Genomic DNA, 243,793 nt, shown 5'->3' with positions numbered 1-243,793 from the left:
ATGATACATTTTCTTGCAATGGCGTTGTCATTACTGATGATTTATTAAATCTTTATTACAAATGTCCCAAAAGATGATGGTAACCTTTCAGATACGCATTATGTTTTATTTTCTTCAGGTTTTTCTGTTGTTGTGGTGTTTCGGTCATGAAATGTTCTTCAGTGTTGTGAGTATGTGACGAGTTGCAACCAACAACAAGAACACTTGATATGAATGTGTAACATTTTAGACTTGGTAAGCAGGATTGGCTGGGCTTAAAATATGAGTAATTCTAAATATATTTTTCAGATAAACAAAAAACAAGTCAATCTTCCAACAAGCTGTTCAGTTTCACTATTGGGTTAGTGGAGGGACGTCAAACTCATCTCAGCCACATGCAGCCCACTTTGACCTTAAGTGGGTTGGACCAATTCATTCATTTCCATAGCGGCAGACGACAACTGCCGCCGCAACCAGTGAAGCTTCCCTTCCCAGAACTTTAGCTGCACAAATTAAGGGCCTCTATAATTCAGGTTTTTCTGCATCACAGAGAAGTTGCTGTAGAAAATGAAAGAAGTTCCGAAAGGCTCTTTGGACTTGTAAGAAATATATGGGTAAAACTGCAGATAGGGTTGTGGCGGCTATTAAGAAAATATAGTTAATATAGTCCTCTGGGTTTTATGTTTGACACACCTGGGCTAGAATAACCAGTTTACAACAAACCTGTTATGTGCCCAAACTAACAACAGAGCACATTAATCTCTTAGCATCCACGAGGTCACAGCAACCCATCTAGGATAAAGGTTCCACACCCAAGTGGAAAAACGTAAAGGTTTTCATTTGAAAGGCAGCATTTTTAAAAAAAAAAAAATCAGACATATGGCTAAAACAAAATAAACCCCAAGCAGCCTCTTTAACATAAAAAGCAAATATCTTGATTGTAAAATGTCTTGATTGTAAAATGTTAAAGTCATATCATATTTGACCCTTTGGCATGCAAATGACAATCCCATCTGGAACCATGACTTCAATAAGCAGAAACAAAAATCTGAAGGTTTTATACCCCAGCACCATTTAGAGACAGCACAACAATTTCGTTCTTCCTTTTTTATATATAAAGGCATTTTCATATTACATATTTTGGTGGTACATAATTCAAGTTTTTATAGATTTGGTTCACAGAAGAATCACATAAGTAACTGAGCACACTTCCCTAGATAAGACAATTCTTTAAAAGTAGCTTAAATAATAGTGCAGTACAAAAATAAGTGGGTTCATCACAAAAATGTAGGGTTTTTCTCATGCGAAAGGTACAGTGGCACATTATTCTTCTTTGTAGAAAATATGACATTAAAAAGGTCCTCCTTTTTTTGTTGTCGTGTTGTTTGTTTTGCAGCAGAGAGCCGATTAGAAAACGATACATTCACTGGCTTTCTTTATCCCACTGGCAGAAGGCACTAGAGAGCAGACTTGGCTCAAATGACATTTGCACTTATGGCTTTTTTTACTTGCAGGACAATCAGAGCCAGAAACTTCCTACTGAAACATTTGTTTATGTCCTGATGTGTTTTTGACAGACGCTGCAACTACTTGCAAGTGCTAAATGACCCAAGTCTGTAGAGGAGCTCAGGATTCATTCAAAGAGAGCAATAAGGTTCCTGAAAATGATAACAAGTGCACACAGAAAGTATTCTTCAGTTCCACTGCCAGGTTTCAAACAGACTCAGACTGAAGTGAACTGAGCTGAATTCCAGACTCTGGTTTACAACATCGGGACAAAAAGGCAGTTCTACTGTGCCAGTCCTGCATCTTTAGCCATGCCGTAGAAGATTCCTCTCTTAGATATAAGGTTTGTAGGAGTATCAAACTCAGCTATCCGTCCCTTGTCCAACACCAGCACTCTGTAAGAAGAGAGGAAGAGAGTGTGATTCATTCACAAGACCTATACAGGTTTTAAATCAGTACATTCTTATTTTCTTTTACACACACATCACATTATCAAATTTACTCCTACTTTGCTTTTGGTAGAAAAGCATCAGTATTGTGTGTTACAGTTCTAAAAATCTCACTTACTTCAAAATAATGAGCAGCTATTTCTAAAATAGTTTTAAAGTGGCCCATTTCTGCCCCTGGGACCTGACTAGAGTAGCTTTGCATGATTCAAAATAATGAATAATAGATGTTTTAGCCACATTCTCTTTGAGGGCATCCTCCCTTTAAGCCAAGGATGATAAGAATGGCTCTCCCTTGCAAAAAAGAAGAGTTGAACAGCAGGTCGGCTACAACCACAGTTTTGTTCCTGAGATGACCATACTAAGGATATCCATCGTCTATGAGCGTTCACCATTGTAACAGTACATATAAATATATGACAGAAAAAAGGAAAAGCAGGTGGTGCATTTTCCCTTCAAAGTAATCGGTAAGGTACTAACCTTGTGTAATCCATTATTGTGTTGAGTCTGTGTGCAATGGTGAAGACGGTGCAGTCTTCAAACTGAGTCCTGATGGTGGATTGGATGAGGTCATCTGTCTCCAGGTCGATAGCAGCAGTAGCTTCATCCAGGATGAGGATCCTGGTCTTCCTCAAGAGGGCTCGAGCTAAACACACTAGCTGCCTCTGGCCCACACTGGAGACACCAAAATCCAGTAAGTGAAACAGCATTTACAGACAAGCCTTGCTCACCGTGCTTCTTTGTCTCTGAACGTACCTGAGGTTCTCTCCTCCCTCTGAACATTCGAGGTCCAGTTTTGCTGCCTGGTTACTGACAAACTTGTGGAGGTGAGAATGTTCCAGGGCTTTCCACACCTCTTCATCGCTGTACTTCTCAAAAGGGTCCAGGTTCATCCTCAGTGTCCCAGAGAACAGCACAGGCTCCTGAGGCAAACACAGAAACACAGGTGAGCAGGAATAAGCTACCACAACCCTGGCTGGAAAGGAAAACCGACAGATGGACATTCAGCTGGGCTCTCACTCTGATATTATTCGATGCTACAGAGTGGCAGGGTGAACTTGGGTGGGTGCAGGGTGGTGGTGGGTATCACTGGTAAGGTGCAAAGCACTAGCTTTAGTTTACAGCACACAGACAGATCAGCAACTAAATTAAGAATTAGCAGTCTCCAGAGCCTCAGTCAACATAACAACAATCTAAATAACCCCGTTTATGTGACTCAAGCTGTTTTCACATAATCTTTGAACAATTTTTACAATAACATTTTTACAATAACAGGCTCAGGGAGGGGCAGATGGCCTGGTTCTTCCTGTTAAAAGGGAGCTTTTCCTTCCCACTGTCGCCAAGTGGCTGCTCACAGGGGGCTGTTTGACTGGTGATTTCAGATGTTTCCCGACTAGAGATAGTGGAATATAGAGCTTGAGACAGCAGTAGCAGATATCACAGTTAATAATATTAACTGCGCTATGTCCGCATTGGCTTAAAAGTTTTGGTCCTTGAGTTATACCAGACCCTAATAAGTGTTAGAAGTAAATAGATGCTTTTTATACTGTAATTACTACTCTGAATCATTTAGTTTAGTTTTTTTCCTGTTGATGTATGAGATCTAAACTGTACATATTTCATTGGAAAATTAAGATTATTCGCACAAATACTGACATATAATCCTTTTCAAACATACAGGTGCTTCATTCAGGCAGAATTTGACAGTCGTACCTGTGGAATGATGGTGAGTTTAGACCGCAGGTCGTGCAGGCCTATCTCTGATATCTTCACGTTGTCGATGGTGATCTCGCCTCCCGCAGCTTCCAGCAATCTGAAGAGGCAGAGCGTCATCGAAGACTTGCCGGCCCCCGTACGACCTACGATACCGATCTGCGCAGAAACACACGGAGTTGTGTTGAACACCCCACTGAGCCATTATTCTGCACTGATAAATAAATCATCTCGGCATATCCTCCCCACACCTTCTCTCCTCCCTTGACTCTTAGCGTGATGTCCTTCAGAACGAGGTCCAGTCCCTCTCGGTACCGAACGCTGTAGTCGTTGAACTCCACATTCCCCTGCATGGGCCATTCAGGTGGGGGCTTCTTGTCCTCCACCTCCCAGGGGGCCTGTAAACACAAACACAGCTCTTCATGGTAGGAAAACTTTCTGAGCAACTCATTAGCCTATTTGGCTTGGACCAGAACCGATTTGTTTATCAGGCTAAGAAGTCAGAGAGCTGTACTTCTTTGCACAGCCACTCGGAGCTGCCAAATATTTATTTCACCTCTGGGATGCACCGGATGCTTCAAACAGAGGCTTTCAATAACAGCTACACCAACTAATGCACAGAAGGGGCACTTTCTGTGATGGCTACTGAAAAAGTACACTCTGTACAGTATAAGTGCCCTGTTTCTCTGCAACAGAGGGGCCCTTGTTGGCAGCAGGTAAGCTAACATTTCTGGAACTAGTTACAGTTTATAGGTCTTGTGTTGCAGAGTTGAGCAACAAGGCAGGTTTTTTTTTTTTTAACGTGGCTAAATTCCTACATTTTAACCGTAGCACAAAGCCAACACCACTTTAAAAGCAAACACATGAACAGTCCCATCTTCACAGAGTATTAGAAAGGTGCTTAAAGGGATTCATGACATACCTCTGTCTTGGTCTCAGAGTACTCCTTCACTCTCTCCACTGCTACTATGTTGTTCTCCAGTTCTGAAGTCATCCGCACCATCCAGTTCAAAGACATGGTCACCTATTGAAACAATGCCTTATGAAACACTCCAGAAATTTACAATAAGGGATGCTGTGTGTCCACTACAGCAAAGTAAGGCAAAGCAAAACAACTTCCAGAGCCTTGTAAATAAAAAATGACTTACATAAAAGACATTAAGACAAAATGAAAAGGAAAAAGTTTTAAATTGAGCAGAAAACAAGTAGGCCCTTCACATGAACGTGAAGCAGCTCAACTAGATACTAACGAGCTGAACTTACAATATGAAGACTTATTCACATATAACTTCATTCAATTAAAGCTGTATAATATTTGGTGAAGTTCAAGGGAAGCGTTAGCATGCAAGTAAAGTAAGGTTTATTAGCTAAAACTGAGCAAAAGGATAAATGATGTTACTAAACAACCCCATCCAATAAAATTGTGATACAGAGTAAAATGCAGATACATTCAGAAAGCAATGATCTGCTTTAAGTGAGAAAATGAAGCTCATTCTTAATTTGATGACAGCAACATATCTCAAAAATACAGAGACAGATCCATGTTTACCACTGTGCAACACCCCCCTCTTCTTTAAGCAACAGTCTGTAAACACTGAAATTTCTCAAGCACATTATAGATCAGAAGAGTAGTAACTGTGAGGCACAGATGATAAAATATTTAAAAGGATAAATGCTAGAAACTAAAATTTGAAATAAATTAAGATGCTTTGCTAAACAACAAACATGAGTTTTCATAAAGTTAAAAGTAACTGATAAAGTGATAAGAGGCAATACTGAGAACACTTATAGCACTCTGTATTTCAAGCAAACAATAGGCTAAGAGGATAAAACACTGATTTGATCCATGGTAAAAATACCAGTGACTGCAGCTTTACTGAGAAAGCATTATAAATATAAAAAATGCCATAAAGTGACATTATTACTGGTTAAATGAGATATCTAGGTCATATTCTTGCAATAGCTGTAGTAGTACCTGTAGAGCATAGGACACCGACAGACCCACGAGGCCGGGACTAAGACTGTCCTTTCCTGTCACCGCAAACAGGCCAGCAAACAACACAATGCAGTTTCCAATGAACTCAATTCGCACTCCGAGCCACCTGTAAAACAGCAGATGCAGTTGACCTTAAGAACACCTGAGAAACTAAAACACGGGATAATTCAGCACCTCGTGTTACGACAATAATGACTTATACTCATTACTGGGATACAAGGGGCAGTGCCATTGATAGAGCCACAAGTTTTAGAAATATTATTTATTGTGGAGCAACACTATAGTAAGTACAGTATATTTTCTTATGTGTGTATAGACAGTATGCGAATTCCTTTTGTGCTTTTCACTCTTTGCACTCAGACAGTGTTTCACATTAACGCCATCTTTCCAATAAGATGGACAGATGTTAGAAAATCTGCTTTTTTCTTAAAAAAGGATCAGGTGAGAATTTTGATATTGACCTTGACCTTTCTCACTATGTGTTAATAGACCTCTCTGCATTGAACAATACTTGTTATTAATCTCTGGTTCTCTTCCACAGCACGTATTTTATCCCGTCTTCCTTCTCTCACCCCAACAGATGGCCCCGCCCCTCCCTGAGCCTGGTTCTGCCGGAGGTTTCTTCCTGTTAAAAGGGAGTTTTTCCTTCCCACTGTCACCTTGCTCAAGTGCTTGCTCAAGTGCTTGCTCAAGTGCTTGCTCAAGTGCTTGCTCATAGGGGGTCAAATGATAGTTGGGTTTTTCTCTGTATCTATTATTGTAGGGTCTACCTTACGATATAAAGCACCTTGAGGCGATTGTTGTTGATTTGGCGCTATATAAATAAAATTGAATTGAGTTGAATATTACCTATGCTACACCCAGTTAGCTTAGCTTATCATAAAAGCTGCACACAGGTGCAAACGATTTGCTAAGCTTTGTTAGAAGCCACCAAAATTTCACTGTGCAATTTGAGTTTAAACAGTCATTGTAGTTAACCATAATAAACCTACAGACACGAGCAGGATTGATTTTCTCATCTTGTCACTCAAACTTAAGGCTGAATAGAAGAGAAGAAGTCTTTGAGCATGAGTACTCCTTACCTTTCTATAGTTATAAACACTAGATATTCGCCATTTGTGCACACGAGACAATGAGATTTTTAAAAAACCCACCTTATAGAACTTTAGGGGCTCCATAAGTAACAGATTATGTGCAGCCACAATTTGAAACAAAATTCAAAGCAGAAAGAATCAGCCAAACAGAGACGCAGAATTTTTACATGCAGTGGCTGTGCACAGAGCGACACAAGAACTCAAGACTGGAACACAGCTGCTTCTCTGCTGGAGCAGGATACTTGCCTGTTTGACACTATACCAGGGTAGTAACTCTTTTGGTTCTCATCCACTTTGATATCACTCATCAGAACAAAGGCAGAGTGCCTGCCATATGCTCGGATTACACTACAGCCAGTGATGGTCTCAGAGAAATGGGAGTATATGGGAGAGCGGCTGACCGACTCCAGACGCTTTAGCTGCCGAGACGTGGCAACGTAAAATCTCTACAAGCATTGAGGGGGAGAAAAACAGACAATGTTAAAACACAACAAGGCTTTCCACGTGCTCAGATATGTTTAAATATGATGCAAATACAGGCTCACACGCATACACACGCACACCCACACAGAGTAATGAAGAAAGCCTATGTTAACAAAACAACTGCAGATATTTGACCCTGAGCTTTTAAGCATTTAAGCATATTAAACTAATACAAATAACAAGATTCACTGATAAAATCCGCAAAGCTGACAGAACAGGTGATTTTTATCTGCAGGTGTTTTGTTTTTCATTACACATATATCTGCATCCAGTATTTGGTAGTTTCTGAGCACAGTGAGATTAAAGACGAATATGGCAGAGAGACAAGCGATGCAAAGTGGATGCCATGACAAAGCTGCAGGAACAACATTTAGTGTTACTGTTAAGCTGATATTAGTTGTGTGAGTGTGCAGTTAGTATCACGTAGTGAGGACACAGAATATTCCCTTAAAGACAAACTGAGAGTTGGGTAAGCAAATCTTTGGGCAGTGACGCAACTTTTATCATTTTTGCCCTTTATGCCACATTTGAAATGAAAGATTCCATTTTATTTATTAAAAAATAAATAAATCGTATAGACAGTTTTATATGTTCATGATGTGAAATATGACTTGATAAGTAACCTACGTTATAGATATTTTTATTAGTTACACAGGAAAAGGTTAGAATATGAGACGTATATACCTCATGTGGTCATGGCACAACATGTGGCTAAATGAGCCCACTTTAATCAGGCTTCCCTTTGACTACAATGGACTGTAGGAAGATTAATGGCTTAATAAACATTTTAGTTCATTCTAAAAGAGTTAATGTGTACTTAATAAGATAAAAAAAAAGACATCTGCAAACATCTGCGGAAAACAAAGATAATGGATGAATGATCACAGGATTCCTTCCATGGTTTAAAAAAAAAAAAAAACGTAGATAACACTCTTTAGGATGTCCGTAAATCATTATCCACACCTATGGTAAATCGAGATGCCACAAGAGTAAATATAGAGGGTTCACCACAAGGTGCAAACCAGCGATCAGTCTCAACATTAAAAAGAATTGGGCACTGGTTTAAATCACAGGTTGAGTTGGAGCCAGGTGAATCTCTCCCCAACCGGTCGCGGCAGATGGCCCCGCCCCTCCCTGAGGTTTCTGGAGGTTTCTTCCTGTTAAAAGGGAGTTTTTCCTTCCCACTGTCGCCAAAGTGCTTGCTCATAGGGGGTCATATGATTGTTGGGTTTTTCTCTGAATGTATTATTGTAGGATCTAACCGTACACTATAAAGCGCCTTGACACGACTGTTGCTGCAATTTCTGTATGAATAAAATTGAATTGGATTGAATTGAATTGAATCATTGTCCTTGAAATGTCTCACGTTTTTGTTGCACTGGCAGAATCGCATGTTATTCTCCATCTACATGCTTCTGTTGCAGTTATATTTTCTGCCGACAGGCTGTGACGTAAACACAGTCTCACATTGCTGGGCTCACTCAGATTCAGCCAAGCATTGAAGTTTAACAGACAACTTTCTTCATCTACTACATCTTCTGTGGCATCAGAGAGCTTAAATTGTGAAAATTGTGTCACTTCCCAGTCACCTCCAGGCTAACTGTATTATCCTGAATCAGGGGTGGGCAATTCCAGGCCTCGAGGGCCAGTGTCCTGCAGGTTTAAGATGTGTCCTTGAGCCAACACAGCTGATTTAAATGGCTAAATGACCTCCTCAACATGTCCTGAACTTCTCCAGAGGCCTGGTAAGGAACTAATCATTTGATTCAGGTGTTTTGACCCAGGGTGAGATCTAAAACCTGCAGGATCCTTGAGGCCTGGAGTTGCTCACCCCTGTCCTAAAGCCTTTCAAAATCCTATAAGAAAAACCTGTAGTGAGTTGGCACCTGACAAAAAGAGATTCATACTCATTCATATTCTAGTCACCTAGTTATTGAACAGCTGTTTGAGCCTTCAACTAAATGCCTGCACACTTAACTGAAAGCCAAAGGGCTGACACTGCACAATTTCATCCGATGAGTTAGATAAACCTGTGATATGCAATAGAAAGCCGAGATAACCCTGATACCAGAAAAGTAAAAAGGACACCATGTGTTAAAATTGTTAGTTTGCCCTTTAACTGCATATAGGCAACAAAGTGTTGCTTGAGCACTGAGACAACCACCTTTTCTATGAGTCTTTAAAACTGACGACGTAATCAGCAGAAATTTATTTTGTGAATGTTAGTGTTGATTTGTGAATGTTAGTGTTGATTATATCTCGTAGCATTTATTAAAACGTATATATTAACACAGCAGTGCTGAACACTATAGAGAGATACCACCAACACTAACCACTGCTGCTGACACCAACACCACTAAACAGATTAGAAAGGGCTGCTCTCACGGCAGAAATGTTTGCCCTGTCCTCGGTGAAGTTGCTCATCTTTTGTGCATGTGATTGTTTAAAAAACAGGATGTAAATAAAGAAATGTAGTTCATGCATGAGCTTTTTAATAAGTAATACGAGCTCCCAAACTAGAACCAAATTACACTGGATCCTTCAAGGCTGGGGCCAACACGTCTATTGAAATAACCTGACAGCATTGTAGCCAAAATTATATTTTTTTGTGGTGTATATGGGACAACATATATGATGATACAGATATATCTGTATGAGGCCAACAATGACAGTTAATTTAAAGCGCAAAGGCCCAAATATGTTTTGCGAAATGAAAAATAAAATTCCTTAAAAACTGTTCTTTACTGCTTTATGAAACCTCGCAGAGGAACAGATAAGTTTCTTTTTGACACACTGAACGATGTTAAAAGCAGGAAAAACATGCACGGCTCTTTATCCACATCTGATTTTCAGTTAGTAATATTATTTCTGCCCTAAGAGAAGCCCTGCCTCCGTGGATCGACTGTAACGAGTGCTGGGCTGTATACCTTTATATCTGGTACACAGAGACGTTTCTCAAGGCTAACAGGTGTTTTTTTGGGCTACAAAGTTTAGAAGAATAACTTATAAATGTGATGCTTCACTCACAAGCTCGTATGCAGGAGCACTGACGTGAAAACTTTTTGTTATTCGACTTGCTAAAATGACAAAAAGTGGCATCATATCAATTCTTGAATCAGAACTGACAGGAATTTTAGGAATTAAGCCCATTACACGATGAGTGTGTTGCAAAAAGTGACACGAAATTCTGAATTTTTCAGATATGAACTTGTAACATACACACACCGAACCGAACGAGTTCACTGAAAAAACAAACGTGGACGTGAAATGAGCTGGTCCTGATGTTTGTGAAGAAGAAAAGGAAGAAACTTGAGATTCTGGTTTTATCCGATTCTCGTGAGAAGGCAGCGGCGGGGAGAATTTCATGGTTTGATTCCAGAGTTGAAGCTTTCATACATATCTCAGCATGTCAGTGGGGCTATTTTACTATTGTTGGGATAGCATCTGACGACACAGAAATCATTTCACAGAGCTGACTGACTTAGAGACGTACAGCTGTGTCTCTCGCAAAGTACTATTATTTTACCACGTCTATATTCAGTACCAGTGCGCGCTTTGAGATACGAGTGCCAAATGCAGTGACGTGATTGGTCAGATGTGTTCATGCAGTAACTATAACAAGAACAACAACATGATCTACTGTGCAAATACTTGTGTGATAGATATTTCAGGTCATACTGCCCAGCACTAACTGCAATCCAATTCACATTTGTTGATTACAGCAAAAAACAGTTTAACTGACGTTTTGCTGCATTTTAAACCCATAAAACAACTGAAATAACTACGGCTCACACAGTCTTAAACTACAGACTGGCCACTGAGCGACTAAGGCCACAACAATTTATGACTACTGGACTAGACCAAACCACACAGCAACTAAATCTAGACGAGTAACGATCACTGCCTCAACCACATGCAGCTGTTTACTACCACACACACACTCAACAGCACTCGCAGACATGCATGTTATATTAATGAGTTAGCAGACTCTTTTCCTATTTACCTGAACCCACCAATAGAACACCATTAACGGGGCTATGACTATGAGGAACATTGGGGTGAGGGCACAGCATATGAGCAGCACATTCAGTGTGTACCAGAAAGTGCGCATCCATATGTCAATATTGTCTGGGATCTGGGAGTCTATAGCATCCACATCTTTGCTGAAGCGGTTTAGTAACCGCCCAGTAGGGGTGCTCTCGAAGAAGCCCTGCGGAGCTCGCAGGACCCCCTGAAGTAAGTTGCGGTGTGTGAGCTTGGCTGCCTGCAGCATACTGTAGGCCCGGCACAGCAGGCAGTTAATCAACAGCAGCGCACCTGCGAGACAGGAGGGGAGGGGGTCAGGTGTGACAACACAATAACGCCTGCGTTAAATGGATGAGCAGCCTGTGAGACAGCAACTTTCAGTGTCAGTGCAGGTTTCCCAGAGTCAGTCCTCTACGCCACTTATACACCTCATAAGTGGCATTTTATCATCATATTCTTTCATTTATGCTTCCCTTTTGTGCACATGGTGCTTACTTTTAATATCTAATGGAAAACTACCAGATGTGGAAATTTTAAAAGACTAAATAATTAAAAATTTCATTAACTTCAACAGAGAAATGTGAGATACTGCTATCATTTCACCTAAGAAGGTGAGGTCACACTGGCCTTCGATAAAAATAAAGTTTATTTAGTTGTGTTAACAGTGCTTCACCACTAGAGGGGGGTATAGATCACTAAAAACTGACTGACGTGACTTTGATTTTGTTCACGATACAGTGATGGTGTGAATGTGTTTAGGAGCGTGATCTGTGAGGTGTGTGTGTGCATGTGCATCGCAGCAAGCTGCAGGCAGGACAGGAAGTGTTTTGGCTGTGGAGAAAGAGCAAAGTGAGTTTACAACTGAAAAGGAAAAAATGACAGCAGGAGGTGCTCATCATGGACAACATTGCAGGCTACGGAGGAAACAAGCCAAACCTGACGGTTACAAATTTTGCTGCGGCAAACATGCAAGCAGTATGCCACTTGAGGAAGAGGAAGAGCCCCACATTTTCAAGGAAAAGAAGAACTGAGAGGACACATTTGGCACGCGAGCCACACTGCCACCCGACCCCACCCAAGTACCTGGACAAAGACGTATATGACAGCCAGGGGTACTATGACAACAGCAAAAATGGGTGTGCTGGAAACAATAACTAATATAGTGGAGAGAGAAACGAAGAAGGTGCCCAGGAACATGAGCACAGTGGACGGCAGAGCCTCATCTATCACGTAGATGTCCTTGGAGAAGCGGTTGATGATGCGTCCTATAGGGGTGGTGTCAAAGAAAGACTGGGGCGTGTGGAATTTGTTGGTGAGCAGGTTAAAGTGCAGCTTCTTGGCTGCACCGATGTTCCCCATGGCTAATGTGAAGGAAGCAATCATGATCAGGATACCTGGGATTAGGTTAAACCACAGGAGCAGAAGAAAAATTGATTAGGGGGAGGAACGTTTCACTGTAGAACGAGAAAGCAGCTGTTATAAATAGACATGGGCAGCTTCTGTCCTGAATGTGAGGTAGTCAGGGGAGCAGTTCACCATGAAAGGAGCCGCAGTTAAAGAAAAAAAGGATGTCTCTTGTATACAAGAACAATGCTCAGTGTATTCCAATTAACGATGCTGTAATCAGATTAACTCTCCTTTGGCTCACAGCATCTCTCCAGAGTTTACTGTACAAAAGAGAAGCATTTCAACTGGCTGCAAAGCAAATCTGTTCCGATTATTTCAGTAAAACACAAAGAAAAAGCTGTGAGGGTGGAAGTGGAAGTATAAAGTAGGCATTCAGGTTCAACAATCCGACATGGCAGCTGTTTGCATTTCCGCATAAAATACATGCATTTAAATAAACATTCAGCATCAGCGTGTCTTACCTTGTGCAAACCCCAGTGCCGCGTACACCCCCACCCTCATCTGAACATTTTCCGCGGTGCTATTCGTCACGGCGTCATTGGTCCACTCGCTGAGCCAGATGTTTGTTCCGATGGAGGCAGCGCTCTGACAGCCGTACAGGAAGCAGATGACCACTGACAGCAGTGGTCCGACTGCCTTGACGTACTCCAGGTACACCTTTCCTTTCACCTGGGATCAAAACAAAAGATAATTCAGGGGTCGATGTGGTCCAACCAGTGAATACCAGGTTGCTATGTTGCAGTGAACGCTGAGCAGTCGTGGGTCGGAAGATCAAAGGTGGAGAACTTTAAAATGAGCAGTTATATATTTGCAGGTTAAAAAGAATTGAAATATGATGCACCGACCTGGCCGGTTTCTGCCGTTTCTGCCTGGATGAGTTTCTCCATCTCGCGCGGTTTCTTCTTGTCTTGCGACTCTGAATGTTTTCGCTGGCTGCAGCCATGTCTCCTTACTGAACGGGACCTGGGGTTCTCTCCGTCTGAGGACATAATGCTCATCTGCCTGTAAAAAGGGGCACAGGGCAATGAGCTCACGCTACTGAACAGGGTCAGGATAACTGGTGGCGATAATGCATTTATTCAACTGCTATTTTGTGCAAAAAGACTCCATATTTTTCAATTTGCTTAATGTTTTAAAAAGCTCATATAATTCTTGAGAAATTCCTGATAAAAAAAAGACAAAGTTTGGAGTTTATGCAACAACCGTTTTATCTCATCCAAGTTTAAATATCCAGTTTTTTTCAATTTACCTTATAAAACTTCTTTTTGCTTCATTGATCATTGGTTCACTGTCCACCATGTCTGTGTGGTTGCTAAGGGCGTCATCGGGGAACAATTCGTCATCTTCAATGATCTCATCTGTGAGAGCAGAACACCAGCATGAGATACTATTGAACCATCAATCCGTTCTGCACCAACATGAGGTGATATGTAAGGGGAGGAAATGCTGTACCGCTGGCCTCATCCTCCTCCATAATATCCTCCAGGGCATAATTTCTGAGGAACTCGGCGAATGCTCCGTTCTGCTTGAGGAGATCCTGATAGGAGCCCATCTCTGACACCCGGCCATCCACCATCACCATTATATTATCCACCTGAGGCAGGAAGCTGATGCCATGTGTCACCAGGATGCGTGTCTGGAGTCAAACACAAGAAACTTCTGTCATGCAATAAACCAGTATGACAATTACCATTTGCATGAACAAGACCAATTAAACTGCCGAAAATGAAAATATTAGACTTAGTGATTTAATTATTGAGGAAGATCATCCTTTAGCCCAAGGCTATAATCTGGCATATTTACATTTGTTATGTTCATTAATATGTATTGTCCCTCTTTCTAAATAAAACTAAAATTAAATTAAAATTAATATTGTCCATCTGGGAGGGGGAAAAAAGCACGCGATCCCAAGCGCTTATTTTCTGCGTACAGCCTTGTGCAACAATCCCTCGAAAACCACATTTGCAGGAACCGCCGATCTGTCCTGCACATTAGGTTAGAGGAGCTTTAGAGCAAGCTGGATTCCAGATATTCACTTTCATGGTATTTCTATTATTACAAGGTCAAGAGTTTGACTTGGCTGTTCCAAAACATTCGATTTCTTTTGTATTTGACCGTTCTGATTCAATTCAATTCAATTCAATTCAATTTTATTTATATAGCGCCAAATCACAACAAAAGTCGCCTCAAGGCGCTTCATAGATACAGAGAAAAACCCAACAATCATATGACCCCCTATGAGCAAGCACTTTGGCGACAGTGGGAAGGAAAAACTCCCTTTTAACAGGAAGAAACCTCCGGCAGAACCAGGCTCAGGGAGGGGCGGCCATCTGCTGCGACCGGTTGGGGTGAGAGAAGGAAGACAGGATAAAGACATGCTGTGGAAGAGAGACAGAGGTTAATAACAGATATGATTCAATGCAGAGAGGTCTATTAATACATAGTGAGTGAGAAAGGTGACTGGAAAGGAAAAACTCAATGCATCATGGGAATCCCCCGGCAGCCTACATCTATTGCAGCATAACAAAGGGAGGATTCAGGGTCACCTGGTCCAGCCCTAACTATATGCTTTAGAAAAAAGGAAAGTTTTAAGCCTAATCTTAAAAGTAGAGATAGTGTCTGTCTCCCGAATCCAAACTGGAAGCTGGTTCCACAGAAGAGGGGCCTGAAAACTGAAGGCTCTCCCTCCCATTCTACTTTTAAATACTCTAGGAACAACAAGTAGGCCTGCAGAGCGAGAGCGGAGCGCTCTAATAGGGTGATATGGTACTACAAGGTCATTAAGATAAGATGGGGCCTGATTATTTAAGACCTTGTATGTGAGGAGCAGGATTTTGAATTCAATTCTGGATTTAACAGGAAGCCAATGAAGGGAAGCCAAAACAGGAGAAATCTGCTCTCTCTTTCTAGTCCCTGTCAGGACTCTTGCTGCAGCATTTTGGATTAGCTGAAGGCTTTTCAGCGAGTTTTTTGGACATCCTGATAATAATGAATTACAGTAGTCCAGCCTGGAAGTAATAAATGCATGAACTAGTTTTTCAGCGTCACTCTGAGACAGGATATTTCTAATTTTAGAGATGTTGCGCAAATGGAAGAAAGCAGTCTTACATATTTGTTTAATATGTGCGTTGAAGGACATGTCCTGGTCAAAAATGACTCCAAGGTTCCTCACCGCGTTACTGGAGGCCAAGGTAATGCCATCCAGAGTAAGAATCTGGTCAGATACCATATTTCTAAGCTTTTCAGGGCCGAGTACAATAACCTCAGTTTTATCTGAATTAAGAAGCAGAAAGTTAGCGGCCATCCAGGTCTTTATGTCTTTAAGACATTCCTGCAGTTTAACTAATTGGTGTGTGTTATCTGGCTTCATGGACAGATAGAGCTGGGTGTCATCTGCATAGCAGTGAAAATGTATGCTATGTCTTCTAATGATACTGCCTAAGGGAAGCATGTATAATGTAAACAGAATTGGTCCTAGCACTGAACCCTGTGGAACTCCATAATTAACCTCAGTGTGTGAAGAGGACTCTCCATTTACATGCACGAATTGGAGTCTATTAGATAGATATGATACAAACCACTGCAGTGCAGTACTTGTAATACCTACAGCATGTTCTAATCGCTCTAATAGGATATTATGATCAACAGTATCGAACGCTGCACTGAGGTCTAGCAGGACAAGCACAGAGATGAGTCCACTGTCAGAGGCCATAAGAAGATCATTTGTAACCTTCACTAAAGCTGTTTCTGTGCTGTGCTGAGCTCTGAAACCTGACTGAAACTCTTCAAATAAACCATTCCTCTGCAGATGATCTGTTAGCTGTTTGACAACTACTCTTTCAAGGATTTTTGATATGAAAGGAAGGTTGGAGATTGGCCTATAATTAGCTAAGACTGCTGGGTCTAGATATGGCTTTTTGAGTAAAGGTTTAACTACAGCCAGCTTGAAGGCGTGTGGTACATAGCCGATTATTAGAGATAGGTTGATCATATTTAAGATCGAAGAATTAATTAATGGCAGGACTTCTTTGAGCAGTTTTGTAGGAATGGGGTCTAAAAGACACGTTGATGGTTTGGAGGAAGTAATTATTGAAGTTAACTCAGAAAGATCAATTGGAGAAAAAGAGTCTAACTTAACATCAATGGTACTAAGAGTAGCTGTAGATAATATTACATCTGTGGGATGATTATTGGTAATTTTTTCTCTAATGATAAAAATTTTATTTGTGAAGAAGTTCATGAAGTCATTACTAGTTAACGTTAAAGGGATGGTTGGCTCAAAAGAGCTCTGACTTTTTGTCAGCCTGGCTACAGTGCTGAAGAGAAACCTAGGGTTGTTCTTATTTTCTTCAATCAGTGATGAATAGTAAGATGTTCTGGCTTTGCGGAGGGCTTTCTTATAAAGCAGCAAACTATTTCTCCAGGCTAAATGATGATCCTCTAGATTTGTGACACGCCATTTCCTCTCCAGATTACGAGTCATCTGCTTTAGGCTACGTGTTTGAGAATTATACCACGGAGTCAGGTACTTCTGATTTGAGGCCTTAGTTTTCACTGGAGCTACAGTATCCAGAGTCGTACGTAGTGAGGAGGTGAAATTATTAACAAGATAATCGACCTCTGTTGGGGTAGCGTTCAGATAGCTGCTTTGCTCTGTGTTGGTACAGGGCATTGGAGATGATAACAGTGGGTGGATTATATTCTTAAACTTAGTTACAGCGCTTTCAGAAAGACATCTACTTTGATAAAGTCTACTCTTCACCGCTGTGTAATCAATTATTGTAAAAGTAAATGTTATCAGGAAATGATCAGACAGGAGAGGGTTTTCAGGAAACACTGTTAAATGTTCAGTTTCTATGCCATATGTTAAAACAAGATCTAGAGTGTGATTAAAGTGGTGGGTGGGTTCTTTTACATTTTGAGAGAAACCAATTGAGTCTAATAACAGATTAAATGCCATGTTGAGGCTGTCATTTTTAGCATCTACATGGATGTTAAAATCACCCACAATAATTATTTTATCTGAGCTCAGAACTAAATTAGATATAAAGTCTGAGAAATCAGACAGAAACTCTGTGTAAGGCCCGGGTGGACGATAGATGATAACAAGTAAGACTGGTTTCTGAGTTTCACAGCTGGGGTGGACAATGTTAAGCATCAGGCTTTCAAATGAATTAAAAGTCTGTCTTGGTCTTTCATTAATTAATAGGCTGGTGTGAAAAATTGCTGCCACACCTCCCCCTCGGCCTGTGCTTCGAGGTTTCTGGTAGTTAGAATGACTCGGGGGTGTTGATTCATTTAAACTAACATAATCATCCTGCTGCAACCAGGTTTCTGTAAGGCAGAGTAAATCAATTTGTTGATCAATTATTAAGTCATGTACTAACAGAGACTTGGAGGAGAGAGACCTAATATTTAATAATCCACATTTCACTGTTTTACTCTTTGGTTCAGATGTGGATACTGTATTGTTCTTTCTTTGTAATTGTTTATGTTTAAGTTGTTTGTTGCTGGTTTTTAGTTTGTTTTTTGTCTTTTTGGAAGCTGACACAGTCTCTATGGAGATGGGTTTTTGGGAGGGTAGCAGGAGGAGAGAAGCTGCAGAGAAGCGTGTAAGACTGCAACTCTGCTTCTGATGAAGAATGACTTGCAAGTTATGTTTGTTTTGTTATGTTGTGTATGTTTTGCTGCATGACTCAGGTTTTCTTGAGATTTGGTTCTTGGGGGGGGAAAAAAACATCCTGAATTTGCTGAATCTGGGTGATGGGAAGCAGGTGAGCCAAAAATAAACTTCTCTCAACTTCTAGCAATTTAATCCTAGAAAGCACTGAGGTGACAAAGCCATGTGTGACGATTGAATCTCAGAAGATTATCACAACAACTCATCTTCTGGGAAGCTCAGAGATATGTGTGCATGCACTCATAATTTCCTTTCAACTCTCCTTTTCATACATCCCTGTTTCTTAAATAAATACAGGACGCACACTCACACCTGACAGGAAACACCTGCATTTAATTTCACCAAAAGGCAGAGGTCTCCACACCCTTCCCCTCATTTTTTTAAAAAAAATATTGAACCGCTGTGTACTTTTTAGGTTCTTGTTCCTACTTTTAAAAGCTACAGCCATTACAATTTAGCTGAATGCACTTTTGGTTCATAGTTCTCTTTAAAGTAACAAAAGAGAGAAGGAAAAAAAAACAACCCAAAAAAACCTAATGAACCGGCAGAGAACAGTGAGTAGCATCTTACTAATGAGGGAGAAAAAGATACAACTGTACATACTATATTAAATACTGCATTATACAGTATATAAATAAAGAAAACCTGAAGGCCAGCTGTTAGTCAGGTTCAGTAACTTCTGAATATGACTACTTCCAGCAGAACGCTGCCACACAAAGTTACTCTTTTTACAAACTGGTGTCATAAATATGAAAAATCAGCAGATTGGAAAGTGATCAAACCTCATAAAACTTCCTGTCCAGTAGAAAGATAAGACACAACTTCCTCTTCTGATAAAATTACAGCTCTGCGAGGCTGTCCGTTTCACACTGAACTGCAGAAGTTTATAATGGTAGTCTAAAGCACTTGGGTGGTCAGGAAGAGTAGGAAAGTACTACATAAATACAAGTACATGAAACTGTTCAGACTCTAACGGTCGCATTCCGGCACAGAGCCAGACAACCACCTGATGTCCACCAACAGAAGGCCGGTGGATCGATGCCCAGCTCCTCCAGGCCATGTGTTGGAAGTATCGGCGTGTAAGTTACTGAACGGAGTGTGAGTGTATGCAAATATTAGATAAAACGCTGTGTGTGACTGGGTGAATGACACTTAGTAGTAGTAGACTTCAGCAGTAAAACTGAGCCGAAAGTAGCAGTTCATTTACAACATAATAGGACAAAGATTCATGTCATATTTACTGGTTGTGTTGTTTACAGAGAACCTTTACATCATCAACTAACCAGGACAGAAGTTGAGTTTAGAGTCTCCTCACCTTGCCCTTCAGAGCCCCTTCTGGGCCGATCAGGTTGTCAAAGATGTGTTTGGACACGTGGGCGTCCACCGCGGACAGCGGATCATCCAACAGATAGACATCAGCATCACTGTACAGAGCTCGAGCCAGGCTCACCCTCTGTCTCTGACCACCAGACAGATTGATGCCCTGCAGGACAAAAACCAAATAAAAAGGCCGAGGCTGAATTTATATCAGAGTTCCTCGAATCAGAAGCCTGATTACATTAGCAACGAGTATCCAATAAATTCAGGAGAGATCTTTGATGAAAGTCATCAACAAGTGCTGAGAGAAAATTGGAAATAAAACAGATGCAGAAAGAGATTAAAAATTAAAATCAAGGAGACTAAACTCGCTCCCTGTGCTTCTGTACCTTCTCTCCTATCTCAGTCATGTCTCCTCCAGGCAGCACCTGCAAGTCTGGGGTTAAGGCGCACGCTTCCAGGACAGAATTGTATTTCTGCTCATTGTACGGGTTCCCGAACAGGATGTTGTCCCGCAGGGTGGCGTTCTGTATCCAGGCCTGCTGAGGTACATAAGCCACTGACCCCTGAGGATAGAGACAGACAACCAGGTTCTTCTCACTTCCTCAAATAGGAAACCTTTTATTATCAGAATAAACCATGCCACATTTTCTAGAAATGATTCCCACTGCAATAGGACTGATGTGCCCTTTTTAAATGTAACGTTAAGCAAAATAATATACACATATATTCTACTCAAGACTAAGCTTTACAGTACTAAGTTATAACTTCCTTTTTGTCTAACTGGATTTTATATTTTATTACTTCCAGAATTGAGCCTAAGTTAAGCTAAGCTAAGAGACTGCTAGCTCTCCTCATTTTTTTCCCCAAAATGTCAAACTCTTATGAACGCTGTCTGCAATATTTTAAAGAATGAATGTACCCATATATTAAATACATGTTTATGTTAATAATGGTCTTAAATGTATTATGTAGACTGTTTTTAATTAACAAAAATGTTTAAAAGATGAGAAATTGAAGCCAAGTCCCATAAACCTGCATCATTTTCAAAGAAAAGCACGGGGCAACCTTATGGAGAAACCTTTAGGGAGCGGCCCTCAGCTCATTTGCTTTGTAATCTTGGTAAAAAGGTTCCTGAAGACTTTATGGGCTGCAGTATATTCTGTGTCCTTTATCTAAAACAGAGCAACTTGTCAGAGCCACTCCTCGTGCTTGACGTCTGGTTTTAAAGCAGCTGCATAGTGTCGTCACGGTGACCGTCCATTTTCCCACCATTACTGTTACTGAACCACAAAGATCAAAGAGCGTCATTAATTTTAGGCACAATGGCTACAGTCGTTTTTTTTCATTCTTCAGTATCTGTGTTGATGTTTACCTGCAACATTTCAGACATAAACTGGAGGTTTATGCAAATATCAACATTCAATAAAATGAAAAACATTTGTAGAAGTTCAGATATTAATGTTCATTCTGCCAGCGATATTCGGGAAATTGAAAATGCTTGTTTTGTCTGTTTTGTTTTGTTTATTTGTCACTTGGCAGTAGTAAATAAACGCATCTTTTCAGAGGACAAATATCTAAAAACGAGTTTATTGAGTTTATCAGAGTTTTTTAGTAAGTAAGTTGCGTGAAAAGGAGCAAAAAAATTTGATGACAACTATTTGATCATTAAACACGAGCCGTTTCATTTTACATCTGGCCAACTGATCCAGCTTTCACACGAAAATATCAAATGGCGAAACTTTACAGGAAGGAAAACTGCAATAACTGGGTCAAAACCACCTTCTGCTTCCCGGTATGTTATTCAAAAAACACTAGGGGAATTCCTACCCGAACAGAAACCTCTCCCTCCACTTTTTCCATGTCACCCAGTAATGCTGAGATCAGGGAAGACTTCCCACAGCCAACATGGCCCACCACAGCCAGCAGGGAGCCCTGGGGCACCATCACGTTAATACTGCAAGCACACAATCAAATATTTTACTAAAACAAATACGGTGAATATAAAAATACGATGTGTGGCTTTCGTAGCATACTTGTGTAGAACAGGAGCGTCGTCTTTGCCCCACGTGAATTTCCCATTGACAACCGTGACTGCAAACTCTGTTGAGCAACAAAATGACACAAGTGAGAAAAAAAATCCAAGTCATCCAAGAACTGGCCAGGCAGGAGTCACTAGGTGAAAAAGAAAACAGTGAACTTGCACTCAAGCATAATGTAATCTAAATGACTAGACAAAGCAAAGTTTTGACAAGTTAATCCAAGTGTTTAATTTCACCTGTGACTGTGTTGCTCCTGTTTACGGAATCTGGATCCAGCTCATCATGACTCAGGAAATTTTGGACTCGCTTCAATGAGACGCTCGCCTGAGATGTAGAATAAACAGATGCATGCAATGAATTCTGCTAAAGAAAACCCGAAACACGAACACAGCGCAGGACGTGAAAAAGGTTCCCACCTGTACCAGGCTGCTGATGACTTGGGGTAGCATGTTGAGGGGAAACCTAAGGATGTTAAAAAGCGAGATCGACACGAAGGCCGTCTCCGCATCCAGGATGTTTTTTTCATCCACAGTTACATACACGGCAAATGTTGTCAAGGCAACCTGGAAACACATGGGAAAAGCAGACCACTCAGACATCAAGGTTCATCGGTTTAATGCAGAGAGGAGGCAGAGCCGTGATGCCAGACAGTCAGTGACTCAGCAAGGATCTAAATATCAACAGCACCTTTAAGGCTGAAGTGCTCATTTACCCAACTAATAAAACATGCGTCCACAAAATGTGACCTAAAGAAGATAACAATTGCAGGCATGAGCACATATGAAAAGAAACGCTGCTCACACACCATATGAAGACTTTTCTCCTTTCTTCTTTGCACAGAAACTTGACCTCAGGGTAAGGCCATGTGTATATATACACGTGCTTCAGTTCAGTTTCCTGTGGTTTTGTTAGTCCGCTGCAGAAAGACGCCTGCTGAGTGGTGAAAGTCGAAGCACTAGAAGCACTCTGGTTCTTCCAATATTGTCTCAAAAATCACACTTTTCTTAATATTTTAGCCTTTCGCAATTGGGACACAAACTTTCTGTGGTGGCTCCAAGTGCACCAGAATACTTAGTCACTGTAGGTTTATCCAGAGCTTTTCAGACTGCTTAACAAACTTTGATGGGAGATGTTTAGACTCATCATAAATCATTCGAGTAAATTATGTGTATGTAAATTAAACTGTAAATGCTAAACAAACAAATGGGGTTAGTGTGATCGTATCTGCAAATAATCTTAATCCAAATATTTTCATATCAAGGCCTAAAACCCCCTAACGAGGAGCTTCCTAATAATAATGCCAACATGTGACATTCTTATACAAGTTGGAAATGAAAGTCATGTTAATGTAAAGCAGCTTCCAACCAGTAAAGTTATTAAAATATGACTTTAAAAACTGACCTAGAAACTGACAAAGCTCTTTGTCAAGGCTTTTATTAACAAACCATAACAGACAAAAAGCTGTGCTGAAACCTATAGTGGTGTCATAATAATAAACTGTCAAATTTGAACAAGTTTTCATCCTGTTTAGATTTACTGTGTAGTCAACTTTACTTCATGAGTTTCTTGAGTTTTTTGGGGGAAGCCTACCAGGAAAGGCGCACTGGTCCAGGCCATGGTGGACAGTGCTCCGAGGTAGGCTGTCTTGCGTAGCACGATAAGCTCCTTTTGCCGAATGGCCAGAACCTTTTCTTTGAAGGAGCTCTCCCACGCGTACAGCTTGAGGACTTTGATGCCGTTCAGGATCTCGTTCATCAGCTTGATACGAGCATCTTTGTGCTGCATCTGCTCGACCTGACGATGATGGTGAGACCAGCTGTTTTTACTTGTGAATTTTGATACTTAAAACACAAAGGGGACTTATTTTTAAGCAAATCAATTGTGTGAATGTCTCATTCTGTTTGTTTTACACTGAAATACCTGATAGGCTCGAGTCTTCATAGCGATAAATGCATTAAAAGGGATCAGCATGATCATAACAGCCACCCCAGCAAGCACAGATGGACCGAGGATCTGTAAAATAAACAAGAGTCAGCAAATGATTAAATTTATGATACAAAATAAAGAAGAACTCTCCTGTGTGTAAATAAAAACGTGGCAGGTCCTGGATAACCACTACCTCCCACGGTCTGGTGAGGAAACTGTAGACTGACTGGATAAAGAACTTGATCCAGTGTGGCTCAGCTTGCCACAGCTCTGACCACGAGACCTTCCAGTCCATTCCCTTCTCCCACTGAGCCCACACCCCTTGCTGTCACAGTCTGTCTCTAGCTGTGCAGGTTTCCTCCACCCCTGTTCAGATTCCTTCCTAAACCAACTGGGTTCTTTCTTCTTCCCAGGTTTTGTTGCATCATGGTATTGGCATGCTGTTGCCAACACCAAAGTCTGCCGCAGCGGCTCTTCTGCCTGGTCAGCTCCTCCTGAGCCCTTCACTTCCTACCTGTCCTCACCTTTGTGGTGGTTGAGGAGGCTCTCTTACCAAACAAACCACAAATTTTTCTGACAGGCTGCTGAATGGAAGTCATAGCTTGGAAGATGACGAAGATGATCTCAGTGACCGACAATGGTCAGACAGCTTCCGAATTACAGTAAATTTTAGCTGTTATTCTCATGAGTGCATTAAATAAAGTCCCCTTGGCATAAGGAGAAGACTCAGTGTAACAGAAATACAATCTGTGCATGTACCTGCCAGAGGAAATATAGTGCCAGCATAATCTGAAGAGGGGCAGACCACAGCATGTTAAGGAAGGTGGTCAGATCCATGAACCTCTGCGCATCCACAGACATCAGGTTGACTATCTCTCCCACAGTAGATGAACGCTTGGCTGCATTAGTTATCACTAGTGCCTGTAAAAAAACAAACAAACAAGCAAAACAGAAGATCAGGGAACAAAACCCTTAACACCACAAGAATATTTTCTATGAAGCAATTGATTTCTCCCTTCTAAATTTAAATATGAATGTAATTTGTTTGCAGAACAAAAAAAATCTAATGGGATCGTTTCCTGCATACCTTCCTGTAGATAGCTCCGATGACAGCAGTGCGCACATTCATGCCAGTGACAAAACAGTACTGAAATTGATGGTGGAGTATGAGGGTTTGCAGCAGGGCCGTGAAGAACATAAGGCAGGCCAGCGTGTACCCCCACCAATTAGGAACATCTTTTTCTTTAATGAACAAGATCAGCATCCTGGAAAGATAAAGAAGAGGAATAATTTGATTAAAGCACATGAAGCTGAAATAACCAAAAGTGTAAACTCCTGTGTAAGCCCTCCATCCTCCATCCATGCAGACACACACTGCAAAATGTTAGTGTCATTTAGCGCACTATGATCCAGGTATCCTACAGTTTGGACTGTACAGACATCTGTTCTTTAACTATGGCCTTAAAATACTGGGGAGAACTGCTGACCTTCAACACCTGAAAAAAAAGATTAAAAAAAAAAAGTCTGGCATTCACAAAAGAGTGTTACTATTAGCAGAGACCTTAGCGGCTTTGTTGACTCATGGTGTGAGTGTGTCAACACACCACTGTTTCCCAGGCCTCTAATTTCTTCTGTGCTCGCCTGTTGAAATCAGACCAAATCAAACATGTTCTTTAATCAGCCGTCCTCTGACACCGTTACGAGGACACAGAAGTCACGAGGCTCACGAGACTTGGAATGTCCTCCGACAATCACCTGAAGCTCCTTTGTTCAAACTGTGCTCATGCTTTTCCCCGAAATCTCAGCTAAACCAAAACTCTAGTCTGTTTTAACTTTTCGTGCATTTTACTTCATTAGTCTTGCAAAGTTTTTAAAGCTACAGACTTATTTGTATCTTTTTGAGTTAGCAACTCAGGACACACGTTATTTAGCTTAGCATGTCACCTTTAAAGCTTTACATACTATATATCAGAAACTCACTTATTCCTGACACTCCCTAACTTCCCTAATGTCGCATTCCAGAAGGACTGCTATTTCGTGCTATAGGGACAAATAACAGAACCTGTTTAACCTGAGATAGATACACTTAATCTGCAGATTATCTGCTCTTTCCATGGGTGATTACAGTATGTAAAGGCAGCTTAAAGGCCAGAGCTAGAATGACAGGTACATCCTGTTGTAACAGTAGATTTTTCATAGTATAGCATAGTATATAAACCAGTAAAGGGCTCAATGGCATGTCAAAGCTGAACATGAGGGACAAAATAGTTGTCTTTAATGTTTAAGTGTGTGGCAACTGCTTCTTCTGGTTAAAGGTTTTGTTATTACTGTGGTTATACTCTTAGAAACCACTTTTACAAGTTTGATTATAAATACAGTGCATCTGAAGAGCGCTCTTTACTTGCTCCACAGTTTGTCCAGTTACAGCCTTCTTCCAAAATGAGCTAAATTCATTACCACAAAATTATGTACACAATACCCCATGATGAAGGTTCCTCCTGACCTGAGTGACCTGTCAGGGTCGAGGCAAAGATGAATGCAGACATGTACTGAGACATCCTCGATGATAACCTGCTCCAGAGCACTCCTGACCTCAGACTGGAACAAAGGATTTTCACCCAAACGAACAATGACTCTAAGTACACAGCCAAGATAACAAAGGAATGGCTTTGAGACCACTCTGTGAATGAGTGGCCCAGTCAGTGACTAGCTGGGCACTGATGCGCTCCATCCAACCCGATTCAGCTTGAGAGGTTCTCCAAACAAGAATGAAAGGTGTGCTGAGCTTGTGGCATCATACTCAAAAAGACTTGAGGCTGTCACTGAGGATACCAAAAGTGCTTCAAGTACTGAGCAAAGGCTTTTAATTCTTATGTGCATGTTTTATGCACTTTTTCCGTTTTTAGTAAATTTAAAAGAATTCCAAGCAAAGTTTTTGCCCACTTTGTCATCATGGGAACTGTGTGTAGAATTTTTAGCAGAGCAATGAATTGATTAAATGTTGAAAAAGACTGTAACATGACAAAATTTGGAACAAGCAACAACAGCATCTCTGTGAAAGGAAACATGCTGTACATATAAAATATAAATAGGAATCACTGGATGGCGTTACCACCGACATTCTAATGAATGTTTGGAAGGACTGTAAAGTTTTCCCTTCACTATTTTTTTCCCTCTCTTTCTCAGACGGTATTAACTTCCAAAAATGGCTCAAAATTAGTTTTTCTATTTTACATATAAGGCATCGTATTAAATCCTGAGATCCATTTTTCCATAGAGGAGAGACTGGAACTTTAACATTAAGTTAGGATTTTACTTGGGCATACTACAAAAATAAATGAAAAAGCTGTCTTATCAAAAGATAACTGTCAAATAAAAGGACAGAAAATTTGAAATTAAAATTTCCCCCCACTGTGCCGCAAGTAAGAATGATACATCAGTGTCAGGAGGGAATGTTCAAACACATCAGTCCCACAAAAGACACATGCAGGAAAACTATCTGGGAAGCCATCTCTGACAGCTTATCTACACAGTGATAAGGATTTCTGAGAAAGACTCCTATCATTGAATTTGCACCCTGGGCTACTAAAGGCATAAAGAGGAAACATATTTACATGAGGAGTTTGCATCCTGAACAAGGCCAGTGTACGCCTTTAAATATAGACAGCTAACATGCTCTGCATAAAGAAGACCGAAATGCAAAAACACAAACGCAGCATGCAAAAATGTGTCCTGGAAATGGTATTCCACAACACTGGAACAATAGTTGTTTGTGTGCTGTAGTAAAGAGAGCACGCAACAGTAGAGTAGAATCTTTGTCTTTACTTCAGGAGCTGTGGGTTGACAAAGGTGATGATGTCCTGCAGGAGCTTGTAGCCTGAGCCAATCAGAAAGTAGGGTCCAAAGGCCTTGACGAGGGCGCGAAGGAAGGATGGCTGGTGCGCGACTTTCTTACTGGACAGCAGCACCTCTACTTCCTCTGGGCTGCTTTCGCCTTCTCCTCCTCCTGAGATGTGGTTGGTGGTTGACGGCGGGGGCTTAGCGTACGTAGCCTGGCTAGCCACACTCTCTTCACTGTAGGGGGGAGGATTTGGGTATTTAGGATGGGAATGAAAGAAAAAGAGCAAGAGATTCAATACAATTACATTTTATTTATATAGCACCAAATCATGACCAAATCATCACCTCACGATTTATATTGTAAGGTGAAGATCCTATGATAATACAAAAAAACCCAACAATCAGATGGCTCCTAGAAGCAAGCACTCGGGAGGAAGACTCCCCAGTAACAGGATGAAACCCCTGAACTAGGCAGAAAGAGGCTTTTGCACTGGACCTTCACCAGGACCCAAGCATAGTGATTGAATCATGTGAGGCCAAGATAACATGTTACTCAAGATTCAGAGGTGCTTTTTTCTGAATAACATCTGTTGTGAACAGATAATTGGCACAACAATTTGGATCAAAATGTTTGGAAGGAAAAGTCTAACTTAAGTTTCTTTGATGACACATATCCTGACTGTTTAACTACAGCAGCAGAAAGTGGCACTCTCATACTGATAAAGCAGCATGTTATGTGTCTGACTCCCTCTGCCAAATATTTAACATTTGCTAACCCTTTCAGCAGGCTTTCAGGGTCAGCACTGGCTTTCGTTAAAGCCACATGCTAGGCACAGGCACAGTTCAGAAACGAGAAGATGCTGCGCTTCGCATGAAATCTCATACATCTTTGGCATTACAGGTCTTATGTTAGAAGATTTTGCATTTGTGTGCTGTGCTCGCAAAATATTTGTCTCCAGATATTTAAAATATTTCAAAACAATTACTAGTAATAATTTGATATGAGTTTCGAAAAAGTAAATTAAACTGCCAGAGCTCCTGACTATCATTGGATTTAAATAGCTTTACCGTCTGAGGTCCAACCCCAACAACTAAATCTAACTAACTCCATAAGAATGCGTAAATTTTGACACATCAAAAAACTATTCACATTTGTTCCAAAAAAATGAAAATTCTGCCTTTTGCCTCCCAAATACAGGGTTATGGTGTGGTTAGGGTTACCACCTATGCTAACGTAAACCTCAGATCATAATACTGGGGCGATCGTGGCTCATAGAGTTAGCAGTTCGTCTTGTAACCGGAAGGTTGCCGGTTCGAGCCCCGGCTCGGACAGTCTCGGTCGTTGTGTCCTTGGGCAAGACACTTCACCTACTGGTGATGGCCAGAGGGGCCGATGGCGCGATATGGCAGTCTCGCTTCTGTCAGTCTGCACCCTGTGGCTACAACCGTAGCTGCCTCCACCAGTGTGTGAAGGTGAAATTGAATGAATAGTGGCATTGTAAAGCGCTTTGAGGGCCCTGAAAAGCGCTGTATAAATGCAATCCATTATTATTAAAGTCAATTGTTCTCTTGGTCAAAGTGACTGCTATTATATCCGTTTGATATTGTACAAACTTTTCAAATGCTTTCTTAGCCAATCACTTTCCTTTGATGAAAATACCAAATGCATTTAGGAAAGTGTTCAACAAAAGATACAGGAGGTAATATTATTGACCTTTAGACGTCGTCTCAGGTTGCTAGCAAAATTTCTTCAATTTGAAGCTAGTTTAGCTGCAGATTTGATGATGTTTATAAATGAGAAAAATGTTTGCCAGTTTATGGCAAACATTGGAGGAAACGACTGACTACTCAGTCCTAAATTGCAAAGACACCCATTAAAGGATTCAACTTAAATGTAAAGTACAGTGAACTGTTGATACTAAATCCCTGGAAATGTAATAAAAAAAATCCCAGAAAAGCAGTAAATCACTGTCACGTACTGACTATAATTTACCATAGCTGATGAATCACACTATGAGAGCAACTGCCAATGTTCAGTAGCTAAACTGTTTTAGCTCTAAATTATACCGCATAAACAAATCATACTTCAGATTCCCTCTGCAAACCTGGATCCTTCCAGTGGCGAGCAGCGATGCAAACATCGGAAAGGGAGAAAACAACAAAAACTACAGCATTAAGAGTTTTTGTGGCTGTTGGTGGCTGCATTTGCTTAAATGGTATTAATGGCATTATTTGCTCAAAAGAAGCTCAGACAACTTCTGTTCAGCATACTACACAAAGTGTAATACAAGCTTAAAGCACAGGAGTCTGATTACAGCAGTGAAGTAAAGGGAGACTACAGTTCAGCAAACAACTGTTAACATGAAACAGGTTTACAGGTCACTACTGAAAAGGCCCTAACCAAACTGTTCCCTCTCATTTTACAAGAAGAATGCACAGACAGGAAAACTGCACAGAAAGAGGAAGCAGCCTGACAGAGGTCGGAGTTCAGCAAAGTTGTCAAGCGTGTTTGCTAAAGCGGTACAACGTGTAGCTGGAATGCTGTTCCCAGCCGGCAGGCAAGGAAAGTAATTTCTCCTGCATGAAGCTGAACAAACTCAAAAGAATAGAATCCAGCATCCTTAATATGAGAAAAGTCATTCACTTTGCAGAGCAGCGGGAGGTGGACTTAATCCTCACAAGCTCTGACAGTAAAAGCCCGAGATATTCCACAAACGTACAGGAAACATCAGAGCAGCGTTACTACAAACGAGCTGCTTTCCTTTATAATGTTGCAGTGCATTTCGTATATCCTCTCTGATGCCTGCAGACGCTCTCTGTGTGAGTTGTTGCTGCAGTCTGTGTGCATGGAGTTTCCCACAACTCTTTAAAGTAGAAACGGTGTGTGGTAGCTTCAGATACTGATACCCTCCTGCTAGGGTTACAAAAGAAACGCGCTAGTAGTTTCACTTGTGCAAAAAGGAATGAACCTACGCCTGCATGCGCACAACCATACACAAAGAGCTCTGCCCTCTACGACAACATCCCTTCCCTTTTCTAGTCTAACAAAGAACTAATAAATCTGCCCTTCCTTTGAAAGCCTGAGCCCGGGGCTACAATCAGCTATGGCTTTTTTTAAAATTCACATTATGTGGATCAAAGAAAGCATTTATAGAAATTCAAATTAGTTTATAAATGTGAACTCTTAGGTTTTCACTGACTGCTCACTGCTCAGACAGCCGGAATAAATGACAAACAGGAGAAATGTAAACGGTCTAGAGGAATACATGCATACAACAAGAGAAAGGCACACAACAGAAAAGTCAGCGTGTTGCAGGAAGACAAAGTAAAAAGGTTTTAAAAACACAAAAAGGTGCAATATTAGCCGCTGCATACGTCTGTGTGCGCCGGCATCATTGGACTATGTTACATTTAAAAGTTTTGTAAATGTCATTGAGCCACAAAGAGAACTTAAGGCGGACACTGTTCAGCATCCCTTACCCCATCTTCAGCTGGCTCAGAACGTGCTCTCACTGGCGAGTTAGCAGCCAAAAACAACACATTGTCTGTGTCCTTGCTTGGCTTCCAGTAACATTTTGAAATTGCTAAGACCTTATTCTAGCATCAGCCTTCTCCAATCATCAGATCAAGGCCTTTTAACTATTCCCCATTTAGAACAACACTTCATCAGCTCATCAGGCCGGTTGAATCCCAGTGAAAAGGGGTTTGTACAATTCTGATGAGCTTGAAAGTCAAGTTGGTATGACCACCTTTTTTTTCTCATGACCCCCAACACCAGCAGCCCCAAACCATGACAGTGCAAGAATTTAAAATATGGATTCATCACTCTATCGGACCCATGGACACTGATTTTCAGCCTAGTTATAAGTCTGCAGCCTTTTCTCACAGCTTATCTTCCTTGAGAGTGACTGAAGATAGTTCTCCAGGTTTAGTCTGAAGCCTGGAGAACTGTCGTGTAAGACCACCTTAAAAGACATCAAAGCCTGTCTTATTTTAAGCAAAACACAAAGAAATGAAGTGTAGCTCAAAGCTTTTAAGTTTAACATACCTTAACTTTGCCTTGGCCTCCTCCTTCTCCCACTCATTAAGGAGCCTGGGCACCATGACTTTGGAGCTATCGCGCTTGTTCAGAGACCACAGGTCTTTGGCCTCCAGGGGCATTTTGTAGCCCTTTACAGCCATACTGGGAAAGAGAAGCAGCAACTTAATTCAATCTGTTACATTAAAGCAATTCATTGCTACAAGTGTGACTGAAACAAATGAGACATTATCTAAATGGTTAAAGTGCATGTTTGCCTCTTTTTTCTGTTTAGTTTGCTTTGATTCATTGCCAACATGTAACACTAAAATTCTTTATCCCAGAGCCATCTTACCAATACATGTTGTCCTCAAAAATACTTAATTGAGTTTACTGAATTAGCTAATGATCATTATGTATAACTGGATTGAATTTCACCGGAAACTGGCCTCATGTTTTTTTCCCCCACAGAGATGCATGTCTATGCAAAAATAACAGATAATAATAATAATAATAATAATAATAATAATAATAATAATATGATATTGCAGTATTAAATAAGCTTAAGCTACATTATGAACTAAGTAATTATAATCACAGTGCAAACTACCCCCATGTTTTGACATCATGTGATATAGTAAGTAAACAAACTCTTCAGTGACAGGTTTGGCTGAACAGTGATTCATGAAAAATTATCAGGAAACAATATTTGTAGCATGGAGTAACGGTGCCAGCAACATTTCTTTTTTTTCTTCAAAAGGTATTAAACAACTAATAAACTGTAACCAATAAACTGTACAATGAAGGAGTAAATAACTCTTACATTTAGGTAAAGTTGAGGTCAAGCAATACTAAATAATATAGCCACAGTATGTGTGCATTAAAAAGAGGACTGAAGGGTTGAAGCACTAATATGAATGAAGGAATGTTAGCATGGTTTATGATGACCTTACATTTATTTATTACCATGGCAATTGCAGTCACTATGAGAGATGTGAACAAAGATCACACTTTTATCATTCTGCATGTTTGAACACAGTGAATACTGTGTAAACAGCCACTAACATAATGACATATATTATTAATTGTGGATTAGCTAACATAGCATGGAACAAGCTAACAGCAAAAGTAACAGCGATTTCTAAGCTTCTTCATTCATTGTTTTTTATGACTGCAAACGTTTTACATTTTACCACCAGCTGTGGTCGAGGTAAGTCGACACTGCTTGTTCAGTTTCACTGCGTTTATGATCACTGCAATAAAAAAGGAGAAAGGAAAGGAGAAACTAGCGCTAATCTAAACAACAATAGTATGAAGCCAAATGACTCTCAGGCTAAGCTAAGTGAGATACGTCCAAATAAATTAGATTGACTTAAATTATCCTAAAACATTTTTCTTGTTTTAAGAGGGCTAATCCATCTTGAGAAAAAGCCCCAAACTAAAGATTTAACAGACTAGCACGTCCTACTATATTCACAGAACTACAAAAACTGCTTGAAAAATGAATAGCAGGGTCTAAAGATGGAGAAACGAACACCTCAGAGCCTTTAAAGCCCCAAAACATTTAGTGTATACCACAAACTGTTGGTCTGTGGAGGTTGGTTTGGTGGCAGACAGCAATGTTAGCTTACCTTGTGAACCACCAAAAAGTGATCCTTGAGAGAAAACCTGCTGTAGCTTCAGGGCAAGGATTCTGGGGGAGGGGAAAAGAGGATGAGTGCGCATAATATGAGACCAGGGAGGTTAAATGAGGATAAAGAGGACATACTGAGAAGCCAGTAACAACTGAATTCAGTGTGTGACTGTGTGACCTGCTTTAACAAGCACAGAGCTGCCCCGGAGCGTGCTCAGACTTTCAGCTACTCAGAACACTGACTTTATGGTGTGAGCAGGAAAACACAAAAATTATTTATGAGCGGACTGTGACCGATGACTCACAGGGTCAGTGACAACATTGGAGAAGAGAGGAGGTTTCTCGTTGAAGCAGCAGAGAATGAACTCACAGACCACCATGCTGAAGTAGAAGTAGAAAGTGGTGAACCGCAGCTTATCTGTGACTTCGCCCTGTAAAGTATAACAAGAACACACACGCAGACACCAAGACATCAGCGTTTATCAGTTTTTGGGATGAGATGGCTTTTTGGAAAACACACCATGTCCTTGAAGTACCAGTCCACAACATCAGTCACCTCAAGGAGTGTTTAAATCCTAAGCTAAAGACCCAACAATATTATATAGAAACCTCAACATTCACACGACCCCTGTGAGAAAGCCTTTGGCGACACTGGAAAGTCCAGTTCCCTTTTAACAAGAAGAAACCTCCAGAGCAACCAGGCTTCAGGGAGGGGCGGCCCTCTGTCATAACCTCCTCTAACAGATGAACAATGTTATTCCTCGACTGCACCTTTCAGACCTGCAGCTATATCAGAATTCACAGGTGTGTCTGGGTGTTGTCATTGTGTGCAAAAGGTTCTTTGTGACACATGATGATATGAGTTACTGCTTACAGCAATTTTACAGCTTTATGACAAAGTAAATGGAAATTTAAAAAAGAACCTTCCTTAAATTCTTATTCAAGTCCTATGCTTTGGTGATGAATGTAAAATTCACCCCTTGCAGTCAGGCAGCAGGCAGCCCCACCCATGCATTGCTACGATCATCCAGGAGAAAGGTAAGCATGAGTTGTAAGTGTGTGGGTGTTAGGAACATTCGCATGAATGGATGGAAGCTGACCGCAGGATATTCGTATGTAAACACCTTTTGACATATGAATGGAGGTAGAACCGTTGGATCTGTATGTGTATACAATAGTACAATACTACTGGCAGCTAAAATAAGCATTGTCACAGTGAGCACAGCAGTGTGCTGAGGTTAGGATTTGGTTCAAAGGCTAAACAACCCTACAAGGTAATAGAATGGCTTTTCCATTCACTAAACATCCACACAGAGGAGAAAGTATCACAAAAGCCAAAAGTCTGCAAAAATCAGGCACCCCCTTTTTTGCCACTATTCAATTCAATTTTATTTATACAGCACCAAATCATAACAACAGTCCCCTCAAGGCGCTTTATATTGTAAGGTAGACCCTACAATAATACATGAGAAAAACCCAGCAATCAAATGACCCCCTATGAGCAAGCACTTTGGCGACAGTGGGAAGGAAAAACTCCCTTTCAACAGGAAGAAACCTCCATCTAACCAGGCTCAGGGAGGGGCGGGGCCATCTGCCGCAACTGGTTGGGGAGAGAGATGGTCTGCCATGAACCAACACAACAGATGTGAATCTGAAGATCTCAAACGCATGAATGTTGTCTGGTGCAGTGAATTTGTATTTACCATTCAGAAAGCACGCTACGTTGCAGCTATCAGGAGAGATCAACGCTGGCACCAAGAAACAGAGATGAGACAGAACCTTGTTGAGGGTCACGGGGGGACACATTTAGCCATAAATCTGATTATCCTCCACATGTAAAAATGTGAATATGAACCCATGTAAACACGCTAATTGGGGTAAGCCTTACTCTGATTATTGACTATAATCCCATCATTACGTGCACGTTAACACAGCTTTTGACCTTTTTATAACAGAAAACAAGTATATCACTTAAAGATTTTATACAAGATTAACATTCCCCACATGACAGTCATTCCATTCTCTGTTCTCCACAATAATATTAACTCGTGAAAAAAAGAATTACTTGTGCATACATATATCAGACATCAAAGCCTTTCATATCCAACACTGAGGCTGGTCATCTTTTTGAGTATTAAACGACACCAGCCACAAACAGAAACATCTGCCTGTACAGCAGCTAAATCGTCCACTATTCTCACTAGGCAGTACCAAGTGTATGGTACCTGATTATAAATAGTAAGAATGGACCAAACCAGTAAAGACAAAGATTAAAAATGCTGCAATGCAATGCACAGTCTAGTTTTTATTAGGAGCAGTTTTGTTCCGTATTCATAACGCCATGATTATGAACAAATATAGATTTTTGCTGCCTTAAATAACACTAAATACACTCAGGTCTAAAATCTTGCATTATTCAATAAACTGCACCATTCTTCATCATGTGCACAACTTGCAATCAACTTTGACATGAATCTTTACTGTGTAAAAACAGCAGTTTTCAGCCTTTGTAGTACAACAGTTTAATGGGTCACTAATCAATTTCCCTTCTCATGGACGGGAAGCTTATCTGGGAGTCATGCAAGTCCTGCAGATTAGAGCCTTGCAATTGTTAAAACCAGAATTCGCAGAACTACTGGGTCAGCAGCGCTTACAAACAACTGTTCTGCATCAGTCTCCACCGCAGCTCCATACTCCCTGCAGGGTTTGTTTGCTGTGAGCTGCAGCTCCGCTGGTGAGCGGTGCACACTGAAGGTAAGATAAGTACACTGGGAACAACAGGCCTACTATTCCCTTTTTGCTTAGTGGTGCCCTGATCTAACCCCTGCCAGAGCATCCACCCACTGTAAACTCCAAAACAACTCTTAAGACAACAAGACTGGGGGAAGGAGATTCAGACGGGTGAAAAAAGGGCACCAGGCAGAGAAGATGATGGCAGACAAGTAAAAGGTATTTGAGGGCAACGGCATGTTCTCACCTGGCTGGAAGCCTGTAGGATCTTGGAGCGGAAAGGCACGGTGGCACACAGCAAACACAGCAACCAAAAGATGAAGAGGACCCCCGAGGACTGGACCCCGCGTAACCTCTCAAACTGGATCAGAAATGTGGCCAACAGCTGAGAGGGAAGGAAGGGGTGGGGGTGACACACAGAGAGAGGAAAAAGGATTGGGAAGGGGTGAGGGGCAGAGGGAGAGACGGTATTAGATTAGCCATGACAGAATAACTGAGGGCATGTGAGGTAAACCACACACAAACTGGGTCAGTGTTTCAACTTTGGGTTAGATATGCTCCTCGTGGAACCGCAGCACTCAGGGCAGTTTACTTCAGGAGGACCGCTTCACTGTTTTCCTATCTGGCTTTTCAGTCAGCTTCTGCTACATTATTTCTGGTGATGGAGAGGTAAAGACAGACTTTTAAAAAAGACAGTGAGATCAAACTCGTGCTAATTACCAATTTAAGGACCGTCTTTAAATTAAGAGTGAAAGCGTAACTTGCTTTTCATCCTCTGTTAGACTTTTTCAGAGGTGGATCCTTATATCAAACATGCTCAAAATTTAAAATAATAACATCAGAGCTCCACCTACCTACTGTTCAAATCTTCTGTTTTCAAGGGGCAGCCAATCAGAAGAGAGTTGGCTTACAGGGAGAAAAACTAACACAGCTGATTTCAGACAGATGATGAACCCAGAGGCTGCATCAAGTCCCAGTGTAACGTAAATAAGTATTTAAGCTATTAATGAGCAAATGAACTCTGATAGAATCCAATAAGCTGCATGCTCCTTTGAGGATGTCCTCATTCAGGACATTCGGTACACTTACTCATTCTTGTTATCCTACTTTCTAGTCCGCCTACAGGAGTTATGCACAGCCGGTGTCTTTTTAGTGCAGTGGCTACACAGACAGTGAATTGGAAAGTGCATCTGCATCCATACATCTTCTCATTCACCCTTTGATAATGAAATTTTGGATCCTAGTAGACTATTGCACATTTCCAGATGTAAAAAGCATGTTAGGACTGCAATGCTGTCCATACACACAGCCTTTTCTTTTTTTAGCCGATGTGACTCACCTGTGTTTAGCAAGTAATCTTTTCCTTTTTCCTGTCTAAACTTAGTCTGTCAAGCAAATATTGGCAAATATTTATCACAGGATAAAAAAAAGGCACAAAGGTCATAAAGACTCATGAACATCTACACCAAAAAACGTGCTAAAGTTTCAGAGGATGAGCAAAGTCATCATTAAAATGTTCTGCAGCAGTCGATTTCTTTTGTAAGGATTTTTCTGCCTTTATTAAATTCTTTCACCTCAAATCAACAAGGCCAGCTCTTTAAACCTCACAGCTACATTATTTTCACCATTCAGGATTTTTTCCTTTTTAAAGTGCAGACTGAAAACCTCAATGTCTTTGACTGAAAAGATTCTCTCATCTTTTCAGTCCACTTTTTTTCTTTTTCATTTCCTGCTGCTGCGTGACGTTTTTCATTTCAGTGCTTCCTGTCTAATTTTACTTTGGGCAACCATTGCAGTGTGCTTGTCCGACTTTTAGTGGTTCTAAAGGATTTCATCACCTTTTCCACCAGAAAACTTTCTCTAAACAGTAAATTTATGCCAACAATAACAACTGAAGTGATGGAACATTCCACTGCTGTGGAGGGGGAGACGAAATACAATTTTCCTGTCTAAGAGGAACCTGGAAAAAAATACAGTATCACCATTTACACAGTATCTGGCCTCAGGTCTGTAGCACTGGCCTGGTTAATGGATTTGTTTGGAGAAAGGAAAAAAAAAAAAAAAAGAGTGCATATGACTTTTCTCCTTTTACTGCCTACACATGTTTCTTTTCCAACTATTTATTTATGAGTGACTTATGTATGTATGTATGTATATATATGTATATATTGTACTATTCTTAGTTAGTGTATTGTCTGTCTTGTCTTAATGTTGGTTTAAAATGGAGCACTGTAACAAAAAATAATTTCCCCCAGGGATCAATAAAGTATTCTGATTCTGATTCTGATTTAAGAAACAGAAACTGTTTCGGATTTGTTTTTACGTCCTGGAAAAAAAACTGTTTTGATTTGGAATAAGACATGCGACATTTGAAATTGCAACAACTTCACGATGGTGTAAACTGTTTATCACAAGACTGCCAGCTGTATCCAGTGTGACAAGGACATTTCTGCACATGTGCAGAAATGTGCCAGAGTACCTTCACTTCTGCATCTTGGTTTATTTGGTCCAATCTTAGATAACTGCATCTGAGCACTTATCACACTGATGGATGCATTTTGTTTTTAACAGTTTGGGATTTAAAGAGGTAACATCAACAGTCTAACAGATCATTCATTTACTGGACATTAACAACATTAAACCACATGGGAAAATGTATATTAGCTGAACAATATATATGTTTGACCTTTCATAAACAACAAAATGTATCTTTTAATCAAGCACATGAGTTCGTAAACTAATCAGGTATTGAAAACCCAACTCAATGCCCGCTCCTCCAGTCTGTCTTGATCTGTGGCTCAAATGAAAGCACTACTGGGATACTGATTAGCTCCAAATGAGCTAAAAATTGCACCAAAAACTGCATTTCTTAAAATTGCCTCCAGAGCCTCGCTCAGTCCCATGGACTCCTGTGTTAAAACACCCAACTTTAAAACATTACAACACTCCAAAGCATGTGTTGACCAACCTGCTAATTTCCCTTACTTAACAACTATTTTGGCATCATTGTCTTTTTTTTGTATAACTCACCCATTCATTTGTCAAGGCTTACACAGTTAGGAGTTGTTTTATCTGCAAGTCTGCCAAGTTAGGCAGCTGTAGCTGGTAAGGCTCTTAGAGAGGTTTTAAACGTGTCCGTGGTGTTGATGGTTTTTGGAGCATTTTATTGGCATTATCTGACAAATAGAAAAGGCCACCAACAAAGTTACTGCTGCAGTTAGTGAGTGAAATTCTAGCATGTTATCTAGCACGTCTGACATGATGGCAAAGAGGCTTCAGTGTGGAGTCTAGGATTCATTTCATGGTCTCACGGGCACTGTGCATATCTTTTATCAATATTTTGTGTATTTTTTTGGGTGAATTGTATCAGTTCAGAGAATTTCCATTTGAAGCTGACTGTTTTAATGGCATTTTTACGGCCATCTCTATTCTCTTCTGGTGTGTTGACTCAGGGTAAGATCTAAAACCTGCAGTACACCGGCCCTCAAGGCCTGGAGTTGGACACCCCTCTTGTATTGTGTCTATAGTGTCCATGACTGCAAGTTGAAAAAAGCTGAACCATCAGAAAGTCTAAAGTTTTGCTGCCAAACCCTGTACATTTATGAGTGTGGAATGATGCAACTACAGGGATTTCAAATCAAAGTAGCATATATGAGTGTGAGAAACCCTTTTCTCTTGCATAGTTTCATTCGGTTTTCTTTTTGTTGTTGTTGTTTTACAAAAAACAGGGAAGTCTTTACTGTGGCATTATGTCTTAAATGTATCAATCGGAGAAACATTTCTGCGTTTGTGACCCGTGTCTTTGAAGTACAGCGATACAGGAATGTTTCCCCACTTCTTGTTACTTCAGGAAATCAAACAATAAATAGCTGAAATACTGATCCTTTGGATTTCCTGACAAAGACCAAATAATTTAGCTTTGGCCCACGGACAGACATAAGCAGGAAATGGACACAGAATTACACAGTGATTGCTACGTTTTCCTCTTTTGTTTTATTATTCTAGACCATAACTGCACTTAAGATGATTTAAAAAAAAGTTTGAGGCCTCCCGCTCCTTAAGCTCTGAGTCACATTGTTTGTCTATACAGGCTCCTCCACATCTCTGTGGACGTTTCTGTTTACACAAAACTCACTTATTTTGTTGTGCTTCATAGCCGAGTTACACTTGCTTAGAAGAAGCTAAGAGAAAGGATTTCAGCCTTTCACCCACACGCAGTATTTGAGTGTGTGCATGTGAACATGAACAAAGATTCGGATCACACATTAACTGGCCACAGCTGGTTATGGATGTGTAATGTCAGCTTCGATTTTCTGTTACAGTCATGTAAAAACACCTCTGGAGCACTGAAGGCAAGCTAACTGCCCATGTTGCTATTTCACTTTATCCATCACACGAACAGCTGCTGTCATTTTGGCAAGCCAGTCTCCGTGACTCTTATCTTTTATCACTCAGATATTAATCTCTTGTATATGTGGCCTACATCAGCCTGTATTTGAATATGCAAAAAAACATTTGTATAATTCTTAAAAAAAACAACAAAAAAAAAAACATATATATATATATATATATATAAAACATGATCCTCACCATGGTCATGCCAAGCACGAGTGGGGTTACATAGTAGATGGGCGGCTGATTGCCCTCGTGCAATGTGTAGAAAAGATCTATCCAGCACACAATCCACAGCAAAAAGCCAAATGCCTGAGAGCAAACCGAGAGACGAAGGGAGAGAAAACAAACATTGAATTATATAAAAACAAAGAAATAAGACACAGAAGTCAAAGCCATCAAAATATGAGGAGATTTCTGGCCAGTCTTGTGCTTGGTTTAGTTCGTTAGTTAGTTTGTAATATATTTATTTATACTTCAAGTTCTAGACGCTCTCTGCTGGTCGAGTTAATGTGATGATATATGATAACATGTATGATAACCTGAAAATCATTTAACCATCTAAAACAGAGAAACAAAGTACTCGGTTACTAAAATTGATATACTCTAGTGCAACCTTAGTTTGCAGGACGTTACTAGAAATCAAACACATAAAAGAGGCTTTAAAAACTGCATTCATAGAACATGAAATGCTCCTCTTTGTACTGCGGTTATACCATATATGAGAAACAGATTACATATTATTCAGTAATTATTTAAATAAATGAACACAATGTACAATTTATAGACACTAAACGTGAATATATGAAAGATAAATGTTGAATCTAACATGGTTCAGTATTGGACCCTCGGGTTTTTATTTTATAGACATGAATATACGAATTATCTTGCAAAATCTCACATATTGCAGTACCTCCCAACTAGTTTTAAACACAATAATGTGTACTATGTGACATTACCATACACTGAACTATAATAAACTAAAGTGATGTGTATGAAATGCTCTCTCACCGTCTTGAACCTGTTCAAAAGTGACATCATGATGTATCCTTTCTTGTTCTTCTTGAGACAGAAGATGTAGATTGGGCTGACAGCCCACAGATAGATGCACTGCACCCATGAGAGAACAGAGAGCTGAAAACACTCTGGGAGGTCAGGCCAACTGGAATTAAATGTCCGGTTGGATACCTGTGGACACAAGAAAACAGCGGTTTAGTTTACATGCCTACATCTCACTGAAAGACCCACAAAGCTAACACCTTGTCTAAACTGCACAAGCTGGAATCCCACCTCCACAACCTACAGAATTTAATCACACCAACTGGTTTCCTTAAGTTAAAACTCTTAGTAAACATCTTGTGAACATCTGCTCATTGCTACAAATTGGGGGGCAGGAAAACATGATGTGCTGGCCTGCAATAATATTAAATCTATAACTTCAAAGGTGACCAGTTGGTTAGCTACCCAGTGGAAGAAAGTTTTGTGTCTTTGTTTGTTTTATATCTGATGTTTGGATTTAAACTACACATATATATATCCAGTGAAAGTAACCTGGCATTGTGTTAATCACTTTCCTTAATAATCAAACTCAAATTCAATCAGTATGAGGATAAATGTCAGGATAATTTGGGGATTTTAATAATTTCTTTGAACTGGATATTTAAAAACTTCAAATTACCATAATATTCACGATCATAATGGGTATATGGGCAAACTGCATTCAATACAGTTTTATTTATCTAACGCCAACAGGACTTTATTTTGTAAGGTAAATGTGCATTAATACTGTGGATAATGTTCACCTTGTCATTTTGACTTTTCATCCAACATTTTTTACTTTAAGATTAAAGCCTATCGGCCAATAATATCTGCCGATTGATAAATCAGTCCGCGTCTATTTTAGATGAGCCGACACTGGTCCACAAACTGCACTGACGGGAAAGCAGAGTGCAGTCCACCTGCATTAGTAGCAATGGAGGTTAAGAAACATGTACAAAGTGTGCACCACTTCGGATAATGTGTAAATATTAAAACCTTTAGCATGACGTGTCAAAGACAGATGGCTCGTTTACTTGCAGCTGAAGAACAATATCTGATTAGCCCAGAGGACATCCGGAGGAGAACGCCAAGTAAACATTCGCAGATACGCAACTCTGACAATGCAGTTATGGTGCTCCCACACGGCTGAAGGCCCACCCACAGATCGAACCAAGATAAACACAGCTGCCAGCATCTAACCACTCTTCATACCTTGCCACGCCCATCTGCATGGCTAAGTGTGTGCTTGCGCATGTGTGTGTGGCTGTAGAATGTCCCTCTCCACTTCAGATAGTCTTAACATTGCTCAAGAGCGAGCATTGAAACCAGTGGTTCTGCTAATCTTCTTAAAGATTTCCCAGACCGTGAACGTGAGCCTTATAAACTTGTTATTTTTAAACCTAAATTCATGAACTTCTCCCAGTGTGTGTTTGCAGTTTTTACCACAAAAAAATGTATGCACTTTAGCTCCAATAATGACAGGAAACTAAAAGAATTCTCAGACCGTGAATGTACTGTTTATCAGCAGGGTTTCTCCATTTCACAGTCCAAACAGAAATGAATTTTCTGACTCACAGGATGTTAAAGTCCACAAGCCAAAACAATAAGCTGTATTTTACCATCAGATACACATTTACTTCAGTACATTGTCATAGAGATAATAATCTATTATGTTTAACATAAACTTTAGGAAGAAGCTGCAGCAAAACTTCAGCAAAATTATTTTACTCAGTGTAGCTCAGTGAGTGAGCAGATGATCATATGCTACCATCGTGGCTCAAGAGTTGGCAGTTCGCCTTGTAATCGGAAGGTTGCCGGTTTGAGCCCCGGCTCCGACAGTCTCGGTCGTTGTGTCCTTGGGCAAGACACTTCACCCGTTGCCTACTGGTGTTGGTCAGAGGGCCCAGTGGCGCCAGTGTCCGGCAGCCTCGCCTCTGTCAGTGCGCCCCAGGGCAGCTGTGGCTACAGTGTAGCTGCTATCACCAGTGTGTGAATGGGTGGATGACTGAATGTAGTGTAAAGTGCAATACAAATACTGGCCATTTACCATATGCTGTATGATGGGACAGCAGTATTCCCCACTTTCCTGCCTAGATACACAGTCTCTATCCATAAAAGGCCAAAAGAATAATCTTAAAAATAAAAAATATTTCACTCAGTGGTTAATCAATATAAACCTGAAAACAAACTATTCTAAATCATGCAGGCCTACAGACAGGTCAGTGACCCGCTGTAACTGCCAGTCTTTTAGGAAAAATCCAATTCCAACCAACTGGCAAGTGGTTGCAGCTTCCTAGCTCTTACTAGATGAAATTGGTTGTAAGAAGGCATGTGTTGGTGCATTAAAGACCACCCTGCAAATGCATTGGTTGCTGCACACAGTCCTTTCTACTGAAAAAACATGTTTCAAAAGGTGCAGCTTTTACTTTGAAGGTAAACGTACTCCATTTCAGGTCAGCATCACATTTTTTCCTAGTTTCACAACCGCTCTGTGGTTAGTTAGCAAATGTTTGCAAACAATCATCTTCTATGCAAGCTAACCCTAACCTAGGTTAGGTAATCTGCTAGCAATCACAAGGAGAATTTCTGTGGAGCAACTCTGTTGTCACTGATATCACCCAGCGACAGACAGCAACCTGTAGTAACCACTTGCAAACTGCAGGGGGAAATACACTTTCTTCCATAGTGAGTTGACGTTGCCAAGGAATCCCCAACTAGTCTCTCGGTCTGGGTCCAAAGAATCCAAAGTTCCAGATTTGCTGAAGATTTATCAAAATGTTAATACTACGAAAAGGAATCTGTTTGGGATTGTTTTGGTTTTAAACTGCTCAATGAAGCATTTAGATAAAAGGACACCTTGGTGCTCCTACAAGGACAAACAGATAGAGGGAACATGCTGTTAAATGCTCAGTATGCACAACCTGAACCCTGCAAATAAAGCTCGGACAGTCTCGGTCGTTGTGTCCCTGGGCAAGACACTTCATCAACAGCCTACTGGTGATGGCCAGAAGGGCCGATGGCGCAATATGGCAGCCTCGCTTCTGTCAGTGTGCCCAAGGGCAGCTGTGGCTACAACTGTAGCTTGCCTCCACCAGTGTATGAATGTGAGTGTGAATGAATAGTGGTATTGTAAAGCGCTTTGAGGGGTCCCGAAAAGCGCTATATAAATGCAATCCATCATTATTTTTATTATTATTAACAAAGAACACTGGGTGCTAATGGCATTATATCAGCTTCAATAGTTTGGACTGGTGTAACCAGTCCAAGCTCTTAACCCTGTATAACATACAAGTTGTCATTTTTAACTTCACTTTTTATGAAAATAACACAGGGAAGTGAAAGTGTGGCATGCTAATTAGTGAGAAGTGTCAACAGGTGGCTGTTGTCACCTGTGGATACAACTGTGTTAGCGCCCGTTTCCATTTAAGCTAACCATCTCCTGTCTGGACTAATACATTTATCACACAGGCATGAGAACAGCACCAATCTTCTTCTCTGGTTCTCTGGAACAAACAACTTTTTTTTAAATGATCCATTCAGGTTTACCTGACACATGGAGGACTACTGCAAGCAGATGTTACTTTTCACCTAAATGAAGTAGTGACTTCTGCATGCTTTGCATTGCAAATGTGCGCATGACACAGCAACTAATAGGTCCTCCTCTCCATTTCTCCTTTCTTCAGGTCAACCTGAGCAGCAGGACAACATATTATTTGTGTTCAGATTGTAGTATGTAAAACACTGCTGGTGTAAAAGTGTAAAAGTGGTGTAACTGTAAAAGCTTAAAATATTACAACTCTGTGTGTCAACTGATATTGATTAAGGAAAAACAAGTTAACAAAATGTGTTTTAGAAGCCTTAAGAAACACCAGAGGCTTCTATCAAGCAGGAGATTAATGAAAGGGAAGAGACAAGCTACTTTCAACACTGCAGCTGCTACTAAAGGCAGACTACCGGTACTAGACTTCATTCTGTTTCACAGACTTTCAAGGTCGTTGTCTTCGCACTAAAGACCTGAATGCTGAGACTTTAACAAAAGGCGAGATGTAAAGGTTCAGAGAGCAGGAGGATTTCTTTTCACAAGACTGAGATAAAATATTAGTAGAAGCAGAAGCAGACCGGAGTGTTAAACTGCAAGCCAGATAATTTTCTCCCTTATGAGTCTCATCATGTGGTAATACCGATCACACTGAGCGATAAGAGCCAGGAAAGATTCAATAGCGGCATTTGACTTAAACATCCTGGTACATCGGCTTCATGGTAATCAAATCAATCTGATTTATACAGAAGCTGCTCTCTCGACTCATCAGGAAACGTGTTATCTTTGACTAAAACCACAAAGAAGAAAATTGTGTCACTCTGCATGTCAATCACGCTCGTTAATCAGAAGTCATTAGCTATGAGAATATCCTGCTTAATTCTATTTTCTTAATCTTAGAATTACTAAATCTGATTTAGTGATCAGTTTGACCCAAAACAAGTGGATGAGACCATAAACCAGGGGTCTCTGGCTTAAATGAGCTGTGGGCCACTGCTGGCACTGTCATCTCATTTCAGGGAACTTTGCTGTTCAAGTAGTACAAAAAACTAAACAAAGAAAACACACACAGAAAATTTAGTGTTTTGTTTGTTTTTGAAATTTCAAATATTGTCTACGAAGACAAAACTGCAAATGCAAACACAATTTTCCCCTCACTCTTAACCAACTGAAGCCTTTTATTGAACTACCAAATAAACAAATTGGTCCTCTGTTTCTGGCCACACACGTGGCCGCACTTCTGCTATAAATTTGTTCGTATTTACCAAAGTAAGAATGCAGACTTAAGTGTACACATTAGTTTCTCACTGATAGTGAAAGCTGTTTTCTCTACAAAGAACTGAACTAACACAGCCAATCCCTCCACATGTCTGTGCTCCCCACATGCTTGTTGCCTCCATATTAAATATTTTGTTGCTTTTTAAAGAACTTATTTTAACATTGCACTCAACAACGAACAAATCCTTCCTAAAAAGAAAAAAAAAGAAAAGTAACTTCAAAGGCCAAATTGCATTTTATTTCTTCAGGTCAATGTATCAGCTCAAGTAGGGGTGACGTGGGCCGCAAGTTTGGCCACTGCCATAAACTGATCAACAACATCAGAAGTAGGGCTGCTCAATTAATCGAATTTTAATCACGATTACGATCTGGGCTTTCAACGATCATTAAAAATGACTGAGCCGATTATTAGCCCCTCCCTCATTTATCCGCGACACCTTAAAGGCCGGTCCGTGAAAATATTGTTGGGCATAAACCGTCCGTGGCGCAAAAAAGGTTGGAGACCGCTGATTAAGAGGACCCGAGGGAAGCTCGGAAAGCTAAGCAGAAGTTATTTGGAGAGTGACTGCCGTTGGTTGAAAAGAGAGTTTAAAAAAAAAAACTTCAGTGGTGTTGCGCACTATTTTATATTATTTTTTAAAGTCATTGTAACCCTTTAAAGCCGGTCAGAGCAGCACGCTCCGTTTTGCGTAACTATTTTTAAATCCCTGTAGAACCTGAACCGTGTAAGCTAGCGCAATAATTTGTTTTGCATATGAAACCGGAGGAGTTGTACTTACATCTGATGCCATCAGCTTGTCCTCGGTCACGGTTTCGTTCCACATATAGCTTTGCAAAAATTGCATAAAAAGCGCTTGCAGGAACAAAAACATAATATTCCAGAAACACGCTTTGCCGTTCCTATCAGCTGTTCGTAACACTTCCCACAGTGAAATGATGCACCTGCTGTTTTCTTTGCAAATTTGCATCATAGGATTGTTTTTTGTTTTTCCTGCAGTATATAAAAATTGCTGTATCTCCAAAATAAAACTATGAAGACACTCAAAATAAATTTCCTGTTGTTGTAAACTATTTTTTGCAACTTTTTTGTATTTAAAGTTTTGAGGGATAAACCTCTTAAATTTGTCCAAGTAGAAATATATGTAAACAAAACAAAAGCGATTTTCAATTTTTTTTGTAGTTTATTGCACTTTTTTGCAATTTATGTAATTACTATGGACTTAATGCATACATATTATTAAAATATGGGCTATAACAGTTGTATTGATGTATAGCAACTTGAAATGCTCCCACAAATGTATGGAACGCCAGGACTGCCATAATGAATTAATTAAATACACCATTAAATAATTAATTAAATGTGTCAATAATTAATTACAATTGGAATTAATTAATTAAATAAATAGTTATGACACATGTAATTAATTAATTATTGACACATTTAATTAATTATTTATGTATTTCACATTTTAATTAATTATTGACACATTTAATTAATTATTTAATGATATATTTATTTATTTCATTTTGGCAGTCCTGACGCCTGGCTCTCGTCATGAAATAATTTTATCTGTCAGCCTCACCCATCAAACTCAGGGGGCGGGGTTAACGCTGCCCATGCAGCTTCTCTAACATTTGATTGGTTGCCGTGCAAAGTAAGTCAAAACAGGTCGATCCTAGATAATCGATTGCTTGTGTAGACTTGGGGCAGCCAGTTATCCCAGAATGCAGATCAAATCACAGGCAGCAATGGTGGTGGTGTAGTTTTAAAATACCCCGTTTTTCTGTCACCAGCTACACTTTTAACAGTGTTTTAGCCGCGAATGTCGCGCCGTATGTCTGGTCAGGTTGTCAACATAGAACATGCTTGCAAAAGTGCTCAGATGTTTTCAGAGATTTCACTAGCTCTGCTAACAGTTAGCATGCAGAGTGCACCCAGGGGGTTACGTTAACCGGTTTGTTTACATATTTCACTCTCCGTGTTCCACATGTTGCATTCGCAGATTCTCATTTTCACCGAACGATCGTCTCTTTCCGCCTGGTCTTGTGTCTCTGTGCTTCTGTAACATAAAGAACGAGCTGACATTTTTCTCACGAAACCAGCGATCAGCTCAGCAGACCCTCAGTTTACCTGCATGCATCCTCCTCCTCATCTGTCAGCTGTTTAACACCTGCTGCTAATTCAAGAAACACGCCTAGTTACCTGGTGATAGTCACAGTTTAACTGGGCAGCCGGTGCTCGATATAACGCAATGTCAGCGCATTTTTCTGCACAAGATATGTAAATATAGTATTTTCCCCGAGCGCAGAGCTGCTGGAGCTTGTTTCCTTACAGAGCACTTTATAGGCGAGCCAGCTTTATCAGCGGCTGATGTCCAATCACCGGCACACAGCTTTGAAACCTCAGCTGAGTTTTAGCTCTCAGTGGTTAAACGCTGGACTTCATTCACTCAGGTTCTGTCTGTCGGGTCACGTTTACTTCGCTGTTTTATTTACAACTGAGCAAATCGGTTTGGCTGAGGTTAAAGTTACGTTTCATAACTGCATAGTTTCACAGACGTTTAATGGTTCACTGGCACATGTGTTAGACTGAACTATCATCTAAATATCATCTGTTTTTTAATAGTTATTCAACTGTATTCTAAGCACCAGCTGTCTGTTAGAATGTGATTTTTTTTCTCTCTCTGTTGTCAGAGGTATAAAAATGCGCAGGAAAATCTGACATGCATGGCGAACTTCACCGACGATATTTAGGGAGGAATAAACACACATCAAACATAAATGAACCATTTGCCTGTCTCCATAATTGAGAGCATTTTCTCTTCTTATCTCAACACTCTCTCTCCTTTTTTTTTTTTTTTTTTTTTTGCTTTTTCGGTCATGTTATGTTTACCTGTCAAAGGCTTGTTACAAACTATGAAACACATTGTGCAGACTTCTGGATGTTAGAAGAAAACGAATACTGCTCATGAAGGAGACTAAAGGCAGGAAGGTGTCCTTTAAAACTAAACATGTTAATAGGACCTCCCTATTTATATCATAGTTTATGATATAGCATGTGTATTTCAGTAATAGCCTGCTGAGGCCACTATACGTGCTGGCCTCATATCAAATGTGAAGGCAGACTGAGTCTATGTTTGACGTTTGTTTATATCTAATCTTCCTTTTCAAACATTTAAACAGCAGCGAGTCTGCAGCTGAGGGAATACAAATTCAAATTGTCGGAACAGGTTTGCTCGTTTCTTGGATTCATTTGGTGATTTATTAAATGTATAACTGTTATTCTAATCTGCTGCTGAGTCTCTTACACTTTTCTTTATGCTGTATATTTTCACGTCTCTGGAATAGTTGGCAGTTAGATAGTCAGCTGGGAAACTTTGTGTTAACTCATGGAGCTGAGGATATCGTGGATATGCTGACCTCGCTGCGTGGTGTACAGAGCGAGGTCAGCATGATTAATATTCACAATAAAAATATTAGCCGAACATCATGAAGTCTGTATGTGTTTCATAGTGTCGAACAACCTTTGTACAGTTAAAGCCAGCAGTTACTACATGACGGAAACACCAACGTTATCTCTTTTATGTGTTTATACACAGGTCACGCTGATTACTGAACAAAAACCCAAAGATCAGATGTTAAACAGATTTATTTGCTCTCTCTCCTCCTTAAACATGTTTTTAATGTTAGTTATAATTCAGAATTGGCGACTGAAACACGTAGGACACATAAGAACATCAGGAAATAAAACACCGATAAATATAACCTCAGTAAAAGAAGTCAGCGGGGGTTACTACAGCTGTGTACCGGGGCCTGCGCTTTGTCGGTGGGATTGCTTGCGAGGCGAGCGGGTCTATCCCACGCTTTGCCGTGAGACTGGGACGACATCTCCGAAATCATCGAAACACTTTTGCAAAGAGGCTGTATCTTGACAAACTGACCAGACACATGAAGATTAAACCACTACATTCTCGGCTAAAAAAATATTAAAACGGTATTTGGTAACACACAAACAGGGTTTTTCAAAGCTCAGTTCTGTTAGCTTCCACATGCCGGTTGTTGTGTGCTAGAAACAATGGCCACCAGGCCAAAGCAATGGTTTTGACTCGATCAGCGTTAACCCCGCCCCCTGAGTTTGATGGGTGAGGCTGACAGATAAAATAATTTCATGATGAGAGCCAGGCGCCAAGACTGCCAAAATGAAATAAATAAATATATCATTAAATAATTAATTAAATGTGTCAATAATTAATTAAATGTGTCAATAATTAATTAAATGTGAAATACATAAATAATTAATTAAATATGTCAATAATTAATTAATTAAATGTGTCAATAATTAATTAAAACGTGAAATACATAAATAATTAATTAAATGTGTCAATAATTAATTAAATGTGAAATACATAAATAATTAATTAAATATGTCAATAATTAATTAATTAAATATGTCAATAATTAATTAAAACGTGAAATACATAAATAATTAATTAAATGTGTCAATAATTAATTAATTACATATATCATAACTATTTATTTAATTAATTAATTCCAATTGTAATTAATTATTGCCACATTTAATTAATTATTTAATGGTGTATTTAATTAATTCATTATGGCAGCCCTGGCGTTCCATACAAATGGCACTACAGCATGTAAAAAAATAATATAAGCTCTGGTGGACTTGGTTCTATAGTAGGTCTTAAAGGGTTAAATAAATATCGTCAAATAATCGTGATCTCAATTTCAGTGAAAATAATCGTGATTATCATTTTTGCCATAATCGAGCAGCCCTAATCAGAAGACACTGCAACAAGTAACAAGATCCTGGTGGCCATTAAAAAGAATGCAGCTTTAAGGCACTTCACGCTGGCTTTCTTTCTAACACTAGTATAGAACAGACTGAATAAGACAGTATTCATGCCATATTAACATGAACAAATAAACAAAGTAAAATCACTAAACCACAATGACAAACATTCTAATTAAAAGGTCTTTTAACAAAAATTTTAGCCCCCTCTCGTCTTTTTTTCTTGAACTTTTGATGTTGTAAAATCAAAACACCCTGTGAATCCAAATAAATCATTTGCAGAATATCAGAAAGTGAAAAGCTTTATATCTGAAATTATGGAGCAATATAAAAGATCACTTTATCACCTGAGCTTCAAGTACTACCACTTTCAAATACAACGAGCGATGCAGCTTACAGTAGTACAAAATCTCTACTGTACATGCTGGCAGTTTGACTTTTAATACAACCAGTGAGTCAGAGCTGCTCTTTCCTCGCTGAGACTCGCTGTCTAATTTGTTTAGACTTGTTGCAACGTGTGCTTTTAAGATGACTCAGTATGGTGACACAGTCATTCTATTGCAAAATGAATATGGAAAAAAAAGAAAAGAAAAAGCAGGACACAGACCACCATCTCTAGATTTGGAGTCTTGTGATTTTTCCACTAGCATCCCACCTGCCTTTTTGAATACTTAAAAACATAAGAACAGCTATAAATATTATTTAGGTAAAGTATTTGTTCTCTAAAATAATCCACTGAAACAGTCAAAACTACTAACTAAAGCTAAATGAGCTATCAGTTCACCATTTAATAATGACGATGGTGATTATAAAGTGCTATCACTGAGCTGTTAAGGCAGTTTATTCAATAAAACACTGTTCTAAGAGTGGAATGCTGAACAGCTTAAGAAGTAATGGAGCAGAGCCACAGGTGGCGTCTAATTTTTTTAATTCATCCTTTTTAATCCTGGTGCTTACAGTTGTTATGCTAGTAGCAAATAACTGAATATGCCTACTTCCTAACGCCACATTCCCAGATGTTTTTCCATTTTCCCCATGTGTATTTTTTTAACCAATGACATCATTTGAACACATTTATGAAAGTGGTGAATCTCAAGCTTATTCAACATTTACTATATACATGCAGTGTTTTGGTTTATGGTTTAGTGTTCATTTGATTTTCAGAAGCATAAAATTATCAACAAGCCTGATCAGGTAACTTACAGTGATACACAGAATACAATTATCTACGGCAAAAAAAGGATCAAGCATCTGGCACGCTCGTCTTCTAAGTACCTGTAGCGACATGCCCAAAGCAATGCAATCATATGATTTGTTTTGGCACAATCTAACTTTCTTACACAACCACATGCGCTTAAGATCCAGCCTTTAATTTTACAATGAATTTTAATCCTTAGACTGCTTTTTATCAGCAAAGTGGTGCATGCTCATCTCCTTATGGAAATCTTGGACATCTGTACCTGTAAAACTGTCGTTTGCATAGCTTAGCATAAAGACTGGACTTAAGGAAATAGAAAGCCTGGCTTATTTCAGTTTAGTTTTCATACTGTATGAGTATGAAAAAAATGAGTTACCAAATGGTAACCGGTGAGTTTTAAATGCATTAGGCCCATTTTGATGTGGTGGTAATTCTGATCAAGCACTTTGCATGTTTTCCTGTGGTTATGAAACTGCACTTCAGATGTGTATGAACACAGCTTGGTACACTTTGCCTTGGGGAGACAAAATTGCACTCTGTGCAGCAAATGCATTAGGCCTGTTTTACTAACCTCATTTTGTTGCTAATGACTGTAAATATAATGTTGTGGCTCTGGTTTCATACTTTAATTACATGTGGTTTAATACAATACACCAGGGTACTGAAAGCCATAGCAAGGGAATTACTCGGTACTGAGACACTGCAACTGTTGTGCAGGGGAATTGTATTAACTTGTACTTGTACTTGATTTACCATCAACCAACACAGTTTAGTCAGGCTTATGCTTTCTAGTGTATCTAGAGGTTTGAGAAAATCAACAGGCCATCTCCATCTGTTCTCTGTTACACTGAAAAGCTGTCCAGCGGTATGAATGGGAGGCTGACGACAGTAAAGACTGCAGGGGGACAGGAACTGCTGCTGGCTGTGTTTGCTTACACCGACGCATGGAAAACATTAGCATTTTACCCATGGATCTTTGGTCTGTATAGTGGGCATTGCTGAAATAACTTAAATGCAGACTACAGTATAGATTTTCATATTTGGAGCAGATAAAAGATGATACTTTACAGATGTGTTGCGTAACTTGGGGGGCAAAGGGCCTTAAAGAAGATACAGCAAACCGTAGAGGAAAGATAAATCGGACCAGCCGGCTGAGAGAAAACTGAAAACATGAAGAACTCTGAGCGGCAGAAAGACTGCTGTTACACTTTAAACCCACAACGTTATGGGTTCACGCAGAGAACCACATTTATTAAAACATGGTATCATGAGCCTGTAACCTCCCTTACTCATTCAGAGCTGTTAACCAAGACTTGTCACAACTGTGTCGATTACCAGCTTTTGCTGACTTAGCAGTCTCTCGGTTCAGGAAGTAGACACTGCATCGGGGGAATTTTTCCTAGGGCATCATTACTTCTCCATGCCAGAGTGGACAGATATAAACTGACATTAAAATACCGGAATTCATAATACACATGTAACTACATTTTTTTTCCTACAACAAAAAAGCAGAATTTGTTTTTAAGGAATTTAAAAAAAAAATCAGACTTCAAATAGCAACAAGCAACTTCCACTCCATTGGGCACCACTGTCACAAAGTTTAGATCAATTTCTATTGTACAGCAACTACTTGAGGAGGGATGATTCGTTTGGAGCAAATCGACTAAGGATAACATATTTCCTCAGACTAATCCAAAAGTAAAAAGGCACAAATGTGCTGTCACATAGACTTTGGCAATAGAGCTAGGAGGCCCTCATGTGTTACCACAGGGCTACGTCCATCCAACCATCCAACCTCTACCGCTTGTCTGGGTCCATGTCACTGGGACAGCAGTCTAAACAGATGCCCAGACCTCTCTCCTTGGCCATCTCCACCAGCCCTTCCAGGTAAAGGTGTTCCCAAGCTTGCCGAGAGATGCAATTTCTCCACTGTGTCTGCCCCGTCTCCCAATTGGGACATGCCTAAAACACCTCAACAAGGAGGAGTAGTAGCTCCACTCTCAGCCTCTCCTGAATGACCGAGTGCTTCACGCTATCTTTAAAGGAGAGGCCACCCACTCTTTAAAGAGTGGGCGATCTCATACAATAAACCAACAGATTCACTTTCACCCTCACCACAATCTGTCAATCTCCCAGTCCACTGTGGCTGAGATACTTGAACTCTTTCATCCTGAGGCTTCCTAACCTGGAGCAGGCACACCAACGTCAACAACAAGCTATGAGGTAAAACAAAAGTCTTTCTTTTGTCTGTGCAACTGGTGGCAGACAGATCTGCACAGCAGACCTGAAGGGATTGCAGGCTGATCTAAAGATTGCAGTTATAAGGTGATTAAATATTAATAGGATGTCATTTTAAACTGTTGGTTACTACTGTTAAGATGGTCAGCTGCTATATAGCTATAAAAGGCTGCCAAATGAGATGGAGGATAGAAAGCATAAAGGCCAATACTTTACTTTTATGGATAATGAAGAATAAATAATGTAAAAATGAATGAAGAACAAATGTGCACAGTAAGTTTCTTGTCAAGACACACTGAATGCACTAAGCACATCTGCAGACTCATCACCTCATCAGTACTCTCACTTCCCTGCAGCATGTGACAAGGGTTTAAAAGCTCAAAAACCGCTACGCATTCGATGTCTACAGTTTAATACCAATACAAGAACTTCCTCTTTTTCAATTTCAATTCAGCTTCAGCCTCGTAGTATCCAACCTCTGCCTAAGAGCAGCACATGAGACAAACTATTCCAGCCTTACACAACAGCTTACACTACACTTTAAAGTCTTTGAGAAGACGACGCTCAGCTCCTGCACGGCTGATCTTCCCCACGGCACTCAACTGTAATCCAAGCTGCTGCTGACAGTTTGAGTTGTTGGTATATAAGGCTGCTGATAAATAGGCTTTGGATCAGTCTGATAATGTGTGCGCTGCATACCATGCATTCTGTCTGACTGTGCTACGCCCTCCTGTATGAGTATGGGTTACAATAAGTGGGCATTTCTTCATTCTGGCCGAATACACATCAGGGTGACATTAGTGTAATAACCTTTACATGCGCATTTAAACCTGCCCAACCTCAGCTTTGATGCTTACTTTAATAAAACTGACAGAGGTTTTAATAAAGTGCTGTGAGGCAGAAAAGTTCTTCGCACTTAATCAGTTATTGTTGCCACTGCTGAACACGTTCTGGCATTTTCATTTATTTAAATATACTTTGAACTCGGGGAAACTGCAGAGTTTCTCACACACACACACACTGTACCCTTTACTTGGGCGCTGCAAGAACACTCACACTTGAAAACATCCAGTCGCTGATAACCACCTAGCTCCAGTCCTTTTGGCCGTCTGGTCAGGCCATTGTTGTGGTGGTCCCTGAAATTAATTCAGCTGCTTCTCTGGAAATTCACCATCCACCACCGTGCTACCGTATCCTTTAGCAGATCATCTGCCACCATCTAACCCTACCCTTAGCATCCTCCTCCATCACACTAACCCTCCTCGTGTCCTCCTTTGCTATATCCATGAATCTTTCTGTCCTCTTCCTCTTTTCCAGTCTAGCAGCTCCCTCATCTCAGCCTCGCCTTTCAAAGTTTGTCCCCAGTCTGCTCAACCTGAGTCGTCCCTCTGATGTCCTCATTTACAATCCTGTCCCTCGTGGTCACTCCCAATGCTGGCTTAATCGTGAAGATGTCATACTTAGAAAATGTCCATTAAGCCATTTAAGCTAATCAATGTGTTCAATTCCAATTATCTTTCAAGTAATCAGTTAAAAAGCTTTTTTCTTATTAGCAGCCAATATAGTAAACACTGGAATGCATCTATTTTACTTTAAACAGAAACATACAGTTATTATCTATATTTCTTTTTTATGTGTACCCAAAAAGCATTTTCCGCATTCAAACTTCAAACACTGTTGGGAAAGGTTCAGGAACATTCTGCAGTCCTCCTTTCTCTATTCTAGTACAAATAAGGAGACAGTCTGTGTCAGAGGGGCTGCTGCTTCCAGAAATACTCCATTTGGTTTAAGTGTTTAGGCCGGGGTCGAGCATGAAGAGGCAGCACACAACTAGACAGAACACGACAGTTAGCAGCTGTATTCTCACAATGATACACAACACAGACTTTGTACAAGGGAGGTTATCAAAACAGTACGTAACACATTACAGTGGGGCAAAAAAGGATTTAGTCAGCCACCGATTGTGCAAGTTCCCCCACCTAAAATGATGACAGAGGTCAGTAATTTGCACCAGAGGAACACTTCAACTGTGAGAGACAGAATGTGAAAAAAAAAAATCCATGAATTCACATGGTAGGATTTGTAAAGAATTTATTCGTAAATTAGGGTGGAAAATAAGTATTTGGTCACCTCAAACAAGGAAAATCTCTGGCTCTCACAGACCTGTAACATCTTCTGTAAGAAGCTTTTCTGTCCCCCACTCGTTACCTGTATGAATGGCACCTGTTTGAACTCATCATCTGTATAAAAGACACCTGTCAACAGCCTCAAACAGTCAGACTCCAAACTCCGCCATGGCCAAGACCAAAGAGCTTTCGAAGGACACCAGGAAAAGTATTGTAGACCTGCACCAGACTGGGAAGAGTGAATCTACAATAGGCAAGCAGCTTGGTGTGAAAAAATCAACTGTGGGAGCAATCATCTGAAAATGGAAGACATACAAGACCACTGATAATCTCCCTCGATCTGGGGCTCCACGCAAGATCTCATCCCGTGGGGTCAAAATGATCATGAGAACGGTGAGCAAAGATCCCAGAACCACACGGGGGGACCTGGTGAATGACCTGCAGAGAGCTGGGACCAAAGTAACAAAGGTCACCATCAGTAACACACTACAACGGCAGGGAATCAAATCCCGCAGTGCCAGACGTGTTCCGCTGCTGAAGCCAGTGCATGTCCAGGCCCGTCTGAAGTTTGCCAGAGAGCACATGGATGATACAGCAGAGGATTGGGAGAATGTCATGTGGTCAGATGAAACCAAAGTAGAACTTTTTGGTCTAAACTCAACTCGTCGTGTTTGGAGGAAGAAGAATACTGAGTTGCATCCCAAGAACACCATACCTACTGTGAAGCATGGGGGTGGAAACATCATGCTATGGGGCTGTTTTTCTGCCAAGGGGACAGGACGACTGATCCGTGTTAAGGACAGAATGAATGGGGCCATGTATCGTGAGATTTTGAGCCAAAACCTCCTTCCATCAGTGAGAACTTTGAAGATGAAACGAGGCTGGGTCTTCCAACATGACAATGATCCAAAACATACTGCCCGGGCAACAAAGGAGTGGCTCCGTAAGAAGCATTTGAAAGTCCTGGAGTGGCCTAGCCAGTCTCCAGACCTCAACCCCATAGAAAATCTGTGGCGGGAGTTGAAAGTCCGTGTTGCTCGGCGACAGCCCCAAAACATCACTGCTCTCGAGAAGATCTGCATGGAGGAATGGGCCAAAATACCAGCTACTGTGTGTGCAAACCTGGTAAAGACCTATAGTAAACGTTTGACCTCTGTTATTGCCAACAAAGGTTATGTTACAAAGTATTGAGTTGTATTTTTGTTGTTGACCAAATACTTATTTTCCACCCTGATTTACAAATAAATTCTTTACAAATCCTACCATGTGGATTCATGGATTTTTTTTTTCACATTCTGTCTCTCACAGTTGAAGTGTACCTCTGGTGCAAATTACTGACCTCTGTCATCATTTTAGGTGGGAGAACTTGCACAATCGGTGGCTGACTAAATACTTTTTTGCCCCACTGTATATTCATCAAAGTGTTTATATAAAACATTTCTCCCTTTAAAAAAACAAAACAAAACGTGATTTTCATTTTTTTATTTCGCATGACACTGTTCACAGCAAGTCGATAATGAAGATTTGCAGGTGGTAGCAAACTGCTGAGTCCAGTGCTGAGACTGAACTTTCAACATCAACTTTGAAACCAACAGGGAAGTCTTTAAAAAGCTCAGAAGAACTAAAATTTGCAATCTAATGAGAACTTGATCCATAAAGGAAGATTATGTGGGGAAGCCCCAAAAAGCAGCTGTCAGATGATTTTATGGAGACAGTTCTGGCAGATGGTGTGCAGGGCTGGCATGTGCAAAACGATTTGCATGTCTTTTGAGCCTTTTTGTACTGCTCGGTCACTGCAAAGCCAAACCAATAGGACTGGAACCACCTATGTCACATGACTGCATTTCAAACATTGGCTCAACATTGGTATTAGCCGATATCTGTATTGGTTGACATCGGCTTTCCTGGTCGATATCAAATCATTGGTATTTCACAGTCTGCAACCGCTCCAATAACTATTTAATTGTTTCAGTCAACAATCATTTTCTGGGCCTTTTTTAAAATGGGGAAATAGCTGCATTTTTCTTTACACTTTGAAACTGTTAAAACTTTCGTGAAAAACTGTAAAAGATATTTTGATGATTATTTAATATTATACACTAAATGACTCATTTAAAAACCCATATGGCATTATCAAAAAGTGGGATTGTAGCCCTTTTATTAAACACAACCTTTTTTTGTCTTTATAAATATTCAGAAACCAGAGTCACAAAATTAAAACTCACCACAGAACACAGGGCACATTTTCTCTAATGTGGCTTCACGCTGATTTACCACAGAGGTAACAGCATTACAGACAGCCTACCCAGTGTCACACTGACACAAATGTTAAATACAGGGGCGGCTTGTCTATAAACTCTTATGTGCTTTATGATAGAAGTAAACAGGTCAGAAACAAACATCAAAGCCAGCTGTTTTACCATTCAAATCTTGTCAGTGTGAGGTTTCAGAGCAAAAGATTCCCCCGCATAGTACTTCAAAACTCCCTTTTATAAATGCTGTGTACACGCTCATTCACACAAAGGCTAATTCATAAATCACCCGACAAGGAAATGAGCAATGCAAACGCTGATTTTACTACAGCCATGTTTGAGCAATCATTTAAAGGGGAAAGGTGCACACTACACCTTTTGCAAACAGTGAGGGAACAAATAAAGCTCTCTCCCATGTGCTAAGGGGCATACACTCAGGAAATTAAAGGGACAACTAGTGACCATGGACGACAATGACGTTCGATGACTTGGAGTGACGACAGGCAAAATAACCTTTAGTAATAACTGGTGAACTGTTACCAACTTTAAAGTGAATGATTGAAATGACCATCGCTGGAATGGAAGGATCACACATGGTGACAAATTATAAGGCTGCCTACAGAAGCACATCTACAAGCGAATCGCTTTATATGTGAACGGGGGCTTTAGTAGTTAACCTGACTTGCACTGTGCAAGGGGATTACAACTGCCGTCGGTCTGTTTAAAGCGGACAGCAGCAAATAGGATAGGCAAATAGGCCTCAAGAGCGAGCCGGCACTTAATGTGAGATCCAACCAGATGCAGGTCAGCTGAGTAATATCACGAAGCAATCAGGTGCTAAACGCTGAGAATGGCCGTTTCAAGCCAAAATTTGATATTTGATGTTCACTTGGAGCTCATTGTGTGAGATTCAAAAATTTTGGATTTTATTCTTTTTAAAATTAGTTTTCATTATCTTTGGTCTGTGGTCATCTTTGGCTTTCTCTAGCTTCCTTTGTGTGTATATCGCATCTAGTGTAACTACACCTGACTTGAGCCACCAGTCCAGCACCTGCTGGTTAACAAGCTTCTTCGTTTTGTGCTGTTTAGCAGTTGCTGGCACACATCCATACTAAACAGCCAGACAACCCCGCCAAAAGCGAACAAACAAAAAGAATCCTTTTTATCTGAATGGGTCAGATCGATGTTTATATGCGCAACTGTTGGTCATCAATACACAATTTGTGGCTAAACCATGAAATTAAAGCCTTAAGAAGCTATTCGTTTAATTCTTTACAATATGGCTGCAAAATATTCAAATTAAAACAGCACATTGTAAATGGTCTTTCAACCACAGGAAGCCAGGCAGGCTATAACTAAGAAGTACATGTGGATAAAAAGCATCCAGGCAAATCTAGTGTTACTGAGCGTGGCTGTCGGTTACCTTGCAATGTGGTCATTTTGGAATCTGCATTCTGCAGTGAAGTGACCATTGTAACCTCCATGAGAGCAGCATATTACCGTCACCCACCCTGGGAAATACTCATTTGCCGCAATGTCACTTCTTTAAAACAGACTTCCCCAAACAGAGATAGTCATAGTAGTCAAAGCTAAATGATGACACTCTGTAGGCGGTGTTTGCATTCTCACAGAGGTGGGAAGTAACAAAGTACAAATACTAATAATCAGATTTTCAAAACAAGACTCAATACTTTTGGTTTAATTTGAGGGGAGTTATTTTGTCATGTGACTGCAGGCCTTCAAACATTAAACCGATTTAAGCCTGAACCGTAACACATGAAAGGCAATCCTGTTCATGTGTTGATCACCAAGGGATGTGGCATAAAAAACTGTGCCATAGTCAGAGGTTAAAGTGAGCCAGTGTTTCTATTTATTTTTTTGGCACAACACTGGAACAAACTGTGCGTGGAAATACTCTTTTGTACAGGATAAACAGGTTAGTTTGCTGTACTGTGATGGATCAGTGCGTGACTGGTGCACAGCAGCTGTGGTTCCATGATCAGAGTTAGGTTACATTAAGTGTAGCAGAGGAGAATCTGAAGTTAAGCTGATGATGCTGAGAATTATTGGGTATAAAGACATTATAAACAGTGTACTGTCAGTGTAGACGATGGAAATCAACCAGGACAGCTCATGAAACATCTGCTTAATTCAGGTGTGTAAACCCACAGCTGATCACAGCCTGTACACTAAGAAAATCTACCGGAGCTCTCAATAGAAATTATTGAGAGTTGTGATTCTTTTCCTCACACTGAGCCACTACAACAGATTTATTGGGTTCTCCACCTGCTGAAACTGCTTTAACCTCTTCTCTACGCATTTTCCTGTTAAGAGGCAAAGTCAATGTAGGCAACATAAAAAAACGCCACTTTTTTATAACATTTCCTTCTTTTTCTCTATTCTTGTTACACTTACTGATTCAAACTGAGTGTATTTATTAGAATTAAAATTCAGGCAACTTTTTTTTCAGGCAACTATTAATATAACACAAGGTTCAATTAGCTTTGTGTACAAATAGTTGGAAAAAATATTCTTTAAGGAGCTACTTTTATTTTCTTATTTTGTGTACATTTCAGAACTTGTATTTTTTCACTTTTACTTGAGTAAAGAAGATGAATCATTATTTATACTTTTACTGGAGTATTTTTTTAACAGTACAGACATTCTGTACTTCTACTTAAGTACAGAATGTCTGCACTTCTGCCCGCTCCGCATTCCTAACATTAAAGCGGGGGAAATGAAACTCTGAACCGTGTTTACATTAGGAGCTGCAATCATGTTTTATGGCATTAAACCTGCAAGTATAAGACAAACGACGCACTACACCGAGCATGACCTCAGTTTCCTCAGTGTCGCATCATCAACAGCAGAAGGGGAAAAAACAGAGTCACCAAAATATTCCCAGTGGGAAAATGATTAGTGCTGATGCTTAACTGTGAGTTTATCCCTCCTTTATTCCCAGTGAGGCTAATGTAGCAAGCTATTTAGTAGCTCTTGCCCATTCGATCATCTTGCTACTGTTTATGGACTGTTAGAGAAGTTTAAAGACCCCGACATGTCTAAGGAGTGCCGCAAGAGCCATTAAACAGAAGTTGACAGGTACTTATCCAATGTATGAGGTGTTCTTTTGCACGAGTGACCGACTTCTCTAAACCGAAAACACGCAGTTCGCCGTGTCATTAACTGTGAGCTTATTAAACCGGTAAATGCTATTAGGTGGGAAAAAGCTTATTTATAGACAGCTGCGACGGAAAGAAAACAAGAGCAGCCGGTGACATAACACTGTTCAAAACCACCTGGTAGTGAACGAACTATACACCGGGGTAGGGGAGTATTCTGCAGTATACCCCGATGTTCATGACAAACCACCGAGCGCAGAAGGGTACTCACCCAGAACGGAAGCTTTGGTCCGCACAACCGCTCCATCTCGGTCACAGCGGGAGGCGGGGAACCACCGGAGAGCTCTGCGTGCACCTTCTACAGTTTCTACAGGTCGAGCTCTTTGTAGCCAAACGACCTGCTTTCCTGTTCCTTCTCGTAACTGGACGCTCTCTAACCGTCACATGCCACACATACGAGTGCACTGTAGCGGAGTTGGTTCGGGTGTCTGTATCGCGCTCCCCTCTCTCTTCACGGCGTGGACCGACTCGCGCAGTTACTGCTCCGGTACTTCCGCACTGCCACGAGAGAAGTCATCCAGAGTCAGCTCGAGAAGTAGTTCGCTGGAGGATTTAGTGACAGTAAAAGGTTGTACATATTGCGGAGCTCCACCCCTTTTGCTGCTCCCTGTCTCACTTTTACCGTGCACAGTCAACATGACTCGACAGTATTGAATAATGCTTAGCTTCCGAGTCAGATCATTAGGGTTTACACGCGATAACAGTTTGTAGTTATGTTTTGGTTTTTTTTTTAAAAAGGTTTTGACTTAGATTTTTTTGTGGCCAGGATAAGAGGGCTTGGGTTGCTCACATTATCTTCACTGAGATCATATTGTGAAGTGCTCCAGACTGGTCCCGCATTCATTCTGCAGCATGACAACCACTAGAAAACATGCAGCAAGAGTCATAAAAATCTTATCCTGCAACAGATGGTATGGCCCACACAGAGCTCTGATGTCAGCATCAGGCTATTAGATGAAGAGAGTGAAGACAACCTAAATCCACACAAAGCAAGCTCTCCGAGATGTTTAAAAAAATATTTAAGTCCTTTTAGTGCACTGTATGCGAAATTGATGAATGGTAAATAAACACTTGTTTTTAAAAGCAGCCTCAAGTGATGGTGTATTTCAGAAAACGAATGTGTGCTGGAGGACACCTAACAAATATATCTTCAAACCTGTATGACTGGAAAGGTATTTAAATAAAAGTCCTTAAATCTTCCTTCCACCTCGTAAACCTGTTACACTTCCTCTTGGACTGGTTCAACATGCTTAAAAGGTTATTATAAAATACATTTTCCTGTCCTACAGATAAACTCTGTTTGAGGTATTGTGACCTTAAGCTCATGTATGGGCCAAGTCAAATCAGCGAGTCCTAGTATTCTGTCATTCTCACATTTCTTCTGATCTCCAACCAGATATGGCACATGGCTGCACTTTCCTGGTTCTGTTGAAGGCCTTCTTGTTAAAAGGATGTTCTTCCTGTTGTTGTTCCTCCTATAAAACAACTGAAATTAAATGAACTGAAAGGTAGACAATCTCGAAAAGTGTTTCAGCTTTACCTATGTATGGCCCTGTGATGGAGTATGCAGCTATTGGCAAACATGTCAAGCTCTGTATAAACCACCTGAGACATAATGTCTTCAAATGTTCTCTTATAAAACTCGTTTGAAGCGTGATTGCTTCATTGTCCAACTCCACAGATACTTCCTGAGGATTTAGAACAAGCTGCAAAGCACTGATTACACACACACAAAAAAGGCCAGAGAAATGGTTCATGATCTGAAGCGTACCACATTATTTATCAGTTTGTCCGTCTGATTGCGTTAATGCATGTACTGTATATCAAGAGTGGTTCAGCATCAGTTAAATTATGTGCACAGTGCATACTTGTACCTAACAGTCTGATACAACTTTGGCTGAATTGGGTATCCCTGAATCATCCCTTAGTTATGCAACTATAGGCTCACACTTCTGTGGGTGCTCCTGTGGTACTCTGATGTGGTTTCAGTACCACTGCCATGTGGTTTCTGTATCAGTACAGAATGTTACATTTCTGCCTTCTCTCTCTTTGCTCTTGCTTTCTTCTTTTCTCTTTCCCCTCACTCCCCAAACAGTCATAGCAGATGAATGCCCATCCCCGAGCCTGGTTCTGCCTGACGTTTAATCCTGTAAAAAGGGAGTTTTTCCTTCTTACCCTAACAAAGTGCTTGCTCATAAGGGGCCAACTGATTGGTGGAATTTTCTCAAGTATACTCTTTACCTTAAAGTACGTAGCGGCTTGAAGCAACTGCTGGTGTGATTCAGCGTTAGCTACACAAAAATGAATTGAACGTCCCTTCTGTGCAGTTACACTCTGCTCATTTGCGGATTTCTGCATTCTGAGCCAAGTCAAAGAAAGGAAAGCGGAAGTCAAAATACTTTTACTGAATATTGCAGTTATTATCTTATTTACAGGAATCAAAGCTTTAACAAATACATTCCAAATAAGTGCCCAAAAAGCAGGCTCCTTGCAGAAGTACAGCTACTGAGCATGCCTGAATATTTCCTCTGCTGCTCAGTGTTGCTGTGTGTGAACAATCAGAGCCTAGATTTTGCTTCAGAATATCCACTCCACGCCAACATTTGGTTCGCCACATAAAAATAGATGCACCTCTGTGCCTTAAGAATTAACCTCAGAATCAAACACTGCTAGTGTATCTACTCTGGTCAAAAAAACACGCTTCATACTAACGTCCACATTTCAGTTTATTTTCCTCTCACAATGCTGAAGCATCGTGAAAAACAGAGAGAAATAAAATCATTTCAATTTTACATATGACATCCATCTCAGAAACGTGTTCCCTTTAACAGAGTACGTAAGTGCTTAGCAAAGTTAATGCTCATAATTCTACTGTTGAAGTCTGCCGTGTTATCGTTCTGCCTCTCCCGCTCACAACTTCCGGTTCCTGTGACTCACGGGGGCGGGGACTGTTCGACAACAATTTTATCAGAAAAAATTTATTTAAAGAAATGCATCCATAAACTTGTAAATTATCTTGTGGTGTTTCACTATAATTGTACACAAATATAAAATAAACAAAAAGAAAATAAACAGAAATCAAAATGAAGATTTCACATACCAGCTTCTGGTGTTGTCATGGCAACCCACTCAACGGCATTTCAGCGTGGCTAGGTGGCTTTTATTGCCTCTGAATATTTATGAAAGCTACCTATGGCTGAAAGTTTTTTTTTAAACAGTGTTCATTACTCCCAACTGTCTTTACAACAAGAGTTTTTTCTTACACTGTAAAAAAAAAAAAAAAGTAAAGAAAGGTAAAAACAACTAAACAAAATACTGCAGCATGAAAATGTTCCACAATGATGGAAAAAGTCACACGAGTCTGTTGTTTAAAATTTGTAGTGTTTGGTCATGCTGAGATACTGAGCTGTGAAGTTCTCTGTTAAAACCACCAGCATACATCAATTCCTGTCACCTGTCAATCTGTTGAACACACCCAGGAGTATATGTAACTCCACACTGTAATAAATTAAAATCTTTAATTTAAAATTTTTGCAACTTTTATAGAAAAACAACTAGCTGTCAATCCATCCACCCTTTTTGTCCACCAAATTATCCTTAATTGTCTCAGCCCTTTGGATCTGTGTTTAAATGTGCACACCACATCAGATGTTCCACCAACCAACACAGCCAACTTCAGTTTAGTTTTTTTCCACTCAGTAATATATGAATTCTGCTATTGGCACCTCTGATTAAGCTGTGTAAGCTAATGTTTTTGTCAAAACTGATTAAAATACCAGAGTCATGCAGTGCATTTCCAGCAGGTCAGTTCTGGTCAAATCATAGACGTCAGAGTCAACATAAGCACAGAGCTCTGCTTTATTTTGGCTCATAACACAGCAGATGTGTTGTTTTCTGTTTTGGAGATAGTGAAAGAAAGGGAGATTTGTGTGTAGTAAAGGCATTTTTAATTGTTCCGCAAACAGCAGCACTGACTTAACTACTGTTAGGTAAGTTTGTGAGGTATGGGCTGTAAAGCTTTCTTAAGTCTCCTGCTTGCAGGTGTCACTCCTCCTTCTCCAGCCGGGGATCTGATTACTAGATCTTAAGCCCTTCTGTTCTCTTCCTATGTACTGAGAAAGCCTGACCTTGGCCTACAGGCGGATTCTTTCCTGCTCACGATAAGATGGATAGCCTATCCAGTGAAGTGCAAGTAAACGAGTCCACACGAGAGAGAACCTGTACGGTGTGAACTTGCAGTGACATGCGGGGGAAGCCCTGCGTAGTGTTTACACTACAGGAGCTGTTACAAGATTCAGGTATCAGAAGCGTCATGTTATCCAAAAGGGCCTAAACAGAACAGCTCCGCCCATTTATCTTTCCACGCAAACCACGAGGGAGTGCTCTTCAGCTCACCAGCGTGTGTTTGATGTGTTTTTGTTTAAAGTGAATTAATGAGTTAGAGAAAAGTGGCCTTTGTGAATTGAACAAAAGAAGCAAAAGTGAATTAAATAACTACTATACAGGGTTTAGAATATATATATATATATATATATATATATATATATATATATATATATATATATATATATATATATATATATATATATATATATGAAATATGTAAGGTTTTCAATTTTTTGAATCCCTTATAAACAATGTCAGTGTACAAGCAGAGCTTCTGTTCAGGGTGTTACACTCGGTTATTTGTAACGCACAGTGCAGTGCACCATCTAGTGGTCATGTCTCTAATCGACGGTCACGTGGTGTTGCTCTTGGAACTCTTCAAACAAAACAGCTGCTGGTGGACTTTCTGACGGACGAATGGAAAAACATAAAAAGCAACTTTAAGCTTGTATCTTATCATTCTAGTGTAATATTGTATTAGCTCTTACATCCACTAGTGAAATTTTGTATGGAGTGGATCTTATTTGTTGTGTAGCTACTTTCTTTTCTCATTATGGGTAATGGGCTGAATAACTAAACCTCAGTTACAATATTGTGCAAAAGTCTTGAGTCACCTCTTATTTGTTTATATTTTGATACGAAATTGGAATCACATGAAACTACAAAACACATGTGATACACTCTGATGTGAGTTTGCCAGTTATAGCAAGAAATGTCTTCTACCCAGCAACCTAAATGACAGCATTCAGGGCAATCAGCTAATTTTACACACTGGTTTTATGCGTTAGCATATTTTTACTGAGAACACTGAATAAAAGCATTATAACATTTCTTGTCACACATGGACCTCTGATGATGACATAAGTCAGCAATTTGGTTCAGGGTTTAATAACTAAAAAGGATTTACCAAGCACTAAATCTTTTTAGTTATTAAAGGTTTAACAAAAGTATCTTAAACGTAGTGCCGACAACTCAAATATGATTGTTTTTTCCATAATAGCTCCACTTAAAGATGGGCAAAGACTCCAGTAATGACATAATATGCAAAAATAATCCCTCAAGCTTAAAGCTAAAGCAGCTTTAAACACTTTGAAGGAAACGGTTTCCAAGGCCTAATCCGTGGATCGACTTCCTTCGAGGCGTGGACGTCTATCAGCAGAGAATGTACCTTCACCTATCAGCAGAGAATGTCCCTTAGTCTGTAACACAGTCAAATATATTCTCAAGTAATATTCAAGCATGCCATTCAGCGTGTTAGTACGAGCTCGGGAGCAGCTTGGGAGAACAAGAAAACAGAGACTGCTTTAGATTGTCTTCCCAAAGTGACTCAACTTTATTCACAAGTACAACAGTTTATATAGAGGGTAAAATTCATGAGACAGCAGATTATCAGTTTAAACCAGTACAGACCAAGATAAGGCAGCGTCTTCCTGCCCTTGGGTGAAGAAGCATCCTTTGTGTAGTTTATTAGTTCAGCTACAATTGTGATTATCTCAGCGACATATTTTCAAGGCACAAAACGAAGAGTTCTTACATTAGTGAAATCTGAAACAAACCATTTGGCCTTCAACAGGCGTCTAAAAGATTAAGAAACTAATGTAGCTGAGGGAGTGATCTCTGTGGTATTTCAACCTTGTACCAGCCTGTGATTCTCACACATCAATTCTTGGGTCAAAGAGAAAAACACTGAAACAAAGGGGCCTTATTGAATGACAGAGTTTTCCTGCATGATGTCACTATAAAACAATATCCAGTAAATGCTCCCATGGTACTAAAATACCTAACACACTTTTTTAAATACTAGCTCTGTGTGTTACCAACAAGAGGGGATGTTACTATATCTCAAGCAGAAACCTACCTGCTGTTCAAATCTTCTTTTTTTCGTGGGAAAGCAAATCAGAAGAACTTTGGCTTTGACTACTTTTGGACTGAGTCAGTCCTAAACTAGTTGGTATTGAGGGGTTACACCAGGGACCTGTATTAGATAAATAAGGACTAATTTGAAAGGTAAATCATTGCAAAGCTAGAATCTAGTAGATTTAAGAGTAAAAGAAAAAAAAATCGGAACTGCAAATTAGAATAATAAGCCTACATTAACAAATAAATAAATAAAAAAAATCTTGCTGTGACAACACGTTCTCACTCCCAAAGCGTAACATTTTACGCTAGGTGACAAATCGTCAACATATTACGTTTTCGGCTACCCACCACGTTCCTAAATGACGACCTCGGGAAAATGAGGAATTATGAGAACCGTATGGACTCAATCTACACATGTTCTTCAAATCGCTTAGAAACACGCTATTTAACATCATTAAAGTCCTGGTTAAGGTCAGGAAAAAGGTTATGGTTAGGGCGCTGGCTGTGATCTGCTTTCAGCCAGAAGATGGAGTGATGGACACAGAAATCTTGGATTCACTCACTGCTCGAGTTCCTCTGTCTGCTTCAAGCACAGACGTGAACTTAGCACATCTTCCACAGCAAGAAAAGCGGTGCAATGCTGTGAAAGCTGGGATTTAAAAGGTCAGACGAGTTCTTCAGTAAGGTTTTATTTTGAAAGTTTCAGTGCGGGTCGGCGGGTGTGTGCAGCCTTGGCACTTTCAGGCAGTTGCGCTGTCGAAACACATCTGGAGAGCGGGTTCGTTATGAATTTGAAACAGGCTGCTTCCTTTGGAAGCGGACAGGATACGTCATAATGGCAGCAGTGTTCATCAGATGTGTCCGCTCCCTGGAATGACATCAGTAAGATATATTTCGATCACGTGTCAGCGTCCCAGAGACAGTTAAGAGATGAAGTTGTAACTGGAGAAGCTTCGTCGCTGTTGTTGGACTGAGCAGTCCGTCAACAGCTGGATGAGGGTTGGAAACATCTGCAGCGCTTATTCCGGAAAATGAAGCAGCAGCTGGATGAATTTGCGCCTCGGTTCCTGAATGGAACATGTCAGGAATGATGCAAGGCAACACCGGCTGTTCTCCAGTCGAGCACTAGAATAACCCTCTCTGATCATTTAGAATAAAACCACTTTAACGTAGCACCAGGTGGATCAGACAGGAATGAGTCGGATTAAAGATTCCTCTGAGGAGCTGCGCTCTCTACCACCAAGACCCCCGAACTTACCTGCAGCTCTCCCAAAAAGACGGTTTGTCAGGCTGGGGAGGAAGACCAGTGATGGCTCTCAGCAGTGAGTATGAAACACGTGCTAACAAATGCGTATTCGTGCCAAATTGTGTTCATGTGCACTTTAATTAACAAGTTGTTCACCTGACCAAACTTTTGTCTGCCTCAGTGCACCTTTACTTCTGTCTTCGTGCTTCCTGTCATTTGATTGTATTGTTAGGCATGCTGTCTGAATGTTGTTGTATGCTGTTATGTATTCAATCCTGATGTGTCCTGGAACTTGCGATCCCTTAAGCCACTGGATATAACAAAGCATGAGGTTCACATTCACACTGACAGACTGTCTGTGTATTTGAACTGTGAACTTGACTTTAATTGTAACAAAAACAGATGATCCATGTTGATTGTTCACCTGACAAAACATTTGTATCCCCAAGTGCAAGTTTACTTCTGTCTCTTTCTTCCGATTTGAATGTTTTGTATTTCATGTAATATTAGTCCCAGTCACTGTGAACAGGAACTGATCGGAAATTTTAAACTTCAAGTGACTGAATGGGGTCATTTTTGGCTCAGTCGTGACATAGATTTTTAAAATTATACACACATGCATTTGTCAGTCTACTTCTCCTATAGCATTTCACAGTTCAGTTTTCCACTTCTTACTTTTTTCGTAGTGTTTTGCAGTCATCCATGGCAAACAGACCTAGAGTTGTAAGAGTGGTAATGCTTTATAATATAGCCATTTACTAAAAGCACAATCATTAAGTGGAATTTTCAGTTTTCAGTTTTCAGTTTTATTTGTCATATGCAAGTTAGCACAGGGTCAACATTGCAATGAAATGTGTTTGACGAGCAGCAGTCACTCAGCAGCATGGTACAGTAGAAGAAAATATAAGAAAATATAATAAAATAAAATAAAGTAATAAAAAATAGAAAAATAGTAAGGAGCAAAATATTAGAGAGATGTGGTAAAAGAGAAAAGATGACTAAATATATATGTATCTATAAATATAAATATATGTACACTAGTGATTAAATAAGAAAATCTTGAAAAGAAATATGACGGGGGGCAGATGGGATATTGCACAGGAATGAGCAGCAGAAAATTACAGTATTGCACTTTTAAATATAAATATCAATAACAATAAAGTGGAGTGACCAGTGCAGATTAAACAGAGTACTTGTGAAGCTGCAGGGTAGCTTCTGAGTGCGTCCTGTGGACTGTGTTGTGTGTGTTTAAGTGTTGTGGTTGAGGTGTCGTATGGCTTGGTGGTAAAAACTGTTTTTAAGTTTTGTAGTCCGAGCAGACAGGCTCCTGTAACGTCTGCCAGATGGTAACAAGGAGAACAGCTGATGTGCTGGGTGGCTCTGGTCCTTGATGATGCTGTGTGCTTTACGGAGGCATCGCTGGAGATAAATGTCCTGAATGGCAGGAAGCCTCATGCCAGTGATGTGCTCTGCTGCCTTCACCACTCTCTGTAGTGATTTACAGCTGCTGGCAGAGCAGCGTCCGTACCAAACTGCGATGCAGCTCGTCCGCAAGCTCTCAATTGCACACCTGTAAAAATTTGAGGTGATGTTGGCGTTCATGCCAAACTTCCGCAGCCTCCTCAGGAAATAAAGCCGCTGGCAAGCTTTCCTGATAGCAGTGTCTGTCTGAAGGGTCCAGGAGAAGTCGTCTGTGATGTTGACTCCAAGGAACTTGAAGCTGCTGACCCTTTCGACCTTGACACCGTTGATGTGGATGGGCTGGTGTTCTCTGACTGGTTGTTTCCGGTAGTCTACTATCATCTCTCTAGTTTTGCTGATGTTGAGAGTCAGGTTATTTTCCAGACACCACTCGTACAGCGCCATCACCTCCTCTCTATAGGCCATCATTGCCTGTGATGAGGCCTATGATGGTTGTGTCATCCGCAAACTTGATGATGATGTTGGACTCGTGTTTAGCAACACAGTCGTGTGTGAACAGGGAATATAGGAGGGGGCTAAGCACACAACCCTGTGGCGTACCTGTGTTTAGGATGAGTGGTGAGGAGGTGTGCTTACCAACTCTCACCACCTGGGGCCTGTTTGTGAGGAAGTTTAGAATCCATCTGCAGATTGGTGTTTCCAGCCCAAGGTCGATGATTTGATGTACATTATTTGAAATTACTATTAATTATATTTAGATACAAATACTTAATGGTAGGTGCACTTGAATAAGTGGGCAACAAGTCAGATTTTGTTAGGAAGCAAAGAAATATTTACACTCTAAGTAAATTTAAGTAGTATGTAAGTAATTTTAACTAATGAATACTTGTTTTCCCACAAAACCATCAGGTAATTGCACACAGCTCAGTTAGGCCATACTTCATATTACTTACAGGATCATTTCTGTCTCCTTTTCTGTAAAATACCTGTAAGTTAGGCAAGGTTATCCCACTCTAAAATACAGCCACACTCTAAAAAGTACAGGGAAATCACACAGTACTTAAAATTACTTATGTAGAACTTAAAATTGTTCTACATATGTAACCACATAAGTTACATTTACTTACCGCATAATTATTTCTTTGTTTCCTGTACAATATGACTTGTTACCTTCTTAAGTATTTGTATGTAAATATACTTCTATTGTTATTTCAAATAAAATATATTGAAATATTATTTAATTACAGTTGACAGGCTGCACTATAAACTGTTACTGTAAGATTTACTTCTCCAGTACCTTGAGGCAGAGTCATCAATTCTACGCTCATCATCCACTTTCTTACATACATCTGTTCAACCACTCATTGACACAGATATCTAATCAGACAGTCACACTGCAGGAACTCCATTTAGCCATTTAGCCATAATTAAGGTGACCTACTGAATTTCAAACTGATCATGAGAATAGGGAAGAATGATGATTTAAGTGACTTTAGATGTGGCGTGGAGATTAAAATGAAAATGCCAGAGCTCAGAGGAGAATGGTCAGACTGCTTTGAGCTGATAAGAAGACCACAAACTGAAATAATAACCACTAATCAAGTGCACAACATATGTAACCTTGAAACAGATGGGTTACACCAGCAGAAGACCACACTGGGTACCAAACCTGTCAGCTAAGACCAGGAAACGCAAACTATAGGTATCATACACAACAAGAGCCATTACAAAAGTATTTCATCATAAAATAAAACGAGGTTTTAAATGAAAGATATTCAGCAAAATTCACCTTGCTCTACAGGGACTTATCCCTTGAAGAAACACAACCATAAAGATGCCAGCAGTGAAGCTGCACTAACACATACATGGACAATGATACTGTCACACTGAAGTTCAGTTCAAAGTTGAAAAAGCTCAGGCAAGTGGTTTTTAATTCAACATGGACACATGAACTTAAGTTTGGTACAGCTAGAGCCTTGCAGTATTGTTGCACACTACTACACACACTACACTATGATGAACTCAGCTACTGGTGCTCGTCTTCCTTTTTTAAGACTATTGGCCTGATTCAGAAGCTGAAGACCAAACTGAAAAAAATGCCACTGCGTATTTCTTCTACAAATAAACCCACATTTTGAGCCGAGAGAACTTGAAGGAGCTTTCATTATCCTCTAATGCAACTGCTTATGTGCAACTAGGAGTGCTAAGATTATCAATCAGACATGTAAAATAGTTTATTTCCAAGTGGTGGCGTAACTGCAGAGAACCTTTGAAACATAATGATAAGTAGCTTAGAGGCTCAGTCAGAAGTAAAGCAACACTTGATTATTTCATTCATGTCCCAAGAGAGCTTAGAGAAGCATGGTGAAGGAAACCAGGCAGCACTGCATTACGGTCAGAACGGTATGTGCCTAGCATACGTGCTGCTTTCAAGAATGGACATGATACTTTATGATTCGATTTGCTTTTTCTGATATCTTTGTTTTGGTTCCCTTTTTTTGTGGCTGATGATTGTCTGATTGATTGAAGACGCAAACATGTCTTCCTTGATCTTGAACCGATGTGATGGCTTTATCAGTCCTCCAGCTGGTAAGTGTTCAAAATGTTTCTCAAACACTCTTTTTTTACTTTTTTATTTAGCAGTTCAGCTTCATCCACTGGAAGTTCATCTGCTAGCAGATCTGCTGAGGGCGTGGCCATAAGACAGCCCTGCAAAAGCCGCATTCGTCGGAACACCCACCGCCTCTCAGGTGTCTTTCTCCGCACCCCCACCTCCACCTCAGGCTCCATGGCACTGACTGCAGGACTCAAGTCATCATTGTCTGTCCACACCAGGAAGGGAAGCAGTACGTCACAGTGACTTTACTTTCTCCCTGCATGTTTACACTCAGGATTTGTTGTGCTAATGCTACAGCTAGTGTTTTTAGCACAGATGACTTGTGGCTCTGGGATAAGTGATGATGTGCAAGACGATGACCCAAATGATATCATCAGAGCTATTTTGGCACTAGTTTGCAAGCGCTTTAGATTAATACCAAAATCTTGCATGCAGGCTGAGCCAGTTTAGAAAATAAAAGTCAGAGTAGCTCTGCCTCTGCTGTTTTCATTTTAATAATAATTGTTTTGATTAAATCAAACAATACCACTAAGTTAAACTGGCTGCATCAGTTGTGCAGTTTGTGTTATAAAGAATATTCATCAGCGGGTCATGGATGTACAGTAAGGGGCTGTGGCTCAGGGTGTAGAGCAGGTCATCTACTATCGGAAGGCAGGAAATGTGATTCCTAGCCAGCCAAAGTGTCCTTGGGCAAGATGCTGAACCTGAGTGAACCTGAGTTGCTCCCATTATGTTCATTGGAGTGAGAATGTGAGATAGAGAGCACCTGGATGTAGAAATAAATGCTAGTGTGATTATATAGTGCTTTGAGTGTTCACGTAGAGTAAAAAAGTGCTATATGGGAACCACTGCACTTACTGTACATTAATTTTCACCATATTTTTTCATTACATTGTCCTTCAATTTTTGGAAAGTCACAAAAACAAAGTGCATTCAAATGCAAATATGCATTCTGAAATTGGTTAAAATGGTTTTGAATGACAATCAGCTAAAGAGAAACTGAGGAACCAGCCTAAACTGCATCAGTTAGCATTAAACTTGTTTTACTGCATGCTTTTTTACTAATGCTCCGTGAAGGGGGACCTGTTATACTTTTTCAGGCTTCAGGCTGTTCTATCCACTCAATTTCTGACAGTTTTTCTTCTACTCTTGGCTCTATATGATGTGAAGATAGAGTAGATATACCGAAACTGGCCCTGAGCACAGAAGCCCCACCAACCTTCTGTTCAAACCTTTTGTTTTTTAATGGGCAGCAACTCAGAGGAAACCTGACTTAACCTGACTTCAAGAATGAGGTTAAAAAAAAGTAAATATAGTATTTACTAAATGTGAATCATACAAAGCTACTCTAGCAGAGTTAAGAATAAAACATGGAGCTCCTTTAATAAAAACTAATTTTTGTAATCACATGTAAAAGTTTGGCCTTTCATCGATAATACCAAACCACAACTGAGTAAAGCATTAAACCTTCCTTCCCTTTCTGCAGTGATCTCTGCAGATGCTTTAATTGCAGAAGACCCATCTGAGCTGTCCAATCAGATAACTGCCCCAGGAATCCTGAAGATCTTTGGAAATGAAATCCTGGAAGGAGCTCACTATAAAAGCGTCCTCGCCACCACGCACTCCAGTGCAAAAGAGCTCGTCAAAGAGGCCCTTGAACGGTGAGACCATGTGTTATCTGGGAACATGCGTCTGCCTGCCATATGTGCCTGCTTTGTGTGTTTGCTCATGAGCCTGGCTGAGTTATGTATATCCATATGCTTCTTCTGCTGGAGCGGAGTTTGTATATCAATGCAGTCAGAATAGTTTTATAGACTGGCTATAGTGCCTGATGAAAGGTTAGCGCATTTACGTTTCTGTGTTTAGTATTGTATATTTCAGATGAACAAAGTTGGTATGACCCGTTGCTCTGTTTGTTATAACTGCAGTATAGTGCACACAGGGCCACTGAGTTAGTATTGCTGAAAAGGACCAGAGAAAACCACAGGCTTGTGTTAAAGACAGCCAGTGTGGCCCAGCTCCGAGGCAGCCTCTAGAGAATCAGTGTCTGTCAGCGTTTGCTTATATTTCAGCCAAAAAACATAATGGGATGATTAATGCAAGCGGTATTCACTTTGTAGAGGAAGGAGTAAATCATGACTCTTTTCTCTTAGTGAAAATAATTCTCTGCAGCAGTGACATTTAAATATGCCATTACTACTTTATGCATTTAGTAACGGTTCAGCAAACACTCTCAAATAATTATTTTTTTGTGTAATGAAAACAGGTTTATTGTAATATTCATAAGATACTGCTTTGACTACTTCAAAGAAACAGAATAAAAGGAGGGTCTGTTACATCTGGAAGACAAATGTGTCAAAGCTGCATTAATTCCTTTAATGTTAACCATTGACCCATTACAATATGTAAAGTTAAAAATGGTGCCAACAGTGAAGAAACCACTAAGAATCACCCCTAGTTTCTACAGCTTCCATCAATTATACCAAACATTTTAGCCTCTTGGAGCTAATTGTTGAGTTTCTAACAGCCTGAAGCATTTTTTACTTGGTTCACTCCCAGCAAACCCATTTCCAGCTCTTAAAAACCCACTACATGCACGGCAACAAAGGCAGACATAGTTAGCAACTAGCTGGCAAACAAAGTTGGGTTTTAGCATCTTTAAATACAGATATTTCCCTCAGGAGCAAATGGAAATCGAATTAAAGCCCAAAGTAAAGTGAATATTGGATTAACATTCAACAAGCAAGCACAAAACAACTCTAAAGTTAAATATTAATTCTGTTGTATGGACAAATGTGCAACTAGTTGCTAAGAAATCTATGCACACATAATAGTTTGTCAATGATATGGTAGATTTGTTAGGTTGGATGTATGCACTCTACATAAAAAGATGAAAAAGTGAAGCAGGATTAAAGGCTTGAAGATTCAGTTAACAGGCAGTGCTTGCTAACATTAGCAGTAGCGTAATGGCTTAGCAAACAGTAAGTTAGTCAGTTTGACTTATTTGACCTTGTGTTTGTTTGTCTATGAAGGTTTATCAGTCAAAATTATATTGATAAATTGTAAAGTTAGTACAGTACTGTAAGACGAAGACTTTCTTTTAATTTGTAAGTGTTTTTAGCAATAGAGCTCCAGATTTTCTAAAGGTCTTTTAGTTTTTCTCTTGACGTTAGCTGCTGATTCAGTCCCGTCCTTGTACCTGACATTTTCAGAGGAATGTTTTGGGTTTTTTATTTTACTTACTTGTTTACCACTTAACACTGGTAAATGAATCATTCAAGCACAAAAACTCATCTAATTCAAGGGATGAATCAGTGTTGTGTCTACACATTATAGACAACTTAGCAAAGAACAGTAAAGTTTGTTACTAAAAGCTTGTCACAAGCACACAATTTGTTCCCATTTTTTTTAGCTGATCCTACAAAAGTGCTGAGGATAACAAAATCTAAGGGGCATAAAATTTTATTTTTGTACCAACAGGGTAGATTCCCAGAAATATATTAGCCTGAAAATTGACATATCTCAGCATTATGCAGTGTGTCCTTAAAAAATGTTGAGGAATGTTTAGTGATGGATGAAAGCAAATGTGCCAGATGAACATTATCTAAAAGTCATGTTCTTAAGAAACTGGAAAAACCTGAAACAGGGTCAGATAGATGCATTTCACCCCCTTCATTGAAGCCTCAACAGAAAATGTTTCAGTGGAGAGCTCAAAAAGTGATTCTTAAGGAAGGAAAGGGGAAAGAAAAGACTTAGACATGCCAAATTATGCAAGAATTAAACTGAAAATCAATGGCAACGGGTTTTAGGGGGTGATTAATCTTGTCAAAACTGATGAAATTATGAAAACAGATGCTTTAATTTCTTTCTCAACACGTGAATAATACCAAACATTTTACCAATGCTATTAGCAAACCTGAATAGAAAAACAATATAATCAGTAAATTGCTGCACTTCCTTTCCATTATCCTAGTAAAGTATAAAGAAATTTATTGCACTTTTACATAGTACTGCATGTAATGTATATAAACACTTATGTGAAAGCAGTTGCTTTTGGTGATGAGCTAATATTGCACTCAAGAACAGTCTCTCTCACTTGTTCAGAGCATTTAAGCATTTTTGAGCTCAGTATAAAGTTTTGCAATTTGCTGTCACTTCTTTTAAGAAATTTGTTTCTAGACACAGCAGAAGGGTGTTTTACGCAAGAAACATTTAATAAACCCACTGTGAAGAAACAGGCATAGTTAGCTGCTAACAAGCGAACATAAACCTTGAGTGCTTCTGAATGTAATGCTTCGGTCTCAAGAGAATTAATGATATTGTCCAGGAGAAATTCTCAGGAGAAATTTTGCTGCCTACTGTTTTAGTGCTCTGTCTCTGGGTTTGAAAGGATGATAACATGGCTAACTGTGATCTAGGTATGGCCTGAGAAAGGAGGAAGCGGAGTCCTACGTTCTCTGTGACACCATTGGTTCCATTAGTAATCATCCGTGGAGAACAGAAGGTTTCCGAGTACTGGGCGACCATGAAAAACCCCTCCTCCTGCAGTCGCTGTGGAAACCCAGAGATGGTTTGGCAAGACGATTCGAAATCCAGAAGAGAAGTTCAGTAGAGGAGAAGACATCCAAAGAGAAGGATACCATCACTGCTGGTACGCTATAGCCACAAGGCAATAAGGAGTTATCGCTGCACACTATACCACATCCTGAACCAGGGTGCATGCCCTGGAATAGGAGTCTTCACCAGTAAATGAAGCATTGTCAGTGTTAAGCCCAGTTTTAAAGTTCTCACAGTAAAAATGTGGTTTGTTGGCACGTTGTTGTTCCAGTGAAAGTAGGCCAAGCCACATAGGCCAAGCTATATTTTAATAGGTCTACTATTTCTTTTTTTCCTTTCTTTTCAATTTCTGCTGCAAATTTGGGGATCACATTTGCTCTCAGTTCCATTAAAATGTTCTTTAAAACTTTAAATGTAATTGATGTCGCAGACACACTTGTTTAATTAGATTTCTTCCAGTGACACACCCTATCTTTTGTACTTCACTGCTTGCTGCAAAATGTTGTAAAAGATTTACACTGCTACAATATCTAATTGGCCTTACAAGGGATGATGTGACAGAAGAAAAACACCAGAACTTTCCACAGATACCTGACACAAACACTCCGTGGTACTGTAACAGCACTGGCTGGACTATTTTCTACAATCATTTCTACTAGGGGCCCCAGCTGTGGTTGACACAGCTGTGTTCGTAGTGTAAGACTGTGTCCTGTTATGTGTTTTGCTTTTATGAATGGCACAGCTTGTGATGGCCTTCTATCGGTGTCAGCTTGTAGATGCCTGCTGCGGGGGTGCCGTTTTTTCTTCTTTTTTTCCATGAGCTCTCTTTCTTTCCACTGAGGTCTGTTTCCTGTATGGTGCTTCTGTGTTCATCCTGGCATAAACACACCATGGACAAATGACCGAGGCTCACACACACCTCACCTTGCTTCAGGAAGAAAAAAAAGGGTGTTGCTCTATCACCACATTCCATTAGCCCTGAGCTCTGTATATTTTTACTGCAGCTCAGTTTGGATGTAGTTACAACGCTATTCCCAGCTCTCTTATTTGTTTATTCATCTCCCTCTCAGGTATCAATGCTCAGGCTCGTAAGCTGCAGAAGAGCCGCTCCAGAGTGACCTCCACCCTCATAGAGAAAACCATGAGCCGGAGCCAGAAACTGTGGAGGAGCAAAAGTGAGATGGACCTCTTAGAGACCAAACACGACACAGATCACGAAAAACGTGTCAAGGATGAAAGCGAGTGCCCGAATCAAACGTCAGTGCAAAGCTTTGAGCATCCAGAACAGAATCACATTCACAGCCTTGCAGCTCCCTCAGAGGGGGCCAAAACAGAGAACCTCTGTCCGTCAAGGCCGAGAGGCGAGCAGGAAGTAGAGGAGTCGGAGAGGGAGGAGACAGAGAGCAGCGACGATAACACCACACAGTACTCTATTCACCCTCCTCACGACTGTCCATACCTGCTACTGCTGCAGGGCTACAACCCCGCGCAGGTATCATATCCAAACACACGCTCTGCATCTGACCCCGAAAAGCAGTTTTCCAATCATATGTCAGCAGCAGTAGGAAACAGCAATGCCTGTCAGTGCTTTGGCTTTTTATACATGTTCGAGTGTTGAAATCGTCCATTTAAAGAGTTTAGTAGCGGGTGAGTGGTGTTTTTATATGATAAAAAAAAAACTAAAAAGACAATAGTGTACGTTTAGGGAATGGTCTATCTGATGTCAGTTTTATTTTTTCTGGCAATTTGCCTCTTCGGCCAATAGGACAAGACAGGAAACATGCAGAAAGTGATAATCAAACTGAAAAACTTTTGGTTACACTGTGTACTTTAGCTACTGTTTTATTTACCTCACCTTCAGAACCTTCAGCAACAACCAGGTCATTATTTATATGATCGCACTAAAAAGATGTAAACTAGCAGTGTATTTTACAGTGTCATTGCATTAGCATTACTGATGCACACAAGCTGAATTGGCATTAAAGTGTCATGACAATTCAGCTATTACATAAAGTTTATCTTTATAGTTAAGTAATCAATGCTTTAAAAGTTTCCCGGGGATAAAATTGTGAATTGTGCTCATGAAAGGTGAATCCCAAACTATATTTCAAGTTATTGTTACCACTTAACTTTGATGTCCTCTACTGCTACTGCCAGAGCTCCCTCATTTATTTGTTCTAAAAAGTTGCAATAGCTATCATATTATGTTTACAGAACCAGCAGCATAACAGTACACTACATACAGACCTAAAAAGTGTGTATGTGCAACATTTAAAAAAATGGTCCTGTTCATAATAACTACACATGTGTTTTTACTTACTGTGTGGAAGTTTGTCCCGGATGCTGAGTTTGGGTAACACTACCAACTGTTCACTCCCACAAAAGAAACAAAAACAAAAAATAATGGCAGACAACAGTATTGGCAAACTCATTTGGTTATTTCCCTTAAATTCTCTTCTTAGGCTTTGCCACTGTTGATCATCTGCATCTGTTTGGGACTTGAGCAATCTGCATTATTTTTATCCATATGCATGGCAAAGATGTAACACTCCTCATTTATCCTGGTCCTGGACCAGCATGATCACTACATTGACCCCCCCAAAGGGGCTCACCTCACACTTCCTAAATATAGCCTGTATGTATAAGATGGACAAGGCCACTGTGAGGTCACCCATTGGTTAGTGAGGTCTCATTCTGAAGCCTCAAGCAAAGCATTTTTCTTGTGTCCCTCTTGGAGCTTAAACCAGACAATTCATTTCGCTTTATATTGTAAGGTAGATCCTACAATAATACATACAGAGAAAAACCCAACAATCATATGACCCCCTATGAGCAAGCACTTTGGCGACAGTGGGAAGGAAAAACTCCCTTTTAACAGGAAGAAACCTCCAGCAGAACCAGGCTCAGGGAGGGGCGGGGCCATCTGCTGTGACTGATTGGGGTGAGAGAAGGAAGACAGGATAAAGACATGCAGTGGAAGAGAGACAGATAAATAACAACTATAATTCAGTTGAGAGAGGTCTGTTAACACACAGTGAGACAAGCCAGTAAAGAACTGTTAGGTAAATGTTTGGCAAGCTTCTCAAACCCTATAATGTTAACATCTTAAGATGTTTTGAATGGTAACACTTTCTAGGATTAGGATTAGGAAACTATACTTTTTTGCAGTTGGCCAGAATGGATCTTAACATTTTATCTTGTACTCATAGTTACATTTTCACTATAACAATGATTCTGTTTCCAGTGTTGGGGGTAACGGAATACATGTACCGGCATTACGTATTTAAAATACAAAATATGAGTAACTGTATACCATTACAGTTACTGTTTAAAAAGGTGGTTATCAGAGTACAGTTACTTTGCGAAATAAAGGGATTACACTGCGATCTTTTCCTGCTTCATATATTAGGCTATGCCCTCTCTATTTTTGGTAATTCCACGCCGGTGGAAATGCAAACAAAACACACATTGAGAGGCCCCGAGATTGAGTCTGTTTCTCAATCTCGGGGCCCATGCCACCTCTACTTGCGGCCCGCATAATGACGTGAAGAAATATTTTTTTAAAAGTATTATTCAAAAAATTATTTAATATGAAGGCAATAGGCAGAGTGTTACAGCCATAGCATGTATGGAACATGTAAATATAATAATAACCACTGCAGCCAAAAAGAGTGCCTGACAAACCCAGTTGTAAGTAAGCTATTTAGACTCGACTGTACACTGTGTTCGTGTTTTCCTCCAAAACAATAACTTCCGTTGGAGCAGCCTTTCAACGCCTCGCTCTGTCTCTCGTTAGCAAAGTTGACCCAGACAACAAAGTAAAGCTAGTTTTCGGCTACGAGCCCGACATGGAACCCGACATATTAGCCAGAGGTCTCTTTACTACGGTTCGCAGCCGCGGGCCTGTTTTATTTACGCGCCGAGTAATTTTCTATACGAAATCGCTGCATAAAGTGCAGCCTCAACTAATGTCCACCCTACTGTTACTCATTTTATATTAAGAGTATTCTGAATCCAAAGCATTCAGAATACGTTACTCTCATTGAGTAACACAATGGAATACGTTGCTGTCTTTTATGTCAACTGCTGAGCATGCTAACTTTTGACTGGAATAGGCAGTTTTAGCTTCAGTCTTTTAGCACCATGCAGTTTTCACCAGACAATTTAATGCGTTGTTAAGTTGAAATGCATTTATATAAAATTCATAGAACAAGAACTTGCTTTATCAGTTAGCTAGGTAGATTCTACACTTAAAAACCGCTATAGTCAGTCAGTAGCTCTGCCTCTGTTAGGTGTGGTTAGCTAAAACGATGAGGTATAATTTTTGGGCACGACTCAGCTAACGGTAAATTTAGACTGCTCTACAGTTTTAGCTGCATGTACGTTGTTTTCAGCTTCTTTAAAAAATATTTCCATATGCAAACCATTACATTTTAAAGTATAGTGTTACATGTGCTGTAAAATCCATTGTTTTCTTAAGTGAAAGTGAGAGGCAGCGGAAAGAATCATTATTGTGAAGGTCAGTGAACAGCACGTAGAAAAACTGTCAGTATAAAAACACTGTTCAGGAAACAGAAGAAGACAAGCCTGGCACTGCTTCCTGACTGATTACCAGTGGTTTTTTAACGGTGGCCAACAGCCGCACACACGCAGGCACACACACACATACACAGATTCTGCAGTGCTTTAGCTCTGCGTCACAGCTCTTTCCCAAAATACCCTTCATAAGAATATAATCATGTACCCCCAAGATATACTATTATAAAGGTTTAAAGAGTTTATTTGTGCATTAATTCAGCTTTAATCTGTCCAGTTGGAAAACACAAGCATCACAAGGGGAATGTCAAACATAATAATCTCTACACACTATGCTTGCCACTCACTGGGGCTAATAAAACATTGTTTGTCTAATCAGGCTTGGATCTAGATTTTAATTCCAGTACCTCCACATGATCAGACTGCTAAGCTTTGTTTGAGGGAGACTGTTACATAGCTGATGGTGGACTGACGTAATGCACTAAATTCAATCTTTCTTTTTGTTAGTGATTAACAAAAGGGCTAAAGTGTGTAGTTGTGTCTCCAGATCACAGCACTATCCATAAAATGAACTCAAGCATTACAAAAGCACTCATTACTCAGATTTGAGCCTTTTTTTTTATAACATTTTTTACAGACCAAACAAAGTCAAATGGATGCAGTCTGTTAACATGTTGCAGATATGTTGCTGATTAACCACAGACTGTGTATATAAGATCGATGTAGCCGACTTCACGTTACCCTTTGGTTTGTGAAGTTTGCAGCATGTGTCAGATCAGCATAGACAGAAGAAAATGATTCTTGAATGCAAACCTATTACTAGAAAGTCTAACAAGGACATTCAGGCGCTATTTAAGAAGCACCTTGAGCTGATGACAGAGTAACATCTGCAACATCTGTTCAACTTTAATTTTGACGCTATTCTTCAACCGCAACTAGACTGCTGCTGGCTCTTCAGTGATTGATATGCTTTCTTAAACTTGGGCAATCAGAATATGTATTTTTTCTTTTTTATTAAAGATACAGTGTGTAAAATCTTTTCTTATCCCTCCAAATTCCCACAGGAGCGCTCGCTGCCATGTATTTTTAATGAAGTCATTCCGAGTTTGTGAGAATGCATCAGTTTTTTAGAAGATGTACATATACACTAATCAATGTATATTTATGAGTACAACTGTCTTTTTTTCTACTAAATAATGTCAAAAGATTACTTACTGTACCTTTAAATTGTGCTCCCAAGTCTCTGCAATCAAGGTACAAAGAAATTAATCAGACAAAAATAAAAAAAATATATCAGTTTTTACCTTCTCTAAAATATAGGTTTAGCGTTAGCATTAATAGTAGTGTTCCACCTACGATGACTTAGACCTCAGAGGTCTGTCTGGAATGTCTATGGCATTCACACCAGTAGCAATTTGCTTTATTGCTGATGGTTGGTTGATAGCGGACATTCCAGACTTCGATTGCCTGGATAACTGGATAACCCTCAAATATATTTACAATCCTGTCATATGGTAATTAAAATATGGTTTGAGCTCAGTGACAGTCACTTCCGTTGCTCGCCTCAAAGTTCAGAAAAGTTGAACCCTACTGAAGTCACTGAATGTCACAGATTTTGTGTCAGCACAGATTTCCATGTTGGCCTTGCCTGTGTGGACACACCTTTCTGTTACTAAATGCTGTTTTTTTTTACCACTGTTTATACTCAAGTACAGCATGCTAGCATTCACTGTGCAGACACTTGTCATTGAATTGTATTAAGCAGATCTTTGCATTCTTGTTTTTTAGCTTTCCTACTATCACTAAATCCTCTTCAGGCAACCATTCATAGGCTATATTAGAAGTATTGGAACCTGTCACTGGGTCATTGTGCAAGTTCTGATTTGAACCAAAACTATGATCCATTCTAAAGCTTTTGGTGCTTAAACACAGCATGTCTTTATACTGTCTTCCTTCTCTCACCTGAACCGGTCACCATCTTAACCAGGCTCATGGAGGGGGGGCCCCTCCATGAGCCTGGTTAAGATGGAGGTTTCTTCCTGTTAAAAGGGAGTTTTTAGTTCCCACTGTTGCCAAAGTGCTTGCTCATAGGGGGTCATATGATTGTTGGGTTTTTCTCTGTATGTATTATTGTAGGGTCTACCTTACAATACAGAGCGCCTTGAGGCGACCGTTGTTGTGATTTGGCGCTGTATGAATAAAATTGAATAGAATTGAATTAAACCAAGTAGATCTGGAAGTTAAATGTAATCAAAGAAGCAGGTAAAACCAAAACAATAATACCAAAGTAAAAAATAAAATAAAAATCTCACATGGGAGGTCAGGTAATCATAATGCTTCTTTATATACTAAAAGAAATTCTTTGAGCATGCCTGAACAAAGCACCAGCAGACAACGGCACTGTACAGGGTGGAATACATTTGAGAGAAGATGAGATATAGTGAACTCTTGGTGATTGTTTGGTAACTTGTCATTTATTTCTTCACTCAGGACTTTGTCATCTACCTCCTTGCCAGCCCAAATATTGTTGTTGGTCAACAAAGCGGTCACAAGGAAGGGTCAAAGGCTGATATCCTTCTCTTTGCCGCTGATATTCTTCCGAGACACTGCTACTTCCTTCGCCACAGCGCCGTTGCACCCACCGTTCTCTGCCCGCGTCAGGATGCCGTGGTCACTAAGAATGGAAAAGGGCTGAGAAATGAGGAACCGCTTTGCTCTGGTGATATTATTGGGTTGGGACAGCACTACTTGTTTCTTTTCAAAGACCCTCTAGCTTCAATGCACAAGGTAACGGCACAAGAACCAAAATCTTTTACTTTTAATCAATTTGGATTTTTTCTTAAGTGCAAATCCTGCTTCATGTTTCATGTTTCTTGTTTCTTTCTGGAAAATAAAGGAAGTGATCAGTGATGCTCTTGAACCCAGCCTGTCTGCCGCCTCCTGGACTCTAGGTCACACCACTTCTGCAACTACAAGCGAAAAGATCCTCTGTAGCACCTGCATCACCTACCAGAGCCCAAACTGCAAACTGCCCTTGAGCGGAGGGCCTCCATTTCTAAAATCACCTGAAGGCCACAGTCTGACTCTTACCTATGCAGCTGAAGACGAGGACATTATTGTGAAGGAGATTGTTGCTATGGGGAGCAGTAGCAGCATCAGTGGTAGACCACCATTGACTGTTGCATTCCTGTTGTGCATGTGTGTTCAGTATTCATCAGTTTGTCTTCAAACGTCAGACCTACGCAGGCTTCTGCTGCGTATTGCAAGTGGAGTTCAGAGTGCCATGTGGGTGAGTTGTAGTAACAGACATAAGGAGCTCGGCCACATTTTAAAGTGGAGCATAACAACAACAAGCAAAAAAAGTTGCTCCAGATGTGTTCAATGTCAGGAAATCAGAGATTTCATGTTTAAAAAAGGATGTGCACAGGTTAATATTTAAAGAGATCCATAGCTGGTCGCCATGATGTGCTTACAGTCTTTTTCAATCATCTGCTTCACTGCTAACCAAAGGAGAGGTCACTTTCAAGTGTTGCTGAGTGCATCCAGCACGAGCACACCGAGACCAAAGAGAAAATGTCTGCAGGGAGAAAATCAGGCTTAAAATTCTGTTCCAAAAGTTAATTTCCCAAAGCAGAACTTTCTTCAGGGAATCATTTCTTAGGAACTCAAACTGCTGTTCACTGTAGCAACCAAGGACTGAATTACTAAATTAAGTTACTATCTGAAGAACAGAGAAATACTGTGTTATATCCCCCAGATGGCTCTGGCTTACAATTTTACCTATTGCTATTTTAAGTCACTCCAAAACTTTTAATCTTGTCGTGCAGGAGCAGACCAAGGAGCTGGCTGCAGTTCAGCCTGAAGTGTAAGCAGAGCTTTCTTTATTTCCCCGACACTAATTATATTACAGTTCACAGAGAACACTGCACAGCTTTCCTCCTGTGTTGCAGTCTCAGGTGCGAAGGTTCAAACCCAGAAGACCCCACTCTTCTCTGCCTTCAAGAGCTGATCCCTGGACTGCACCCCCTAGTGGTGTGGATGTCAAACAGCCTGGAGCTGCTGCAGCTCATTCAGCACCAGCTGCCTCTTATTCTGGAGTGGAGAGCCCGAGAAGAGGAGGAACAAAAGGAGGAACCAGAGAAGGAAGATGATGAGAGCAAGGAAGTAAAGAACTTGGGTTAGTTGTTTAGGTGCTGTAGAGAGCATGTAACCATGATAATAATGAAAGAGGAGCTATTCTGTTTGTTTCCAACTCCGGATTTTTATTCTTGATCTCTGCTGGCATAATTTAAAATTCATCATATTCCTTATTTATCTTATGCTGGGCAGTAGTGCAACCAAACAGTGCAACATTATGAAGCACAGTCCACATTTCCAACCATATGATTACATGACATTTATGCGTTTCTGAATGTATACCTTTCAGTATTGTTAGAGCTTCTGATGTCCTGCGTCCGTTCAGCCAGCGAAGAGACGATAGCTGTCCTAGAGGAGGTCATCATGCTCGCCTTTCAGCAGTGTGTGTACTACTTCACTAAGGTAACAGACTACTATCAAGGAAGTGACTCAGTGGTGCGGTTTACAAATTGCTGATTACATATGTCCTTGGTTTAACTGGAAGGAAACGATCTGACCTGCATAGACAACTTGTAGATCATCTGGTCCACCCATTGCAAATGGCTGAGAATAAAGAGCTTAGTTAGCATTCCAGTAGCTTTCTAGCAGACAGAGCAGCAATGCTGCCAGACCACACTGAGTGCATTGTGACATGGGAGAGAGGCGGGACACCAAGGGCCTTTGTGTGTGTGTGTGTGTGTGTGTGTGTGTGTGTGTGTGTGTGTGTGTGTGTGTGTGTGTTAGCAAGGAACCATTTCTTTCAACTTTTTATTTGTAGAGAAAGGACTTTGTGCACATATTCTCATGCTAACAAAGTTTCAAATGTCTGTATGATGTGACAGTTGTACTAATGAAGTAATGAAGACCTACTTTTTTTGCACCCTTTTAGCTTCTTTTTTTTTGGTTTTCAAGCTTTGTAGCTTTTCTCTTCTTTTTTTACTCTTTCTTTCTTCCTTCTTAGTTTGGATGTTTCTTGCCAGTGAAAACACACTGTATTCCAGTAAGTTAGCACCTTGTTAGTAAACTATGATTCCACCTTGAGCAATAAAAAGGCCAGGTTTCCCAAAGGCAAAAAAAAGAATTATTAATTCAAATATACAAGTGAAATGTCTGTATTGGTATATGGTTGTCTAATTTTTCTAGAAGTTTAAGAGTTAGTCAAGCTCCTTTCCATTATTTATGCTAAGCTAGGCTAGTTGTCTCCTTGTTCTAGGTCCAATTTTAGTTCCTAGACTAAAGACTGATGTTCATACTTATCTCACAGTAGGAAAACTAGTAAGCACATTTTGCCAAGTTCCTGACACTAAAGGTAAATCATTTACAGTTCTTAGTCTGTATGTTTGTATTGATTTATGTTGTGCTTTATTCACACAGTGTTCCTTGGGAAAAGAGAAAAAACATATTTTATTGTAGCCACAGTATCCAGTTGTGCACTTTCACTAAAGCGCCACACCCATGGAGCTCTGCCCAGGAAAGATTCAGATAAATTTCTAGTTAAGTGTGTGGGTGTGGGTGAAAATAGCATCCAAAAAAAATTAATCAGGAGACTGTCCTATTTTGGAGTCATACAGTTACATCTTTAAGCTGATAGTTGATATGGAAGTCTCCTCTTCCAGTTACCGTGATGCTTCAAACGAACAATGCAGATTTAAAGAGTTCTGTCTTTTCAAGTATTAGGCCACATCCAAGACATCATTAGCAAATGACATTAGCCAGCCTGACATGCTGACATGTTAAAGATAGAAAAACAGAGGTCTCACATAAATTCTGGCAGCTGCAATTTTCTTTTCTTAAACAATTTTCCTGTGAAGGAAGGAACTCAGTAATATGACCCTGGTTCTTTAAAGAGGAAAAGTGTTGGAGGATATGGTCTAGATACCTGCCTACAGATAGTAATTTCTAACATGATGCATAATTTTACCTTTTAGAAAATGTAATGTTCAGCTGGTTCACCTTAACTTCTCTCCTGCACCGTTTTGCTTATAAAATACTTTATTGGAGTATATCCAATCAACTGGTAATATTTATAATTTCCTTTTCATTGTCAGTTAGTTATCTCTACAAAACAATTTACAAATTAGAGCAACTAATAGTTCGTTCGGCTGTGTTATATAATGGTACAGCAGATCATGAAGAACTTCAGGGGACACAGGAAAGCACCAGTTGTCCCAGTTTTGACCAGATATTAAATGTTAACAGGGTATTACAACAAACTGCCACCTTCTCCACCAAAATACTGTTGCTGTTGGTTTTTTTTATCCATCTTGTACAGCGTCACTTGCGGTGAACTTAAAATTGCTGAAGGAAGATAGATTGATTGGTAAAGTCAAGTACAGTTAATCTCTGGCTCTCTTCCACTGCATGTCTTTATCCTGTCTTCCTTCTCTCACTCCAACCGGTCGCAGCAGATGGCCCCGCCCCTCCCTGAGCCTGGTTCTGCTGGAGGTTTCTTCCTGTTAAAAGGGAGTTTTTCCTTCCCACTGTCGCCAAAGTGCTTGCTCATAGAGGGTCATATGATTGTTGGGTTTTTCTCTGTATGTATTATTGTAGGGTCTACCTTACAATATAAAACGCCTTAAGACAACTGTTGTTGTGATTTGGTGCTGTATAAATAAAATTGAATTGAATTAAACCACGTAGATCTTATTTTAACTGAATGTATCTTTTAAAACTTTATTTTATTGTAATCTATTCTATGAATCGTTCATGAGCCAAGGATGGGTTAATGTGAGGTATTATTTGTGCTGCATAATCTTGATTACTAGACAAAAGAGAAGAGGATAAAGTTATTTCTCTGCTGTTTGGGCAGATTGAACTCGCTTTCTTCTCACATAGTCTTCTTTGATTTTTGCTTTTTTCTGGTCTTGTCCTGTTAATCCAGGCATGTTTTGTCATCCATCATGAACGCCACAACTTAGAAAGCTCAGAGCCATGAGGCCTGTGGTGTGACCACTGTTAGTCTACAGTAGCGTTTTATGTAGTGTAGCTTGTCTGAGGCAGTATAAAGTTATATTAAATCCTGACAGGTTGCTCCACAAGGTGACCCAGGAAAAACCTCTTGTTTGATAACATTATAACTCCTCCTAGATCACAGCAAATTCAGCTTTAAATCTCAGCAGACATGCTAAAAGTTTCTTAAATCTCTGTTTATTTAGGAGTTTTTCATGGCTTTCCATCTGATGTGAGGGTTATTGCTGCGGGATGGAAAACAAAAGGCGCCACTGGTGAGCAGCTATTGCAGCTGAAGACATGTCGTGATGAATAAAGGCGTACTTTAACAGGCTTGTGGGCAGACTGCGTGTTTACGTGTTCGTCACAATGAATGCAGTTTTATGTTTTTTTACCCCAGGCTAATACGTGCCATGGATGCATGTGGTAATCCCAGAATCCAGTGCTGCTGAGTGAATAAATCCTCTCTGCCCTGATTCCACTGAGAGATATTTTCCAACCAGCAACATTTGCAAGATTATTTGCTTTATTGTTCAGCCATTTCCAGCGTCTTATGTGCAGTGGGATCCGTGGTCGTTACGTTCTCCTGTTCATGTTCGGCCTTTCCTAGCTTCAGAGCGTTAGTGAAAGTAAACTGATCTCCTCAGGGTGGATTGCTTCAAAACCCTTCACTCAGCAGTTCTTTTTGCAGTGCAATGCCAAGCCCACACGAGCCATATTCAGCTTTTTAGGAATGTGATCTATGGCTGGAGTTGGCCTCGGATGCTTGGTGGGTCTAAGAGTGAGATCGGAGAGGAAGGGAGATGTCTGTGTACAATTAGCCTGAACAAAGCGGCCGTTGTCCGGGCTCGCCCTGAAGAACACCAAGGGCCTTTCACTGAAAGGAAGGAAATGTTAAAAACATTATGTCTTTTTTATTTCTGCGAGCACTGGTTGGGTCTACCCAGTCTTCTATCAGCTATGTTATAGTGTGAGACAGACACGCCAGGAAATTGTGGGTGGTCTGAATTCTAGGTTAGGGGGTTACGTGTTTTATTTTATCCTGCTAATCAGAACATACACCACACAAAGTTAACTTTTCCAACCTCAAATTGACCCACAGGAATTATCAACAATTGCCAGCTCCACATCAAAACTGAGTGACTCTAAGCTGCACATTTGTTTTCTGTCTCACAAGGTCCTTTACCCACTCCTGCCAGGACTTTTGGATTGCAATCCGTTCAGGGAAAATTCTGACCTGAGTACAGCCAGTGAAAGCGCTCAGGTCCTGGGTAGCGGAGGACTGCAGGTCCCTGGGGAGATCCAGCAGGTGGTGGAGGTTTTGACCGAGTGCCTGACACTAGTCTCCGACTGCCAGGTTCACCCGGAGATTTCCTCTCAGCTCATCAGCTACCTCTTCTACTTCATCAATGCATCACTCTTCAACTCACTCATGGAGAGAGGTACGCTGGTTGCTTGGGGTGTTCCAGTGTCTGTATCATAGACTATATTAAAGATGGATGTAGCCACTGTTTGCTGCATTAACCTTTGAGAGGTTTTTTTAGGCAAGGTGACCATATTTGGATAAGAGAAAGGAATGCTCAGTGACGAGTTAGAAAAGTGCATTCATAGGCTGCATCAGTCTAACCCACAGACAAAGATACCTAATAATTAATATTAGCACATAAATACCACTAAATAAAAGAAGTACAAACCCCTTAGATATTTAGATATATTTGGATAACCTGGAAACTGGTACATTCTTGTTCAGTCTATTATCAGGATAACTAATGTCAAATATTTTGAAGCATTTTCTAAATTACGCTTGAATTTCAAATGCCACTAGAACATAAAAAAACCTGCATGTACAGAATTACTGGTCAAATTTGTAACGTCTGGTTAGCCAGTTACGACCTTTAACCCTCTGAGGTTTAAAGCCTGATTTAGACTTCTGTGCTGAATCTTTGTAGAAGCTACAATGTAATCTACTGTAAGTCAGCAACACTGTTGCCAGCATTTATGTGGGTGCTTGTGGGAATGCTGGGAATTTTTTCCCTCCTGGGTCCCCACTATGTGTTGTGGTCAGAATTTTTTAGGGGCAAACATATTTGTCCGTCAAGTTTTTCCACATCATTGTACATTCCCTCACATCCATTCCCGTAGTTTCATCAATCTCGCTTCAGGAACTTGCTGACATTTGTGACTCCTTGTGCTGATGCTGCGATTATTATTCCTTATATTGACAATGACTGTTACCCTTGCACTGATGAATTCAAAATCTGCAGTGAAACAGTAGCATAGGTCGAATCGATGATACAGAACAGGCCAATCACAGTCGCTGCGGGTTGCCTTAACGCAGCTTGTTGTTAAATTTATAGAGAAGTGCACGTCCAATTACGCCGTAAGCTGCCTGCAGTGTTTCACAGGGGTTTGTGGTTAATAATTATGTAAGTAAGTAAAGTTTACTTACAGGGTACTTTTTTTTTAGACAAAAACAGGTCACAAATTACTTTGCAGAGATATTAAAAAACAAGGTCAAAATGAACACACCTTAGTCATGAGGATAACACAAAACGCAAAAACAGTAGAGCACTATCTAATTATAATTACAGTATGTCGTTATGTTTTTATTTATTTACTCTGCAAAGTCTCTGCTTTCAGGGAACCAATTATTCCAACCGACGCAGACCAAAAACTATGTTTTAAGAAAAAACTGTTTACTACAAGCACGTCACACCACAGACATCACACCAGTTTAGGATTAACATAACGTCCATGCTGATGGATGTCAAGATCCCCGATTGTGCTTCGGTAAGAAGCACAATTTGGTTTGTGGTGTGATGCACACGTAGTAACCTGTTATGTTGTAAACTGTTTGGCTGTGCTTGGAAAAGAAAGACAAATTTACTGCATAAAATATCGTAACTTGCAGACCTCTGCTTTGCCAGCTGATTGCTTGGTTTCGGACACCAGCTTTTCAGTCTGGTAACTCAAGCAGGCTCTCCTCCACACAGTCCTCATTTATAAAATGCTTGGACCCCAAACGTTATAGCTGGCAGGTGGATTTTCCAATTTCAGTACAGGTAGCTAAACAAGGAAATCCACTTACTGCTTAAGAGACAGAGACTGAAAGTGGACACTATATCTTTGGTTGCTTAGAATAAAACTCATTGTTGTAGACAGAGGCAGCACAAAAGTAACCCCCCTTAGACTGCCTTTTCTCCTTGATTTTCACTGGGTTATTGGTTCTGTCACTAGTTAGTTAACATAAACTTAAAAATGTCTGTGAGCTGCAACCAACCAACCCGGTGACATTATGTTCTGTACTGGCACAAGATGGCGCTAAACATGTTCTAAAAACTATTAAGGCTTATTTCTTAAATCCAGCCTCACAGACTGTGTTAAACATATGGCAGCTTTTAAAAGCAGGGCTCCATAGTGTAAATTAGCCTTTATAAATGTAGAGTGTTAAAGTCTGGAACATTTTTTCTTGACATGCATTAAATGACCTTAGAGAAATCTCAGTAGCTTTCACTTTTTATCCAAATCACAAAATCTTTTAGTAGTTTCACATAGTTGCCTTCAAGTTCTTTCAACACATTTTTGCTGGTTCGAGCGTCGTCTTTCCTGATAGTCTCAGCTGACAAGTAGTAAAAAGTGAAGTGGATAATTTTATAGGTCAGCAGAATCATTTCACCTTTTCAGGTCTTCACAGTTTATACCACGACTACTTCTCAGTCTTTCGTCTACTAGTGAATTATCCTCATCAGTCACAAGAAGATCAGATTGTTACTATTAAATGGGAAAACTGTGTGAGTGTTCTGCCCTAACTTTGTAATAACATTTACACTGAGTCACATTTGTCATGAATTTCTTTGCACTTCATCTTTTCTTCTATACTGGCACAGAGATTGTGATGCATCATGTATGGCTTAAACTTACAGCGTGTTTGGCATCTTTTCCCGTATATCTCTTGGCTCATAATTAAGTTCTTAAGGCCTGAACGTTTATGTACTAACAGAAGTTACATTTAGCTGTAACTGCCCTGCCCTCTAGTGGCCATCAAGAGATTTAGCAGTGGCTGCAGAACTTGTTCACTTGTCTCCTTTGTATTTCTTCTGAAGTATGAAGGTGCCGACTTAAACCGAAGTGCTTCTACTGTGGGAAATTAACAATATGCAATAAAGATAGCAGTTGTCTGTTTCTTATAATTCAACAAACAAATGAAAGAGCTAAACATACCCAACTGTAATAACCATAAATCAATAGGTTACAGCAGGTTTTTACCAACATAAAGAGAAGTTGAGATTTCTACATTTTCAGTTATCATATTGGCTAAAATATAACCATGTGTGTAAGTAATTAATACAAGAGTTAAAAAAAACATTTTAAAAGAATCATATAACAAACTCATTAAACCTTCTAAATAACCCTACCCCCCAAAAATTGGGAGAGGTTGACAGGGATGTCAAAGGTCCTTAAACTATCAGCAGGACTGATACCTGCTCCTTTGTGGAAGGAGGAACAGCAGGAGCACTGCAAGAACTACAAAATGACCTCCACCATGTTGCATCTCACACTGTCCAGGGGCTCAGTGATGCCCAAGTCCAGAACTGGAAGGAGATCCCCCAGGAAACCATCTTCAGCTCATTAGGAGGATGCCCCAATTCTGAGCTGTGCATATATAGTTGGGAGACTAATATCTAAACTTACTGTACATTATACATTAGTACATAAAACATGTTTAATACTGTTGTGCACACAGGATCTGAGCCAGGGTTCTATCAGTGGTCCAGAGGTGTGCGAATACGAGCCAATCTTGACCTGCTCCTTGACTGGGCCCATGCAGCCGGACTGGGAGAATTAGCCTTGGAGCACACACACACACTCTCATCGGCTGTCAATCTGCTGGCAACGCCTAGAAAGAATTTACTGCAGGTAAAGCACACGATGTTGATTTTGTTGATTTTCCATGCGAACAGCCCAGGAGAATTTCAAGCTGCTCTTTAACACTCTGACGCTGGTCTCTCAATCTCCCGTTGGAGAGCCGCGAGCCTCCCCATGATGGTATCAAACTTCTGTTCCATGGTGTTATCATTCTTTTGATTCTGAGACCTCACAACTGCAGTGATCCGTTCCGCGATGTGTTCCAACTTTCGCTCAAGGGTCTCATTTTGAGCAGGCCTCTCTCTGATGTATCCCCCCATACGCTCAATGGTCTTGTTTTGAGCCTTCACAGCAGCTGTAAGCGTCTCCAAGGTGTTAACCATGCTGCGTTCGTTGTGAGAGGTCGCGCCTCGTCCCATCGCTTCGATTCCAGCGGGCAGCCTTGGGGGGGTTTGAACAGCCGGTTCCGCTCTCTTATTTCTCCGATAAACCAGGGCCAAGCCAGCTCCGATCAGCAAGAACCCTGTTATCATGGTTCCGAATAGGTAGATATCTTCAGCGTCCTCGATCGACAGTCCCGCCAGGCACATGACCCTCCAGTTCTGCCACCCGTCCATCGTGTATCCGGCAGGGAAAGTCCCTCCAGGGCACTCGGGCTCTCCCGAGCCCAGACTCCTCGTTGAGAAAAGGGTGTCAATAGCATTCAGAGACCAGTTGATCAAATCCATAATTCTCTTTTAGGTTTTAGAGAACGACAGTGAGAGACTGTTCCAGGGAAAGTAATGCACACGAGACAAGACGAGGACAAGAGGCTAAGCAGGGAAGATAAGGGTAAGGAGGAGAGGAGAAAAAGTGCAACCGCCTTCGCTGAGAGCCAACGGACATTCTAGGTCCCTACTCCCACCTTTGGTCACAATCTCGGGGTAGTGACCCAAAGAATGAGATGCAAGCGTCAGAAATGAACTATCTCTGAAGGGTGGCTGGCATCTCCCTTAGAGATAGGGTGAGGAGCACATGCATCCAGAAGGGGCTTAGAGTAGAGGTGTTACTCCTCCACATCAAAATGAACCAGTTGAGGTGGTTTGGGTTAGCATGCTTCTTGGGCGCCTCCTTGGTGAGGTGTTCTGGAATCTCCTACCGGCAGGAGGCCATGGGCAGACCCAGGACACCATGGAATTATGATATCTCTCAGCTGGCCTGGGAACGCCTCTGTGTTTCCCTGGAAATGAGCTACAGGAGCTGGCTAGAGGGAGGGAGGTCTGGGCTCCTCTGCTTAGGCTGTTGCCCGGCCCAGATAAGTGGAAGAGAAGGGATGGATGGATGGTTTGATGATGTTTCTCGTTCCAGCATTTAACTGACATACTGCACTTAGCCTAAAGGCATCTACTTGCTTGCCCTGTGTTTGCTTAACATCATATTTAAACATGAACTAATTCAACAAAGTGCTGGAAACATTTCTTAGAAATTTTGGTCCATAGCGATGTGATAGCATCCCACAGTTGCTGAAGATTTGTTTGTTGTGAAAAATGACATTCCCCAACCGAAAACATTTCAGACCAAAGTCTTTCTTGATGGATAGACAGCTCAACTGCTGCTCAGGAAGTAGAGTGGGTGGTCTGATATTTGGAAGGTCATTCCCGTCTACATATTGAAGTGTCCTTGGGAAGTATACTAAACCCTGATTCAACAGTCTGTGTGCAGTTGATAAATTTCCTAGTTCTGTTTAAACCTGTGGATGAATGTGGGTAGTTCATCAAGTTCAAGCTCAAGCTGACCGAGACATCAGGGTTACCCCAGTCAGGTTTGAGGGACACTGGCTTAAGGTCGTTGGTCCCAGTTTTTAGGTACTCACCTTTAAATGGCTGCTTTTCACAACAGCATACAAACCTTTCCGTTGAGCAGCTGTAACTGTATTCAAAAAAGACAACTGACTTGTACAGCTTCTTATATAGCGCTTTTCTTTTTTTAAAGAAAGTTTTTATTTAACTTAACAGATGAAAATGTAGTAGAAGAATCATTCTAATGCACTGTGTGTGTGTGTGTGTGTGTGTGTGTGTGTGTGTGTGTGTGTGTGTGTGTGTACACAGAAAACATGGGTTTCTCTTCGCTTAGACTATCCTGCCCTGAGTCCAGCCCAGCTGAACCATCTTTTGAGTCTATATAGCCCAGCATCGCCTTGTAGACACACCTGGACTCCTTCAGTGCAAGAACAAGCTGCAGCACGCCAAACAGGTGAGAAGTGAGTGTACTGTGAACACAATAATCTTACCTTTCATTTTTTTCATTTTAATACACTCCGTCTTCTTGCTTAGCTGACATTCTTGAGAGCTTTGACACCCACCATCCACTGGTGCTGCCAGACGTGGGCTACCAGCTTCAACTGAGAAGAGCCGTAACAGATTCAGCCCTGAGGAGAGAACTGGACAAGCTCAAAGAGTTTATTTCCACCTTAAATCTCTCAACTGCTGAAGACCACAAGGTAAGAAAATTGCAAAAAGAAATAATATTTTATATAAAGCATAAAAGTATAAAGTTTGCACATAAAGTCAGATTGGAAGCCTTTGCTAAAAAAAACATATGTCAGAAAACTTTCTCGTCATGCTAGCAGCCTTGTGAGGCTATAGCAGCATTAGCTTTAGCTTAAGCGCTAGCACCACTAAGCAAACAGTGTAAAACCAACCATGTTGATTTTTACTGTGTTTACCTTCTTAGTCTGTAGTGTTAGTCTGATGACACTTGCTAATTAGGAGTAATAACTGCTAATTAATAAAGTTCAGCAGTTCTTAGTCGATCTGACCGGTTTCTTAGCTCTACTGAGTGTTTCTTTCCAGTAACTAGAATATATTGGGGTATTTAGCAAGTACAAATTCAAAGAGCTAAACAAAGATTGCACATAGAAGTGATGTCCAACAGGTAGCCACATTATCGGTTTCAAAGGAAGAATGTTATTTTAAAAAATGTCGCTTTCAACTGAAAAACAACAAAAAAAGTCTAGTACCACTCAGTCCTTTTTCAAGAAAAGCTTCTTGTTCAGCTTTCAGCTTGTCTTTAATATTCAAATTCCAGTATTTAATAGCTATACACTAAGTCACTGAGAGTAACAGTCAGTTAGCATAGAGACTGGAAGTCCCAGCTAGCCTGGGCCCGTTTAAACGTTAAAACATCTGTCGATGATTTTATGAAAAACTAGAAAGCTGATCATCTGTGAAGGTTGTCAGTCATCCAGGTCATCGTAGTCTAAGGAGCTTGGAAAGAAAAAACTCTCCTGAGTTTTAAAACATGTGGTTATCCTAATTGGGCTTTCATCAAGTCAGCAAAGAGGCACCGAAAAGATGACCAGACAACAACTAGACAGACAACAGGGAGGATCAGAAAGACAAACGCAACAACATTGTCATCCCCTATGTAGCAGGTTTATCAGAAAAACTCAGGAGAGTCTTCTCCAAGCATGACATCCCAGTATACTTCAGACCCAGCAACACTCTCAGACAAAAACGAGTTTATCCCAAAGACAGAACTCCTAAACACAAAATTAACAATGTAGTGTATGTGCGAGGAATACTCAGGAATGCTCAGACCTCTACATTTGAGAGACCAAACATAAACACATGACACAACATAGAAGAGCCACCTCCACAGGACAAGACTCAGCAGTCCATCTGCATCTAAAGGACAATGATCACTCTTTCGAGGATGCCAATGTTCACATTTTGGACAGAGAGGACAGATGGTTTGAAAGAGGAGTGAAAGAAGCATCTATGTTCACTGTGATCGACCATCTTTGAACAGTGGTTTACAACACCAACTCTCTGCCATCTATAATCCAGTTTTGAGATCCCAGATGCCTTAACGCCCACTCATATCCTGGGCCTTCTGACCTCAGGAAATCACATGATAGGGTGGGGCTAGGCTTCACAATGAGCTCACCCGAAACCTTAGCTGATTGTGACCTACACCCGTTTTCACACCTTGGCTCGTGTGATTAGGTAGAGGATCATTAAGGGGTTCATTGACCCTCTACAGGGGACACTCCCACAGGGTTTAAATCCAGGACTCTCCACCATTCGACCTTAGAAGCTTCTCGGATGAGAGGTGAAATTGTCATGATCCTGGGTCTTATGACCCAGTGTTTTGAGTTTAGTTTATTTGGATGTTTATGTGATTAAGCTCATGAGTTTTTCTAGTTCTTTGTTATTAGATTCCCCTTGTGTCTTCCAACCCCTGTTAAGTCTCCCTTGTCCTTCATGTGTTTCATGTCTGTTATGTTGTCAAATTCATGTAGTCATGTCTGCGTTTCATTATGTTTCCTATTTTATTTTCTAAGAGGTTCTGTGTTTTGTTTTACTCTTTCCCTGTGGCGTTATGTCCACGTTGTGTCTACTGTGCCTTTCTGTCCCATGTTTCAGGTCCCTATGTTCTGTCTTCTCAGTTGCTGTTAAGTTTGCATGTCTAGAGTTCAGTCAGTGTGTTTCTTGTTTTACTTTGAAGGTTCATGTCTCATGTGAGTGATTCTAGTTTTGCTTCCCTTGTCTCGTCCAGCCTGATTACTCCCAGCTGTGCTCTCCTTCTGTGTCTCATTCCCTCGTTATCCCTCTGTGTATTTAAGCCCTGTGTTTCTCTTTGTCAGTGTCGTAGTCTCCCTCATGGCTGTGTTTCCGTGCGTGTCAGTTTATCCATGTCCCAGTTTAGTTTAGTTTAGTTTAGTTTAGTTTAGTTTAGTTTAGTTTAGTTTAGTTTAGTTTAGTTTAGTTTTCCATGCCATTCTGGAATAAAGCAGCTTTTTGAGTTTAATTTTGTTGTCGTGAGTTTTGCATTTGGGTCCTTCTCCTGCCTGTACAAAACCGAAACATGGCAGAAATGTCTTCAAGCAACTTAAAGAAGTCCAGATGTTTTTTCTTTCCAAGCTCCTTAGACTAGAAAGCTAATCACATATCTATACCAGAGCAAGGGCAGATGTTAGGCCTGAAAGTGACCATTAAAAGTGAAAAATCAACAGCTCGAACACTGCAGGCATATTTGTTGCACATTTCACAGTCACAAGTTCTTCATCAGACAATAATGCAATAAAAAATAAATCTGGTGACACCCTTTTTATCGTTTACATCATGTTACAATGAACTATACTATGGTGGCTGTTTTTATGCTCATTGGTGTATCTATTCATGCTGTTCTAATGTTATTTGTCCACCAGGGTGATGGGATTCAAATGGAGGCTAACCTGACTAATGTGGCTAATCTTCAAAACAGCAGTCTAGAAACTTTGAATACATTACAAGCTGATTTGAACTTATGGGAGCCTAGTGACCAAAATCACCATTCCCCTTCAAGTACCTTTGCTCCCTTACCACCTTCACCCCCATCACCGCCATCACCATCATCGCCTTCAACACCATCACCCTTTCCTCTCTTCACCAGCTACCTGGATGAGTTCAGCTCCTCTGGTGCCAATATTTTGTCCCAAAAGCTAAGAAATCTAGAGCTGCAGACAAGAGAGACTGAGACCAGCGAGTCGAGGAGGTCAGTCCTGGACCCCTCCTGCCTCCTCACCCCACCTAACAGTCCCCTCATACTAGGTCGAACTGATCAGGTGAAGGAAGACCAAGACAAATGGATGAAGTCTGATGATGAGACACTTCCCTGGCTCTCTGGTGTAGATGCACATGATGAAGGTATAGAAAGACATTTCCATTCCTAGTTTCTTCTCTGCGTCTTTTTTTGAACATATCATTTGTTTTACTCTCCAGGTGGATTAGTGTTTCAGTGCTTAGCTGCTCTCAAAGTAGACCGCTTAAAGTCCGATTGCAGCAATATGAAAACACTCGTAGAACTAAAAGAAGAAGAGGAGGAGCACGGAGATGAAGAAGAAGCAGATGAAGAGGTTTTTAGCCTGGAGCTGGAGCGAGGTGAAAGAGGGATTGGTCTTGCTCTAATAGACACAAGGGTAAGTCAACGAGAATTTAACCTGTAGACAGTTCGTCACAGGGCTAGCAGAATCTATGGCACAGCTAAAATTTTATGACGATGAAATTCCAAGAGTAAAGTTGAAGATCTATTTCAAGAAAAAAGTCGAAATGAAAATGAAAAAGATTACAATTGTACCACAGCTGCTATACCCTCTGAGTTACTGCAATCGTACGTCAGAATCGGTTTTAGCAACAAGGAAGGAAGTGATTTCTCTTTTAGCACATAGAGTTAGTGTGGTGAGGAGTATGGAGTAAGCTGTGTCTGGTCAAGCTTTGTACGAAATGCTGGTAATGAACAGATGTGAGGTTGTTGATGGTTATGCCATCGTGCAATAAAGACGATGTATGTTGTGGCCCGATACTCCATCACAGCGCTCATTTTAATAAAAAAAGATAAATAACATTTTTATGTTTTTGGAAGAGGAAAGAGAAACATTTTAAATTAAAAAATATATATAATAATAAAAGGTTCAGAAAGAGATAATAGAATTCAATTTTCACTGCTTAAATATTTGTATTTTCCCACACAGGAAAAAAATCTTGTGATTAAAAAGGATTGAATTTAGCAGTTGTTGCTGGATAAGGACAAATAGCTAGCAAACATGCTACTGATTATCAATTATCAGTTAATAATCAGCTTTATGTTTTGTTTTTCTTTTTATTAGTAATATGTTAAACTTGTTTAAATATTTGCAACATTATAATTATTTAAAAACTGTGTTTTACCATTTAAATAAAAAAAATGTTATTCTCTTATCTTATTCTATTCCATTATTTTTCTTTTTGCTGTTGTTACTTTGCACAGTCCACTTTCTGCTGTGACACAACTAATTTCCGAGATGTGGGACTAATAAAGGTTTATCTTATCTTATCTCTGCTAACATAGCTGCAAACATTTACAGCTATTACAATGAAAAGAAAAAGAAATAAGGTTTGAGTAAGCATTGAGCCACCAACCAACCTAATAATGAAGTGCCTAAAAATACAATTTAAAATGACTCTTTGCTAGGTATGAAAATGTGCCCGATATCCTCTGAAAAACTTTGAAAGAGCTTCTGAAAGTCTGGACAGCTATTACTCAAAAACACTTAAAGTTTGGCTTCTTTGAAGCAGAGTACAGTACTGTGTAACGCAGACACTAAAGCTGATGCGCCAGAATGTCATACGAACGATTCCTTAAATACATGGGGGAGCAAGCGAGTCAGATACCAAGGGCACAAAGATGAAGCAGGTCTGATCAGCAACAGTTTATTTCCCGAGGCAGTAGAAATAAAACAACCCAAATACTAAGAAAAAAGTATACACCAAAGGCCTATCTCCCCTCACCACACTCCCTGCCGGTAACTGATGCCCTCAGGGGTTGGTGCGTTGGTGGTTCTTGGTGTCCGGGGCTGGGCGCTCAGGTATGTACCAGCTCACTCCCGGTGACTACTTGGCGGGGCCTGGTGCCTGTTGCTCGGTCAGGCCTCTTCCGGGGCAAAGGGGGCCCTCGGGCCTCCGGCCTCTGGGCCTGGGGCTCGGTTTACTCTGGCACAGCTGGCCGCCGGCAGAGCCGGCGGGCACGCCACTGCAGCCCCCTCTGGCTTCTGCTCCGTGGCCACCAAATGGGACAGGCAAAAAAAAAAAAAAAGAAAAGAAAAAAGTATACAATAAAATGTTCTCCATATGCTAAAATTCCCACGGAGACTAGATAAAACAATTCTAAAACCCATAAAAATACCATTTTCTACTTGCACTAAAATCCACTGGTGTAATTGTCCCACAACCCCAGATGAATGCTCATTATGGGTCCACCAGCAGGCCAGAAATTCCTTCTCCAGAGCGGGCTCCACGCCAGCCTCATCCCAGAATGACGAGGAGGAGCCTCCTGTCCCCCTCTCGTCCCTTCACTGGACCCGTCACATCCCAGCCCACCTCGCATTTTGCACCGGAGTCTGTCCCTATCAGCTAATTGTCCCATGCCCAGCCAATCCACAGTGGATTAAAACAATGTAGAATAAAATGCTAAAAACCATGCAATACGAACATTAGAATAAAATCATGCAATAAAAACTACTCGCAAATAAACGCTAAAATCAAAATAAAACCAATATAAAAGATAAATACAAAGTTCCACTGTGTGACAACTGTACTTGAGTTGTTAACAGCAGATGCGTAACACTAAAAATATATCTATAATACATAATACATAATAACTATATATTATTATGTATTGTGGCATGAATTATATTACTTCATGCCATTTATATATAAAAAAATATAATGCAGGTAAAAATAAGGACCATTTTGAAAACCTCACAGTCAGAAACTGTGAAATCTTTGCTTTAATCGAGAACTCGACACCTCATGTTTCAGGACACTTCTTTGAAGGCGAAGGGCATCTTCATTCGTGCAGTGGTCCCAGACTCTCCAGCTGCCCGGTGTGAGAAGCTGTTACCAGGAGACAGGATCTTGGCTGTTAATGGAATCAGCCTTCTTGGACTGGACTACCAAAAGTAAGAAATCTATCATATCTCATATTTAAAGAATTTGGCACGAGCAACTTTGTTTTCATATCTTTCCCTGTTTCAGCGGGAGGGAGCTGATCCAGTCGTCAGGGGCCAGACTGAGGTTACTCGTGTCCAGATCAGACTGGATGGCTAAGATTATACAGAATGAGTGCTGACGCTACATTTGCTGAGAGACTTGTGACACACCATCAGCACTTAAAGATGATTCTGAGAGCTTTTGGAACTTTCAAGTTAAAGGATATGGACAATTTAAAGAAAATCTTCAATCTTCTATCAGGTTTTAGATGTTTTGCAGCTTTTTAATTTACATCACAGTGGCATCATAGTCCTTTTTTGTGTATGGTCAAGGTTACATTAGCGTTATCATTTCCATTGGTAGAAGACAAGACCTTTTCTCTCCATGCTCTCTCCAACTACAAGACCATCACCACAAGAACAAGAAAGCTGATGCAATAACACACATGGAACATTTTTCACAGTGTTATTTAAGTTCAACTCTCTTGTTTAGTCATTAGACATTTCTGGGTCCAAGTATTTCTTCACTTCAAAAGAAGCAGACGAGCCCTGAGGCACTACTGGGAGTAAAAAGCGTGGCTGTTCTCCGAAGTTTTGCAATATCATTTAACATTCAGACATCCAGAAGTAAGTAAGTTAGCTTGTTGACATGTTGATATACCATACTCTGATTCAAATATATTTTTAAAAACAACAACAAACAAAAAATTAACATGTAGACCACTGCAACAACTGTAAAGGTAAATGAAGACAGAAATCTGTCTTCCAGCAATGTTTGGAGGCTTCTTGACATATGATCATCTGCTACTTATGACAATAAAGCACATATAAGCATATCGACTAAGTGAAGATGTAGGATGTGGATTCAGTTGTTCTTATTGTACATGTCAAAGAGAAGGCTCTGAAAATGGACAAAACTTCAGTCAAGAGAACATCTGAAATAAGACCATCTAAAACAATGTGTTACTGGATGGTCTGGATTTCTTACCATGAACAAGTCCTGAATACTTTGAAAAACAAAGGGTTTTTTCTAATTGTATGTGTCTTGGCCCTTCATTCACATGTCAGTGTTTAGATTTTCAGACGTTTTTTTTTTGCATTTATATATGGACAAGAAAAACAAAGATTTTGTCACGCAATGTCAAAGTTGTACACCTTTTTGATGACAAATTGTGTTAATGTTTGTAGGTTTCTTACTGGCTAACGTGTCTATAAACAGTTAGGATTATATCACTGCAGCAAAAGTGGAGAAAAAAAAAACAAAAGCAGAAAACCCCTTTTTTAAAAATAAAATATGCAGATTAAAAGCCACTTATGCAGTGCCTTCACTTTTTCAGACTGTATTTTTTATATTGTCTATGGCTGCATATCAATAACTTGTAAAAAGAAAGATCAAACTCAACTTAAGAGAAAGTTGTTTATTTTTCTTCAATCATAATTGGAAATTTCTCCTTCACATGTTTATATATACTTTTTTTAATTTTTAAATGAGAATGGACAGAACCAAGAGACAGGAAAGAGAAAGAAGGAAAGAGAAGCTGGGAAGTGAGTTTACAGAAGGAGAGGGAAAAGAAAAATAGAGAAGAGGGATAGAGAGAGAAAAGACGCTGTAATCATAGCAACAACCAACATATGCATAAGTAACACTAAATAATAAATACTGCATGTTGCCGAGCAGCACACAGTACTAATAATGCACGATATGTTTAGAGGCAGCAGCCAACCCAGACAGTGTGTGTCTGTGAGGAACCATGGGCACAGCTGTGCTTGTGAGCGTGTTTGTATTCAAAAGGTTTCTCCATGTAAGTGTCTAATAGTACATGTGGGGAGCCATAGTCCTGCCCCCCCGGACATGAAGCAGACATGGAGGAGATCCAGGCCATAGCCATCCAGAGGCCCCCCAGAGCACGAGAGCCCAAAGGGGGACCACCACAGGGGCACCTAGAAAAGAGCTGAGGAGAGCCCCAGACAGGAGTCACCCAGCAGCCACAGTGGGCCTTCAGCGATGACCATGCAGGCAGCCGGCCAGCCAGAGCAGACCGAGTCCTGGTCCCAAAGATCCGCGAGCCCTCATTGTAATTAAACATTTTGAGCCATCACCTCAAAGCAAGTCAAAATCAAATTTACAAGATTCCCTCATTTCTGTGTACTCCAACTGTGTAATCCAAAGACATGACATTAGTGTAAGTGGTAACTCCAAATTGGCTAAAGGTACGAATGTCAGTGTGAAGGGTTGTCTCTCTGTTATCCCTTTGGTAATTGGCTACATGGCCACAGTGGGGATATGCTCCAGCCCAACTGATACTCTGAATTGGATAAATTGGTAGAACAGGTCACCTACTAACTGGAAGGTTGGTGGCTTGATCCCAGTCTGGTCCAGTCTGCATGCAAAGTATCCCTAGGCAAGATAGTAAACCCATGTTGCTCTCCGATGCATCCATCGGAGTATGAATGTTAGGTAGGAAGCACTTAGAAACAGTAGAAAAACATGCTTGTGCGAATGGGTGAATGTACAAGTTGTGTAAAATGCTGACCCATCTGGAACTGAAGGAGATTTATGCCAGGCTTATTTTCATTGACGTTATGTACTGTAACAGGGCGGCCCTTAGCGGCTTTATCTTCCCAGAGCCAACCACGAAGCCCAAGTACTCCACTTCTCTCTTGGCTATGGAGCACTTCTTGGGATTGATAGTCAGTCCAGCCATTCTAATGGAGTGTAGCACCTTCTGTAGGTGAATGACATGCTCTTCCCAGGACTCGCTGTACACCACCACATCATCCAGATATGCTGCAGAGAATGCTGACACATCTCTCAGTACATGGTCCATTAATCGTTGGAATGTCGCTGGCGCACCTTGAAGCCCAAATGGCATGACTTTAAATTGGTACATACCAAAAGGAGTTTTGAAGGCTGTCAGCTCTCTCGCTTCTGGTGCCAAAGCCACTTGCCAGTATCCTTTACACAGATCGAGTGTTGTAATGTACCTTGCTGATCCAACTCTCTCCAGCAGGTCATCCACCCTGGGCATTGGGTAGGGATCAAACTTGGATACTGCATTCAAATATCTGAAATCAATACAGAATCTCAGGGTGTCATCTTTCTTTGGTACCAAAACAATCGGGCTCACCACTCACTACTTGACACCTCAATGATTCCCAGGTCCAACATCAGTTTTATTTCTTTCTGCAGCACTGGCACCAACCGTTCTGAAATTCTGTAGCTCTTTTGTCGAACGGGTGCATCCTCCTTCACCCGTATCTTGTGCTGAACCAGTGATGTGAAGCCTGGTGTTTCTCGAAAGAGCTGTGGGTCCACGAGTGGTTTTATATCAGCCTGCTCAGTAGGAGACAAATGAGAAAGGTCAACTGAAGCACAAACTTGAATGTTAGTTGGAAAGAACTTCTCAGTCACCTCCTCATCCTTAACTGAACGCACCAGTAACTGATAGACCGGCTCTTGTCGGCTGTGGAATTCCTTCAACAAGTTCATGTGAAATGTCTGATATTTTTTAACTCTTTCTGGCATATTCAGTTCATAAGTGACTTTACTCACTTGTCTGACGATCTCGTATGGTCCATGCCATTTTGTCAGCAGCTTGTTATCGCTGGTGGGAAGCAATAACAGTACTTTCTGACCTGGAAGGAAGACCCTATCCCTGGCCTTCTGATCGTACCATGTCTTTTGATGTTTTTGTGCAGCTTTCATGTTGTCTTGCATCAATGATGCCATTTTCTCCAACCTCTCTCTCATGGTGATGACGTAGGCTGCGATGTTTTCGCCCTCTGCTTTGGATTCCTCCCAGCAGTCCTTAAGCAGATCCAGGGGGCCTCTCACTTGGCGACCATATAAAAGTTCAAAAGGCGAGAAGCCAGTGGAAACCTGCGGGACCTCCCGGTAGGCGAACAGAAGGTATGGCAGCCATTGATCCCAGTCAGCACCTGTGTCAGAGACAAACTTACGCAGCATACTTTTGAGAGTCTGGTTGTATCTCTCCACTAGCCCGTCCGTTTGGGGGTGATACAGGGTGGTCTTAAGTCCCTTTATCCCTAACAACTTATAAACCTGCTGCAACAACTTGGATAGAAAATTCGGTCCACAATCCGTCAGAATTTCTCTTGGTATGCCTACCCTAGAAAAAAGCTGCAGAAGACAATTAGCGACGTGACGGGCTTTAATTGATCTGAGTGGGAAGGCCTCAGGAAACCGTGTCGCATAGTCACATATGACTAATATGTAGCGATGACCTGTGGATCTCCTCTCTAAAGGGCCCACGATATCCATGCCTAGCCTCTCAAACGGTGTTTCAATAATTGGCAGTGGTTGCAACTGGGCTCGTGCTACTCCTTTGCCTGAGGTCAACTGACAATTTTCACAGGAACAGCAAAACTCAGAAACTTGGACATACATCCCTGCCCAAAAAAAACGGCTACTGATCCTATTCAGTGTTTTGTGAAAAGCTATATGACCTGCCCATGGAATTGAATGACCCAAATCCATAACTTTGTTTCTTAACTGTTGTGGGAGTGCTACAGCTTCACACTTCCCCTTTCTCTGGTACAAGATGCCTCCTTTAATCAAGTAAACAGTGTCCGCAAGACAGCTTACCTGACCTTGACTAGCCCCCTCTACCTATGTTACCTTCTCAAACCAGGGTTTTAGAGTAGGGTCGCTTCTTTGGAGTGCACCTAAATCTGAGGGAACATCAAACTCAAGTTGGTTATTTGGCTTAGGGAACAATGCTGTACCCTTTTCCCCTGAGCCTTTGAACTTTTCTCTTCTTTTCTGAGCCCTAGACTTCCTAATCTTCCCTGGCTCTGTTTCGAGAGACTCCTCAAAAAAAGGGTAGCTCTTTCATCATTTCCTTTGCACTTTGTGCCCTTGTGACTACATGACAGGGTTTAAATGGCTCAACTGTCATATCTAGAGGAAGGGAGCTTCCAGATTCATCACCTTAGCCTTGAATGTCTTTCTCAGCACTCACTTGAGGGTCATAATCTGACTGATGTATTAGATCAAAAAGAGTGGGGATGTCATTACCAAGTATCACTGAATATGGCAAACTGGGAACCACAGCTACCACTAACAAGTGGGTTTGACCTCCCACTGTCAGGTAAACCTCAGCAGTGGGGCACCTGTGTTCGTCTCCATGCACACAACTTATTGTAGCCCCAACCCCACTTAGCTTTTCTCCTGAAATTATGCTAGAGTGTACAAGAGTTTGGAAGCACCCAGAGTCAAGCAAAGCTTCCTCTTTACGCCCATTAATTAAAACAGGGACAGTACAAGCTTCCTTTCCTACCGGCTCTGTGGCTGGTCTTGGAACTGCACACAAAAGAGATGGTTTTGACTTAAGGGCAGGGCAAAATTGTTGTGTATGGCCAAAGTTATGACAGTGATAACATTTAATATCCTGAACTGAAGACTTAAAGGATTTCTTCACATTGTGAGGTCTATGAGAAGGGAGCTGCCTAGAACTAGAAAGATTTCTAGCCTGAACTTGACCAGAACCCTGTTCACCCCCAATGGACTTACTTGGTTGGGTGTAGTGGGTCTCCCGGCTGAAGTAGGTGCTCTTGCTTCCTTTTCTGGCTGAAGTGAAAACCTCTGCGAGGCTAGCTGCTTCCTTTGCCGTCTTCGGATCATGCTCACGTATCCAGATCTCCAGCTCTGGGCTAACCATTCTCAAAAACTGCTCCAGAATTATCTGCTCAGATATTTCTTCTACAGTTGATTTTTCAGGTTTAATCCATCTTGAAAACGGGTCTTTCAATCTTACATAAAGTTCACGTGGCGTCTCACCTGGTTCAACTTTCAGAGATCTGAAGCGGCGTCTGTAGGTGTCAGCAGTGATCTCATATTTTACCAGAATTGCCTCTTTCACCTTATCATAATTCTCAGAGTCTGTTAAATCCATAAGAATGTAGGCTGTGCGGGCTTTACCTGCCAACAGGGAACCAGACGAATAGCCCACTCATCTCTGGGCCATCGACACACGTTTGCCATTCTTTCAAACGTAGTCAGAAAATGTTCAATGTCATCTTCTGTAGACAGAGGAAAAAGTTTTGGTTCACTTAAAGACTTGGACCCACTGGCCACTGGAATGTCTTCACCTTTGAATCCAAGTTCTTGTTCTTCAGATGTTGTAGGGGGCGCTGGCGCCTCTGGTGGATCAGGCTTATCAATTACAGCGTTAACTTGTAGCTGGATTTGCTGAAATTGATGCTGCATGCCTTTCCACCTTTGCTCCTGACGTGACAAATCCTTCTCCCACTTTTGGTCTCTGGCTGCTTGAGACCGCATAAGAGATTTCACCAACCCTGTCAACTCCTCCAATTTGTCCTCAGGGCTTGTTGCTGCCATGGCCTCTAGCTCAGATGAAGCTCCAACTCCTTCATCAGGCTGCTCCTCTTGGCCTGGCTTTCTTCCACCTCTTGTCATCATCTTCTCACTGTGCCATGAGTGACACACTTCTGACACCACTTGTAACAGGGCAGCCCTTAGCGGCTGGTAGTGATGGCCCGCTTGAAGCTGACGCTCCGGAGCGTGTGTCGAAAAAAACAACACACTGGTTCAGAAGCACTGTGTCGAGGCTTGCTTCGTTTGGCAAAGGTCACGTGACCAGTGACGTCCGAAGCTTCATTACGCACGTAACTGCTTCGGTACCTGATTCAAACGGATATAAGGAAGTGAATCATCCACGGGATTCGTGGAGTGTGTTGATGGTGACAGATAGCGACGAGGTGATCATTCCACTGACAGATATGGAGCCAGCGAGGAAGAGAGGACGTTATGGCGTGTGGAAATATTTTGAGTTGATTTTGCTCAATTCATTTTATCTGCCGAAGTGAAAAACTTGAAATGTCCAAAATCATGTTTTCATAATGTAAATATCATTACAGCATATGACTTTAGGAACACTTCCATGTGAATTAAAGCTAATGAAGACTACAAAAATGTATTTGACACTATACGTACATTACATTGCTACAGTTTAGAAAATCATTTTGTTTATTGTTTTTAGGTGATAGTCTGCAGGACCCAGGAATACCTGCATATCTACCAGCTTGCAGTGTGGTTCCTGCACTCCACAGCCTCTTCTGTTCCATGCAAGTGGATTTTCTCCAGGGCAGGAGAAACTATTTCTAAGAAAAGAAACAGACTCAGCCAGCGCACAGTAACACTAATCCTCTTTTTAAATGTAAATAACAAAAGGGCTACCTTACATTGATCATGTTTTTACTTTGCAAGTTCTTGATTAGGGATGGGTTTTGATTATCGCTTTTCTGATTACAATCCATGCTAAATTGAATAAAGTGATATTGATTCATTAAAATCCCGTGTCGATTTGTAAATTAACGTTATTATGCCTGAAACGCCAGCATCTCAGGTTAAACCTCACAACATGTCGTCAAACACCATGCAGCTAAAACAGTAACTAGGAGCAGGTTTACGGATTCTGCATACAAACGTAAACACAGAGCGCGGACCCGACGCGTCAGAATCAGATTTTGGTGCGTCGTCGGGTCCGCGCTGTGTTTGCCTCTTTTTTTCCCCGCTGGCTTCTGCAGCTGCAGGTTTCATAACTCTCTGTTTACATCTCTAATTAAGTCTCACATGTATCAGCTTTCTTTTAATAGATACGAAATTATGGATATATACTGTTAAATGATCAGACTTGTAATATTTCTGACTGAGGCAAAACTTTCCAGATTCCAATCAAATTGAATCGGATCCTGTATCGAATCAAAAGGATTCTACAAATCAGTGACGATGCAGCCCTACTCAGCCCCCTAAGCATTTTCCCTTTCCAGTTCACAATCAATCCCACCCCTAGGTCAAAAATATGTATAGGAATTGGCCTAATCTAATATTTTGTATGAACCTGTCCAGCTGTCCAGTGATTAAACGACAAGTAGATGGAGGCAGGACTTCACAGCAGGGGCATACTCCATAATGTGCTGTGCATTATCATATGTATATTATATATATTGCTCACTTATTGTATTTACCAACATCAAGGAGTTATGAGCAAAGAAAGGCCACCATAGTGCATGTTTAAATAGGGAAAGTTTATTGATTAAAATGTATTACGCAGATACGCATTACATTTTTTTCAGCCCCCCAATCGAGAAAACAAAACCAATTACATGTTCAAAGCAACGGAACGGTGGCCCAATATCAGAGAGAACTCCACTCTTGAGTGAGCAGTGATAATTGAGCAGTCCGTTTTATTTTGCAGATTCAAGCTGCTCTTCAAAATTTTCACCACCAGATGTCACCGGAGAGGACTGTGTTGAAAAGCTTCGAGTAATGAACCGTTTTTCAATACAAGCTTCAGTGCTTCGGAAAGCTTCATTTGGCCATCACTAGCGGCTGGAAACACAGTGAGATGGACCAAGGCAAGTGTAGTGGAACAAAAAAGCATTTATTTCCTATACAGCTCCCCTTACAACAATTAATTTGTCAAGCTTCTTCACAGCACAAAAAACCACACTCTAATGACAACTGGCAGCCTTAAATATGTTCAGCTGTCACAGACTAAACCATTATTCCACTCTCAGGTAAATTCTTAAATCCCAACCTTCCACCACAATATCCAATATATCAATAAGAATAAATAAATACATAAATACATTTTCACATTTACATATTAATAAATATTTCACACTTTAATGTTACACCAAACCCAATGTTATAAAAACCCAGAAACCCAAGCACAACAAGATTCACCACACTCTCTTTACCAATGGTCTCTCCCGGAACCTTTAAATGGTGTCTGGACCCCAGGGGAAACCTTTGCCCAAACACCTTGAAGAGGACACAGGCAAGAAAGGTGAGTAATCATTATCTTACAAACACTTATTTGCACCACTTTTATCCCTAGATTTCACACACACTTGCATTAGTTTTCCTTACTGGTAAACCTTAATCAAAATCTCAATCACCATTCTTTTCTCCTGACAGACAACCACCACATTCCTTGAGGAGCAGCTGTGCAGGATCTGAAATAAGGCTACCAACTGATTTTAAAATTCCCAATAAATAGTCAATAAATATTTAAACTTCTTGTGTGCAAATCCATGCTTAAAGTGCAATGCTAAATAAAGTGTTTGATAAGGTGCTTTTAATAAAGTGAAAGGTGTGCTCTAAAGTGCTATACAGATAATATAATATAAATAAATATAGTAAGGGAGTCCTCTTCCTTACATGTACATATATACATATATATATATTTTCTAGTATTTCTGATATTTGGAGAGTTGTGTAATCATTTGTACGCATGCTAAAAATCCACACCACCATAACCAAAAAAAACCCACACTGAACCTTTCAGGCAACATCAGCCTGGTTGCTTAAATGAATCTCTGCGTTCATTGTTGATCCCTTGTGGGCGACACAAAGTCTCACTCTGTACTTCACTTACTTGGAGCTTGTCTTGTTGGAGGAGGGCGATTTTTACCCCTCACTTTTCCTTACAACCTGCATCTTGTTTGCTAGAAGAAAAAAGGTACTCATTTAGAGAACATGTTGACAGTCGCCAAGCAATACTTTTGACCTCACATAGTTTAATAAAAAATGGTTGCAGATTATCAAAAGTCTTATCCAGGAGAATACATTCTGAACACCTGTACGGAGATTGCTAGTCACGCAAAACATAAGAATTACGAAATTAAACGTAAACTTGGAATTCCTTTGTAAACCAGTGTAGCGTTTGTCATTTTGACACACGGTCCACACACTTTGACACACTTTTCTGCTCAGGTATAGCCTTACTGTCGATAGTCTGTGCAGGTGTGAAGGCGTTAGCGCGGTTAGCTCGTTAACGCGTTAGCGCCATGCAGCCCCACACACGGGGCGATCTGTGCTAACTCGCTAACAGAGATATGCCATGTTAATGCAGTTATGCCGTTAACGTCATTTTAACGAGATTAACGCTGACAGCACTTATTATAATATTAAATTTGGGACACATCATCAGTAGTGGACCTTGGATTCATTGGGCGTTTCAGCCATTATCACTAGACACCATCCAGGAAGGCCCTGCCAAGGTTGATCAGGCCCAAGAGTGTGTCACTGGTTTACGTTAGATTGTTATTTCTCTTCTACTTTCTTCTATTTAGTTAACTACAATTTTTTTTCTTCTATCAGTTCGAAATGAAAATTAATACTTACCCTTTAATATAGAGCCGGATGGGGGCGCCTGATCTGGCATCCCCCCACCGGATCGAATCGGGCTGTACGCTCTACTGAAAAGTTTTGTCAGTGCACTGCAAGAGAAATGTGTGGAATGCTGTGGCTACTGTAAAACAAATGCTTCTGTTTAGTTCATCAGCGACATCCCTAACACTGTATATGTATTCATCTGTGCAAAGAGGGAATTAATGGAATTTCAGAGAGCACTTGAAGAGATGGAAACTTAATAAAGAAGGCACAGATGAAGCTGAAAAGAGCAAAGGACAAGGGTCAACAGAGTTGCCAGTAACCCTGAAATGAGGTATATGGGGACAGGGTACTTTGACCGAAAACTAAGGACCTTCTGATGACTACTGAATACCTTTAGTAAATATTTGAATACCCAATAAAGTCAAAGTACCTATCAGTAAAGTAAATAAATAAACAAATAAAATTGCCACAGACTATATCCTGTCTATACTATGCACAGCAACATCAATGTAAATACAGGCACACGTATTAAGACAGGCAAACACACAAACGAAACAGATCTGTTCAGCTCAGTGTTTTCCACCAATAGGAATGCGTGTGTAGTCATCCTTCAGGAATGTTCTTCGAGTGTTAAGCAACAATTTGAAATATTTTTTACTGTGAACAAAAACATTTTATTGAAAATCCTGTAGGATGTATATCACAGCAAAACGTATAATAGACACGCCAAGTCCATCGCATCCACCGTGTCAATTTCACATTTTAACTCTCTGAAACATGAAATGGACATGCATGCAGATGTTGCATTAACGTATGGGAAGATGTGAAGAAGTTAAAATTGGAACAGGCTCATGAAGTTTATAGTGGTTTGTCCGCTTAATCTAAAACTAATTATACTCTCCTGAAAGATGCTATGAGGAGGTGTTTGGATCCTTGTGATAGTGAAGATTGCAACTGTGTGAATTATTCTACATGGAGGAAGTTACATAATGAAACAGTCCAGGAATTTTGCATTGCCTCACATAGGCTGGTATGTAGAGAGTACACTTCTACTGATAATGATACACATATGTGACACAAGACTTGCTGGCAAGGGATCATTTTATTACACATGTGGGATGTAGGATTTTGCATGTTACTCTTAGCAGTTCTAAACCAGCAACATTAGCGGCTGCAATAAATTTGACTGCAGAATTGGAACTTATTAGAGGTTTGCAAAATGGCCACTTGGCTCAGGATAGTAATGTAGTTGTAGAACAAAAGTCAAAGAGGGATGAGCAGCTGGAAGTTTTACTTGGTGTAGTGGAAGGGAGAGCGGTTCAGTGCCTGAAATTGGAGCCCACGCATTTTGCTTCTATTCCCACAGTTGTCTAAGGAGCTTGGAAAGAAAAGCGTCTGGACTTCTTTGAGTTGCTTGAAGACGTTTCACCTCTCATCCGAGAAGCTTCTTCAGTTCTAAGCAGGGGCGGATCTAGAGAAATTTTCTTAGGGTGGCATGAGGGTGGCAAAGAAATCAAATGGGGTGGCAAAATCAAAGCCTTTTTTTTTCTCCAAACACACATGTAGGTGGTTATATATGGTTAAAATGATTCAAATGCAGTAAGTATACACGTTTTTCATATATATATATATATATAGAGTCTATAACTTAATTATTGTCTGTAGCCCACATAATTACACACTTTAGTTACATAAAACATGTGAGTTTTGATGTTATGTACTGTATAGCCTGTATAATAAATAAATATGTAGCCCAATAAGTATAAACTCCAGAAAGCTACACAACATGGGGCGGTTCATTTACAAACACAAGTCTAACTTAAGTTTCACACTGTTTTTTGTTAGAAAACAATCACATTGTTACAGCTTAAATTACACAAAATGTCAGAAATCTGCACTGTCATGAACAAAAATGTAAACCTAATTTTTCATGATTTGTTGGATTAACCCACTGAGGTCTGAAATAAAACCGGCCATTTTTGACTCCTTTTGAGTTGACGTTTGTGTTTCACCCTCAGATTGTTTAATTTTTTTCCCCCCCTTGCCTTGTTTGGTATCATTCTTTTCAGCTCAACTGAATTTAGTTGTTTTTCACTGACATACTGCATTAGTACTACTATTACTATTAATAGTACTATTACTGATCTGAAATCACACAAAGAACTTAAAATCCTAGTAGTATTTTTTTACTGTAAAAACCCCCACAGACATCTTGAGTAAATTTTTATAACTTGAAATGCAAATATAAAATAATTGTACATTTTGTAAACATATACAACTATTTATCTAAAAATGCAGCCAATACACCTGCTGTTTTTTTTTCTACAACCATTTAAAAATATTACTAAAACTAAAATGAGAGAACAATCAGGTGTTGCAATAAGATGCCCCACAAATGATGTGTGCCAGTAAAAAAAAAGTTTGTCCACCAAAAGACAGAGAACAGCACAGGGATAAACCTGCAGGCCTGACAACAGCAGGTGTATCACTCCGCTGGTTTTCTACTTAGTGACAGTGTTTACATTGCAAATGTGCCTTTGTGACATTCATTAGTGCCCTCACTGACACACAAAACAAAACGACTACACAACAGAACAACTACACAAGACAACACAACACTAAGAATCCACTCCACACTAAACGTTTCTTTACTGTTTTCGTGCTTTCCTTAGAAAACGCTTTAAACACACACACACAAAATCGTGATGACAGTATTTAGAAAAAAGCGTGCCTTATATATATTATCACAACTCTAGATTTACTGGCCTGTAATTAAAATTTAAAAACTTTAAAGTCATAACTTTCAATGTGGGCTGAAATAGAGACTCAGGGTGGCTGCAGCTTGTTGCTATGTCAGCTTACATCAGTCATGTGATTTGCAGGTGCAGCGTGGACCACAGAGGGTTAATAACACTCACCTTCCTTCCATTTCCAGAGTGTAACATCCAACCACCTGTGTAAAATCCGAAATTCCCATGGTGTTGTTCAAAATGTGCTCTGGCACAATCAGAAGCATTGCTTGTTACTTTTCTTTCCAAGCTCCTTAGACTACGATGACCTGGATGACTGAGAACCTTCACAGACATATTCCCAGTTATTCCCACTCTTCTCCCTCAGCCTGCTAGTTCCAGTAACAGGAGAAGGGTTTTGGTAGTGTGACTGTAGTCCACACATATGGTGAAATTGCCCTTATTTCCAGGAAAGGAGGCGTGCATAGGGCCCAATACCTGTCCATCCCAACCCTTTTAGTATCTGTCAGAGGCTTGGAAAGTGCTAAAGAAGGTTCTGAATGCATCGATGGTAAATTAGGTGGGTTTGTACTGGTTATTACAGGGAAATCATATTCCATTATACCTAAATCAGTTTGGTTCTGTATTACTAAGGGGGGGGGGGGGGGGGGATCTGATTTGCAAGAGTATAGTAATGGGAGTGAAGAGCAGAAAATGGGGGGCTATGCATATTCTTGGGGGTTGTCAGTATGTTAGTTTGACTCTTTAGCCCTAGTTGCTAATTTCTTTTGGTTTTGTTAGGTTTTGTGAGGTTTTGACCTCACAAAACCTAACAAACGCATTTGACAGACATGGTAGTTTTGCATTCATAGATGAGGCGACGAAGATAGATAGAAAGGGGACTGGTGTTCTAGTGTGACGAGGGGAGGCTAGTTCCCTTCCTTACTTAGTATAGGGCTGGGAATAAGATGCCACCTATAAGTCCTTGCGGACTTTAGTTGCCATTGTAGCGCCAAAAAGTCATTGATTGAATTTAAACTGCTATAAATAACTTTTAAGCCTATGTATATGTGAAACGTACATTAAATGTATCCCTCATGAATGATATCAAGTTATCTTGAACCACAAACAACATTCCTGTCACAAGGTAGAAGCCTCAATCAGTTTTTTGACAGAGTGACTTTAATATATCCGTTATTTAACCCATACAACATCTGATTGACATTAAAAATGTATTTTTTAAGACCGATCCGGCCAAAGGATAGCAGAAATATAACAATAGATCTATAAAGATATTTTAAATTTTACACGAATCGTTCAATGATTACTTGGTCATGAATGCTTGAGCTTTGACAAAGAATCGCACACTTGTTGGAAAGTGACGCAAACAGAAGCCAGCGCGAGACCACAGGAGAAGCGGGAGTTGCGCTACAGTCTCGAGCTACAAAAACAGTGATAGTGCGTTAAGTTGAGACAAAGTCCAGCAGTTTTTCAGCTCGAAGCTCTCAGAGCTGTTTTCAGTGAGCTGCTTCTGCTTGTTGAAGCATGACTGAGACAGAGTTATACACGCTGTACAAAGGCGTCTATGTGCCTTCAAGTCTCCATCCGCCCGAGAGCCTCAGGTACTACGAGGAGTTTGCGTTTCGTCCGGATGACATCCTTATTGTAACGTACCCCAAGTCTGGTGAGTGATCGCGGTTCGACTGCAAATGGTTTCTTTTATGCTAAAGAGGGGTTTGTTTCAGTAGGCTGGAAGAGGATTTTTCAACCTGTCGTTTTCTTATTATAAGCAGCAATAACACTATATAATCGTCCTGGCGTTGGTCTAACACATCGTTTAAAACAAGGATTGCTCTTAGTTTCCATTTTATGCGACCACGTTAATGGTATGTATTTAGCATTAAATTTCATTGTGGGGTTTATTTTAAATGTGGGAACCTTGTTGGAAAGCTCTCATCCCCGACTGTCCGTTGAGTCTCCGGCAGAAACAGGTCTGTCAATGCCCGGCGTCTAAATATATATGGAACTCCAAAGTGTTCAAAATTAAATAAATAAATAGGTCAAGATGAAATAAATAACTATGTGAATAAATAAGACACAGATATGTAATGTGAGAATGATATTGTGAAATAATGGAACACATTTTGAAAAAAATGCTCATTATTGTGAAATATATTGCATTCTGCTATATAAATTTACTTATTATTGTGAAATATTATTTCATGGTCATTATTTTTCACAATAACAGAGATTATTCCTGAGGCATTTTATTTATTTCCAGCCGTTTTTAGTCCAAAATGACCTTTTTTCAAAGTCAGTCTTTATTTCAAAATCCCGTTTTTCCCGATGGTCTATTTATTTCATAATGCGACTTTTCAGCAGAATGACTTTGTCTGTCAATCAATGTAAGTGGGCTGGACCTTTGCACCTATTGGCTTATCGTTTACCATCGACTAGTTTTCCTGGATACCGGGACGGCTACTGCAGCTAGCAACAGCGTGCTAGGTCAAAAGTCACGGAGGATGGCGGACTGGTGTGAACTTCAGCCAGTTCTGCTCATTTAAGCAAATCAGATAGAGAGGGATCATTTACCTGTAGATACTGTTTTGAGTCGTTTAGATGTTTCTGAAATGCTTGGGATGATAATTGCTCTTCAAGATGTTCGCATCGATGACAGCATTGTCAAAGGTTTAAGATCAATTCAGCACCGTGTTCGTTTGGAATACGCCGAGGAAAAACAGTCTTCAAATGTTGGCCGTCCACGTCTAGAAATCCCGGTGCAGCACTCAGGACTTTAGTGCTGTCCGGGATAACCGTCGGGGTAATTGCCGATACATTTTCTGTGTCTCCGAGCACAATTAGGAGGAAAATGACGGAGGATGGTCTAAGGTAAGTTTATGCTGTAATTGAGCACCTGTGTGATTCTGTACACAGCATTGTTTAGGTGTTGACCTTCATTATGACGTTTGACAATGAATTATTATCGCTTACTTTTTTTTGTTACTGTCTAAACTAAGTGGGGCAGCTACGGCTAAAGCTATCGGCGCCATCTCGGCGTTGAGACACGTTTAGCAGTGTTAGCTGTTAGTGTGTTAACTCGGAGATTGGGGTCAGTGGAGCCTGTAGGAACCTTTTACACAGAGAGTAGACCCACCAGCTTTCCACAGTCTACTTACTTATCACATCTTGTTAGACAACAGGGTCATTAGTGCTTTAAATAGTACATAGTTGAATGTTTCATTGCTGTTTGCAGTTGATTGTTCTCTGATAACGCATAACAAGGTTGATGTTAAATAGCGAGTTTATTGAAATGGTTTTGTCTATTTCAGCAGCATTATAGATATACTTTCTCTGGTGTCTTCGGTAAAGCTAAAACAAGAATACATTTACATCCTTGGTTCTTTCAGCATTAATTGGAAAACTTTGAGATTTGCTGTGCGCCTCCCAAGCCATTCTCTTTTATCCCACCTGTCAGGTATAGATGGCAATACTTTAAACAAAGTTAAATTTGTTATACCTGAAGAGAACCAATCCTGACCTAGAATGGGTGAATGAATAATTAGTTGGTAGCCAATGCCTAAGCAACTCACATAGGCCCTGGCAGACTCAATAAGTCCATCTAGGAACAGCTGCAGGAAACACCTCTTCAGTTTAGATTTAAAACATGTGCATGCTCTTTCAGGTTGATGAGGATTATGGTGTGGACTGGACAGGACAACATAATCGCTGCCCATCAAATGAGATCACCATTCCTGAGATTCAGCTCCCAGATGCACTGAATGAACAAGACCCTGCTGTGCTACCAATACTTCAAAATCACTTGTAGAAAGACATTATTACATTTAATCAGTTTCTATGTCAGGAGGATTTTTTTTTTTTTTAAATTTCTACAGCTTTGTAGCTAATACTGACTCAAAACAGCATAACCAATTTCATTTTCAACAAAACAGTGAGTGGCTATAAAACAGGATTTGTTTTATACAGCTGTCACTTTAATGATATTCATTTCTTTGTTGGATATACAGTACATGTCAACTCTGAGCAGATTTAATACAATGAACACAGTAGAGTAGTGTAACATCTTAATTCAAATAATTTTTTCTAGAAATTTTTTTTGTATCAGTAGCGAGTATAAACAAAACATATTGTGTAATTTATAATGTACAGTGAACAACTGATTTTGATATCTGAACTCTTCATCAGTTTATATTAAAAAAGCCATAAATGCACACCTGTAGTGTGTATTTTTCACTGTCAAGTGTATTAAAAAGAACTAGAACTCACTAGATTGTCCGTTTCTTTGAACACAGTAATGTGATGCAAGAAAGAAGAAATGGTCTAATTTTACCATGTGGTTATGGAATCAATCGTAAACCAGACCAAAACCTGAGTCAGTAGAGTTGAGACACACCTGAATGTCCATTAGAAATGACTCATAGGTACAGTAGTGTGCAGGAAGACGTAGTACTTCAAAACCGGTGGAAGACTTTGGAAGATTGCTGTTGACCACTTCCACAGTCATTTCTCGGCAAGACTTCCCATCCTGTCCAAAACTTGATGAGGGCTTTTTGTTGTGCACAAGATGCTGCAACAGAAGATTGTTTTAAACTATAATGACATCCTATATTCATTATTTTGAATCTTTTATGGTCTTTGTGTTTACGTCTTTGTGCAGAATCCGTGTTCCTGCTCTCATTTACTGTTTTAGCTGTTTGGTGGTTCTTGAAATTTTGTGAGGTTTGACCGGAGATTCTGTGGAGAGCTTCATCCTAATGAGGGCTCATGTCCTGAGCAGGGATGCAGAGGAGGAGGAAGGTCCTGGACACATCAGTGGCTTATGTGCGTGGAGAGGAGAACCTGGCCGGCTGGAGGCCCAGAGGAGATAGCCTCATCCTAGAGCACCAGTGGGAGCTGGAGAAGATGGAGCAGCTGCAGGAGGTGGGGCCTTAAAAGATTCATAAAGAAATAAATCTGTTTAATATCATTGAGGGAAAAATGACTTTTCAGCTCAAAGAACAAAGTGCTATTCTAAAAAGTTTTTTCTTAGAGTACAGACGTTACATGACTAACCTCCCCTCTTCTCCCCACCTCACATTCGCCCCCATCTTTCGTCCAGGTGGAAAAGACCCGTCACCTTCTGGGAGAGGCGGCTCCCGTGGGAACAGCTCCCACCACCAAGTCCCTGAGTGAGTCTCTGTCCCCCAGCGTGAGCTCCGGCACTCTGTCCACGTCCACCTCCGTCTCCTCGCACATCTCCAGCACCACCTTTGAAAGCGTGAGAAGGAGCTGGCCACCAAGGTGAGAAAAACGTGGGCTTAGTGGGCGTTCTTGTTGCTGCCTTCTTCCTTCTCTGCTCGGAGCTGATCGGTCTTGTTCCTGTTGTGTTGTAGTGCCTGCGCCTTCTGACACGCACCTTCAATACTGAATACAACCAGCTGGTGAACAGCATCAGTGACTGCAAGGTGAGAAATAATACAAAGAAATTAAAAAATAGCCTTTCTGTGTCACATCAGGGAGTTCCTATATTGACGTCTACCTCATCCTGCTGTTGTTTCACTTCAGCTTTCTCTCATCTCACCGATCGGACGTGATCCATCCGTGACGAGCTTCAGCAGTGCCACCCTCACCCCTTCCTCTACCTGCCCCTCTCTCGGACTCCCGCTGTGGCTCCATGGGCCAGAAGTAAACATATTTTTAGGAACATTGACCTCGATCTGCAAACGGTTATTGACAGGTTATCTATTTGATTCTAACTTGGTGTGATTTGTGTTAAAGGACCCCTGAGAACAGCTCACGTGCCTCCAGTCCCTCCTGCTCAGACTGTGAAAACTTCCCGATGGTTCCCACTCTGGAGACCTCCTACCTTGCGCGGGCTGCAAAGAACGAGTTCCTGAACTTGGTGCCTGATATTGAAGAAATGCGACCAGGGTGAGTAATGCCATATTAACCCAAATACTGTCACTATGACATGTGTCTCACAGACCAAATGTAAGTCGACACTCATGTTCTCTAGTTCAAGCAGAAATGATGTGGATCGATTCAAATTCCTGAGCCTGGATGATTTCAGCTGGAAACAAACCAACTCTGCTTCTTCCTCAGATAATTCAGTTCAATTCAATTTTATTTATATAGCGCCAAATCACAACAAAAGTCGCCTCAAGGCGCTTCATAGATACAGAGAAAAACCCAACAATCATATGACCCCCTATGAGCAAGCACTTTGGCGACAGTGGGAATACCAAGGCGTTCCCAGGCCAGCTGAGAGATATAATCTCTCCAGCGTGTCCTGGGTCTGCCCCGGGGCCTCCTCCCGGTGGGACATGCCTGGAACACCTCACCCAGGAGGCGCCCAGAAGGCATCCTTGTCAGATGCCCGAACCACCTCAGCTGGCTCCTTTCGATGTGGAGCAGCAGCGGCTCTACTCTGAGCCCCTCCCGGATGGCTGAACTTCTCACCCTATCTCTAAGGGAGAGGCCAGCCACCCTTTGGAGGAAGCTCATTTCTGCCGCTTGTATCCGCGATCTCGTTCTTTCGGTCACTACCCACAGCTCGTGGCCATAGGTGAGGGTAGGGACGTAGATCGACCGGTAAATTGAGAGCTTCGCTTTTACACTCAGCTCTCTCTTCACCACGACGGACCGGTGCAGCGTCTGCATTACTGCAGCTGCAGCCCCAATCTGTCTGTCGATCTCCGGCTCCCTTCTCCCATCACTCGCGAACAAGACCCCGAGATACTTGAACTCCTCCACTTGGGGCAGGAACTCATCCCCGACCCGGAGTGGGCACTCCACCCTTTTCCGGCTGAGAACCATGGCCTCAGATTTGGAGGTGCTCATTCCTGCTGCTTCACACTCGGCTGCGAACCGTTCCAGTGCGTCCATAACCCTCCATATTTATTTAACCTTAAATTTGAGACTTTTTGTCATGTGGATTTATTTTTTCATTTCCAAAAGGGAAGCAGGTCACCACAGAATGTCTGCTCAAACATATTTATATCCAAATAACATGTGTAATGCATGCATGCATGCATTCACATATTCACACACAAACAAACTATGAAAATGTCAACATTGATTCCTCCCTCACAGGTCCTCGGCTTTACTGAGGTTGAAAAACCAAAGCCGGCAGAAGAGAAACCGACACAAACACAGTCAGAAACGTCGTCGTCGTCGCTACAGACGCCAATGCAGACACGGATGCAGACGCAGACGCAGATTCAGCAGCAAACCAGACTGCCGGGCTACCTGCTCAAGGTGGTAACAAAGCGAATAACTGTGATCTGACAGGGAAATTCAAGGTCTTAGCTCCAGAGTATCTCACACCAAACTTCCCACCACATATTAGATTAGATTAGATTAGATAGAACTTTATTAATCCCTCGGGTGGGTTCCTCTGGGAAATTCGATTTCCAAAAAAGCACAGCACCGACAGAAGTTACAGAGTTATACACACACACATATATATAAATAAAATATACGAAGGGGATAAATAGAATAAATAGGAATAAAAATAAAAATACAAGTGAATTGCACATTTCAAGTATTGAGTCTATTGCACTGTTGACTATTTACAAAAGTATTGCACAAAAGGTATTGCACAGTGAGGTGAAGAGGCACTACAGCTTAGTTGTTCCCCCCTCCTTTGTCCTCCTGTTTCCCCTCCCTCTCCCCTCCAGAGAGGAGTTAAACAGTCTGATGGCGTGTGGGACAAAGGAGTTTTTAAGTCTGTTAGTTCTTGTCTTTGGGAGAAGCAACCTGTCACTGAACAGACTCTTCTGGTTGTTAATGGCCGTGTGCAGAGGATGCCCAGCATTGTTCATAATGTCCATCAGTTTCTTTAATGTCCTTTTCTCTGCCACTGTCACCAGAGTGTCCAGCTTCATGCCGACCACAGAGCTAGCCCTCCTGATCAGTTTCTCCAGCCTGGATGAGTCCTTCTTTGCTGTGCTGCTCCCCCAGCACACCACAGCATAGAAAAGTACTCCAGCAACCACCGACTGGTAAAACATCCTCAGGAGCTTCCTGCAGATGTTAAAAGACCTCAGCCTCCTGAGGAAGTACAGTCGGCTTTGGGCTTTTTTATACAGGTGCTCTGTGTTATATCCAACACATAGCTAACACCTTAAAACAGAATTAGTAGAAAGCAGATTTATGCAGCAGGTGAAAAGTTCAGTGTCAACAAAAGCGTAACATCATACATGTTCTAAATGTTTAACATATTTGAGCGTTTGTTGCGTCTGTTTGTCCTTTTTCTGTATTCTTTCCAAAAGATGCAGGAGGCCTTGTAAATACAGATTACTACTGAGCCCTTCAGTTCCTTAAGACTTTGAATCCAATCATTCAGTGGATGTTAGTTATGAGAAAGCTATTACCAAATGAAAACAAACTAACATTGATACATTCAAAAAGGCCAATGCAGAGTTATGTTAGCCATATTAGCTGTCTTTCATCTGTCTTTGGTTCATCGTGGCTTTATAACACGCAAGTCTTCTCTGGCTGTTCACAGTGTCTGAAACCCCAGACCGACGAGGACGATGTCCACGCCAAGTTTGCCAAACTACTAACTGATCTGAACAAGGCTGATGCTCCATACTCCCTCAGTCTTGCCAACAGACTTTACGGGGATCGGTCCTACACGTTTCTCGAGGTGTGAGAGGAAACCTGTTGTTACTTAGACTTACAATAAATGACTAACCTGTGCAGTGAGCCCTGTTATAAGTCATGAGGCCAAAGCTGTGCACGTTTCTCCCTGCTCCCTGGATTTTCACTTACACAAAGTTTAGGACAGTAATGCTAATTTAATACCATGAAGTTGGCTACATCTAGTCAGTAGTAGTGGTAGTACACGTTCACTGTATTTACTGGAAACATTTCACAAGAATATGTTCTATGATAAAAAACAGACAAGTCTTCATAAAACACAGCAATAAAATAGAAACATTTGCATTAAAACTAAATAACACAAAAACAGTAAAACTGAAAAAATAGAACTAAACAGATAAAACAAAAATGAAATATAATCATTTTACAGTTTTATTTATTTACAGTTCATAACAAGAGACAAGGCACCATTTCTCTCCTTTGTGTTCCAGTCATCACAGCAGATTAAACTTTTAAAATATTTGCAAATAGTATAAAGAAATATATAAAGAAGTAAAACACTAATTTATTAATACTTAGAAATACTAAAATGTACATTTGTCAGCAAAAACTGCTGCCATCTGAACCGAAACGTTACAAACCAGCTTACCCACAATCTGTGTATTTTTCTATGCTGGCTACTTAAATTGGCATCCAACAAGCTATTTGCTTTAATCTTTTATTAGACAAAGGCTGACTGGTTAGTTCAAGCTTCAACTGCATCCAAAGGACTGAAAATGTTTTAACACAGTGACTGAACTTGATTGAAGTCTCCGTAGTTTGTTGAATCTGTTTCGAGTGACTTATTTTCACAATTCCAGGAATTTTTAAAAGGCACCAAAAAGCATTACAACGCTGAGCTCGAGTCTGTGGACTTCAAAGGAAATGCAGAGGAGGCCAGGGTCCACATCAACAGCTGGGTGGAGAAGCAGACACAAGGTAAGCATAATGTAACTTTAAATGATCTCCACTGTAAATCCTTGGGGATCAGTTGTGTTGTGTTCAGTTGAGACATTATTACCGGATTGTCCACCGTCCACATTATTTTCTGTTTCCAGTTCTTCCAGTCTAATTTCTATTCAGTATTAAGCAGCACTATCTCTGGGTTTTACTGTTTGGTTTCATGCTATTAATAAAACCATCACAGCAGTATGTTGCTGTAAATAGCAGGCCAATTCTTCTATTCTTATTATATTATGTGATGGGTACTTCTACTTTGATCACTTGTGTCTTTAACATATTTTTATTTTTCAGGCCCATTTAGGATTGGCTGCTATTGATTCTATATCTTTATATTATCTTAAGTGCAGCAGGAAATTCATTCATTGTTTTTATAAAAGCGCGATACAAATACAGGCCATTTATAAATCTACCATCTATAATAATAGGATACAAGGACTTTCTATGAGGGTTATAGGACTGTGGTGCCACCTGCTGGAAATGAGACAATCTTAATCCCAGTTGAAAGAAGACATTATTTTTGTAGGAGCCATTTTTGGGTTGATACCTTATGTTGCCGCTAGAGGTAACCTTTTTAAGTTTCTTTTTTTTAAACTTTATTTAACAAACAATGAGTATACAACATACGAACAGATGAAGTATACAAAACAACAGAACATGAACACAAAAAGCCAAGAGTAAAAGAAAAAGGTAACAATTATAAGAATACACGCAAAAATTCACATACATGTATTGTTTTGAGAGCCTTTGTGTATGGAGTGCCAGGACTGCCATAATGCATTAATTAAATACACCATTAAATAATTAATTAAATGTGTCAATAATTAATTAAAATTGGAATTAATTAATTAAATAAATAGTTATGACACATGTAATTAATTAATTATGTATTTCACATTTTAATTAATTATTGACACATTTAATTAATTATTTAATGATATATTGATTTATTTCATTTTGGCAGTCCTGGCGCCTGGCTCTCATCTTGAAATAATTTTATCTGTCAGCCTCACCCATCAAACTCAGGGGGCGGGGTTAACGCTGATCGAGTCAAAACCATTGCTTTGGCCTGGTGGCCATTGTTTCTAGCACACAACAACCGGCATGTGGAAGCTAACAGAACTGAGCTTTGAAAAACCCTGTTTGTGTGTTACCAAATACCGTTTTAATATTTTTTTAGCCGAGAATGTAGTGGTTTAATCTTCATGTGTCTGGTCGGTTTGTCAAGATACAGCCTCTTTGCAAAAGTGTTTCGATGATTTCGGAGATGTCTGCCCAGTCTCACGGCAAAGCGTGGGATAGACCCGCTCGCCTCGCAAGCAATCCCACCGACAAAGCGCAGGCCCCGGTACACAGCTGTAGTAACCCCCGCTGACTTCTTTTACTGAGGTTATATTTATCGGTGTTTTATTTCCTGATGTTCTTATGTGTCCTACGTGTTTCAGTCGCCAATTCTGAATTATAACTAACATTAAAAACATGTTTAAGGAGGAGAGAGAGCAAATAAATCTGTTTAACATCTGATCTTTGGGTTTTTGTTCAGTAATCAGCGTGACCTGTGTATAAACGCATAAAAGAGATAACGTGGGTGTTTCTGTCATGTAGTAACTGCTGGCTTTAACTGTACAAAGGTTGTTCGACACTATGAAACACATACAGACTTCATGATGTTCGGCTAATATTTTTATTGCGAATATTAATCATGAGGGTAAACGGCCCTGTACACCACGGAGCGAGGTCAGCATATCCACGATATCCACGATAGACTCAGTCTGCCTTCACATTTGATATGAGGCCAGCACGTATAGTGGCTGTGTCCTGTTTTAAGATCATACATGTAAAATTGTTGTCTGACCTCCGTCGATCCAGCCGCTCAGTCCGTGGTTACCATGGTTACTGCATAAGCAGCTATAATGTTAACAGCTGGCACTGAGGAAACCTCCCGGCAGCATGGGTGTTTATGTTTTTCATTGCAAAAGAACTGTCTGAATGGTCAACTGAAGTTAACTTGGATAAATTATAGTTAAGGAGTATCACAGATAACGCCTACGTGAGCTGTGCGACTGTTCGCCACTACACTGAAATAGGGAGGTCCTATTAACATGTTTAGTTTTAAAGGACACCTTCCTGCCTTTAGTCTCCTTCATGAGCAGTATTTTCTTCTAACATCCAGAAGTCTGCACCATGTGTTTCATAGTTTGTAACAAGCCTTTGACAGGTAAACATAAGAGAGAGAGAGAGAGAGAGAGAGAGATGACATAAGAAGAGAAAATGCTCTCAATTATGGAGACAGGCAAATGGTTCATTTATGTTTGATGTGTGTTTATTCCTCCCTAAATATCGTCGGTGAAGTTTGCCATGCACGTCAGATTTTCCTGTGCATTTTTATACCTCTGCCAACAGAGAGAGAGGAAAAAATCACATTCTAACAGACAGCTGGTGCTTAGAATACAGTTGAATAACTATTAAAAAACAGATGATATAATATTTCTGTCCAGCTTGCAGACTTCATGATGAACATGCTGTTGCAAACTCTGCTTCTCTCGGTGGAAATGCGCCTTCTCTTTCCTCTTTGTATAAAAACACTTTAAAAGTCAGTTTCATCTCAAAATTCACTGTTAAATCCAAAACACACCAGATAAAGAAAAGCGAATAGTTCAGTCTAACACATGTGCCAGTGAACCATTAAACGTCTGTGAAACTATGCAGTTATGAAACGTAACTTTAACCTCAGCCAAACCGATTTGCTCAGTTGTAAATAAAACAGCGAAGTAAACGTGACCCGACAGACAGAACCTGAGTGAATGAAGTCCAGCGTTTAACCACTGAGAGCTAAAACTCAGCTGAGGTTTGAAAGCTGTGTGCTGGTGATTGGACATCAGCCGCTGATGAAGCTGGTTTGCCTATAAAGGGCTCTGTAAGGAAACAAGCTCCAGCAGCTCTGCGCTCGGGGAAAACACTATATTTCCTTATCTTGTGCAGAAAAATGCGCTGACATTGCGTTATATCGAGCACTGGCTGCCCAGTTAAACTGTGACTATCACCAGGTAACGTAGGCGTGTTTCTTGAATTAGCAGCAGGTGTTAAACAGCTGACAGATGAGGAGGAGGATGCATGCAGGTAAACTGAGGGTCTGCTGAGCTGATCGCTGGTTTCGTGAGAAAAATGTCAGCTCGTTCTTTATGTTACAGAAGCACAGAGACACAAGACCAGGCGGAAAGAGACGATCGTTCGGTGAAAATGAGAATCTGCGAATGCAACATGTGGAACACGGAGAGTGAAATATGTAAACAAACCGGTTAACGTAACCCCCTGGGTGCACTCTGCATGCTAATTGTTAGCAGAGCTAGTGAAATCTCTGAAAACATCTGAGCACTTTTGCAAACATGTTCTATGTTGACAACCTGACCAGACATACGGCGCGACATTCGCGGCTAAAACACTGTTAAAAGTGTAGCTGGTGACAGAAAAACGGGGTATTTTAAAACTACACCACCACCATTGCTGCCTGTGATTTGATCTGCATTCTGGGATACCTGGCTGCCCCAAGTCTACACAAGCAATCGATTATCTAGGATCGACCTGTTTTGACTTACTTTGCACGGCAACCAATCAAATGTTAGAGAATGGGCTGCATGGGCAGCGTTAACCCCGCCCCCTGAGTTTGATGGGTGAGGCTGACAGATAAAATTATTTCATGACGAGAGCCAGGCGTCAGGACTGCCAAAATGAAATAAATAAATATATCATTAAATAATTAATTAAATGTGTCAATAATTGATTAATTAAATGTGTCAATAATTAATTAAAATGTGAAATACATAATTAATTAATTAAAATGTGAAATACATAAATAATTAATTAAATGTGTCATTAATTAATTAAATGTGTCAATAATTGATTAATTAAATGTGTCAATAATTAATTAAAATGTGAAATACATAAATAATTAAATGTGTCAATAATTAATTAATTAAATGTGTCAATAATTAATTAAAATGTGAAATACATAAATAATTTAATGTGTCAATAATTAATTAATTAAATGTGTCAATAATTAATTAAAATGTGAAATACATAATTAATTAATTAAAATGTGAAATACATAAATAATTAATTAAATGTGTCATTAATTAATTAAATGTGTCAATAATTGATTAATTAAATGTGTCAATAATTAATTAAAATGTGAAATACATAAATAATTAATTAAATGTGTCAATAATTAATTAATTTAATGTGTCATTAATTAAAATGGGAAATACATAAAATTAATTATTTATGTATTTCACATTTTAATGAATTATTGACACATTTAATTAATTATTTAATGGTGTATTTAATTAATTCATTATGGCAGTCCTGGCACTCCATAGTGGTTACATATGATTAGAATAATTCAAATGCAGTAAGTATACACGTTTTTCATATAAATATAGTCTAGAACTTAATTATTGTCTGTAGCCCACATAATTACACACTTTAGTTACATAAAACATGTGAGTTTCTGTATAGCCTGTATAATAAATAAATATGTAGCCCAACAAGTATAAAATCCAGAAAGCTACACAACATGGGGCGGTTCATTTACCAACACAAGTCTAACTTATGTTTCACACTGTTAGAAAACAATCACATTGTTACAGCTTAAATGACACAAAATGTCAGAAATCTGCACTGTCATGAACAAAAATTTAAACCTAATTTTTCATGATTTGTTGGATGAACCCACTGAGGTCTGAAATACAATCGGCCATTTTTGACTCCTTTTGAGTTGACGTTTGTATTTCACCCTCAGATTGTTTCATTTTATTTTTTCCCCTTGCCTTGTTTGGTGTCATTCTTTTCAGCTCAACTGAATTTAGTTGTTTTTTTCACTGACATACTGCATTAGTATTACTGATCTGAAATCACACAAAGAACTTAAAATCCTAGTAGTATTTTTTTACTGTAAAAAAAAACACAGTATATTTTTATAACTTGAAATGCAAATATAAATTGTACATTTTGTAAACATAAACAACTATTTATCTAAAAATGCAGCCAATACACCTGCCGTTTTTGTTTTCTTTTTCATTTTGTATAAGAATTTAAAAATATTGCTACAACTAAAATGAGAGAACAATTAGGTGTCGCAATAAGATGCCCCACAAATGATGTGTGCCAGTAAAAAAAAGTTTGTCCACCAAAAGACAGAACAGCACAGGGATAAACCTGCAGGCCTGATAACAGCAGGTGTATCACTCCGCTGGTTTTCTACTTAGTGACAGTGTTTACATTGCAAATGTGCCTTTGTGACATTCATTAGTGCCCTACCTGACACACAAAACAAAACGACTACACAACAGAACAACTACACAACACAACACACTAAGTAAACACTCCACACTAAACGTCACAAATCTCCCACATCTAAAAACTCTCTCGCTCTCTCTCTCTCACTTGCTTGCTCTGTCTCGCTGCCGTTACCGTCACTCCTAAAACTTTTCCCTCTTCCTAAACAATCAAATCCCACGCGTTGACTGTTTTTTTTTAATTGGTCGACATGGTACATTTAGGAAAGTGGTGGCTTTTTTTCTTTCTTTACTGTTTTCGTGCTGTCCTTACAGAATGCTTAAAACACACACAAAAACGTGACGACAGTATTTAGAACAAAGCGTGGCTTATATATATTATCATAACTCTGGATTTACTGGCCTGTAATTGAAATTTAAAAACTTTGAAGTCCGAATTTTCAATGTGGCTGAAATAGAAACTCAGCATGGCTGCAGTCATGTGATTTGGAGGTGCAGCGTGTCCGTAGACCACAGAGGGTTAATAACACTCACCTTCCTTCCATTTCCAGAGTGTAACATCCACCCACCTGTGTAAAAAGCCAAATTCCCATGGTGTTGTTCAGAATGTGCTCTGGCACAATCATAAGCATCGCTTGCTACTGAAAACAAGAAAAAAGCCGGTCCTGCTATGGGCTGAACCATTTGTTAATGGTGGAGGGGGGTAACACTATGCAATATTTTCAGTTTTAGCATTTATATTCACTGTTGACTGTAACTACACTCAAACTGTTAATGCTATCTTATTTTAATAAACAACACTGTCATATGCAAAACTGGGGTGGCACTTGGGGTGGCAAGGGATCATTTTAGGGTGACACTTGCCACCCCATGCCACCCTTCTAGGTCCGCCCCTGTCACTGTTATAGATGGATGAGTTCATTGACCTACTTGTGAATCTAGAGAAAGTTCCTCTCCTGTTTGTCTCCTGGTTTGCTTCTGCAATCTAAGATAGATATTTATGCACCGTAGCTACAATTCTCTATAAATATACTGTCCGTTCACGGTTGTAGTCCTGCATTCATTATGCGGTTTAAAGTCAGTTGGTTATCCTTACATTTCTTCTACAGTCTCGCACCCCTCAAATTCATAGTTACTTTGGATTATACTGAGCTTTTATATAGTCATCCCCATGTCAGAAAGCTTCCGCTCAAGTCTAATGCTATGAAAGCATACAAACTGTACTTTGTTTTTATTTTGCTGTGTTGCATTATGCATTTTTTAAATCTATATATACACATTGTACTGAAAACATCCTTGGAATCGCACTGGTTGCTTGCAAGTTGCCACAGTTGCTTGTAGTTTGCATGGAAGACTCCAACTTGTCTGTAAATACTTGTAAGCTCATGACAAGTGCTCATGTATGATTTTTAGTGTGAATGTAGTAACTTAACAGTTTTGGTAGTAATACAAACTAATGTATGTTCGTTGTGTGTGTGTGTGTGTTTGTAAGGAAGCTGCAGTGGCACCTAAAAATACAGCCAAGGCTACGGAGGCTGTTGAACCAATTAAAGGTGCTGCAGTTGACGGTGAGCCAAAAGTCTTGGCTTCCAAAGCAGAAACGGCCTCAACCACGCAGATTTGTATTTAGATCAGCTGGGTAATTTGCATCCTATCTAAACTACCACTATTGAACTTAACTACATTTCCTCTATTCCAAGACTCTGTGACTGCAGAGAAGATCTCAAAGGATCAGCCGGTCGCTGTTACCCACCCAACATTTTGGGAGCGGATACAAGAGCAACTGCGTCCAGAAAGAATCCGTAAGAAATCCCCAAAGATCTGTATGAAAGATTTCTCAATGTGAAGATATTTTCTATTTTATAATTATTTTTTTGTTTTTCTTTTGCTCTGCACTTCACAGGTTGTCTCAAGACAGTCAAACTTCCCAATTCAAAGGTAACATTAAAAAAACACTGTAAGAAAAACATGCTTTATCAAAGTGGTTAAGTTTTGATCTGAAATAGTTCAATTTGTTTTACAAGTTTGTAGTTGGGTTATATCTCATTGTCAGGTGACGCTCAAGTAGGTGTAAATGTAGAAAAATGTTAAAAATTCACTAGGGGTGTCACAATACCAGAGATTTTGTAGTCAGTATAGACACCAATAGAATTGCACTATTCTTGGTTACCAATTTAGTATTGTAATAAAACAATTATCTCATGTACTAACACATACTAAAAGTCCTTTATTGAAAAGCTAGTTTAACATGTTCAAATTATATGCTCAGTCATCCAGGACATGGTGGTTTTGAGTGCTTAAAAAGGTTTTTCCTTCCCAAGTTTGACATGTGCAATAGTGCTGTTTACACATTGCCTTTTGTGAATCAGTTATCACTGTTTATGGATCCACCTTAAATGAAAAGTACTTTCATAGCTGACTCTTACTGCCTTTTTTGTCAGTGAGTCAAGGTAGAGCTGCACTACGTGAAAAAAAGAAAGAAAAAAAGAAGTAAAGGAAAATTAGCATCAGAAACATTTTGTAATAGGTACCTGATTGTGTTCATAGTTGTAGACAGTGCTCAAAGTGAGGTTTATAAGTTAATGTTTGCATTTTTCAGATTTCTGTCTGGAATTGTAAACTGATCCTGAAATTCTTTTCGTTTGCACAGCTTGTTTCGCTTGATTACAAGGTGCTGTTAATAAGCAACCTGCCAGAGTATCACGATGGCTGTTATGCAGAGGAGGACATCGCCGGTCTGCTCACTCGACACCGATTTGAGTATTACGACGACACGATCTACGTTATACCACAGGCACGCATGGTAAGCACCAGTTTGCATTGGGCTGGGTTATGACCTTCATTTTAATGGCGCTCTAAATCTCTTTTGTAAGATGACCTAGCTAACATTTAGTTAGTTAATACATATTTTGTGAGTGCCTGTCTTCATGGTTATGCAGTACAAATCAGTGTTTGGTTGTTTGTTTTTCCTTCAGGCTTTTGCCCTCATGCCGACAGCAGTGGCAGCTAAAAACATCGTGCTAGTATCAGAAAATCATGATTTTATTCTCAATGGGTCTAAACTTCGACTGCAGGTTGAGAAGGGCAACATTTTAATGACGCCGGTAAGCACTGTGTGTAGATAATGCAATCTACTGTTGTGACAGATGTTATTAAAATTATTTGAAAATATTTGTTTCTGCTTGTTTATTTAAAGTGTGATTATAAATGTAAAAAAATATTTCTTTTTGTAGAAAAAAAATACCTTTAAGCTGAAATAAATCGAACCGAATCCGAAGTGATGTAATGATTTTGAACTGTTTTTTTCCTTTCAGCTTGAGTTTTATAAGTCTCTGATGAAACGGCTATGCTATGTAAGTAATGCACATATCTCAGAAACAAAGACTGCACTAGAATACCTTTAGATTTATTGGTCAGAGTATAAAGTCATAACTGGAAGCACTCACATCCAAGTCGAAACACCTTGAAAAATGGGGACATACCCGGTTTTCTCGAAGCAGCAAGTGACTGACAATGGAGCACGATTAATCTACATCAGGAACATCTCGCCAGGCGAGTCCCGGGATCTCAGAGAAGCTTTGAAAAAAATGGATTGTGTAAGAAACTACCTGCCTCTTCTCAACAAGGTATAAACACACTCATAAATGCCAACAAGTGCATGTGTTAGAAGTCTGTGAAAGGCTGTATGAGATATGTGCTTGTGTAAGTGTAATCTTAACCATACAGAAAAATTGACAGATTAACCACACCAAACTAAAGGACATGCACCAACCTTCATAAATCCATCCTTACAAAGAGATAATGTGTCTAGATTTGGATGCTACTTATCTTGAGGAAAGCACAACTGCAAAACTATAGCGATAGTAAAGAGAGACTGCCGATAAGCTGCTCGCTGAGCAATTCTTCATATGCTCATGCGCACTAGTATTTATCACATTACAGCATTAGTGCAGGGGTCATGTTGAGCATGGCTCCAGTGCATCATTGAGCCAGGATTTCTGACTTTTGAATCCAGTGAGCTCCACAGTAAAGCTGTACTTAGTTCACTCTTTCCACGTGTGCTTAGCACTTATTTTCTAACATTTACAATGTGAAGGTAAAATGTTCAGAATACATTTTCTTTCTTGTGTTTCAGGTGTTTATCGAATTTCAGTCTCTTCGTGATGCTGATCGCCTTGGCGTTTGGTACAGCCTTCTGAAACGGGCCACCGGCCACAAATTGTCAAGGCTGAAAATACCACAGTGTGGATGTACCTCACTGCGTAAGTGTTTTTTAAATGGGATTTTAAACAAAGATGATTTAAATGAATAAAAAAGATGGGTTAAGTTAATGGAAGGTCATCTGGTAAGACCTTTCTTTCGCTTTCTGTTTGTGAAACACTCGTGAATAGATTTTTCAGTTCTCCCCTGGGCTGTGGATAAAGTGCAGACAAAACTGCTGATTTATTGTTGTTCACAATAAATCATTGTGACACATTCCCTCAACTTTTATCCACTAACACTGTGATTCTGGTTCCCACAAATCCTTTGATGCTCATTTGCCTTATTATCTCTCTGACCTCTTTTCTGGCCCCTCCAGAAATCTTTGCTCCATCAGTGGTCAATTTCCTTCTGCTTGTCTCTGCCCCAGACACATGAACCAGAGCCATTACTTAAACTGCACTTTTTCAGTCTGGCATTTGATCTAACCCACTAATCATTGTTTTTCTGATGTCTATGATACCTTGGGTATCTGTAAAGGTGCTTAAAGTTCAAATAAAAGTCAAAACATTGATATTACTGGATCATTGTAAACATTAAAAATCAGGAATCCTTGAGTAAATACCAAGAGGTGTCCATTTTTCCAAATACTCACCTCAAAAACCACATTTCTTTTTTTCTGCTAAACTTGGTTTCATTTTGTCTTCTCTATGTGGTCAGTAATAATAATAATATATATTTTTTTAAAAAGTACCGCAAAGTTTCTCTTCAAATAAACTTTGGGCTTTCTGCAAGACACAAGGTTCAAGAACCAATCTCAAGGTTCTACGTTCTCCACGATCATGTTGACCGGTTTGCCAGAAGGAAACTACAGACAGGAGGATGTCACCAAGCTGGTGTGGCGTTACGTCCCTGATCAGACTGTTCAGACTCTGTACTACAAAATAATCGTTTTATCACTGCAGAGGAGGGTGAGGAGTAGACCCAGCAGGCTGATACAGAGAAATTTGCATTTGCAAATTGAATTCAATTTAATGATTAATATTGAATGTTTCCTCTGCATCATTTTTCCCCTCCAGGCCTTTGTGTTTTTTAACAGCTGGGATGCGTGCTGCGATTTCGCCAGGGATTACCTTAAAAATCCAGTTACTGTTGGAGAGTGGACGCTCAGAATCCACATTGTTTTACAAGACATGCTTCCTGGTACAAGTGAGGTATGAAAATGGAGCAATCGGGGGCTGTTAAATCAGGGGCATGCTCCTGTTTCACTCAAACTATTCAGATCCCAATCAAAACAGATTTCTCCTCTAAGGAGTGAGCACAGCATCATCCTTCTCTGGGCTAATATTAATAGAATGAGAATACTTTATTGATCCCTGGGGGAAATATATTGGTTACAGTACAAACAGTAACAAAGACAGATACAAGAAGTAAGGAATAGCACAATATATACAATATATACATACATATAAGTCACTTATTGATAAATATCTGAATAAGAAATGGAAAAGCTAAAAATATGCATGAATTTCAAATCAACTATTTATTGTTACTTTGTCTGTATTTGTTCCTTTTTGCAACAGCAGCACAAAAGCTGCATGAACTTTATCCACTTTTCTGTTCATAGGCGACAACCCACGTCATTCCGCCACCACTTTAAATTTCCACAGAGCTCCTTGTGAAGTCAGCCCCGTGTAAACTTTAAAGACCCAGACATAGGTTATAGAGTGTTTTACTGACTATTAAGTAATGCCCTTACTTATTTTGAAACTTCAGTCGCTGCTAACCTTCAAGCTTCAGCGTTTCCCATCTCAAGTTTCCTTGTGGGCTAGCTATTCAGGAGCTTTCTGAGAACTCTCTCCACAGCTACATGTTAAGAGGAATTGAGGTCTGACAACTGTTGCGGAAAGTCACTGAGTGTTAAGGATGGTGAGTTAGTGAACCCAGACGCGGACCTCTCGTTAAAGTTGAACAGTGTCTTTATTTACAGTGAAGCCAATCCACAGTTATCCATAGTGCAAGTCCCTTCAGTGCTCCTCTCCCCGTCTCTCCTCGTGTGTCCACACAACTCCCGTGAATCAGTGACGTCTCTCCTTCCGTCTCGTTCGCTTCCTGGGAAAAGGCAAAACAGCCACGATTAGCCTCCCTCCGCTATCAAACACTTGCTTTACCCTTGCTGAGCTCGAGTCACTACCAGGCTTGGTGCAATACTCCAGCGCTGTCTGTCACTCAGCCACACCATTAAATAGCTCTGCCAACGACGGTGGATGATTGGCAGCAGCTGGCGAGGAATCAGTCGCAGGTGGGACAGCAGGTCAGAGCGGCAGCACTTCCGGCTCGGAGATCTCCCATTGCTACGCGACCGCGTAACAATCTCAGCGGAGCAGGAGAGGAAAAAACAGAGCGAGAGAGAGGAGAACAAACACACACATACACACAGGTCGCCGGTCGGGGCACCGTCAGACCTGACACTGAGACTCAAATAGCATCAAATAGTTCCTGCAAAACCTTGGTTATATGTTGTGTCGTTACTGTCCTGAAGTATGAATCCTTTGCCACAAAGATGCAAACCAGGATCGAGTCACTTCTCACTTACAGTGGAGTCCAATATTTATCTTATTAAATGTGGTCAATAGAACATTAAAAACACTCTAAGCAGGAGGAGAGTTATTCAGTATTTATTGTACAAACAGAGGATCAGTGATTGATGTAATCCCCTTTCATCTTCTACTCTTTTCACAGGAGAGCATGTATAGAAGCATGATGAAATGGAGCACCACTGTAAGGCAGCAGTCACATAAATCTGTCTTGTAAAAGCAGCAGGCTCGGGTCTCCCTGATCTTAACGCTGGTTGTTTTTCAGCATGTTCTGGAGTCGGAGTCTCTGGAGGACCAGCTGCTGAGTGTGGAGGTCTCCGAGGTGAATGTGGACCTTGTCATGATGATCATGGAAGTGGTGGCGTCCATTGCTGCTTTTGTCAGATTCTTGCCGCTTGCCAACAGGGTACGATTTCATAAACACGTGCAACTTTTTTATGTTTTACAGAAGGCTGCAAGGCTTGTCATGGTGTCTGCTGTTCTTTTCATATTGAGAAACATTTTAAATGAGTCTGAAGGAGACTTTGTTTTTTTAACACGAGTTGAGCAAGTTTAAATATTCCATGTACAGACAGTCCCTGCGGCAGGCAATCTGAATTTGACATGCCTTTGCAAACACTGGTGAAGAAGGACTGCCTGAAATGCAGCAAGTTCTCAACCAAGTAGTAATCTTATGACCTGTTCAGCCTTTTGTCCTGGCCCATCGAGCAGGGGAGATCCCTGCAGTTTGAGGCAGCGCTAAGTTATTCTTTTAGTGTTTCTTGCCCAGTGGTTTTATTGTTCAATCAAAAACTTTGCAAAAGTATAGAAATATGTTTGCACTTATTTCCCATTTGCAAGTTTAAAACCCCAAGATTTTTTTTTCTTTGCCTTGTACTATCGTACAGGGCAGTAGAGAAACTCGCCAGGACAAATTCTTTATCGCCCTGTACAATACAAATCGTGCCTGTAGCACACCCATTGAGTACCACTGTGTTGCTCAAATATCCTTTCTGTTTTCTCAGATATGCATTGAGATGGCCGAACCTGGTGGATTAACACAGGTGATGGAGAGCAAAGTCACCAAGGACTATTTATCTGCTTGGTAAGTGTGTCCCACAATCAGAAGTGAGAAAAAGAGGAAATTTATTTTACACTGTGTTTGTTCATTTTCTTTAAAGTGTCTTCATGTCTGTCTGACCTTGTGCTTTTTTTCTCTCCTCTTCATAGGAGTAAAGCTGGACGTATTGAGTCGTGAGTATCTTTCTTTTTCAGGTTTAGTGGCAGAGTCAAATATACCATACACTCCTCAAGGTCGTCTATAGTAAACAGTTCCCAAAGATGCAAAAAGAGAAGAATGTGATTTAGATATAAGCAACTCTAGATTAGGAATTTGAAATGGAATTTCTTATTTCACATGAACATTTTGTGACAACAAACCTCTTTTCGTGGTAACCTACTGGCATCTTTGCTTTTAAATTCCGTTTGAAGAGCCTGAAACAGCGTCTGCAAGACTCTGGTGACAACAAAGTTAACCTCAAAATGAAAACCAAGAAGACCGCAGAATCGACTGATGCAGTGACCAAAGGTGACTGCCAGGCGGAGAGCCAGAGGACCGAGGAGGAGGCAGTGACCCAGCCCGATGCTGCAGCCGCCCCTGCTGGACAGCAGCCAGAGCCCAAGTGTCCTGATGACGAGACACAGGAGGGAGAGGAGAATGATGGATGGAGCATGGCCGACATTAAAGGTACAAAGAGCTGCTTTAAATCAGCAAAATACACCGCTCTGACAGCCAAAACACAGTAAAGTGAATATAAAAAGAAAAGTTGTGATATTTTATGGCTCTGATCTCATATTTGTGCTCCTCACTGTGCTACAGACATTCAGCCTGGTGGTAGTAATATATTTTACATATGTGGTGGTTAAAAAAAGCTCCGTTGGTGCGATGACTATATCCCACACCATCACCAGCCTGAGATTTTGATACAAGGCAGGATGGATCCAAGATTTCTGACCCTACTATCCTAATGTCACAGCAGAAACTGAGATTCAACAGACCAGGCAGCGTTTTTATTTTACAGCGTTGCTGAGCCTGTGTGAATTGTACCCTCAGTTTTGCGTTCTTAGCTTAGAGAAGTCGAACCCAGTGTGGTCTTCTGCTGCTGTAGCTCATCTGCTTCAGTGTTGGATGTGCTGTGCGTTCAGAGATACTCTTGTGCATTGTAATAAGTGGTTGTTTGGCTTGCTCTGGCCTTCCGGTCAGCGTGAAGCAGTTATTTCATTCTCCTCTAAACTCAAAAATGCATTTCCTCCAGGGAACTGCCACTCCCTGGATATTTTCTGTTTCAGACGATTTTATGTAAACCCTAGAGATGCTTCTGTGGGAAAATCCCAGCACATCAGCAGTTTTTGAAATGCTAAGATCAGCAAACATGCCACGTTTAAGTGACTTAAATTATTTTTCTTCTTCATTCTGATGCTCAGTTTGAATTTCAGCAGGTCATCTGACCATGTCTACATACCTAAATCACTAAGTTGCTGCCATGTGATTGGCTGATTAGAGAGTCACATTAATGAGCAGTCAAACAGGTGTACCTAATAAAGTGGCCGATGAAGGTTTCAGCTTTTCAAGTAAATCGAAATCATTTGTTCAATTATTATTGAGTTATAATTGAATGTTTAAATATTTTATAAACCCAGTGGCTCCTGTAGCAGATTTGTTGATGATTAACGTGTCGCTCTTTTCATTTTCAGTTGTGGGTAAACGCAGGAGGGAGCTTGTCGGACCTGAGGCAAAGCCATCTCGCTCTCAGTCTCCGTGTGTTGTAGCAGATTTCAGACTGCCTCAGTTCAACCCTAACAGCCCCATCGGTCAGACACACACACTCTAAATTCAAATGTGTTGTTAATACTTGTCTAATCTTCCTGTTTCTGCTTCTCTGCAGGTCAGGAGTTTGTGGTCCCTAAATCAGGATTTTTCTGTAACATCTGCTCTGTTTTCTGCCTGAATGAGAAGACCGCCAAGGAACTCCACTGCTGCAGCCAGAAACACTACGACAACCTGCAGGTACGCACGCACATACATATACACGATTCAGCACACAAAATCACACTGTTGGCCTAACGATGTTTGTTTTCTCGCTTTTCTGTTTTTTTAGAAATATTATGAGGAACGTCGACAAAGAGCTACAAAAACTTTGTCTCAGACGTCTCCAGGCTCCGGTTCTGACTGATGGACCTGATCTACTGTATTTTTAACACATAACTGTGCAGAGTGTATGTATATATATATGTATATGTGTGTGTATGTGTGTCCTGGATGACTGTGTACATGTTTGGGGTTTTGTGATTTGTTTCTTCCAAACGGCCGGCCGAGAGAACGTTTAAAAAAAAAAGGACATTTATCATTTCTTCTCCAGCCAGCCAGCCAGCCCTTCTCATGGTTTTTCCAAAGTACACAGCACAGCAGATTCTGCAATATTCTTACACACTAATTAAGCATTGGAAACCTACCTACTCCTTTGTTCATTGTAAACAATTGTACTTTCTGTAAAGTGGTTTGAATTAAAGAGAAAAGAAAAGTATGTTTTGTTTTGTTTTTTTTCTTCAAGATCTGTTCACATGTACTTAGCAAGAGTGAGTACACAGCGTTAAAAAATGGTACTTAGTGTAGTGAGGAAGGCGAAAAGCAAAGAGAGCATATGAAGGTAATATTGAAGTAGGCGCAGTTTTGAAGTGGTGAAAGGCAAAGGCATGAGTGCAAGCGTAATAAAAGGTAATAGGAGAGATGTCGAGCAGGCGGAGGACTTGGCTGGAGCAGGAAAAGGCAAAAGGGGAAACGCGAATGCGCATCCCCGCGCCCGAAGCTAGGGCCGTGGCAGCGAGATCGTGGGGGTTCGAACTGGCGGCGCTCTGTACCAGAGTGCTCTGCCACACATCATACGCCAAACGGCCGGCCGAGAGAATGGTTAAAAAAAAGGACATTTATCATTTCTTCTCCAGCCAGCCAGCCAGCCAGCCCTTCTCATGGTTTTTACAAAGTACACAGCACAGCAGATTCTGCAATATTCTTACACACTAATTAAGCATTGGAAACCTACCTACTCCTTTGTTCATTGTAAACAATTGTACTTTCTGTAAAGTGGTTTGAATTAAAGAGAAAAGAAAAGTATGTCTTGTTTTGTTTTTTTTCTTCAAGATCTGTTCACATGTACTTAGCAAGAGTGAGTACACAGCGTTAAAAAATGGTACTTAGTGTAGTGAGGAAGGCGAAAAGTAAAGAGAGCATATGAAGGTAATATTGAAGTAGGCGCAGTTTTGAAGTGGTGAAAGGCAAAGGCATGAGTGCAAGCGTAATAAAAGGTAATAGGAGAGATGTCGAGCAGGCAGAGGACTTGGCTGGAGCAGGAAAAGGCAAAAGGGGAAACGACAATGCGCATCCCCGCCCCCCAAGCCAGGGCCGTGGCAGCGAGATCGTGGGGGTTCGAACTGGCGGCGCTCTGTACCAGAGTGCTCTGCCACACATCATACGCCAAACGGCCGGCCGAGAGAATGGTTAAAAAAAAGGACATTTATCATTTCTTCTCCAGCCAGCCAGCCAGCCCTTCTCATGGTTTTTCCAAAGTACACAGCACAGCAGATTCTGCAATATTCTTACACACTAATTAAGCATTGGAAACCTACCTACTCCTTTGTTCATTGTAAACAATTGTACTTTCTGTAAAGTGGTTTGAATTAAAGAAAAAAGAAAAGTATGTTTTGTTTTGTTTTTTTTCTTCAAGATCTGTTCACATGTACTTAGCAAGAGTGAGTACACAGCCAGCCAGCCAGCCAGCCAGCCCTTCTCATGGTTTTTACAAAGTACACAGCACAGCAGATTCTGCAATATTCTTACACATCAATTACACATGGAAACCTACCTACCTACTTCTGTCTTCATTCTAAACAATTACACTTTCTGGAAAGTGCTTTCAATAAAACACAAAACAAAACCATCTTTTCTTTGCTTTTTTTTATTCAACATCTCTTCACGGTGTAGTGAGGAAGGCCAAAAACAAAGAGAGCCTACCAAGGTAATATTCAAGTAGGCGCACTTTTGAAGTGGTGAAAGGCAAAGGCATGAGTGCAAGCCTAATAAAAGCTAATAGGAGAGATGTAGAGCCGGCAGAGGACTTGGCAAGAGCAGGAAAAAGCAAAAAGGAAAGGCGAGTGCACGTCTCCCCGCCCCCCAAGCCAGGCCGAGAGAAGGCTTGAAAAAAAAGGACATTTATCATTTCTTCTTCAGCCAGCCAGCCCTTCTCATGGTTTTTCCAAAGTACACAGCACAGCAGATTCTGCAATATTCTTACACACTAATTAAGCATTGGAAACCTACCTACTCCTTTGTTCATTGTAAACAATTGTACTTTCTGTAAAGTGGTTTGAATTAAAGAGAAAAGAAAAGTATGTTTTGTTTTGTTTTTTTTCTTCAAGATCTGTTCACATGTACTTAGCAAGAGTGAGTACACAGCGTTAAAAAATGGTACTTAGTGTAGTGAGGAAGGCGAAAAGCAAAGAGAGCATATGAAGGTAATATTGAAGTAGGCGCAGTTTTGAAGTGGTGAAAGGCAAAGGCATGAGTGCAAGCGTAATAAAAGGTAATAGGAGAGATGTCGAGCAGGCGGAGGACTTGGCTGGAGCAGGCGGAGGACTTGGCTGGAGCAGGAAAAGGCAAAAGGGGAAACGCGAATGCGCATCCCCGACCCCCAAGCTAGGGCCGTGGCAGCGAGATCATGGGGGTTCGAACTGGTGGCGCTCTGTACCAGAGTGCTCTGCCACACATCATACGCCAAACGGCCGGCCGAGAGAATGGTTAAAAAAAAGGACATTTATCATTTCTTCTTCAGCCAGCCAGCCAGCCAGCCAGCCAGCCAGCCCTTCTCATGGTTTTTCCAAAGTACACAGCACAGCAGATTCTGCAATATTCTTACACACTAATTAAGCATTGGAAACCTACCTACTCCTTTGTTCATTGTAAACAATTGTACTTTCTGTAAAGTGGTTTGAATTAAAGAGAAAAGAAAAGTATGTTTTGTTTTGTTTTTTTTCTTCAAGATCTGTTCACATGTACTTAGCAAGAGTGAGTACACAGCCAGCCAGCCAGCCAGCCAGCCCTTCTCATGGTTTTTACAAAGTACACAACACAGCAGATTCTGCAATATTCTTACACATCAATTACACATGGAAACCTACCTACCTACTTCTGTCTTCATTCTAAACAATTACACTTTCTGGAAAGTGCTTTCAATAAAACACAAAACAAAACCATCTTTTCTTTGCTTTTTTTTATTCAACATCTCTTCACGGTATAGTGAGGAAGGCCAAAAACAAAGAGAGCCTATCAAGGTAATATTCAAGTAGGCGCACTTTTGAAGTGGTGAAAGGCAAAGGCATGAGTGCAAGCCTAATAAAAGCTAATAGGAGAGATGTAGAGCCGGCAGAGGACTTGGCAAGAGCAGGAAAAAGCAAAAAGGAAAGGCGAGTGCACGTCTCCCCGCCCCCCAAGCCAGGCCGAGAGAAGGCTTGAAAAAAAAGGACATTTATCATTTCTTCTTCAGCCAGCCAGCCCTTCTCATGGTTTTTCCAAAGTACACAGCACAGCAGATTCTGCAATATTCTTACACACTAATTAAGCATTGGAAACCTACCTACTCCTTTGTTCATTGTAAACAATTGTACTTTCTGTAAAGTGGTTTGAATTAAAGAGAAAAGAAAAGTATGTTTTGTTTTGTTTTTTTTCTTCAAGATCTGTTCACATGTACTTAGCAAGAGTGAGTACACAGCATTAAAAAATGGTACTTAGTGTAGTGAGGAAGGCGAAAAGTAAAGAGAGCATATGAAGGTAATATTGAAGTAGGCGCAGTTTTGAAGTGGTGAAAGGCAAAGGCATGAGTGCAAGCGTAATAAAAGGTAATAGGAGAGATGTCGAGCAGGCGGAGGACTTGGCTGGAGCAGGCGGAGGACTTGGCTGGAGCAGGAAAAGGCAAAAGGGGAAACGCGAATGCGCATACCCACCCCCCAAGCCAGGGCCGTGGCAGCGAGATCGTGGGGGTTCGAACTGGCGGCGCTCTGTACCAGAGTGCTCTGCCACACATCATACGTCAAACGGCCGGCCGAGAGAATGGTTAAAAAAAAGGACATTTATCATTTCTTCTCCAGCCAGCCAGCCAGCCAGCCAGCCAGCCCTTCTCATGGTTTTTACAAAGTACACAGCACAGCAGATTCTGCAATATTCTTACACACTAATTAAGCATTGGAAACCTACCTACTCCTTTGTTCATTGTAAACAATTGTACTTTCTGTAAAGTGGTTTGAATTAAAGAGAAAAGAAAAGTATGTTTTGTTTTGTTTTTTTTCTTCAAGATCTGTTCACATGTACTTAGCAAGAGTGAGTACACAGCGTTAAAAAATGGTACTTAGTGTAGTGAGGAAGGCGAAAAGTAAAGAGAGCATATGAAGGTAATATTGAAGTAGGCGCAGTTTTGAAGTGGTGAAAGGCAAAGGCATGAGTGCAAGCGTAATAAAAGGTAATAGGAGAGATGTCGAGCAGGCAGAGGACTTGGCTGGAGCAGGCGGAGGACTTGGCTGGAGCAGGAAAAGGCAAAAGGGGAAACGACAATGCGCATCCCCGCCCCCCAAGCCAGGGCCGTGGTAGCGAGATCGTGGGGGTTCGAATTGGCGGCGCTCTGTACCAGAGTGCTCTGCCACACATCATACGCCAAACGGCGAGCCGAGAGAATGGTTAAAAAAAAGGACATTTATCATTTCTTCTCCAGCCAGCCAGCCAGCCAGCCAGCCAGCCCTTCTCATGGTTTTTCCAAAGTACACAGCACAGCAGATTCTGCAATATTCTTACACACTAATTAAGCATTGGAAACCTACCTACTCCTTTGTTCATTGTAAACAATTGTACTTTCTGTAAAGTGGTTTGAATTAAAGAGAAAAGAAAAGTATGTTTTGTTTTGTTTTTTTTCTTCAAGATCTGTTCACATGTACTTAGCAAGAGTGAGTACACAGCCAGCCAGCCAGCCAGCCAGCCCTTCTCATGGTTTTTACAAAGTACACACCACAGCAGATTCTGCAATATTCTTACACATCAATTACACATGGAAACCTACCTACCTACTTCTGTCTTCATTCTAAACAATTACACTTTCTGGAAAGTGCTTTCAATAAAACACAAAACAAAACCATCTTTTCTTTGCTTTTTTTTATTCAACATCTCTTCACGGTATAGTGAGGAAGGCCAAAAACAAAGAGAGCCTACCAAGGTAATATTCAAGTAGGCGCACTTTTGAAGTGGTGAAAGGCAAAGGCATGAGTGCAAGCCTAATAAAAGCTAATAGGAGAGATGTAGAGCCGGCAGAGGACTTGGCAAGAGCAGGAAAAAGCAAAAAGGAAAGGCGAGTGCACGTCTCCCCGCCCCCCAAGCCAGGCCGAGAGAAGGCTTGAAAAAAAAGGACATTTATCATTTCTTCTTCAGCCAGCCAGCCCTTCTCATGGTTTTTCCAAAGTACACAGCACAGCAGATTCTGCAATATTCTTACACACTAATTAAGCATTGGAAACCTACCTACTCCTTTGTTCATTGTAAACAATTGTACTTTCTGTAAAGTGGTTTGAATTAAAGAGAAAAGAAAAGTATGTTTTGTTTTGTTTTTTTTCTTCAAGATCTGTTCACATGTACTTAGCAAGAGTGAGTACACAGCTTTAAAAAATGGTACTTAGTGTAGTGAGGAAGGCGAAAAGCAAAGAGAGCATATGAAGGTAATATTGAAGTAGGCGCAGTTTTGAAGTGGTGAAAGGCAAAGGCATGAGTGCAAGCGTAATAAAAGGTAATAGGAGAGATGTCGAGCAGGCGGAGGACTTGGCTGGAGCAGGAAAAGGCAAAAGGGGAAACGCGAATGCGCACCCCCGCCCCCCAAGCCAGGGCCGTGGCAGCGAGATCGTGGGGGTTCGAACTGGCGGCGCTCTGTACCAGAGTGCTCTGCCACACATCATACGCCAAACGGCCGGCCGAGAGAATGGTTAAAAAAAAGGACATTTATCATTTCTTCTCCAGCCAGCCAGCCAGCCAGCCAGCCCTTCTCATGGTTTTTCCAAAGTACACAGCACAGCAGATTCTGCAATATTCTTACGCACTAATTAAGCATTGGAAACCTACCTACTCCTTTGTTCATTGTAAACAATTGTACTTTCTGTAAAGTGGTTTGAATTAAAGAGAAAAGAAAAGTATGTTTTGTTTTGTTTTTTTTCTTCAAGATCTGTTCACATGTACTTAGCAAGAGTGAGTACACAGCCAGCCAGCCAGCCCTTCTCATGGTTTTTACAAAGTACACAACACAGCAGATTCTGCAATATTCTTACACATCAATTACACATGGAAACCTACCTACCTACTTCTGTCTTCATTCTAAACAATTACACTTTCTGGAAAGTGCTTTCAATAAAACACAAAACAAAACCATCTTTTCTTTGCTTTTTTTTATTCAACATCTCTTCACGGTATAGTGAGGAAGGCCAAAAACAAAGAGAGCCTACCAAGGTAATATTCAAGTAGGCGCACTTTTGAAGTGGTGAAAGGCAAAGGCATGAGTGCAAGCCTAATAAAAGCTAATAGGAGAGATGTAGAGCCGGCAGAGGACTTGGCAAGAGCAGGAAAAAGCAAAAAGGAAAGGCGAGTGCACGTCTCCCCGCCCCCCAAGCCAGGCCGAGAGAAGGCTTGAAAAAAAAGGACATTTATCATTTCTTCTTCAGCCAGCCAGCCCTTCTCATGGTTTTTCCAAAGTACACAGCACAGCAGATTCTGCAATATTCTTACACACTAATTAAGCATTGGAAACCTACCTACTCCTTTGTTCATTGTAAACAATTGTACTTTCTGTAAAGTGGTTTGAATTAAAGAGAAAAGAAAAGTATGTTTTGTTTTGTTTTTTTTCTTCAAGATCTGTTCACATGTACTTAGCAAGAGTGAGTACACAGCGTTAAAAAATGGTACTTAGTGTAGTGAGGAAGGCGAAAAGCAAAGAGAGCATATGAAGGTAATATTGAAGTAGGCGCAGTTTTGAAGTGGTGAAAGGCAAAGGCATGAGTGCAAGCGTAATAAAAGGTAATAGGAGAGATGTCGAGCAGGCAGAGGACTTGGCTGGAGCAGGCGGAGGACTTGGCTGGAGCAGGAAAAGGCAAAAGGGGAAACGCCAATGCGCATCCCCGCCCCCCAAGCCAGGGCCGTGGCAGCGAGATCGTGGGGGTTCGAACTGGCGGCGCTCTGTACCAGAGTGCTCTGCCACACATCATACGCCAAACGGCCGGCCGAGAGAATGGTTAAAAAAAAGGACATTTATCATTTCTTCTCCAGCCAGCCAGCCAGCCAGCCAGCCAGCCCTTCTCATGGTTTTTACAAAGTACACAGCACAGCAGATTCTGCAATATTCTTACACACTAATTAAGCATTGGAAACCTACCTACTCCTTTGTTCATTGTAAACAATTGTACTTTCTGTAAAGTGGTTTGAATTAAAGAGAAAAGAAAAGTATGTTTTGTTTTGTTTTTTTTCTTCAAGATCTGTTCACATGTACTTAGCAAGAGTGAGTACACAGCCAGCCAGCCAGCCAGCCAGCCCTTCTCATGGTTTTTATAAAGTACACAACACAGCAGATTCTGCAATATTCTTACACATCAATTACACATGGAAACCTACCTACCTACTTCTGTCTTCATTCTAAACAATTACACTTTCTGGAAAGTGCTTTCAATAAAACACAAAACAAAACCATCTTTTCTTTGCTTTTTTTTATTCAACATCTCTTCACGGTGTAGTGAGGAAGGCCAAAAACAAAGAGAGCCTACCAAGGTAATATTCAAGTAGGCGCACTTTTGAAGTGGTGAAAGGCAAAGGCATGAGTGCAAGCCTAATAAAAGCTAATAGGAGAGATGTAGAGCCGGCAGAGGACTTGGCAAGAGCAGGAAAAAGCAAAAAGGAAAGGCGAGTGCACGTCTCCCCGCCCCCCAAGCCAGGCCGAGAGAAGGCTTGAAAAAAAAGGACATTTATCATTTCTTCTTCAGCCAGCCAGCCCTTCTCATGGTTTTTCCAAAGTACACAGCACAGCAGATTCTGCAATATTCTTACACACTAATTAAGCATTGGAAACCTACCTACTCCTTTGTTCATTGTAAACAATTGTACTTTCTGTAAAGTGGTTTGAATTAAAGAGAAAAGAAAAGTATGTTTTGTTTTGTTTTTTTTCTTCAAGATCTGTTCACATGTACTTAGCAAGAGTGAGTACACAGCGTTAAAAAATGGTACTTAGTGTAGTGAGGAAGGCGAAAAGCAAAGAGAGCATATGAAGGTAATATTGAAGTAGGCGCAGTTTTGAAGTGGTGAAAGGCAAAGGCATGAGTGCAAGCGTAATAAAAGGTAATAGGAGAGATGTCGAGCAGGCGGAGGACTTGGCTGGAGCAGGCGGAGGACTTGGCTGGAGCAGGAAAAGGCAAAAGGGGAAACGCGAATGCGCATCCCCGCCCCCCAAGCTAGGGCCGTGGCAGCGAGATCGTGGGGGTTCGAACTGGCGGCGCTCTGTACCAGAGTGCTCTGCCACACATCATACGCCAAACGGCCGGCCGAGAGAATGGTTAAAAAAAAGGACATTTATCATTTCTTCTCCAGCCAGCCAGCCAGCCAGCCAGCCAGCCCTTCTCATGGTTTTTCCAAAGTACACAGCACAGCAGATTCTGCAATATTCTTACACACTAATTAAGCATTGGAAACCTACCTACTCCTTTGTTCATTGTAAACAATTGTACTTTCTGTAAAGTGGTTTGAATTAAAGAGAAAAGAAAAGTATGTTTTGTTTTGTTTTTTTTCTTCAAGATCTGTTCACATGTACTTAGCAAGAGTGAGTACACAGCGTTAAAAAATGGTACTTAGTGTAGTGAGGAAGGCGAAAAGCAAAGAGAGCATATGAAGGTAATATTGAAGTAGGCGCAGTTTTGAAGTGGTGAAAGGCAAAGGCATGAGTGCAAGCGTAATAAAAGGTAATAGGAGAGATGTCGAGCAGGCGGAGGACTTGGCTGGAGCAGGCGGAGGACTTGGCTGGAGCAGGAAAAGGCAAAAGGGGAAACGCGAATGCGCATCCCCGCCCCCCAAGCTAGGGCCGTGGCAGCGAGATCGTGGGGGTTCGAACTGGCGGCGCTCTGTACCAGAGTGCTCTGCCACACATCATACGCCAAACGGCCGGCCGAGAGAATGGTTAAAAAAAAGGACATTTATCATTTCTTCTCCAGCCAGCCAGCCAGCCAGCCCTTCTCATGGTTTTTCCAAAGTACACAGCACAGCAGATTCTGCAATATTCTTACACACTAATTAAGCATTGGAAACCTACCTACTCCTTTGTTCATTGTAAACAATTGTACTTTCTGTAAAGTGGTTTGAATTAAAGAGAAAAGAAAAGTATGTTTTGTTTTGTTTTTTTTCTTCAAGATCTGTTCACATGTACTTAGCAAGAGTGAGTACACAGCCAGCCAGCCAGCCAGCCAGCCCTTCTCATGGTTTTTACAAAGTACACAACACAGCAGATTCTGCAATATTCTTACACATCAATTACACATGGAAACCTACCTACCTACTTCTGTCTTCATTCTAAACAATTACACTTTCTGGAAAGTGCTTTCAATAAAACACAAAACAAAACCATCTTTTCTTTGCTTTTTTTTATTCAACATCTCTTCACGGTGTAGTGAGGAAGGCCAAAAACAAAGAGAGCCTACCAAGGTAATATTCAAGTAGGCGCACTTTTGAAGTGGTGAAAGGCAAAGGCATGAGTGCAAGCCTAATAAAAGCTAATAGGAGAGATGTAGAGCCGGCAGAGGACTTGGCAAGAGCAGGAAAAAGCAAAAAGGAAAGGCGAGTGCACGTCTCCCCGCCCCCCAAGCCAGGCCGAGAGAAGGCTTGAAAAAAAAGGACATTTATCATTTCTTCTTCAGCCAGCCAGCCCTTCTCATGGTTTTTCCAAAGTACACAGCACAGCAGATTCTGCAATATTCTTACACACTAATTAAGCATTGGAAACCTACCTACTCCTTTGTTCATTGTAAACAATTGTACTTTCTGTAAAGTGGTTTGAATTAAAGAGAAAAGAAAAGTATGTTTTGTTTTGTTTTTTTTCTTCAAGATCTGTTCACATGTACTTAGCAAGAGTGAGTACACAGCGTTAAAAAATGGTACTTAGTGTAGTGAGGAAGGCGAAAAGTAAAGAGAGCATATGAAGGTAATATTGAAGTAGGCGCAGTTTTGAAGTGGTGAAAGGCAAAGGCATGAGTGCAAGCGTAATAAAAGGTAATAGGAGAGATGTCGAGCAGGCAGAGGACTTGGCTGGAGCAGGCGGAGGACTTGGCTGGAGCAGGAAAAGGCAAAAGGCGAAACGCGAATGCGCATCCCCGCCCCCCAAGCCAGGGTAGCGAGATCGTGGGGGTTTGAACTGGCGGCGCTCTGTACCAGAGTGCTCTGCCACACATCATACGCCAAACGGCCGGCCGAGAGAATGGTTAAAAAAAAGGACATTTATCATTTCTTCTCCAGCCAGCCAGCCAGCCAGCCAGCCAGCCCTTCTCATGGTTTTTCCAAAGTACACAGCACAGCAGATTCTGCAATATTCTTACACACTAATTAAGCATTGGAAACCTACCTACTCCTTTGTTCATTGTAAACAATTGTACTTTCTGTAAAGTGGTTTGAATTAAAGAGAAAAGAAAAGTATGTTTTGTTTTGTTTTTTTTCTTCAAGATCTGTTCACATGTACTTAGCAAGAGTGAGTACACAGCGTTAAAAAATGGTACTTAGTGTAGTGAGGAAGGCGAAAAGCAAAGAGAGCATATGAAGGTAATATTGAAGTAGGCGCAGTTTTGAAGTGGTGAAAGGCAAAGGCATGAGTGCAAGCGTAATAAAAGGTAATAGGAGAGATGTCGAGCAGGCAGAGGACTTGGCTGGAGCAGGCGGAGGACTTGGCTGGAGCAGGAAAAGGCAAAAGGGGAAACGCGAATGCGCATACCCACCCCCCAAGCCAGGGCCGTGGCAGCGAGATCGTGGGGGTTCGAACTGGCGGCGCTCTGTACCAGAGTGCTCTGCCACACATCATATGCCAAACGGCCGGCCGAGAGAATGGTTAAAAAAAAGGACATTTATCATTTCTTCTCCAGCCAGCCAGCCAGCCAGCCAGCCAGCCCTTCTCATGGTTTTTACAAAGTACACAGCACAGCAGATTCTGCAATATTCTTACACACTAATTAAGCATTGGAAACCTACCTACTCCTTTGTTCATTGTAAACAATTGTACTTTCTGTAAAGTGGTTTGAATTAAAGAGAAAAGAAAAGTATGTTTTGTTTTGTTTTTTTTCTTCAAGATCTGTTCACATGTACTTAGCAAGAGTGAGTACACAGCGTTAAAAAATGGTACTTAGTGTAGTGAGGAAGGCGAAAAGCAAAGAGAGCATATGAAGGTAATATTGAAGTAGGCGCAGTTTTGAAGTGGTGAAAGGCAAAGGCATGAGTGCAAGCGTAATAAAAGGTAATAGGAGAGATGTCGAGCAGGCGGAGGACTTGGCTGGAGCAGGAAAAGGCAAAAGGGGAAACGCGAATGCGCACCCCCGCCCCCCAAGCCAGGGCCGTGGCAGCGAGATCGTGGGGGTTCGAACTGGCGGCGCTCTGTACCAGAGTGCTCTGCCACACATCATACGCCAAACGGCCGGCCGAGAGAATGGTTAAAAAAAAGGACATTTATCATTTCTTCTCCAGCCAGCCAGCCAGCCAGCCAGCCCTTCTCATGGTTTTTCCAAAGTACACAGCACAGCAGATTCTGCAATATTCTTACGCACTAATTAAGCATTGGAAACCTACCTACTCCTTTGTTCATTGTAAACAATTGTACTTTCTGTAAAGTGGTTTGAATTAAAGAGAAAAGAAAAGTATGTTTTGTTTTGTTTTTTTTCTTCAAGATCTGTTCACATGTACTTAGCAAGAGTGAGTACACAGCCAGCCAGCCAGCCCTTCTCATGGTTTTTACAAAGTACACAACACAGCAGATTCTGCAATATTCTTACACATCAATTACACATGGAAACCTACCTACCTACTTCTGTCTTCATTCTAAACAATTACACTTTCTGGAAAGTGCTTTCAATAAAACACAAAACAAAACCATCTTTTCTTTGCTTTTTTTTATTCAACATCTCTTCACGGTATAGTGAGGAAGGCCAAAAACAAAGAGAGCCTACCAAGGTAATATTCAAGTAGGCGCACTTTTGAAGTGGTGAAAGGCAAAGGCATGAGTGCAAGCCTAATAAAAGCTAATAGGAGAGATGTAGAGCCGGCAGAGGACTTGGCAAGAGCAGGAAAAAGCAAAAAGGAAAGGCGAGTGCACGTCTCCCCGCCCCCCAAGCCAGGCCGAGAGAAGGCTTGAAAAAAAAGGACATTTATCATTTCTTCTTCAGCCAGCCAGCCCTTCTCATGGTTTTTCCAAAGTACACAGCACAGCAGATTCTGCAATATTCTTACACACTAATTAAGCATTGGAAACCTACCTACTCCTTTGTTCATTGTAAACAATTGTACTTTCTGTAAAGTGGTTTGAATTAAAGAGAAAAGAAAAGTATGTTTTGTTTTGTTTTTTTTCTTCAAGATCTGTTCACATGTACTTAGCAAGAGTGAGTACACAGCGTTAAAAAATGGTACTTAGTGTAGTGAGGAAGGCGAAAAGCAAAGAGAGCATATGAAGGTAATATTGAAGTAGGCGCAGTTTTGAAGTGGTGAAAGGCAAAGGCATGAGTGCAAGCGTAATAAAAGGTAATAGGAGAGATGTCGAGCAGGCAGAGGACTTGGCTGGAGCAGGCGGAGGACTTGGCTGGAGCAGGAAAAGGCAAAAGGGGAAACGCCAATGCGCATCCCCGCCCCCCAAGCCAGGGCCGTGGCAGCGAGATCGTGGGGGTTCGAACTGGCGGCGCTCTGTACCAGAGTGCTCTGCCACACATCATACGCCAAACGGCCGGCCGAGAGAATGGTTAAAAAAAAGGACATTTATCATTTCTTCTCCAGCCAGCCAGCCAGCCAGCCAGCCAGCCCTTCTCATGGTTTTTACAAAGTACACAGCACAGCAGATTCTGCAATATTCTTACACACTAATTAAGCATTGGAAACCTACCTACTCCTTTGTTCATTGTAAACAATTGTACTTTCTGTAAAGTGGTTTGAATTAAAGAGAAAAGAAAAGTATGTTTTGTTTTGTTTTTTTTCTTCAAGATCTGTTCACATGTACTTAGCAAGAGTGAGTACACAGCCAGCCAGCCAGCCAGCCAGCCCTTCTCATGGTTTTTATAAAGTACACAACACAGCAGATTCTGCAATATTCTTACACATCAATTACACATGGAAACCTACCTACCTACTTCTGTCTTCATTCTAAACAATTACACTTTCTGGAAAGTGCTTTCAATAAAACACAAAACAAAACCATCTTTTCTTTGCTTTTTTTTATTCAACATCTCTTCACGGTGTAGTGAGGAAGGCCAAAAACAAAGAGAGCCTACCAAGGTAATATTCAAGTAGGCGCACTTTTGAAGTGGTGAAAGGCAAAGGCATGAGTGCAAGCCTAATAAAAGCTAATAGGAGAGATGTAGAGCCGGCAGAGGACTTGGCAAGAGCAGGAAAAAGCAAAAAGGAAAGGCGAGTGCACGTCTCCCCGCCCCCCAAGCCAGGCCGAGAGAAGGCTTGAAAAAAAAGGACATTTATCATTTCTTCTTCAGCCAGCCAGCCCTTCTCATGGTTTTTCCAAAGTACACAGCACAGCAGATTCTGCAATATTCTTACACACTAATTAAGCATTGGAAACCTACCTACTCCTTTGTTCATTGTAAACAATTGTACTTTCTGTAAAGTGGTTTGAATTAAAGAGAAAAGAAAAGTATGTTTTGTTTTGTTTTTTTTCTTCAAGATCTGTTCACATGTACTTAGCAAGAGTGAGTACACAGCGTTAAAAAATGGTACTTAGTGTAGTGAGGAAGGCGAAAAGCAAAGAGAGCATATGAAGGTAATATTGAAGTAGGCGCAGTTTTGAAGTGGTGAAAGGCAAAGGCATGAGTGCAAGCGTAATAAAAGGTAATAGGAGAGATGTCGAGCAGGCGGAGGACTTGGCTGGAGCAGGCGGAGGACTTGGCTGGAGCAGGAAAAGGCAAAAGGGGAAACGCGAATGCGCATCCCCGCCCCCCAAGCTAGGGCCGTGGCAGCGAGATCGTGGGGGTTCGAACTGGCGGCGCTCTGTACCAGAGTGCTCTGCCACACATCATACGCCAAACGGCCGGCCGAGAGAATGGTTAAAAAAAAGGACATTTATCATTTCTTCTCCAGCCAGCCAGCCAGCCAGCCAGCCAGCCCTTCTCATGGTTTTTCCAAAGTACACAGCACAGCAGATTCTGCAATATTCTTACACACTAATTAAGCATTGGAAACCTACCTACTCCTTTGTTCATTGTAAACAATTGTACTTTCTGTAAAGTGGTTTGAATTAAAGAGAAAAGAAAAGTATGTTTTGTTTTGTTTTTTTTCTTCAAGATCTGTTCACATGTACTTAGCAAGAGTGAGTACACAGCGTTAAAAAATGGTACTTAGTGTAGTGAGGAAGGCGAAAAGCAAAGAGAGCATATGAAGGTAATATTGAAGTAGGCGCAGTTTTGAAGTGGTGAAAGGCAAAGGCATGAGTGCAAGCGTAATAAAAGGTAATAGGAGAGATGTCGAGCAGGCGGAGGACTTGGCTGGAGCAGGCGGAGGACTTGGCTGGAGCAGGAAAAGGCAAAAGGGGAAACGCGAATGCGCATCCCCGCCCCCCAAGCTAGGGCCGTGGCAGCGAGATCGTGGGGGTTCGAACTGGCGGCGCTCTGTACCAGAGTGCTCTGCCACACATCATACGCCAAACGGCCGGCCGAGAGAATGGTTAAAAAAAAGGACATTTATCATTTCTTCTCCAGCCAGCCAGCCAGCCAGCCCTTCTCATGGTTTTTCCAAAGTACACAGCACAGCAGATTCTGCAATATTCTTACACACTAATTAAGCATTGGAAACCTACCTACTCCTTTGTTCATTGTAAACAATTGTACTTTCTGTAAAGTGGTTTGAATTAAAGAGAAAAGAAAAGTATGTTTTGTTTTGTTTTTTTTCTTCAAGATCTGTTCACATGTACTTAGCAAGAGTGAGTACACAGCCAGCCAGCCAGCCAGCCAGCCCTTCTCATGGTTTTTACAAAGTACACAACACAGCAGATTCTGCAATATTCTTACACATCAATTACACATGGAAACCTACCTACCTACTTCTGTCTTCATTCTAAACAATTACACTTTCTGGAAAGTGCTTTCAATAAAACACAAAACAAAACCATCTTTTCTTTGCTTTTTTTTATTCAACATCTCTTCACGGTGTAGTGAGGAAGGCCAAAAACAAAGAGAGCCTACCAAGGTAATATTCAAGTAGGCGCACTTTTGAAGTGGTGAAAGGCAAAGGCATGAGTGCAAGCCTAATAAAAGCTAATAGGAGAGATGTAGAGCCGGCAGAGGACTTGGCAAGAGCAGGAAAAAGCAAAAAGGAAAGGCGAGTGCACGTCTCCCCGCCCCCCAAGCCAGGCCGAGAGAAGGCTTGAAAAAAAAGGACATTTATCATTTCTTCTTCAGCCAGCCAGCCCTTCTCATGGTTTTTCCAAAGTACACAGCACAGCAGATTCTGCAATATTCTTACACACTAATTAAGCATTGGAAACCTACCTACTCCTTTGTTCATTGTAAACAATTGTACTTTCTGTAAAGTGGTTTGAATTAAAGAGAAAAGAAAAGTATGTTTTGTTTTGTTTTTTTTCTTCAAGATCTGTTCACATGTACTTAGCAAGAGTGAGTACACAGCGTTAAAAAATGGTACTTAGTGTAGTGAGGAAGGCGAAAAGTAAAGAGAGCATATGAAGGTAATATTGAAGTAGGCGCAGTTTTGAAGTGGTGAAAGGCAAAGGCATGAGTGCAAGCGTAATAAAAGGTAATAGGAGAGATGTCGAGCAGGCAGAGGACTTGGCTGGAGCAGGCGGAGGACTTGGCTGGAGCAGGAAAAGGCAAAAGGCGAAACGCGAATGCGCATCCCCGCCCCCCAAGCCAGGGTAGCGAGATCGTGGGGGTTTGAACTGGCGGCGCTCTGTACCAGAGTGCTCTGCCACACATCATACGCCAAACGGCCGGCCGAGAGAATGGTTAAAAAAAAGGACATTTATCATTTCTTCTCCAGCCAGCCAGCCAGCCAGCCAGCCAGCCCTTCTCATGGTTTTTCCAAAGTACACAGCACAGCAGATTCTGCAATATTCTTACACACTAATTAAGCATTGGAAACCTACCTACTCCTTTGTTCATTGTAAACAATTGTACTTTCTGTAAAGTGGTTTGAATTAAAGAGAAAAGAAAAGTATGTTTTGTTTTGTTTTTTTTCTTCAAGATCTGTTCACATGTACTTAGCAAGAGTGAGTACACAGCGTTAAAAAATGGTACTTAGTGTAGTGAGGAAGGCGAAAAGCAAAGAGAGCATATGAAGGTAATATTGAAGTAGGCGCAGTTTTGAAGTGGTGAAAGGCAAAGGCATGAGTGCAAGCGTAATAAAAGGTAATAGGAGAGATGTCGAGCAGGCAGAGGACTTGGCTGGAGCAGGCGGAGGACTTGGCTGGAGCAGGAAAAGGCAAAAGGGGAAACGCGAATGCGCATACCCACCCCCCAAGCCAGGGCCGTGGCAGCGAGATCGTGGGGGTTCGAACTGGCGGCGCTCTGTACCAGAGTGCTCTGCCACACATCATATGCCAAACGGCCGGCCGAGAGAATGGTTAAAAAAAAGGACATTTATCATTTCTTCTCCAGCCAGCCAGCCAGCCAGCCAGCCAGCCAGCCCTTCTCATGGTTTTTACAAAGTACACAGCACAGCAGATTCTGCAATATTCTTACACACTAATTAAGCATTGGAAACCTACCTACTCCTTTGTTCATTGTAAACAATTGTACTTTCTGTAAAGTGGTTTGAATTAAAGAGAAAAGAAAAGTATGTTTTGTTTTGTTTTTTTTCTTCAAGATCTGTTCACATGTACTTAGCAAGAGTGAGTACACAGCGTTAAAAAATGGTACTTAGTGTAGTGAGGAAGGCGAAAAGCAAAGAGAGCATATGAAGGTAATATTGAAGTAGGCGCAGTTTTGAAGTGGTGAAAGGCAAAGGCATGAGTGCAAGCGTAATAAAAGGTAATAGGAGAGATGTCGAGCAGGCGGAGGACTTGGCTGGAGCAGGAAAAGGCAAAAGGGGAAACGCGAATGCGCATCCCCGCCCCCCAAGCTAGGGCCGTGGCAGCGAGATCGTGGGGGTTCGAACTGGCGGCGCTCTGTACCAGAGTGCTCTGCCACACATCATACGCCAAACGGCCGGCCGAGAGAATGGTTAAAAAAAAAGGACATTTATCATTTCTTCTCCAGCCAGCCAGCCAGCCAGCCAGCCAGCCCTTCTCATGGTTTTTACAAAGTACACAGCACAGCAGATTCTGCAATATTCTTACACATCAATTACACATGGAAACCTACCTACCTACTTCTGTCTTCATTCTAAACAATTACACTTTCTGGAAAGTGCTTTCAATAAAACACAAAACAAAACCATCTTTTCTTTGCTTTTTTTTATTCAACATCTCTTCACGGTGTAGTGAGGAAGGCCAAAAACAAAGAGAGCCTACCAAGGTAATATTCAAGTAGGCGCACTTTTGAAGTGGTGAAAGGCAAAGGCATGAGTGCAAGCCTAATAAAAGCTAATAGGAGAGATGTAGAGCCGGCAGAGGACTTGGCAAGAGCAGGAAAAAGCAAAAAGGAAAGGCGAGTGCACGTCTCCCCGCCCCCCAAGCCAGGCCGAGAGAAGGCTTGAAAAAAAAGGACATTTATCATTTCTTCTTCAGCCAGCCAGCCCTTCTCATGGTTTTTCCAAAGTACACAGCACAGCAGATTCTGCAATATTCTTACACACTAATTAAGCATTGGAAACCTACCTACTCCTTTGTTCATTGTAAACAATTGTACTTTCTGTAAAGTGGTTTGAATTAAAGAGAAAAGAAAAGTATGTTTTGTTTTGTTTTTTTTCTTCAAGATCTGTTCACATGTACTTAGCAAGAGTGAGTACACAGCGTTAAAAAATGGTACTTAGTGTAGTGAGGAAGGCGAAAAGCAAAGAGAGCATATGAAGGTAATATTGAAGTAGGCGCAGTTTTGAAGTGGTGAAAGGCAAAGGCATGAGTGCAAGCGTAATAAAAGGTAATAGGAGAGATGTCGAGCAGGCGGAGGACTTGGCTGGAGCAGGCGGAGGACTTGGCTGGAGCAGGAAAAGGCAAAAGGGGAAACGCGAATGCGCATCCCCGCCCCCCAAGCTAGGGCCGTGGCAGCGAGATCGTGGGGGTTCGAACTGGCGGCGCTCTGTACCAGAGTGCTCTGCCACACATCATACGCCAAACGGCCGGCCGAGAGAATGGTTAAAAAAAAGGACATTTATCATTTCTTCTCCAGCCAGCCAGCCAGCCAGCCAGCCAGCCCTTCTCATGGTTTTTCCAAAGTACACAGCACAGCAGATTCTGCAATATTCTTACACACTAATTAAGCATTGGAAACCTACCTACTCCTTTGTTCATTGTAAACAATTGTACTTTCTGTAAAGTGGTTTGAATTAAAGAGAAAAGAAAAGTATGTTTTGTTTTGTTTTTTTTCTTCAAGATCTGTTCACATGTACTTAGCAAGAGTGAGTACACAGCGTTAAAAAATGGTACTTAGTGTAGTGAGGAAGGCGAAAAGCAAAGAGAGCATATGAAGGTAATATTGAAGTAGGCGCAGTTTTGAAGTGGTGAAAGGCAAAGGCATGAGTGCAAGCGTAATAAAAGGTAATAGGAGAGATGTCGAGCAGGCGGAGGACTTGGCTGGAGCAGGCGGAGGACTTGGCTGGAGCAGGAAAAGGCAAAAGGGGAAACGCGAATGCGCATCCCCGCCCCCCAAGCTAGGGCCGTGGCAGCGAGATCGTGGGGGTTCGAACTGGCGGCGCTCTGTACCAGAGTGCTCTGCCACACATCATACGCCAAACGGCCGGCCGAGAGAATGGTTAAAAAAAAGGACATTTATCATTTCTTCTCCAGCCAGCCAGCCAGCCAGCCAGCCAGCCCTTCTCATGGTTTTTACAAAGTACACAGCACAGCAGATTCTGCAATATTCTTACACATCAATTACACATGGAAACCTACCTACCTACTTCTGTCTTCATTCTAAACAATTACACTTTCTGGAAAGTGCTTTCAATAAAACACAAAACAAAACCATCTTTTCTTTGCTTTTTTTTATTCAACATCTCTTCACGGTGTAGTGAGGAAGGCCAAAAACAAAGAGAGCCTACCAAGGTAATATTCAAGTAGGCGCACTTTTGAAGTGGTGAAAGGCAAAGGCATGAGTGCAAGCCTAATAAAAGCTAATAGGAGAGATGTAGAGCCGGCAGAGGACTTGGCAAGAGCAGGAAAAAGCAAAAAGGAAAGGCGAGTGCACGTCTCCCCGCCCCCCAAGCCAGGCCGAGAGAAGGCTTGAAAAAAAAGGACATTTATCATTTCTTCTTCAGCCAGCCAGCCCTTCTCATGGTTTTTCCAAAGTACACAGCACAGCAGATTCTGCAATATTCTTACACACTAATTAAGCATTGGAAACCTACCTACTCCTTTGTTCATTGTAAACAATTGTACTTTCTGTAAAGTGGTTTGAATTAAAGAGAAAAGAAAAGTATGTTTTGTTTTGTTTTTTTTCTTCAAGATCTGTTCACATGTACTTAGCAAGAGTGAGTACACAGCGTTAAAAAATGGTACTTAGTGTAGTGAGGAAGGCGAAAAGCAAAGAGAGCATATGAAGGTAATATTGAAGTAGGCGCAGTTTTGAAGTGGTGAAAGGCAAAGGCATGAGTGCAAGCGTAATAAAAGGTAATAGGAGAGATGTCGAGCAGGCGGAGGACTTGGCTGGAGCAGGCGGAGGACTTGGCTGGAGCAGGAAAAGGCAAAAGGGGAAACGCGAATGCGCATCCCCGCCCCCCAAGCTAGGGCCGTGGCAGCGAGATCGTGGGGGTTCGAACTGGCGGCGCTCTGTACCAGAGTGCTCTGCCACACATCATACGCCAAACGGCCGGCCGAGAGAATGGTTAAAAAAAAGGACATTTATCATTTCTTCTCCAGCCAGCCAGCCAGCCAGCCAGCCAGCCAGCCCTTCTCATGGTTTTTACAAAGTACACAGCACAGCAGATTCTGCAATATTCTTACACATCAATTACACATGGAAACCTACCTACCTACTTCTGTCTTCATTCTAAACAATTACACTTTCTGGAAAGTGCTTTCAATAAAACACAAAACAAAACCATCTTTTCTTTGCTTTTTTTTATTCAACATCTCTTCACGGTGTAGTGAGGAAGGCCAAAAACAAAGAGAGCCTACCAAGGTAATATTCAAGTAGGCGCACTTTTGAAGTGGTGAAAGGCAAAGGCATGAGTGCAAGCCTAATAAAAGCTAATAGGAGAGATGTAGAGCCGGCAGAGGACTTGGCAAGAGCAGGAAAAAGCAAAAAGGAAAGGCGAGTGCACGTCTCCCCGCCCCCCAAGCCAGGCCGAGAGAAGGCTTGAAAAAAAAGGACATTTATCATTTCTTCTTCAGCCAGCCAGCCCTTCTCATGGTTTTTCCAAAGTACACAGCACAGCAGATTCTGCAATATTCTTACACACTAATTAAGCATTGGAAACCTACCTACTCCTTTGTTCATTGTAAACAATTGTACTTTCTGTAAAGTGGTTTGAATTAAAGAGAAAAGAAAAGTATGTTTTGTTTTGTTTTTTTTCTTCAAGATCTGTTCACATGTACTTAGCAAGAGTGAGTACACAGCGTTAAAAAATGGTACTTAGTGTAGTGAGGAAGGCGAAAAGCAAAGAGAGCATATGAAGGTAATATTGAAGTAGGCGCAGTTTTGAAGTGGTGAAAGGCAAAGGCATGAGTGCAAGCGTAATAAAAGGTAATAGGAGAGATGTCGAGCAGGCGGAGGACTTGGCTGGAGCAGGCGGAGGACTTGGCTGGAGCAGGAAAAGGCAAAAGGGGAAACGCGAATGCGCATCCCCGCCCCCCAAGCTAGGGCCGTGGCAGCGAGATCGTGGGGGTTCGAACTGGCGGCGCTCTGTACCAGAGTGCTCTGCCACACATCATACGCCAAACGGCCGGCTGAGAGAATGGTTAAAAAAAAGGACATTTATCATTTCTTCTCCAGCCAGCCAGCCAGCCAGCCAGCCAGCCAGCCAGCCCTTCTCATGGTTTTTACAAAGTACACAGCACAGCAGATTCTGCAATATTCTTACACACTAATTAAGCATTGGAAACCTACCTACTCCTTTGTTCATTGTAAACAATTGTACTTTCTGTAAAGTGGTTTGAATTAAAGAGAAAAGAAAAGTATGTTTTGTTTTGTTTTTTTTCTTCAAGATCTGTTCACATGTACTTAGCAAGAGTGAGTACACAGCCAGCCAGCCAGCCAGCCAGCCCTTCTCATGGTTTTTACAAAGTACACAACACAGCAGATTCTGCAATATTCTTACACATCAATTACACATGGAAACCTACCTACCTACTTCTGTCTTCATTCTAAACAATTACACTTTCTGGAAAGTGCTTTCAATAAAACACAAAACAAAACCATCTTTTCTTTGCTTTTTTTTATTCAACATCTCTTCACGGTATAGTGAGGAAGGCCAAAAACAAAGAGAGCCTATCAAGGTAATATTCAAGTAGGCGCACTTTTGAAGTGGTGAAAGGCAAAGGCATGAGTGCAAGCCTAATAAAAGCTAATAGGAGAGATGTAGAGCCGGCAGAGGACTTGGCAAGAGCAGGAAAAAGCAAAAAGGAAAGGCGAGTGCACGTCTCCCCGCCCCCCAAGCCAGGCCGAGAGAAGGCTTGAAAAAAAAGGACATTTATCATTTCTTCTTCAGCCAGCCAGCCCTTCTCATGGTTTTTCCAAAGTACACAGCACAGCAGATTCTGCAATATTCTTACACACTAATTAAGCATTGGAAACCTACCTACTCCTTTGTTCATTGTAAACAATTGTACTTTCTGTAAAGTGGTTTGAATTAAAGAGAAAAGAAAAGTATGTTTTGTTTTGTTTTTTTTCTTCAAGATCTGTTCACATGTACTTAGCAAGAGTGAGTACACAGCGTTAAAAAATGGTACTTAGTGTAGTGAGGAAGGCGAAAAGTAAAGAGAGCATATGAAGGTAATATTGAAGTAGGCGCAGTTTTGAAGTGGTGAAAGGCAAAGGCATGAGTGCAAGCGTAATAAAAGGTAATAGGAGAGATGTCGAGCAGGCAGAGGACTTGGCTGGAGCAGGCGGAGGACTTGGCTGGAGCAGGAAAAGGCAAAAGGCGAAACGCGAATGCGCATCCCCGCCCCCCAAGCCAGGGTAGCGAGATCGTGGGGGTTCGAACTGGCGGCGCTCTGTACCAGAGTGCTCTGCCACACATCATACGCCAAACGGCCGGCCGAGAGAATGGTTAAAAAAAAGGACATTTATCATTTCTTCTCCAGCCAGCCAGCCAGCCAGCCAGCCAGCCAGCCAGCCAGCCCTTCTCATGGTTTTTCCAAAGTACACAGCACAGCAGATTCTGCAATATTCTTACACACTAATTAAGCATTGGAAACCTACCTACTCCTTTGTTCATTGTAAACAATTGTACTTTCTGTAAAGTGGTTTGAATTAAAGAGAAAAGAAAAGTATGTTTTGTTTTGTTTTTTTTCTTCAAGATCTGTTCACATGTACTTAGCAAGAGTGAGTACACAGCGTTAAAAAATGGTACTTAGTGTAGTGAGGAAGGCGAAAAGCAAAGAGAGCATATGAAGGTAATATTGAAGTAGGCGCAGTTTTGAAGTGGTGAAAGGCAAAGGCATGAGTGCAAGCGTAATAAAAGGTAATAGGAGAGATGTCGAGCAGGCGGAGGACTTGGCTGGAGCAGGAAAAGGCAAAAGGGGAAACGCGAATGCGCATCCCCGCCCCCCAAGCTAGGGCCGTGGCAGCGAGATCGTGGGGGTTCGAACTGGCGGCGCTCTGTACCAGAGTGCTCTGCCACACATCATACGCCAAACGGCCGGCCGAGAGAATGGTTAAAAAAAAAGGACATTTATCATTTCTTCTCCAGCCAGCCAGCCAGCCAGCCAGCCAGCCCTTCTCATGGTTTTTACAAAGTACACAGCACAGCAGATTCTGCAATATTCTTACACATCAATTACACATGGAAACCTACCTACCTACTTCTGTCTTCATTCTAAACAATTACACTTTCTGGAAAGTGCTTTCAATAAAACACAAAACAAAACCATCTTTTCTTTGCTTTTTTTTATTCAACATCTCTTCACGGTGTAGTGAGGAAGGCCAAAAACAAAGAGAGCCTACCAAGGTAATATTCAAGTAGGCGCACTTTTGAAGTGGTGAAAGGCAAAGGCATGAGTGCAAGCCTAATAAAAGCTAATAGGAGAGATGTAGAGCCGGCAGAGGACTTGGCAAGAGCAGGAAAAAGCAAAAAGGAAAGGCGAGTGCACGTCTCCCCGCCCCCCAAGCCAGGCCGAGAGAAGGCTTGAAAAAAAAGGACATTTATCATTTCTTCTTCAGCCAGCCAGCCCTTCTCATGGTTTTTCCAAAGTACACAGCACAGCAGATTCTGCAATATTCTTACACACTAATTAAGCATTGGAAACCTACCTACTCCTTTGTTCATTGTAAACAATTGTACTTTCTGTAAAGTGGTTTGAATTAAAGAGAAAAGAAAAGTATGTTTTGTTTTGTTTTTTTTCTTCAAGATCTGTTCACATGTACTTAGCAAGAGTGAGTACACAGCGTTAAAAAATGGTACTTAGTGTAGTGAGGAAGGCGAAAAGCAAAGAGAGCATATGAAGGTAATATTGAAGTAGGCGCAGTTTTGAAGTGGTGAAAGGCAAAGGCATGAGTGCAAGCGTAATAAAAGGTAATAGGAGAGATGTCGAGCAGGCGGAGGACTTGGCTGGAGCAGGCGGAGGACTTGGCTGGAGCAGGAAAAGGCAAAAGGGGAAACGCGAATGCGCATCCCCGCCCCCCAAGCTAGGGCCGTGGCAGCGAGATCGTGGGGGTTCGAACTGGCGGCGCTCTGTACCAGAGTGCTCTGCCACACATCATACGCCAAACGGCCGGCCGAGAGAATGGTTAAAAAAAAGGACATTTATCATTTCTTCTCCAGCCAGCCAGCCAGCCAGCCAGCCCTTCTCATGGTTTTTCCAAAGTACACAGCACAGCAGATTCTGCAATATTCTTACACACTAATTAAGCATTGGAAACCTACCTACTCCTTTGTTCATTGTAAACAATTGTACTTTCTGTAAAGTGGTTTGAATTAAAGAGAAAAGAAAAGTATGTTTTGTTTTGTTTTTTTTCTTCAAGATCTGTTCACATGTACTTAGCAAGAGTGAGTACACAGCGTTAAAAAATGGTACTTAGTGTAGTGAGGAAGGCGAAAAGCAAAGAGAGCATATGAAGGTAATATTGAAGTAGGCGCAGTTTTGAAGTGGTGAAAGGCAAAGGCATGAGTGCAAGCGTAATAAAAGGTAATAGGAGAGATGTCGAGCAGGCGGAGGACTTGGCTGGAGCAGGCGGAGGACTTGGCTGGAGCAGGAAAAGGCAAAAGGGGAAACGCGAATGCGCATCCCCGCCCCCCAAGCTAGGGCCGTGGCAGCGAGATCGTGGGGGTTCGAACTGGCGGCGCTCTGTACCAGAGTGCTCTGCCACACATCATACGCCAAACGGCCGGCCGAGAGAATGGTTAAAAAAAAGGACATTTATCATTTCTTCTCCAGCCAGCCAGCCAGCCAGCCAGCCCTTCTCATGGTTTTTCCAAAGTACACAGCACAGCAGATTCTGCAATATTCTTACACACTAATTAAGCATTGGAAACCTACCTACTCCTTTGTTCATTGTAAACAATTGTACTTTCTGTAAAGTGGTTTGAATTAAAGAGAAAAGAAAAGTATGTTTTGTTTTGTTTTTTTTCTTCAAGATCTGTTCACATGTACTTAGCAAGAGTGAGTACACAGCGTTAAAAAATGGTACTTAGTGTAGTGAGGAAGGCGAAAAGCAAAGAGAGCATATGAAGGTAATATTGAAGTAGGCGCAGTTTTGAAGTGGTGAAAGGCAAAGGCATGAGTGCAAGCGTAATAAAAGGTAATAGGAGAGATGTCGAGCAGGCGGAGGACTTGGCTGGAGCAGGCGGAGGACTTGGCTGGAGCAGGAAAAGGCAAAAGGGGAAACGCGAATGCGCATCCCCGCCCCCCAAGCTAGGGCCGTGGCAGCGAGATCGTGGGGGTTCGAACTGGCGGCGCTCTGTACCAGAGTGCTCTGCCACACATCATACGCCAAACGGCCGGCCGAGAGAATGGTTAAAAAAAAGGACATTTATCATTTCTTCTCCAGCCAGCCAGCCAGCCAGCCAGCCAGCCAGCCCTTCTCATGGTTTTTACAAAGTACACAGCACAGCAGATTCTGCAATATTCTTACACATCAATTACACATGGAAACCTACCTACCTACTTCTGTCTTCATTCTAAACAATTACACTTTCTGGAAAGTGCTTTCAATAAAACACAAAACAAAACCATCTTTTCTTTGCTTTTTTTTATTCAACATCTCTTCACGGTGTAGTGAGGAAGGCCAAAAACAAAGAGAGCCTACCAAGGTAATATTCAAGTAGGCGCACTTTTGAAGTGGTGAAAGGCAAAGGCATGAGTGCAAGCCTAATAAAAGCTAATAGGAGAGATGTAGAGCCGGCAGAGGACTTGGCAAGAGCAGGAAAAAGCAAAAAGGAAAGGCGAGTGCACGTCTCCCCGCCCCCCAAGCCAGGCCGAGAGAAGGCTTGAAAAAAAAGGACATTTATCATTTCTTCTTCAGCCAGCCAGCCCTTCTCATGGTTTTTACAAAGTACACAGCACAGCAGATTCTGCAATATTCTTACACACTAATTAAGCATTGGAAACCTACCTACTCCTTTGTTCATTGTAAACAATTGTACTTTCTGTAAAGTGGTTTGAATTAAAGAGAAAAGAAAAGTATGTTTTGTTTTGTTTTTTTTCTTCAAGATCTGTTCACATGTACTTAGCAAGAGTGAGTACACAGCGTTAAAAAATGGTACTTAGTGTAGTGAGGAAGGCGAAAAGCAAAGAGAGCATATGAAGGTAATATTGAAGTAGGCGCAGTTTTGAAGTGGTGAAAGGCAAAGGCATGAGTGCAAGCGTAATAAAAGGTAATAGGAGAGATGTCAAGCAGGCAGAGGACTTGGCTGGAGCAGGCGGAGGACTTGGCTGGAGCAGGAAAAGGCAAAAGGGAAACGCGAATGCGCATCCCCACCCCCCAAGCCAGTGCCGTGGCAGCGAGATCGTGGGGGTTCGAACTGGCGGCGCTCTGTACCAGAGTGCTCTGCCACACATCATATGCCAAACGGCCGGCCGAGAGAATGGTTAAAAAAAAGGACATTTATCATTTCTTCTCCAGCCAGCCAGCCAGCCAGCCAGCCAGCCCTTCTCATGGTTTTTCCAAAGTACACAGCACAGCAGATTCTGCAATATTCTTACACACTAATTAAGCATTGGAAACCTACCTACTCCTTTGTTCATTGTAAACAATTGTACTTTCTGTAAAGTGGTTTGAATTAAAGAGAAAAGAAAAGTATGTTTTGTTTTGTTTTTTTTCTTCAAGATCTGTTCACATGTACTTAGCAAGAGTGAGTACACAGCGTTAAAAAATGGTACTTAGTGTAGTGAGGAAGGCGAAAAGCAAAGAGAGCATATGAAGGTAATATTGAAGTAGGCGCAGTTTTGAAGTGGTGAAAGGCAAAGGCATGAGTGCAAGCGTAATAAAAGGTAATAGGAGAGATGTCGAGCAGGCGGAGGACTTGGCTGGAGCAGGCGGAGGACTTGGCTGGAGCAGGAAAAGGCAAAAGGGGAAACGCGAATGCGCATCCCCGACCCCCAAGCTAGGGCCGTGGCAGCGAGATCGTGGGGGTTCGAACTGGCGGCGCTCTGTACCAGAGTGCTCTGCCACACATCATACGCCAAACGGCCGGCCGAGAGAATGGTTAAAAAAAAGGACATTTATCATTTCTTCTCCAGCCAGCCAGCCAGCCAGCCCTTCTCATGGTTTTTCCAAAGTACACAGCACAGCAGATTCTGCAATATTCTTACACACTAATTAAGCATTGGAAACCTACCTACTCCTTTGTTCATTGTAAACAATTGTACTTTCTGTAAAGTGGTTTGAATTAAAGAGAAAAGAAAAGTATGTTTTGTTTTGTTTTTTTTCTTCAAGATCTGTTCACATGTACTTAGCAAGAGTGAGTACACAGCCAGCCAGCCAGCCAGCCAGCCCTTCTCATGGTTTTTACAAAGTACACAACACAGCAGATTCTGCAATATTCTTACACATCAATTACACATGGAAACCTACCTACCTACTTCTGTCTTCATTCTAAACAATTACACTTTCTGGAAAGTGCTTTCAATAAAACACAAAACAAAACCATCTTTTCTTTGCTTTTTTTTATTCAACATCTCTTCACGGTGTAGTGAGGAAGGCCAAAAACAAAGAGAGCCTACCAAGGTAATATTCAAGTAGGCGCACTTTTGAAGTGGTGAAAGGCAAAGGCATGAGTGCAAGCCTAATAAAAGCTAATAGGAGAGATGTAGAGCCGGCAGAGGACTTGGCAAGAGCAGGAAAAAGCAAAAAGGAAAGGCGAGTGCACGTCTCCCCGCCCCCCAAGCCAGGCCGAGAGAAGGCTTGAAAAAAAAGGACATTTATCATTTCTTCTTCAGCCAGCCAGCCCTTCTCATGGTTTTTCCAAAGTACACAGCACAGCAGATTCTGCAATATTCTTACACACTAATTAAGCATTGGAAACCTACCTACTCCTTTGTTCATTGTAAACAATTGTACTTTCTGTAAAGTGGTTTGAATTAAAGAGAAAAGAAAAGTATGTTTTGTTTTGTTTTTTTTCTTCAAGATCTGTTCACATGTACTTAGCAAGAGTGAGTACACAGCGTTAAAAAATGGTACTTAGTGTAGTGAGGAAGGCGAAAAGCAAAGAGAGCATATGAAGGTAATATTGAAGTAGGCGCAGTTTTGAAGTGGTGAAAGGCAAAGGCATGAGTGCAAGCGTAATAAAAGGTAATAGGAGAGATGTCGAGCAGGCAGAGGACTTGGCTGGAGCAGGCGGAGGACTTGGCTGGAGCAGGAAAAGGCAAAAGGCGAAACGCGAATGCGCATCCCCGCCCCCCAAGCCAGGGCCGTGGCAGCGAGATCGTGGGGGTTCGAACTGGCGGCGCTCTGTACCAGAGTGCTCTGCCACACATCATATGCCAAACGGCCGGCCGAGAGAATGGTTAAAAAAAAGGACATTTATCATTTCTTCTCCAGCCAGCCAGCCAGCCAGCCCTTCTCATGGTTTTTCCAAAGTACACAGCACAGCAGATTCTGCAATATTCTTACACACTAATTAAGCATTGGAAACCTACCTACTCCTTTGTTCATTGTAAACAATTGTACTTTCTGTAAAGTGGTTTGAATTAAAGAGAAAAGAAAAGTATGTTTTGTTTTGTTTTTTTTCTTCAAGATCTGTTCACATGTACTTAGCAAGAGTGAGTACACAGCGTTAAAAAATGGTACTTAGTGTAGTGAGGAAGGCGAAAAGCAAAGAGAGCATATGAAGGTAATATTGAAGTAGGCGCAGTTTTGAAGTGGTGAAAGGCAAAGGCATGAGTGCAAGCGTAATAAAAGGTAATAGGAGAGATGTCGAGCAGGCGGAGGACTTGGCTGGAGCAGGCGGAGGACTTGGCTGGAGCAGGAAAAGGCAAAAGGGGAAACGCGAATGCGCATCCCCGACCCCCAATCTAGGGCAGTGGCAGCGAGATCGTGGGGGTTCGAACTGGCGGCGCTCTGTACCAGAGTGCTCTGCCACACATCATACGCCAAACGGCCGGCCGAGAGAATGGTTAAAAAAAAGGACATTTATCATTTCTTCTCCAGCCAGCCAGCCAGCCAGCCCTTCTCATGGTTTTTCCAAAGTACACAGCACAGCAGATTCTGCAATATTCTTACACACTAATTAAGCATTGGAAACCTACCTACTCCTTTGTTCATTGTAAACAATTGTACTTTCTGTAAAGTGGTTTGAATTAAAGAGAAAAGAAAAGTATGTTTTGTTTTGTTTTTTTTCTTCAAGATCTGTTCACATGTACTTAGCAAGAGTGAGTACACAGCCAGCCAGCCAGCCAGCCAGCCCTTCTCATGGTTTTTACAAAGTACACAACACAGCAGATTCTGCAATATTCTTACACATCAATTACACATGGAAACCTACCTACCTACTTCTGTCTTCATTCTAAACAATTACACTTTCTGGAAAGTGCTTTCAATAAAACACAAAACAAAACCATCTTTTCTTTGCTTTTTTTTATTCAACATCTCTTCACGGTGTAGTGAGGAAGGCCAAAAACAAAGAGAGCCTACCAAGGTAATATTCAAGTAGGCGCACTTTTGAAGTGGTGAAAGGCAAAGGCATGAGTGCAAGCCTAATAAAAGCTAATAGGAGAGATGTAGAGCCGGCAGAGGACTTGGCAAGAGCAGGAAAAAGCAAAAAGGAAAGGCGAGTGCACGTCTCCCCGCCCCCCAAGCCAGGCCGAGAGAAGGCTTGAAAAAAAAGGACATTTATCATTTCTTCTTCAGCCAGCCAGCCCTTCTCATGGTTTTTCCAAAGTACACAGCACAGCAGATTCTGCAATATTCTTACACACTAATTAAGCATTGGAAACCTACCTACTCCTTTGTTCATTGTAAACAATTGTACTTTCTGTAAAGTGGTTTGAATTAAAGAGAAAAGAAAAGTATGTTTTGTTTTGTTTTTTTTCTTCAAGATCTGTTCACATGTACTTAGCAAGAGTGAGTACACAGCGTTAAAAAATGGTACTTAGTGTAGTGAGGAAGGCGAAAAGTAAAGAGAGCATATGAAGGTAATATTGAAGTAGGCGCAGTTTTGAAGTGGTGAAAGGCAAAGGCATGAGTGCAAGCGTAATAAAAGGTAATAGGAGAGATGTCGAGCAGGCAGAGGACTTGGCTGGAGCAGGCGGAGGACTTGGCTGGAGCAGGAAAAGGCAAAAGGCGAAACGCGAATGCGCATCCCCGCCCCCCAAGCCAGGGTAGCGAGATCGTGGGGGTTCGAACTGGCGGCGCTCTGTACCAGAGTGCTCTGCCACACATCATACGCCAAACGGCCGGCCGAGAGAATGGTTAAAAAAAAGGACATTTATCATTTCTTCTCCAGCCAGCCAGCCAGCCAGCCAGCCAGCCAGCCCTTCTCATGGTTTTTCCAAAGTACACAGCACAGCAGATTCTGCAATATTCTTACACACTAATTAAGCATTGGAAACCTACCTACTCCTTTGTTCATTGTAAACAATTGTACTTTCTGTAAAGTGGTTTGAATTAAAGAGAAAAGAAAAGTATGTTTTGTTTTGTTTTTTTTCTTCAAGATCTGTTCACATGTACTTAGCAAGAGTGAGTACACAGCGTTAAAAAATGGTACTTAGTGTAGTGAGGAAGGCGAAAAGCAAAGAGAGCATATGAAGGTAATATTGAAGTAGGCGCAGTTTTGAAGTGGTGAAAGGCAAAGGCATGAGTGCAAGCGTAATAAAAGGTAATAGGAGAGATGTCGAGCAGGCAGAGGACTTGGCTGGAGCAGGCGGAGGACTTGGCTGGAGCAGGAAAAGGCAAAAGGGGAAACGCGAATGCGCATACCCATCCCCCAAGCCAGGGCCGTGGCAGCGAGATCGTGGGGGTTCGAACTGGCGGCGCTCTGTACCAGAGTGCTCTGCCACACATCATATGCCAAACGGCCGGCCGAGAGAATGGTTAAAAAAAAGGACATTTATCATTTCTTCTCCAGCCAGCCAGCCAGCCAGCCAGCCAGCCAGCCCTTCTCATGGTTTTTACAAAGTACACAGCACAGCAGATTCTGCAATATTCTTACACACTAATTAAGCATTGGAAACCTACCTACTCCTTTGTTCATTGTAAACAATTGTACTTTCTGTAAAGTGGTTTGAATTAAAGAGAAAAGAAAAGTATGTTTTGTTTTGTTTTTTTTCTTCAAGATCTGTTCACATGTACTTAGCAAGAGTGAGTACACAGCGTTAAAAAATGGTACTTAGTGTAGTGAGGAAGGCGAAAAGCAAAGAGAGCATATGAAGGTAATATTGAAGTAGGCGCAGTTTTGAAGTGGTGAAAGGCAAAGGCATGAGTGCAAGCGTAATAAAAGGTAATAGGAGAGATGTCAAGCAGGCAGAGGACTTGGCTGGAGCAGGCGGAGGACTTGGCTGGAGCAGGAAAAGGCAAAAGGGAAACGCGAATGCGCATCCCCACCCCCCAAGCCAGGGCCGTGGCAGCGAGATCGTGGGGGTTCGAACTGGCGGCGCTCTGTACCAGAGTGCTCTGCCACACATCATATGCCAAACGGCCGGCCGAGAGAATGGTTAAAAAAAAGGACATTTATCATTTCTTCTCCAGCCAGCCAGCCAGCCAGCCAGCCAGCCCTTCTCATGGTTTTTACAAAGTACACAGCACAGCAGATTCTGCAATATTCTTACACACTAATTAAGCATTGGAAACCTACCTACTCCTTTGTTCATTGTAAACAATTGTACTTTCTGTAAAGTGGTTTGAATTAAAGAGAAAAGAAAAGTATGTTTTGTTTTGTTTTTTTTCTTCAAGATCTGTTCACATGTACTTAGCAAGAGTGAGTACACAGCGTTAAAAAATGGTACTTAGTGTAGTGAGGAAGGCGAAAAGCAAAGAGAGCATATGAAGGTAATATTGAAGTAGGCGCAGTTTTGAAGTGGTGAAAGGCAAAGGCATGAGTGCAAGCGTAATAAAAGGTAATAGGAGAGATGTCGAGCAGGCGGAGGACTTGGCTGGAGCAGGCGGAGGACTTGGCTGGAGCAGGAAAAGGCAAAAGGGGAAACGCGAATGCGCATCCCCGACCCCCAAGCTAGGGCCGTGGCAGCGAGATCGTGGGGGTTCGAACTGGCGGCGCTCTGTACCAGAGTGCTCTGCCACACATCATACGCCAAACGGCCGGCCGAGAGAATGGTTAAAAAAAAGGACATTTATCATTTCTTCTCCAGCCAGCCAGCCAGCCAGCCCTTCTCATGGTTTTTCCAAAGTACACAGCACAGCAGATTCTGCAATATTCTTACACACTAATTAAGCATTGGAAACCTACCTACTCCTTTGTTCATTGTAAACAATTGTACTTTCTGTAAAGTGGTTTGAATTAAAGAGAAAAGAAAAGTATGTTTTGTTTTGTTTTTTTTCTTCAAGATCTGTTCACATGTACTTAGCAAGAGTGAGTACACAGCCAGCCAGCCAGCCAGCCAGCCCTTCTCATGGTTTTTACAAAGTACACAACACAGCAGATTCTGCAATATTCTTACACATCAATTACACATGGAAACCTACCTACCTACTTCTGTCTTCATTCTAAACAATTACACTTTCTGGAAAGTGCTTTCAATAAAACACAAAACAAAACCATCTTTTCTTTGCTTTTTTTTATTCAACATCTCTTCACGGTGTAGTGAGGAAGGCCAAAAACAAAGAGAGCCTACCAAGGTAATATTCAAGTAGGCGCACTTTTGAAGTGGTGAAAGGCAAAGGCATGAGTGCAAGCCTAATAAAAGCTAATAGGAGAGATGTAGAGCCGGCAGAGGACTTGGCAAGAGCAGGAAAAAGCAAAAAGGAAAGGCGAGTGCACGTCTCCCCGCCCCCCAAGCCAGGCCGAGAGAAGGCTTGAAAAAAAAGGACATTTATCATTTCTTCTTCAGCCAGCCAGCCCTTCTCATGGTTTTTCCAAAGTACACAGCACAGCAGATTCTGCAATATTCTTACACACTAATTAAGCATTGGAAACCTACCTACTCCTTTGTTCATTGTAAACAATTGTACTTTCTGTAAAGTGGTTTGAATTAAAGAGAAAAGAAAAGTATGTTTTGTTTTGTTTTTTTTCTTCAAGATCTGTTCACATGTACTTAGCAAGAGTGAGTACACAGCGTTAAAAAATGGTACTTAGTGTAGTGAGGAAGGCGAAAAGTAAAGAGAGCATATGAAGGTAATATTGAAGTAGGCGCAGTTTTGAAGTGGTGAAAGGCAAAGGCATGAGTGCAAGCGTAATAAAAGGTAATAGGAGAGATGTCGAGCAGGCAGAGGACTTGGCTGGAGCAGGCGGAGGACTTGGCTGGAGCAGGAAAAGGCAAAAGGCGAAACGCGAATGCGCATCCCCGCCCCCCAAGCCAGGGCCGTGGCAGCGAGATCGTGGGGGTTCGAACTGGCGGCGCTCTGTACCAGAGTGCTCTGCCACACATCATACGCCAAACGGCCGGCCGAGAGAATGGTTAAAAAAAAGGACATTTATCATTTCTTCTCCAGCCAGCCAGCCAGCCAGCCAGCCAGCCCTTCTCATGGTTTTTCCAAAGTACACAGCACAGCAGATTCTGCAATATTCTTACACACTAATTAAGCATTGGAAACCTACCTACTCCTTTGTTCATTGTAAACAATTGTACTTTCTGTAAAGTGGTTTGAATTAAAGAGAAAAGAAAAGTATGTTTTGTTTTGTTTTTTTTCTTCAAGATCTGTTCACATGTACTTAGCAAGAGTGAGTACACAGCCAGCCAGCCAGCCAGCCAGCCCTTCTCATGGTTTTTACAAAGTACACAACACAGCAGATTCTGCAATATTCTTACACATCAATTACACATGGAAACCTACCTACCTACTTCTGTCTTCATTCTAAACAATTACACTTTCTGGAAAGTGCTTTCAATAAAACACAAAACAAAACCATCTTTTCTTTGCTTTTTTTTATTCAACATCTCTTCACGGTGTAGTGAGGAAGGCCAAAAACAAAGAGAGCCTACCAAGGTAATATTCAAGTAGGCGCACTTTTGAAGTGGTGAAAGGCAAAGGCATGAGTGCAAGCCTAATAAAAGCTAATAGGAGAGATGTAGAGCCGGCAGAGGACTTGGCAAGAGCAGGAAAAAGCAAAAAGGAAAGGCGAGTGCACGTCTCCCCGCCCCCCAAGCCAGGCCGAGAGAAGGCTTGAAAAAAAAGGACATTTATCATTTCTTCTTCAGCCAGCCAGCCCTTCTCATGGTTTTTCCAAAGTACACAGCACAGCAGATTCTGCAATATTCTTACACACTAATTAAGCATTGGAAACCTACCTACTCCTTTGTTCATTGTAAACAATTGTACTTTCTGTAAAGTGGTTTGAATTAAAGAGAAAAGAAAAGTATGTTTTGTTTTGTTTTTTTTCTTCAAGATCTGTTCACATGTACTTAGCAAGAGTGAGTACACAGCCAGCCAGCCAGCCAGCCAGCCCTTCTCATGGTTTTTACAAAGTACACAGCACAGCAGATTCTGCAATATTCTTACACATCAATTACACATGGAAACCTACCTACCTACTTCTGTCTTCATTCTAAACAATTACACTTTCTGGAAAGTGCTTTCAATAAAACACAAAACAAAACCATCTTTTCTTTGCTTTTTTTTATTCAACATCTCTTCACGGTGTAGTGAGGAAGGCCAAAAACAAAGAGAGCCTACCAAGGTAATATTCAAGTAGGCGCACTTTTGAAGTGGTGAAAGGCAAAGGCATGAGTGCAAGCCTAATAAAAGCTAATAGGAGAGATGTCGAGCCGGCAGAGGACTTGGCAAGAGCAGGAAAAAGCAAAAAGGAAAGGCGAGTGCACGTCTCCCCGCCCCCCAAGCCAGGCCGAGAGAAGGCTTGAAAAAAAAGGACATTTATCATTTCTTCTTCAGCCAGCCAGCCCTTCTCATGGTTTTTCCAAAGTACACAGCACAGCAGATTCTGCAATATTCTTACACACTAATTAAGCATTGGAAACCTACCTACTCCTTTGTTCATTGTAAACAATTGTACTTTCTGTAAAGTGGTTTGAATTAAAGAGAAAAGAAAAGTATGTTTTGTTTTGTTTTTTTTCTTCAAGATCTGTTCACATGTACTTAGCAAGAGTGAGTACACAGCGTTAAAAAATGGTACTTAGTGTAGTGAGGAAGGCGAAAAGCAAAGAGAGCATATGAAGGTAATATTGAAGTAGGCGCAGTTTTGAAGTGGTGAAAGGCAAAGGCATGAGTGCAAGCGTAATAAAAGGTAATAGGAGAGATGTCGAGCAGGCAGAGGACTTGGCTGGAGCAGGCGGAGGACTTGGCTGGAGCAGGAAAAGGCAAAAGGGGAAACGCCAATGCGCATCCCCGCCCCCCAAGCCAGGGCCGTGGCAGCGAGATCGTGGGGGTTCGAACTGGCGGCGCTCTGTACCAGAGTGCTCTGCCACACATCATACGCCAAACGGCCGGCCGAGAGAATGGTTAAAAAAAAGGACATTTATCATTTCTTCTCCAGCCAGCCAGCCAGCCAGCCAGCCAGCCCTTCTCATGGTTTTTACAAAGTACACAGCACAGCAGATTCTGCAATATTCTTACACATCAATTACACATGGAAACCTACCTACCTACTTCTGTCTTCATTCTAAACAATTACACTTTCTGGAAAGTGGTTTGAATTAAAGAGAAAAGAAAAGTATGTTTTGTTTTTCTTTTTATTAGTAATATGTTAAACTTGTTTAAATATTTGCAACATTATAATTATTTAAAAACTGTGTTTTACCATTTAAATAAAAAAATGTTATTCTCTTATCTTATTCTATTCCATTATTTTTCTTTTTGCTGTTGTTACTTTGCACAGTCCACTTTCTGCTGTGACACAACTAATTTCCGAGATGTGGGACTAATAAAGGTTTATCTTATCTTATCTCTGCTAACATAGCTGTAAACTTTTACAGCTATTACAATGAAAAGAAAAAGAAATAAGGTTTGAGTAAGCATTGAGCCACCAACCAACCTAATAATGAAGTGCCTAAAAATACAATTTAAAATGACTCTTTGCTAGGTATGAAAATGTGCCCGATATCCTCTGAAAAACTTTGAAAGAGCTTCTGAAAGTCTGGACAGCTATTACTCAAAAACACTTAAAGTTTGGCTTCTTTGAAGCAGAGTACAGTACTGTGTAACGCAGACACTAAAGCTGATGCGCCAGAATGTCATACGAACGATTCCTTAAATACATGGGGGAGCAAGCGAGTCAGATACCAAGGGCACAAAGATGAAGCAGGTCTGATCAGCAACAGTTTATTTCCCGAGGCAGTAGAAATAAAACAACCCAAATACTAAGAAAAAAGTATACACCAAAGGCCTATCTCCCCTCACCACACTCCCTGCCGGTAACTGATGCCCTCAGGGGTTGGTGCGTTGGTGGTTCTTGGTGTCCGGGGCTGGGCGCTCAGGTATGTACCAGCTCACTCCCAGTGACTACTTGGCGGGGCCTGGTGCCTGTTGCTCGGTCAGGCCTCTTCCGGAGCAAAGGGGGCCCTCGGGCCTCCGGCCTCTGGGCCTGGGGCTCGGTTCACTCTGGCACAGCTGGCCGCCGGCAGAGCCGGCGGGCACGCCACTGCAGCCCCCTCTGGCTTCTGCTCCGTGGCCACCAAATGGGACAGGCAAAAAAAAAAAAAAAAGAAAAGAAAAAAGTATACAATAAAATGTTCTCCATATGCTAAAATTCCCACGGAGACTAGATAAAACAATTCTAAAACCCATAAAAATACCATTTTCTACTTGCACTAAAATCCACTGGTGTAATTGTCCCACAACCCCAGATGAATGCTCATTATGGGTCCACCAGCAGGCCAGAAATTCCTTCTCCAGAGCGGGCTCCACGCCAGCCTCATCCCAGAATGACGAGGAGGAGCCTCCTGTCCCCCTCTCGTCCCTTCACTGGACCCGTCACATCCCAGCCCACCTCGCATTTTGCACCGGAGTCTGTCCCTATCAGCTAATTGTCCCATGCCCAGCCAATCCACAGTGGATTAAAACAATGTAGAATAAAACGCTAAAAACCATGCAATACGAACATTAGAATAAAATCATGCAATAAAAACTACTCGCAAATAAACGCTAAAATCAAAATAAAACCAATATAAAAGATAAATACAAAGTTCCACTGTGTGACAACTGTACTTGAGTTGTTAACAGCAGATGCGTAACACTAAAAATATATCTATAATACATAATACATAATAACTATATATTATTATGTATTGTGGCATGAATTATATTACTTCATGCCATTTATATATAAAAAAATATAATGCAGGTAAAAATAAGGACCATTTTGAAAACCTCACAGTCAGAAACTGTGAAATCTTTGCTTTAATCGAGAACTCGACACCTCATGTTTCAGGACACTTCTTTGAAGGCGAAGGGCATCTTCATTCGTGCAGTGGTCCCAGACTCTCCAGCTGCCCGGTGTGAGAAGCTGTTACCAGGAGACAGGATCTTGGCTGTTAATGGAATCAGCCTTCTTGGACTGGACTACCAAAAGTAAGAAATCTATCATATCTCATATTTAAAGAATTTGGCACGAGCAACTTTGTTTTCATATCTTTCCCTGTTTCAGCGGGAGGGAGCTGATCCAGTCGTCAGGGGCCAGACTGAGGTTACTCGTGTCCAGATCAGACTGGATGGCTAAGATTATACAGAATGAGTGCTGACGCTACATTTGCTGAGAGACTTGTGACACACCATCAGCACTTAAAGATGATTCTGAGAGCTTTTGGAACTTTCAAGTTAAAGGATATGGACAATTTAAAGAAAATCTTCAATCTTCTATCAGGTTTTAGATGTTTTGCAGCTTTTTAATTTACATCACAGTGGCATCATAGTCCTTTTTTGTGTATGGTCAAGGTTACATTAGCGTTATCATTTCCATTGGTAGAAGACAAGACCTTTTCTCTCCATGCTCTCTCCAACTACAAGACCATCACCACAAGAACAAGAAAGCTGATGCAATAACACACATGGAACATTTTTCACAGTGTTATTTAAGTTCAACTCTCTTGTTTAGTCATTAGACATTTCTGGGTCCAAGTATTTCTTCACTTCAAAAGAAGCAGACGAGCCCTGAGGCACTACTGGGAGTAAAAAGCGTGGCTGTTCTCCGAAGTTTTGCAATATCATTTAACATTCAGACATCCAGAAGTAAGTAAGTTAGCTTGTTGACATGTTGATATACCATACTCTGATTCAAATATATTTTTAAAAACAACAACAAACAAAAAATTAACATGTAGACCACTGCAACAACTGTAAAGGTAAATGAAGACAGAAATCTGTCTTCCAGCAATGTTTGGAGGCTTCTTGACATATGATCATCTGCTACTTATGACAATAAAGCACATATAAGCATATCGACTAAGTGAAGATGTAGGATGTGGATTCAGTTGTTCTTATTGTACATGTCAAAGAGAAGGCTCTGAAAATGGACAAAACTTCAGTCAAGAGAACATCTGAAATAAGACCATCTAAAACAATGTGTTACTGGATGGTCTGGATTTCTTACCATGAACAAGTCCTGAATACTTTGAAAAACAAAGGGTTTTTTCTAATTGTATGTGTCTTGGCCCTTCATTCACATGTCAGTGTTTAGATTTTCAGACGTTTTTTTTTTTTGCATTTATATATGGACAAGAAAAACAAAGATTTTGTCACGCAATGTCAAAGTTGTACACCTTTTTGATGACAAATTGTGTTAATGTTTGTAGGTTTCTTACTGGCTAACGTGTCTATAAACAGTTAGGATTATATCACTGCAGCAAAAGTGGAGAAAAAAAAACAAAAGCAGAAAACCCCTTTTTTAAAAATAAAATATGCAGATTAAAAGCCACTTATGCAGTGCCTTCACTTTTTCAGACTGTATTTTTTATATTGTCTATGGCTGCATATCAATAACTTGTAAAAAGAAAGATCAAACTCAACTTAAGAGAAAGTTGTTTATTTTTCTTCAATCATAATTGGAAATTTCTCCTTCACATGTTTATATATACTTTTTTTAATTTTTAAATGAGAATGGACAGAACCAAGAGACAGGAAAGAGAAAGAAGGAAAGAGAAGCTGGGAAGTGAGTTTACAGAAGGAGAGGGAAAAGAAAAATAGAGAAGAGGGATAGAGAGAGAAAAGACGCTGTAATCATAGCAACAACCAACATATGCATAAGTAACACTAAATAATAAATACTGCATGTTGCCGAGCAGCACACAGTACTAATAATGCACGATATGTTTAGAGGCAGCAGCCAACCCAGACAGTGTGTGTCTGTGAGGAACCATGGGCACAGCTGTGCTTGTGAGCGTGTTTGTATTCAAAAGGTTTCTCCATGTAAGTGTCTAATAGTACATGTGGGGAGCCATAGTCCTGCCCCCCCGGACATGAAGCAGACATGGAGGAGATCCAGGCCATAGCCATCCAGAGGCCCCCCAGAGCACGAGAGCCCAAAGGGGGACCACCACAGGGGCACCTAGAAAAGAGCTGAGGAGAGCCCCAGACAGGAGTCACCCAGCAGCCACAGTGGGCCTTCAGCGATGACCATGCAGGCAGCCGGCCAGCCAGAGCAGACCGAGTCCTGGTCCCAAAGATCCGCGAGCCCTCATTGTAATTAAACATTTTGAGCCATCACCTCAAAGCAAGTCAAAATCAAATTTACAAGATTCCCTCATTTCTGTGTACTCCAACTGTGTAATCCAAAGACATGACATTAGTGTAAGTGGTAACTCCAAATTGGCTAAAGGTACGAATGTCAGTGTGAAGGGTTGTCTCTCTCTTATCCCTTTGGTAATTGGCTACATGGCCACAGTGGGGATATGCTCCAGCCCAACTGATACTCTGAATTGGATAAATTGGTAGAACAGGTCACCTACTAACTGGAAGGTTGGTGGCTTGATCCCAGTCTGGTCCAGTCTGCATGCAAAGTATCCCTAGGCAAGATAGTAAACCCATGTTGCTCTCCGATGCATCCATCGGAGTATGAATGTTAGGTAGGAAGCACTTAGAAACAGTAGAAAAACATGCTTGTGCGAATGGGTGAATGTACAAGTTGTGTAAAATGCTTTGAGTGCTCAGGATACGGTAGAAAAGCGCTATATAAGAACTAGTCCAGTTACATGTTGCTGATTTGCTAGTTATGTTATAGTTGAGAAACGTGTAACATCACACATCATTTAAAGAATTCCACCCACATTTTACCCACACTGGTTTGCCTGTTTTCTGTTAACAAAGTCTGCAGACACAGTCAGTTGCAATCAATACTTTTGTTACCATGCGGATGGGAGAGCAAACAGACAGCCAACACGATGGTTGCATAGTCATGCACCTCTTTTATAGCATCACACAAACATCTCACATAAGCTCTATCGCTATGGTATCATGACGCACTCATAGCACACTATGCTCACAATGCGATGAGCCACTTTTGCATTATCTATGAAACAGTAGGTGGTTGTGTGCCAGGAGCGTGCTCTGTTCATTGCCCCTCACAGTCAGCAGATACATGTTAATCATGTTATGTTATGACGTGTTCTGCATTACATCCTGGTCTCTTTAAGGGCAAAAGTTATAAGGAGGTTATACTGTTGACATGTAGAACACGAGGCAAAGCACGACTTCATAAACAAAGGACTTGAGGTTAATTGACATTCCGAGCTAAAATTTTCCATTACAAGGGATAACCAGTTGACAGGGGATCCCATAGCCACAGCACTCTACACAACCCTGACCCATCTGGAACTGAAGGAGATTTATGCCAGGCTTATTTTCATTGACGTTATGTACTGTAACAGGGCGGCCCTTAGCGGCTTTATCTTCCCAGAGCCAACCACGAAGCCCAAGTACTCCACTTCTCTCTTGGCTATGGAGCACTTCTTGGGATTGATAGTCAGTCCAGCCATTCTAATGGAGTGTAGCACCTTCTGTAGGTGAATGACATGCTCTTCCCAGGACTCGCTGTACACCACCACATCATCCAGATATGCTGCAGAGAATGCTGACACATCTCTCAGTACATGGTCCATTAATCGTTGGAATGTCGCTGGCGCACCTTGAAGCCCAAATGGCATGACTTTAAATTGGTACATACCAAAAGGAGTTTTGAAGGCTGTCAGCTCTCTCGCTTCTGGTGCCAAAGCCACTTGCCAGTATCCTTTACACAGATCGAGTGTTGTAATGTACCTTGCTGATCCAACTCTCTCCAGCAGGTCATCCACCCTGGGCATTGGGTAGGGATCAAACTTGGATACTGCATTCAAATATCTGAAATCAATACAGAATCTCAGGGTGTCATCTTTCTTTGGTACCAAAACAATCGGGCTCACCACTCACTACTTGACACCTCAATGATTCCCAGGTCCAACATCAGTTTTATTTCTTTCTGCAGCACTGGCACCAACCGTTCTGAAATTCTGTAGCTCTTTTGTCGAACGGGTGCATCCTCCTTCACCCGTATCTTGTGCTGAACCAGTGATGTGAAGCCTGGTGTTTCTCGAAAGAGCTGTGGGTCCACGAGTGGTTTTATATCAGCCTGCTCAGTAGGAGACAAATGAGAAAGGTCAACTGAAGCACAAACTTGAATGTTAGTTGGAAAGAACTTCTCAGTCACCTCCTCATCCTTAACTGAACGCACCAGTAACTGATAGACCGGCTCTTGTCGGCTGTGGAATTCCTTCAACAAGTTCATGTGAAATGTCTGATATTTTTTAACTCTTTCTGGCATATTCAGTTCATAAGTGACTTTACTCACTTGTCTGACGATCTCGTATGGTCCATGCCATTTTGTCAGCAGCTTGTTATCGCTGGTGGGAAGCAATAACAGTACTTTCTGACCTGGAAGGAAGACCCTATCCCTGGCCTTCTGATCGTACCATGTCTTTTGATGTTTTTGTGCAGCTTTCATGTTGTCTTGCATCAATGATGCCATTTTCTCCAACCTCTCTCTCATGGTGATGACGTAGGCTGCGATGTTTTCGCCCTCTGCTTTGGATTCCTCCCAGCAGTCCTTAAGCAGATCCAGGGGGCCTCTCACTTGGCGACCATATAAAAGTTCAAAAGGCGAGAAGCCAGTGGAAACCTGCGGGACCTCCCGGTAGGCGAACAGAAGGTATGGCAGCCATTGATCCCAGTCAGCACCTGTGTCAGAGACAAACTTACGCAGCATACTTTTGAGAGTCTGGTTGTATCTCTCCACTAGCCCGTCCGTTTGGGGGTGATACAGGGTGGTCTTAAGTCCCTTTATCCCTAACAACTTATAAACCTGCTGCAACAACTTGGATAGAAAATTCGGTCCACAATCCGTCAGAATTTCTCTTGGTATGCCTACCCTAGAAAAAAGCTGCAGAAGACAATTAGCGACGTGACGGGCTTTAATTGATCTGAGTGGGAAGGCCTCAGGAAACCGTGTCGCATAGTCACATATGACTAATATGTAGCGATGACCTGTGGATCTCCTCTCTAAAGGGCCCACGATATCCATGCCTAGCCTCTCAAACGGTGTTTCAATAATTGGCAGTGGTTGCAACTGGGCTCGTGCTACTCCTTTGCCTGAGGTCAACTGACAATTTTCACAGGAACAGCAAAACTCAGAAACTTGGACATACATCCCTGCCCAAAAAAAACGGCTACTGATCCTATTCAGTGTTTTGTGAAAAGCTATATGACCTGCCCATGGAATTGAATGACCCAAATCCATAACTTTGTTTCTTAACTGTTGTGGGAGTGCTACAGCTTCACACTTCCCCTTTCTCTGGTACAAGATGCCTCCTTTAATCAAGTAAACAGTGTCCGCAAGACAGCTTACCTGACCTTGACTAGCCCCCTCTACCTATGTTACCTTCTCAAACCAGGGTTTTAGAGTAGGGTCGCTTCTTTGGAGTGCACCTAAATCTGAGGGAACATCAAACTCAAGTTGGTTATTTGGCTTAGGGAACAATGCTGTACCCTTTTCCCCTGAGCCTTTGAACTTTTCTCTTCTTTTCTGAGCCCTAGACTTCCTAATCTTCCCTGGCTCTGTTTCGAGAGACTCCTCAAAAAAAGGGTAGCTCTTTCATCATTTCCTTTGCACTTTGTGCCCTTGTGACTACATGACAGGGTTTAAATGGCTCAACTGTCATATCTAGAGGAAGGGAGCTTCCAGATTCATCACCTTAGCCTTGAATGTCTTTCTCAGCACTCACTTGAGGGTCATAATCTGACTGATGTATTAGATCAAAAAGAGTGGGGATGTCATTACCAAGTATCACTGAATATGGCAAACTGGGAACCACAGCTACCACTAACAAGTGGGTTTGACCTCCCACTGTCAGGTAAACCTCAGCAGTGGGGCACCTGTGTTCGTCTCCATGCACACAACTTATTGTAGCCCCAACCCCACTTAGCTTTTCTCCTGAAATTATGCTAGAGTGTACAAGAGTTTGGAAGCACCCAGAGTCAAGCAAAGCTTCCTCTTTACGCCCATTAATTAAAACAGGGACAGTACAAGCTTCCTTTCCTACCGGCTCTGTGGCTGGTCTTGGAACTGCACACAAAAGAGATGGTTTTGACTTAAGGGCAGGGCAAAATTGTTGTGTATGGCCAAAGTTATGACAGTGATAACATTTAATATCCTGAACTGAAGACTTAAAGGATTTCTTCACATTGTGAGGTCTATGAGAAGGGAGCTGCCTAGAACTAGAAAGATTTCTAGCCTGAACTTGACCAGAACCCTGTTCACCCCCAATGGACTTACTTGGTTGGGTGTAGTGGGTCTCCCGGCTGAAGTAGGTGCTCTTGCTTCCTTTTCTGGCTGAAGTGAAAACCTCTGCGAGGCTAGCTGCTTCCTTTGCCGTCTTCGGATCATGCTCACGTATCCAGATCTCCAGCTCTGGGCTAACCATTCTCAAAAACTGCTCCAGAATTATCTGCTCAGATATTTCTTCTACAGTTGATTTTTCAGGTTTAATCCATCTTGAAAACGGGTCTTTCAATCTTACATAAAGTTCACGTGGCGTCTCACCTGGTTCAACTTTCAGAGATCTGAAGCGGCGTCTGTAGGTGTCAGCAGTGATCTCATATTTTACCAGAATTGCCTCTTTCACCTTATCATAATTCTCAGAGTCTGTTAAATCCATAAGAATGTAGGCTGTGCGGGCTTTACCTGCCAACAGGGAACCAGACGAATAGCCCACTCATCTCTGGGCCATCGACACACGTTTGCCATTCTTTCAAACGTAGTCAGAAAATGTTCAATGTCATCTTCTGTAGACAGAGGAAAAAGTTTTGGTTCACTTAAAGACTTGGACCCACTGGCCACTGGAATGTCTTCACCTTTGAATCCAAGTTCTTGTTCTTCAGATGTTGTAGGGGGCGCTGGCGCCTCTGGTGGATCAGGCTTATCAATTACAGCGTTAACTTGTAGCTGGATTTGCTGAAATTGATGCTGCATGCCTTTCCACCTTTGCTCCTGACGTGACAAATCCTTCTCCCACTTTTGGTCTCTGGCTGCTTGAGACCGCATAAGAGATTTCACCAACCCTGTCAACTCCTCCAATTTGTCCTCAGGGCTTGTTGCTGCCATGGCCTCTAGCTCAGATGAAGCTCCAACTCCTTCATCAGGCTGCTCCTCTTGGCCTGGCTTTCTTCCACCTCTTGTCATCATCTTCTCACTGTGCCATGAGTGACACACTTCTGACACCACTTGTAACAGGGCAGCCCTTAGCGGCTGGTAGTGATGGCCCGCTTGAAGCTGACGCTCCGGAGCGTGTGTCGAAAAAAACAACACACTGGTTCAGAAGCACTGTGTCGAGGCTTGCTTCGTTTGGCAAAGGTCACGTGACCAGTGACGTCCGAAGCTTCATTACGCACGTAACTGCTTCGGTACCTGATTCAAACGGATATAAGGAAGTGAATCATCCACGGGATTCGTGGAGTGTGTTGATGGTGACAGATAGCGACGAGGTGATCATTCCACTGACAGATATGGAGCCAGCGAGGAAGAGAGGACGTTATGGCGTGTGGAAATATTTTGAGTTGATTTTGCTCAATTCATTTTATCTGCCGAAGTGAAAAACTTGAAATGTCCAAAATCATGTTTTCATAATGTAAATATCATTACAGCATATGACTTTAGGAACACTTCCATGTGAATTAAAGCTAATGAAGACTACAAAAATGTATTTGACACTATACGTACATTACATTGCTACAGTTTAGAAAATCATTTTGTTTATTGTTTTTAGGTGATAGTCTGCAGGACCCAGGAATACCTGCATATCTACCAGCTTGCAGTGTGGTTCCTGCACTCCACAGCCTCTTCTGTTCCATGCAAGTGGATTTTCTCCAGGGCAGGAGAAACTATTTCTAAGAAAAGAAACAGACTCAGCCAGCGCACAGTAACACTAATCCTCTTTTTAAATGTAAATAACAAAAGGGCTACCTTACATTGATCATGTTTTTACTTTGCAAGTTCTTGATTAGGGATGGGTTTTGATTATCGCTTTTCTGATTACAATCCATGCTAAATTGAATAAAGTGATATTGATTCATTAAAATCCCGTGTCGATTTGTAAATTAACGTTATTATGCCTGAAACGCCAGCATCTCAGGTTAAACCTCACAACATGTCGTCAAACACCATGCAGCTAAAACAGTAACTAGGAGCAGGTTTACGGATTCTGCATACAAACGTAAACACAGAGCGCGGACCCGACGCGTCAGAATCAGATTTTGGTGCGTCGTCGGGTCCGCGCTGTGTTTGCCTCTTTTTTTCCCCGCTGGCTTCTGCAGCTGCAGGTTTCATAACTCTCTGTTTACATCTCTAATTAAGTCTCACATGTATCAGCTTTCTTTTAATAGATACGAAATTATGGATATATACTGTTAAATGATCAGACTTGTAATATTTCTGACTGAGGCAAAACTTTCCAGATTCCAATCAAATTGAATCGGATCCTGTATCGAATCAAAAGGATTCTACAAATCAGTGACGATGCAGCCCTACTCAGCCCCCTAAGCATTTTCCCTTTCCAGTTCACAATCAATCCCACCCCTAGGTCAAAAATATGTATAGGAATTGGCCTAATCTAATATTTTGTATGAACCTGTCCAGCTGTCCAGTGATTAAACGACAAGTAGATGGAGGCAGGACTTCACAGCAGGGGCATACTCCATAATGTGCTGTGCATTATCATATGTATATTATATATATTGCTCACTTATTGTATTTACCAACATCAAGGAGTTATGAGCAAAGAAAGGCCACCATAGTGCATGTTTAAATAGGGAAAGTTTATTGATTAAAATGTATTACGCAGATACGCATTACATTTTTTTCAGCCCCCCAATCGAGAAAACAAAACCAATTACATGTTCAAAGCAACGGAACGGTGGCCCAATATCAGAGAGAACTCCACTCTTGAGTGAGCAGTGATAATTGAGCAGTCCGTTTTATTTTGCAGATTCAAGCTGCTCTTCAAAATTTTCACCACCAGATGTCACCGGAGAGGACTGTGTTGAAAAGCTTCGAGTAATGAACCGTTTTTCAATACAAGCTTCAGTGCTTCGGAAAGCTTCATTTGGCCATCACTAGCGGCTGGAAACACAGTGAGATGGACCAAGGCAAGTGTAGTGGAACAAAAAAGCATTTATTTCCTATACAGCTCCCCTTACAACAATTAATTTGTCAAGCTTCTTCACAGCACAAAAAACCACACTCTAATGACAACTGGCAGCCTTAAATATGTTCAGCTGTCACAGACTAAACCATTATTCCACTCTCAGGTAAATTCTTAAATCCCAACCTTCCACCACAATATCCAATATATCAATAAGAATAAATAAATACATAAATACATTTTCACATTTACATATTAATAAATATTTCACACTTTAATGTTACACCAAACCCAATGTTATAAAAACCCAGAAACCCAAGCACAACAAGATTCACCACACTCTCTTTACCAATGGTCTCTCCCGGAACCTTTAAATGGTGTCTGGACCCCAGGGGAAACCTTTGCCCAAACACCTTGAAGAGGACACAGGCAAGAAAGGTGAGTAATCATTATCTTACAAACACTTATTTGCACCACTTTTATCCCTAGATTTCACACACACTTGCATTAGTTTTCCTTACTGGTAAACCTTAATCAAAATCTCAATCACCATTCTTTTCTCCTGACAGACAACCACCACATTCCTTGAGGAGCAGCTGTGCAGGATCTGAAATAAGGCTACCAACTGATTTTAAAATTCCCAATAAATAGTCAATAAATATTTAAACTTCTTGTGTGCAAATCCATGCTTAAAGTGCAATGCTAAATAAAGTGTTTGATAAGGTGCTTTTAATAAAGTGAAAGGTGTGCTCTAAAGTGCTATACAGATAATATAATATAAATAAATATAGTAAGGGAGTCCTCTTCCTTACATGTACATATATACATATATATATATTTTCTAGTATTTCTGATATTTGGAGAGTTGTGTAATCATTTGTACGCATGCTAAAAATCCACACCACCATAACCAAAAAAAACCCACACTGAACCTTTCAGGCAACATCAGCCTGGTTGCTTAAATGAATCTCTGCGTTCATTGTTGATCCCTTGTGGGCGACACAAAGTCTCACTCTGTACTTCACTTACTTGGAGCTTGTCTTGTTGGAGGAGGGCGATTTTTACCCCTCACTTTTCCTTACAACCTGCATCTTGTTTGCTAGAAGAAAAAAGGTACTCATTTAGAGAACATGTTGACAGTCGCCAAGCAATACTTTTGACCTCACATAGTTTAATAAAAAATGGTTGCAGATTATCAAAAGTCTTATCCAGGAGAATACATTCTGAACACCTGTACGGAGATTGCTAGTCACGCAAAACATAAGAATTACGAAATTAAACGTAAACTTGGAATTCCTTTGTAAACCAGTGTAGCGTTTGTCATTTTGACACACGGTCCACACACTTTGACACACTTTTCTGCTCAGGTATAGCCTTACTGTCGATAGTCTGTGCAGGTGTGAAGGCGTTAGCGCGGTTAGCTCGTTAACGCGTTAGCGCCATGCAGCCCCACACACGGGGCGATCTGTGCTAACTCGCTAACAGAGATATGCCATGTTAATGCAGTTATGCCGTTAACGTCATTTTAACGAGATTAACGCTGACAGCACTTATTATAATATTAAATTTGGGACACATCATCAGTAGTGGACCTTGGATTCATTGGGCGTTTCAGCCATTATCACTAGACACCATCCAGGAAGGCCCTGCCAAGGTTGATCAGGCCCAAGAGTGTGTCACTGGTTTACGTTAGATTGTTATTTCTCTTCTACTTTCTTCTATTTAGTTAACTACAATTTTTTTTCTTCTATCAGTTCGAAATGAAAATTAATACTTACCCTTTAATATAGAGCCGGATGGGGGCGCCTGATCTGGCATCCCCCCACCGGATCGAATCGGGCTGTACGCTCTACTGAAAAGTTTTGTCAGTGCACTGCAAGAGAAATGTGTGGAATGCTGTGGCTACTGTAAAACAAATGCTTCTGTTTAGTTCATCAGCGACATCCCTAACACTGTATATGTATTCATCTGTGCAAAGAGGGAATTAATGGAATTTCAGAGAGCACTTGAAGAGATGGAAACTTAATAAAGAAGGCACAGATGAAGCTGAAAAGAGCAAAGGACAAGGGTCAACAGAGTTGCCAGTAACCCTGAAATGAGGTATATGGGGACAGGGTACTTTGACCGAAAACTAAGGACCTTCTGATGACTACTGAATACCTTTAGTAAATATTTGAATACCCAATAAAGTCAAAGTACCTATCAGTAAAGTAAATAAATAAACAAATAAAATTGCCACAGACTATATCCTGTCTATACTATGCACAGCAACATCAATGTAAATACAGGCACACGTATTAAGACAGGCAAACACACAAACGAAACAGATCTGTTCAGCTCAGTGTTTTCCACCAATAGGAATGCGTGTGTAGTCATCCTTCAGGAATGTTCTTCGAGTGTTAAGCAACAATTTGAAATATTTTTTACTGTGAACAAAAACATTTTATTGAAAATCCTGTAGGATGTATATCACAGCAAAACGTATAATAGACACGCCAAGTCCATCGCATCCACCGTGTCAATTTCACATTTTAACTCTCTGAAACATGAAATGGACATGCATGCAGATGTTGCATTAACGTATGGGAAGATGTGAAGAAGTTAAAATTGGAACAGGCTCATGAAGTTTATAGTGGTTTGTCCGCTTAATCTAAAACTAATTATACTCTCCTGAAAGATGCTATGAGGAGGTGTTTGGATCCTTGTGATAGTGAAGATTGCAACTGTGTGAATTATTCTACATGGAGGAAGTTACATAATGAAACAGTCCAGGAATTTTGCATTGCCTCACATAGGCTGGTATGTAGAGAGTACACTTCTACTGATAATGATACACATATGTGACACAAGACTTGCTGGCAAGGGATCATTTTATTACACATGTGGGATGTAGGATTTTGCATGTTACTCTTAGCAGTTCTAAACCAGCAACATTAGCGGCTGCAATAAATTTGACTGCAGAATTGGAACTTATTAGAGGTTTGCAAAATGGCCACTTGGCTCAGGATAGTAATGTAGTTGTAGAACAAAAGTCAAAGAGGGATGAGCAGCTGGAAGTTTTACTTGGTGTAGTGGAAGGGAGAGCGGTTCAGTGCCTGAAATTGGAGCCCACGCATTTTGCTTCTATTCCCACAGTTGTCTAAGGAGCTTGGAAAGAAAAGCGTCTGGACTTCTTTGAGTTGCTTGAAGACGTTTCACCTCTCATCCGAGAAGCTTCTTCAGTTCTAAGCAGGGGCGGATCTAGAGAAATTTTCTTAGGGTGGCATGAGGGTGGCAAAGAAATCAAATGGGGTGGCAAAATCAAAGCCTTTTTTTTTCTCCAAACACACATGTAGGTGGTTATATATGGTTAAAATGATTCAAATGCAGTAAGTATACACGTTTTTCATATATATATATATATATAGAGTCTATAACTTAATTATTGTCTGTAGCCCACATAATTACACACTTTAGTTACATAAAACATGTGAGTTTTGATGTTATGTACTGTATAGCCTGTATAATAAATAAATATGTAGCCCAATAAGTATAAACTCCAGAAAGCTACACAACATGGGGCGGTTCATTTACAAACACAAGTCTAACTTAAGTTTCACACTGTTTTTTGTTAGAAAACAATCACATTGTTACAGCTTAAATTACACAAAATGTCAGAAATCTGCACTGTCATGAACAAAAATGTAAACCTAATTTTTCATGATTTGTTGGATTAACCCACTGAGGTCTGAAATAAAACCGGCCATTTTTGACTCCTTTTGAGTTGACGTTTGTGTTTCACCCTCAGATTGTTTAATTTTTTTCCCCCCCTTGCCTTGTTTGGTATCATTCTTTTCAGCTCAACTGAATTTAGTTGTTTTTCACTGACATACTGCATTAGTACTACTATTACTATTAATAGTACTATTACTGATCTGAAATCACACAAAGAACTTAAAATCCTAGTAGTATTTTTTTACTGTAAAAACCCCCACAGACATCTTGAGTAAATTTTTATAACTTGAAATGCAAATATAAAATAATTGTACATTTTGTAAACATATACAACTATTTATCTAAAAATGCAGCCAATACACCTGCTGTTTTTTTTTCTACAACCATTTAAAAATATTACTAAAACTAAAATGAGAGAACAATCAGGTGTTGCAATAAGATGCCCCACAAATGATGTGTGCCAGTAAAAAAAAAGTTTGTCCACCAAAAGACAGAGAACAGCACAGGGATAAACCTGCAGGCCTGACAACAGCAGGTGTATCACTCCGCTGGTTTTCTACTTAGTGACAGTGTTTACATTGCAAATGTGCCTTTGTGACATTCATTAGTGCCCTCACTGACACACAAAACAAAACGACTACACAACAGAACAACTACACAAGACAACACAACACTAAGAATCCACTCCACACTAAACGTTTCTTTACTGTTTTCGTGCTTTCCTTAGAAAACGCTTTAAACACACACACACAAAATCGTGATGACAGTATTTAGAAAAAAGCGTGCCTTATATATATTATCACAACTCTAGATTTACTGGCCTGTAATTAAAATTTAAAAACTTTAAAGTCATAACTTTCAATGTGGGCTGAAATAGAGACTCAGGGTGGCTGCAGCTTGTTGCTATGTCAGCTTACATCAGTCATGTGATTTGCAGGTGCAGCGTGGACCACAGAGGGTTAATAACACTCACCTTCCTTCCATTTCCAGAGTGTAACATCCAACCACCTGTGTAAAATCCGAAATTCCCATGGTGTTGTTCAAAATGTGCTCTGGCACAATCAGAAGCATTGCTTGTTACTTTTCTTTCCAAGCTCCTTAGACTACGATGACCTGGATGACTGAGAACCTTCACAGACATATTCCCAGTTATTCCCACTCTTCTCCCTCAGCCTGCTAGTTCCAGTAACAGGAGAAGGGTTTTGGTAGTGTGACTGTAGTCCACACATATGGTGAAATTGCCCTTATTTCCAGGAAAGGAGGCGTGCATAGGGCCCAATACCTGTCCATCCCAACCCTTTTAGTATCTGTCAGAGGCTTGGAAAGTGCTAAAGAAGGTTCTGAATGCATCGATGGTAAATTAGGTGGGTTTGTACTGGTTATTACAGGGAAATCATATTCCATTATACCTAAATCAGTTTGGTTCTGTATTACTAAGGGGGGGGGGGGGGGGGATCTGATTTGCAAGAGTATAGTAATGGGAGTGAAGAGCAGAAAATGGGGGGCTATGCATATTCTTGGGGGTTGTCAGTATGTTAGTTTGACTCTTTAGCCCTAGTTGCTAATTTCTTTTGGTTTTGTTAGGTTTTGTGAGGTTTTGACCTCACAAAACCTAACAAACGCATTTGACAGACATGGTAGTTTTGCATTCATAGATGAGGCGACGAAGATAGATAGAAAGGGGACTGGTGTTCTAGTGTGACGAGGGGAGGCTAGTTCCCTTCCTTACTTAGTATAGGGCTGGGAATAAGATGCCACCTATAAGTCCTTGCGGACTTTAGTTGCCATTGTAGCGCCAAAAAGTCATTGATTGAATTTAAACTGCTATAAATAACTTTTAAGCCTATGTATATGTGAAACGTACATTAAATGTATCCCTCATGAATGATATCAAGTTATCTTGAACCACAAACAACATTCCTGTCACAAGGTAGAAGCCTCAATCAGTTTTTTGACAGAGTGACTTTAATATATCCGTTATTTAACCCATACAACATCTGATTGACATTAAAAATGTATTTTTTAAGACCGATCCGGCCAAAGGATAGCAGAAATATAACAATAGATCTATAAAGATATTTTAAATTTTACACGAATCGTTCAATGATTACTTGGTCATGAATGCTTGAGCTTTGACAAAGAATCGCACACTTGTTGGAAAGTGACGCAAACAGAAGCCAGCGCGAGACCACAGGAGAAGCGGGAGTTGCGCTACAGTCTCGAGCTACAAAAACAGTGATAGTGCGTTAAGTTGAGACAAAGTCCAGCAGTTTTTCAGCTCGAAGCTCTCAGAGCTGTTTTCAGTGAGCTGCTTCTGCTTGTTGAAGCATGACTGAGACAGAGTTATACACGCTGTACAAAGGCGTCTATGTGCCTTCAAGTCTCCATCCGCCCGAGAGCCTCAGGTACTACGAGGAGTTTGCGTTTCGTCCGGATGACATCCTTATTGTAACGTACCCCAAGTCTGGTGAGTGATCGCGGTTCGACTGCAAATGGTTTCTTTTATGCTAAAGAGGGGTTTGTTTCAGTAGGCTGGAAGAGGATTTTTCAACCTGTCGTTTTCTTATTATAAGCAGCAATAACACTATATAATCGTCCTGGCGTTGGTCTAACACATCGTTTAAAACAAGGATTGCTCTTAGTTTCCATTTTATGCGACCACGTTAATGGTATGTATTTAGCATTAAATTTCATTGTGGGGTTTATTTTAAATGTGGGAACCTTGTTGGAAAGCTCTCATCCCCGACTGTCCGTTGAGTCTCCGGCAGAAACAGGTCTGTCAATGCCCGGCGTCTAAATATATATGGAACTCCAAAGTGTTCAAAATTAAATAAATAAATAGGTCAAGATGAAATAAATAACTATGTGAATAAATAAGACACAGATATGTAATGTGAGAATGATATTGTGAAATAATGGAACACATTTTGAAAAAAATGCTCATTATTGTGAAATATATTGCATTCTGCTATATAAATTTACTTATTATTGTGAAATATTATTTCATGGTCATTATTTTTCACAATAACAGAGATTATTCCTGAGGCATTTTATTTATTTCCAGCCGTTTTTAGTCCAAAATGACCTTTTTTCAAAGTCAGTCTTTATTTCAAAATCCCGTTTTTCCCGATGGTCTATTTATTTCATAATGCGACTTTTCAGCAGAATGACTTTGTCTGTCAATCAATGTAAGTGGGCTGGACCTTTGCACCTATTGGCTTATCGTTTACCATCGACTAGTTTTCCTGGATACCGGCTCCGCGGACGGCTACTGCAGCTAGCAACAGCGTGCTAGGTCAAAAGTCACGGAGGATGGCGGACTGGTGTGAACTTCAGCCAGTTCTGCTCATTTAAGCAAATCAGATAGAGAGGGATCATTTACCTGTAGATACTGTTTTGAGTCGTTTAGATGTTTCTGAAATGCTTGGGATGATAATTGCTCTTCAAGATGTTCGCATCGATGACAGCATTGTCAAAGGTTTAAGATCAATTCAGCACCGTGTTCGTTTGGAATACGCCGAGGAAAAACAGTCTTCAAATGTTGGCCGTCCACGTCTAGAAATCCCGGTGCAGCACTCAGGACTTTAGTGCTGTCCGGGATAACCGTCGGGGTAATTGCCGATACATTTTCTGTGTCTCCGAGCACAATTAGGAGGAAAATGACGGAGGATGGTCTAAGGTAAGTTTATGCTGTAATTGAGCACCTGTGTGATTCTGTACACAGCATTGTTTAGGTGTTGACCTTCATTATGACGTTTGACAATGAATTATTATCGCTTACTTTTTTTTGTTACTGTCTAAACTAAGTGGGGCAGCTACGGCTAAAGCTATCGGCGCCATCTCGGCGTTGAGACACGTTTAGCAGTGTTAGCTGTTAGTGTGTTAACTCGGAGATTGGGGTCAGTGGAGCCTGTAGGAACCTTTTACACAGAGAGTAGACCCACCAGCTTTCCACAGTCTACTTACTTATCACATCTTGTTAGACAACAGGGTCATTAGTGCTTTAAATAGTACATAGTTGAATGTTTCATTGCTGTTTGCAGTTGATTGTTCTCTGATAACGCATAACAAGGTTGATGTTAAATAGCGAGTTTATTGAAATGGTTTTGTCTATTTCAGCAGCATTATAGATATACTTTCTCTGGTGTCTTCGGTAAAGCTAAAACAAGAATACATTTACATCCTTGGTTCTTTCAGCATTAATTGGAAAACTTTGAGATTTGCTGTGCGCCTCCCAAGCCATTCTCTTTTATCCCACCTGTCAGGTATAGATGGCAATACTTTAAACAAAGTTAAATTTGTTATACCTGAAGAGAACCAATCCTGACCTAGAATGGGTGAATGAATAATTAGTTGGTAGCCAATGCCTAAGCAACTCACATAGGCCCTGGCAGACTCAATAAGTCCATCTAGGAACAGCTGCAGGAAACACCTCTTCAGTTTAGATTTAAAACATGTGCATGCTCTTTCAGGTTGATGAGGATTATGGTGTGGACTGGACAGGACAACATAATCGCTGCCCATCAAATGAGATCACCATTCCTGAGATTCAGCTCCCAGATGCACTGAATGAACAAGACCCTGCTGTGCTACCAATACTTCAAAATCACTTGTAGAAAGACATTATTACATTTAATCAGTTTCTATGTCAGGAGGATTTTTTTTTTTTTTAAATTTCTACAGCTTTGTAGCTAATACTGACTCAAAACAGCATAACCAATTTCATTTTCAACAAAACAGTGAGTGGCTATAAAACAGGATTTGTTTTATACAGCTGTCACTTTAATGATATTCATTTCTTTGTTGGATATACAGTACATGTCAACTCTGAGCAGATTTAATACAATGAACACAGTAGAGTAGTGTAACATCTTAATTCAAATAATTTTTTCTAGAAATTTTTTTTGTATCAGTAGCGAGTATAAACAAAACATATTGTGTAATTTATAATGTACAGTGAACAACTGATTTTGATATCTGAACTCTTCATCAGTTTATATTAAAAAAGCCATAAATGCACACCTGTAGTGTGTATTTTTCACTGTCAAGTGTATTAAAAAGAACTAGAACTCACTAGATTGTCCGTTTCTTTGAACACCGAGTACAGTAATGTGATGCAAGAAAGAAGAAATGGTCTAATTTTACCATGTGGTTATGGAATCAATCGTAAACCAGACCAAAACCTGAGTCAGTAGAGTTGAGACACACCTGAATGTCCATTAGAAATGACTCATAGGTACAGTAGTGTGCAGGAAGACGTAGTACTTCAAAACCGGTGGAAGACTTTGGAAGATTGCTGTTGACCACTTCCACAGTCATTTCTCGGCAAGACTTCCCATCCTGTCCAAAACTTGATGAGGGCTTTTTGTTGTGCACAAGATGCTGCAACAGAAGATTGTTTTAAACTATAATGACATCCTATATTCATTATTTTGAATCTTTTATGGTCTTTGTGTTTACGTCTTTGTGCAGAATCCGTGTTCCTGCTCTCATTTACTGTTTTAGCTGTTTGGTGGTTCTTGAAATTTTGTGAGGTTTGACCGGAGATTCTGTGGAGAGCTTCATCCTAATGAGGGCTCATGTCCTGAGCAGGGATGCAGAGGAGGAGGAAGGTCCTGGACACATCAGTGGCTTATGTGCGTGGAGAGGAGAACCTGGCCGGCTGGAGGCCCAGAGGAGATAGCCTCATCCTAGAGCACCAGTGGGAGCTGGAGAAGATGGAGCAGCTGCAGGAGGTGGGGCCTTAAAAGATTCATAAAGAAATAAATCTGTTTAATATCATTGAGGGAAAAATGACTTTTCAGCTCAAAGAACAAAGTGCTATTCTAAAAAGTTTTTTCTTAGAGTACAGACGTTACATGACTAACCTCCCCTCTTCTCCCCACCTCACATTCGCCCCCATCTTTCGTCCAGGTGGAAAAGACCCGTCACCTTCTGGGAGAGGCGGCTCCCGTGGGAACAGCTCCCACCACCAAGTCCCTGAGTGAGTCTCTGTCCCCCAGCGTGAGCTCCGGCACTCTGTCCACGTCCACCTCCGTCTCCTCGCACATCTCCAGCACCACCTTTGAAAGCGTGAGAAGGAGCTGGCCACCAAGGTGAGAAAAACGTGGGCTTAGTGGGCGTTCTTGTTGCTGCCTTCTTCCTTCTCTGCTCGGAGCTGATCGGTCTTGTTCCTGTTGTGTTGTAGTGCCTGCGCCTTCTGACACACACCTTCAATACTGAATACAACCAGCTGGTGAACAGCATCAGTGACTGCAAGGTGAGAAATGATACAAAGAAATTAAAAAATAGCCTTTCTGTGTCACATCAGGGAGTTCCTATATTGACGTCTACCTCATCCTGCTGTTGTTTCACTTCAGCTTTCTCTCATCTCACCGATCGGACGTGATCCATCCGTGACGAGCTTCAGCAGTGCCACCCTCACCCCTTCCTCTACCTGCCCCTCTCTCGGACTCCCGCTGTGGCTCCATGGGCCAGAAGTAAACATATTTTTAGGAACATTGACCTCGATCTGCAAACGGTTATTGACAGGTTATCTATTTGATTCTAACTTGGTGTGATTTGTGTTAAAGGACCCCTGAGAACAGCTCACGTGCCTCCAGTCCCTCCTGCTCAGACTGTGAAAACTTCCCGATGGTTCCCACTCTGGAGACCTCCTACCTTGCGCGGGCTGCAAAGAACGAGTTCCTGAACTTGGTGCCTGATATTGAAGAAATGCGACCAGGGTGAGTAATGCCATATTAACCCAAATACTGTCACTATGACATGTGTCTCACAGACCAAATGTAAGTCGACACTCATGTTCTCTAGTTCAAGCAGAAATGATGTGGATCGATTCAAATTCCTGAGCCTGGATGATTTCAGCTGGAAACAAACCAACTCTGCTTCTTCCTCAGATAATTCAGTTCAATTCAATTTTATTTATATAGCGCCAAATCACAACAAAAGTTGCCTCAAGGCGCTTCATAGATACAGAGAAAAACCCAACAATCATATGACCCCCTATGAGCAAGCACTTTGGCGACAGTGGGAATACCAAGGCGTTCCCAGGCCAGCTGAGAGATATAATCTCTCCAGCGTGTCCTGGGTCTGCCCCGGGGCCTCCTCCCGGTGGGACATGCCTGGAACACCTCACCCAGGAGGCGCCCAGAAGGCATCCTTGTCAGATGCCCGAACCACCTCAGCTGGCTCCTTTCGATGTGGAGCAGCAGCGGCTCTACTCTGAGCCCCTCCCGGATGGCTGAACTTCTCACCCTATCTCTAAGGGAGAGGCCAGCCACCCTTCGGAGGAAGCTCATTTCTGCCGCTTGTATCCGCGATCTCGTTCTTTCGGTCACTACCCACAGCTCGTGGCCATAGGTGAGGGTAGGGACGTAGATCGACCGGTAAATTGAGAGCTTCGCTTTTACACTCAGCTCTCTCTTCACCACGACGGACCGGTGCAACGTCCGCATTACTGCAGCTGCAGCCCCAATCTGTCTGTCGATCTCCGGCTCCCTTCTCCCATCACTCGCGAACAAGACCCCGAGATACTTGAACTCCTCCACTTGGGGCAGGAACTCATCCCCGACCCGGAGTGGGCACTCCACCCTTTTCCGGCTGAGAACCATGGCCTCAGATTTGGAGGTGCTCATTCCTGCTGCTTCACACTCGGCTGCGAACCGTTCCAGTGCGTCCATAACCCTCCATATTTATTTAACCTTAAATTTGAGACTTTTTGTCATGTGGATTTATTTTTTCATTTCCAAAAGGGAAGCAGGTCACCACAGAATGTCTGCTCAAACATATTTATATCCAAATAACATGTGTAATGCATGCATGCATGCATTCACATATTCACACACAAACAAACTATGAAAATGTCAACATTGATTCCTCCCTCACAGGTCCTCGGCTTTACTGAGGTTGAAAAACCAAAGCCGGCAGAAGAGAAACCGACACAAACACAGTCAGAAACGTCGTCGTCGTCGCTACAGACGCCAATGCAGACACGGATGCAGACGCAGACGCAGATTCAGCAGCAAACCAGACTGCCGGGCTACCTGCTCAAGGTGGTAACAAAGCGAATAACTGTGATCTGACAGGGAAATTCAAGGTCTTAGCTCCAGAGTATCTCACACCAAACTTCCCACCACATATTAGATTAGATTAGATAGAACTTTATTAATCCCTCGGGTGGGTTCCTCTGGGAAATTCGATTTCCAAAAAAGCACAGCACCGACAGAAGTTACAGAGTTATACACACACACATATATATAAATAAAATATACGAAGGGGATAAATAGAATAAATAGGAATAAAAATAAAAATACAAGTGAATTGCACATTTCAAGTATTGAGTCTATTGCACCGTTGACTATTTACAAAAGTATTGTACAGTGAGGTGAAGAGGCACTACAGCTTAGTTGTTCCCCCCTCCTTTGTCCTCCTGTTTCCCCTCCCTCTCCCCTCCAGAGAGGAGTTAAACAGTCTGATGGCGTGTGGGACAAAGGAGTTTTTAAGTCTGTTAGTTCTTGTCTTTGGGAGAAGCAACCTGTCACTGAACAGACTCTTCTGGTTGTTAATGGCCGTGTGCAGAGGATGCCTGGCATTGTCCATAATGTCCATCAGTTTCTTTAATGTCCTTTTCTCTGCCACTGTCACCAGAGTGTCCAGCTTCATGCCGACCACAGAGCTAGCCCTCCTGATCAGTTTCTCCAGCCTGGATGAGTCCTCCTTTGCTGTGCTGCTCCCCCAGCACACCACAGCATAGAAAAGTACTCCAGCAACCACCGACTGGTAAAACATCCTCAGGAGCTTCCTGCAGATGTTAAAAGACCTCAGCCTCCTGAGGAAGTACAGTCGGCTTTGGGCTTTTTTATACAGGTGCTCTGTGTTATATCCAACACATAGCTAACACCTTAAAACAGAATTAGTAGAAAGCAGATTTATGCAGCAGGTGAAAAGTTCAGTGTCAACAAAAGCATAACATCATACATGTTCTAAATGTTTAACATATTTGAGCGTTTGTTGCGTCTGTTTGTCCTTTTTCTGTATTCTTTCCAAAAGATGCAGGAGGCCTTGTAAATACAGATTACTACTGAGCCCTTCAGTTCCTTAAGACTTTGAATCCAATCATTCAGTGGATGTTAGTTATGAGAAAGCTATTACCAAATGAAAACAAACTAACATTGATACATTCAAAAAGGCCAATGCAGAGTTATGTTAGCCATATTAGCTGTCTTTCATCTGTCTTTGGTTCATCGTGGCTTTATAACACGCAAGTCTTCTCTGGCTGTTCACAGTGTCTGAAACCCCAGACCGACGAGGACGATGTCCACGCCAAGTTTGCCAAACTACTAACTGATCTGAACAAGGCTGATGCTCCATACTCCCTCAGTCTTGCCAACAGACTTTACGGGGATCGGTCCTACACGTTTCTCGAGGTGTGAGAGGAAACCTGTTGTTACTTAGACTTACAATAAATGACTAACCTGTGCAGTGAGCCCTGTTATAAGTCATGAGGCCAAAGCTGTGCACGTTTCTCCCTGCTCCCTGGATTTTTCACTTACACAAAGTTTAGGACAGTAATGCTAATTTAATACCATGAAGTTGGCTACATCTAGTCAGTAGTAGTGGTAGTACACGTTCACTGTATTTACTGGAAACATTTCACAAGAATATGTTCTATGATAAAAAACAGACAAGTCTTCATAAAACACAGCAATAAAATAGAAACATTTGCATTAAAACTAAATAACACAAAAACAGTAAAACTGAAAAAATAGAACTAAACAGATAAAACAAAAATGAAATATAATCATTTTACAGTTTTATTTATTTACAGTTCATAACAAGAGACAAGGCACCATTTCTCTCCTTTGTGTTCCAGTCATCACAGCAGATTAAACTTTTAAAATATTTGCAAATAGTATAAAGAAATATATAAAGAAGTAAAACACTAATTTATTAATACTTAGAAATACTAAAATGTACATTTGTCAGCAAAAACTGCTGCCATCTGAACCGAAACGTTACAAACCAGCTTACCCACAATCTGTGTATTTTTCTATGCTGGCTACTTAAATTGGCATCCAACAAGCTATTTGCTTTAATCTTTTATTAGACAAAGGCTGACTGGTTAGTTCAAGCTTCAACTGCATCCAAAGGACTGAAAATGTTTTAACACAGTGACTGAACTTGATTGAAGTCTCCGTAGTTTGTTGAATCTGTTTCGAGTGACTTATTTTCACAATTCCAGGAATTTTTAAAAGGCACCAAAAAGCATTACAACGCTGAGCTCGAGTCTGTGGACTTCAAAGGAAATGCAGAGGAGGCCAGGGTCCACATCAACAGCTGGGTGGAGAAGCAGACACAAGGTAAGCATAATGTAACTTTAAATGATCTCCACTGTAAATCCTTGGGGATCAGTTGTGTTGTGTTCAGTTGAGACATTATTACCGGATTGTCCACCGTCCACATTATTTTCTGTTTCCAGTTCTTCCAGTCTAATTTCTATTCAGTATTAAGCAGCACTATCTCTGGGTTTTACTGTTTGGTTTCATGCTATTAATAAAACCATCACAGCAGTATGTTGCTGTAAATAGCAGGCCAATTCTTCTATTCTTATTATATTATGTGATGGGTACTTCTACTTTGATCACTTGTGTCTTTAACATATTTTTATTTTTCAGGCCCATTTAGGATTGGCTGCTATTGATTCTATATCTTTATATTATCTTAAGTGCAGCAGGAAATTCATTCATTGTTTTTATAAAAGCGCGATACAAATACAGGCCATTTATAAATCTACCATCTATAATAATAGGATACAAGGACTTTCTATGAGGGTTATAGGACTGTGGTGCCACCTGCTGGAAATGAGACAATCTTAATCCCAGTTGAAAGAAGACATTATTTTTGTAGGAGCCATTTTTGGGTTGATACCTTATGTTGCCGCTAGAGGTAACCTTTTTAAGTTTCTTTTTTTTAAACTTTATTTAACAAACAATGAGTATACAACATACGAACAGATGAAGTATACAAAACAACAGAACATGAACACAAAAAGCCAAGAGTAAAAGAAAAAGGTAACAATTATAAGAATACACGCAAAAATTCACATACATGTATTGTTTTGAGAGCCTTTGTGTATGGAGTGCCAGGACTGCCATAATGCATTAATTAAATACACCATTAAATAATTAATTAAATGTGTCAATAATTAATTAAAATTGGAATTAATTAATTAAATAAATAGTTATGACACATGTAATTAATTAATTATGTATTTCACATTTTAATTAATTATTGACACATTTAATTAATTATTTAATGATATATTTATTTATTTCATTTTGGCAGTCCTGGCGCCTGGCTCTCATCTTGAAATAATTTTATCTGTCAGCCTCACCCATCAAACTCAGGGGGCGGGGTTAACGCTGATCGAGTCAAAACCATTGCTTTGGCCTGGTGGCCATTGTTTCTAGCACACAACAACCGGCATGTGGAAGCTAACAGAACTGAGCTTTGAAAAACCCTGTTTGTGTGTTACCAAATACCGTTTTAATATTTTTTTAGCCGAGAATGTAGTGGTTTAATCTTCATGTGTCTGGTCGGTTTGTCAAGATACAGCCTCTTTGCAAAAGTGTTTCGATGATTTCGGAGATGTCGTCACAGTCTCACGGCAAAGCGTGGGATAGACCCGCTCGCCTCGCAAGCAATCCCACCGACAAAGCGCAGGCCCCGGTACACAGCTGTAGTAACCCCCGCTGACTTCTTTTACTGAGGTTATATTTATCGATGTTTTATTTCCTGATGTTCTTATGTGTCCTACGTGTTTCAGTCGCCAATTCTGAATTATAACTAACATTAAAAACATGTTTAAGGAGGAGAGAGAGCAAATAAATCTGTTTAACATCTGATCTTTGGGTTTTTGTTCAGTAATCAGCGTGACCTGTGTATAAACGCATAAAAGAGATAACGTGGGTGTTTCTGTCATGTAGTAACTGCTGGCTTTAACTGTACAAAGGTTGTTCGACACTATGAAACACATACAGACTTCATGATGTTCGGCTAATATTTTTATTGCGAATATTAATCATGAGGGTAAACGGCCCTGTACACCACGGAGCGAGGTCAGCATATCCACGATATCCTCAGCTCCATGAGTTAACACAGAGTTTCCCAGCTGACTATCTAACTGCCAACTATTCCAGAGACGTGAAAATATACAGCATAAAGAAAAGTGTAAGAGACTCAGCAGCAGATTAGAATAACAGTTATACATTTAATAAATCACCAAATGAATCCAAGAAACGAGCAAACCTGTTCCGACAATTTGAGTTTGTATTCCCTCAGCTGCAGACTCGCTGCTGTTTAAATGTTTGAAAAGGAAGATTAGATATAAACAAACGTCAAACATAGACTCAGTCTGCCTTCACATTTGATATGAGGCCAGCACGTATAGTGGCTGTGTCCTGTTTTAAGATCATACATGTAAAATTGTTGTCTGACCTCCGTCAATCCAGCCGCTCAGTCCGTGGTTACCATGGTTACTGCATAAGCAGCTATAATGTTAACAGCTGGCACTGAGGAAACCTCCCGGCAGCATGGGTGTTTATGTTTTTCATTGCAAAAGAACTGTCTGAATGGTTAACTGAAGTTAACTTGGATAAATTATAGTTAAGGAGTATCACAGATAACGCCTACGTGAGCTGTGCGACTGTTCGCCACTACACTGAAATCAGCAGGCTATTACTGAAATACACGTGCTATATCATAAACTATGATATAAACAGGGAGGTCCTATTAACATGTTTAGTTTTAAAGGACACCTTCCTGCCTTTAGTCTCATTCATGAGCAGTATTCGTTTTCTTCTAACATCCAGAAGTCTGCACCATGTGTTTCATAGTTTGTAACAAGCCTTTGACAGGTAAACATAACATGACCGAAAAAGCAAAAAAAAAAAGAAGAGAGAGAGAGAGAGAGTGTTGACATAAGAAGAGAAAATGCTCTCAATTATGAAGACAGGCAAATGGTTCATTTATGTTTGATGTGTGTTTATTCCTCCCTAAATATCGTCGGTGAAGTTTGCCATGCACGTCAGATTTTCCTGTGCATTTTTATACCTCTGCCAACAGAGAGAGGAAAAAAATCACATTCTAACAGACAGCTGGTGCTTAGAATACAGTTGAATAACTATTAAAAAACAGATGATATAATATTTCTGTCCAGGTTGCAGACTTCATGATGAACATGCTGTTGCAAACTCTGCTTCTCTCGGTGGAAATGCGCCTTCTCTTTCCTCTTTGTATAAAAACACTTTAAAAGTCAGTTTCATCTCAAAATTCACTGTTAAATCCAAAACACACCAGATAAAGAAAAGCGAATAGTTCAGTCTAACACATGTGCCAGTGAACCATTAAACGTCTGTGAAACTATGCAGTTATGAAACATAACTTTAACCTCAGCCAAACCGATTTGCTCAGTTGTAAATAAAACAGCGAAGTAAACGTGACCCGACAGACAGAACCTGAGTGAATGAAGTCCAGCGTTTAACCACTGAGAGCTAAAACTCAGCTGAGGTTTCAAAGCTGTGTGCCGGTGATTGGACATCAGCCGCTGATGAAGCTGGTTTGCCTATAAAGGGCTCTGTAAGGAAACAAGCTCCAGCAGCTCTGCGCTCAGGGAAAACACTATATTTCCTTATCTTGTGCAGAAAAATGCGCTGACATTGCTTTATATCGAGTACCGGCTGCCCAGTTAAACTGTGACTATCACCAGGTAACGTAGGCGTGTTTCTTGAATTAGCAGCAGGTGTTAAACAGCTGACAGATGAGGAGGAGGATGCATGCAGGTAAACTGAGGGTCTGTTGAGCTGATCGCTGGTTTCGTGAGAAAAATGTCAGCTCGTTCTTTATGTTACAGAAGCACAGAGACACAAGACCAGGCGGAAAGAGACGATCGTTCGGTGAAAATGAGAATCTGCGAATGCAACATGTGGAACACGGAGAGTGAAATATGTAAACAAACCGGTTAACGTAACCCCCTGGGTGCACTCTGCATGCTAATTGTTAGCAGAGCTAGTGAAATCTCTGAAAACATCTGAGCACTTTTGCAAACATGTTCTATGTTGACAACCTGACCAGACATACGGCGCGACATTCGCGGCTAAAACACTGTTAAAAGTGTAGCTGGTGACAGAAAAACGGGGTATTTTAAAACTACACCACCACCATTGCTGCCTGTGATTTGATCTGCATTCTGGGATAACTGGCTGCCCCAAGTCTACACAAGCAATCGATTTTCTAGGATCGACCTGTTTTGACTTACTTTGCACGGCAACCAATCAAATGTTAGAGAAGCTGCATGGGCAGCGTTAACCCCGCCCCCTGAGTTTGATGGGTGAGGCTGACAGATAAAATTATTTCAAGATGAGAGCCAGGCGTCAGGACTGCCAAAATGAAATAAATAAATATATCATTAAATAATTAATTAAATGTGTCAATAATTGATTAATTAAATGTGTCAATAATTAATTAAAATGTGAAATACATAATTAATTAATTAAAATGTGAAATACATAAATAATTAATTAAATGTGTCATTAATTAATTAAATGTGTCAATAATTGATTAATTAAATGTGTCAATAATTAATTAAAATGTGAAATACATAAATAATTAAATGTGTCAATAATTAATTAATTTAATGTGTCAATAATTAATTAAAATGGGAAATACATAAAATTAATTATTTATGTATTTCACATTTTAATTAATTATTGACACATTTAATTAATTATTTAATGGTGTATTTAATTCATTATGGCAGTCCTGGCACTCCATAGTGGTTACATATGATTAGAATAATTCAAATGCAGTAAGTATACACGTTTTTCATATAAATATAGTCTAGAACTTAATTATTGTCTGTAGCCCACATAATTACACACTTTAGTTACATAAAACATGTGAGTTTCTGTATAGCCTGTATAATAAATAAATATGTAGCCCAACAAGTATAAAATCCAGAAAGCTACACAACATGGGGCGGTTCATTTACCAACACAAGTCTAACTTATGTTTCACACTGTTAGAAAACAATCACATTGTTACAGCTTAAATGACACAAAATGTCAGAAATCTGCACTGTCATGAACAAAAATTTAAACCTAATTTTTCATGATTTGTTGGATGAACCCACTGAGGTCTGAAATACAATCGGCCATTTTTGACTCCTTTTGAGTTGACGTTTGTATTTCACCCTCAGATTGTTTCATTTTATTTTTTCCCCTTGCCTTGTTTGGTGTCATTCTTTTCAGCTCAACTGAATTTAGTTGTTTTTTTCACTGACATACTGCATTAGTATTACTGATCTGAAATCACACAAAGAACTTAAAATCCTAGTAGTATTTTTTTACTGTAAAAAAAACACAGTATATTTTTATAACTTGAAATGCAAATATAAATTGTACATTTTGTAAACATAAACAACTATTTATCTAAAAATGCAGCCAATACACCTGCCGTTTTTGTTTTCTTTTTCATTTTGTATAAGAATTTAAAAATATTGCTACAACTAAAATGAGAGAACAATTAGGTGTCGCAATAAGATGCCCCACAAATGATGTGTGCCAGTAAAAAAAAGTTTGTCCACCAAAAGACAGAACAGCACAGGGATAAACCTGCAGGCCTGATAACAGCAGGTGTATCACTCCGCTGGTTTTCTACTTAGTGACAGTGTTTACATTGCAAATGTGCCTTTGTGACATTCATTAGTGCCCTACCTGACACACAAAACAAAACGACTACACAACAGAACAACTACACAACACAACACACTAAGTAAACACTCCACACTAAACGTCACAAATCTCCCACATCTAAAAACTCTCTCGCTCTCTCTCTCTCACTTGCTTGCTCTGTCTCGCTGCCGTTACCGTCACTCCTAAAACTTTTCCCTCTTCCTAAACAATCAAATCCCACGCGTTGACTGTTTTTTTTTAATTGGTCGACATGGTACATTTAGGAAAGTGGTGGCTTTTTTTCTTTCTTTACTGTTTTCGTGCTGTCCTTACAGAATGCTTAAAACACACACAAAAACGTGACGACAGTATTTAGAAAAAAGCGTGGCTTATATATATTATCATAACTCTGGATTTACTGGCCTGTAATTGAAATTTAAAAACTTTGAAGTCCGAATTTTCAATGTGGCTGAAATAGAAACTCAGCATGGCTGCAGCTTGTTGCTGTGTCAGCTTACATCAGTCATGTGATTTGGAGGTGCAGCGTGTCCGTGGACCACAGAGGGTTAATAACACTCACCTTCCTTCCATTTCCAGAGTGTAACATCCACCCACCTGTGTAAAAAGCCAAATTCCCATGGTGTTGTTCAGAATGTGCTCTGGCACAATCATAAGCATCGCTTGCTACTGAAAACAAGAAAAAAGCCGGTCCTGCTATGGGCTGAACCATTTGTTAATGGTGGAGGGGGGTAACACTATGCAATATTTTCAGTTTTAGCATTTATATTCACTGTTGACTGTAACTACACTCAAACTGTTAATGCTATCTTATTTTAATAAACAACACTGTCATATGCAAAACTGGGGTGGCACTTGGGGTGGCAAGGGATCATTTTAGGGTGACACTTGCCACCCCATGCCACCCTTCTAGGTCCGCCCCTGTCACTGTTATAGATGGATGAGTTCATTGACCTACTTGTGAATCTAGAGAAAGTTCCTCTCCTGTTTGTCTCCTGGTTTGCTTCTGCAATCTAAGATAGATATTTATGCACCGTAGCTACAATTCTCTATAAATATACTGTCCGTTCACGGTTGTAGTCCTGCATTCATTATGCGGTTTAAAGTCAGTTGGTTATCCTTACATTTCTTCTACAGTCTCGCACCCCTCAAATTCATAGTTACTTTGGATTATACTGAGCTTTTATATAGTCATCCCCATGTCAGAAAGCTTCCGCTCAAGTCTAATGCTATGAAAGCATACAAACTGTACTTTGTTTTTATTTTGCTGTGTTGCATTATGCATTTTTTAAATCTATATATACACATTGTACTGAAAACATCCTTGGAATCGCACTGGTTGCTTGCAAGTTGCCACAGTTGCTTGTAGTTTGCATGGAAGACTCCAACTTGTCTGTAAATACTTGTAAGCTCATGACAAGTGCTCATGTATGATTTTTAGTGTGAATGTAGTAACTTAACAGTTTTGGTAGTAATACAAACTAATGTATGTTCGTTGTGTGTGTGTGTGTGTGTGTGTGTGTTTGTAAGGAAGCTGCAGTGGCACCTAAAAATACAGCCAAGGCTACGGAGGCTGTTGAACCAATTAAAGGTGCTGCAGTTGACGGTGAGCCAAAAGTCTTGGCTTCCAAAGCAGAAACGGCCTCAACCACGCAGATTTGTATTTAGATCAGCTGGGTAATTTGCATCCTATCTAAACTACCACTATTGAACTTAACTACATTTCCTTTATTCCAAGACTCTGTGACTGCAGAGAAGATCTCAAAGGATCAGCCGGTCGCTGTTACCCACCCAACATTTTGGGAGCGGATACAAGAGCAACTGCGTCCAGAAAGAATCCGTAAGAAATCCCCAAAGATCTGTATGAAAGATTTCTCAATGTGAAGATATTTTCTATTTTATAATTCTTTTTTTGTTTTTCTTTTGCTCTGCACTTCACAGGTTGTCTCAAGACAGTCAAACTTCCCAATTCAAAGGTAACATTAAAAAAACACTGTAAGAAAAACATGCTTTATCAAAGTGGTTAAGTTTTGATCTGAAATAGTTCAATTTGTTTTACAAGTTTGTAGTTGGGTTATATCTCATTGTCAGGTGACGCTCAAGTAGGTGTAAATGTAGAAAAATGTTAAAAAATTCACTAGGGGTGTCACAATACCAGAGATTTTGTAGTCAGTATAGACACCAATAGAATTGCACTATTCTTGGTTACCAATTTAGTATTGTAATAAAACAATTATCTCATGTACTAACACATACTAAAAGTCCTTTATTGAAAAGCTAGTTTAACATGTTCAAATTATATGCTCAGTCATCCAGGACATGGTGGTTTTGAGTGCTTAAAAAGGTTTTTCCTTCCCAAGTTTGACATGTGCAATAGTGCTGTTTACACATTGCCTTTTGTGAATCAGTTATCACTGTTTATGGATCCACCTTAAATGAAAAGTACTTTCATAGCTGACTCTTACTGCCTTTTTTGTCAGTGAGTCAAGGTAGAGCTGCACTACGTGAAAAAAAGAAAGAAAAAAAGAAGTAAAGGAAAATTAGCATCAGAAACATTTTGTAATAGGTACCTGATTGTGTTCATAGTTGTAGACAGTGCTCAAAGTGAGGTTTATAAGTTAATGTTTGCATTTTTCAGATTTCTGTCTGGAATTGTAAACTGATCCTGAAATTCTTTTCGTTTGCACAGCTTGTTTCGCTTGATTACAAGGTGCTGTTAATAAGCAACCTGCCAGAGTATCACGATGGCTGTTATGCAGAGGAGGACATCGCCCGTCTGCTCACTCGACACCGATTTGAGTATTACGACGACACGATCTACGTTATACCACAGGCACGCATGGTAAGCACCAGTTTGCATTGGGCTGGGTTATGACCTTCATTTTAATGGCGCTCTAAATCTCTTTTGTAAGATGACCTAGCTAACATTTAGTTAGTTAATACATATTTTGTGAGTGCCTGTCTTCATGGTTATGCAGTACAAATCAGTGTTTGGTTGTTTGTTTTTCCTTCAGGCTTTTGCCCTCATGCCGACAGCAGTGGCAGCTAAAAACATCGTGCTAGTATCAGAAAATCATGATTTTATTCTCAATGGGTCTAAACTTCGACTGCAGGTTGAGAAGGGCAACATTTTAATGACGCCGGTAAGCACTGTGTGTAGATAATGCAATCTACTGTTGTGACAGATGTTATTAAAATTATTTGAAAATATTTGTTTCTGCTTGTTTATTTAAAGTGTGATTATAAATGTAAAAAAATATTTCTTTTTGTAGAAAAAAAATACCTTTAAGCTGAAATAAATCGAACCGAATCCGAAGTGATGTAATGATTTTGAACTGTTTTTTTCCTTTCAGCTTGAGTTTTATAAGTCTCTGATGAAACGGCTATGCTATGTAAGTAATGCACATATCTCAGAAACAAAGACTGCACTAGAATACCTTTAGATTTATTGGTCAGAGTATAAAGTCATAACTGGAAGCACTCACATCCAAGTCGAAACACCTTGAAAAATGGGGACATACCCGGTTTTCTCGAAGCAGCAAGTGACTGACAATGGAGCACGATTAATCTACATCAGGAACATCTCGCCAGGCGAGTCCCGGGATCTCAGAGAAGCTTTGAAAAAAATGGATTGTGTAAGAAACTACCTGCCTCTTCTCAACAAGGTATAAACACACTCATAAATGCCAACAAGTGCATGTGTTAGAAGTCTGTGAAAGGCTGTATGAGATATGTGCTTGTGTAAGTGTAATCTTAACCATACAGAAAAATTGACAGATTAACCACACCAAACTAAAGGACATGCACCAACCTTCATAAATCCATCCTTACAAAGAGATAATGTGTCTAGATTTGGATGCTACTTATCTTGAGGAAAGCACAACTGCAAAACTATAGCGATAGTAAAGAGAGACTGCCGATAAGCTGCTCGCTGAGCAATTCTTCATATGCTCATGCGCACTAGTATTTATCACATTACAGCATTAGTGCAGGGGTCATGTTGAGCATGGCTCCAGTGCATCATTGAGCCAGGATTTCTGACTTTTGAATCCAGTGAACTCCACAGTAAAGCTGTACTTAGTTCACTCTTTCCACGTGTGCTTAGCACTTATTTTCTAACATTTACAATGTGAAGGTAAAATGTTCAGAATACATTTTCTTTCTTGTGTTTCAGGTGTTTATCGAATTTCAGTCTCTTCGTGATGCTGATCGCCTTGGCGTTTGGTACAGCCTTCTGAAACGGGCCACCGGCCACAAATTGTCAAGGCTGAAAATACCACAGTGTGGATGTACCTCACTGCGTAAGTGTTTTTTAAATGGGATTTTAAACAAAGATGATTTAAATGAATAAAAAAGATGGGTTAAGTTAATGGAAGGTCATCTGGTAAGACCTTTCTTTCGCTTTCTGTTTGTGAAACACTCGTGAATAGATTTTTCAGTTCTCCCCTGGGCTGTGGATAAAGTGCAGACAAAACTGCTGATTTATTGTTGTTCACAATAAATCATTGTGACACATTCCCTCAACTTTTATCCACTAACACTGTGATTCTGGTTCCCACAAATCCTTTGATGCTCATTTGCCTTATTATCTCTCTGACCTCTTTTCTGGCCCCTCCAGAAATCTTTGCTCCATCAGTGGTCAATTTCCTTCTGCTTGTCTCTGCCCCAGACACATGAACCAGAGCCATTACTTAAACTGCACTTTTTCAGTCTGGCATTTGATCTAACCCACTAATCATTGTTTTTCTGATGTCTATGATACCTTGGGTATCTGTAAAGGTGCTTAAAGTTCAAATAAAAGTCAAAACATTGATATTACTGGATCATTGTAAACATTAAAAATCAGGAATCCTTGAGTAAATACCAAGAGGTGTCCATTTTTCCAAATACTCACCTCAAAAACCACATTTCTTTTTTTCTGCTAAACTTGGTTTCATTTTGTCTTCTCTATGTGGTCAGTAATAATAATAATATATATTTTTTAAAAAGTACCGCAAAGTTTCTCTTCAAATAAACTTTGGTTCTTGAACCTTGTGTCTTGCAGAAAGCCCAATCTCAAGGTTCTACGTTCTCCACGATCATGTTGACCGGTTTGCCAGAAGGAAACTACAGACAGGAGGATGTCACCAAGCTGGTGTGGCGTTACGTCCCTGATCAGACTGTTCAGACTCTGTACTACAAAATAATCGTTTTATCACTGCAGAGGAGGGTGAGGAGTAGACCCAGCAGGCTGATACAGAGAAATTTGCATTTGCAAATTGAATTCAATTTAATGATTAATATTGAATGTTTCCTCTGCATCATTTTTCCCCTCCAGGCCTTTGTGTTTTTTAACAGCTGGGATGCGTGCTGCGATTTCGCCAGGGATTACCTTAAAAATCCAGTTACTGTTGGAGAGTGGACGCTCAGAATCCACATTGTTTTACAAGACATGCTTCCTGGTACAAGTGAGGTATGAAAATGGAGCAATCGGGGGCTGTTAAATCAGGGGCATGCTCCTGTTTCACTCAAACTATTCAGATCCCAATCAAAACAGATTTCTCCTCTAAGGAGTGAGCACAGCATCATCCTTCTCTGGGCTAATATTAATAGAATGAGAATACTTTATTGATCCCTAGGGGAAATATATTGGTTACAGTACAAACAGTAACAAAGACAGATACAAGAAGTAAGGAATAGCACAATATATACAATATATACATACATATAAGTCACTTATTGATAAATATCTGAATAAGAAATGGAAAAGCTAAAAATATGCATGAATTTCAAATCAACTATTTATTGTTACTTTGTCTGTATTTGTTCCTTTTTGCAACAGCAGCACAAAAGCTGCATGAACTTTATCCACTTTTCTGTTCATAGGCGACAACCCACGTCATTCCGCCACCACTTTAAATTTCCACAGAGCTCCTTGTGAAGTCAGCCGCGTGTAAACTTTAAAGACCCAGACATAGGTTATAGAGTGTTTTACTGACTATTAAGTAATGCCCTTACTTATTTTGAAACTTCAGTCGCTGCTAACCTTCAAGCTTCAGCGTTTCCCATCTCAAGTTTCCTTGTGGGCTAGCTATTCAGGAGCTTTCTGAGAACTCTCTCCACAGCTACATGTTAAGAGGAATTGAGGTCTGACAACTGTTGCGGAAAGTCACTGAGTGTTAAGGATGGTGAGTTAGTGAACCCAGACGCGGACCTCTCGTTAAAGTTGAACAGTGTCTTTATTTACAGTGAAGCCAATCCACAGTTATCCATAGTGCAAGTCCCTTCAGTGCTCCTCTCCCCGTCTCTCCTCGTGTGTCCACACAACTCCCGTGAATCAGTGACGTCTCTCCTTCCGTCTCGTTCGCTTCCTGGGAAAAGGCAAAACAGCCACGATTAGCCTCCCTCCGCTATCAAACACTTGCTTTACCCTTGCTGAGCTCGAGTCACTACCAGGCTTGGTGCAATACTCCAGCGCTGTCTGTCACTCAGCCACACCATTAAATAGCTCTGCCAACGACGGTGGATGATTGGCAGCAGCTGGCGAGGAATCAGTCGCAGGTGGGACAGCAGGTCAGAGCGGCAGCACTTCCGGCTCGGAGATCTCCCATTGCTACGCGACCGCGTAACAATCGCAGCGGAGCAGGAGAGGAAAAAACAGAGCGAGAGAGAGGAGAACAAACACACACATACACACAGGTCGCCGGTCGGGGCACCGTCAGACCTGACACTGAGACTCAAATAGCATCAAATAGTTCCTGCAAAACCTTGGTTATATGTTGTGTCGTTACTGTCCTGAAGTATGAATCCTTTGCCACAAAGATGCAAACCAGGATCGAGTCACTTCTCACTTACAGTGGAGTCCAATATTTATCTTATTAAATGTGGTCACTAGAACATTAAAAACACTCTAAGCAGGAGGAGAGTTATTCAGTATTTATTGTACAAACAGAGGATCAGTGATTGATGTAATCCCCTTTCATCTTCTACTCTTTTCACAGGAGAGCATGTATAGAAGCATGATGAAATGGAGCACCACTGTAAGTCAGCAGTCACATAAATCTGTCTTGTAAAAGCAGCAGGCTCGGGTCTCCCTGATCTTAACGCTGGTTGTTTTTCAGCATGTTCTGGAGTCGGAGTCTCTGGAGGACCGGCTGCTGAGTGTGGAGGTCTCCGAGGTGAATGTGGACCTTGTCATGATGATCATGGAAGTGGTGGCGTCCATTGCTGCTTTTGTCAGATTCTTGCCGCTTGCCAACAGGGTACGATTTCATAAACACGTGCAACTTTTTTATGTTTTACAGAAGGCTGCAAGGCTTGTCATGGTGTCTGCTGTTCTTTTCATATTGAGAAACATTTTAAATGAGTCTGAAGGAGACTTTGTGTTTTTTTAACACGAGTTGAGCAAGTTTAAATATTCCATGTACAGACAGTCCCTGCGGCAGGCAATCTGAATTTGACATGCCTTTGCAAACACTGGTGAAGAAGGACTGCCTGAAATGCAGCAAGTTCTCAACCAAGTAGTAATCTTATGACCTGTTCAGCCTTTTGTCCTGGCCCATCGAGCAGGGGAGATCCCTGCAGTTTGAGGCAGCGCTAAGTTATTCTTTTAGTGTTTCTTGCTCAGTGGTTTTATTGTTCAATCAAAAACTTTGCAAAAGTATAGAAATATGTTTGCACTTATTTCCCATTTGCAAGTTTAAAACCCCAAGATTTTTTTTTCTTTGCCTTGTACTATCGTACAGGGCAGTAGAGAAACTCGCCAGGACAAATTCTTTATCGCCCTGTACAATACAAATCGTGCCTGTAGCACACCCATTGAGTACCACTGTGTTGCTCAAATATCCTTTCTGTTTTCTCAGATATGCATTGAGATGGCCGAACCTGGTGGATTAACACAGGTGATGGAGAGCAAAGTCACCAAGGACTATTTATCTGCTTGGTAAGTGTGTCCCACAATCAGAAGTGAGAAAAAGAGGAAATTTATTTTACACTGTGTTTGTTCATTTTCTTTAAAGTGTCTTCATGTCTGTCTGACCTTGTGCTTTTTTCTCTCCTCTTCATAGGAGTAAAGCTGGACGTATTGAGTCGTGAGTATCTTTCTTTTTCAGGTTTAGTGGCAGAGTCAAATATACCATACACTCCTCAAGGTCGTCTATAGTAAACAGTTCCCAAAGATGCAAAAAGAGAAGAATGTGATTTAGATATAAGCAACTCTAGATTAGGAATTTGAAATGGAATTTCTTATTTCACATGAACATTTTGTGACAACAAACCTCTTTTCGTGGTAACCTACTGGCATCTTTGCTTTTAAATTCCGTTTGAAGAGCCTGAAACAGCGTCTGCAAGACTCTGGTGACAACAAAGTTAACCTCAAAATGAAAACCAAGAAGACCGCAGAATCGACTGATGCAGTGACCAAAGGTGACTGCCAGGCGGAGAGCTAGAGGACCGAGGAGGAGGCAGTGACCCAGCCCGATGCTGCAGCCGCCCCTGCTGGACAGCAGCCAGAGCCCAAGTGTCCTGATGACGAGACACAGGAGGGAGAGGAGAATGATGGATGGAGCATGGCCGACATTAAAGGTACAAAGAGCTGCTTTAAATCAGCAAAATACACCGCTCTGACAGCCAAAACACAGTAAAGTGAATATAAAAAGAAAAGTTGTGATATTTTATGGCTCTGATCTCATATTTGTGCTCCTCACTGTGCTACAGACATTCAGCCTGGTGGTAGTAATATATTTTACATATGTGGTGGTTAAAAAAAGCTCCGTTGGTGCGATGACTATATCCCACACCATCACCAGCCTGAGATTTTGATACAAGGCAGGATGGATCCAAGATTTCTGACCCTACCATCCTAATGTCACAGCAGAAACTGAGATTCAACAGACCAGGCAGCGTTTTTATTTTACAGCGTTGCTGAGCCTGTGTGAATTGTACCCTCAGTTTTGCGTTCTTAGCTTAGAGAAGTCGAACCCAGTGTGGTCTTCTGCTGCTGTAGCTCATCTGCTTCAGTGTTGGATGTGCTGTGCGTTCAGAGATACTCTTGTGCATTGTAATAAGTGGTTGTTTGGCTTGCTCTGGCCTTCCGGTCAGCGTGAAGCAGTTATTTCATTCTCCTCTAAACTCAAAAATGCATTTCCTCCAGGGAACTGCCACTCCCTGGATATTTTCTGTTTCAGACGATTTTATGTAAACCCTAGAGATGCTTCTGTGGGAAAATCCCAGCAGATCAGCAGTTTTTGAAATGCTAAGATCAGCAAACATGCCACGTTTAAGTGACTTAAATTATTTTTCTTCTTCATTCTGATGCTCAGTTTGAATTTCAGCAGGTCATCTGACCATGTCTACATACCTAAATCACTAAGTTGCTGCCATGTGATTGGCTGATTAGAGAGTCACATTAATGAGCAGTCAAACAGGTGTACCTAATAAAGTGGCCGATGAAGGTTTCAGCTTTTCAAGTAAATCGAAATCATTTGTTCAATTATTATTGAGTTATAATTGAATGTTTAAATATTTTATAAACCCAGTGGCTCCTGTAGCAGATTTGTTGATGATTAACGTGTCGCTCTTTTCATTTTCAGTTGTGGGTAAACGCAGGAGGGAGCTTGTCGGACCTGAGGCAAAGCCATCTCGCTCTCAGTCTCCGTGTGTTGTAGCAGATTTCAGACTGCCTCAGTTCAACCCTAACAGCCCCATCGGTCAGACACACACACTCTAAATTCAAATGTGTTGTTAATACTTGTCTAATCTTCCTGTTTCTGCTTCTCTGCAGGTCAGGAGTTTGTGGTCCCTAAATCAGGATTTTTCTGTAACATCTGCTCTGTTTTCTGCCTGAATGAGAAGACCGCCAAGGAACTCCACTGCTGCAGCCAGAAACACTACGACAACCTGCAGGTACGCACGCACATACATATACACGATTCAGCACACAAAATCACACTGTTGGCCTAACGATGTTTGTTTTCTCGCTTTTCTGTTTTTTTAGAAATATTATGAGGAACGTCGACAAAGAGCTACAAAAACTTTGTCTCAGACGTCTCCAGGCTCCGGTTCTGACTGATGGACCTGATCTACTGTATTTTTAACACATAACTGTGCAGAGTGTATATATATATGTATATGTGTGTGTATGTGTGTCCTGGATGACTGTGTACATGTTTGGGGTTTTGTGATTTGTTTCTTCCAAACGGCCGGCAGACAGAACGTTTAAAAAAAAGGACATTTATCATTTCTTCTCCAGCCAGCCCTTCTCATGGTTTTTACAAAGTACACAGCACAGCAGATTCTGCAATATTCTTACACATCAATTACACATGGAAACCTACCTACCTACTTCTGTCTTCATTCTAAACAATTACACTTTCTGGAAAGTGCTTTCAATAAAACACAAAACAAAACCATCTTTTCTTTGCTTTTTTTTATTCAACATCTCTTCACGGTGTAGTGAGGAAGGCCAAAAACAAAGAGAGCCTACCAAGGTAATATTCAAGTAGGCGCACTTTTGAAGTGGTGAAAGGCAAAGGCATGAGTGCAAGCCTAATAAAAGCTAATAGGAGAGATGTAGAGCCGGCAGAGGACTTGGCAAGAGCAGGAAAAAGCAAAAAGGAAAGGCGAGTGCACGTCTCCCCGCCCCCCAAGCCAGGCCGAGAGAAGGCTTGAAAAAAAAGGACATTTATCATTTCTTCTTCAGCCAGCCAGCCCTTCTCATGGTTTTTCCAAAGTACACAGCACAGCAGATTCTGCAATATTCTTACACACTAATTAAGCATTGGAAACCTACCTACTCCTTTGTTCATTGTAAACAATTGTACTTTCTGTAAAGTGGTTTGAATTAAAGAGAAAAGAAAAGTATGTTTTGTTTTGTTTTTTTTCTTCAAGATCTGTTCACATGTACTTAGCAAGAGTGAGTACACAGCGTTAAAAAATGGTACTTAGTGTAGTGAGGAAGGCGAAAAGCAAAGAGAGCATATGAAGGTAATATTGAAGTAGGCGCAGTTTTGAAGTGGTGAAAGGCAAAGGCATGAGTGCAAGCGTAATAAAAGGTAATAGGAGAGATGTCGAGCAGGCGGAGGACTTGGCTGGAGCAGGCGGAGGACTTGGCTGGAGCAGGAAAAGGCAAAAGGGGAAACGCGAATGCGCATCCCCGCCCCCCAAGCTAGGGCCGTGGCAGCGAGATCGTGGGGGTTCGAACTGGCGGCGCTCTGTACCAGAGTGCTCTGCCACACATCATACGCCAAACGGCCGGCCGAGAGAATGGTTAAAAAAAAGGACATTTATCATTTCTTCTCCAGCCAGCCAGCCAGCCAGCCAGCCAGCCAGCCCTTCTCATGGTTTTTACAAAGTACACAGCACAGCAGATTCTGCAATATTCTTACACACTAATTAAGCATTGGAAACCTACCTACTCCTTTGTTCATTGTAAACAATTGTACTTTCTGTAAAGTGGTTTGAATTAAAGAGAAAAGAAAAGTATGTTTTGTTTTGTTTTTTTTCTTCAAGATCTGTTCACATGTACTTAGCAAGAGTGAGTACACAGCGTTAAAAAATGGTACTTAGTGTAGTGAGGAAGGCGAAAAGCAAAGAGAGCATATGAAGGTAATATTGAAGTAGGCGCAGTTTTGAAGTGGTGAAAGGCAAAGGCATGAGTGCAAGCGTAATAAAAGGTAATAGGAGAGATGTCGAGCAGGCGGAGGACTTGGCTGGAGCAGGCGGAGGACTTGGCTGGAGCAGGAAAAGGCAAAAGGGGAAACGCGAATGCGCATCCCCGCCCCCCAAGCTAGGGCCGTGGCAGCGAGATCGTGGGGGTTCGAACTGGCGGCGCTCTGTACCAGAGTGCTCTGCCACACATCATACGCCAAACGGCCGGCCGAGAGAATGGTTAAAAAAAAGGACATTTATCATTTCTTCTCCAGCCAGCCAGCCAGCCAGCCAGCCAGCCAGCCCTTCTCATGGTTTTTCCAAAGTACACAGCACAGCAGATTCTGCAATATTCTTACACACTAATTAAGCATTGGAAACCTACCTACTCCTTTGTTCATTGTAAACAATTGTACTTTCTGTAAAGTGGTTTGAATTAAAGAGAAAAGAAAAGTATGTTTTGTTTTGTTTTTTTTCTTCAAGATCTGTTCACATGTACTTAGCAAGAGTGAGTACACAGCGTTAAAAAATGGTACTTAGTGTAGTGAGGAAGGCGAAAAGCAAAGAGAGCATATGAAGGTAATATTGAAGTAGGCGCAGTTTTGAAGTGGTGAAAGGCAAAGGCATGAGTGCAAGCGTAATAAAAGGTAATAGGAGAGATGTCGAGCAGGCGGAGGACTTGGCTGGAGCAGGCGGAGGACTTGGCTGGAGCAGGAAAAGGCAAAAGGGGAAACGCGAATGCGCATCCCCGCCCCCCAAGCTAGGGCCGTGGCAGCGAGATCGTGGGGGTTCGAACTGGCGGCGCTCTGTACCAGAGTGCTCTGCCACACATCATACGCCAAACGGCCGGCCGAGAGAATGGTTAAAAAAAAGGACATTTATCATTTCTTCTCCAGCCAGCCAGCCAGCCAGCCAGCCAGCCCTTCTCATGGTTTTTACAAAGTACACAGCACAGCAGATTCTGCAATATTCTTACACATCAATTACACATGGAAACCTACCTACCTACTTCTGTCTTCATTCTAAACAATTACACTTTCTGGAAAGTGCTTTCAATAAAACACAAAACAAAACCATCTTTTCTTTGCTTTTTTTTATTCAACATCTCTTCACGGTGTAGTGAGGAAGGCCAAAAACAAAGAGAGCCTACCAAGGTAATATTCAAGTAGGCGCACTTTTGAAGTGGTGAAAGGCAAAGGCATGAGTGCAAGCCTAATAAAAGCTAATAGGAGAGATGTAGAGCCGGCAGAGGACTTGGCAAGAGCAGGAAAAAGCAAAAAGGAAAGGCGAGTGCACGTCTCCCCGCCCCCCAAGCCAGGCCGAGAGAAGGCTTGAAAAAAAAGGACATTTATCATTTCTTCTTCAGCCAGCCAGCCCTTCTCATGGTTTTTCCAAAGTACACAGCACAGCAGATTCTGCAATATTCTTACACACTAATTAAGCATTGGAAACCTACCTACTCCTTTGTTCATTGTAAACAATTGTACTTTCTGTAAAGTGGTTTGAATTAAAGAGAAAAGAAAAGTATGTTTTGTTTTGTTTTTTTTCTTCAAGATCTGTTCACATGTACTTAGCAAGAGTGAGTACACAGCGTTAAAAAATGGTACTTAGTGTAGTGAGGAAGGCGAAAAGCAAAGAGAGCATATGAAGGTAATATTGAAGTAGGCGCAGTTTTGAAGTGGTGAAAGGCAAAGGCATGAGTGCAAGCGTAATAAAAGGTAATAGGAGAGATGTCGAGCAGGCGGAGGACTTGGCTGGAGCAGGCGGAGGACTTGGCTGGAGCAGGAAAAGGCAAAAGGGGAAACGCGAATGCGCATCCCCGCCCCCCAAGCTAGGGCCGTGGCAGCGAGATCGTGGGGGTTCGAACTGGCGGCGCTCTGTACCAGAGTGCTCTGCCACACATCATACGCCAAACGGCCGGCCGAGAGAATGGTTAAAAAAAAGGACATTTATCATTTCTTCTCCAGCCAGCCAGCCAGCCAGCCAGCCAGCCAGCCCTTCTCATGGTTTTTCCAAAGTACACAGCACAGCAGATTCTGCAATATTCTTACACACTAATTAAGCATTGGAAACCTACCTACTCCTTTGTTCATTGTAAACAATTGTACTTTCTGTAAAGTGGTTTGAATTAAAGAGAAAAGAAAAGTATGTTTTGTTTTGTTTTTTTTCTTCAAGATCTGTTCACATGTACTTAGCAAGAGTGAGTACACAGCGTTAAAAAATGGTACTTAGTGTAGTGAGGAAGGCGAAAAGCAAAGAGAGCATATGAAGGTAATATTGAAGTAGGCGCAGTTTTGAAGTGGTGAAAGGCAAAGGCATGAGTGCAAGCGTAATAAAAGGTAATAGGAGAGATGTCGAGCAGGCGGAGGACTTGGCTGGAGCAGGCGGAGGACTTGGCTGGAGCAGGAAAAGGCAAAAGGGGAAACGCGAATGCGCATCCCCGCCCCCCAAGCTAGGGCCGTGGCAGCGAGATCGTGGGGGTTCGAACTGGCGGCGCTCTGTACCAGAGTGCTCTGCCACACATCATACGCCAAACGGCCGGCCGAGAGAATGGTTAAAAAAAAGGACATTTATCATTTCTTCTCCAGCCAGCCAGCCAGCCAGCCAGCCAGCCCTTCTCATGGTTTTTACAAAGTACACAGCACAGCAGATTCTGCAATATTCTTACACATCAATTACACATGGAAACCTACCTACCTACTTCTGTCTTCATTCTAAACAATTACACTTTCTGGAAAGTGCTTTCAATAAAACACAAAACAAAACCATCTTTTCTTTGCTTTTTTTTATTCAACATCTCTTCACGGTGTAGTGAGGAAGGCCAAAAACAAAGAGAGCCTACCAAGGTAATATTCAAGTAGGCGCACTTTTGAAGTGGTGAAAGGCAAAGGCATGAGTGCAAGCCTAATAAAAGCTAATAGGAGAGATGTAGAGCCGGCAGAGGACTTGGCAAGAGCAGGAAAAAGCAAAAAGGAAAGGCGAGTGCACGTCTCCCCGCCCCCCAAGCCAGGCCGAGAGAAGGCTTGAAAAAAAAGGACATTTATCATTTCTTCTTCAGCCAGCCAGCCCTTCTCATGGTTTTTCCAAAGTACACAGCACAGCAGATTCTGCAATATTCTTACACACTAATTAAGCATTGGAAACCTACCTACTCCTTTGTTCATTGTAAACAATTGTACTTTCTGTAAAGTGGTTTGAATTAAAGAGAAAAGAAAAGTATGTTTTGTTTTGTTTTTTTTCTTCAAGATCTGTTCACATGTACTTAGCAAGAGTGAGTACACAGCGTTAAAAAATGGTACTTAGTGTAGTGAGGAAGGCGAAAAGCAAAGAGAGCATATGAAGGTAATATTGAAGTAGGCGCAGTTTTGAAGTGGTGAAAGGCAAAGGCATGAGTGCAAGCGTAATAAAAGGTAATAGGAGAGATGTCGAGCAGGCGGAGGACTTGGCTGGAGCAGGCGGAGGACTTGGCTGGAGCAGGAAAAGGCAAAAGGGGAAACGCGAATGCGCATCCCCGCCCCCCAAGCTAGGGCCGTGGCAGCGAGATCGTGGGGGTTCGAACTGGCGGCGCTCTGTACCAGAGTGCTCTGCCACACATCATACGCCAAACGGCCGGCCGAGAGAATGGTTAAAAAAAAGGACATTTATCATTTCTTCTCCAGCCAGCCAGCCAGCCAGCCAGCCCTTCTCATGGTTTTTACAAAGTACACAGCACAGCAGATTCTGCAATATTCTTACACACTAATTAAGCATTGGAAACCTACCTACTCCTTTGTTCATTGTAAACAATTGTACTTTCTGTAAAGTGGTTTGAATTAAAGAGAAAAGAAAAGTATGTTTTGTTTTGTTTTTTTTCTTCAAGATCTGTTCACATGTACTTAGCAAGAGTGAGTACACAGCGTTAAAAAATGGTACTTAGTGTAGTGAGGAAGGCGAAAAGCAAAGAGAGCATATGAAGGTAATATTGAAGTAGGCGCAGTTTTGAAGTGGTGAAAGGCAAAGGCATGAGTGCAAGCGTAATAAAAGGTAATAGGAGAGATGTCGAGCAGGCGGAGGACTTGGCTGGAGCAGGAAAAGGCAAAAGGGGAAACGCGAATGCGCATCCCCGCCCCCCAAGCTAGGGCCGTGGCAGCGAGATCGTGGGGGTTCGAACTGGCGGCGCTCTGTACCAGAGTGCTCTGCCACACATCATACGCCAAACGGCCGGCCGAGAGAATGGTTAAAAAAAAGGACATTTATCATTTCTTCTCCAGCCAGCCAGCCAGCCAGCCAGCCAGCCAGCCCTTCTCATGGTTTTTCCAAAGTACACAGCACAGCAGATTCTGCAATATTCTTACACACTAATTAAGCATTGGAAACCTACCTACTCCTTTGTTCATTGTAAACAATTGTACTTTCTGTAAAGTGGTTTGAATTAAAGAGAAAAGAAAAGTATGTTTTGTTTTGTTTTTTTTCTTCAAGATCTGTTCACATGTACTTAGCAAGAGTGAGTACACAGCGTTAAAAAATGGTACTTAGTGTAGTGAGGAAGGCGAAAAGCAAAGAGAGCATATGAAGGTAATATTGAAGTAGGCGCAGTTTTGAAGTGGTGAAAGGCAAAGGCATGAGTGCAAGCGTAATAAAAGGTAATAGGAGAGATGTCGAGCAGGCGGAGGACTTGGCTGGAGCAGGCGGAGGACTTGGCTGGAGCAGGAAAAGGCAAAAGGGGAAACGCGAATGCGCATCCCCGCCCCCCAAGCTAGGGCCGTGGCAGCGAGATCGTGGGGGTTCGAACTGGCGGCGCTCTGTACCAGAGTGCTCTGCCACACATCATACGCCAAACGGCCGGCCGAGAGAATGGTTAAAAAAAAGGACATTTATCATTTCTTCTCCAGCCAGCCAGCCAGCCAGCCAGCCAGCCCTTCTCATGGTTTTTACAAAGTACACAGCACAGCAGATTCTGCAATATTCTTACACATCAATTACACATGGAAACCTACCTACCTACTTCTGTCTTCATTCTAAACAATTACACTTTCTGGAAAGTGCTTTCAATAAAACACAAAACAAAACCATCTTTTCTTTGCTTTTTTTTATTCAACATCTCTTCACGGTGTAGTGAGGAAGGCCAAAAACAAAGAGAGCCTACCAAGGTAATATTCAAGTAGGCGCACTTTTGAAGTGGTGAAAGGCAAAGGCATGAGTGCAAGCCTAATAAAAGCTAATAGGAGAGATGTAGAGCCGGCAGAGGACTTGGCAAGAGCAGGAAAAAGCAAAAAGGAAAGGCGAGTGCACGTCTCCCCGCCCCCCAAGCCAGGCCGAGAGAAGGCTTGAAAAAAAAGGACATTTATCATTTCTTCTTCAGCCAGCCAGCCCTTCTCATGGTTTTTCCAAAGTACACAGCACAGCAGATTCTGCAATATTCTTACACACTAATTAAGCATTGGAAACCTACCTACTCCTTTGTTCATTGTAAACAATTGTACTTTCTGTAAAGTGGTTTGAATTAAAGAGAAAAGAAAAGTATGTTTTGTTTTGTTTTTTTTCTTCAAGATCTGTTCACATGTACTTAGCAAGAGTGAGTACACAGCGTTAAAAAATGGTACTTAGTGTAGTGAGGAAGGCGAAAAGCAAAGAGAGCATATGAAGGTAATATTGAAGTAGGCGCAGTTTTGAAGTGGTGAAAGGCAAAGGCATGAGTGCAAGCGTAATAAAAGGTAATAGGAGAGATGTCGAGCAGGCGGAGGACTTGGCTGGAGCAGGAAAAGGCAAAAGGGGAAACGCGAATGCGCATCCCCGCCCCCCAAGCTAGGGCCGTGGCAGCGAGATCGTGGGGGTTCGAACTGGCGGCGCTCTGTACCAGAGTGCTCTGCCACACATCATACGCCAAACGGCCGGCCGAGAGAATGGTTAAAAAAAAGGACATTTATCATTTCTTCTCCAGCCAGCCAGCCAGCCAGCCAGCCAGCCAGCCCTTCTCATGGTTTTTCCAAAGTACACAGCACAGCAGATTCTGCAATATTCTTACACACTAATTAAGCATTGGAAACCTACCTACTCCTTTGTTCATTGTAAACAATTGTACTTTCTGTAAAGTGGTTTGAATTAAAGAGAAAAGAAAAGTATGTTTTGTTTTGTTTTTTTTCTTCAAGATCTGTTCACATGTACTTAGCAAGAGTGAGTACACAGCGTTAAAAAATGGTACTTAGTGTAGTGAGGAAGGCGAAAAGCAAAGAGAGCATATGAAGGTAATATTGAAGTAGGCGCAGTTTTGAAGTGGTGAAAGGCAAAGGCATGAGTGCAAGCGTAATAAAAGGTAATAGGAGAGATGTCGAGCAGGCGGAGGACTTGGCTGGAGCAGGCGGAGGACTTGGCTGGAGCAGGAAAAGGCAAAAGGGGAAACGCGAATGCGCATCCCCGCCCCCCAAGCTAGGGCCGTGGCAGCGAGATCGTGGGGGTTCGAACTGGCGGCGCTCTGTACCAGAGTGCTCTGCCACACATCATACGCCAAACGGCCGGCCGAGAGAATGGTTAAAAAAAAGGACATTTATCATTTCTTCTCCAGCCAGCCAGCCAGCCAGCCAGCCAGCCCTTCTCATGGTTTTTACAAAGTACACAGCACAGCAGATTCTGCAATATTCTTACACATCAATTACACATGGAAACCTACCTACCTACTTCTGTCTTCATTCTAAACAATTACACTTTCTGGAAAGTGCTTTCAATAAAACACAAAACAAAACCATCTTTTCTTTGCTTTTTTTTATTCAACATCTCTTCACGGTGTAGTGAGGAAGGCCAAAAACAAAGAGAGCCTACCAAGGTAATATTCAAGTAGGCGCACTTTTGAAGTGGTGAAAGGCAAAGGCATGAGTGCAAGCCTAATAAAAGCTAATAGGAGAGATGTAGAGCCGGCAGAGGACTTGGCAAGAGCAGGAAAAAGCAAAAAGGAAAGGCGAGTGCACGTCTCCCCGCCCCCCAAGCCAGGCCGAGAGAAGGCTTGAAAAAAAAGGACATTTATCATTTCTTCTTCAGCCAGCCAGCCCTTCTCATGGTTTTTCCAAAGTACACAGCACAGCAGATTCTGCAATATTCTTACACACTAATTAAGCATTGGAAACCTACCTACTCCTTTGTTCATTGTAAACAATTGTACTTTCTGTAAAGTGGTTTGAATTAAAGAGAAAAGAAAAGTATGTTTTGTTTTGTTTTTTTTCTTCAAGATCTGTTCACATGTACTTAGCAAGAGTGAGTACACAGCGTTAAAAAATGGTACTTAGTGTAGTGAGGAAGGCGAAAAGCAAAGAGAGCATATGAAGGTAATATTGAAGTAGGCGCAGTTTTGAAGTGGTGAAAGGCAAAGGCATGAGTGCAAGCGTAATAAAAGGTAATAGGAGAGATGTCGAGCAGGCGGAGGACTTGGCTGGAGCAGGCGGAGGACTTGGCTGGAGCAGGAAAAGGCAAAAGGGGAAACGCGAATGCGCATCCCCGCCCCCCAAGCTAGGGCCGTGGCAGCGAGATCGTGGGGGTTCGAACTGGCGGCGCTCTGTACCAGAGTGCTCTGCCACACATCATACGCCAAACGGCCGGCCGAGAGAATGGTTAAAAAAAAGGACATTTATCATTTCTTCTCCAGCCAGCCAGCCAGCCAGCCAGCCAGCCAGCCAGCCCTTCTCATGGTTTTTACAAAGTACACAGCACAGCAGATTCTGCAATATTCTTACACACTAATTAAGCATTGGAAACCTACCTACTCCTTTGTTCATTGTAAACAATTGTACTTTCTGTAAAGTGGTTTGAATTAAAGAGAAAAGAAAAGTATGTTTTGTTTTGTTTTTTTTCTTCAAGATCTGTTCACATGTACTTAGCAAGAGTGAGTACACAGCGTTAAAAAATGGTACTTAGTGTAGTGAGGAAGGCGAAAAGCAAAGAGAGCATATGAAGGTAATATTGAAGTAGGCGCAGTTTTGAAGTGGTGAAAGGCAAAGGCATGAGTGCAAGCGTAATAAAAGGTAATAGGAGAGATGTCGAGCAGGCGGAGGACTTGGCTGGAGCAGGAAAAGGCAAAAGGGGAAACGCGAATGCGCATCCCCGCCCCCCAAGCTAGGGCCGTGGCAGCGAGATCGTGGGGGTTCGAACTGGCGGCGCTCTGTACCAGAGTGCTCTGCCACACATCATACGCCAAACGGCCGGCCGAGAGAATGGTTAAAAAAAAGGACATTTATCATTTCTTCTCCAGCCAGCCAGCCAGCCAGCCAGCCAGCCCTTCTCATGGTTTTTACAAAGTACACAGCACAGCAGATTCTGCAATATTCTTACACATCAATTACACATGGAAACCTACCTACCTACTTCTGTCTTCATTCTAAACAATTACACTTTCTGGAAAGTGCTTTCAATAAAACACAAAACAAAACCATCTTTTCTTTGCTTTTTTTTATTCAACATCTCTTCACGGTGTAGTGAGGAAGGCCAAAAACAAAGAGAGCCTACCAAGGTAATATTCAAGTAGGCGCACTTTTGAAGTGGTGAAAGGCAAAGGCATGAGTGCAAGCCTAATAAAAGCTAATAGGAGAGATGTAGAGCCGGCAGAGGACTTGGCAAGAGCAGGAAAAAGCAAAAAGGAAAGGCGAGTGCACGTCTCCCCGCCCCCCAAGCCAGGCCGAGAGAAGGCTTGAAAAAAAAGGACATTTATCATTTCTTCTTCAGCCAGCCAGCCCTTCTCATGGTTTTTCCAAAGTACACAGCACAGCAGATTCTGCAATATTCTTACACACTAATTAAGCATTGGAAACCTACCTACTCCTTTGTTCATTGTAAACAATTGTACTTTCTGTAAAGTGGTTTGAATTAAAGAGAAAAGAAAAGTATGTTTTGTTTTGTTTTTTTTCTTCAAGATCTGTTCACATGTACTTAGCAAGAGTGAGTACACAGCGTTAAAAAATGGTACTTAGTGTAGTGAGGAAGGCGAAAAGCAAAGAGAGCATATGAAGGTAATATTGAAGTAGGCGCAGTTTTGAAGTGGTGAAAGGCAAAGGCATGAGTGCAAGCGTAATAAAAGGTAATAGGAGAGATGTCGAGCAGGCGGAGGACTTGGCTGGAGCAGGCGGAGGACTTGGCTGGAGCAGGAAAAGGCAAAAGGGGAAACGCGAATGCGCATCCCCGCCCCCCAAGCTAGGGCCGTGGCAGCGAGATCGTGGGGGTTCGAACTGGCGGCGCTCTGTACCAGAGTGCTCTGCCACACATCATACGCCAAACGGCCGGCCGAGAGAATGGTTAAAAAAAAGGACATTTATCATTTCTTCTCCAGCCAGCCAGCCAGCCAGCCAGCCTTTCTCATGGTTTTTACAAAGTACACAGCACAGCAGATTCTGCAATATTCTTACACACTAATTAAGCATTGGAAACCTACCTACTCCTTTGTTCATTGTAAACAATTGTACTTTCTGTAAAGTGGTTTGAATTAAAGAGAAAAGAAAAGTATGTTTTGTTTTGTTTTTTTTCTTCAAGATCTGTTCACATGTACTTAGCAAGAGTGAGTACACAGCGTTAAAAAATGGTACTTAGTGTAGTGAGGAAGGCGAAAAGCAAAGAGAGCATATGAAGGTAATATTGAAGTAGGCGCAGTTTTGAAGTGGTGAAAGGCAAAGGCATGAGTGCAAGCGTAATAAAAGGTAATAGGAGAGATGTCGAGCAGGCGGAGGACTTGGCTGGAGCAGGAAAAGGCAAAAGGGGAAACGCGAATGCGCATCCCCGCCCCCCAAGCTAGGGCCGTGGCAGCGAGATCGTGGGGGTTCGAACTGGCGGCGCTCTGTACCAGAGTGCTCTGCCACACATCATACGCCAAACGGCCGGCCGAGAGAATGGTTAAAAAAAAGGACATTTATCATTTCTTCTCCAGCCAGCCAGCCAGCCAGCCAGCCAGCCCTTCTCATGGTTTTTACAAAGTACACAGCACAGCAGATTCTGCAATATTCTTACACATCAATTACACATGGAAACCTACCTACCTACTTCTGTCTTCATTCTAAACAATTACACTTTCTGGAAAGTGCTTTCAATAAAACACAAAACAAAACCATCTTTTCTTTGCTTTTTTTTATTCAACATCTCTTCACGGTGTAGTGAGGAAGGCCAAAAACAAAGAGAGCCTACCAAGGTAATATTCAAGTAGGCGCACTTTTGAAGTGGTGAAAGGCAAAGGCATGAGTGCAAGCCTAATAAAAGCTAATAGGAGAGATGTAGAGCCGGCAGAGGACTTGGCAAGAGCAGGAAAAAGCAAAAAGGAAAGGCGAGTGCACGTCTCCCCGCCCCCCAAGCCAGGCCGAGAGAAGGCTTGAAAAAAAAGGACATTTATCATTTCTTCTTCAGCCAGCCAGCCCTTCTCATGGTTTTTCCAAAGTACACAGCACAGCAGATTCTGCAATATTCTTACACACTAATTAAGCATTGGAAACCTACCTACTCCTTTGTTCATTGTAAACAATTGTACTTTCTGTAAAGTGGTTTGAATTAAAGAGAAAAGAAAAGTATGTTTTGTTTTGTTTTTTTTCTTCAAGATCTGTTCACATGTACTTAGCAAGAGTGAGTACACAGCGTTAAAAAATGGTACTTAGTGTAGTGAGGAAGGCGAAAAGCAAAGAGAGCATATGAAGGTAATATTGAAGTAGGCGCAGTTTTGAAGTGGTGAAAGGCAAAGGCATGAGTGCAAGCGTAATAAAAGGTAATAGGAGAGATGTCGAGCAGGCGGAGGACTTGGCTGGAGCAGGCGGAGGACTTGGCTGGAGCAGGAAAAGGCAAAAGGGGAAACGCGAATGCGCATCCCCGCCCCCCAAGCTAGGGCCGTGGCAGCGAGATCGTGGGGGTTCGAACTGGCGGCGCTCTGTACCAGAGTGCTCTGCCACACATCATACGCCAAACGGCCGGCCGAGAGAATGGTTAAAAAAAAGGACATTTATCATTTCTTCTCCAGCCAGCCAGCCAGCCAGCCAGCCTTTCTCATGGTTTTTACAAAGTACACAGCACAGCAGATTCTGCAATATTCTTACACACTAATTAAGCATTGGAAACCTACCTACTCCTTTGTTCATTGTAAACAATTGTACTTTCTGTAAAGTGGTTTGAATTAAAGAGAAAAGAAAAGTATGTTTTGTTTTGTTTTTTTTCTTCAAGATCTGTTCACATGTACTTAGCAAGAGTGAGTACACAGCGTTAAAAAATGGTACTTAGTGTAGTGAGGAAGGCGAAAAGCAAAGAGAGCATATGAAGGTAATATTGAAGTAGGCGCAGTTTTGAAGTGGTGAAAGGCAAAGGCATGAGTGCAAGCGTAATAAAAGGTAATAGGAGAGATGTCGAGCAGGCGGAGGACTTGGCTGGAGCAGGAAAAGGCAAAAGGGGAAACGCGAATGCGCATCCCCGCCCCCCAAGCTAGGGCCGTGGCAGCGAGATCGTGGGGGTTCGAACTGGCGGCGCTCTGTACCAGAGTGCTCTGCCACACATCATACGCCAAACGGCCGGCCGAGAGAATGGTTAAAAAAAAGGACATTTATCATTTCTTCTCCAGCCAGCCAGCCAGCCAGCCAGCCAGCCCTTCTCATGGTTTTTACAAAGTACACAGCACAGCAGATTCTGCAATATTCTTACACATCAATTACACATGGAAACCTACCTACCTACTTCTGTCTTCATTCTAAACAATTACACTTTCTGGAAAGTGCTTTCAATAAAACACAAAACAAAACCATCTTTTCTTTGCTTTTTTTTATTCAACATCTCTTCACGGTGTAGTGAGGAAGGCCAAAAACAAAGAGAGCCTACCAAGGTAATATTCAAGTAGGCGCACTTTTGAAGTGGTGAAAGGCAAAGGCATGAGTGCAAGCCTAATAAAAGCTAATAGGAGAGATGTAGAGCCGGCAGAGGACTTGGCAAGAGCAGGAAAAAGCAAAAAGGAAAGGCGAGTGCACGTCTCCCCGCCCCCCAAGCCAGGCCGAGAGAAGGCTTGAAAAAAAAGGACATTTATCATTTCTTCTTCAGCCAGCCAGCCCTTCTCATGGTTTTTCCAAAGTACACAGCACAGCAGATTCTGCAATATTCTTACACACTAATTAAGCATTGGAAACCTACCTACTCCTTTGTTCATTGTAAACAATTGTACTTTCTGTAAAGTGGTTTGAATTAAAGAGAAAAGAAAAGTATGTTTTGTTTTGTTTTTTTTCTTCAAGATCTGTTCACATGTACTTAGCAAGAGTGAGTACACAGCGTTAAAAAATGGTACTTAGTGTAGTGAGGAAGGCGAAAAGCAAAGAGAGCATATGAAGGTAATATTGAAGTAGGCGCAGTTTTGAAGTGGTGAAAGGCAAAGGCATGAGTGCAAGCGTAATAAAAGGTAATAGGAGAGATGTCGAGCAGGCGGAGGACTTGGCTGGAGCAGGCGGAGGACTTGGCTGGAGCAGGAAAAGGCAAAAGGGGAAACGCGAATGCGCATCCCCGCCCCCCAAGCTAGGGCCGTGGCAGCGAGATCGTGGGGGTTCGAACTGGCGGCGCTCTGTACCAGAGTGCTCTGCCACACATCATACGCCAAACGGCCGGCCGAGAGAATGGTTAAAAAAAAGGACATTTATCATTTCTTCTCCAGCCAGCCAGCCAGCCAGCCAGCCCTTCTCATGGTTTTTACAAAGTACACAGCACAGCAGATTCTGCAATATTCTTACACACTAATTAAGCATTGGAAACCTACCTACTCCTTTGTTCATTGTAAACAATTGTACTTTCTGTAAAGTGGTTTGAATTAAAGAGAAAAGAAAAGTATGTTTTGTTTTGTTTTTTTTCTTCAAGATCTGTTCACATGTACTTAGCAAGAGTGAGTACACAGCGTTAAAAAATGGTACTTAGTGTAGTGAGGAAGGCGAAAAGCAAAGAGAGCATATGAAGGTAATATTGAAGTAGGCGCAGTTTTGAAGTGGTGAAAGGCAAAGGCATGAGTGCAAGCGTAATAAAAGGTAATAGGAGAGATGTCGAGCAGGCGGAGGACTTGGCTGGAGCAGGAAAAGGCAAAAGGGGAAACGCGAATGCGCATCCCCGCCCCCCAAGCTAGGGCCGTGGCAGCGAGATCGTGGGGGTTCGAACTGGCGGCGCTCTGTACCAGAGTGCTCTGCCACACATCATACGCCAAACGGCCGGCCGAGAGAATGGTTAAAAAAAAGGACATTTATCATTTCTTCTCCAGCCAGCCAGCCAGCCAGCCAGCCAGCCCTTCTCATGGTTTTTACAAAGTACACAGCACAGCAGATTCTGCAATATTCTTACACATCAATTACACATGGAAACCTACCTACCTACTTCTGTCTTCATTCTAAACAATTACACTTTCTGGAAAGTGCTTTCAATAAAACACAAAACAAAACCATCTTTTCTTTGCTTTTTTTTATTCAACATCTCTTCACGGTGTAGTGAGGAAGGCCAAAAACAAAGAGAGCCTACCAAGGTAATATTCAAGTAGGCGCACTTTTGAAGTGGTGAAAGGCAAAGGCATGAGTGCAAGCCTAATAAAAGCTAATAGGAGAGATGTAGAGCCGGCAGAGGACTTGGCAAGAGCAGGAAAAAGCAAAAAGGAAAGGCGAGTGCACGTCTCCCCGCCCCCCAAGCCAGGCCGAGAGAAGGCTTGAAAAAAAAGGACATTTATCATTTCTTCTTCAGCCAGCCAGCCCTTCTCATGGTTTTTCCAAAGTACACAGCACAGCAGATTCTGCAATATTCTTACACACTAATTAAGCATTGGAAACCTACCTACTCCTTTGTTCATTGTAAACAATTGTACTTTCTGTAAAGTGGTTTGAATTAAAGAGAAAAGAAAAGTATGTTTTGTTTTGTTTTTTTTCTTCAAGATCTGTTCACATGTACTTAGCAAGAGTGAGTACACAGCGTTAAAAAATGGTACTTAGTGTAGTGAGGAAGGCGAAAAGCAAAGAGAGCATATGAAGGTAATATTGAAGTAGGCGCAGTTTTGAAGTGGTGAAAGGCAAAGGCATGAGTGCAAGCGTAATAAAAGGTAATAGGAGAGATGTCGAGCAGGCGGAGGACTTGGCTGGAGCAGGAAAAGGCAAAAGGGGAAACGCGAATGCGCATCCCCGCCCCCCAAGCTAGGGCCGTGGCAGCAAGATCGTGGGGGTTCGAACTGGCGGCGCTCTGTACCAGAGTGCTCTGCCACACATCATACGCCAAACGGCCGGCCGAGAGAATGGTTAAAAAAAAGGACATTTATCATTTCTTCTCCAGCCAGCCAGCCAGCCAGCCAGCCAGCCCTTCTCATGGTTTTTACAAAGTACACAGCACAGCAGATTCTGCAATATTCTTACACATCAATTACACATGGAAACCTACCTACCTACTTCTGTCTTCATTCTAAACAATTACACTTTCTGGAAAGTGCTTTCAATAAAACACAAAACAAAACCATCTTTTCTTTGCTTTTTTTTATTCAACATCTCTTCACGGTGTAGTGAGGAAGGCCAAAAACAAAGAGAGCCTACCAAGGTAATATTCAAGTAGGCGCACTTTTGAAGTGGTGAAAGGCAAAGGCATGAGTGCAAGCCTAATAAAAGCTAATAGGAGAGATGTAGAGCCGGCAGAGGACTTGGCAAGAGCAGGAAAAAGCAAAAAGGAAAGGCGAGTGCACGTCTCCCCGCCCCCCAAGCCAGGCCGAGAGAAGGCTTGAAAAAAAAGGACATTTATCATTTCTTCTTCAGCCAGCCAGCCCTTCTCATGGTTTTTCCAAAGTACACAGCACAGCAGATTCTGCAATATTCTTACACACTAATTAAGCATTGGAAACCTACCTACTCCTTTGTTCATTGTAAACAATTGTACTTTCTGTAAAGTGGTTTGAATTAAAGAGAAAAGAAAAGTATGTTTTGTTTTGTTTTTTTTCTTCAAGATCTGTTCACATGTACTTAGCAAGAGTGAGTACACAGCGTTAAAAAATGGTACTTAGTGTAGTGAGGAAGGCGAAAAGCAAAGAGAGCATATGAAGGTAATATTGAAGTAGGCGCAGTTTTGAAGTGGTGAAAGGCAAAGGCATGAGTGCAAGCGTAATAAAAGGTAATAGGAGAGATGTCGAGCAGGCGGAGGACTTGGCTGGAGCAGGAAAAGGCAAAAGGGGAAACGCGAATGCGCATCCCCGCCCCCCAAGCTAGGGCTGTGGCAGCGAGATCGTGGGGGTTCGAACTGGCGGCGCTCTGTACCAGAGTGCTCTGCCACACATCATACGCCAAACGGCCGGCCGAGAGAATGGTTAAAAAAAAGGACATTTATCATTTCTTCTCCAGCCAGCCAGCCAGCCAGCCAGCCCTTCTCATGGTTTTTACAAAGTACACAGCACAGCAGATTCTGCAATATTCTTACACATCAATTACACATGGAAACCTACCTACCTACTTCTGTCTTCATTCTAAACAATTACACTTTCTGGAAAGTGCTTTCAATAAAACACAAAACAAAACCATCTTTTCTTTGCTTTTTTTTATTCAACATCTCTTCACGGTGTAGTGAGGAAGGCCAAAAACAAAGAGAGCCTACCAAGGTAATATTCAAGTAGGCGCACTTTTGAAGTGGTGAAAGGCAAAGGCATGAGTGCAAGCCTAATAAAAGCTAATAGGAGAGATGTAGAGCCGGCAGAGGACTTGGCAAGAGCAGGAAAAAGCAAAAAGGAAAGGCGAGTGCACGTCTCCCCGCCCCCCAAGCCAGGCCGAGAGAAGGCTTGAAAAAAAAGGACATTTATCATTTCTTCTTCAGCCAGCCAGCCCTTCTCATGGTTTTTCCAAAGTACACAGCACAGCAGATTCTGCAATATTCTTACACACTAATTAAGCATTGGAAACCTACCTACTCCTTTGTTCATTGTAAACAATTGTACTTTCTGTAAAGTGGTTTGAATTAAAGAGAAAAGAAAAGTATGTTTTGTTTTGTTTTTTTTCTTCAAGATCTGTTCACATGTACTTAGCAAGAGTGAGTACACAGCGTTAAAAAATGGTACTTAGTGTAGTGAGGAAGGCGAAAAGCAAAGAGAGCATATGAAGGTAATATTGAAGTAGGCGCAGTTTTGAAGTGGTGAAAGGCAAAGGCATGAGTGCAAGCGTAATAAAAGGTAATAGGAGAGATGTCGAGCAGGCGGAGGACTTGGCTGGAGCAGGCGGAGGACTTGGCTGGAGCAGGAAAAGGCAAAAGGGGAAACGCGAATGCGCATCCCCGCCCCCCAAGCTAGGGCCGTGGCAGCGAGATCGTGGGGGTTCGAACTGGCGGCGCTCTGTACCAGAGTGCTCTGCCACACATCATACGCCAAACGGCCGGCCGAGAGAATGGTTAAAAAAAAGGACATTTATCATTTCTTCTCCAGCCAGCCAGCCAGCCAGCCAGCCAGCCAGCCCTTCTCATGGTTTTTCCAAAGTACACAGCACAGCAGATTCTGCAATATTCTTACACACTAATTAAGCATTGGAAACCTACCTACTCCTTTGTTCATTGTAAACAATTGTACTTTCTGTAAAGTGGTTTGAATTAAAGAGAAAAGAAAAGTATGTTTTGTTTTGTTTTTTTTCTTCAAGATCTGTTCACATGTACTTAGCAAGAGTGAGTACACAGCGTTAAAAAATGGTACTTAGTGTAGTGAGGAAGGCGAAAAGCAAAGAGAGCATATGAAGGTAATATTGAAGTAGGCGCAGTTTTGAAGTGGTGAAAGGCAAAGGCATGAGTGCAAGCGTAATAAAAGGTAATAGGAGAGATGTCGAGCAGGCGGAGGACTTGGCTGGAGCAGGAAAAGGCAAAAGGGGAAACGCGAATGCGCATCCCCGCCCCCCAAGCTAGGGCCGTGGCAGCGAGATCGTGGGGGTTTGAACTGGCAGCGCTCTGTACCAGAGTGCTCTGCCACACATCATACGCCAAACGGCCGGCCGAGAGAATGGTTAAAAAAAAGGACATTTATCATTTCTTCTCCAGCCAGCCAGCCAGCCAGCCAGCCAGCCAGCCCTTCTCATGGTTTTTACAAAGTACACAGCACAGCAGATTCTGCAATATTCTTACACATCAATTACACATGGAAACCTACCTACCTACTTCTGTCTTCATTCTAAACAATTACACTTTCTGGAAAGTGCTTTCAATAAAACACAAAACAAAACCATCTTTTCTTTGCTTTTTTTTATTCAACATCTCTTCACGGTGTAGTGAGGAAGGCCAAAAACAAAGAGAGCCTACCAAGGTAATATTCAAGTAGGCGCACTTTTGAAGTGGTGAAAGGCAAAGGCATGAGTGCAAGCCTAATAAAAGCTAATAGGAGAGATGTAGAGCCGGCAGAGGACTTGGCAAGAGCAGGAAAAAGCAAAAAGGAAAGGCGAGTGCACGTCTCCCCGCCCCCCAAGCCAGGCCGAGAGAAGGCTTGAAAAAAAAGGACATTTATCATTTCTTCTTCAGCCAGCCAGCCCTTCTCATGGTTTTTCCAAAGTACACAGCACAGCAGATTCTGCAATATTCTTACACACTAATTAAGCATTGGAAACCTACCTACTCCTTTGTTCATTGTAAACAATTGTACTTTCTGTAAAGTGGTTTGAATTAAAGAGAAAAGAAAAGTATGTTTTGTTTTGTTTTTTTTCTTCAAGATCTGTTCACATGTACTTAGCAAGAGTGAGTACACAGCGTTAAAAAATGGTACTTAGTGTAGTGAGGAAGGCGAAAAGCAAAGAGAGCATATGAAGGTAATATTGAAGTAGGCGCAGTTTTGAAGTGGTGAAAGGCAAAGGCATGAGTGCAAGCGTAATAAAAGGTAATAGGAGAGATGTCGAGCAGGCGGAGGACTTGGCTGGAGCAGGCGGAGGACTTGGCTGGAGCAGGAAAAGGCAAAAGGGGAAACGCGAATGCGCATCCCCGCCCCCCTAGCTAGGGCCGTGGCAGCGAGATCGTGGGGGTTCGAACTGGCGGCGCTCTGTACCAGAGTGCTCTGCCACACATCATACGCCAAACGGCCGGCTGAGAGAATGGTTAAAAAAAAGGACATTTATCATTTCTTCTCCAGCCAGCCAGCCAGCCAGCCAGCCAGCCAGCCCTTCTCATGGTTTTTACAAAGTACACAGCACAGCAGATTCTGCAATATTCTTACACACTAATTAAGCATTGGAAACCTACCTACTCCTTTGTTCATTGTAAACAATTGTACTTTCTGTAAAGTGGTTTGAATTAAAGAGAAAAGAAAAGTATGTTTTGTTTTGTTTTTTTTCTTCAAGATCTGTTCACATGTACTTAGCAAGAGTGAGTACACAGCGTTAAAAAATGGTACTTAGTGTAGTGAGGAAGGCGAAAAGCAAAGAGAGCATATGAAGGTAATATTGAAGTAGGCGCAGTTTTGAAGTGGTGAAAGGCAAAGGCATGAGTGCAAGCGTAATAAAAGGTAATAGGAGAGATGTCGAGCAGGCGGAGGACTTGGCTGGAGCAGGCGGAGGACTTGGCTGGAGCAGGAAAAGGCAAAAGGGGAAACGCGAATGCGCATCCCCGCCCCCCAAGCTAGGGCCGTGGCAGCGAGATCGTGGGGGTTCGAACTGGCGGCGCTCTGTACCAGAGTGCTCTGCCACACATCATACGCCAAACGGCCGGCCGAGAGAATGGTTAAAAAAAAGGACATTTATCATTTCTTCTCCAGCCAGCCAGCCAGCCAGCCAGCCAGCCCGCCCGCCCTTCTCATGGTTTTTACAAAGTACACAGCACAGCAGATTCTGCAATATTCTTACACACTAATTAAGCATTGGAAACCTACCTACTCCTTTGTTCATTGTAAACAATTGTACTTTCTGTAAAGTGGTTTGAATTAAAGAGAAAAGAAAAGTATGTTTTGTTTTGTTTTTTTTCTTCAAGATCTGTTCACATGTACTTAGCAAGAGTGAGTACACAGCGTTAAAAAATGGTACTTAGTGTAGTGAGGAAGGCGAAAAGCAAAGAGAGCATATGAAGGTAATATTGAAGTAGGCGCAGTTTTGAAGTGGTGAAAGGCAAAGGCATGAGTGCAAGCGTAATAAAAGGTAATAGGAGAGATGTCGAGCAGGCAGAGGACTTGGCTGGAGCAGGAAAAGGCAAAAGGGGAAACGCGAATGCGCATCCCCGCCCCCCAAGCTAGGGCCGTGGCAGCGAGATCGTGGGGGTTCGAACTGGCGGCGCTCTGTACCAGAGTGCTCTGCCACACATCATACGCCAAACGGCCGGCCGAGAGAATGGTTAAAAAAAAGGACATTTATCATTTCTTCTCCAGCCAGCCAGCCAGCCAGCCAGCCAGCCAGCCCTTCTCATGGTTTTTACAAAGTACACAGCACAGCAGATTCTGCAATATTCTTACACATCAATTACACATGGAAACCTACCTACCTACTTCTGTCTTCATTCTAAACAATTACACTTTCTGGAAAGTGCTTTCAATAAAACACAAAACAAAACCATCTTTTCTTTGCTTTTTTTTATTCAACATCTCTTCACGGTGTAGTGAGGAAGGCCAAAAACAAAGAGAGCCTACCAAGGTAATATTCAAGTAGGCGCACTTTTGAAGTGGTGAAAGGCAAAGGCATGAGTGCAAGCCTAATAAAAGCTAATAGGAGAGATGTAGAGCCGGCAGAGGACTTGGCAAGAGCAGGAAAAAGCAAAAAGGAAAGGCGAGTGCACGTCTCCCCGCCCCCCAAGCCAGGCCGAGAGAAGGCTTGAAAAAAAAGGACATTTATCATTTCTTCTTCAGCCAGCCAGCCCTTCTCATGGTTTTTCCAAAGTACACAGCACAGCAGATTCTGCAATATTCTTACACACTAATTAAGCATTGGAAACCTACCTACTCCTTTGTTCATTGTAAACAATTGTACTTTCTGTAAAGTGGTTTGAATTAAAGAGAAAAGAAAAGTATGTTTTGTTTTGTTTTTTTTCTTCAAGATCTGTTCACATGTACTTAGCAAGAGTGAGTACACAGCGTTAAAAAATGGTACTTAGTGTAGTGAGGAAGGCGAAAAGCAAAGAGAGCATATGAAGGTAATATTGAAGTAGGCGCAGTTTTGAAGTGGTGAAAGGCAAAGGCATGAGTGCAAGCGTAATAAAAGGTAATAGGAGAGATGTCGAGCAGGCGGAGGACTTGGCTGGAGCAGGCGGAGGACTTGGCTGGAGCAGGAAAAGGCAAAAGGGGAAACGCGAATGCGCATCCCCGCCCCCCAAGCTAGGGCCGTGGCAGCGAGATCGTGGGGGTTCGAACTGGCGGCGCTCTGTACCAGAGTGCTCTGCCACACATCATACGCCAAACGGCCGGCTGAGAGAATGGTTAAAAAAAAGGACATTTATCATTTCTTCTCCAGCCAGCCAGCCAGCCAGCCAGCCAGCCCTTCTCATGGTTTTTCCAAAGTACACAGCACAGCAGATTCTGCAATATTCTTACACACTAATTAAGCATTGGAAACCTACCTACTCCTTTGTTCATTGTAAACAATTGTACTTTCTGTAAAGTGGTTTGAATTAAAGAGAAAAGAAAAGTATGTTTTGTTTTGTTTTTTTTCTTCAAGATCTGTTCACATGTACTTAGCAAGAGTGAGTACACAGCGTTAAAAAATGGTACTTAGTGTAGTGAGGAAGGCGAAAAGCAAAGAGAGCATATGAAGGTAATATTGAAGTAGGCGCAGTTTTGAAGTGGTGAAAGGCAAAGGCATGAGTGCAAGCGTAATAAAAGGTAATAGGAGAGATGTCGAGCAGGCGGAGGACTTGGCTGGAGCAGGCGGAGGACTTGGCTGGAGCAGGAAAAGGCAAAAGGGGAAACGCGAATGCGCATCCCCGCCCCCCAAGCTAGGGCCGTGGCAGCGAGATCGTGGGGGTTCGAACTGGCAGCGCTCTGTACCAGAGTGCTCTGCCACACATCATACGCCAAACGGCCGGCCGAGAGAATGGTTAAAAAAAAGGACATTTATCATTTCTTCTCCAGCCAGCCAGCCAGCCAGCCAGCCAGCCAGCCCTTCTCATGGTTTTTACAAAGTACACAGCACAGCAGATTCTGCAATATTCTTACACATCAATTACACATGGAAACCTACCTACCTACTTCTGTCTTCATTCTAAACAATTACACTTTCTGGAAAGTGCTTTCAATAAAACACAAAACAAAACCATCTTTTCTTTGCTTTTTTTTATTCAACATCTCTTCACGGTGTAGTGAGGAAGGCCAAAAACAAAGAGAGCCTACCAAGGTAATATTCAAGTAGGCGCACTTTTGAAGTGGTGAAAGGCAAAGGCATGAGTGCAAGCCTAATAAAAGCTAATAGGAGAGATGTAGAGCCGGCAGAGGACTTGGCAAGAGCAGGAAAAAGCAAAAAGGAAAGGCGAGTGCACGTCTCCCCGCCCCCCAAGCCAGGCCGAGAGAAGGCTTGAAAAAAAAGGACATTTATCATTTCTTCTTCAGCCAGCCAGCCCTTCTCATGGTTTTTCCAAAGTACACAGCACAGCAGATTCTGCAATATTCTTACACACTAATTAAGCATTGGAAACCTACCTACTCCTTTGTTCATTGTAAACAATTGTACTTTCTGTAAAGTGGTTTGAATTAAAGAGAAAAGAAAAGTATGTTTTGTTTTGTTTTTTTTCTTCAAGATCTGTTCACATGTACTTAGCAAGAGTGAGTACACAGCGTTAAAAAATGGTACTTAGTGTAGTGAGGAAGGCGAAAAGCAAAGAGAGCATATGAAGGTAATATTGAAGTAGGCGCAGTTTTGAAGTGGTGAAAGGCAAAGGCATGAGTGCAAGCGTAATAAAAGGTAATAGGAGAGATGTCGAGCAGGCGGAGGACTTGGCTGGAGCAGGCGGAGGACTTGGCTGGAGCAGGAAAAGGCAAAAGGGGAAACGCGAATGCGCATCCCCGCCCCCCAAGCTAGGGCCGTGGCAGCGAGATCGTGGGGGTTCGAACTGGCGGCGCTCTGTACCAGAGTGCTCTGCCACACATCATACGCCAAACGGCCGGCCGAGAGAATGGTTAAAAAAAAGGACATTTATCATTTCTTCTCCAGCCAGCCAGCCAGCCAGCCAGCCCGCCCGCCCTTCTCATGGTTTTTACAAAGTACACAGCACAGCAGATTCTGCAATATTCTTACACACTAATTAAGCATTGGAAACCTACCTACTCCTTTGTTCATTGTAAACAATTGTACTTTCTGTAAAGTGGTTTGAATTAAAGAGAAAAGAAAAGTATGTTTTGTTTTGTTTTTTTTCTTCAAGATCTGTTCACATGTACTTAGCAAGAGTGAGTACACAGCGTTAAAAAATGGTACTTAGTGTAGTGAGGAAGGCGAAAAGCAAAGAGAGCATATGAAGGTAATATTGAAGTAGGCGCAGTTTTGAAGTGGTGAAAGGCAAAGGCATGAGTGCAAGCGTAATAAAAGGTAATAGGAGAGATGTCGAGCAGGCGGAGGACTTGGCTGGAGCAGGAAAAGGCAAAAGGGGAAACGCGAATGCGCATCCCCGCCCCCCAAGATAGGGCCGTGGCAGCGAGATCGTGGGGGTTCGAACTGGCGGCGCTCTGTACCAGAGTGCTCTGCCACACATCATACGCCAAACGGCCGGCCGAGAGAATGGTTAAAAAAAAGGACATTTATCATTTCTTCTCCAGCCAGCCAGCCAGCCAGCCAGCCAGCCAGCCCTTCTCATGGTTTTTACAAAGTACACAGCACAGCAGATTCTGCAATATTCTTACACATCAATTACACATGGAAACCTACCTACCTACTTCTGTCTTCATTCTAAACAATTACACTTTCTGGAAAGTGCTTTCAATAAAACACAAAACAAAACCATCTTTTCTTTGCTTTTTTTTATTCAACATCTCTTCACGGTGTAGTGAGGAAGGCCAAAAACAAAGAGAGCCTACCAAGGTAATATTCAAGTAGGCGCACTTTTGAAGTGGTGAAAGGCAAAGGCATGAGTGCAAGCCTAATAAAAGCTAATAGGAGAGATGTAGAGCCGGCAGAGGACTTGGCAAGAGCAGGAAAAAGCAAAAAGGAAAGGCGAGTGCACGTCTCCCCGCCCCCCAAGCCAGGCCGAGAGAAGGCTTGAAAAAAAAGGACATTTATCATTTCTTCTTCAGCCAGCCAGCCCTTCTCATGGTTTTTCCAAAGTACACAGCACAGCAGATTCTGCAATATTCTTACACACTAATTAAGCATTGGAAACCTACCTACTCCTTTGTTCATTGTAAACAATTGTACTTTCTGTAAAGTGGTTTGAATTAAAGAGAAAAGAAAAGTATGTTTTGTTTTGTTTTTTTTCTTCAAGATCTGTTCACATGTACTTAGCAAGAGTGAGTACACAGCGTTAAAAAATGGTACTTAGTGTAGTGAGGAAGGCGAAAAGCAAAGAGAGCATATGAAGGTAATATTGAAGTAGGCGCAGTTTTGAAGTGGTGAAAGGCAAAGGCATGAGTGCAAGCGTAATAAAAGGTAATAGGAGAGATGTCGAGCAGGCGGAGGACTTGGCTGGAGCAGGCGGAGGACTTGGCTGGAGCAGGAAAAGGCAAAAGGGGAAACGCGAATGCGCATCCCCGCCCCCCAAGCTAGGGCCGTGGCAGCGAGATCGTGGGGGTTCGAACTGGCGGCGCTCTGTACCAGAGTGCTCTGCCACACATCATACGCCAAACGGCCGGCTGAGAGAATGGTTAAAAAAAAGGACATTTATCATTTCTTCTCCAGCCAGCCAGCCAGCCAGCCAGCCAGCCCTTCTCATGGTTTTTCCAAAGTACACAGCACAGCAGATTCTGCAATATTCTTACACACTAATTAAGCATTGGAAACCTACCTACTCCTTTGTTCATTGTAAACAATTGTACTTTCTGTAAAGTGGTTTGAATTAAAGAGAAAAGAAAAGTATGTTTTGTTTTGTTTTTTTTCTTCAAGATCTGTTCACATGTACTTAGCAAGAGTGAGTACACAGCGTTAAAAAATGGTACTTAGTGTAGTGAGGAAGGCGAAAAGCAAAGAGAGCATATGAAGGTAATATTGAAGTAGGCGCAGTTTTGAAGTGGTGAAAGGCAAAGGCATGAGTGCAAGCGTAATAAAAGGTAATAGGAGAGATGTCGAGCAGGCGGAGGACTTGGCTGGAGCAGGCGGAGGACTTGGCTGGAGCAGGAAAAGGCAAAAGGGGAAACGCGAATGCGCATCCCCGCCCCCCAAGCTAGGGCCGTGGCAGCGAGATCGTGGGGGTTCGAACTGGCGGCGCTCTGTACCAGAGTGCTCTGCCACACATCATACGCCAAACGGCCGGCCGAGAGAATGGTTAAAAAAAAGGACATTTATCATTTCTTCTCCAGCCAGCCAGCCAGCCAGCCAGCCAGCCCTTCTCATGGTTTTTACAAAGTACACAGCACAGCAGATTCTGCAATATTCTTACACATCAATTACACATGGAAACCTACCTACCTACTTCTGTCTTCATTCTAAACAATTACACTTTCTGGAAAGTGCTTTCAATAAAACACAAAACAAAACCATCTTTTCTTTGCTTTTTTTTATTCAACATCTCTTCACGGTGTAGTGAGGAAGGCCAAAAACAAAGAGAGCCTACCAAGGTAATATTCAAGTAGGCGCACTTTTGAAGTGGTGAAAGGCAAAGGCATGAGTGCAAGCCTAATAAAAGCTAATAGGAGAGATGTAGAGCCGGCAGAGGACTTGGCAAGAGCAGGAAAAAGCAAAAAGGAAAGGCGAGTGCACGTCTCCCCGCCCCCCAAGCCAGGCCGAGAGAAGGCTTGAAAAAAAAGGACATTTATCATTTCTTCTTCAGCCAGCCAGCCCTTCTCATGGTTTTTCCAAAGTACACAGCACAGCAGATTCTGCAATATTCTTACACACTAATTAAGCATTGGAAACCTACCTACTCCTTTGTTCATTGTAAACAATTGTACTTTCTGTAAAGTGGTTTGAATTAAAGAGAAAAGAAAAGTATGTTTTGTTTTGTTTTTTTTCTTCAAGATCTGTTCACATGTACTTAGCAAGAGTGAGTACACAGCGTTAAAAAATGGTACTTAGTGTAGTGAGGAAGGCGAAAAGCAAAGAGAGCATATGAAGGTAATATTGAAGTAGGCGCAGTTTTGAAGTGGTGAAAGGCAAAGGCATGAGTGCAAGCGTAATAAAAGGTAATAGGAGAGATGTCGAGCAGGCGGAGGACTTGGCTGGAGCAGGCGGAGGACTTGGCTGGAGCAGGAAAAGGCAAAAGGGGAAACGCGAATGCGCATCCCCGCCCCCCAAGCTAGGGCCGTGGCAGCGAGATCGTGGGGGTTCGAACTGGCGGCGCTCTGTACCAGAGTGCTCTGCCACACATCATACGCCAAACGGCCGGCCGAGAGAATGGTTAAAAAAAAGGACATTTATCATTTCTTCTCCAGCCAGCCAGCCAGCCAGCCAGCCCGCCCGCCCTTCTCATGGTT

At 41.4% G+C, this 243,793-nt stretch overlaps 8 protein-coding genes and 3 long non-coding RNA genes across 23 annotated transcripts; 10 read left to right on the top strand and 1 right to left on the bottom strand.

Annotated features, from left to right (window-relative positions):
• Positions 1 to 1,071: 1,071 nt before the first annotated feature.
• Positions 1,072 to 62,440, bottom strand: abcc3 (ATP-binding cassette, sub-family C (CFTR/MRP), member 3). 4 transcript variants are annotated; one of them, XM_004557471.4, is made up of 31 exons: positions 62,097 to 62,435; positions 41,240 to 41,416; positions 40,427 to 40,540; positions 36,084 to 36,221; positions 33,412 to 33,537; positions 33,105 to 33,166; positions 31,504 to 31,638; positions 27,441 to 27,689; positions 24,703 to 24,880; positions 24,375 to 24,536; positions 23,610 to 23,702; positions 23,280 to 23,483; positions 22,106 to 22,252; positions 21,926 to 22,013; positions 21,684 to 21,750; positions 21,478 to 21,604; positions 20,037 to 20,213; positions 19,646 to 19,813; positions 14,103 to 14,286; positions 13,900 to 14,008; positions 13,496 to 13,652; positions 13,112 to 13,319; positions 12,327 to 12,637; positions 6,981 to 7,180; positions 5,620 to 5,746; positions 4,567 to 4,668; positions 3,896 to 4,042; positions 3,645 to 3,803; positions 2,688 to 2,854; positions 2,412 to 2,606; positions 1,072 to 1,880 (listed from the first exon to the last, which is right to left on the bottom strand). In XM_004557471.4, exons 1-31 carry the CDS (start codon positions 62,130 to 62,132, stop codon positions 1,769 to 1,771), a joined length of 4,626 nt encoding a protein of 1,541 aa, XP_004557528.1. In that variant the 5' UTR covers positions 62,133 to 62,435; the 3' UTR covers positions 1,072 to 1,768. The 4 variants fall into 4 exon arrangements, 3 of the variants coding, with proteins under 3 accessions (XP_004557528.1, XP_004557527.1, XP_012776301.1); XM_004557470.4 differs by lacking the exon at positions 12,327 to 12,637 and adding an exon at positions 11,221 to 11,534; XR_013099776.1 differs by lacking the exons at positions 1,072 to 1,880; positions 2,412 to 2,606; positions 2,688 to 2,854; ... (2 more) ...; positions 4,567 to 4,668; positions 12,327 to 12,637 and having other exon boundaries at positions 5,622 to 5,746; positions 62,097 to 62,439.
• A 6,351-nt stretch (positions 62,441 to 68,791) lies between these two features.
• On the top strand, positions 68,792 to 103,764 carry radil2b (Ras association and DIL domains 2b). 4 transcript variants are annotated; one of them, XM_076887227.1, is made up of 18 exons: positions 68,792 to 69,453; positions 73,440 to 73,645; positions 74,903 to 75,077; positions 77,835 to 78,067; positions 79,044 to 79,465; positions 85,000 to 85,296; positions 85,406 to 85,798; positions 86,337 to 86,374; positions 86,460 to 86,686; positions 86,936 to 87,048; positions 90,752 to 91,016; positions 94,319 to 94,491; positions 96,528 to 96,672; positions 96,753 to 96,919; positions 99,632 to 100,109; positions 100,194 to 100,381; positions 102,759 to 102,898; positions 102,975 to 103,764. In XM_076887227.1, exons 1-18 carry the CDS (start codon positions 69,326 to 69,328, stop codon positions 103,066 to 103,068), a joined length of 3,882 nt encoding a protein of 1,293 aa, XP_076743342.1. In that variant the 5' UTR covers positions 68,792 to 69,325; the 3' UTR covers positions 103,069 to 103,764. The 4 variants fall into 4 exon arrangements, with proteins under 4 accessions (XP_076743342.1, XP_076743341.1, XP_014266465.1 ...); XM_076887226.1 differs by having other exon boundaries at positions 68,795 to 69,453; positions 73,443 to 73,645; positions 100,185 to 100,381; XM_014410979.4 differs by having other exon boundaries at positions 68,795 to 69,453; positions 100,185 to 100,381.
• Positions 103,765 to 118,305: 14,541 nt separating this feature from the next.
• LOC143419777 (uncharacterized) lies at positions 118,306 to 120,105 on the top strand. The gene is made up of 2 exons (XR_013099775.1): positions 118,306 to 118,711; positions 119,505 to 120,105. It is a non-coding gene; the product is annotated as an uncharacterized LOC143419777 (long non-coding RNA).
• A 1,117-nt stretch (positions 120,106 to 121,222) lies between these two features.
• On the top strand, positions 121,223 to 125,887 carry LOC143419776 (leukocyte elastase inhibitor-like). 2 transcript variants are annotated; one of them, XM_076887225.1, is made up of 6 exons: positions 121,223 to 121,284; positions 121,385 to 121,504; positions 121,598 to 121,750; positions 122,912 to 123,076; positions 124,329 to 124,469; positions 125,284 to 125,887. In XM_076887225.1, the coding sequence occupies exons 2-5, from the start codon at positions 121,494 to 121,496 to the stop codon at positions 124,333 to 124,335; spliced, it is 336 nt and encodes a 111-aa protein (XP_076743340.1). In that variant the 5' UTR covers positions 121,223 to 121,284; positions 121,385 to 121,493; the 3' UTR covers positions 124,336 to 124,469; positions 125,284 to 125,887. The 2 variants fall into 2 exon arrangements, with proteins under 2 accessions (XP_076743340.1, XP_076743339.1); XM_076887224.1 differs by lacking the exons at positions 121,223 to 121,284; positions 121,385 to 121,504 and having other exon boundaries at positions 121,600 to 121,750; positions 125,284 to 125,881.
• A 6,214-nt stretch (positions 125,888 to 132,101) lies between these two features.
• Positions 132,102 to 136,424, top strand: LOC143419992 (uncharacterized). Its single transcript, XM_076887855.1, has 10 exons — positions 132,102 to 132,116; positions 132,209 to 132,284; positions 132,417 to 132,518; positions 132,620 to 132,654; positions 133,367 to 133,519; positions 133,692 to 133,820; positions 134,031 to 134,069; positions 134,217 to 134,342; positions 134,852 to 134,978; positions 135,996 to 136,424. The coding sequence occupies exons 1-10, from the start codon at positions 132,102 to 132,104 to the stop codon at positions 136,010 to 136,012; spliced, it is 819 nt and encodes a 272-aa protein (XP_076743970.1). The 3' UTR covers positions 136,013 to 136,424.
• A 227-nt stretch (positions 136,425 to 136,651) lies between these two features.
• On the top strand, positions 136,652 to 140,948 carry LOC106675267 (uncharacterized). Of its 2 annotated transcripts, XR_013099774.1 has the most exons (8): positions 136,652 to 137,697; positions 137,779 to 137,919; positions 138,518 to 138,597; positions 138,723 to 138,746; positions 138,984 to 139,239; positions 140,247 to 140,363; positions 140,438 to 140,559; positions 140,651 to 140,948. XR_013099774.1 is itself a non-coding variant. In XM_076887223.1 (4 exons), the coding sequence occupies exons 1-4, from the start codon at positions 139,035 to 139,037 to the stop codon at positions 140,723 to 140,725; spliced, it is 519 nt and encodes a 172-aa protein (XP_076743338.1). In that variant the 5' UTR covers positions 138,987 to 139,034; the 3' UTR covers positions 140,726 to 140,948. The 2 variants fall into 2 exon arrangements, 1 of the variants encoding a protein (XP_076743338.1); XM_076887223.1 differs by lacking the exons at positions 136,652 to 137,697; positions 137,779 to 137,919; positions 138,518 to 138,597; positions 138,723 to 138,746 and having other exon boundaries at positions 138,987 to 139,239.
• A 37,057-nt stretch (positions 140,949 to 178,005) lies between these two features.
• On the top strand, positions 178,006 to 179,526 carry LOC143419775 (uncharacterized). The gene is made up of 2 exons (XR_013099773.1): positions 178,006 to 178,184; positions 178,261 to 179,526. It is a non-coding gene; the product is annotated as an uncharacterized LOC143419775 (long non-coding RNA).
• Positions 179,527 to 193,821: 14,295 nt separating this feature from the next.
• Positions 193,822 to 196,060, top strand: LOC143419774 (uncharacterized). The gene is made up of 2 exons (XR_013099772.1): positions 193,822 to 194,666; positions 195,460 to 196,060. It is a non-coding gene; the product is annotated as an uncharacterized LOC143419774 (long non-coding RNA).
• Positions 196,061 to 196,928: 868 nt separating this feature from the next.
• LOC143419943 (leukocyte elastase inhibitor-like) lies at positions 196,929 to 201,831 on the top strand. Of its 2 annotated transcripts, XM_076887820.1 has the most exons (7): positions 196,929 to 197,082; positions 197,175 to 197,246; positions 197,347 to 197,466; positions 197,560 to 197,712; positions 198,874 to 199,038; positions 200,272 to 200,412; positions 201,228 to 201,831. In XM_076887820.1, exons 3-6 carry the CDS (start codon positions 197,456 to 197,458, stop codon positions 200,276 to 200,278), a joined length of 336 nt encoding a protein of 111 aa, XP_076743935.1. In that variant the 5' UTR covers positions 196,929 to 197,082; positions 197,175 to 197,246; positions 197,347 to 197,455; the 3' UTR covers positions 200,279 to 200,412; positions 201,228 to 201,831. The 2 variants fall into 2 exon arrangements, with proteins under 2 accessions (XP_076743935.1, XP_076743934.1); XM_076887819.1 differs by lacking the exons at positions 196,929 to 197,082; positions 197,175 to 197,246; positions 197,347 to 197,466 and having other exon boundaries at positions 197,562 to 197,712; positions 201,228 to 201,825.
• Positions 201,832 to 208,266: 6,435 nt separating this feature from the next.
• LOC112435254 (uncharacterized) lies at positions 208,267 to 212,183 on the top strand. Its single transcript, XM_076887218.1, has 10 exons — positions 208,267 to 208,339; positions 208,472 to 208,573; positions 208,675 to 208,709; positions 209,423 to 209,575; positions 209,748 to 209,876; positions 210,087 to 210,125; positions 210,273 to 210,398; positions 210,908 to 211,034; positions 211,778 to 211,942; positions 212,051 to 212,183. Exons 4-9 carry the CDS (start codon positions 209,573 to 209,575, stop codon positions 211,885 to 211,887), a joined length of 534 nt encoding a protein of 177 aa, XP_076743333.1. The 5' UTR covers positions 208,267 to 208,339; positions 208,472 to 208,573; positions 208,675 to 208,709; positions 209,423 to 209,572; the 3' UTR covers positions 211,888 to 211,942; positions 212,051 to 212,183.
• A 1,001-nt stretch (positions 212,184 to 213,184) lies between these two features.
• On the top strand, positions 213,185 to 216,910 carry LOC143412311 (matrin-3-like). Of its 4 annotated transcripts, XM_076887222.1 has the most exons (9): positions 213,185 to 213,273; positions 213,714 to 213,752; positions 213,834 to 213,974; positions 214,575 to 214,654; positions 214,779 to 214,802; positions 215,040 to 215,295; positions 216,303 to 216,419; positions 216,494 to 216,615; positions 216,707 to 216,910. In XM_076887222.1, the coding sequence occupies exons 2-6, from the start codon at positions 213,720 to 213,722 to the stop codon at positions 215,044 to 215,046; spliced, it is 285 nt and encodes a 94-aa protein (XP_076743337.1). In that variant the 5' UTR covers positions 213,185 to 213,273; positions 213,714 to 213,719; the 3' UTR covers positions 215,047 to 215,295; positions 216,303 to 216,419; positions 216,494 to 216,615; positions 216,707 to 216,910. The 4 variants fall into 4 exon arrangements, with proteins under 4 accessions (XP_076743337.1, XP_076743336.1, XP_076743334.1 ...); XM_076887221.1 differs by lacking the exon at positions 213,185 to 213,273 and having other exon boundaries at positions 213,309 to 213,752; XM_076887219.1 differs by lacking the exons at positions 213,185 to 213,273; positions 213,714 to 213,752; positions 213,834 to 213,974; positions 214,575 to 214,654; positions 214,779 to 214,802 and having other exon boundaries at positions 215,046 to 215,295; positions 216,303 to 216,366.
• Positions 216,911 to 243,793: the final 26,883 nt, after the last annotated feature.

Source organism: Maylandia zebra, linkage group LG8 (assembly GCF_041146795.1).
Source record: "Maylandia zebra isolate NMK-2024a linkage group LG8, Mzebra_GT3a, whole genome shotgun sequence".
NCBI lineage: Eukaryota > Metazoa > Chordata > Actinopteri > Cichliformes > Cichlidae > Maylandia > Maylandia zebra.
The sequence above is the reverse complement of the archived record's forward strand: the minus strand, read 5'-3'. Positions and strand labels throughout refer to the sequence as shown.

Excerpts from the sequence above, each read along its gene's own strand:
- abcc3 (XM_004557470.4), bottom strand. The coding sequence starts at position 62,132 with ATGGAGCGGTTGTGCGGACCAAAGCTTCCGTTCTGG. Across the intron at positions 31,639-33,104 it reads ACTTTTTGGTGGTTCACAAG|TATGGCTGTAAAGGGCTACA; the intron begins GTAAGCTAACAT and ends TCTCTTTCCCAG. Across the intron at positions 11,535-13,111 it reads GGCACTGGGGTTTGCACAAG|GTGCGCTGCTGTTGATTAAC; the intron begins GTAAGACACGCT and ends CCTGTCTCGCAG.
- radil2b (XM_014410979.4), top strand. The coding sequence starts at position 69,326 with ATGAGTCGGATTAAAGATTCCTCTGAGGAGCTGCGCTCTCTACCACCA. Across the intron at positions 86,687-86,935 it reads CAAGGAAGTAAAGAACTTGG|TATTGTTAGAGCTTCTGATG; the intron begins GTTAGTTGTTTA and ends TATACCTTTCAG. Across the intron at positions 96,920-99,631 it reads CAACTGCTGAAGACCACAAG|GGTGATGGGATTCAAATGGA; the intron begins GTAAGAAAATTG and ends TTTGTCCACCAG.
- LOC143419776 (XM_076887224.1), top strand. The coding sequence starts at position 123,008 with ATGCAGACACGGATGCAGACGCAGACGCAGATTCAGCAGCAAACCAGA. Across the intron at positions 123,077-124,328 it reads TGCCGGGCTACCTGCTCAAG|TGTCTGAAACCCCAGACCGA; the intron begins GTGGTAACAAAG and ends GGCTGTTCACAG. Across the intron at positions 124,470-125,283 it reads GGTCCTACACGTTTCTCGAG|GAATTTTTAAAAGGCACCAA; the intron begins GTGTGAGAGGAA and ends TCACAATTCCAG.
- LOC143419992 (XM_076887855.1), top strand. Across the intron at positions 133,520-133,691 it reads TTATACCACAGGCACGCATG|GCTTTTGCCCTCATGCCGAC; the intron begins GTAAGCACCAGT and ends TTTTTCCTTCAG. Across the intron at positions 134,343-134,851 it reads ACCTGCCTCTTCTCAACAAG|GTGTTTATCGAATTTCAGTC; the intron begins GTATAAACACAC and ends CTTGTGTTTCAG.
- LOC106675267 (XM_076887223.1), top strand. The coding sequence starts at position 139,035 with ATGAAAACCAAGAAGACCGCAGAATCGACTGATGCAGTGACCAAAGGT. Across the intron at positions 139,240-140,246 it reads GAGCATGGCCGACATTAAAG|TTGTGGGTAAACGCAGGAGG; the intron begins GTACAAAGAGCT and ends TTTCATTTTCAG. Across the intron at positions 140,560-140,650 it reads AACACTACGACAACCTGCAG|AAATATTATGAGGAACGTCG; the intron begins GTACGCACGCAC and ends CTGTTTTTTTAG.
- LOC143419943 (XM_076887819.1), top strand. The coding sequence starts at position 198,970 with ATGCAGACACGGATGCAGACGCAGACGCAGATTCAGCAGCAAACCAGA. Across the intron at positions 199,039-200,271 it reads TGCCGGGCTACCTGCTCAAG|TGTCTGAAACCCCAGACCGA; the intron begins GTGGTAACAAAG and ends GGCTGTTCACAG. Across the intron at positions 200,413-201,227 it reads GGTCCTACACGTTTCTCGAG|GAATTTTTAAAAGGCACCAA; the intron begins GTGTGAGAGGAA and ends TCACAATTCCAG.
- LOC112435254 (XM_076887218.1), top strand. Across the intron at positions 210,126-210,272 it reads TGATGAAACGGCTATGCTAT|CAAGTGACTGACAATGGAGC; the intron begins GTAAGTAATGCA and ends TTCTCGAAGCAG. Across the intron at positions 210,399-210,907 it reads ACCTGCCTCTTCTCAACAAG|GTGTTTATCGAATTTCAGTC; the intron begins GTATAAACACAC and ends CTTGTGTTTCAG.
- LOC143412311 (XM_076887219.1), top strand. The coding sequence starts at position 215,191 with ATGCTGCAGCCGCCCCTGCTGGACAGCAGCCAGAGCCCAAGTGTCCTG. Across the intron at positions 215,296-216,302 it reads GAGCATGGCCGACATTAAAG|TTGTGGGTAAACGCAGGAGG; the intron begins GTACAAAGAGCT and ends TTTCATTTTCAG. Across the intron at positions 216,367-216,493 it reads CCATCTCGCTCTCAGTCTCC|GTCAGGAGTTTGTGGTCCCT; the intron begins GTGTGTTGTAGC and ends GCTTCTCTGCAG.